This window comes from Falco punctatus, assembly GCF_963210335.1.
Source record: "Falco punctatus genome assembly, contig: scaffold_23, whole genome shotgun sequence".
NCBI lineage: Eukaryota > Metazoa > Chordata > Aves > Falconiformes > Falconidae > Falco > Falco punctatus.
In genome coordinates this window covers 1541741-1830098 of record NW_027660078.1, presented here as the reverse complement: position 1 = coordinate 1830098, position 288358 = coordinate 1541741, and the positions used below count along the sequence as shown (strand labels likewise).

At 45.6% G+C, this 288358-nt stretch overlaps 5 protein-coding genes, 1 long non-coding RNA gene and 1 pseudogene across 8 annotated transcripts; 6 read left to right on the top strand and 1 right to left on the bottom strand.

Annotated features, from left to right (window-relative positions):
• The first annotated feature begins 6193 nt into the window (after positions 1–6193).
• On the top strand, positions 6194–9456 carry LOC308058054 (vigilin-like). Its single transcript, XM_080412066.1, has 3 exons — positions 6194–6502; positions 7425–7579; positions 7916–9456. Exons 1-3 carry the CDS (start codon positions 6427–6429, stop codon positions 8243–8245), a joined length of 561 nt encoding a protein of 186 aa, XP_080268192.1. The 5' UTR covers positions 6194–6426; the 3' UTR covers positions 8246–9456.
• Positions 9457–9554: 98 nt separating this feature from the next.
• Positions 9555–12760, top strand: LOC308058053 (vigilin-like). Its single transcript, XM_080412065.1, has 4 exons — positions 9555–10682; positions 11528–11734; positions 11949–12056; positions 12618–12760. Exons 1-4 carry the CDS (start codon positions 10554–10556, stop codon positions 12738–12740), a joined length of 567 nt encoding a protein of 188 aa, XP_080268191.1. The 5' UTR covers positions 9555–10553; the 3' UTR covers positions 12741–12760.
• Positions 12761–54485: 41725 nt separating this feature from the next.
• Positions 54486–58551, top strand: LOC308058102. 2 transcript variants are annotated; one of them, XR_013925649.1, is made up of 4 exons: positions 54486–55120; positions 56229–56331; positions 57958–57986; positions 58099–58551. It is a non-coding gene; the product is annotated as an uncharacterized lncRNA (long non-coding RNA). The 2 variants fall into 2 exon arrangements; XR_013925650.1 differs by having other exon boundaries at positions 54486–56331.
• A 3491-nt stretch (positions 58552–62042) lies between these two features.
• LOC308058069 (uncharacterized protein) lies at positions 62043–65404 on the top strand (the record flags this gene model as incomplete). The annotated part of the gene is given in 7 exon segments (XM_080412078.1): positions 62043–62060; positions 62414–62503; positions 62506–62544; positions 62547–62850; positions 62853–62887; positions 62891–64415; positions 65255–65404. Coding segments are annotated over 6 exon segments (708 nt in total). The 3' UTR covers positions 63113–64415; positions 65255–65404.
• Positions 63235–82171, top strand: LOC308058068 (ankyrin repeat domain-containing protein 26-like; annotated as a pseudogene). Its single transcript, XR_013931982.1, has 11 exons — positions 63235–63294; positions 66652–66790; positions 68716–68929; positions 71051–71234; positions 71690–71835; positions 73029–73982; positions 74669–74781; positions 75198–75339; positions 77214–77495; positions 78194–78432; positions 79192–82171. The product of XR_013931982.1 is annotated as an ankyrin repeat domain-containing protein 26-like (transcript).
• A 28380-nt stretch (positions 82172–110551) lies between these two features.
• LOC308058039 (uncharacterized protein) lies at positions 110552–225658 on the top strand. The gene is made up of 2 exons (XM_080412051.1): positions 110552–113150; positions 225290–225658. Exon 1 carries the CDS (start codon positions 111080–111082, stop codon positions 112208–112210), a length of 1131 nt encoding a protein of 376 aa, XP_080268177.1. The 5' UTR covers positions 110552–111079; the 3' UTR covers positions 112211–113150; positions 225290–225658.
• Positions 225659–238546: 12888 nt separating this feature from the next.
• Positions 238547–278460, bottom strand: LOC308058067 (uncharacterized protein). Its single transcript, XM_080412077.1, is given in 31 exon segments — positions 238547–241580; positions 242285–242520; positions 243221–243502; positions 245186–245489; positions 245906–246018; positions 246705–247658; positions 248901–249047; positions 249506–249686; positions 251849–252062; positions 254001–254139; positions 254371–254404; positions 255387–255536; positions 256375–256607; positions 257405–257727; positions 257811–257898; positions 257902–257936; positions 257939–258242; positions 258245–258283; positions 258286–258375; positions 260003–260088; positions 260783–260885; positions 263737–263933; positions 264540–264600; positions 265849–265918; positions 265998–266031; positions 271825–272057; positions 272740–272877; positions 273400–273506; positions 273619–273792; positions 274027–274141; positions 278168–278460. Coding segments are annotated over 31 exon segments (5769 nt in total). The 5' UTR covers positions 278374–278460; the 3' UTR covers positions 238547–241201.
• Between the last annotated feature and the right edge of the window lie 9898 nt (positions 278461–288358).

The window sequence follows — 288358 nt, the reverse complement described above, 5'->3', positions numbered from 1 at the left end:
ATTGCAATGGCTGCATTTCCTAGGAGAGCAAATTCCCATCTGTGGGAGCCCTAAATCAGTGAGGCCTGGTCCCTGGGCTCGCAGGGGGTCTGTGAGGCTGAGGAAAGTGTCGGCACTCCTTACCTGGGACGGCGTTGAGCAGTAGCACCTAACAGCTGCAGGCAGTGTACCTGCTGTGATATTCACTGCAGTTTCTTCCCCTCCAGCTCTTGTAGGACAGCAACCTCCTTCAGCCTGCTTTTGCAGTAGTGCGCAGGGCAGGGTGCTTTGCTGGCCCCGAACGTTGAGGCCATCCGGCTGTAGGATGCTGAATTGCCTCGCGCTGTCCCGGCTTCCAGGACAACGAGGTATCCCTGCCCCTTCTCCGGGGCTGGGGAGAGTTTGGAGGTGGAGGGTTCTGCGGGGAAGTCAGGGACAGGACTTGGAAGTTCCTTTGGGCGTCAGCACCTGTGTCTTCGTGGTGCTGAGAGGTGGGGCAGGCTCTCCAAAGGGTGTCTCTGAAGCTTTGAAATTCCGTTTGGGGCAGCAAGGAAACGCTTCTGGCCCAGGGGGAGGCACTGGAAACGACACTTCAAAGCTGGGGTGATTTAGGGAGTCCTTGTGTGACTTTTCAGAGTTGGACGGCTGTAGGTGTATAGGAGTTAGTCTGAACCCAGAGCTGATCAGGAAACTGCCTTCAACTGGAGCACTTTTTAAGGGCTTCTGAGCAAATAAAGTTCAATGTAATTAGGTCAGAAATGCCTTGAAGGCCAAACCTAGTTTCCCACTGTTCTCTGTTTTTAATTGCACAGTGCATGACTTCTCTGCAAGATCAGTGTGTTAATAGAAAAAGTCTGTAGTTACAGAGAAAGTTTGTAGTCCCTGCATGCACAGGCTATCTGCCCTGGCTGAAACCTGACAGGATAACAAACGGTGATTGCTTCAGGCAGCTTCCCTATGCAGATGTCCCCGGAACCCCTTTGGAAGAGTAACCCGGAGAGGGTGCTTCAGGGAAACCGCAGGCACTTCCAAAGCGTGGAACTAATGAGCAGGACATGCACGGGAGAGTCTGTGTTTAGTAGCCACCTTATAGCTTGAAGTGAGCGATTCTTATTTGCTTTCCAAATCCATTTTCCTCCTGCCTAACCCAACTGGAAGAGTGAGTTCCACCGCATTTTTTTGTGATGTACTGAATGTATTCTTTTTTAAAAGCAGGTGCCACCTTCTTGGCTTTGCTTCACGCTTTGTGCTGTCCCCTTTTTCTACGTACAAGAAACCCCACTGAAGACAGAGCGTTGATGGTTCTATTCAGCTGCAGGGGAACTGCCATGGCGGCTGTAAGAGAGGGGCAGGGCCGGGCGCAGGCTGGGGGGTTTATCCGTTCTGAGCCCCTCGACCCCTGCTGTGCATATCTGACAGCCCTGCCTCGCTCACAGCCGCTGTCCCAGAGGGAACAAAGCCCAGGAGAGAAAGTTCTCTGTCGGCTCAGGGGAAGCACCATGCAGGGGTGCAGCACCCTCGTGTTGCAGCCAAAGTGATAAACGGGCCTTGCTTAGCGCAGCTCTCCGTGCAAAAACCTCCGTGGCTGCAAGGATCTCAAGCCTCGACTCTGAGCGCTCGATGGAGCTCCCTCCCAGCCAGCCGAGATTCCCGACCGTCCTGACGTGGCGCTTTCCCTCCCAGCAGCGCCCATGCCCATTGAGTGCCTTTCGCTTGCAGCCGGCTGTAATGTCGGCATCAACCCTGCACTCCAGTTTTTGGCCTCTCTGAGTGTTGCTCACTAGGATAGCCCCGAGAGTGACACCCCCTCACCCCCACCCCCCCACCCCCAACCCCCCTGCCGGCTGCCCCCATTGTGTCCATAGGGATAGCGGTTTGCCTGCGGGCATGGTGGGATGGTGTTTCTTCCAGGAACCACATGGATGGCAGGGTGAGCCCTGGGGGCGCTTGCGCCGCCCGGGCTCACAGCTGGGGAGGCGGATTCCCCGCTCGCAGGGGCTGGGGGCCAGAGGGGAAGTGTTTTAGGGTCGGACTGTGGGGGCCGGAGGGAGGGGTTTGAGGGACGGATGCCGAGGAAGGCCTCCTGCCTGCAGCGATGGCTCAGGCCCAGGGCAGGGCTCTTCTCTGGATGCCACGGGGTCGATTGCAGAGGAGCAGGCTGCCCCATGCAGGGAGCAGGTGCGTGCCGGGGCTGCCAGGGGCCCTGCCTGCCTGTTCCCAGCCCAGCCCCAGCTGGGGCCAGCCCTGCGCTGCAGCCCTGGGGCCGAGGCGCACGGAGCCGGGCATTGCTGAGGGTGCTGCACCCTGACGGGCCCCGCCGCCAGCTGCCGGCTGCCCTGGGCTGCCCCTCGCTCTCCCCAGCTCTGCCTGCTGCCAGTGCTGGGGGCACCGCCACGGGGCTTGCCCCCTGCCCACAGCTGCCCTGACCCACATCTGCAGCTGTACGTGGTGCCCACATCGCACAGCTGGGGCGGGGGTGGCAGGTCTCTCTGCTGGCAGCCTGGGACTGGGGGCAAAGCCAAGCCCATCCCTCGCTTGTGATCTTTGTCCCCAGGGAGAGCCAGTGCAGACGTGTGCTGCGCTGGAGAGTGTCCCGCGGGGAGGTGACGGCCGACTGCAGAGCAGCACTGAGACCCGCGCGACAGCAACGGCAGCCGGTGGCCACAGAGCAGCCCAGGGGAGCTGGTTCCCTCGACGGGCCCCAAAGCAGCCTTCCTCAGCCCCTGCTTTTGGTGACGTGTGGAGCAGCGCAGGGATGTCTCTCAGGCTTCCAGGCCTGAGGAGGCTTTCCTCCCCAGGGGCACTGTTAGAAATCCTGCTCCCAGGATTAAAGCACCCCTCCCCACCATGGATCCGAGGCTGTGTATCCAGCCCCCTGGAGCTGAGTACAGGTTCCCTGAGTGGTCTCTCAGGGAGGATGGGGCCACCTGCCTGGTGGCTCTGACACAGAAATGATGAGCTGAAGCCCTGTGATGGTGGCTGGCCGGCTCAAAGCCTCCGAGTGCCTCAGCCTCTGTCCCCAGGAGCGTTTATCCCAGGCACTGTTTCAGGGTGTGAAGATGGGTGCCGGTGATGTCCTGGTGCCTCCGTCTGGCTCCCACTTCAAGGTTGTGATGCCTGAGGTCAGGGACCACCTGAAGGCCTTGGCAGAGATCTCAAGGGACTTTGTGTTCCATCTAGTGTTGCCTTAGGGCTACAATGTGCTGTGGTTTGGGGGCAACAAGGTTATGGTATGCCAGAGGTCAGGCCAGTTCGTGTCAAAGTGTGTTATTGTTATGGACAGAATCTGGGTTTGTTGGCCCTGCGTTCCTGGGGTTATGGCATTTTTATCTTATCTTGTGAACTGTGTGGTGGGTTTCTTTGTGGAGAGTGCCTTTTTTCACCTCTGTTGCCTTTGTGGGGTTTGGATGGGTGCCTTTGGTTTGTGTACAGAGTTTCTTCTGGTTGTTTTTCTGCTGTACTGTTGGATGGTGGTTTTTTTTCTGTCTTGAAACCATCGTTACTGGTCTAATATATCTCCTGCAGGTCAGGCAGTGTCACTTCTGGTGTGGTCTGACTCATTTCTGGTGAGTTGGTAGGTAGGTATGGAGGACTTGTGGTCCCTCCATGGAGAATGACTGCTAGAGGACTAAGAGGCAGATCTGTGGAGGGGTGAGAGGACTGCTGGCCCATAAGTAGTGACTGTCAGAGGACTAAGTGTACTTGAATTTACGTGGGCTTCCAAATTCATGGTTGTTTCTCCTGCCTTGCGGAAGAGCCATGGGAAGTCACCAGCCACACGGAAGGACAAGGGGTTTCCCAAGGCTACGTGGCTTTTTGGGGTTTGCTTTTGAGTAAGAAAGTCTTGTCTCTACATGAGCGCAACTGTGAACGGTCAATTTTGCTGACTTTAGAGAGCAGGGAGCTGCACTTTTCTGATGTGCCTCACATGGCTGTAAGGACAGAGTGAGAACCAGCAAGAGGATTCCTTCCTGTCACCTTCTCCAGGGGAACAGTGCTGCACTTTCACAAGGTGAGCTCTGGTTCTGCATGAGTGCACAAGTTTTTGGTCAATTTTCTCACCACAGGAAGCAGGGAGCAGAACTTTTGCTCTGTGCCTCATCACATGGCTTCCAGGTCAGGGTGAGAAACAGCCAGAGAATTCCTCCCTGTCACCTTCTCCAGGGGAGCACTGCTGCACTTTGTCAAGGTGAGTTTTTTTGGGCTGTACATGATTGCCAATGAAAAGAGGTCAATTTTCTCACCACACAAAGCAGGGAGCAGAACTTTTGTTCTGTGCCTGACAGGGCTACCAGGGCAGGGTGAAAAGCAGCAAGAGAATTCATTCCTGGAACCTTCTCCAGGGGAGCAGTGCTGCACGTTCCCAAGGTGGCTTCTTTTGGAATGTGAATGATTCCATGTATGAGTGGTCAATTTTCTTTTTCTCAGAGCAGAAAGCAGGGAGCAGAACTTTTGTGCTGTTCCTTACATGGCTGCAAGGGGAGGGTGAGAAACAGCAAGAGAACTCCTTCCTTGCACCTTCTCCAGAGGAGCAGTGTTGCATTTTTACTTTCCAAGGTGACTTCTTGGGTCTGTGTATTATTGCAAACGTGCCGTGTAAATTTTTCTCACCCCAGAGAGCAGGGAGCAGAATGTTTGTGCTGTGCCTCACACGTCTGCCAGGGCAGGGTGAGAAGCAGCAAGAGAATTCCTTCCTGGCACCTTCTCCAGGGGAGCCATGCTGCGCTTTCCCAAAATGTGTTTTTTTGGCTCTGCATGAGTGCAAAAGCTTTTGGTCAATTTTTCACCACAGAAAGCAGGGAGCAGAACTTTTATGATGTGCGTCATATGTCTGCCAGGGCAGGTTGAGAAGCAGCAAGAGGATTCCTTTCTGGCACCTTCTCCAGGGGAATTTCCCAGTTCCCGAGAGACTGCTGGTGCCGGCTGCAAGGGCGCTCCCAGACAAAGGGTGGTCCTGTGTGATGCTGGGGTTGGAATTGGTGATGTCTCCTTTCCTTAGTCTCGTTAAGGCTTTGCAGTGACAATTTGGTGCTTCGCTCCTATTGCTCTTTTATCATATCGCTCACAGTAACTGCCACTGGTTCCTTTTATCATATTGCATGCTATTTTCTTTTATTGCAATATAAGAAACTGCATTTGATATATTCCGTTATTTGATATACTTGATAGATTTGATTATATTTGATCTGGAGTTCAGCTTTGCTGTGTATCCAGTCAGCCAGCAAAACAACATTCGGCATAGTCGGCAGCGTACGAAGTAAAAATCTCTCTATTTAGGAAAAAAAAAATGTTCCTCGACTTGCTATTGTCAGGTGGGAACCATTGCCTTATGGTGTTTGGGCCAGAGTGGTCTGGTGGTGCTGGGCAGTTGGGCCATGCCAGGGACAGAGGGACGGGGGCAGGGGAGGGGGCGGGGGGAAGGGGTTTAGGGATGGACGGGTGGGAATTGATGAAGGATTTTAGGGATGGACCAGGGTGTGGGGGTGTTTGTGGGTATGGGGGGGGTGGTGGGGGTGTGTGTGTGCCCCACCCCGCAGCTCCCCTCGACTGCTTCCTCCTCACCAGCACCTGCTCAGCACCCCAGAGGGGCTTCCCGGAGAGTTCCCGGAGAGCAGGGGAAGGGGCTGTCCTGCACCGCCCCTCCAGACGGGTGCTGCGCAGGCAGACCCCCGAGCCCCGCCAAGGGAGGGCAGCGCCGCTGGCCGCCCCCCTCCTGCCGCGTCTCCTCACCTGCGCCCCGCGCCTCGCACAGCCAGCGACCCCGACCGCCGCTGCCACGCGCGCACAGCTGGCGGGAAGAGGGGCCCCTCGGCCTCGTGCCCAGCACAGGCTTCGCTGCAGGCCTACGAGAGGTAAAGCCGGTCCCGGGGCACCATCCTGGTGAAGAAGAGAGAAGTGCGTGACCTGCCAACACAGGGGTGGCCCCGCCCCCATGCGCCCTTTGGTCGGTTGCTATGGGAACGAGTCGGGCTGTTCCCCTGGCAACCGGCTGACAAAGGGCACACAGGGGAGGGACCACCCGTATGTTGGGAGGTCACACACATCTCTTCTTGACCACGATGGCGGCAGGCCCCTCGGCCTCGTGCCCAGCACAGGCTTAGCTGCGGGCCTACTAGAGGTAAAGCCAGCTTGGGGTGTCCCCCTTTCCAAGAGGCTTCTTAGGTTGCACATCCTCTGCCTTCCTAACGAGGAGCTCTGGTTTTGATGCCCACTGTGCTGTCAGGAAAAATCCCCCCTGAGTTTCTGTGTGGTTCAGCAAGAGAACAGGGCAGCAGACTGGCCCTGTAGGCGCTTCTCAAGAGGCCGGCTGGAAAAGTGCTCAGGAAACACGTCATTTGCCTTCCTGGAGTGACTTGTGTGCATCTTGAGTGGTGCTGGTAACAGTGTTGCCTCCTCTGTCTCTTCCAGTGGCATACCCGGATTGTGTGTGTGCGTGGGAAGTCGACGATGAGCTCGGTGGCAGTTTTGAGCCAGGAGAGCTTTGCCAAACACCGCAGTGGCTTGACGCAGCAGCAGGTGAAAGGTGAGAAGACACAGCTGAGTTCCTGTGATGTGCCTCTAAGTAGAGACTGCGCAGGCAAGGTTCCTTGCTCTTAGCCAAGCTCGCTCCATGCCTCCGGCTCCCCCTAATTAGGTGTCCAGGCACGGCGTTCGCCATTCCTAGGCTGGCGGCCTGCCAGACTCTGGCTTTCCACCAACAGGAGCACATCGGTGGTGCTGCACAGTGCAGGGCCAGGCGGAGGCAAGCCTCAGATCTTCACAGAGCTCTGGCTAGCAACGCTGTCAGCCGTGGGGCAGGGCATGTGCAAGCAGGGGTCATTGGGCTGCAAGAGAGCCTCGTGGGATCAGTGTGCTGGATTGTCACTTCCTCCTTTGCTCAGCCAGGTGCTGGGGAAAGTCGGTATAACCGTATTGGCTGACTCACTGATGGGTCTCGGCACCCATTCTCCAGCTGCGAGCTGGCCCGCTTGGCACAGCCCAGTGCCCAGCTGAGTCGAACATAAGCTACAGGCTTTCCCTGGACTCTGCCCCAACTAGAGTGCTTCTGCTTCTCTCTGCCTTCTTCCTGGGCATGTGTCTGTCCTGTCCCCTTCTGACCCACAGCCTTGCTGTGTCCCTTTGATTTCTTTCTCCTTGGCCTGTTGTCCCCTGATGAAGCTCCTCTCAACAAAGCTGGCGATAATGTGCTGTGTTTGCTGCCACCATTCACTTGCACGGTTGCTTCCTGCATCCATAGCAGCACCTACTGCAGTCTGTGCTGTGCTGAGCTCAGCTGTGCTCCAGACTCGGCTGCTCTCCACAAGCATAACTGTAGCAGGGTGAATAGTAGTGCACAAGTCCTTTGTTGTCCCTCTTTGATGATGCCTCAATAGAGTTGCACTGCCTATGAATGGGGACGTTTCTGTGGGGAGAGCATCTCATTGGCCTTGTTTGCTTCACCCCAGTAACAGCTTTAAACTCGGAAGAAGAGAAGGATCCTCCCACCTACGAGGAAGCCTTCCCTGCGCTCCCTGAGAAAGCACCATCCTTGGAAGCTGCCCGGGAACCTGCTGGGCCCTGGAGCAAAATCCGGCCAATACAGGCTTCTGTCATCACTCAGGTTGGTGGGAGTGGGTGTCTTATCTCCCTCCTTTTCATCCCTCCAAAAAGTAGGTGAAGCGAAGCTTTCCCTGGAGTATGAAATCCCTTAGTGTGCCGGAGTAACTGCCTCTTTGCTGTCCTTTGCCCTGGGGCACAAGGAAGACTGCGGCTGAATGCTAGGACGGCTCTGGAGGGGGAGGGATGTGTTGAAAACTGCCCAGACAAAGCTCTGCATCCCTGTTGCACAGTCAGCTGGAACAGGCCTGAAGGGAGGATTGCAGAGGGAGGCACTGACAATCAAAAGCACACTGACACCTTGCTGTGCCCTGCTTGTGTCTGTCCCGTGGCTGAGCAGGTGTTCCATGTGCCACTGGAGGAGAGGAAATACAAGGACATGGATCAGTTGGGAGAAAGCAAGCAGGCCAAGATCTGCCTTGACATCATGCAGAAGACGGGAGCTCACCTGGAGCTGTCTCTCGCAAAGGACCAGGGCCTTTCGATCGTGGTCTCTGGCAAGCCGGAAGCAGTCACAAAGGCTCGGAAGCAGATTGTCGCTCGACTGCAGACTCAGGTGAGGGCATCTAACTGTTTCTGCCTTCATCTTTGCTCTTCCCCAAGACTCGCAAATGCTTTGAGACCCTTGGGCCCGTGTGCTTGTAAGCCAAAGAGGTGTGTTGTTACATGACTAATTCAGCTTTGCCATACGTTTTCAAAGCACCCAATTGGCAATTTGGAATGGGAATGAGGCTTAAAATAGGGTTCCAAGGTAATTACAGGCCGTGGTGTTGCATGAAGCGTGGAGTCTGCGATCTCTGGAACATTTGAGTTGCAACCAGTGACTTTGTGCTGAGGTGCTGGTGCTGGAGGGGGTGCAGGAGCCTCACACACAAAGCTAGTAGTGTGTGAGAACGGGACTGTGCTTTTCCTGAAGCCCTTCAGAGAAGAACGTGGAAGGCTGGGAGAAAGAAAAGTAGAGAAAAGGAAGTCCTGCCAAAAGCCAAAAGCTTCGGGTCAGGGTTCTGCCTTGTGTAGCTCAAGGCACACTGGTAAGGAGCCACAACCCTGTTGTTTCGGTTGCTTCAGTCCTCTAGGTTTTGATCTCTTACCTTAAGGTTCTTGAGCTCATAGTCAAGGTGGTAGCTCTTGTTAGGATGTATCGCAGCCAGGTGTTGCAGTGTGTTTTAAAGTATAATGCCAAAGGTAGGTAATGCGATGTTAATACCATGTCTGCTTAGTGCTGTTCAGCCCCTGTGTCATACCCTGCCAGAGGAAAGAGAAAGGAACAAAACCCTACATCCACAATGTGCATCTGAAAAATCAGTTCAGGTCGTGCCGCCACAGATCCGTGAGCCACTGTTCTCAAATATACCTCCTACTGCCCTGGCCCCAGGTTGGGAAGGTGTGTCTGTATTCCAGCTTCTCTTAGGCTTGGCTGGCTTCAGGACAGGAACACAGAGCTGAAAAGTCACACCGAGTGATCTTTTCTTCATCTTTCATTTTTCCATTATAGCTTGAATGTTCATTGTCTGATTGCTGTTAGTGGTTACCTAATCACAGGGACCAGGAGCACGATAGCAGTCATCAGCTACCAGACCTGTACAAACTCAGTGAGAAGGGAAGAAGTCAGGAAGCCCTCGTATAGACCAGCCCTTTAATGGTAGATTGAGAAGGACCCCTTTTGCATGTGGGGCCTTCTAGAAGCAGTCCCAGGAGCAGCACGTGCTACACTTGAAGACACCTTAGCACTTAAGTAGCGGTGAGCATCTGCTAGCGGCCTGCCTCCTGCAGTAGGTTTCTGGTGTTGAATTTCTCTTTCCTAGGAGTCATACTGTATGTCTTGTTCTCTGTAGCCTTGGCAGCAGGTGTCAGAGTTCAGATAAACTCCAGCTGTGCGCTGTCATCACAGTTGTTGTCTGGTGTCTTACACTGGAGGAGAGGCACCTCCTCGTCTGTGTCGGAAGGCCTTTGCTAATTCAGGGTACCGCTCCTGTGCAAACAGAAGGGTTTTGAGGGAAAGGTGGGGTCTATACTCCTGGCACGGAGGCGCTGTAGATCAACTGGTACAGTGTCAGCCCTCAGACAGAGTGTGCTGGGAAGGCGTTGTGTTTGCTCTGAGGAGCAGTACCACTGAGCAGCGTCTACCTTGCTTTCCCTGGCTCTGTTCCTGTGGATCTGCCAGTGCAGGCAAGGCTTTTCACAGATGCTTGGTTCTTCTGCTGCAGGCTTCGGCAACAGTTGCCATCCCCAAGGAGCACCACCGTTTTGTCATTGGAAAGAAGGGTGCGAAGCTGCAGGACCTGAAGCTCAAAACTGCAACCAAAATGCAGGTCCCCCGCCCAGATGACCCCAGCAACCAGATCAAGATCAGCGGCACTAAAGAAGGGATTGAGAAGGCCCGGCACGAGATCCTGCTTATCTCCGCTGAGCAGGTACCTCAGTACTGTGATCTCTCTCATGGCATTGGCTGCTCAGCCATTTTGCTTCCCCGTGGTGTAGTCGGAGTTTGCAGCCACCGTGGCTACAGTCAGTGGCTAACGTTAGCCTGAACGGAGACGTATGCTGTGCCACTCGCTGGCTGTGTGAGCACCGCTGCCAGGTCCTGAAACTTCTTGTGCTGCGTTTTGTCCATCTCTGAAGCCAAAACAAGCATTTGATAGTTGAAGCGACGCGTCTTAGGTGCCAGCTGAGATAAGGCAGGAGATCACAGGGGTGAATATCGTAAACAAGGAGCAGCAGCAGCAACCGTATTTGTAGATTGAAAGAGGTGGAGATCTACAAGCCCGCCAACTGAGAAGGTTGCTTGGGCCAGAGTGTCAGGCAGGACACCCCTGGGAACTTAGCTGTGCCTGGCAGAGACTGTAATATAGAGGGCAGTTCCCACCAAGGTCTGTTGTGGGCTCTTCCAGGGTAAGCGTGCCGTGGAGCGGCTGGACGTGGAGAAAGTGTACCACCCTTTCATTGCTGGCCCTTACAACAAGCTGGTGAGGGAGCTCATGCAGGACACAGGGACGCGCATCAACATTCCTCCACCCAGTGTCAACAAGACCGAGATAGTCTTCACCGGAGAAAAGGAGCGACTAGCCCAGGCTGTGGCTCGAGTTAAGAAGATCTATGAGGAGAAGGTACGCATGGTCCATAAAGCTTCCCACCTTCCCCTGGCACCTGCTCCTAGGCACTCTTCCCTTCTTGTTCTACTTTTGTGCATCCCTCCGTTGCATCTGGCTCAGCAGCCCTTGCAGTACATGACCCCGAATCCTACCGTTTCCTCACTCGGCAGAGTGGGAGCCGGGCTGATACTATCCGGGAGGTGACAGATTTCTCGCTTTTCTGTACCGTGGGAATTAGCAGGCCACCAAGAGCTCCCCTGGCTCTTGTTCACACCGGGGCTACTAAGGAAGGAAAGAAGTGTGAAGTCTGCAGTGGTGGCCAGCTGACAGTATCAAAGTTGCTACCTAAGTAGAAGTTGCTGAAGAGCGAATGTCACTCCAGTTTATTTCCCACAGCCAACGCTGCTGTGAATATCCTTGTTGTGGGTTGCTGGGCTGTTTTTCCTCGTGGTTAGGTCTGTATTTGTACCGGTCTGGATTTCAACAATCGGCTTATAGCCTGCACAGTGTTGCATCACAGCACTGCCTGGGAGACGGCTGGGAGTTGAACCCTGTTGTCCAACGGGGGGACGGGGACGACGACAACGACATGCCTGTGTGTGTGTGTGGTCTCTTCCATGCCGTGTCCCAGGGAGCTTGACACAGCATGCTAGTTTTGTACTTCCCCTGTGAATTTTTGAGCACAAGGCTTTCTGTAGGCAGGGGCCCAAGGGGTGCTAGGGTACTGCCGAGCCACTGTGCTCAGCTTGGCTTTGCTCTTTGCTGGGTGCAGAGTCTGACTGCATCTTGTGCCTCTTCCTGTCGCTCTTGTCCTTCCCCGCCCCCTTGTGATTGACGCCTCAGTGTCTCTGCCCCTACAGAAAAAGAAGACTACTACTATTGCAGTGGAGGTGAAGAAGTCCCAGCACAAGTATGTCATCGGCCCCAAGGGGAATTCCCTGCAGGAGATCTTGGAGAAGACTGGAGTCTCTGTCGAGATCCCACCCATTGACAGTAGCTCGGAGACGCTGATACTGCGAGGCGAGCCTGAAAAACTGGGGCAAGCATTGACTGAAGTCTTTGCAAAGGTACTGACAAGATGGGCTAGGCCTCCTTTGAAGGTCCCATGAAGATACATTTGTGAGCACTGACGGCTGTAGCGGGGGTGCTCTCTCTTGGGCCATTAGAGGTGCAGCTTAGAAGTCAATACCGGAGGTGCAGCATGGGAATTGGAACTGAATTGTTGGGAAGGCCTCTTCCAGTTTGTCCATCAAACAGCTTCTCTGTTTTTCTGTCTCTCAGGCCAACAGTTTTACCGTCTCCTCGGTCTCTGCCCCCTCTTGGCTTCATCGTTTCATTATTGGAAAGAAAGGACAGAACCTGGCCAAAATAACTCAGCAGATGCCAAAGGTATGGATGAGCTGGTTAGCTTAGCACCCCCGGCGTAGAAAAAGGTTTAGTCCAGATCACTGGTCACGGGAGAGAGAGGTGTATTCTAGCGTGGGTAAACCCAGGGGGAAATGACACAGATCTTTGCTGTTCAAGGGAACCCTCTCTTTTACTGCTGCAAACACTGCTCATCCTATGTTATTGTCATGGGTTGAGCCCTTCCAAGGAAGCTTTATGTGGTGCTGTTTTGAGAACTGATGTAGCAGGATACCTGGAAATGCTGAGTGCGGCAAGGCTTCTCCCTGGTGAGTTAGACGGTATCTAGATAAAGGCTAGATGAGTAAACTTCTCCAAAGCCCTTGCAGAAACCGGGACAGCACCAGAGCCTTGGGCTCTAGGCACTGCCATATGGCTGACATCGTTAAGTTACTGACTTGGGAAATTGTGGGGATTTTGTTTGGGCTTTTTGGGAAGAGGCGCATCTCTTAGTGGCAGGGATCGATGGTGTAGGCCTGACCAAGAGCATTGGCCTGGCTTGGATCTTGGCAAATTCTTAAGAGATTCATTGTCTTTCACCTCAAGGTTCGCATCAAATTCACTGGAGGAGAGGATAACATCACTTTGGAAGGGCCTACAGAAGATGTGCATGTGGCTCAGGAACAGATTGAAGCCATGGTCAAGGAACTGATGAGCTGGAGTTACTAGTTCCAGTAAGAAACTGGGGGAAGAAGGCGCAACAGAGCAGAGGGGCCCCTGCTTAGGGCCCTGCTTAGGGCCAGAAAAAATTAGAACTTGGTTTTTGGCAATTGTTCATTGAAACACGTACTTTGTGTGCTAACGCAAACTGTCAACATTCCTAGAGTTGTATGTAACATGCTGCCTGTGTGGCTGAGGGCTGCCCGGCAAGTGTGATGTGTGTGAGAGACACAGTTTAACTGTGAAGTGAGTGGGGGGTCCCGATCTGCGTTTCCGTGTTCCCCGCGAGGGGGCCGGCCAGAGACGGACGAAGCGATTGAAAAGTCGACGTATGAAGTGGTGGAATGCACTATTAGATATTAGAACGGGGAACTGTGGACCAAACACTAGAACGAATATCATTTGGGAAAAGCACGAACGCGGGGCCCCAGGTCAGTAAAGGGGAGTCAGAGGCCTTGGGAATACAGCCTATTAAACCCTGTTCCACAGGCAGTAACGTAACATTTGAGAACCGAACGGCAAGTCAGGAAGATCCTTTCTTGCTGTGGCAGGCTGCTTGTGTAAGGCTTTTATTGTCTGCTCAGGATGCTGGAGTAAATGAAGAGAACCAGTGCTTTGGGCGGGAGTGCTGAGGCAAGGCACTTTGTAAAGCGTTCCCCAAAGCAAGGGCAACCAAGTCACGCCTCGTCCTGGCTTTGTGGCTTTAGCAGTGCTTCCTGGCTCTTATTGTTGCAGGTGCTGTTTTCCTGCCTGAAGCCCTGGGGCTCCTGGGTAGCCGCCACCCCCCCAGCCCGCAGCTGCTGTCCTCAATAAAATGATCTTTCCTCTCTTCTGACTACGTCTGCCATGTGATAATTGGGGACTGGGCAGATATTGTTTGGTGGTGCGTCCTAGGGGAGGACTTTGGGATCATCCCTTGGCCCAGACTCCTTGCCAGTGGGCATCACGGCTGAGCTTTATGACTCACAGCACAGTCACACAGGGAGGTGGGGGCCGGATGGCACCTCTGGAGGTGTCACTGTCCCCTCAGCTCCTGCTCGGATTCTGGCTAAGACACAGCCTGTGCTCAGGCTCGATGGATGCTCCACTGGGGAGCAGCGCCATTAGCTCAGAGCCGGGACAACACGCAGGCAGACACGGTGCCGCCGCTGACCATCACCTGCAGCTCGCTGTCCCCTGCGGCCGTCATCCCTGCACACTGACTGATGGGCAGTTTCTCCAGATGCCCACGCTCAGGGCAACGGTATAAAGCAAACTGCCACGCTGGCCACTACAAATACGTCGGCTCGCCCAAAAAGCTTTTCCAGCAGCTCCAACAGCAGCCGGACTGCTGAGGCTTTTGTGCGTCCCAGTGTGATACGGGAGACGCCCGCACCCTGATGGAGGACGAAGGATGAGCACTCTCACCATCAACCAGCTAACTGTTGCTCATAGGCTGCTGTGGTTCAAGCGTGGCCGCCAGCTGTGCAACACACAGCTGCTCGCTCCCTCCCCTCCCTCCCCAGGGGGATGGCAGGGAGAACTGGGAGGCTCAAAAGGGAGAAAACTCGTAGGCTGAGGCCAAGGCTTTGATGTGTGCAGGGGAACGTGCTGGTGCAGTTTGTGATTGAAAACTGCGGGGACATCTTTGGGGAGGAGGTGGCCGGCCCCTCCCCTCCATCAGCCGAGGAGGTGCCAGCACCTGTGGACAGGTGCACAGGTATGAGGAGGGGCTGAGGGTTTTCAAAATCTGGGGCTTCTGGTCCAATTCCTTATTGTGCTGCTGGTGGATTTTGGTTTAGGTGTTGTCCACTTCCACGAGGTCACTTTGCTGCACGTGCTTTTGTGTTCCATGGGTGCGTTTGGAAGATCAAAGGAGCCGTGCAGGTGAAGCAAACGCAGAGCCCCAGGCAAAAGACTTCTTGCACACAGCACCCTCTCTGTTCATCCTCTACAAAGAAGCAGGGGCAGCTATGGTGGTGAAATCAGAAATAGTAGAGGGATGTCAGGCCAAGAAACACTGACACGTTTCTCATGTATGACAGTAGTTTCTGATAGGGCCAAGCAGCTGCTGTGCCTCCTCCTGCCATTAGATCTCTTGTCTGTTTGACTTTTCCCACCCTCTAATGATAGAGAAGAAAAACCAGAAAGGTTGTTTCTCAGATGCATTGGGAATGTGCTTAATCAATCTAAATACCTACAAGAAGTCAAATACAAAATCGCAGATTTAAAAATAAAAGGCTCACGCCCCAGAATGGGATAATGCTGCCCAAGGGATAACGGCAGAACCGTGTCCCAGGAAGGCAGAAGAAAGCCCAGCAGAACGAAGCTGGCAAGGGTCTGTCCTACCCTCCAAGGCCCCTCCAGTTTGTGGTGCCCCAGCCCGCAAGAAGGGGCAGCCCATCATCCCAATTCATCAGAGCTCCTGAAGCCTATCTTGCGACCGTGCAAAATATGGATAATGCAAAGCAACCAAAGGGATCTTATTTGAGGAGCTAAGGTAGCAATTTGGAAAACGGTAGCTTACTACTCCAGGTGTCTTGCCACCTTTCAACTTCAACCTTTCCGGTTCAGGCACTTGTACCTTTGCCTCCAACCACCCCCGAGAGCACAGCAGACTCCTCGGTAGACCCGGAACAGCTGATGAGCCTTTCAGAGGAAAGAAGGTAAAATGAGCTCCCTTTGTTTAAAATGAGAACTGATTCCAGTTGATCGTGGTTTTACCTCTCTAATAAACACTGTGGAATGTCAAGGTTTGCAGGGTCTTTCGTTTCAGGAAAATGAAAAGCAAAGAAACAGAAAGGGAAAACAGGTCTCTGGAGAAGAGGCTGAAAGCACACCAGAAGAGAAAAGGAGAGAAGAAAAGCTTTTCGAGATCAACCCCTGAAAAAATTCAGGAAGGTCAAGAAGCCCAGGTGTATCCAGACACTGCTGTCCATCTCTCAAAACTCTGAACACTGCACTAAGTGCATGAACTATTTTTAGCGTGCACAAAGATGGCCCCGGATAGGAAGCAGACACCTGCCTTTTGGAAAAAAATGCGTGTCAGCAGGAAACTGCCGTTCCCAATGTTGCAGGTTTGGTTTTGCACTTACTGAAGTACTGTTTGCTCAAGGGTAAGCAGACACCTTGCCACAAGAGCCTCGACCCTTAGCTATTTACCTAGCTACCGAAATAAAGAGGCAAAGTAAGTCCCGCTGTTCTGTCCATGTTAGCAATCCTCACGCTGCCCTGCATCATCTGGATCCCAAATATGCAGCAACGTTGTTCCAGGTCACTACATACGCTTTAGATGCTGGCCCTTTTTCAAAAGGCCGCGGTTCACCTGAGGTAATTTGGGGGCGGGTGGTGGTGTTTGTGGTGGTGGTGTGTGTATTGGGATGGACACTTTTTAGTTTCTTACTTCTTCTTCCCTTACCAGTAAACAGAGGTCTATTTCTCAAGATCTTGAGAAATGTCCTCAAAATAAGTTTTCATGACTTTTTTGTATATAGATGAATACTCTTTTAATGTACACTATTTCACTGTTGCTAGAAGTACTATATTCCACTTCACATGGCTTGCTTCAGTGACAGCCTTGTACCGTAAATTCATATCGTGTACCCCCTTTTTCTTGGGGTCCACAAGTTGCGATGCCTGCAGTTTGTAGTCCCTGCATGCACAGGCTATCTGCCCTGGCTGAAACCTGACAGGATAACAAACGGTGATTGCTTCAGGCAGCTTCCCTATGCAGATGTCCCCGGAACCCCTTTGGAAGAGTAACCTGGAGAGGGTGCTTCAGGGAAACCACAGGCACTTCCAAAGCACGGAACTAATGAGCAGGACATGCACGGGAGAGTCTGTGTTTAGTAGCCACCTTATAGCTTGAAGTGAGCGATTCTTATTTGCTTTCCAAATCCATTTTCCTCCTGCCTAACCCAACTGGAAGAGTGAGTTCCACCGCATTTTGTTGTGATGTACTGAATGTATTCTTTTTTAAAAGCAGGTGCCACCTTCTTGGCTTTGCTTCACGCTTTGTGCTGTCCCCTTTTTCTACGTACAAGAAACCCCGCTGAAGACAGAGCGTTGATGGTTCTATTCAGCTGCAGGGGAACTGCCATGGCGGCTGTAAGAGAGGGGCAGGGCCGGGCGCAGGCCGGGGGGTTTATCCGTTCTGAGCCCCTCGACCCCTGCTGTGCATATCTGACAGCCCTGCCTCGCTCACAGCCGCTGTCCCAGAGGGAACAAAGCCCAGGAGAGAAGGTTCTCTGTCGGCTCAGGGGAAGCACCATGCAGGGGTGCAGCACCCTCATGTTGCAGCCAAAGTGATAAACGGGCCTTGCTTAGCGCAGCTCTCCGTGCAAAAACCTCCGTGGCTGCAAGGATCTCAAGCCTCGACTCTGAGCGCTCGATGGAGCTCCCTCCCAGCCAGCCGAGATTCCCGACCGTCCTGACGTGGCGCTTTCCCTCCCAGCAGCGCCCATGCCCATTGAGTGCCTTTCGCTTGCAGCCGGCTCTAATGCCGGCATCAACCCTGCACTCCAGTTTTTGGCCTCTCTGAGTGTTGCTCACTAGGATAGCCCCGAGAGTGACACCCCCTCACCCCCACCCCCCCACCCCCAACCCCCCTGCCGGCTGCCCCCATTGTGTCCATAGGGATAGCGGTTTGCCTGCGGGCATGGTGGGATGGTGTTTCTTCCAGGAACCACATCTGGGGGGGCTTGCGCCGCCCGGGCTCACAGCTGGGGAGGCGGATTCCCCGCTCGCAGGGGCTGGGGGCGAGGGGAAGTGTTTTAGGGTCGGACTGTGGGGGCCGGAGGGAGGGGTTTGAGGGACGGACGCCGAGGAAGGCCTCCTGCCTGCAGCGATGGCTCAGGCCCAGGGCAGGGCTCTTCTCTGGATGCCACGGGGTCGATTGCAAAGGAGCAGGCTGCCCCATGCAGGGAGCAGGTGCGTGCCGGGGCTGCCAGGGGCCCTGCCTGCCTGTTCCCAGCCCAGCCCCAGCTGGGGCCAGCCCTGCGCTGCAGCCCTGGGGCCGAGGCGCACGGAGCCGGGCATTGCTGAGGGTGCTGCACCCTGACGGGCCCCGCCGCCAGCTGCCGGCTGCCCTGGGCTGCCCCTCGCTCTCCCCAGCTCTGCCTGCTGCCAGTGCCGGGGGCATCGCCACGGGGCTTGCCCCCTGCCCACAGCTGCCCTGACCCACATCTGCAGCTGTACGTGGTGCCCGCATCGCACAGCTGGGGCGGGGGTGGCAGGTCTCTCTGCTGGCAGCCTGGGACTGGGGGCAAAGCCAAGCCCATCCCTCGCTTGTGATCTTTGTCCCCAGGGAGAGCCAGTGCAGACGTGTGCTGCGCTGGAGAGTGTCCCGCGGGGAGGTGACGGCCGACTGCAGAGCAGCACTGAGACCCGCGCGACAGCAACGGCAGCCGGTGGCCGCAGAGCAGCCCAGGGGAGCTGGTTCCCTCGACGGGCCCCAAAGCAGCCTTCCTCAGCCCCTGCTTTTGGTGACATGTGGAGCAGCGCAGGGACGTCTCTCAGGCTTCCAGGCCTGAGGAGGCTTTCCTCCCCAGGGGCACTGTTAGAAATCCTGCTCCCAGGATTAAAGCACCCCTCCCCACCATGGATCCGAGGCTGTGTATCCAGCCCCCTGGAGCTGAGTACAGGTGCCCTGAGCGGTCTCTCAGGGAGGATGGGGCCACCTGCCTGGTGGCTCTGACACAGAAATGATGAGCTGAAGCCCTGTGATGGTGGCTGGCCGGCTCAAAGCCTCCGAGTGCCTCAGCCTCTGTCCCCAGGAGCGTTTATCCCAGGCACTGTTTCAGGGTGCGAAGATGGGTGCCGGTGATGTTCTGGTGCCTCCATCTGGCTCCCACTTCAAGGTTGTGATGCCTGAGGTCAGGGTCCACCTGAAGGCCCTGACAGAGATCTCCAGGGACTTTGTGTTCCATCTTGTGTTGCCTCAGGGCTACAACGTGCTGTGGTTTGGGGGCAACAAGGTTATGGTATGCCAGAGGTTAAGCGAGTAAAGCGTTAAAGCATGTTATTGTTATGGACAGAATCTGGGTTTGTTGGCTCTGAGTTCCTGGGGTTATGGTAGTGTGATCTGATTACGTGTTCTGTGTGTGGTTTTGGTTTGGGTTTTTTTGTTGTTTTTTTTTTTTTTTTTTCGTGTAGTGTGCCTTTTTTCATCTTTTTGGCCTTTGCAGGGTTTGGATGGGTGCCTTTGGTTTTAGGATTTTGGGGTTTTAGTGTTTTTAGGGTTTAGGATTTTTAGGGTTTAGGGTATTTAGGCTTAAGGATGTTTAGGGTTTTTAGGGTTTAGGTTATTTAGGAGTTAGGGTTTTTAGTTTTAAGTGTGATAAGGGGTTAGGATTTAGGTTGTTTAGGGTTTAGGGGGTTTAGGTTTAAGGGTGTTATGTGTTTTTAGGGTTTAGGCTGTTTAGAGTTTTTAAGGGGTTTAGGGTGTTAAGTCTTTTTAGCATTTATGTTGTTTAGGAGTTTTATGGTTTAGGGTTTTGGGGCTTAAGGGTGCTTAGGGGTTTTAGGGTTTACGGTTTTTAGGGGTTTTAGGCTTAAAAAGGTTTAGGCATTTTAGGGTTTAAGTTGTTTAGGTTTTAGGGTTTTTAAGTTTAACTGTGTTTAGGGTTTTTAAGGTTAAGGGTCTCTAAAATTTAGGGGGTTTATGGCTATAGGGTTTTTTTGGGGGGTTTAGGGTTTTAGGGATGTTTAGGGGTTTTAGGTTTACAGATGTTTAGCGTTTTAGGATTTAGGTTTTTTTAGGGGTTTTAGGTTTAAGGGTGTTTAGTGGTTTTGGGGTTTAGGGTTTTAGGTTATTTAGGGTTTTTAGGTTTAAGTGGGTTTACGGTTGTTAGGTTTAAGGGGGTGTTCAGGGTTAAGGGGTTTTAGGTTTAAGGGTGTTTAATGTCTAAAGGTTTCGTTTTTTTAGGGTTTAGTTTGTTTAAGTTTTAGATTTCTTAGGTTTAAGGGTTTTAAGGGTTTTTAGAGTTTAGCTTGTTTAGGGCTTTAGGATGTTAAGTGTTTTCAGAGTTTAGGTTGTTTAGGGTTTTGATTTAGGGGGTTTAGGGTTTTGGCGTTTTAGGGATTGTAGTGTTTACTTTGTTTAGGTTTTAGGGTTTTTAGGCTTAAGGGTGTTTAGGGTTTAGGTGTTTTAGGGTTTACGTTGTTTAAGATTTTGGGGTTTTAGGTTTAACGATGTTAAGGTTTTTTAGGGTTTAGGTTGTTTAGGGGTTTTAAGGTTTAAGTTGTTTAGGATTTAGAGTTTAGGTTTAAGGGTGTTAAGGGTATTTAGGGTTTAGGTTTTGGGATTTTTTTAGGGTTAAAGGAGGTTTAGGGGTATTAGGGTTTAAGTTGTTTAGGGTTTTAGTGTTTAGGTTGTTTATTGTTTAGTGTTTTTAGGGTTTCGGTTGTTCGATGTTTTTAGTGTTTAGGTTGTTTAGATTTCAGGATTTTTAGGTTTAAGGATGTTTAGGGGTTTTAGGGTTGAGGGGTTTTATGCTTTTTAGGGTTTAGGTTTTTTAGAGTTTCTAGTTTTAAGGGTCTTAAAAATTTAGGGGGTTTAGGGTTTGTGTTTTTTAGGGGGTTTAGGGTTTTTAGGGGTAAGGTTTTTTAGGGTTAAGGGTGTATCGGGTGGTTAGGGGTTTTAGGCTTAAGGAATTTAGGGTTTAGGGGGGGTTAGGTTTAAAGCTGTTCTGTTTTTTTTAGGGTTTATGTTGTTTAGGGCTTTGGGGTTTAGATTGTTTCAGATTTGGGGGTTTTAGGTTTAAGGGTGTTAAGGGTTTTAAAATTGTTTAGGGTTTAGTGGGTTTAGGTCTAAGGGGTTTTAGGGTTTAGGGCTTTTAGGGTTTAGGTTGTTTAGCTTTTAGGGGTTTTAGGTTCAGCGGTGTTAAGGGTTATTGGGATTTAGATAGTTTAAGGCTTTTATGTTTTAGGTTTTTTAGGGGTTTGGAGTTTTAGGGTTTAGTTTATTGGATTTTTAGGCTTAAGGGTGTTTATGGTTTAGGCCTTTATGGTTTTTAGGATTTAGGTTGTATTGGATTTAAGGATTTTAGTTTTAAGAGTGTTAAGAATTTTTATAATTTAGGTTTAAGGGTGTTTAGGTTTTAAGGGTTTTTAGGGTTTAGGTTGTTGAGGGTTAGCGCCAAGCGACTGTCGTTACAGAAGACAAAGGGAGAAGGAGAAAGAAGTGTCTGAACTGTCACATTCTTTGGACACCGCCAAGAGCGAGAGTCCCAGTCTCCCTGTAGAGGATGAGGCTGGGTTAATTAGCATTGATAACATACAGCTGTGGGCTGGCTGGGGGGTGGGTGGGTTGTCTGTTGTAGACAAGGTGCAGGTGTGGCTGGTTCTGTTAAGAGGTTGGGCAGCCAATGAAGAGAGAGGAGGAAGAAGCAGAGAGAAGAGAGTGAGCGAGTGAGCCCTGGGTGAGGAGAGACCAGGAGGAGGTAGCAGAGGGACTGGCATGAAGCGTATGTTGGTATGTGGTGGTAAAAGACCTTGTTGTAGCTTCTAGTTTGGAAAGTGCTGTGACATCTTCTCTCTTGTGCGTCCCAGGCTCTACCTGCCCCTCCTCTGGCCCCGTCTCTTACCTGTACTGCTGTGACTGTTTGGTGTTGCGGGAGCCAGACCAAAACTGCTCTTATGTCTCCCCTTCCTCTGCCAGACAGGGGAGAGAAAATACAATGAAAAGTTGGCGAGTCATAGTTGAGGATGGGGAGATCGCTCGGCACTTCTCGTCACGGGTGAAACAGACTGAACTTGGGGAAATGGGTTCAGTCCATTAGCAGGCAAATCAGAGCAGGAGAATGAGAAGTAAAACCAAATCTTCAAAACACCTTTACCCTCAGCTTTCACTTCCATCAGGCTTCGCTTTACTCCCAATTTCCTTGTCTCCCCTCCCCGCTGGGGAATGGCAGTTACAGTCAGTTGATGGATGTCCCATTGATTCTTCTTCTTCCCCTTCCTCGGGGGGGAGGTCTTCTCATGCTCTTTCCTGGTTCCAGTGTGGGTCTTTCCCTGGGATGCAGTCCTTTAGGAACAGAGTGCTCTGGCGTGGGACCCCTGCGGGTCCCTGACTGGGATGAAAAACACTTTCATTATGGATACTTCCTCCCTCAGAAAGACAACCATGTGAGCAGAATGTACTACCTGGGACAAATGTCCTTTCCTGAACAGTGGCATGAAGTGGACAGACTGTATTTTTAACTGTCTGCAGGGTGCTGAAGAATGGCCTCATGAGGAAGGCAATCTGAGTCCATGGGCTTCAGTGGGCATGGGCTCACACACTGAGAGACATAACCTTGTGCCATGTATTCCTTTGACCAGGTAAAATCCATGGACCATTCCTGAACCGATCCCTTTCTTAATAAACCTCAAACTTGTAAAATAATGACAGTTTTAATAGGCCCCAGGACAAAAGTCAAAGCCATGGTCTTAATTGGTCACTTCACTGAAGAGAGAGACTGTGTTTGTAAGCTCAGTCTGCTTATAGTCACCGGATTTCTCTTCTGCTTTCTTCTCTGAGGCTGGGGTTCTGCTAGAGCTATTTTAGACCAGGTCCATGTGATGCAATGCAGACTCTGATCAAGACCATTCCATGCTCCATGTCTAGAGGTGGTAGCTCCCTTCTTCCCTCCAAACAGTGAGTTTGAAACTTCCTATTGTATCACATAAAGGTATTTTTGTTGACAGCCCAAAATATTATTGGTTTATGATCTTCTCCAAATAGAAGAATCCATTACATGTGCCATTTCACCTGTAGCTGTGACTACTTTCATTGCCCTCTCAGTCTTCTGTGCGAGTACAAGCAGGTGGCCATCCAGTGGGTTAGCACATGGGCGGACGAGAGAGGCTGAAATCTTTGAAGTGGCTTGTTAGAAGCAGGCAAGGCAAGCAAAAGAATTTACAAGTGCTCATGGTGCTGCAGCCAAAGATATATGTCAAAAAATGTCTGGAGACAGGCTGCAGGGCAAGCATGGGACTGCCTTTTCCCATCATACCCAGAGAAGTTACCATAATTTGGCGTTCTGCTCTTCTGGGCTGGTGGGATGAAGGTTGGGTATAACCTTGAGAGCTTCCGTGCTAAGGAACTCAGAGGAAGAGTCAGGCACAGAATCTAAAAGAAGTGCAGTCACGGGCATGTCCTTTATGGAAGTGCTCTGAAGACGTTCTCAGACTACAGCACACACAACAATTTGGGAAGCATATGGGAGATGACTCAGAAGGATGCAAATAATAATGTCATTTACCATAAGGAAAGGTGCAATTTCCACATTTCTTTCTCTTCTTTGTTCATTATAGCATTGTACACTATTGCCCGCAGCCTGGGACAAAGGGACCTCTGCATGAACCACGACCTCTCTACCATGCCGGGGTCCCACAGGAAATCAGAATCAAGACGCAGCTGTGGACAAGTGGAACCCAGAAACACACATGCTATCTGTATTCTGTCTTCACCCCACACAGTCAAGAAGAAGGTGCCCACAGTGGGGACTGCTCGTGGTCGGCCACCTCACAAAGGGATCGGTGACACGGTTGCCCAGCCCCAGGCATAAAAAGGGCTCTGCTGGCTCAGACTGCCAGACAAGGCAGGTGAGCGACAGCTGCGAGGAGCAGGCACCGAGGGGAGGGCAAGGGGGCTGGGGCTGCCCACAGGAATGGAGTATGACTTCTCTTTTGTTGTTTCTCCTGGGAATTACAGCCAGACTCTTGGAAAAGGACGCAACAAGAGCACGGCTCCTGTCCTTTCTCAGCTCATCACTTGGCGTGAGAGTTCTCAGCATTCTACAGGACACATAAGATGGTCCTGGCTTCTACCCCATCCTGGTTTTTCTGGGAGCCTCCCAACACCATAGGCAAAGGTAGCTTCACAACCCTCTCCCCTGGGTAGCCCAGGGCTGGCCACCAGCCCCGGGGATGTCCCGTCCCGTCCATGCCACAGCAGGCAGAACAGCAGCAGTGGTCCGTGTCATGGTGGCTAAGGGACAGCCTTGGTCCAGGGCAGGTGTTGCCTGGCTGTCTGGGATTCATATGATAGACAGCCTTGGCACAAGGCTGGCCCTGTTCCAGGCAGGGAAGCTGGGGCTGCTCATGGTGATAGAGAGTGGCTGCTGAGGTCCTTGCTTCTCCTGTCCTTGACAGCCACACCTTGGATGAGAGCACTACCACACAATGGCACATTCCTGTGGTCTCCCACCACAGGGAGAGAGCTCTCAACACTGCAAAGGACAGATAAGACAGCCCTGCCCCTCTACGCCATCCCGGACTTGCAGGGAGCCCCCCCAAAACATGGGCAAAGGGGGCTCCACAAAATTCTCCCCTAGGAAGCTGAGGGCTGGGACACAAACAAGGCCCTGGCCCAGCACTGGTCATGTCAGGGCGATGTCACAGGGGGCCAACTGCTTATGCTGGTCAACCTTGCAAAGGGGATGGTGATACGGTTGGCCCCAGATGGCTATAAACAGGGCCGCACAAGACCAGAAATGGCAGAGGAGCAGATGGGCAAGAAAACGCTGAGAGGCTCCGCAACACCAACCGTATCAATAGCCAGTCGTGACCACAGAGACAGCCACAAGATGCCCACAGAGGTGGGCATTGTAACTGTTGTGCCACCCCCCTTATCTCTACTCCATCCAGGTACCATAGGAAGATCAAAGGTGCCCACAGCCATGGATAACGGGAGCATCAGAAGACCCACCTTACCTGCACCCCGTCATCATCCAGCAGGCAACAAGAAGGTGCCCACAGCCATGGGCAAAAGGAGGGATACAGCACCCACCCTGCCCTTATGCCACCCAGCTCCCACAGGCAGCTCAAAGGTGCCCGCAGCCAGGGACAACAGGAGAACCACAAAACCTGCTGTATCTGTACCGCGTCATCCTACAGACAGCAAGAAGGTGCCCGCGGCCATGGGCAAAGGCAGAGCCGCACCACCTGCACGATCCACAACCCACCCTGCTCCCACGGGCAGCTCAAAGGTGCCCGCAGCCAGGGACAAAGGGACCTCTGCAGCAACCGCCACCTCTCTACCATGCCGGGGTCCCACAGGAAATCATAAGCAACACGCAGCCGTGGACAAGTGGATCCCTGCAACACGCACGCTATCTCTATTCTGTCTTCATCCCACTGTCAACAAGAAGGTGCCCACAGCCATGGGCAAAAGGAGGGCTACAGCACCCACCCTGCCCGTAAGGCATCCAGCTCCCACGGGCAGCTCAAAGGTGCCCGCAGCCAGGGACAAAGGGACGTCTGCAGCAACGACCACCTCTCTACCATGCCGGGGTCCCACAGGAAATCATAAGCAACACGCAGCCGTGGACAAGGCGACCTCGACAACACGCACTGTACCTGTTCCCTGTCTTCAACCCACAGTCAACAAGAAGGTGCCCACAGCCATGGGCAAAAGGAGGGCTACAGCACCCACCCTGCCTTATGCCACCCAGCTCCCACGGGCAGCTCAAAGGTGCCCACACACACGGACAACGGGAGCACCACAAAGCCTGCTGTATCTGTACCCCGTCATCCTACAGACAGCAAGAAGGTGCCCGCGGCCATGGGCAAAGGCAGAGCTCCAGCACCCACTCTATCCTCACCACGTACAGCTCCCACAGGCAGCTCAAAGGTGCCCGCAGCCGTGGACAGAGGGAGAGCTGCAAACCCCAGTGTTCCTCTACTCCATCCAGCTCCCACAGGCAGCTCGAATGTGACTGCAGACACAGACAATGGGACCACCAAAACACACATGGTATTTGTACCCCGTTGTCATCCAACAGCCAACAGGAAGGTGGCCACAGCCGTGGGCAAAGAGGGCGCCGCACCACCTACCCGATCTACACCCCACCCAGTTCCCACAGGCAGCTCAAAGGTGCCTGCAGGATTGGGCAAGGGAGCTTTGCAGCAACCACCACCTCTCTACCATGCCGTGGTCCCACAAGCAGCTGGAAGGAACACAATACCACGGACAAGGGGACCTCTGCAACAGCCACTGTAGCTGTACCCTGTCATCATCCAACAGACAGCAAGAAGTACACACAAGAGCATCTGGAGTTCTAGATGAAATTAAATCATTCTTCTCTTATTCCTTCCAAGTATTTTCGGATCCTTGGATGACAGCGCTACCACACAGTGGCACATTCCTGTGGTCTCCCACCACAGGGAGAGAGCTCTCAACACTGCAAAGGACAGATAAGACAGCCCTGCCCCTCTACGCCATCCCAGACTTGCAGGGAGCCCCCCCAAAACATGGGCAAAGGGGGCTCCACAAAATTCTCCCCTTCTCTTATTCCTTCCAAGTACTTTCAGATCCTTCTCTTTACACTGAACAGAGGCATTCGTTCTCAGTGCTCAGCAGTACCTCATGCACAAGCTGGCCTTATTCCAACTTTGATACTTTCTTAAGATAATTGGACAGTAAAGTACAAAGTTTTGCTCCTTAGAGGCAGGTGCCAAGAAACACCATTATCTTCATGGAATCCTGACAGAATTCTGTTACAGATACCGCTTAAATATTTTTCCTGAAAACCAAGGGTGCCTGAGAAGACAGTCCAGGCTGTGGGACCTATGGCAGTTTGGAAGGACAGCAACACAGAGAGAATTATTTGTCCATTTCTGTACCTCACAAGCACTAGGAACTAATGAATTCCCTATTTAGGGAATTAAGTTGTAAATGAAGGATTAGACTGAAATAATTCAGGACATTTCCTTCAAAGACCAAAGTATTCCTTTAATAAATCGCTACTGGTTTAGATTACCCAACACAAATACATCTGGAGCTAGGTTCATTTTCCTCCAGTCCTGTCACAGGCACATGTCGTTTGTCCTAAGAGAGGTCTCAGGACTAGTTTTTGAAAGGGAATCAGACAGCTGAGGTTATCTTTGTCCCAAAGAGTCACTCCCTAAGGGAACACACTGGAGAGACACCACAGTGGAACGACCTACTGCTGGCATCCCTGTCTGGCTTCCCCCCCCAGAGGGTTTTGGAGCTTTTTGCCACCGGGCACACCACCATCTTCTTCCTCTTCTTGGGTGGCATGCTGCCCCGTGGGGACGTCTCTGGCATCCTGAGGGTGTCAGCCAATGTGGGGCACTTGGCCTGTTTGCCAGCAGCCTTGCCTGATCTGGGCACCACCCGGCAGGAGGAGATGCCCGGTGGTGGTGGCAAGAGGGTCAAAATGACCCAGGGCTGCCTCCGCAGCACCTCCTCCACCAGTTGGGCCATGCAGGGTGGATGATGCTGGGGTGCAGTCGGGGGCTGGCCAGGGGACTCTTCAGCAGGATCTGCTGAGGACTCTCTGGGAGACCCTGGTGGGGACCCTCTGAGCATCCCTTCAAGGGGCTCTCCTCTGAAGTGTCCATAGGACCCTCCTGAGAGGGCTCCATGGGACTCTCTGGCAGCCGGGTGGGGAAGACCGCTGCCAGCCCACCCTGCTTGCCTTTGGCGTCCAGCAAGGGGGATGTTGCCACCCTCTGCCAGGAGGGGTTGGTGTCCTCCTGCATTGCAGCCACCACTTGGTCCTTGGGACAGTCGCCCTCCATCATGCACTCCAAGAGGTCAGGGATCCTGTTGAGGGTGGTGGTCAAGACAGGGACATCAGGGACACCACAGTCAGTGTTCTTGCTGTCCCCCAGCCCTGCCACCAGTGATTGCTCCTTGGAGCAGCCACCCTTTGCCACGTACTCTGAGAGCTCCGGGAGCTTGTTGAGGAGGGTGGTCAAGCAGGAGCCGCTGAAAACTTCAAGGAGCTCCAGGATGCTGTCGAGCCAGGTGAGCAGGTCACTGCTGTCCATGGTGGCCGAATGCTCATCCTGAAACTGCAGTTTGTCCTCTGCCAGCTCAGGAGAGGCCTCGTTGAAGGCATCTGGCCCCAGCTTGGGCAGGTCCAGGAGATTCTCTGGGCTTGGCGGGGTGGTCACCACTTCTGAAAAAGCAAATGAAGCCAAGCCACCCCCAGGGTGATGCAAGCCTTCCTTGGTGCAGGTCACCCCCTATGGGCTCTGCCACGCTGCAGACCTCACCTTGGTGCTTGGTCCTGCTTCTGCCAGAGAGCATATCCAGGGTGGGCTCGCAGGGGGTGGCAGCAGGGATGCCATCCTCATTGGCCACCACGTCGTTGTTAAAGGCCTCCAACAGCTTCTGGGCGCTGCCAGGATGGGTGCAGAGCACAGGGGGGACCTGCACGCAGTGCTGAGCCGCAGGGTGTTGGGGTGGCAGGGGCCCAGCATGGGCAGGGACGTTCAGCACAGTGCAGCCCGTAGGGTAGAGGGGCTGCCCCTGGCCCACGTCCCATGGGCCCAGTCCCACTGGCTGGTGGGGCACAAGTGTCCCATCACCACTTGCTGTCCCTGGCCATAGGCAGAGGGACAAGGAGCAGGCAGAGGGGGCAGCCGCACAGCGCTGGGGAGCTGCAGCACGTGTGGCAGCTGCACAACCTGCCCCGAGTCCCCCAGGGGCCCCTGCACCCCCTGCCAGGTTGCCTGGGTGGGCTGGTGGGTGATGGTGTGGAGCTGGGAAGGCCAAACGGTGATCAGCAGCCCTGGGACAGAGGGCAGCACACCAGCAGTGACCGATGGCGGCATGGTCAGAGTGGTGAAGCTTGTGTCGGGCACCTCTGATGCCGTCGGCAGCTGGAGGAGGAACCTCTCTGTTGGCAGAAGCGAAGGGGGGTGATGGGGTGAGATGCTGGCCGGCACAGCTGGTTGGGGGTTACCCGGAGGGCAGGAGCACCACGAGGAGCGTGCTGCTCTATGCCGTGGCAGTTGGCCAGCGTGGCGTTTGTTGGGGCAAACAGTGTTCTGGGGTTCCGTCTCCATGGCGATCATTCCGCCAGCACCTGGGTCAGCCAGCGTTGTGACAGTTTGACTTTTAATGACAGAACGACTTCCCATCTCAATGGTTTCCCATCCTGCTGATGCTTTCCTGCCCTCAGCGCTGATTTCCCACCCCCACCATAGTTTCCCATCACAACTGTTTTTTGGTTTGGGAGTTGAGTTTCATGTGAAAGGGGAGTTTTCACCTAAATTTCTGTTGATGTCAGTGGATCCCAAGACCTGGTCAGCTTGTATTCTCTTGCAGCCAGAACTTCCCTCATCTGAAGGCTTCCTTCTGCCTTCTTTCAGCCAGGGCAGGGCTGGGAGGGAGTTTGAGAGAGCCACTCCTCCACTGCCTTGCTTAGGGACCCTGTGGGGAAATTGCTTTGGGGTGGGGGCAATTTGAGAAAACTGGGACCTCAGAGAAGCATAGTATTACAGGAAGCTTTTTAGGGTAAGAGACAGCTGTCGCTTTCAGGATGGCCGGCATTCACCATCCTAAATGTGTGTTGCCACGGCTCCCTAAGCAGCGCAGCCTGCAACCTCAGCACGTGCTGACAGGAGTAACGGGGGCTGGAGCGGAGTGGAGACCCCGCGGCCAGGCTCTGTTATGCTCCTGCAGGAAGGGGAACTTGACGGTACCACAGAGCTGATGAGATGTCCACTGCCATGATTTTCCCTTTTATAACAAATTCTACCAGGGACGAGCAATGACAGAAAAGGCAGGAATATGGTTACACCAGTACTTCACAGTCCCTTGAACTTGTTGTAGTTCCAGCGTACTGGATGGATTGTGCCCAGATTCTTTCTTTTCCAGTGAGTCTGGTGGAAGAGAGGCAGCTCCTGCAACCCACCAGACTCCTTGGAATTTAACTTCTCGTGCTGGCCCTTGGCACTTTGACTCTGGGACTTCCAGTCCCAACTTGATTAGTGTTGCCCAAATGTTTTTCATTGCATCTGTAACGCTTTCTGGCCCTTCTGCCCTGCTGAGGATGCCATCAATGTATCGATACACTGCGGGGCCAGGTGGAATGGTGATCTGTGCTAGGACTGTGGCCGGAGCATTGTGAGCGATAGTGGGGCAGTGTTTGTATCCTTGCAGAAAACTGTTTGAAAACATACTGAGTCCCGCTCCAGGCAAAGGCAAACTGGGCTTTTTCTTGTGCGTGGAGCAGAATCACGAGGAATGCATCCCTAACATGTAAAGCATCTAAAGCTAACCTAACATCTATGTTAACCCTAACGTCCCCCCAAAATCACTGGGTAGCTAGGTTACTGACAACGAAAGGAGAGGAAACAGCACTGTGAGAATGAAAATACCCCACTAAATCTTTTTGTCTTTTTGTCCCACAAATTTTTTTGTCTACCTATAAAACAGAAGTGTTCTTTCGTGTTAGTCAGAGTATGTTCTGATTTGCACTGCCCCACTAAATGGTTTTATGCTGTAAAGGTTTACTAAGAAATAATTGTTAGTGTTCTTCTTGGTTATGCACCCACATCTTATAATGAAAAAATTAGATGATAACGTCTTTGCTGTGCTACACTGGTCTATAACTGAGAGTTAGGTTGTGTTTTCATTTTAAGCATTCTCAAAAAAGTACGGATAATTACAGCTTTTACTAACAGCACTGCGGCAAATGTGAATTCACTGGTGGGCTTTTAAGCCTCACCTCGGCATGTTTGATGTAGGAACAAACATTACAAGTACTCTAGTATTTTTGCCAATGCTTTCCTGCACAAATTGTATTAAAAGCATAGATTCTTCCGGTCTTCCATGCAGAAAGTATGGTGAGAATAAATCTGATATTAAAATGACTTCTTCAGATGTCAGAGGTTTATTTAGAAATGTCCACTACCTGTATTTTTTCTTATTTACTTGCAGTGGGTCATAACAACCTGCAGAGAAGATATGCAAAGTATGTCATCCCTATTATTTCCATTCCTGGGTTATGATAGCATTTGGCACAGAATTTTAAATCAGTTGCAAAAAGTAATGCTGGGCCACACATATACAGATTGATCCATGATCCCAGGTAGCTGTATGGGATTTGGTAATTTTCTTTAACAAGTAAAGGAAAACTGCATGTATTATGGAAATGAGAATTTAGTGAGACAAAGGGCAGGTCCAGTTCCTTTTTCACTAATACACAGAGATGTTCTAACATATCAAACGAAAAGAATTTCTAAAGAAGTAGACCTTTCTGAGCTGGAGAAGAGGTAGATGAAATAGAAAAGATAGATCTAAAATCTGCAGCAATATATTGCCTCTAAAGGAAGATGTGTTGGGGTTTTTTTCTTTCATGGAAACAAATGAACAATTACTGTGCGATTCTCCAAACTGGAAATTTGCAAAAAGCTGTGTAGCGTGGTTTTCAGTAGTATAAAAAGCAAAAGCTCTTTAGGGTTTCAAGTACCTCTTTGCAACAGCTGTTAAAAATATGCAAACATGCAGATTGTTCCATTGTATGAAAACACCTTCATTTACTACTTATTTGTTATACAGGGAGTAAACTAGCAGTGACAACCATTGGAAAGTTTTAGATGAATAAAAAAATCCTCCAAACCAGGAAAAATACTGTGCTATCAGGTAGCTGCAGCTTTGCTGTGTGAGCTTATTATTCACGTAGAGACTTTTTCTAAATGTGTCACTTAAGGCAGGGATGGCTTCTAATTCTAAAAAGCCATTTGCCTAGAGCAGTCGCTCATGTGCCACATACAGGATTTTTATGCTAACACTATTAAAAAATTTCCCTAGAAAATTATCCACCTCCTTCAAGTAAATACAACCGATGTCCCTAACTGTCTCAGTTTCCTATTCCACCATAGGTTGCTGTATTTCAAAGACAAAGTTAACCAACGGCTGGTTACTAACCGAGGGCTCAAACCAATTTTTGCAGCAGTCAGGTAGAGAGTGGCCATTTAGTCTGGACCCACTGAAGTGCCAATGTAAATATAAACAAAATAAGGTATATCAAACTTTAGGTTCTCTAGCAAAACAACGGAAAGGATATGAAGAGCTACGTCTTGTCTACTGTCTGTTCCCCATTTGTGTGGTGATCGGCTCCCTGGAAAACAAGAGTCTGGGCTGGTCCTGGCTGTGCCCATGAATATGCCAGCTGAGTGCTGGGTGGTAGCAAGGAGAGCACTAGAGAAAAGCACAGACACATTGACCCAGCACCGCTGTTCTCATGTTCTTCATGCCTTTGAGGCCTGTTACCCTAAGGCTTAACCCTTAGACTTAATCCTATCTTAAGACTTAACCTTAAGACCCCTGAGACTTAAACTTAAGAAGTAAAGCTGAAACTTAAAGTTTTTAACACTAAGAATTGACCCTAGGTCTTAAATTTAAGACTTAACATTAAGACGTAACCCTAAGACTTAACCTTAAAACTTAACCCTGAGACCTAACCCTAAGACTTAACATTAAGACTTAACCTTAAAACTTAACCCTAAGACTGAACCATAAGACTTAACCTTAAGACATAACCCTGAGACTTAACCCTAAGACTTAACCCTAAGACTTCACCTTAAGACTTAACTGTAAGTTTTAACCTTAAAAATCAACCCTAAGACTCAACATTAAGACTTAACCCTAAGACTTAACCCTAGGACTTAACACTAAGACTTAACCCTGAGACTTAGCCTTAAGAAGTAACCCTGAAACTTAACCTTAAAACTTTAACACTAAAACTTAAATTTAAGACTTAACCCTGAGATTTAACCTTATAAGACTTATCCCTAAGACTTTAACCCTAGGACTTAAATTTAAGACTTCACCCTAAGACTTAATCCTAAAAGTTAACCTTAAGACTTAACCTAAAGACATAACCCTGATACTTAACGTTTAGACTTCACCTTAAAACTTAACCCTAAGACTTAACCCTGAGACTTAATCTTAAAGATTTTAACCCTAAGAATTAACCCTAGGTCTTAAATTTAAGACTTAACCCTAAGACTTAAACTTAAAACTTAACCCTATGATTTAACCATAAGACTTAACCCTAAGACTTAAACATAAGACTTAACCCTAAGACATAACCCTGAGACTTAACCCTAAGACTGAACCCTAAGACTAAACCCTAAGACTTAACCTTAAGACTTAACCCTGAGATTAACCTTGAGACTTAACCCTAAGACTTATCCCCAAGACTTAAAATTAAGACTTAAACTTATTACTTAACCATAAGACTTAACCCTGAGATTAAATCTTAAGACTTTAACCCTAAGACTTAATATTAATACTTAACCTTAAGACAACACCCTAAGACTTAACCCTAAGACATAAACCTAAGATGTAACCTTAAAGACTTAACTATAAGTCTTATCCTTAAGACTTAACCCTAAGACATAACTCCAAGACTTAATCTTAAGTCTTAACCGTAAGACTTAACCCTAAGACTCATCCTTAAGACTTAACCCTAAGACTTAAACTTAAGACTTAACCCTAAGAATTAACCCTAAGACTTAAACCTTAAGATTTAACCTTAAGTCTTAACCCTAAGACATATGCCCTATAGAATAGGTTTTGTATTTGATGTTTTTTATATAAGTATTGCACCAATGACATGAATGAGAGTGGTATAAAAGCAGGAACCGTCCAATACACGAGGGCTGAGAAATGAAGATGCAGACAAGTGAAGTGGTTGGGGTTGGATTTATATGAAGCTTCTACAGAGGGGAAAAAATAGTTTCTTGTTGGAAGAAGGGTTCGCTGGGGTCAAGAAGACGCTCAATATGAGTTACGCATCTTGCTCAACTTTATTAGTTTCTAACACTACTTATATAGAACTGATACACATGCATATTCGTAAAGCAGAAATAGAATTGGTTAGTAGTCTCTAAACGCGCGCGGTTCTCACACCCCTAATTATCATGACTAAAATAAGCATTCTATCCATGTAGCTAATTGTGTTGCTGTGCTTCAGCCTTGTCGTTTGTTACTCCCTATTTTCCCATACCGCTCCCTCTCTTTCTTGGCCCTGCACCTGCTTTCCCAGCAGCTGTAGCTTGTTACAGCCACGGCCTGTTGGCACAACATAATTACTTGGTCTCAGGATTCAAGAATAGCTCAAGGCTACCTTTCTTGTTAACTTCAGCACAGCAACTTCAGCACAATTCTGATTACAGGCCTATTCTAATACCAGGCCTGGATTGTGCAGATCTTCAGAGATTCTAAGGCCACGCTTCTGCAGCCATTCTTCTACAGTTTCTCTTTTAGTTGCTATCTAGATTGAAGAGTATTAGTAATGTCCAGCTGTTGATTTCTGTCTGTGTTTTGAGGATTCTGAGGGGCCTGCCTGTTCCTCAAAGTTCATGTCAGACGGTGACCTTAAGCTTTCCCTTCTCTTTTATGATATGTAGCCACACTCCAGCAGTACTGTCAATCATTTTAATCTGTGACTTGCTTTGTATTCTTACTACCAAAATAACAGGCTCCTTTTGAAGACTGTGTGTGTATATATATATATATATGAGCTATCCAGAATTTTGTAAACCTAATCTATCAGTATAAAGGCAGTTGTTATTCTAAAACGAGCTCAGTAAGAAGACTACAAGAGGATGTAATTCAACATACTCTTAAAGTGTATCTCAAAAGAGCTTTCAGATATTTGTATTCGTTTAATTGTACTTGTATAGTGAAGAAACAGAAGAAAGAACAATCTAACACAAAGTCCTGCCTTCAGTCACCAGAGTAATATTTGCAGTCAAACTATGGCTCTTAGATCACAACAGATTCCTTTGGGTTTTGTTAGAAAAAAATACCCGATTGCAGTGTGTGCTTGTGTATTGTTCAAGGAAGAACAATACCTGAGCCTTTTTTATGTGTTAGGAAACAGAAATCCTCATGAACAGCTGCTGATAGTCGAAGGTGCTCAGCTGAGAAAGATGATGAGAGGTTCATCATCTGCGCAGATGCCTGCTGGTGGCAGGCAAAATTTCATACCTTTGGGTTCAATCTTAAGACAGGTCTAATTGTATAATAAAATAAGTTAAAGGTGTATTTCATGTTCTTAGAAATTTCTTCATGCTCATTTAACTGTTTTGTTAGGGCATGGTTGGACAACTGCAGCAGGAGCTTGCTGATGCACTTAAAAAGCAATCTATGCCAGAAGCTTCACTTGAAGTTACTACACACTACCACAGTGACCTGGAGAGAGACAAGCTGCACTTGCAAAAGGAGTTGGAAAGAAAGTTGAAAACTAATGTCCTTAATGTCTGTAACTATATGAAGAAATCTGACTGTAGCTGTTGAAAGTAGGAGCGAATGTTGTACTTTTGCACCACGTTTTGCAGTGTTCTTATGAAAACTGAAGTATAGAGGGAACCAGAGGAGCTTTGCAGGAAAGCTGTAGGGTGATTTTGTGTGTGCGTGGACACGTCATCTTGTTCCCCAAAGTTGCAACCTCATCCTGTCACTTCTAGAGTATTCCTTCTTCCCATCAGCTCCAGCTTCTGTTCTTGGTTATGGTTCCTAAGGTGTGTTTTACGCTCCACATCAACCTTGGCCATAGGTCTTGGATGGGTGGAGGAGAGCTTAGGCCTGTTTCTGTGTGAGTTACTGCATTCTCCTGCGCTCTTGTCTTTTCCGGCCACCTTACTTTTTCTTCTGCCACTGTTGCTTTCACAGATGCAGAAGCAGAACATGCTGGCTCTGACATCCAAGGACTTGCACAGCACGTGGGAGGAGCACTTGAAGTCACGATCCCACCTTGGAAGAGCGCGTTGCTCATCTTGACGAGGAAAAGGCTGAACTGTTGGAACAGGTGAGCCCAGAAAATTCTCCGGGCACCGAGGCAATACCCAGGAGAACCACATGCACCTTCTGGTCAGGTTCTTACATATCATTGCTTTCTGTTATCCCTGCCATTCAGGCTGCGAGTACCTTATCGTCTGGGGGTCACGGAGGAAGCAAATAAAAGCTAGATGGGTATCTTTGTGTAAGTTCTGGAGTGGCTCTGTTGGGAAGAGTTCCCAGTTACTCCCTCTCGGAAGAGAGGGGAGTAACGCCACCGTCACTCGGAACAACTCTGTGCAGTTGGCCTTGCCCAAGGTCACCCCCTGAAGCCTGTCTCGGGCACGAGTTGAGCAGGAGGCAGGTGGGGGTTTGCTTTTCAGAATGGTGTCTTTGCTTCCCAGGGCACAATGCAGTGTGAGGTGATGCAGAAAAAATGAATGCAGTAACTTATTGCTTACTAGTAGCTGACTCAGTCCGTCTTTCCCTTGTCATGGAGACCCAGAAGCAGAGTTCCCAGAAGTGCTGTTGAGGTTGCTCTGGGTGATAGATTCTAGTTTTTAGTTTTGCATCCTTTCTGGCTAATAATAAACAAATAGTGGCCGTTGTGCCCATAACACTATATCCACAGGACCCATCAGCACCCTCTTACCTTCAAAGCCTGAAACTGAATTTCAGCCCAGCCAGCTACCAAGTCCCTGCCAACTAAAACTGGGTAATCACGGGGGGGTTTAATACCATTCTGAAACATTTAATATTGCACAGGAACTGTAGAGTCTCCTGGTCTTGGCTGGGGAGTGACCTGAAAAAAACCCAAGTTTTTGTGGCTGAGCATGCGTGCACTTGAAAAAACACTGGAGAGGAAATACTTCCTCCTGGAAAGAGCAGAGATTGATTGTGTTTACTGTGTATTGCCATCTTGTAAATAAAATCCTGCCTTTCTTCTAATGTCTGGAAAAAAACAAATACACTCAATTAAAAAATGCATTTTGCTCTCCATTCCCCCATTAAATGGTCCGACTGATTACAGAGGTACTCTTGAAATGGCTGCTGCTCATAGCCATTTCCCAAAACTCATAGAATTCGGGTTTTGCAACCTGAATGTACTTGGCTGTGTTTTCAGCAAAAGTCTTTTTTCTGTCTTTTTAAAATTATTATTATTATTATTATAGCTCTTCCTTCTAGAGATCATGTCTGCAATAACGGAATGCTGCTAATACACTGAGGATCAGCTAAGGAAAGTGACTGTACATCAGCCACTTTGGTCGGCGAGAACACTGCCAGAGCGAAGAGGCTTGATAAAGCTGTGAAGGCTCATTCCAGAAAGGAAAAGGAAGGTTCTAGGAGCTGTACCATTATTAGCGATGAAGAAAAAGAAGGTATTTCAAAGGGCTGAATCTCCTTCCTAAAAAGTGGTACCAGATTCCTGTCCTGTTGTAATCAGTATTTTCAGCGCTAATCACAGTGAAGTGTGTCCCTCTCTCTGATGGAGGTTTTCTTTGCCATCTCTCCCATGTTTCACAAATTCATTGGCAAGAGACAGTTTCTAATAGGAAGTAGTGTGCTGGCAAGGTGTTCCATGAGTCAAACCATCTAGGGTATACTGGACTGTGACATCACCCCACAACCATATGGTACTTATAGTAAGGTTTCACCACGCTGAACTACTTAGTGCCATCACCGCAGCAGTAGAATAGGAGGATGGTTCCCAACTTATCTATACCAAAGGCATGACCTGTCTTTAGATTTCTGGACGTTTCCATACCCTCAGTGCGCGTTTGTGTTCTTTTGTGGCAGTGCCAGCTCGGCCACGTTTACTGGAAAGTAACTTTCTGACCCTGTCCTGGCAAGGCAGGTAACTAGATGATGCCTACAGCCCCCCCCCAGCCCCCCTCCCGCTATATTAACCCTTGCTGTTCGTTCCTTTGGCATCCATTTGCCCAGGGCTAACGATGGCACACAAGCAGGACTGCTCAACAAACTAGGAGGCGAATTGCTCGCAGAGCTGTTTTGGCCATAACTCCCTGACGAGATGCCCTTGCCCTGAACGACAAGCGCTTTCCCAGTTTGAGCCATTTTCTTTTAAAACCAACTCGCCCGAGCCGCCCCGCGAGCTCGCAGCGCGGGCCCCGCCGGGGCCAGCGGGGAGCTGCTGCTGCCCGGTACGCCGGCACCCCCCGGGCTTCCCGACAGCGGCCCGAGTGCTCTGCGGGGGGCGCAGCGCCGCCGCCACCCGCCGGGCCTCTCGCTGCCCCCGGCCCCGCTCGGCAGCGCCGCGGCCGGGCACCGCGCGGGAGCCGCCGGGCACCGCGGGGCAGGAAGTGACGTCACTCGCGCTGGACACGCGCCGGAGCAGACCCCGCCCCCGCCAGCAGAGCCCGCCGGCCGTTTAACCGCCGCGCTCGCCGCTGAGGGAGGCGCTGTCCGCCGCTGCCGCGCTGAGGAGCAGCCTGTGCGCTCGGCTTCCCGCCCTCTGGTGGTTCGCTCTGTAGACAGCCGTACCGGGCCGCTGCCCGGGGCCCCCCGATCCCCCGATCCCCCTGCCCGGGGGCCCCCCGATCCCCCGATCCCCCTGCCCGGGGGCCCCCCGATCCCCCGATCCCCCTGCCCCGGGGGCCCCCCGATCCCATTGCCCCGGGGGCTCCCCGATCCCCCGATCCCCCTGCCCCGGGGGGACCCCCGATCCCCCGGCCCTGCCCGGGGCCTGCCGCAGCCCGCCGCGTGCCTCCCGCCGTCTCTTCCCTGAGGCGGGACCGTGCCGCGGGATGAAGAGGTTTTTCGGGTTCGGGAGGAAGAAGAAGGGGCGGCCGGCAGCGGCCGGCAGCTCCGCCAAGCCCTTCCCCACCGGTGCCTACGAGCTCCGGCTGAAGGACCTGGGCAAGCTGCACCGTGCGGCCGCCCGTGGCGACCTGGGTCAGGTGCGGCAGAGACTGAAGAAATGCGGCATCGACGAGCGGGACGCGGCGGAGCGGTAAGCGGCGGGGGGCAGCAGCGCCGGGCGGTGCTGGGGCGGGGTGTGGGGGGGTTGCGGGCAGCGCCGGCACCCGCAGGTGCAGCTGCAGCCACCGGCAGCTCAAGGGCGCTGGGAGCGAACGGCAGCATCGCTGCGGGGAGCCTCAGCCTGGGCGGGGAGCCAGGGCTGTGCTGCCAGGAGCCCTTGGAGTCGGCCGAGCATCCCCCGTCTTGTCCTGGTCTTGCCCCGGCCCCCTCCGTGCCCTCGTTCCCGGGGGTGTTGCCTTGCCTGGGGGCGCAGGAGCGGCAGGGGGCCGGCAGCAGCCTGGCCAGGGCGGGTTGCAGAAGGAGCCTCAGGGCCATTCTCCAGGCAGGCTTGGAAGGCAGAGTGCATGCACCTCGGAGGCCTCAGCGTGCGGGGTTAGTAGTTGAGCTGAGCAAGCTGCACTGCCTCAGCTGGGAGTAAAAGAGGGGTAAGCACTGCGTTTAGGAAAGGGTGAATGTGCTGTGTATTGGTGCTGTGTGGACGGTTGCCTGATGTGCCTTTTGTGACTGTGATGTTGCAGCCAAAGCAACATCAGTCTGATTTTAGGTGGCAGTTACTTTGCTGTTTGCTCTGTGGCCTTGGTACAGCTAATTAGTGCCTTGGTTTGGAAGATCTGGGCAGTGCCATGCAGAGGAAGCTGCTGCTTCTGGCAGGTGTTAGGATGTGTGCTTTTGAGTCGAGCACAGCAAGTACTTGGCAGTTATATCTTAGGGAGAAGCCCTGGGCTGCAGCATAGCTCCTCATGATCCACCGTAAGCCTAAGGGAATCAGCTGAAGGTTTTGGGTCTTGGATGTGTCGAGCTGTTAATGCCTTTTCTGAAAAGACTGAGTCAAAACATCCATGACATTCAGAGGAGATGCTGGTTTAATCAGAGTACTTCAGCATCCTGGGCTGTCTTTTCTGAAGACTGGACTTTTGCCAGCCAGCTAGCTTATTGCCCTGAAAACACCTGAAACTGTCTAGATTTGTAGGAAGGCAATGAAGAGTGCAGTCAGTCAGCACGTGGGCTGTGTGCCTGAGTGTTGCCAGCCAGTACTTGTTTATGCAGCTGGAGGTGGGGGATGCCATTTAAGGTGGCTTGAGTGCACTTTTGTGCATAATTCAGCTGCCAGAGTCAAGGTGCACGATGGCATTTATGGAAATAGTTCGGAACGTTTCTCTCTTTTTCTTCTTACTGCTTACTGATTCAGTCATCAGTGAGTCACCAGCTCTTAGCAGACCCTGGTATGAAATTTCACTAGTTTTTGCGTTTCAAGTTCATCTTGTCTAGAAAGCTTTTTTTCCTCTGAAGGGTTTCCTTCTGTGTGCCAGGCAATTAGCAGTGTTACAACAGGACAAATACAGTCACAAACTGTAAAAAACAAGCCGGGGGCGGGGGGGCAGACGGAGGGAAGAAAGAAAAGGCAGCATACTATGATGAGCACTGTGGTGGTTTTGCCATGATAATGCCCAGTGCTGAACAGCGAGGCTGAGAGCAATTCGGTGGACAGAGCCTGCCTACTTGCTGCAGCCACTGCCCTCTGTACCAGCCATGGGGGTTGCAAGGCCACCTGTGCCCTCTTAGTGCTTGTGGGTGTGATGTGTTGTGAGTGACCACCAGATGCAGTTGTGTTTCAGGGCTTCGTGTTGGAAGATTTGGTATCATTGGAAACAGAGGTGAAGAATAGGAAATAATGCAAAGTAACGGCAAAAATGTGTGCATTGGTTGTATGAATATCTCAGTTTTGCTGCTCAGGATTTCCAAAAGCAAAATCCTGCACCAGGAACATGGCAAGGATCACACAAACAGGTTCCTTCCATAAAGTGGGTCCTGTAGCCCATACGACCTCCCGAAAGTGTGCTTGATACAGCATCAGTTAGGAGCAGGCAGCTTTCAGAGGTGGTCTAGCAAAACCTTCAGCCTCACTGACAGAGACGGGCAAAAGTCAGCACAGAGCTGGAAGCACTGTAGGCACAATGCCAGCTAGTCATGGATCCTGGGTCAGAGCTCATCGCTAAGGGAGATTTACCCTGTCAGCTGCCTGTCAGACTGAACTCCAGCGCTTTCATTGCTTGGCTTGTAGCTGCTGGGTTGTCGGCTCAAGGGCCATTCAAAGTGCGTACTGCCAACCTGCTGTTTCCCAGTGGGGTTGTTTCGTGGCTGCTCAGCATCAGCAGTTCTCCTCTACTCTATAGGTGATCAGCGTAGCAGCAACAGGAGCAGGAACAGAATCTGGGCAGTGTCCCCAGGGCTGGGTGGCAGAAGAACTTCGGTGTTACTGGAGGCCTCTTGCAGGGACAGGCAACCCTGAACACTGATGGTCTCTGCCAGCCTGTTCCCTGAAGTGGATCTTCTGTGGAGCACAGCAGGCCTTGCTCCAAGCAGAGCCGTCTCCTGTTGACAGACTGAGAGGCTTGGTTGAGGAGGACAGCAACAAGTCCACAAGTTTTCTGAAGGCTTTTCTGTTTGCAGAGCTGATAGTGACTACTTCACGTCTGTCATGCTTCCTAGTGGTTGGTAGTAGCAGCTTTCAGAGGACTGTGGACTCCTTCATAACCAGTCCTGGTTAGCTTTCAGATAATCTCAGCCAGTCATTTCTTCAGAGATGAAGAATCCTGCATGTTTCCATGGAAATTTCTCAAAAAGTGGTGGTAGTTGCTCTTGAGCTACTCCTCTGTCAGTGCTCCAGTCTGTTCCCTGTCTGTAGCAAGACATTACAAATTCTTTGAAGTTTTCTGTATTTCTCTCATCCTCATCTTTGTTGCAGTGGAGGAGGATGTCAGCTGCCCTGTAACAAGTATCTGCATTACAGATTACTGTGTTTCTGCATCACCTGCCACTGCATTTGTGTACCTCTCCCTTTCCATTCCCACTTAGCCAGGGAGCTGTTGTGCTCCGGTCTCAGCAAGGTACCAAAACAATTGCAAGGCTAGTTGAGCTTTCCTAAATACAGAGAAGGACCTACCTGCAGCGATGTGGTTCAGAGCCAGTGCTGGTGTTCCCCTCAGTTCTTGAGGAACTGTGGGATTGTTACTGCATCACCTTCAAGGGAGGAAGGTCCCAGCTGTTTTCTAGCTTGTCTTCTGCTCTGTTGGGACAGGTGTCCTGCAGAGCAGCAGGTGCTTTGCCTTTGCACAGCGTGAAGCTTGTGCTGATTTGTGCCTCTGATTTAGGGGGAAACACATGCAAGGACTTTCTGGGCAATTTCTTTCAATATAAGTAGGCTGGTTAATTGACATCAGACCTAAGATGTTCTGTGGTTTGAAGGAGGGTTTTTTTTGGCGTGTTTTTTTGTGGGTTTTTTTTTTTCCTCTGGCAAGGCTTTAACTTGAAGAAAAGAGTTTCATTTTCTTATGCTGGTCATGTATTATGGAAACACAGTATTCCCTCCCTGGAGAGGACTTCCTCTGTAGTAGGCTTATTATGACTATTGTAGTTATACATATCTGAAGGATCAGGTATTACTTCCCTGTACTCAGGATTACAGTGTTCTGCTGTCTGGTTTGCTGCATGTGATGGGGGGCACTTTGGTGCAAGTGAGTACTTGGTTTTGTTGCAGTAGTAAGCAACCTAGAGAAAAAGCAGAAATCCTCAAAGTGCAGGGAAATGCTAATACTCTTTATATAAAGCCCATCTACATCTCTGATACTTCTGGCACATGAATAATTATAGAACTTAGAGGGTTGCTTGCCATGGTTCTCAGATTCCCAAGCTTTTTTGCTGTGCCACGGGTGTAGTCCTGCTGGAGGCAGTGACCAATGCTTGGGCACAGGAATCTGTGCAGATTAAGTTCTAGAGTGAAGGAAATGGCAGCTTACTAAGCAGATGCTGTGGAGGGGTTTTGCTGGCCAGTCTCGGGTGTTTGGTGCGCAACTGCTGTTACTGGTAACAGAATGAGAAATCATTTCTTAAGCTTGCTTTGTGCAAAGTGAAACTTGTGGTTGTATCAATTTATCAGAGCCTGAAATTATTTCTCTAGTTGTCTGTTTGTGCTAATTTAATATGTTTAATTTTTAGGACACCTCTGCATCTTGCTTCTGCGAATGGCCATGTGAACGTTGTTACATATCTCGTAGAAAACAAGTGTAAACTAAATCTTACTGACAGTGATAACAGATCGCCGCTGATGAAGGTATGTGGAATATGTTATGCTCTTTCAAGTGGGGCTTGTCAACTGTGCATTAAATGAGAGGTGGCTGGTAGGATTCTTTACACAGCTCTGTGTAGAAGCATGCATCTGGTAATCAGCGTGGAATAGGCATATGTTAGCTCAGCTTTGAAGGTGCTCTTATTTTCCAGCATTGGGAAGCTGCGGCAATTGTAACAGAGCGCTGGAAGTTCTTCCTTTTTTGCGTGTTGTTCCCAGGCAGTACAGTGCCAGCAAGAAGAATGTGTAGCTATTCTGCTAGAGCACGGTGCCAACCCACATCTGGCAGATGCTGACGGCAACACTGCCCTTCACCTTGCTGTCCGATCTCCTAATACAACTGTAGTGGGGCTGTTACTTGAGCATAATGCCAATATTGATGCTCGGAATAAGGTAAATTTTTGTATTTGTTGAAGAAGTTCTTTCAAAAAGTTGTATTAGTATTTCTCTGGTAGGGTGGTGTTTTTTTTTTTACTTTTATTTTTAAATTTATCTGCCCTTTCAGGAGGGAAACACTCCGCTTATTCTTGCTATCTCTGAACATCATGAAGATATAGCAGAGTTTCTTCTGCAGAAAGGAGCTGATGTGCATGCTCGAGATCACTGTGAAAGGTGAGTGGTTTGTCAAAACTCTGCATGGGTCTCTTTAGTATTCTTTAGGCTGGATTAATCAGAGGCATGAGAGTGAGCTCTGAAAAAAAAACCCCGGGGAGCCACATAGCAGCTATTTCTGTGTGACTTGTGAAAGCACATCTGCGCTTGGCTGTTGTCATACCTCGGTGGGTGCTTTCCTCATTGAGGATTACAAGAAGGCGTTGTCTGTGGTGTCCCTTCTGGCAGGAAACATGCTGTTAGCTCAGCAGCACTACCTCAGTTTGTGAAAAACATCTCCTGCATAGTGGCATAGTTTGTATGTGAGTGTTGTCTATGTGGAAGCTTTGTCTGAAGATTAAAGGTTTGGTTGTTTTGACTCCTTCTTGCATTTTATGGTTGCTCTTAATATTTAATGAAAACTGCGTTTTCTTTTGCTCATTCAGTAATGAGGAAAGTAGTTTTTGAGAGCAAATAGGAATAAAAATAATTACAGTGTCTGTGTCAAATGATCTACTTCATAACATATTTTTGGTGTTTCAGAACCCCACTTATGACTGCAGCATCTGGTGGACAGCTTAATTTAATAAAAGTTCTTTTTCGATATGGTGCTGATCTTTTCCATAAAGACACTAACGGATGGACAGCTGAGGATTATGCTGTTACTCATGGATATTCTAGGTAAATTTTTGACTTTATTGTTAGAATAGGTTGTCAGTTGTCAGTGTGGCTTTTGAATGTTTTTGGTAATAGCAGCAAGGTTTAATGGTGTGTTGAAAGCTGTCCTGAAGCTGTGCTCAGTGGCGTCTTCTGATACGTATCGTTCCCTGTGTCTAGTATTAATCTGTATGTTGAAGAAAATTTCCGCCCCGAATTGTCTGTAGATGTCAAGTTTTGACGCTAAGCTTGCACCTGCCCAATACAAACTCTAAAACATGTCTGTATCCTACAGTTACCCAGAGGTAGAACGTGGCAAACTGAAATGCATGTCAGTCCTCTCCTCAGACCAGCACCATTGTCCTTACTGACTTCCACTACAATCACCAGGAACTACCAGTCTTTTGTTTCAGAGATCTAACAAATCCCTTTTGTTAAAGTCTTAAGCAGTTTCACCCCTCTTACGGATAGCTTTGTACCTGTGCGTATCCCTTCTCTGAGGTGGTTATGTGTGCTTAACAGCTAGGCTGAAAATACTGTGCCGAGCTGGAGCTAATAGCTTCGTAGGTGTGGATATGCACCTCTAGAGTGAACATGACTGTAGTGAACATTGAAGTAGGTAGTAGTTGTGCAGTAAGTTCTGTCTGTATTACTCTCAGTGAATGCATACAAGTATACGAATTCATACGGCTATGAATACATGTAGGGTGGTTAAGTGGCTGTTAACTGTTCTATTAAACTGTATAAGCAAGTATGTGGTTGTTTTTACCAAATATGTTTCTTCTCTTTCCCTATATAGTCTTTGTAAACAACTGGTGGAATACGCATTCCGGGGAGACAGAGACGAAGGTGGTGCACAAGGCGACACAGTACCTGGCATTCCTCACCGGGCCAGAGCTGCTGGCTTGACGTTGGGTGCACCTGCTGTGGACAGAGGAGGTAGGATCTTTAATCACGCAGGAGCTCACGAGGAAAATCACTGTGGCCTTTTCTTTAGGGGGTTTGTGTTGTCAGCGCTCACTGTGTTCGCCGTTGACTTTAGTGGAGGCATCAGGTGGGGTAGCGCAAGCAGCTTTGTGAATATGCTGATTTGTTGCTGGTTGGAGGTGCTTCTTGTCAGGGGTGAAGGCAGCTGCGGTTTGTGTGCTACGGGCCCACTTACCGGGCTGTTGCGTTCTGCCTGCCAGATTGCCCATCTGTATAGGTTTTCATACAGAGAGAGAAGGGGGACAGGGAAGGAACTAGGTGAGAGTGGTTTTGGTTTTGGGGTGTGTACTTGTACCTGTAGATGGCCATTCAGATTGTGAAAATGAATTGCAAAAGCAGTAGGTTCGTCCTGAGTAGTTGTTCATCTTCCTGTAGCTGGGAAGCAACAGATGAGTTAGCAGGGCCGTACATGTCTTGTTGATTTCCACTGAGTTTGTGCGGTAGTGTTTTAATATTAATGGTTTCACCTGCACTAAGCTGCCTTTAGTGAGTTGTCTTATTTCTCAGCATCAGTTACGATTGTTTCTGTGTAGGTGCTGTAGAGACATACTTAGGAAAAATCGTCTTGGAAAAGTCACTTTGTTAGAAACAATAATGCAACTTCTGTGTGTACTGTATCTTCATGGACATAGTTTGATTCCAGTAAAAATAAAAACCACTTCTACTTCCAGTAATTTTATGAAATAAACATTAAAAAGTCCATATTAACTTGTGATCCAGAAAAACAATTGAATTGCCTTGTTATCAAAAAATTAGCTCCTTCAGTGAGTTCATTTTAAATTAAAAAAACCCAAAACAAACAACTCCTTAATTTTTAAGATCCAGTCTATGCTTATGAGCTCATATAGCTCTAGAGGAATCTTAGAAAACTAATCTTTTAATATAGATCGAACTTCTTGTACTTTACATCTCAGGCCCTACAGTGGGAAGTTCTATCCTTTCTGGTTTTTTTAAGGGTGTTACATCAGAACTTTGTGGCAAATGGACAGCAGACAGTGTTCAAACACAGTTTATTACTCCTTTTTTAAATACGTCGTGAAATATGAGCAAAACATGGGATATTTTTCCGAGTTCACTTTTCCCAGATAGGGGAATTTAATTTAGAGCCAAACTTTGTTCCTTTGACTTAGGAATAGTTATTTTGATCTAGTCAGCGATGTGTAAAGTTTCTTGATAGACTGAAGGAAGATGCAGAGGTTTTTATATTTTATTTTATTTTTGGAAAGGGCTTGGTACAGGTAGTTTAATCAACAAAATGTTGCTGTTACCCAAACAGCACTCTGTGGCTGCCTCCTGTGCACGTAGATAATTGCTGTGGTACCACATTGTGATGACTGACAGGCCTGGGTTATTTTAAAATATGTGGCTTGAAGAATAATACTGTTGTGTGATTCCAAAATTAATATGCCCTCAGGGAAACATGGGTTCTTGAACCAAGTAATTTGCGCAGTTCCTTGAAGACAGTAATACTACTAGCATAAGTCCACAATGTTATGGGAAATCCTCACTTGAAGAGGCCTAGTAAGTGTGAAGAGCATATTTATGTGGGTTAAGGACTTGGGAGGAGAAAGAGTGCGCTGTGGTCTCAAACTGTTTATAGTAGGGCTTGTTTTCCTTGAGTAGTACGAATCTTTTTCTCCTTGTGCTCAGTCTCCTGGAAAATGACCCCGGCCTGTTGAGTGAGAGGGATTAGTAGCATGCAGGGAGCACTTGGTGGCATTGATTCTGCAGTCTCTTGCTTGCACACACAAAGGGCAGGTCCTGCATCCTGAGTCCCTTTGACAGGCTGCAGTAAAAGCTTTGAAGCCCCTGTTAGAGGAGAAGCTCAACTGATCGTGAGACAAAGGAGGAATACCCACTTTGAATTCTTTGTTTTAATCTTGCTCTTCATTCCTGTTTTTCTGGGATTTTCAATGTAGTCCTTCCTCCTTTTGCTGCTACTTTTGCACTTGTTGAACATTGTTCAAAATATTCGCCTCTAGTGAGCAAGTTGGTATATTTAAGAAGTTGGCTCATGCTTATTTGAGTGTTTACTTTTTGTCAGAACATGAACCTTTTTGTTGATTACAGACAGACTTGCAAAAACCTCCAAATGAATGGCTTCCACCTCTAGCATATCGAATGACAGACTTTTCAGATTTGAAGTTGGAATTTCTTTGGCAAAAAGTAATTATGTATTTTTTCTAAAAGCGAGGGTTCAGATTTCTAGTATGTCTTCAGTGGCAGCTTTTTTTAGCTGCTGCACTGCATATTGGTGTACTGTTCCTACAGAAACCATTGGTTTTTCATCATAGAGCTCTTGGAAAAGAAACGAGTGCTTCAGTGTGCTTTATATCTGCTGTATCGCCTTTTAAGAAAACAGAAATGGAGAAGGAATGAGAAACAATCTTGAGGTCCTTTTTTTAACTCTTACATGTGTATTTTTGATAGGAGTCCTCTTGCCACATCCATTCCATGTATTTGTGGTAACATCAATATAAGCAGGACTCCCTGTTGCTCTGAGGCAAATGTTATGGCCTTGTCACACAGACGTTTGGTGTTGGGTAGCTGCAATAACAGAACCACACCATTCATTGATATAAAAAATAAAATTTTACTAAGTAGGATGAGTAGAGCAGGCGGATGGTGATTTATATTCTAAAGCTTCTGTTCCACAACACATAGACACGCGTACACACACAAGCACACACGCATGACACTCACACCAGCCAGTGCACCCGTTCTGGTCCAGTTGTGGCCTGCCCTATAGCCCTGGGGGAACAGGGTATTCACTCTGACTGCTTGTCATGCCTGCGTTCTGGCTGGTGGCGTAGCTTCTCTATGTGAACAGTTCAGCATGGTCAAATCAATATATGCAGGGCTTTTACCTTCAGACTGAGGTAGGAGGGGGCTGTGTTTGCATCCGACACCATCTGACACAACTGGCTAGTGTATCTCCAAAGTTTGTTGGCACCTACAGATTTTTGGGATGCTTAAACGGAGGGATTTTAAGTGTGCCGTATGTATAAAACACTCTACAAATATGAAGGAATTGCATTGGCAGTCAGTGCTGGGCAAGGACTAGTCAAGCTGAGAGAAATTCAAAGTTGGCAGTACAGTAAACTGCCAAGAATCTGTTTCAGTGTTTCAAAATATTGGAATATAGGTATTTTACAATGGAGCAAGTAAATTAAGTTACACTGTTTGACACTGTCCCTTAAGAGTAGAGTTCTGTAGGTTGTGATAGGTTTGGCTTCTACTTCTTGTAACTGTAGAGTAGGCTGATGGTCACAGTACAGTCTCCCATTGCTACAGCTTTGTTAATGTACTGGTTAGGTTTTCCAAATTTCTGGGAATTCACATTTACTCTGGTGTCCTTGTTTGGTCTGTCCTTGACATGCCTTTCCCTAAATGGATATAGGAATGCCACAATCTCCTAGCCAGACATCAAGAACAGGAAAACCAAAGAAAGGTATTCTATACAGTAGCATTTCAACTGTGAAACATGTTGTGTGATGTACAAATACTAACACACCTGTGATGTTTATTATCTTGGAGGTCTCTATTCTGATGGTTTTGGTTTTATAAATCAGGTTTGAGAGCAGGCTTTGGGCGCTTTTTGTTTGCGTGTTTTGCACGGGTCCTTTATTACTGGATTGAGTGATTGCTTTGTGTCATTAGTGATAGTAAATAATATTAAAAAAAAAATATGCTCTTCTGTTACTCCACAATGAAAATGGACTTCAATTAAAGTAGAAACAAGTGATCCCTAGATACTACTTTTCTAGATCCCATTTCTACAGTAGGGCATCAAGATCTGTCTGAAAACTATCTCATAAACTTTCTCTCTTGCTTTTTAAAGGAGAATGGGAACTGGTTTTGATCATTGCTTAAAGTTACTATCCATGGAAAGCAAAAGTTCAGATAACTTACTCAACACAATATGCCCTTTGTTTTCTTTTCCTTTTAATGATTTTGTCTAAGACCTCGGTTTGGCTGTCATCATACAACTTTATGGAAGGCCACCAATCTCCTATTTATAAGCAAGTTCATTTTGTGATGATAGTTAACGAGAACTAATTATCGAGGACTTGAGGAATGCTGAAATAGATACGATGTGGAGGCTCTATTTGTTTTTTTCCTTTCTGTCCTGGGAATTGAAGAGGCCTTTTATTTCCTCTTAGTTGTTGGTAATTGAGAGGTTTTCGCACTCTTCAGGCTGGATTCCTAGAGTTCAGATTTCTTTAGTACATCAGTGGTGTGCTAGAGTGCGCTGTCGTTGAGTTTGCAACATGTGCATCTGGGCCACGCTGCCATTCGGAGGGATCTTGACAAGCTGGGTAAATGGACTGTCAGGCCTGTCTTAACAGAATTCAACAAGGGCAGATGCCAAGTCCTGCGCATGGAAAGGAACAACCGTTTGCTACAGCACGTGCTGGAGCTGCCTGGCTGGAGAGCTGCTTTGCTGGGAATAGCCAGAGGGTCTTGGCAGAAAGTGAGCTGAGAATGAGCCAGCAGGGTGCCCTGCCGGCTGAGAAGGTTAACGGTGTCCTGGGCTGTATGAAGAGCAGCATAGCCAGGGGACTGAGGAAGGGGATTGTACGCTGCTACCTGGCAGTCCCTGGGTTGTGTCCAGCTCCCTGGGTATAATTTTGAGCCCCCAGTGCAAGAGAGAGTGGTCTTTCATCCGTGAGCGAGTTCAGTGGAGGGCCATCAAACTTTGCCAGGAGCAGGGCTACTTGCCTTTTGGGGAGAGACTGGGGGAACTGGGCTTGTTCAGTGTAGAGAAGAGATGACTTTGAAGGGGACCCAGCAGCAGCAGCTTCCAGTACGTGTAAGGAGAAGACAGAGACAGGTGCCTCCCAGTGGTGCGTCACATGAAGCAAAGGTACAAGAGGCATAAATGGAAACAAGAGAATTTCTAATGGAATGTGGGCAGCTTCACCATGGTGAGAACAGTAAAACAGAGAGGTTGTGCAGTCTCCCTCCTTGAATGGTTCAAGATCAGAGTGGAAAAAGCCCTGTGCAGCCTCATCTGACCTCAGAGCTGAGTCTGCTTTGAGGAGGCGGTTGGCTGAGAGACTTGCCGAGGTCCCTTGTGACCTGATTTATCCTGTGATCCTGTGTGCAAGTTGCTGTCTTAACATGGATGAAAGCTTGGAGCGTAGTATAGAATGCCCTGGTTACGCCTGTCTTGCCTCTTGAATACCCTTTTTGGTGCAGCGTAGAGAACTGCTGGGGATTTTTCTGCCTGAGGATAGGCATTAGATCTTGGTTATGCTTTTTGACGGTTTTTACCTTTTCAGGATAACCTGTAAGTGGGTAGAGCACCAGCTAGTATAGTATATAAACCAGTAATATCTCTGTCAACAGTGTGTGCTTGTGTGTGCAGTATGAATACTTCAGAAGTTCATTTATTTACTGTCTTGCTAAAGCACCAGTATTTTGTTAACTGTTTATTAACGTAGCATATTCATGCTATGCTGGGTTTTTTTAGTTTAGAGGTAGTTCTTAAACTTTTAGGTATAAAAGTTCAAAGGAGATAAAACTCTAGTCTTTTTTGTTTTGTCAATTCAGTGTGACTTGAGAAAGCAGTTGTTTGGAAATGCATGCATTCATTCATGCTGTCTTACATAAAGTTGACTCCCCAAAGTTTCATTCTGTTATGACATGTAGAGTTGTCCAGGTTAAATGTTTGTATGTGCTGGTTGATTTTTGGCATGCCAAATCTAATTTCAACATGTCAATTAATGTTTGAAGAGCAATAGACGACTTGTCGCAAGGAGACTCAATCAGGTAAGACTTTAAACATACCCAGCACATACCTGAGGAATGATTGGAGAGACACAGTACTCATTTTGCTTTACTTTTTAAGAAGCTTGGAGAAAGAGGGGAGCGATGTCAGTTGGCATACTTCTGAGGAAGAACTCGATTTTTCTCCCAAGGTATGGTGTATTTACAGTAAATGTCCTGTAAAAATAAGTGATCTGAAGGCAAGTTTTCTGGGGGATTGAAAGAAACTACAGTGCTAGCCAATATTGTTTTCTCCTTAGAAGCAGTCTCTGACCTGCCAGCCTTTCTTTTGCTGTGAGTTTTTCCTAAAAGACCTGTAGCTGTGGCAGAGCACGCAGTAGATTTGTGGTTTGAGGCAAAAGAGCCATAGGCGACGAGATAAACCACCACAGTTTTGTTTGTTCTTGGTCATTTGAGTCAGATTTTCAGTTTATAAGTTACTAATATAACCTGTTCTGTTCTTCCCCAAACACTGTTAATGTTTCCTGTAGATTTCGTGATAGAATCCTAACTGATAAAGGGCACTTTTTAATGAAGAGGTACTGAAATCCTTCATCACCTAGTTCTCCTTTCCTCCTCATCAGGTTACTCAAGAGTGCTCAGCAGATGAGTTACTCAAATGGGTCATCTTTTTTTCTTCTATTGAGATGGCATTCTGTGCTTGCACGTAATCTCACATTGCATGTTTTCCCTCCTTTTTTTGAATGCTTAGGCAGTATTCTTTTTGTCAGCTACAAGCTCTCAGGCCTGCTTTTTTTGCTAGTGTTCTGAAGAATTATTAACTTCTGCAGGGATGTCTGGAGCATCTGTTCTGTTGCTCTGGGATTCTGCAGCGATGAGGAACCGGTGTTCTAGTTCAACCTACTCTGTAATACTGGAGGTGCAAGCATGTTTAGTTTTAACATGATTTCATTTTCTTGCACTGATTTAAATATAAATTATGCATTTTTTGGGCATGTTTTTGAAATGTAAGGATATTCTGGTAAGTGTACTTGCAGGGACTAATCAATGCATTAAACCTAGGGTTCTTAACAGTTACTTCCCTTGTGCACACTTGCAAGTAAGCATCCAGAAGCTGCGATCTTAAATATAACTGAATTTTACTGAAGTACTACAAATATTAAACCCAGATTTTTAAAACTGCTATGCATGTAACCATAGTTGTGGAAACAATTTTCAGAAGGGTGCCTGCATGGTATTTTGGGGGTGAAATACTCACTGAATTGCGTATGTGAGGAGTGTTTTTGTAGATAGTGGTCAGGTGTTGGCTCCATCCTATACTTCTATCAAAAGGACAGCCTGATTACATTTAGTGTTCAAGGTTTGATGTGACCAAAGGATTTGTTGTTGTCGTTAGTGTTCTAAAAGAAAATAATCATTTATTTACAGAAGCTGCAGAAGCCAAATTTGACATTGTTAATGAATGTTTCCCAGCAGTTCAGGAAAAACAGTAAGCTATTTGGAACAGATTGCATAGTATACTAATGTTTAAAAAACTACTTAGCCAATCTACTTTTATATAATTCTTTTCCTATAGTAAATGAGAAAAGTAGCATTTTGAAAACACAGCACTTGGTCACTTCAGAAAACATAAGTCATGTTGTTAAAATGAAGGTATTATCCCCTCCTAAGCCTTTGTCCCTGGCCAAGTCCTTTCTCCATCCTGCCCATCCTTGACTTGGTTCCTTTTCCAGACGTTCCCAGATTACTCCATTAATCTGGTAACATGCCTGTTGCCATTTCCATAACTCCTTTTGTTGTTTTGACATAACTGCCATGTCTCCAAAGACGGTGAATAATGAAGTATCTTGCAAGTCAGTACCAAAGCAAACTGTCTTTCAAAATCTAAATAATTTGCAAGATAAACAAGAAAGTTGGAACAAGAAAAGCATGATTGGGGTGAAGTTTCGCAGAAATGATGACTCCCTTTTTGCAGAATCTAAGATGACAGACTGGAAAAAAGAGACACCTCAGCTTCTCTCAGATAGTTGTGGTCTTAAGGAGAAAAAGTCAAGCTTCAGTAATGGCTTCGAAAATGATAATAGTTCTTTGTCAGCAGGAAAAAACCCAAGGCTTGAAAGTCAAAGACCAAACTCTGTCTTTCTTGAACATGTGGATGATGAAGATACAGAAGAAGAGCAATGTGAAGTAGATAACAAAGACTGTGAAGCACTGAAACAAGAAAGTGAACACTTGTGCTTGAATAGGCATGAAGAAAATGCAAGAGCAGCATTTCACTCAGGCACCAAAGTAAGTTATATAAGGATGATTCAATCACAAAGGTATTTTCTAAGGGTGATAAAGGTAAGAACCAAAAGGTAAACTGGATTTCTGTTAATATTTCATGTATATCCATCTTTTGATCATCCTTTTTTTATATTAGAAAATGCCTTTACTCCTAACCAAAGCAGTTTCTTAGGTATAAGAATAGTGTTGGGCAGTATTTTCAATATTTTTTTATTGGTTGCAGTGGTTTTGCAGGAAAACAAATAGGCAGTATAATTTTTCTGAAATAAATTCATTTTTTCTCAGTTGTATGTACAGTTTTTATCTGTCAAGATTTATTGCCATTTAGTAAAATACCTGGTGTGATGGCTGAAATAGAGGAAGCAAAAAGTTTGAATAAGATTGAGAGCAGGAAGTTAGTGATTTTCCTGGAGCAAAGTAGAGGAAAAGGAGCGTGTTCCAAAACAATGTAACTGAAATGAAAGCTAGAGTTAGGCTGACATGAAGAATTGCTTCTCCGGAGCTTTGCAGAGCCAGGGCTAATGACTTAGGGCTAATGTCATTGCTGTCTCCTCATAGAGTCCCATGGAAAAACTGAAGGCCTTGTAAAACAAAGCTCAACAAAGTTTCCCTGTTGTCTTACACAGGAAAAGCATTTTTAAAGTTGTCGATGGGTGGCTAAGAAGGTGCTTGCTTCTGCTATTTCCAGCTGTTTGGTCAATCTCTTTTAGGAAAAATCACCTGAACAGGAAGAAGAGGAGAAGGAGCAGGAAAAGGAAGACACAGGTGAAGAGCTACAAACTGCAGTTGTTGAAGGTGTGAAAAACTCTATTTGTAATGATAGCCATCAAGTCCACAGTGCTTCCAAAGACAACACTGGTGAGAGAAGTGAGTTAGTGAATACTGATCCCAGTTCTTCCTCTATAAATATTAATGCACAGTAAATGAACTGAAATGGTGATTGACTTCTGAAACAGTAAGGTTTTCCCTTGCCTGTGAACCCTAGTGGGCATTGGCAAGGAGGAAAGTAGCTTTTGTTCCTTTTCATTCATTCCTGAAGAACAAATTGTGGCCTTGGATTCCAAACGATGCTACATGGAGCAGGTGTCATTCTTTGTTTTTGTTGCTGTGTTCTCCCTGAAGCGATCAGAACAAAACGCACAGTTGAAAAAGAGGAGGATTAGAGAGTCTTGGTGTGACAGTAGTATTCCCCTTTCTGGCCCGTACTGTCAGACTGAAAAGTTGTGGTTGCTCTTGGCTGAAGCTTGGGAAAGATTTGAGTCGATCTGAGAGAAAGCTGTTCTGTTCCAGTGCCTCACCTTGTCCAGTTTTAAAACGTAGAAAGTCTCTCCAGTGCCACGCTTGAGTGTGCTCGAAAGCATTGCCCCGTCAGTCAGGGCTGAGCACTCTGGTACTCACCTCAGGTCTTGGAGCAGGAGGAGAAGGCACACTTTCCACTGTGTGTCTCCAGAGAGTAGAGTGGTGTGGTAGATGTTACCAGAGCGTGTGTAGCTGCTGATCAAATGCTACAGAGCGGGCCTGGCAGAACCTGCTGTATTCCAGGTGTTGTGCCTATACATGCTCTTCTGTCTGTGCATTTTACCATAAGCCTGCATTTGGCACAGTGTGAGTAGTCCTAGCTGAGGCTGGAACCAGCAGTTCCCCTCTGCTAGGACGGGTGCCCTCACTGGTCTCTAGCTCCTTTCCCGTTTTTTGTGTGCATGTCTCCACAAGAGCGAATCCTGAATCAGTTTTACCTAACGGACTAGCTTAAAACAGAGAAATGAAGATAGTTTAATCTGGCCAGGAACCTACTGAGACTGAGCCTTGCGTGTGTCTGGTAGAGAAGAGATTCAGATGTTAGCCCCCTGAGATAGAGACAAGTTGTGTGTTTGGGGTGAGATTTTGGGCGGTGAGCCTCTCCTCTTTTTCAATGGCAATGCTTAGGTGTCTACCTTCTGGGAAGGTGCAGGGTAAAAACTGCTAGTCAAGGAAGGTCTTTTCTGGTAGTGCTACAAAAGGAGCATTGTTTCTTGGTGATTTTAGCGTGAAGATGTGTCGGGTGGTGTTTCTATGGTACTTCTTGTACAGTGGATAGTGGTAGTCAGTGGCAATTTCTGGAGCTGTGGACTGGAGAGCAGGTGACCTAAACTCTGTATGCCACAGGGCTGCAGCGTGCTGGAGCCTTTTCCTGAGTGTGACCCAAACACGTCTTCAGTGCTGCTTGTAGCTGTGTCAGCTGTTGTGCATAGCCATCTTCTGCTGGAGAGGTGGCGATCCAAAGGAAGTACCATGATGTTGTGTGCTGGGTGTGAAGAAACCCTTGAATTCAACACTCACTGCTTAGTTTGTCCTCAGCAACAGAACTGCTGTGCATCTTTTGGGCGCAGGGGTGATGGGGAAAAGCAGAGTGAAATAGAAGGGCTCAGTGTCTCACCTCTTACTGCCTTTGTAGGTGCCCTGACTGCGGTGGGAGCAGAGGAAGAGGAAGATGCTGAATCTCCCTGGGATTCTGAGGTATTTCCCGTGAAGGACACCGGGGTTCCCAGTGGGGCGGGGGTGGGGAGCGAGATCCAGAAGCACTCGGAGCTTGGGCCCTGCCGCGGCTGAGGCTTATTTCCCCTTCTCCTGGTTCTGCTGTATGTTTGTAACTGGGGGCCCTTGAAATACTTGTGCTGTGTGCTAGCTGTTCAGCGAGGCTTGGGATGAAGGTAGGTCGAGCTAATGCTTTGGGTCTCATGGCAGCTGGCCCTTGGAGTTGGGTTTCTGGTACAGTATTGCGGCAGTGAAGTTTCTTGCTGCTTAAAATAGTCTGAGCTCCTCACGGGGGCTGGCGGGATTGTTGCTTTTTCACCACACAACTCTATTCCGCTGACGTGTTCAGTGGTTGCCCTTAGGGTCTGCAGCCTAGATGATGAGCTGCTTTGGGAAAGAGCCTTTCTACCGTTTTGGCCCTTTTTGAGAGTAGCGTTCAACAGAAATACCACACGTGCTGGCTGTGTTTGCCCTTTTAGTTCTTCCTGTCTGTGGGAATGGGTTAGAAGAAAACGAGCAGAGTCTGTAGCTTACGCCCTCTGACTTTTCTTGTGAGGAAGAAGGAACTCTTCCCCATCTCCTTCTTACAAATACAAGGCTAAAATATTATTGGGGGGGTTTAGGTAGCTTTGGTTTCTGTAAGCTTTGTCTTGCTCGTCTTTGTTCAACCCTTGCAACTGGGAGTAGCAATGTGTTCGCTCCCCACTGCAGGACGTGTGCCTGGGGAACGTCAGCACAAATTTGAGTATCGGGTACCAGTTCAGTCCGAAAGTTGGGTCCCCCCCAGACCTGCAGTTACGGGTTGGCAACCCACAGCTCGAGTTACCGTGTTAATTCTCCCTTGCGGCTGTGCAGTTTGCCAGCGTGACAGACTAGTTTAGATGAGTTGTGAGGTTTTTGCCTAAGATCTGAAAACACACAAGTCTGCTGTGATTTTCCCATATACTGTGTCTTGACGTGCCCTTTCCAAGGGGCTGATCAAAGGCTTTTGTGATTCCATGCTGTGCAAGTTGGCTTAGCAGGAACATTTTGCGTAGAAATGAGTTGAGAATTTGTACCGATGCTCACGCCCATGTTTTATGCTCTACAGACGGATTCTGAAAGTCCGGAAGAAGGATCACCTGGTGTGTTGCTTCCAGCTGCAGACAGACACGGAGCACGCTCACGGATAGTTTCAGGGGAGCGCCACACCGGTAACTTCGTGGTGGACTAAATGTTTGTCTGTAAACACGTATAGGCTGAAGTGAGCTTTTATCGATGTCTGCCTTAGGAATGCACTTACGGTGTGGGTGCGCGCTATAGCAATGAAGGGCTTAGTATTTGTTAATTAACACCAGCTGTCACGGCGCTTGCTGGCAAGTTGTAAAGGAAGTTACCTTGTTTGCGTTACGTGTGCCCTTTGGATGTGTTTGTATCTCTTTGGGTTCGAGTTCTTGTGGCAGAGTGCTGAAAGTGTATGTGGTTTAGGGCTGACCTGTCTGAACACCTGGACATTCTTGGACGATAACGTAGCAGAAGAAAGCTATGATCTGGCCAAGCACTTTTCCCCCCCGTCTTAATTTTTGATACCTTACTGTTACGCTTTGCCTAGGAGCTAAAACGTGACTGAAAGTTCAGGGTTTGTTGTGAAGGGCTTCTGCCTGGAGTTTGTGACGCTGTCTCTTGAGCATCTGGAGTGTAGAATGGCACGGAAGTTTTGCTGTTGGGGTAGAGCTCTCATCTGAAGGATTTCTTTTTTACCAAATGGTCAGTCCTGCTTGTAGTGTAAGTACAATAGAATAGCTGAAGAAGCGAATCCAGTAAGCTGGAAGCAAAACTTTAAAAGCTCCTGGGAGTTTGTAAATCTACTTGTCGAGTAGTTGTCATGAAGGTCTGCTTTGTATGAATCTACTAAGATGAGTTTAAAATGAGTGTAAAAAGGGGATAAAAGGTGATTATGATAATCTTGCTAAGGTATTTCCATACTGCTAGACCACCAAGTTTCCTGAAATCAAATGCTGTTTGTTTTTTAATTATTTTTTTAAAGACAAAAGTTTTGCTATGGAGCCATTCTTAATAACATTCCATACACTTCTTTCATGAGAGGACTCAAACTGTAAGGTGACTAAAGCAGAGGACTTGAGAAATATAGGTGGGCCAGTAGATTGTGTGGGTTTGTAAGTGATTTAATGTTGGAAAAAAATCTTAAAAAAAATGAAACTGTTTGGAACTGTGCTATAAATGCAGACTACAACCAATTGTAATTTGGGTTTTTTCTTTTCTTGCAAGCTGAACCAGAACAACCTGATAAGAACTAGTTTGATTCTTCCTCATTGAATGATGTGTATGCGATTTCTATGTCTGCACCCATGTTTTCTCTGTCCTGTTGATGGAAAGGAAAATATCCCTCAACATCACGGTCACAGAGCTGTTATTTTAGATAATTCGTAGTGTTATTTTATGATAATTCATTACAGCAGACCAGCTTTGGCTTTTGAAATAATCTTTGTAGAAAGCAGGATTCAGCTCCTCAAAATAAGTATTTTGATCTTGTTTTGTTAACAAGCAAATCCTTATTGCTTCCTATGGATTGTCCTAGTTCTGTATTATTTCTTAAATCCAAGGTGCACGATGGGAAGCGTGCATTGTCCATTTCTTGTATACTGATACAAATGCTGGATGATGAGGTAAATTGAATGTTAAGTATCGCAGTCTCGATGAAATAATGCTTGCAACTGATACTTAGTTGTAGAAACTACTGATGTTGAATGGAGTAAAAATTTTATAAATTAAATAAATTTGAATAAAATAACACTTTCTGAAACATTTTTCACTTCCAGGCTTTTTGGAGAAACCCAACAATTCCCAGGTAAGTATTTGTTCATGTCAGACTGACTACTTGTTCTGCTCATTAAATATTACAGAGTTACTTTAAGTGTGTTTTTGTTTTTTTTTTTTTGTCATTGGATTGTCTTTCATAGCTGAAGGCCCCTGAATCTGTTTTGGAAAGGAGTGAAACCTCTCCTAACAAAAAGCAACAGAAATCAGGTAACGTTCACTTCATGTGGTTCTGGGTTTAGCTTCATAATCTTTCTAGATAGGAGTATTTATTAAAGCATCTGATTTGTTTTGCAGATCTTTTGGAGGAACTCGGCTTAGGAGATGCAGAAGATGTTGAAGGTATTCATAACAATCTCTTTGTAGTGTTCTTTTATGGACAGACACTTTGTACTTGCAATTTTCTTTCTAATATTAAATTAATGGCTCTAGCAAGGCATCCCGGGAGCAGAAGGTGTGCTGAAATATACCTCGGCGTATGTGTTTGCTCCCTCCTCTAGTCTGCTGTTCAGCACTGTCCATACCCTTCCATGATGTACACTTCCTACACCGTACTTGCTGTCATCTCCCCTTTTCAGGCAGTCCTGAAGTCTGCTTTTCTTTCCGTGGCTCAACACCCCCCCCCCCTTCCTGATTGTCTTGGTCCTTTGAGCATGTGCTGTGGCTGATTCCAGGCTAGGGATCTGTAGGCTAGGCTGTCCAGGAGCTGCCCGTGAGCCACAAAGGGTAATTCTTGGGCTCGTGCCGTAGCTGTAGTTTTCAGGAATTATTACTTGCCTGGCTTTATCTCTACCTGCCTGGCAGTTGTTTTGAAACATGTACAAACACGTTCCTCTGAGGCTTCCCTCTCTTGTATCATGGAAAATGACCAGCAGGCTCAGAGGCAGGGGAGGGAGGTGAGGAAGAGAGACAAGATGGGAGGAAATTAGTGTCAGCGTGTTTCAGGAATTCTCTTTTCTTCGGAAACAAGGCTAAAGTTGAGGTGGCTAGCTGGTCGGCTATGTATTTGGGAGAGGATATGTAACCTTAATGGGTTTTTAATGTCTTTGTTCTAATGTTTTTTAATTTGCATATTTGATAATTTGTGTTGTATTTTGTATTAATCACACTTGTTAATGATGAGAAACAATTTGCCACTCAGGTTTTAGAGTTTCTACAATCGGCTATTGACAATATAAACCAGAGAGAGGTGAACAGATATGTAGACAAGTAAGTGGACTTGTAACTTCTAAGTATAGAATACAAATAGTTCCAAGTTCTTTGGCATCTTCGCTTTAGGGGAAGAAAAAAAAAAAGTATTGTTGTTCTTTGGACAATAATAGAGATGTAACTTCTCTCTAGAAGTATCTCCCTCCTTCTCTCGCTCTTCTCCCTTTCATGTGTTTGCAATGGGTAAGCAACAGGTCCCCTTTTGCTCTTTATTTTGCACAGTGTTCTGGTAAGACACACAGGTATTTGTTAGAGGTTATTCAGTTAAAACGTGAGTTTTCGTTATGTCTGTATTCCACAGTAATGTGGAGTGTAGCCCCATAATGGACCAGTACGTTACAATTTTACAAACACAGAAAGGAAAGGTTGCCTTTTCATGGCTTGTTTCATGTCAGCTGTTTTTCCTCTGTGGCTTTATTCATTTGCGTCATGCTGGTTTTTACCCATATGTTATCTTGAAGGTCAGGTGCTAAGAAGTAGATGCAAAAATTTCTTTCTTTCAAACAGTTTATGTTTGGATTTGGGTTTAAGGAATTTAGGTTGCTTCAGCAAAGCATCATGATTCCTGCAGCACAAATATTTCTGACTCTAAAAGGGTTGAAATGCCATTTTTGACAACTTGATTTCATAAATCTGGAGAACGGGTACAGTATCTTTCACAATTAAATGTTCAGTGAGAGCTGGAATTTCCCATTCTATTTACTTTGTTACTGACTCATAGTAATACATTCTTAAAATTATTTTTGAGTCAAAATAAAATAGCGGTGTTCTCATGTTTTCTGTATAGCAAAGTAGCTGCTGTCCACTGTAATCTGCAAAAAGTCGTTATGTACATTATGTACAATTTATGAAGAGGGAAGTCTCAGAATAGAGTGGAGAGGTAAAGACTAAGTGGAAAGAACTACGATGACGAGAAGTCATCTTTCAATGCTAGCTAGAGAGCAGACAGAGTAAAAGGTGGGGGAATGACAGGCAAAAATACTGGAATCTGGTTTACCCTGTGAATTTTTTATATACTTTTTTTTGAATGACTGGCTCTTCAGAAGCCTTGGAGTAGGGTTCTGCCAGTGTTTTAACTAAGAATTTCTCCCTGTGCTAAAAGTGAAGAACTCTTGACAATGAGGAGTCATCCTCTTTCGCAGTGTTGACAGAAGCCAGTAACACAGAAAATAGACTCATGAATTACTGCTCCAAGAAAAGAAGAAATTTTACTTGCAACAGCTAATGGGAGAAGTCCTTAGCTTTTTAGTTGATGTTTTTTGAGTTATTTTTCCAGTGGTTGGAAAAATAATTACTGACTAGAGTTACTGACAGGATGAGAACTGGAATTTTGAAGGTAGAAGAACACTGTAGCCTTTCACCTTTCCTGCTTCTTCCTTGTTCTGTACCCATCATACAGAAATGTCAAGACTGATTAAACCCTATGGGAAAGGATTCTTAGGGGCTCCAATGTTGTTAAAATCTTACCTAAAAAGGGAGACATCAGACTCAAATAGCTGCTGCTGAAATCTTTCCTGTTGACCATGACGGGCAAGGCTGAAGAGGAGTTAAGGGTTGCTTTTCATTCTAGCAGCATGGCGCCTAATTTTAAAGTGACTGCACTCTGAAACAGAATCCAAAAGACGAAGACACCTACGTACTCTGAACAGAGAATGTGACTTGCATCCTTAGAAGGGCAGTACAAAACCCTGGGTGCTCGCAGGTCTGCTTTTATCCCGCTTTCAGGCAGATACAGTTGAGCAGAAAAGCTTATTCAGTCTGTGTTGTGCAGACAGGAGAGGTGTCACAGCTCTCCTGCATCCACAAAATATTGAAGTCTATCTTCTAAGCAAAATTGTGGTGCCCATGTTACATGATGGGGGTGATGACGCATATCAAATTGTATGGTAGGAAGCTGCATGTGGGGGTTTTTTTGCCTGTGCGAAATGCACGTTCAAGTGAAGAGGGAGATTTGTCTATAATATGCTGATCTGTTTGATGAAACACGCCGGTCTTCCTCTTTGTAAGACAAAGGTCAAAGAGAACACCTTGAAATATCGCGACCTTTCTGAGGCTTCCCCAGCCTCTGCAAAATACGCTCTTGTTTGGCCACGTGAAGTGTTTGAAAAGGGTTTTCTCGGAGGGTATCCTAGAGGGGAATAAGGCAGGCGTCCTGCTTGTGGCGGGCGTGCGGGGCAGGGCTGCACAGCGGGGTCTGGCGTCCTCTGGAACACCCGAAGGGACAGCGTAGCAAATGATTTCCACCCCACAGCCGGGCGTCACGAGAGAGGGACGTGCCTAATTCTAGCAGGCAAAGCGCAGGACTTAAGCCTGTTGCAAGGTGGTAGTAGTTGGCCAGTGAGCTTGGGAAGGGGGAGGGTGAGACAGGTGGTGTCTGGCTGAGGTGCTCCTTCCCTCTTGTGAGCGGAGGGGTCTTTGCCGCGGGAGAACAGGGCCTGGCTGACGAGAGGAGCGCGAGGAGCGTGACGGTCTCAGCCCGCTGGGACACCAAGGCTGCAGGCCCTCTTCAGGAGGCACCACGAGGGGAAGGGGCGTGTGGGCAGGACTGTGACACGGGGCAGAAGCAGTGGGAGCTGTTGAGAAACAGAGCGTGGGGACAGGGACTTGAGGGGGCTGGGTAGGGTTAAGGCATGGTGCGGTTTTCCTGCGAGCTTGGGTTCCTGATTCCTGGGATGAGGGCAGGAGCAGGCAGGTTCCCCTAATAAATCCTTTCCTTTGCACCTTGGAGTGGAATTTATTATTTCTGAAGCTTGGGTGAAGAAATAATCCTCCCTTAGCCAGTTCTCTGTGTGGTGAACGGTAAGAAGCTTGTCATGTTCATTCCCGTTGGGTTAGCTTAGGTGGCCGGGGACTGTACAATGCCAGACGGTAGAGCGCGATGGAGGGAGGAGGGTGGGTGAGAAAAATGTTGGCAGTTTTAATGAAAAACGGTATTAAAGCAATAAAACATGAAAAATAAACATGCTCTGTGACAAATGCCGGCAGTTACAGCAAGCAAGCAGGCGAAAAGGTAAAAGCAACCCTAATGCCTAGGCAAACCTAACCCAAGAAACCGCTGTCTCTGAGTCCTTCTCTTGTTAAGAAGATGGTGTGCAGTGAACCTTTCATTTAGTGTCCCTTGATTTTTGTAGTGAAAATGGCTTTCAAAATGCCTTATTTCTATTATAGGATGAGTTTGCAACAGAAATTGCATAGATTAACTGTAGTATTTTTCTTGATAATCTTTCTGTCTGTACCTGTTTACTTAAGGATAAATATACTTTAGAAACTATCAATTTGATAGAAAAAACAGCACATGAAAATCACACTGATAAGGCAGAAATTTTCACATCAGAAATTTCACAGCAGAAAATGAGGAATTGCACGGTGCTGACAAGCAGTTCTAAGTCCAAAACCTTGGAAAGAAAGAGATGCAAGAATGTGGGTTGAAAATGAGAAGAGGGAATTGAAAACAAGTTTTAAAAACGTTACAGCAGAACTAAAGCAGCTGCTTGGTGAAATTAATGAAAGTGGGAAAACTCCTTCCCTTGTGGAAGAAATGTCAGAAGATGGCTTCAGTGCTGAGCTGAAGAGTTCTCATGCTGTTTCATCTCATGCAACAGAATCGAGTAACAGCTTAGAAAGTAAAGGTGAATTTGGAGACATTAAACTTACGCTAGGTGGAAAAGTACCCAAAATGGAAACTGTAATCCGAGTCTTGGTGTCCTTCCTGATCAAGATAACTGAAATGCAAACATGGAAGATACCTGGAGTACAGATGAAGAAGATTGCACAAATAATATGGATGATACAAAGGTGCCTCTAGCAAATGGAAGTAGTAGAAACGTAGTGGGAGGTCCTGAATACTCCCCGAGATACAGCTTAAAACCCAGTCTTTTGGATGACATTTCTGATATTATTCCTACAATAAGACAGTTTCTCCACGTGGTGAAAATGCACTTTTTGTAACAGAGAGGGAACTTGGAAAAGACTCTGGATTTAGTGATGACTTTCCCAGGGACTGCTTTATCGACAAAATAGGAGAAGCAGAAATGGAAAGTCTTTTTGCAAATGCTCAGCAATCATACGTCATGCTGAAAAGGAATCTTGATGAAGAACTAAACCAAGATACGGGAAGATTTAAGGGTAAGGTAGGAATGCTGCAAATAGTATTCCTGGCTTTGGAGAAAGAGAAGGTACAGCTGCCAGAAGAGGTAGTTCACCTGCTACTCTTTATTCTTTAATCTCGCTCTGGATCAACGGTCCTGTTCACTTTAGCTGTTCATCATTAAAGGAGGATGCTTCCTACAAATTGGGGTTTGTTCTAATGGAAATGTTACTTGTGAACAAAGAGAGCAGTGGAGAGTTGTCTTTTTCCTCATTTTTGGAAAACGGAATGCATTATTGCTCCAGTTTAACAGCAGGTGGCACTGGGTTCCAGTGCAAGTAGTTATCACTACATTGCCTTAAGAAGAAATCCATAGAACTCCATCGGTTCTGATTCTGAATCAAAGAATGAAAATAGCTTCTGAACAGGGTCTTGACTAATAATTCATGTGCTGTGATATCTGCGTGGTGTGTCTTCATTGCCTTTCACTAAAATTCCTCTTTCCTGTGAAACCATTTGTGTTTGTGGGTTTGGGATCTTTTTTTTTTTCTTTTCTCCCCTTGTTCAGGGAGCAGGAGCCCAGCGCAGTTCCACTTGATATTCTTTTCTGGTGGTGTTACAACTGACATTGTGCAGTCCTCCTAACTCGTTGTCCATCAGTAATGCTTTCACTTCATTGTTGTTCTCATGTTTTAAGAGACACTATTGTTTTCTTTCTAAGGGCTGTCTTCTTGTTATCTTTAATCATGAGTGAATTCAAAGCACTTTCAATGACATGATACGCTTTGTAGTGTAATTTTGTGAAAAGGCTTCTCTAATGTTATATTATTTCAGGGGTAAACCCTGAATTAATCAATCTTGGATGTGGTGTTTCTGTCTTTTAGAACTACTAAGAAATACATGAAGCTTAACTTTCTTTTTATAGGTTGAGAAGGAAAAAAGCAAACGAAGAATTTCAAAAGTGCAGGCGGTGGCGAAACAGGAATGTCTTGGTAAATTAAATATACCATCAGACAACATCACTAATCGGCAAATGAAACAAAAGATTACTGTAAGGAAGAATGACTGTTTGAAAATGGAGAATGAAAACACTATAGAAGAAAAAGACAAAAAGAATTTTTCATCTGGGGAGAGCTCAAAATTGATTGAAATGCCAATGAAATGGTAAGCTAAGGAAATGATCTCTAGTTCTTATTTGTAGTACTATGTAAGTGTCTTAGGTTTTCTAATACTGTGGTAGGTGAAGTAGTTTCCTCAGTGGTGAAAGCCATAGTGAGTAGTCCACTGCTTCTCCAAAAGTGAAGAAAATGTCTTTTTAGAAAACACAACGCTCACGATATTCAAATCTATTGCCTGCTCTAAAAAAAGAAAAGGAAATAAAAAATAAACCCCCCACCCAAATTCCTGTGATTTCCTTGTCAATACTGAGGCAAAATGCATCTTCAAAACCAGAACTGAAGACTGGAAAAAGCAGTTATTTTTGTAGGAAATGGCCACCTAGAAAAGAAAAGTAGGAACCTGGGGTTTGCTACTACTCCCTTTTCTAGGTGATTTTAGTGATCTCCGTGCAGTTGGTGTTTTCCTTTTCATTAAGTTAATATGCCCTTTGTCGGGAGAGGGGAAAAGATGACATTACCAAACGAATCTCAAAAGTCTAAAGAAGGCACACGTATTTTTATGTAAACCTAAAGCAGGAGTTTTTTCCTGTCTGTCCTTCAAAGGAATCTCTGCTCTAGATGCTTTCTGTAACATGGATATTATAGGTATTCCAGCTTAACCTGGCTCTAGCTCAGATTCCACGTGTCCCCCTCACTCCTAGGGGCAGGTTTTTTAAGTACTTGGGTATCTTCCACGATCTTTGCAGTCAAGTCTGTGTTTTTATAGTAGATATTTTTTGTCTCAGTCGTTTCTGGACATCATCTTATGTCTGTTTCACAGAAATATTTTTTGTAAGCCTACTCACTTGGTGATTTACTTTTTTTTCCCCTTTCTGTTTAATGCAGTAAAATTGCCCTGAATGCCAAAGTTGCAAAGAAAAGTAGAAGGCAGCCTTCAAAGCAGAAGGCTCATCAGCAGATGAGCTCTTCCAGTGGCAATCATGGTCAAGTACGGGATGATAGCACTTCCAGTGAAACATCTGAGGATGAAGGAAGGTATGCATAAAAGGAACGTTGAAAACAAAACTTACTTAATGATGTAAATTGGCCTAAGAGCTAGAGGCAAGTTTGGGGTTTTGTTGTGTGTTGAGGCTTTTTGTAAACCTGATGCATATGAAGATTTTTGTTCTTTCTTGTGACCACACTACCTGGTGCACTTCGTGTTGACAAACACTTTGCTGTTGTTTAGAGTGCTTTGAGCATGCTGGCCAAGTTAATGATAAGGTCACTGTGCACAAATTCTGATTAATTACATGAGTGTGTGCACAGGCCTAGAAGTATTTTATGTGTTTAAAAAGGGCGAGGAGAGACTTACAGAAAAGCAACATCACTCTTTCACTGCAGGTATCTCAGGATTTTTTGCCCTGCTCCCCGCTCCACCTTTTCTCTTGCAGCTGTGTACCCTCCTGACTTCTTGCCCACCCTGAACTTACTTGTGCGGGTTGTGGCAAAGTGAGAAAGAGAAGTTGTTGACACTGTTCAGCCCTAGCTAAAAATCTGGTGTGTTATCAACACTGTTTTGGTCAGAAATCTAACACACAGCCCTGTGTGGGCTGCTGTGAAGAAAATAAACTGCATCCCAGCCAGACCCAGGACACCAGAGAATCCAAAATTACAGTTCTTTGACCTGTAGGAGAAGGATTCTCGGTACTGAAGGGAGCTAAACCCCTGGTATTAAACAGGGAATGCACGTAAGCGTATAGCTACATGTCTGTAGCTGTAAGATTTCTGTCACTTTGCGTGAAGTTTAGGGAACAGTTATTTCAACTATTTGCTTAATATTTTGCGGAAAAATTAGCCTTTCGGTAGACATTAATAGCACACAATAATTGTTTCAGTCTTGAACTATATCTAGCGAAGTTACTATACCAGATTTTAGTTTAATTCACTTCTGAAATGAGGTTTTCAAACGAACTTCAGGTATTATTCATACTGCAATGTAAGCATTCCAGTACTGAAATATATTTCTGTTTTCTAGACCTGCAGCAACAACTGGGAGTGAAAAGAACAAGGTACTGTAAAACGAAGTTCTTGATAAACAGTTTCTATCAACTTTTAATCACTTAGATGGGAGCACTGTTTATGTAGTGATCAACCAGATGTACAAATTGCTGCTGGTATGCAGCTTTATTGTATTTGAGACAAATCTGTGGGCTGTGAAGGAGAGAATGAATCATTCCTGCATTTGGAATGGTCTGTAATACTAGACAGTGGAATTACAGAAAGTACTGTATTTTTTGTAGGTCAGCATCCCAGTGGAAGTAACTGATGACCCTGGTTTAACTCGCTCATCTGACCCAACTTCAGAGGATGTGGAATTACGAACTTCAACCTACAAGGAGGCTATGCTGCTGTTAGAACAGCTTCGTGTGGATCATACCGGTATGTTTTCAAGTCACCGTCTTCAGCTGTTACAAGTTCCCCTTAAAACATGGTTTCTTTGTATGCACTCCTAAGTATTGTTTTTTTGATATAGTATCTCTTTATGATTAGAGATCCCCCTCAAAAGCTGTGAAACTGTCACCTGACCTGAGATGTTGCCTGTATTATCAGCCAAGTGCCTTACGTTATCATTGGTTCTCTGTCTAGTCAGAGCTGGAGAAGCAGTTTCTTGCAAAGTACAGTTCAGCTCCTTCTAATGCGGTCATCAAAAGTCAGCAAGAGCTTTTTCTTCTTTATATCCCCTTGATGTGGTTTAAGCCCAGCCACACCTAAACACCTAAGCACCACACAGCCACTCACTTGTTCCACCCCAGTGGGGTGGGGGAGAGCATCGGAAAGGGAAAAGTGAGAAAACTCATGGGTCGGCATGAAAACAGTTCAATAGCAAAAGCCACGCACGCAAGCAAAGCAAAGCAAGGAATTCATCCAGCACGTCCCATGGGCAGGCGGGTGTTCAGCCACCTCCAGGACAGCAGGGCTCCATCACGCATAACAAATACTTGGGAAGACAAAGTGCCATCACTCTGGATGTCCCTCCCTTCCTTCGTCCTCCCCCAGCTTTATATGCTGAGCATGATGCCGCGTGGCATGGCACATCCCTTGGGTCAGCTGGGGTCAGCTGTCCCAGCTGTGTCCCGGCCCGGCTCCTTGCGTCCCCCCAGCCTGCTGGCTGGTGGGGTGGGGTGAGGAGCAGAAAAGGCCTTGGCTCTGTGTGAGCGCTGCTGGGCCATAAGGAACACATCCCCGTGCTACCAACCCTGTTTGCGGCACAGCTGTAAAACTTGGCCCCGTACCAGCGACTGTGAAGAAAATTAACACTATCCCAGCCACAACCAGCACACCCCTCAACAGCTAATGACAAAGCAAAATAATGGCTTTGCTTAAAAATAATAAAAAAATAAATGTATAACAGAAATCAAGATGCTTGCATATATGCACAAGGCATTATATAAACATAAGCATCACTTACTAGGGCTCTTAAACTATGCTAAAATTTCATTAGGCAAGTGTTAACCTTGGCCGAAGGCCAAACTCCCCGCCCAGTGCTGCCACTGCCCCTCCTTGACAAAACGGGGTGAAAAAGCTTGTGGGTCAGTGTGAAGGCAGGGCTGTCACTTCCCAGTGACTGTCACTGGCCAAACAGACTCCACCGATTAAAATACATTTGGATAGTGAGAAACAAAGACCCAAAACCTGAGAAGGACACGTCGGCACCCCCCCTGCTCAAGCTCTGCTGCGCTCCTTCCCGGCCACCTCCCCAGGCAGCACGGGGAGGCTGCGGTCTGCAGTCGGGACGTAGCAGTTTCTCTCTGCTGCTCCTTCCTCGTCCCTTTTCCCTGCTCCAGTGTGAGTCCTCCCCCAGGCTGCAGTCCTTTGGGGAAAATCTCCTCCAGCCTGGGCCCTCCATGGGTCGCAGGTCCTTCGGGAAGGATCCGCCTGCTCTGGCACGGGGTCCTGCGCAGCACTGCGCTGTGGGTATCTGCTCCAGCATGGTTCTCTCAGGGGCTGCAGGGGAATCTCTGCTCTGGCACCTGGAGCAGCACCTCTCCCTCCTCCTTCGCTGACCTGGGTGTTCGTTTGCGGGGCTGGTTTTCACATGCTTTTCCCCTTCTCTGCCCGTGTGGTGGTTTCGCCCTTTCCTACGTTTGTTTTTCCTGAGGAGCTGCCAGCACGGCTGAGAGGCTCAGCTGTGCCCTGCGGTGGGTCCATCGAAACCGTCCATGTCCAGCACGGGACGACCCCTGGCTCCTTCTCACAGGGACCTTCCCGCTACCGAGACCTGCCACCTGCACCTAATGCAGCAAAGCATTGAACAGCATTGGGCAGTATTTGTGCAGCTTTGTGTCTTTTCTGTCTCAAAACAGGTTCTGCTACTTTGTTGAAAATGCAAAACATGCTTCTTGAATATGAACAGAGAATAGAACGTCAGAAAAATCAGTATAAAGCGCTCTCAAGAGAAGTAAGGAAATTGGGAGATGAAAGGGAGGAGTCACAGTTCAGAGCGGAGAAGACTCAAGATTTGAAATCTGTATTGGCTCACCAAGAAGCAGAATGGAAAAGGGATATCCAAAGCCTTAAGTATGTAAATTGTGGTCTGATAATGTATTATCTTGTCAGTGGTTTTGTTCCGAAAGACACTGATGGTGCAGGCAACAGGATGAGAAGTTTCCAGTCTTTTGGGTTTGGGTTTTTTGAATCCCGTGGGCCAGTTATGCTATGAAGGAGAGGGGAAAAACGTCCGGATACCAGCTCCATGTACAGTCTTCTGGATGTTGTTCTAACTTTGTTTTCTAGCAAGAAAAGAGCAAGAGAGTGTGTATGGGGAAATCAGATTTATAAGAGAGATTTGAGAGATGGTTGGGTGGTGGTTTTTTTTTTTCATTTTGTCCTTGCAGCTTCAGTGGGCCTATAATACTAGGATTTCTGGTAACTCCACCCAGTGCAAGTCAAACCAGAGCTTAGAGCATTTGTTTGCTTACCTGTTTGTTTGTTGGAAAGGTCAAGTTTGGGATTGCCCCTTTCCCCACACTCCTGAGCTAGACCCGGAGGCGTGAGGTTTCTCATCGCTGTTGACATCACGTCAGACAGGGGTGGCCAGCAGGCACCGTAGGCAGTTCAGCAAGGACAACTGCAGAGCCCTGGCCTGGGAGGGGAGATCTCCTTGTGGTGATCCCCGGTGGGACGGCGTGGCTGGGGAGCGGCCCAGGCAGAGAGCGAGCTCAGCAGGAGCCACCGTGAGCTGGCAGCTGGGGCGGCCCGCAGCGGCCTGGGCTGTATGGAGGGCAGCAGTGCCAGGGCACTGGGGGCAGTGAGTGCCCACCCCTCCGCAGGGCTTGCTGAGCTGTGTCTCGAGCCCGGGGCCCGGTGTTTGGCCGCCCAGCCCAGGAGATCTTGCCCAGTCCGTGTGAGGTCGGCAGGGAGATGCCGGGCTGGCCCGGGGGCAGGAGCACCAGCCCTGTGAGGGGAGGCTGCGGGAGCTGGGCCTGGGGGAGTTGGGCCTCCCAGCGCGGGGGAGGGGGGTACGAGGAAGACGAGGCCGGTCCCAGCTTGGCCTGGGTTTGACTTCAGCAGGTGTTCAAAATCCTCAAACATCTGTCAAGTATAAAGAAGTAGTATTTTCATTCTAAGTGAATTCTCCAAGCAGCGTTAAATTTATACTTTCAAAAGTTACACTTTTTGCGAAATTACACTAGAAACTACATGTAAAGCTTTCTCCTTGCAATATACGCCATTCAAATGCAAATGTTTCTGTCAGTCTTTCAAGTAATTTTAGTGGTGGTTGATTCTTGTCTTGCAGAATTTCTAAAGCAGGCTTTCAATTGGCAGTTCTTCCCTTACGTTGACACTTGATTTTTTTTTTTCTTGTTCACTGTTGTGAATATATGGGAAAAAATAGTCAAAATAATGATCAAACACAAAGCAGCTTTCTTGTTTGGGTACCATGGGCACACCATGGACCGTTTTTTACCATGTCAGTGCTCATTGCTGATTGTTTCAGTTGGTAAAGAAGCTGACCTTCCATAAGGCTTTCCTTGTAAGTCAGCTTCAAAATGAAATTGCTGTAGTTTCTCCCAGAGGTAGATCCACTGAGGTTTTAAACCTGGTTTTAATCATATTCAGCTTAAACCCCATGCATTTCTGAATCTGGTTTTGAACACTGACATCCTTCTCGAGTAAACAGAAACTGCTTGTTCTGTCTGTGGGCAGCCTTACAGAAGGCTTGCTGAAAAATTGTTGCCATAGGTAAGTGGCGTGCTGATTCACCAGTATTACTTCTAGTCACTGAATCCCTAATATGTAGGCTCAGTATACTAAGAAAATGTATATTAACCATAGTAAAAGTTTATGATGCTTTGATCCGATGAGACTACAAACTCCTTTTTCAACATAATGGCTTTAATATGAAGAGGATTTATTTTTTTATGACAGAAGTGTACACACTAGTGTGCATTTCCCTGTGTAACCTTACAAAAAACTGGTAAATCAATCAATGGTTTATTTCCGTATTTTGTACAACTGATACCGTGGACAATGGAATGAAGTTAGAATTCTTTAAAAAGTTGAAAAGTACAGTAAAAATATGGAATCTGGAAACGTTTAAGTTTTTTTATGGTTTGAGTTGTCTCTGCAAGTTCATCATGTGGAACATCTACTTTTGTATCAGTGCTTTTGTTTCTCAAATACTCTGTTACATCCCAGGTGTTCTTTGAAACAAGAAGAAGCAAAGAGACTCAGAGTAGAAGTGCTCTGTGAGAAAATGAGAGAAAAACTGCAAAGGAAAGAAGATCAATGTTGTAAAGAAAGGGAGGAGAAACAGAAACTTGAGTTACACTCAAGGAATTTAGAAATGGAGATAAGAACACTGAGAAAGCTCTTGAAACAGGTATATTAAATAATGAATTAAACACTTTCTTTTCTGCTTCTTTTCACTTGTATTCCAGTATGCCTAGAGAAGGAGGTGCTTTGTTCATGGAAGAGGCATTGGATAACTATTGCCAAATTTTGAGGGCAGTAGAGAACAGTTGGTTCACAATTGGTCTGTTGTTGTTTTGTTTTGTTGGGTTTTTTTGGCTTTGCAGTTTATTAATCCTTTTTTTCTTTTTCAGAATTTAGGTTTCATTTGTATTTCAGGCAAAGCCTGACTTTTTTCGAAATTACTACAAAACATCCTGTATTTCTTCTTCTTAAATTTTCAGAAGAAAATTAAAATTTATTCTTTATAGGTGGGTTATCATAGCTGTGGGGAATCAAAAATCTTTTCAGGTATTCTGGGGAGAGTGGGAAGATGTATTGCTAGCTCTGATTTTTCTCGAGATGCAAGCAGTTGTATTACTGTAGGTTGAAGAGGAACGTGATGAAACACAGACACAGCGCTCTCAGGAAAAGAGGGCCAGAGCCCTTCAAGAAGGAATTTTGAACAACCACCTTGGGAGACAAATGGAACTAAAGAAGAGACAAGAAGATCTATAGGAAAAAATTCAGAGGTAAGCAGATATCTTTTTTCGAATAAGTCAGATTTCACCATATTTGTTTTAAAGTCATAATAAATCTTATATAACTTCCCGTGTTTCTTGATGGTTTATTTACTGTTTACCGGTGTAACTTAACTGTGTAAATACCTTTCCTGTTTTCTCTTACGTCTTTAAAAGTTCTGGAAAGCAGCATCACTCCTGTATGTACCTGAATTACTTGTGCAAGTTGGAAACTAATAGAACACACTATTTACCCCGTTTCTTAACCTATCTGTTATTTGTCATTTCACAGGCATTTTATTATCACTTTTTAGGGTTTCTAGCAATGAGACAGCTAGCTACCTATATCAAGGTTGACCAGGAAGAAAGTTGTTTGACAGTGTTTGTGTTTCCATTGCTTTTTTTTTTTTTTTTTTTTTTTTTAGTTATTCCCTTATTGAACTTACTTACTTCAAGTATGCCTTTCTTTTCCACCTCCACATACTGAAATTTTATGATCGAATATCAACAATGAATTCAACTCTCTGTAGGAGTTAGAGTAACTGGAGGAGAAAAAGCAACCATAAACACTGTATTCAAAGAGATCTTGAAAAGAGTTTACTGAATTTCCTAAGAATGTGCAGTGCTTGGAAGCCTTGTTTGTTCTTGGCTGTGCTGCCCAATAAATGTAGGATGAATGTGTTTAAGTCGAAAAAAGTTAAACATATAATAAAGAGGGAATATACAGGACTATTGCATTCCGGGGGTGATTGAGTTTCATAGCTAACTTCCAGTAACACAAAAGGATAAGTGTTCAGAAGACATTTGAGAAGGAAAATACCCTTTCTAGCCTTGTTTTTACCAGATCTGTAGCACAACTAATTCAACCTTAAAGGCAATATTATAAAGGCATGCACATACAAGAAAGCACTGTCATTTTAAAAGCTTTACACTTGAGATGTTTTAAATAATTTTATTATTTGGTTGTAGGTTTAAGGGGGTATTGTGTATTTGGGATGTTCATTTAGGTTTTAAGGATATGTTGCACTTCCGTTGTGTACGTACATTGTACATGTGCGTGGGTTCACAGAGTAGCTTATTGCCTGAAACTTCATCCTTGAAGTCATGCTTCAGTATTAGAAATGTTAAAATGCAGTTTATTGCTGAAGTTTTTTTTGTAGATTCATTTCCCAATTGGCTCTTTATTCATGTTCCCTGTCATTCAGGAATCCAACACTGAGAGAGAAAAGGATCTGTTGTACAAGAATCAGTTACTACAAGATGAGATTGCTGTGCTAAGGCTAGAAATCAATCAAGTAAGACTTAGGCACCAGGAGGAAGAAGGAAAATCTTTAGAGGAAAATAAGACCTTGAAAGAAAAAAATGAAGCTCTCAAAAAGGAACTTAAACTGAACAAGGAAGCATTAACACAAACGGTTCTTCAGTACAATGCACAGCTGGACTTACTAAAGACAGAATCTGCAGTGCTGACTTCCAAACTTGAGCAGACAAACGAAAGTAAAGACAGACTAGAGACAGAAATCAAATCATTTCATTCCCGCCTGAATGCTGCTGTTCAAGAACTTGAACGTCATCGGTCATCAGAAAAGGATGCTGAACAAAGATTTCACAGAGAACGTGATGAATGGCATCGCTTGCAAGACAAGCTCCATCATGACCTCTCCGACACACAAGAAGCCAACAAGAGCTTGTCTCAGCAGCTGTGTAAAGCTGAAAGCAAAGCTAATAGGCTAGAAAATGAGCTTCACCAGTTGGAGCAAACCCTCAGAGAAAAAACTTTGCTTGTAGAAATGGCACAAAAAGAATTAAGTCAAGCCCAGCGTCAGGCAAAGGAATGTGATCGTGCTCAACAACTTGAGAAAGATCCAGTAAGCGAACTTGTAATAAAACAGGAGTCCTTGCAGGAGCGATTGGCCCAGCTCCAGAGTGAAAACCCTTTACTGCGTCAGCAGCTGGAAGATACACAGAGCAAGAGGATCATGAAAGAAGAAGTAGTGAATGATGTGCAGGACCGGTTTAATGATACTCTGAACAAACTCAGAGCTGATAGGGAAAAGCAAATTTATCTCATAGAAGAGCAAAACAAGGATTTAAATGCCAAGTGTACTGATTTAAGGGAACAAGTCTTCGAATACGAGACTGACAAAGTAGAAAGAGAGGTAAAGGATATGCTTAGAAAGAACAATTTAAAGTTTGTCCATTCTTGAAATTATTTTGTTTCTACAGTGTACCTGGTATGTTATGTGCATGGGACCAAAGAATACTGATTTGTTCTGGTTTGTTATGTTTCTCTCGGAATTGCGGAAGGTTTTGGCAAACGGGATGTTAGTCCTCAGATCTAAGCAGAGAGCAGAAAAAAGGTATCCAAGTCTAAGCTTTGATCAAGAAAGGTGATTCTTCTTACTTAGTTCATAAAATGTTGAAGAACTCCAAAAGATCAGATTCCTCCACAAGCCCCTGCCTGCTGGTTGGTGGAAGATCCCATGAAAGCTTTAGATGGGTCAGTGTTGTCCCATGAAGTGCATACCTACGTAATCCCTACTGTGAGCAGAGGCACTGCCAAAAGTGTTCTCCAGCATCTTTTCCACCTTTTTGTCTAGAAGAGGATGGCCTTTGCTTCAGCGAGGGCATCTGTTTCTGTAGTTACGTATTGTTCTGTTTGATGTGAAACCTGAAGGGATGGGATATCCTCAGGAATTCTGTCCCGTGGCATTCTGTGGAACGTGGCTAACGGATAGAGACGTCCGGCAGCTTCTCTGTGGAGAGCGCCAGATGCACAGACGGTACGTAGGTATTTTTCCTGTGCTCTGTGTGTGTGATACATCTTTCTTTTCTCTTTTGAAAGTGCGAGAGTGAAAGAAAGGAGGTGAAGAAGCTGGTAGAGTTGAAACACGCAGTTGAACTATGTCTGGACCAAGAAATGAAAAGAAACCTCGATCTGCAGAAAGACTGTAAGAGGTACGGCTTTTTAGCGTGGTGAAGAGGTATCCCTGCGTAGAAGTCATGTTTTATTGAACTGTAATGTAAAAAATAGGTGTACCTAACTGTGAGCAGATGCCAGCCTCGTGTTAGTTCTTGCAAGGTACTTCTGTACACCAGCCCCTAGTTTTCAATAGCTGCCAAAACAACTGCAGATGCAGGTTGCCCTGCAGTTCTCCTGGGAAAAAGGGAGTCTTTCATTCCTCTTTTCAGGTGAAATCTGGACTCTCCAAGCGTATGTGGCACAGGAATACTGGTTTTTCCTGGTAATTCCTGGTGTGTCAAGCATGTTAAAGATGAAGCAAGCCGTGTCTGTGCTGTTTACATGAGAGTATGTGAAAAAGTCCAGTTTTGTTTCTTTGCTTCATTGTTTTTGTGACTAATTTGCTGTGCAGGTTGAAGAGGCTGCTGAGCAGAGCTACGAAGAAACTAAGGGTGTATGAGGCGAGAGGGGGACTGTCCCAGCTGAATTTGCAGGGAGAAGTGAAGAACGGGTATTCTGAAATGGTCAATGAAGCTGACAGATTAAGAGCAAAGGTGAGCTTTGCTTTGTTTGGGTTATTTTGGTGGTGGTGGTTTTTCTTTTGGAACCTCTGTTCTTTCTTCGTACTTCTTTTCATGTTGTTGACTTTGACTTTTGTTTTCTTGGCTGTATTTCTGAAATTATTTGGCTGGTTTTTGATGTTCCTTCTATGGTCACAGTAGTAGGCGACTGTAATACTGATGTAGCTCTTAGGGGTAAAGATGGAAGTGTTACGTACACAGCAGTATCTGCGAGGGCGCATCAGGGGTAGGCTGTCCTGCAGAGGAAGGGCAAAGCAAGAGCCACAGCAAGGCTGGCAGGGTCTGTGACCACACAGGCCAGGGATCAGCCCCACAGGCCCTCACCAAGAAGAGCAGAAGAGTTCTGGGGACAGTTCTGGGGACAGTAAGCAGAGTCCTCCAAGAGTGCAGATCACCAGGCCGGTCCATAGGGATGGGCAGGTCTGCAGTCCTACTGGGACGTCACGTCCATGGGTGAGGGCCAGGGCTGAGAGCAGTGAAGGCCCAGCACAGGCCTGGCTGCAGCTTGAGGCCGTGGCAGCATCGTCGGGCTCCGACGGATGCATTCCCTCTCGGAAGAGAGGGGAGTAACGCCACCGTCACTCGGAACAACTCTGTGCAGTTGGCCTTGCCCAAGGTCACCCCCTGAAGCCTGTCTCAGGCACGAGTTGAGCAGGAGGCAGGTGGGGGTTTGCTTTTCGGAATGGTGTCTTTGCTTCCCAGGGCACAATGCAGTGTGAGGTGATGCAGAAAAAATGAATGCAGTAACTTATTGCTTACTAGTAGCTGACTCAGTCCGTCTTTCCTGGTCTTGGAGACCCAGAAACGCTTTTGAGGTTGCTCTGGCTGTTTGGTAGCATGGAACCTTTTATCTGCTTCTCCGCTCATTTGTTGCTAAAGTAGCTGTGTTTCAAAGTTATGCTCCTTTTTAGAAGATACTATTGTAGAATGAGTCAACTGCCTTGAGAGTGGCTCATTTTTAGTTCACAGGTTAGCAGCATATTTGTGTTCCTGTTGGAAGAGCTATTTTGAATGACAGGGAATGGAATTACGTTTCGGCAATTTTAAATAAGTGTAAAGTTTTTTACGTATTTTAGAGACTCTTTCAAGTGTTGACTCTGCTGGTTTCCCCCACTTTTTTAAAAACAAAAGATGATGGGATATCATGTTTTATGGTTAATAGGTATAGACGATGGATGTTTCTGGAGGGGGAAAGAAGGGGATAGAAGCTGTAGTTGACCATTGGGACCTATGGGAAGTCTGATATTTCCTGGAAATCTTTTGAAAACAAACCGTAGCTTTGACCTAAAGAGACTGTCTTCTGCCACCAGTGCTGCAAAAGCGGTGTTCTGAACCACTATTTCCAGATCTATTAGCGTAATGGAAGGAAAGGGTATCCGTTTCTTGTCTTGTCAGTTCTGTGACGAAGCTTTGACCGTGTGACAGCATGTGACAGTTCCTCTGAAGCATGATACATGGGGTTTTTTTTCTGATGAAACCAGAATGTGGCTGTGATGTAACTGGGTATGGGTGTGTTTGATTTCCTATGATCGTATGAACATCTCGCAGAAGAATAGCCCTAGTGCTTTTCAGCCTAGCCCTGCGGGTGTAATGCCGCTGGTTTGGTACCTCTTGGTCTGTGACCCACTGCAGAACTGAGGAAGGATGGGAACCTGAGGAATGCTGTCAGAAATGATGTGAAAGCTGTTCTTGTTTTAAAAGAAGAGCCTGGTTTCGCTTTTGTTTTAACACTGAATCAGCAGATGTTAAATACAGTGTTGATGGCCAACTCCTTTACCAATTTTCACAGATTTGACTAATTTTAGATCCCTCTGAGTTCCCTGTTTTTTCCCCTTTCCTGTCTACAGGTTGATGAACTTTCCCAGCAGCTGGAGATAGAGTCTAAAAAAGGCATGCAGCTAGAAGCAGAAAATCATGATTTGCGAGAGGAGTTGTCCACCATGCGTGGGAGCCATGAAAAACTGGAAAAGAGCAAAAGCCAGCTGAAAGAAGAGGTGGCTAATCTCAAACACCATATGGAGACTAACATGGTGGATCGCAGCCAAATAGAACAATACAAAAGAGAGGTGGAAGAACGAGCTGCACAAGAAATAAGGCAAAAACTGCAAGAAGTCAATCTGTTTTTGCAGGTAAGTTAATTTCTTATGTGTGTCTGTTATAGACTTCTGTTTTGGTTGTCATTTTTAGGGGGGGGTGGTGCCTGATTCCATGTGTTACGCTGTACTTCTGTTTTTCCTGAAGGGCAGTGGGAGAAGGGAATATGGTTGGGCAAGATGCTTTCATGTGCGTGCAGTGTGCCTGCAGGCCCTGAATCAAAAACTTGCCCAAGGTAGGTTTTCATTTTGCAGTTCTTGGAGGGGTATCACTGCCCACTGGTCTTGTTCTCATTGTTTAGGTCTTGTTGTCATTGTTTATCCTTGAATGGGTATTGCATCTTAAGAGTTGTCACAGCCAGCCATACACATCTTCCTTAGTCATTGCACAAGGGGCAACACTCAGAAAAGAAGTCACCAAAGCTGCAGGGTGGGGGCTGGGGGTGCAGCATCTCCATGATTTCTTTGAGGAACGCTATGCCCTGTCCTACAGAGATAGCGTTCTTCCATCAGTAGCTTTGATGAGTAATAGTGCTAAGATGGGGGTTCTTTCTGAATGAAAAGAATCATTTGGTGTGGTAGTTCCAGGGTTGTGCCCTGGTCGCTGATGGCAGTGAGGAGGCACAGTTGCCTCGCTGAATAGAGCTGGGCCCTTGAAACTGGGTACACGCAATTGACTGGCGAGGAGAGTTCTCTTTTTCTTTGCGGTGGTTGAAAGTGTGTATCTACTTCAGATGCAGGCAGCCTCCCAGGACAGATTAGAACAAATCAGAGCCAGTCGTCATGCTTTGCTGACAAACCAGCTAGAACACAGAATTGGAGACCTCGAACGTGAATTGGACAGGATAAAAAATACCCAACGAGACAGTATTTTTCAAAAAGAATCCGCACAGGCAGAAGCGGAAAAGTACAAAGACCTGTACCTGGAGGAAGTTAAAAATGGAAGATGCCTAGCAAAAAAAAACCTGGAAAGGTAAGTCCCTGCTCTTTTGGGGTGATAATAAGATACTACTTTTTCCTCAAGCAGTTTTCTTCATTAAATACCTTTTCTACATCTGGTCAGCATTATGCATAAGATAGCATATTTGTGATGAAAGTACCTTAAGGCTCTCCCCTGTTCATTGGAACTATCTTCATTTCTCTTCAGTGTTCCAGCAGTAACACCACCGATCATGGGCATTAATAGGATATTTTTGAAGTTGAGTCTGTTTTAACAGGCAGCCTTTTTGCCAGTCTCTAATCTCCTCTTCTTATTCTAAGTATGGCAGAAAAGATAATGTCATGTCCTTTACTGCTTGAATAAGGATAGGCCCTTCAGAGAACGGCATTTGATGCTATGAAGAAGAACAACAAAAATCTTTTGGCTTCCATTTTAGCCGCATGTCATAGGTTTCAGCTTTCTTTGGGAAAGGAAGGGTAGCCCAGAGTTCTTATGCAGGTGATGTACCTTTCAGGAAGAGCTATGTAAAGAACACGGTGTGCACAGACTGCTTTGAGGCCTTAATGCTGAGAAGTCCAAAGTATTGGTTAACTCTTGCTGCTTCATGCAGGTAGAGCGACTACTTAGAAATAGGCTCTCCAAAAAAAACCCAGATCCAGTTATGGAGATTTTTTTGGACTCTTAATCCCTTCCACTTCCAGAAGTCAGATAATAATCAAAGACCTGGAGGGTAACTTTGCGGAAGTCTTATTACCAAAGATAATTCTTTGTATGCTTCTGAATGTTTCAGAGCTAATGAGAGACTAGCAGAAGCCAACAATAAGCTCCTTCAGGAGTGCCATAGAAGCAAACCTTTAACTGCAAGCAGCGCTGTCAGTGGTCCAGTTCTGTATTCAACTGAACTGGGACATATTAGCAACAATCCGGCACTGAATAGAAGTCTAAATCTAGCAGGAAGCTTCCTAACCCCGACCGTGAATACGTTACCATCAAGAAACAGAGTTGAAGCCTATGTGGCTAAGGTAAGCGTTTTTAAATACTGTTCTCAACTAGTGTTGAAGAGTATCTGTAAGCAAGGTTGTGCTTTTCAGTCTAAAGTTAGAATCCATTTCTAGTTCCAAACCATATGCTCTGATATGCTAAACCAAATTGCTCATCAAAACAGTACACAACTAGGTGGTAGAAACGAAGACTTTTGGTCATCAGGGTTATACAAATTTCCAGAAGTGCTCAAAGACCAAAAAATACTGAGATCTAAATGATGGACTGCGTAACAACATTCTTTTGCAAGAGAAACTGTGATGAAGAATACTGTGGCATAGGAAGCTGCCAAAGAAGCTCTTCAGTAAAATTTAGTGCTGATGCCCCATCCCTGGCAGTGCTCAAGGCCAGGCTGGGTGGCGCTTGGAGCAACCCGGTCTAGTGGAAGGTGTCCCTGCCCATGGGAGGGGGGTTGGAACTGGATGATCTTTAAGGTCCCTTCCAACCCAAGCCATTCTGTGGATGACCTTTTTTAAAACAGCTAACTTTATGATGAGTGCAAAATCCCATCAGACATCTTTCTTTGAGACACCTTTTCCTGCTTCACTGATGTTCATGCTAGCAGTTTCTTCACCGGAACTTGTTTTAGTACAATACCAACAAAGGGATGCTTCAAAACTAGGATGGTATGAACAGGACACGTAACTTCTCACTTGAGTGTGGGACGTATGCTGTGCATAGGAGGCATTTGATTTTGTGGGTCCTGCTATGTGGTGTTATATGTAACTGCTCCTCAGGAAGTCTACAGAGCTTTCTGATTTTGTACAAAAGCTGCAGCCTCTGCGTACCTCTGGTCAAAGTGTGCCCTGTAATTAGCAGTCAGCATGATAGCACATCCCTCACAGAATGGTAAACGTGATATCATGAGAGTTGGAAACCAGATGTCAGTCGTTGTGATCCGTTTCCCACCTAGCATAGGACTGAGGCATGGGCAAGCTTGCCTGTTCAGTCAGTGTCTGTCCCTCGCCTATTCTGTTGTTGAATGGATGTGAGAAGCATTTGGTCACTTTTAAGCCTTACCCTGGTTCGGTGGTCCCACCTACACTGGAAAGAATCCATTTAAATAACGTGTCTGCATACTGTGCCTGGCTTAAGAAAAAGAAAAAAACAAACCAAACAACAAAACAAAAATGGACAAAGCGGTGTGTAGGTAGTGCGTAGCAGCGGCAGTTAAGAGATGAACTTTTCTGTATCGTTGCGAATGTGTTTTTTGTGTCAGAGGGGTGGACATAACGCTGCATAAAGAACATGGGAGGCAATTAGTACTGTACCACCTGCAGGGATTATTCTGCACGCAAGCAGCAGAAAGGAGGCGAAATTCAGGGATCCACTACAAAACTGAAGTAAGGAGAAAGCCAGGACAAGGGAACAAGAGGTACAGGGAGCAGGGAGCAAGTGAGGGCAGGGGAAAAAGAGAGAGAGATGGGAGCGAGATGTTACAAGAAGAAAAAGGCAAAGGAGGAAACCATCCCCCTTCTAGGAAAAAAGCTGTCCTAGTTTAAAAGAAAAGGGTTTAACAGTTGTGGTTTCTTTTTTTGAAGAAGAAACAGGAAAAAAAGAATAACCTCCCTGTTACTAAATCCAGCTGCACATCTCTTTATGATATTTCTTCCTGTAATCACCAGTTAGGGAACAACTGAGACTAATTGTAGTGGCACTGCCTGTAGCCTCAAGTCACCTGACGTTCAGTGTATTCAGGGAAGTCTTAAAACCTGGTCTTCTCTGGAGTCCTTCAGAAGAAAGGAACTGAGTTCTCAGAGGTGCAGTAGTTGCTAGAGGACTAGGTGAGTATTTCACTTAGAACTGCGGGCTTAATTGTTCTCAGTCGGGTGCAGTATGTCATGTGCATAACATGCATCTGAGAAAAGAGGATTGAATTGGAACGTAAGACTTTGAAGTCAGGAAGTAACAAAAGGGAAAAGCTGCATGTATCCCTCTGCATACAATAATGGGTGGCAAATCTCAATCAGTTTCCAAATGCAAAATCACCAGATGCACAGTCTGTGCTGTCATTTCCGCAGGAGTCCCGTGCCATTCAGGAGGCAAGTTGGAGCATGAGGGAAGAAATCAGAGATTATAGTTTTAGTCTGTTTTGAAATGCTTTGCTGGTTGTGCTGCCTGGTATTCTGTCTGTTCACCAGACTGTTTCAAAACAGAAGAATTTCTCTGACTCTAAGCCTTTTCTTCACTTCACTGTTTACTTCAGTTATGCCTCAGTTTTGTTTTCCCACTAACTTGGTTCCCTTCTACAGAATTTGCCTTGCCTTTAAATTCAGGATGCGCAGTGCTGCCTTGGCTGGAGATGACAAATGCTTCTGCCACTGAAGCTCTAAATGACAGGGAGTTAAGAAGCTGAAATTGCAGTGTGCCTCAGGCAGTCCTTTGAGGCTTCTTTTTTTAGTCAAAGCTCTCTGCAGATTTGGTGTTCCTTGTAGTAGCTTCCTCAAGGTGAGAAGGGCTATTGGAAGTAGGGAACATGCCAGCCATTCTGAAGAGGAAGATGTTTGTGTGAATTTCGTTTGTGCAGAAGCTTTGAAATAGCTTCAGGGGCAAAGAGGTGAAAATAGTTCACACTGCTATTATTCAAAATGATGGTATTCATTGGTCCTGCAGCTGTTGGAAAAAACCCTGGTAAATGATGCTGACAAGAGGAAGGAGTGCTTCACTAGCAAGTGGACACAGTTTCTCCTTTAGACTTAACTAAGGAATTTGGTGTTTAAAGGCTTGAAAGATTGCACTGTTTTCCTAAACATTAAGCATGACTATCAGTGATTACACATAGAGCCGTACATGTTGAAGATGGTCATATCACAAGTTCAGCAAAAAATGAGCGTGTTATTCTTAAAAAAGCATAAAGAAATGTGTTCCATTACAGTATAGCCCCTTCCCCTTTATCAAATATATACGCTACAGAAATGAATAACCTTGAAGTGCAAAAGGATCTTTAAAAATACAAAAAAAGTTCATATTGGCACAAGCTTATTAACCAGTAGAATCCCAATCACATGCAATGTCTTTGGGTTTTTTTGGTGGTTTTTATTTGTATTAGAGCTTCAGTAATGTGGAATAAATTACAAGTACTTGACAAATTCTGTGCATGTAATTAGACAGTGACCGTAGCAACTAGCAATTCAGTATTTCAGACCTGCTCCCTTAGTCCATAGACTAAGGCAAGGAATGTCTCCTGCAAGTGCTGCAAGGAGGTTTTGGGACTGGAGTCCTGTTGTTAGGTTTAACAAATGTCAAGCTTAAATCCTAACAGCTGTGCCAAAGGCTGGTGAAAATGAACATGGGTGTCTTGACAGACAAGAACAGTGAACTCTGCAACCAGGGTGAATCAGTGGATAAGTGAAACCAGTTTAATGTGGGAAGGGAAATGTCTGCTTCCTACTTCATCTTCCAATTTCTGTTCCATTTCTGATTTGGCTTTCTGCACTCTTGTAGCAGTCTTTGTTGTTAGCTTTTTTACTTGCTTCATTTACATGTAGGCCACGTTCTTGTTTCTCACTGAAGACCTGTGAACTTCAGGCTGTTTTTCTTTCTTCTTCAGCTCCTTCATCAAAAATCTGTCCGTCTCTCTTCTCTGCAGCCAGATACATGGCAAGGTTTGCAGGCAGCATTGTTTAATGTTGGGATGGTATTTTATACTGGAAATGTTGTCTGTTTATGCTGTTAGGTTTTGATTAAAACTTACTGATGTATTCACATTTTCCTAACACTGCGCATATTTTGAACTTTAGTTTGTCCAAGTGAAAGAATGACTGCTGCAGGGGACTTCTCTGCTTTATGTATTTGTAATGCAATGGCTTCTGTGGTAGTTAACCATCTGTGAGATGTAATGCAGTGGCTTCTGTGGTAGTTAACCATCTGTGAGATGATAGTCTATGGATTTAATCTGTTATGATGGAACTTTGAGCTCTAGGAGTAGGCTGGTTTACCCTCCTTGCCACTTCTGATATACAAAAAGTTCTTGGTGGTCGCAGCAGTTGTGTCTAGGAACTCAACTTCAGCACAGTACTGGTACTCCAGACTCGGAGCATCATTTTACGGAGTCTTACAGGATCCAGCTTACTCTGTGCTAAAGCAGCCTGTGTGGATAAGTAGTAAGTCAACACCACTTTCTGAAAAAGAACTGTTGAGAAGGTGCCTGCTGCAAATGAACACCTGGTGTGTTACCGCCTGAAGAGATGTGCAGTGAGGTGAGAAGTGCCTGCTCAGGAGGTTTGGGACACTCAGCTGTGATGCCTTTCCCAGGGGTTTGGGGGGAAGGAGAAAAGTGGAGGCAAGTTAAGGTCCTCGGAGGTGTATTTTGCCTGGCTCTTCATTCATTCCCTTTTCAGAAATCAGTGTGTTGGCTTTATTTCCACCTATTTCTCTTCCCTCAGACATGGATGAGAATCACAAAGACATCGATGGAATGAAGAAGAGGAAAACAAGACCTTTTTCTTCTCTTGATTGATTTGTACATGTTGCAGAGGGTCCTGTGGACCTTCTAGTCATTGTGAAGACTCAGGAAACCAGGGAAAGTGGTTTCTTCTAACACCACTAACTACTACGTCTTTGCTTGGGATTGGTCCTGGGTTTGGGCCGTATTTTGGTCTAGGCATTAGTTTTCCTGCTTTTTTCTGTTACCTGTGTCTCGTCTCAGGAGTTAGGGGGTCCTTTCTCCCCGGAATTTTGCTTCTGCTTGTACCTGCTTGAAAACAATTAGAGATTTGGGGGGTCCTTTTCCATTGTTCATGCAGCTCTGTTGGCACAGAGTATTTCAATGAAGTATCACAGAGTGGTGCTTCTCCTGCAGGATCTAGTGAATGTGGTCCCAGCTATCCCTGTGTTCCTGGAGAGAGAGCCCTTCCCTCCGCTTCGCTGGTTTACAGCCCCGCTCCTTTGACCCTTGCAGTTACTGCCTGTTACTGCTCCTCTTGTGAGGGTAAGCAGAGTGGTTTCCTTCCTGAGGCTCTTGCTCTCTCTGTCCTGTTGAGTACCCTGTGCAGTGTTTCCGTTCTTCTTGTTGTTGTTATGCTGCTAGGTGGGTCTGCTCATTTCATAAAATAAATGCTCCTTCCCCCAGGAATTCAGTACTAAAATCAAGAGAGTCGCAGAATGAGTGAGGGGAAGGGGCCTCTAGAGATGATCTAGTCCAACGTCACCCCTGCTCAAAGCAGGGTCAGCCACAGCAGGTTTCTCACTGTTCTGTCAGCCAAGTGTTATACATCTCCAAGGATGGACACTCCACAACCTTTTCTGGCAACCTGTTCCAGTGTCTGTCCATGCTTACAATTTTTTTAAAAATAATAATTGTAAAAATCCTTGTGTTAAAATTTCCTCTATCTGGATTTGTGCCTATTCCTCTTGTTCTTTTGCTTGGCACTGCTGAGAAGAGTCTGGCTCCATCTTCTGTACTCCCCCCACCAGGTATTTATACACATAGATAAGGTCCCGCTGAGCTTTCCTGTTCTCCAGTAAAGAAACAGTTGCAGCTCTCAGCCTCTCCATATATATAGCTCATGAGGTCCAAGCCCTGCAGCATCTTCATGGCCATCGTAGCCCTGGAAGCTGTATGATACGTGTTTTGAAATTCACTTCTGCGTGTCACAAATTTGATGGAAAAAATGTAGGAGTAGCAGGTATCATCAAATGTAAACAGCAGCATATAGCGCTTGCACTGTGACTCTTAAATTAAGAGATGTGATTCCTTCTTGTGAAGGCTTCTGAAGGCAGAATCATAAGTGAGAATAACTTAATTGGTAACAATACCCACTTTCTAGGGGAGAAGAGGCGTAAGTGCTTCTTTGTAGTGATCCAGGCTGATTCCAGCTACATAATAAACCCCACAGCACTCGCTGCGTAGAAGCTGTAGCTGTGGTTATCTTTTCTTAGTACACAGTTTGCAAGAAAAAATTGTGTGTGCTTTTATGTTTTTATAAATGCGTGTCGTGGTATTTGCAATAACAATAAAGAAGTTTTGGCATCATCTGTAGGAGCTCTTTCAATTTCCCATCTTAAGGTGGAGAAAAGAAGAATATTGGCACACGCTTTTTTCTATACAAATGGTGTATGTCAATCCTGCAGCAGCTGCTGGTGCAGCTCTTCTCTCTGTGAAGTTGCAGAAGCCAGCCTCAACTGGCTGATTTGTCCCTGTGGGTGGCATTTGTACCTATCTCGGCATGTAGCTGACATTCTGTTCGTGTGTTTGATGATAAACTTCAGCCATACCTTCTCTGCAATAACTGCGCTAGGCTTTCTTGCTTTCTTCCTGTGTATTTTGTTAAATGCCCAGTAATAATCCAGCTGGTGAGTTACAAATTGTTTTGTTAACGTTGCTGAGCAATGAGGCAGCTGCAGCCCGACTGACCAAAAGTTTCTCTTCAGTAGAAATCAAACCCCAAACCAAGATGTGTCTATTTGGAATGATGTTTTTAGGTTTTCTCTCATTATGTGTGGTTTTTAAGAATGGTTTAGAAGTTTAATATTAGAAAAACGTAACTGTTAAAATATTAACTGTATTTTCTGTATAATTCTAGGTATGGCAGGAACTAGATGAAAAAATCGCTAAAGAACTTAAACAAGGTAATGTGTCACTATGTTAGGGGCATTTTTAAGGAAAAAGAGGAGTGTTCCTGACTCTTGAACATAATGGCTTGAAAGCTGTGAAGTTCCTGTGCTAAGCAAAGGGAGGTTTTTCTGCTAGCTTTGCAGTTTAGACTTGAATGTGAAAACTTCCAGCTTACCAAAAGATTGTGTAGAATGTTATGCAGTTGCCTGAAAAAGACAAGTGCAGAGAAAACTAACCCACTTCCTCTACACGGGTGCACTTGGCGTAAGCTGAAGTCACGTTTTTCTAGAGTGAATCCTTAAGCACAAACGTCAAACGTAAAAGAAGCCCCGAGAGAAGACGTTTATAGACTTCAGCCACCACTGCTTCTTCCATGTGCATCAGTTGCATTCCGCACTAAATCATACCGTGCACTTCTCTGCTGTTGGACCTTGGTTTTTTGCCGTTTCTTATTCATTGCTTGTATTTGTAGCTTATATGTTGCAGTCTTTTTTGAATAAGCAAGAAAAATGTAATCAGTGATACGAAAGATACCCTTTCTTTGGGAAAAGATCATTTCGTAGCACTTGGGCAAACATAAGATGAGTTGAATGCTTTTAACACATAGCATGAAACATGCTCTATAATATGAGGCCAGGTGTCGAAAGAGGAATTCCACCTGTTTCAGGGTAGTCGTTCCTCCAGAGTCACTGCTTTGCTTTGCAGTGACTGGTGCTATTTCAAAGCAGGTGGCCCCTGCGAGAATTTCCTTCTGTTCCTGCATGCTTTTAGTAATACAGAGAGTGTTCAGCTGTAGCTTCACAGCTCGTTCCATGTGTCCGAATGGACACAAAGCCGTTGCATTTCATCCGTGTGCATTTTGAACCTGACTGTGCATCTGCTAGGTGTCATAGAGTGCGTTTGGTTTCAGGACCTTGTCTGAAAAACGTGGCTGGAGAAGAACAGGAAAGGTGGGCTTGCTGTCATTGAGTATGTGTTTTTGTGGAGGAAAGAGGGTTTTGCCAGGGTGAGTTACAAAGACGCCCCTCAAAGAAAGTGCCAGGCTAGGAGACTTGTCCTGGCCTGACTGCACTGCAAAGGTGTTTGCGTTTTCACCGGCGGATTCTTTTTAAGTTTGTCACAGAGAAGGCAGAAGCTGGTTTTTAGGAGTAGAGTTCCAATAAATCACTGCTTTGAACATTCAAGGAAAACAGATACTGGAGGTTTGAGAGATCTGCAGGGGGGCTCAGTTTAGCACTGGTGTAAGCAGGAGTCATTTGTGGATTCCCTGAAGACGTTCGCTGTGTAGCCTATAGAATTTCTTTCACTGGCTTTAGAAATACTGTTGACTGGTAAGCAAATGTGGAAAAAGATTGTTTCTTCCTTTGTGCGTAGCCCTTTGATTGTTACGATCCCTTGGAAGTTTTTAAATCTCTTTCTGGATTATAGTCTCTCCAGTTATCCATGATGTTTTCATAGTGACTGATTTGGCCCTGTCTAGTGTAAAAGCAACACCGGAATCTTGTTTCTCTTCTCCCTAGCCACTGCTGAACTTGAAGCTGGATCTGCTGGAGCTTCTCCCATGGTATTTTCCGATGGATCTTCAAAAAGTATCCACGTTGACCAGGATCCCCTTTGCAGGGCAGTACAGGAGTACCGCGATGTTTTAACCAAAAATTACCTGATTTGAACAAAATGCTGGGGAAAAAGCTCCGGAAAGGATTTTGTTTACATAGCGCGTCTATAGTTTCTCATCCCACAGTTCAGATGTGCAAATGTGTTTATTGCAGTCCGAATGTGAATTCTATTAAATGGATGTCAAGCACATTGCACTTGCCTGTTGGTTTATTGATGCATAGGTGTTTTATTTTGCACTCACCATAAGAAGCACACCTGTTTTTTTCTGACTAGCAGAATGACTCACCTTGATTCTTGAGCGTGACAGAATTGTCAGAATGTTTCTTATCAACGTAGAAGCTTTATTTTTTCTCCACTGATGTTCTGTGTTTTAACGAAAGCATTCCCTTTGTTCTGCTTAATCCTTTCACCCTATGTGTTTTTAATGTTTCCAGTGTTGCTTTAATGCTTAGGACATCGTTTGATGTGATTTGAGCCTGCTGCTTCAGTCCAGATGCCGTGACTGTTTCTGCCGATAAAGTGAAATCTTTACCAGTGGTCATGCTGGAGGACAGGGCACTTTACGTTGCTGTCACCTTATGCGCCTTAGGTTTAACATTACTGTGAGTGTGTAGCAGTGCCAAGAGAGTTATGTGGTGGGTTTGGTATGTTTGTTTTGGATCACAGAACCACAGAGCGGGTGAGGTTGGAAGGGACCTCTGGAGGTCATCCGTTCTAGCTCCCCTGCTCAGGGAAGACCACCCAGAGCTGGTTGCCCAGGACCATGCTAGCTTTTGAGTATCTCCCAGGATGGAGCCTCCATGGGCAGCCTGTGCCAGTGCCCAGTCACCCTGATCGGAAAGAAGCATTTCCTGATGTTCAGCCCCGACCCTCTGTGTTTCAGTTTGTGCCCATGGCCCCTCACGGTATTCATCTTGGGGTTTGTATTAAAGGTCGCTGCAGCTGTAGACATCCCCAGTTACTACATCAGCAGCTGTGCTGTACCTGAAACACTTCATGTGCGGGAAAAATGAATGTTAAAATATTAACTTCCAGTCTCCTCAGTACTTTCCAAACCTTGTATGATAGGACAGCCAATCTTTTTGTTGCTGCTAGCAGCTGATGATGTGGTGGCTGTAGCCCAGATGGTAGCCAGTGTTCTGGGACATTTGTGTCAATAAAAGAAGCAGGTTTACTTCTTTACTTCTTCCAGGCAATTCCTGCGCTCGAAAGTCCATCCCCAGTGTCACTGTGGGGACACTCCTGATGAAGCAGGAGAGGGCATGGCACTTGGGGGAGGCTCTGAGGCCTGGAAGACAGGGAATGTCTGTCCCATCTTCAAGAAGGGCAAGACCGAGGAGCTGGGAACTGCAGCCTCACTGTGCTCCCTGGGAAGGTGGCGGAGCACGTACTCTGGGAGCCGTTTCCAAAGATGCTGGGGACAAGAAGTTGGTAGGGAGGAGTCAGCATGGGTTTGCAAAGGGTGAAATCATGCCGCACTGACCTGGTACCTCTCTAGCGATGTGTGAGTAACTGAGTGGACAGAGGAAGAGCAGTGCATGTTGCTTACCTTGACTTTAGCAAGGCTTTCTCTGGCTTGTGCCCGAACAGTCAAGTTCAGGTTCAGGAACTTCCTGATCTCTTTCCAAAGAAGAAAGCAAGTGTGTTTCCTGATTTCTTTGCTCAGGTACATTAGAAACCCTTTGGGGTCAGTAGCTACAAGCAGGTTGCAGATCTTTGCAATCAGTTGTATGGAATAAACAACTCTGTTTCAGAAAATCTTATTCTGCCAGTTGCTTTTTCCTCATGAGCAAATGTGTCAGGAGTTTCCCAGGTTTTGCTGTCTTCAAAATACCATGTTGAATTGTTGCTACAAAACATTAGTTTTTCAGTTACTCATTGGCAGAGTAGTGGTTGAGTAGTCCTGCTGCAGCACTAGTATGTCTTCCCAGTGAGTCCTGACCTCTGAAACATCCAGGCTTTTGCTTATAATTCATTGCTGATCGCTGCCACTCCGCTCCACTGATGCTCTGCAGAGGGAACATAACTCTGGTACCCTGTAAGCATGCTGACCGCCTGTGTCCTGTTTTCATCCTGCCTTTACCTCAGAGGTACCCCTCGCCACACTTCCCTGGGTATAGAGATAAAGCACTTGTGACTAAAAACAAAGCAGCTGCACGTTCTGTGTGCCTAGAAAAGCCAGTGGTAAATGCTGCTTTACTGCTGGCTCCCAGCGAGAAGCGGAGGTTACTGGCTGCTGGGCAAACCAGCGTTAACATCGAGCACAGCAGCGAGGGAAAGCCCGGTCCAGTCATTCACTGCAGCGATGACGTGTCTGTTTTCTGGTTGCCAGTGAGAAACCTGCTCTCAAATGTGGGTGGCTGCTCCTTGCTGCTTGTTGGAAACAGCCCCCGCTACCCTGCAAGTGGTGCGGTGTCGTGGTTTAACCCCGGCTGGTAACCCAGTGCCACGCAGCCGCTCGCTCGCTCCCCCCTCAGCCAGAGGGATGGGGAGAGCTGGAAAGGAACGCAAAACTCAAAGGCTGAGGTAAGAACAATTTAATAATTGAAACAGAATAAAAATGGAAGAATAGCAACAACAGTGACAATAATAGTTATAATGAAAAGGGAGAGGGAAAGGAAGAAAGGAGCAGGTGGTGCACAACGCAGCTGCTGGCCGCCCACCGGCTGATGCCCAGCCAGTCCCCAGGCAACAAGCCCCCTGCCCAGCCAGCCCCCAGGTACACAGAGAGCAGGCGTGCCGTCCCATGGCATGGAACACCTCTGCGGTTGGTTCGGGTCAGCGGACCTGGCAGTCTCCCCTCCCCAGCCCTTGCGCCCCTCCAGCCCTTTTGCTAGCGAGGCCTGAGGAACTGCAGTGCCTCACACCAAAGCCAAAAGACAGCACTGCGCTAGCCCCTAAGAAGGTAATTAACGCCATCCCAGCTGAAACCAGGACGTGCTGCTAACACATCTGGCAATACCCGAGCTCACTATGCTGAAGCTGAGCTGTATCCTGTTCCATAAAACAGGGAACTGATCTTCTGTGCAGGTGTCTATCTTGCATAATTTCTGTCTAAGCGTCTGGACCAGTTACCTAGCGTCGTAGTACCTGACCACGCGCTATTCGCACACAGCGAGGGCATGCTGAGGGCTGGTTGTTTTGGGTTTTTTTCATTTTGTCTGTACAATGCAAACAGTGCAGGCAAATCGCATGTGACCAAGGGAATTTCAGCTTCTTCCTGCACCCCACTGCCAGTGTTCCTTGCACTCCAGAGCAAGGGGTTCAGACAAAGGATGCCTTTCTTAAGCAAGGCAGAAATGTATGAGACTTTGAACAACCAGCATGCCAAGAGATGTTTCCCACTACCAAACCACATCTCTTCAACTATGCCTATTAGTGGAGCTTTTTCTCTAACGTGAGCTTTGGTTTCTTTCCTATCCATCACACTGGTTACATATTGCCAGTAGCAGATGGTGTTGGCTCTTTGCACCTGCAAATGAAGTTGATTTTATAATTGTCTTTCTTGACACAGTCAACCTTGAATTTGCAAATTGCTTTTCATTGGTAGTACCGCCTCTCCCTAAGCATAAGCGCTACTTTAACTGAGGTTACTGTGATAGCTGATCATTGTACTACCTATTAACTATGATGAATTATTAATGATTAGTTATTGCTATTAATCACTGCTATAAGCACAACAAGGACAGTGACTGTTAGGAAGACAAGCAGCACAGTCCATGTTTTATTCAGGATAATCTGGACCACACACTAGTTGAGCCTTTTGAGCACAGCTGTGTATCACAAACAACAAGGACAATATTCACTTTTTATCTTCCTTGCAAATTCTGTTCTATTTGTAGAAACTGAGTACAAGTTCTGCTCCCACCTCACAGGCCCACCCCCAGATGTCTACAGCAATACCTTCATGTAGAATGGAGCTCCAGGCACCTTTACAAACAAACAAACAAGCAAGCTTCCTTCACATCTATAAACACGCGTGGCATCTACACGAATACTACTGCCAGTCACCTTCTTGCTGGTGAAGTGCCAATTGGCCATAGCCTTAGAGAAAGTTCCCTTTTAACCTCCGGCTGTATTATCAAAATCCTGTGCATAAAACTGCGTTCCCTGTTGCAGGAATGAATAGACAGTTATTACCCAGCTCAAATGCTCCTCTTTAATGGCTCTTCATGAAACAGCATCATGCTTACCTATTTCTGGAGCATCCAGGCAAAAATAACCCTGTACAAAGCTAACAGTCCTCTCACAGCAACTAGGTAGCCACAGTAGAAATTATTTACCAAGGAATCCTAAATCGCACAGGCCAATTCCAGCTCCCTTTTCCACATAATTCTTCAGAGCAATCTCATCAACAATGTGTCTTTGTATTTACTGTTCATAAACTCTGTTTTGTGCTGCCCTCTAATTTTCAGGAGTTGCAGGGCTACTTCCCAGAAATACATCAATATCTCAGAGAAGCTGGGATTTAAAACCTGGTTTGTTTCTTGGCATCCACAATGGCGCTGAGCTTTCTCCCATCAAGAAACGGACATACGTGGGGGATTTTTTGGCTCATCTATTTGGGGGCAAGGAAAAAATTGCTTTGAACATGGGCTGAATTTAATCTTCGCCTTATAAATGACTGGCTGTTTTACATTCCAGCTTCATCCCTGCAACAAAATCCTGCACCTGTATTTTGCCATCTGTCCTATGAGGGGCCCGAGCCACTGTGAGAAAGACCAGCTTTCATTTTGGACATGGAAGACAAGATGTGTCGATGTTACGGGCATACAGACAGGAGCAAACAGGAGAAAAGTATGTACCAGAAGTGCAGGGGGAAAACGATGGATCACTGGCCTTTGCAATTTACCTAAACGTCCTTATGTCTAGATTATCTTCACTGATTAAGCCTTTCTTGGTGCTGTAGTAGAACCTTTGTCATTCTAGAAGTTTTTCACTTTAATAAGTTACTATGGCTCAGATGGTACATGGAAGAGTGCAGGGAAACTTCAGTGCTTTCATAAATAACGCTCAGCTGCTCTAAAGGCCCAGGGTGATGAAGGGCATTGCCCTGGGTACATCTGTGTGTTGAAGCATGGCATTAGCAGTAGGGTAGCCTGGCAATTCCCTTTCAGCTATGAGCAATTCTTCTGGCACGTGCACTTTGCAGAAAAGCAAAACTGCTGACATACACAATGTGATTGTAGAGCATCATACACATCTTACAAAAAAAAAAAAAAAAAAAAAAAAAAAGTAAGGGCTCCCAGGTTGAAGTTTGTCTTTCTTACTGCTTTCTACACTGACCAGACTTCTAAAAAATGGTGGAATCAGAAGTTAGATAACACTCAAAATTACTGAATGGATACTACAAACTACGCCAGATGTTAACCTCTAGATAAAAAGGAAGCTGTCCCCTTCACCCATATAACAATCATCACTTACATTATAACAATAGCTAACTCTACCAAATATTTGAATTCTGTTCCATTTCTCATCAGAGACACTTTCCACTCAGATCCTGGCAATTTTAATTGAATGCGAGCTGATGACTTTTCGGGGAAGCGACCTTGAAAATCAGAAGCACAATTCTTCACAATGCTTCCCCAGTATAGTTACACAGAAGAATCTTAAGCCTTTTCAAAGGCCTCTTTGCACTTGTTAGACGTAAGCTGCCCTTATGCCTGACTCTTGTATCCAGGTTGAATTAGAACAAGCAGGAGAAGAAACATGGCAAAAAGCAAGGCCGTTTCCGCTCAGCGTTGATGAGCACGCACTTCCATGCATTTTGCACTTGCAGTTTAATCATGGAAATCATTCTGCACACTCCTACTGCTAATGACCTGATTGTTAGGAGAAAGGTGGGCCCCGGTCCTATTGACTGTTTACATCTTAATGTGCCCTGGTTTTGAAATCTATGTCCAGACTAGCTGAGGTTCTAGGGTGTTACATTTCCTCTGCAGCATCACACACTTTCAATCAGCATCGGCTCTTTAGCCATAATCGCTTCCTGCCCTGGCTTCTGCTCGGCACTGCAACTTGCTGCAGAACAGAACCCCCCCAAACCTGGTCTGTGTGCATGAAATGGTATAGATGAAGTGGTATTTAAGTGGCACTTGGCAAGAACCGGTTATATTCATTGGAAATGCTGTGAATGGGTTTGAAATGGTTGTAAACAGGTTTTCACTGTTGCATGTTTTTTACTGGTCTTCTGCATGCACGTTGTTTTAAATGCAATTTTGACAATCTGTCCCCTGTATCTGAGGGCACTACGTCACCTGCATGTTCCATCAGTGCAAATACTGCAGATTCTTGCCATATGCCACCTGCAACTCTGGCCGCTTCACAGAAACGTCACAGCATTCATCTGCACACAGGTAGGTTTCTGTCGCGACGGAGGGAAGACACAGTCACTCAATATGAGTGATCAGCAGACTTCGTTTATTGTCCCTTACAGTCACCTTTTATGCCTTCCTATAATTAGCTCATACATATTACAAAAGTTAAGCTCATTATTGGTTAGTTGCCTAAATACCAAGTCCGCCCCTAGTTTCTCTTCTGTAGTTATCTGTTCCCACCTGCAACATTCTTTTCCCACCGCGATCTTCCTGATATTGTGTAACAAGAACAGCCAAGGATAGTATATTTTTGCTTTACTTCAGAGAAGCTGAGAGCGATGTGCATTTTTGTCCAGCCAGCTGGACTATGTCTATGTGACCCTTTTCAGCTAGCCAGTTATCCACAGGTTTCCATCTGCATCATAAGCAGAGCTGAAGTCTGAAATTATACAAGTGAGAGTTCTGAAAGACTTAAGCGCAAAAATCCAAAGCAAGAACCAACATTTTAAAATAACATTTTATGATAGAAAGCTTCCATATGAAATTCTAGTGCCCTAAAATATTTCTTGGTAGGGAATGTTTTCTCACAATTACTCAGTATTTCTTGTAATATGAATGACATGCACAATAATTGTATCTGTGTTAGAGAAAACTTCCCTATAATGGGCACTGCTCTAAAACCTGACTTTGTCCACATTCAACAGGTTTGTGTTCTGCTTTTTGTGGATTTCACTACTTCAAATCCAGCTTCTTTCATTTCTCCGCCTGTATAATCTCCGCTTGTTTCTATGCAGAGCACTGTAATCACTGCTGAGAAAATTGGCACTAAAGATAAAACTCAAGTACAAAACAAAAAGATGATGGTGGGACAACCAGTAAAGCTGTTTTGGTGGACAAAACCAGCGTATGCACATGCCCTTGTGCTCCCTTGAGTAATGAACACCTTTTATCAAAAAGTGCAAGTAGCAGACAAGGAGTTCAGCACTGAGTGAAATTTCTTGGCGTTCAGCAGCACCGTGCCTGATGTAAAGCTGAACGGCAGCAGCACGTTGTTCCGCTCAAGTTCCAGAGTTTCTGGAACGTTCTGCAAGGCTCCAGGAAGGAAGGTATTACCGCCTGGGTGAGGTCAGGCCCTTAGTGCTAGCAAGTAATTCTTGGCAAAAGTCTGAATGCTATTGTGTTTTCAGCTTTGATTTCCACCTTTGTCAGTGAAGCTTTTATTTTCTTCAGGGACAACATTGCTACCGGAAGAAATGTCAGCATTTCTGCCATAACTAAACACTACTATAAAAAAAAAGGCCCCAGAAAAGGTCCCCAAGACAGAATATAGCACACTGGAAGAGGCTGTCAGAACAGGACTTCCAGGACAAATGCCCGGCTCTTTGCTCTCTTCTGTCATATGTTTTTAACCTAAGCCTGCTACAAGTTTTCCCTCCCTCCCTCAAGGCTTGGCCCACACAGATAGCACCTTCTGGCACATCTAGGTTTTGCGGTTTGTCTGTGCACACCCGATATATGAAGTATGTCTTATTATTTAAGCAACAGGGAAGCTAAGACTGATTTACGTGACACAGCTTTACTGGATCTTTACCGTGACTGAAGAACTCTCTTCCACTTAAAATAAGAACAATCCACAATTTACTTTTGCGATTCTAATCAAGGAACTGCCGTTTCCCCAGAAAGCAGAAATAAGGACACAATTAGTAAAAATTAGTGGAGTTGCATGCACAGGTGCCAAAATGCACCTCAGACCAAATATAACTGGCAAGCACAAACCGTCCTGACATTTCACTGGCGCGACTCACATTCGTAGTTTCCAAGTCTCTTCAATCAAGGCTTCTACCTTCTTCAGAAGTGCCTTCATCGTTGTTGTCATTTAATTCCTAAAGGAACAACAGCTCATGGCTTGGTATTTGTCATATTAACTGTGGAATTAATTAAATTCTTTCTTAACAATGCACAGAGAACTCAACCCTGGCATTTAGGATCATTTCTGTGTGAATCTGCAGAATAAAATTCTTAGCAGAGCGCAGATTCCTGCAGGAGAGACTCAGAGGTGGAATTATGTTACCACATTTGCTATGAAAGTAGTACAGCAGTGGCCATGAGAAATCATACGAACCACCTGTACTGTACCTTCAGCTCTAGCACAGTGTGTTTAATGTGTCTCTCAGCTGCTTTACTTATAAAACGGATTGAAGAATAAATGCTCCAGGAACTAAGGATGACAGGCTATAGTTGATAGCAAAGGCTGAGTCATACAGAAATTCTCCACTGTTGGAGTAAGTCCTCAGAACAGAATCTATGTTCTTTCCATCCAATAGGCCATGCAGTATTTGAAGAACTTTGGTTGCAAATACGTGGACATGGAGGCACTTCACATGGACTGCAACTAGGGACGTTGCCCTTGGACCACAGAAGGTGGCTCCTGCATTGCTTCATGCACAACAAATGAATGTAACTCATCTTTTTATAAGACAAGTCAGTCATTTCGCTGGAGGCATCCTTTTCCAGTACTCTTCAAGACTTGTCCTTTCACTCCATGATCTCTATTAAACAAACAAAAGGAGGAAGTGACCAGCCTAGGGCAATGCAGGAAACTTAATGGAATATGACAATTACCTCCAATTCAGCATTACCTCTTCTTGTCCTTAGCATCACCTTTCTCTGCCCTACTCATTTTGGGAAAATTGGTTTATTACTCTGCAAGGACTCACTGGATTTTAGGGAACATGGCCTGTTATTTATTGAATCTTTAATCTAGGCTTTTTGCAGGAAAAGACAGTTTCCAAGAGCACTATGGACTATGATGACCCTTTTCCTATCTCAGCAGGGCTCTTCACGTGCCGCAAGGAACCAGCTCAGCCATCCAGCCACAGTGGGCAGAACCACTGTAAATGCCTTCAAGTCTGAAAAGGGAGTTATTTTTTTTTTTGTTGAGGGTACTTTTCCATCAGAAAGAGTAAAGCACAGGCTTTTTGTAGACAATACTACTCCTCATCTCCCAGGAGACATTTGCTTTGCTACATCTCTACAACCAGTGGGAATCGGCAGAGATCCTTTGCCCCAGCCAGCTGACACCCACTGACTGGCATTCCCCCACTCCGCACACAACGGTAATCTGTGGTGCTCTTTTTCCATTCCAGTCCTCTTTCGTACCTCCTCAGCATCAGAAATAACTTCTCCTCCCCAAAATTCAGCTCTACTTCATTTCCTCTCTGTTTTACCTTTTCACCACTTTCAACACTTTTGCTACGCTGGCTGCAGTGTGGGTTCACCTGGAGTCAAGATACATCCGCAGCCTTCACACCTGCTGAGCTTCCACCCTAGGCTCTTCCTCCTCCAGGGACTGACATCCTCTAGCTTTCTGTTTTAGTATCACTAATACAAGGCCATCACTCTATGTCCACATTCTGGTTTCAATCTCATTTATTTTTCCTGCTTTATTGAAATGAATCAAAGTAAATTAATGACATAAAAAATATTAACTTTCAGGGATGACCTATTTTTTAGCTGGACTGCACTACAGGTTTGATTCAATGAAAATAGTTTCAGGGTGGTTATAATTCAATAATGCATCAAACACTTTTCCTGAGTGCTTTCTTTCCACCACATACATACAGGGATCTAGCTATCCACTATGGATTAAAAGTTACTGTAAATTCACAAGACTATAATTTAATGTCATAATTTTAAAAAAGCATATTGGGCCCTAGATTAAATTTCAAGATACCCCTTCTGACTGGGTGTAAGAGACTGTGCTGCTGAGACCCACCATCGCCACAGCAGATGTGTTGTCTCAGCATTGCTGTGGCAGGAAACCCATGCCATCCCCACGGGGAACGATCTGTACATTGTTAAGGCAGGAAGATAACACCACCGGCACAGAAGGGATTTAAGGCAGGAGGGTAACACCGCTGCCACCGCAGAGATCGGTCTATACATTGTTAAAGGAGGAAACCGACGGACGCCATGGAGCAACGGGGGAGGCTGATCCTGCACAACCCAACCAAACCCCTGTGCACGTGCCCAGACGTGGGGTCAGGGGGTCAGGGTGCCCAGAGGCCCCTGAGGAGTGTTGGGCACGTACACCATTGCTGGGTGGAAGGTGTGGTGTAGCAGAACAGCTTGTAGCAACTCCATAAAAAATGGAACCAACTAACATGGGACAGAACGTTCCCCCACCGGACTGGGGAACGAATCAGACCGTTGGGACGCTGCAGCTCCGGGGTGGTGGCTATTGCCTTGAACTCTTTCTTTTTCTTCCCTTATTTCTTTCCTTCCTTTCTCTCACTTTAGCTCTCGCGCTCTCTCCCTTTGCATTTGCAGATCTATTGTTAGGCAAATAAAGTTCCTTGGCTCTTGACTCTGTGTCTGTCTGTGTGTGTGTGTGTGTGTGTCTGCGTCTCTGTGTGTCTGTGTGTGTGTCTGTGTATCTCTGTGTGTGTCTGTGTGTGTGTGTGTGCGTGCGCACACGTGTGTGTGTCTGTGTCTCTGTGTGTCTGTGTGTATCTGTGTGTGTGTGTCTGTGTGTGTGTATCTCTGTGTGTGTCTGTGTGTTTGTGTGCCTGTGTGTGTGTGTGTGCCTGTGTATCTGTGTGTGTCTGTGTCTGTGTATCTCTGTGTGTGTCTGTGTCTGTGTATCTCTGTGTGTGTCTGTGTGTGTGTGGGCGTGCGCACGCGTGTGTGTGTCTGTGTGTCTGTGTGTGTCTGTGTGTATCTGTGTGTGTGTGTGTCTGTGTGTGTCTGTGTCTGTGTATCTCTGTGTGTGTCTTGTGTGTGTGTGCGCCTGAGACGTGCCTTGGTGCGAAGTGAGTGCGGAGTCTGGATCCGCGGTTCTGTTTGCCCGTGAGGAAAACAGCCGAAGGACAAAGCGATCGAATTGAACAAGAGATGAGTCTCTACAGAAGTTTACAAGTGTGACCTCCTGAGAGTGAAGGGCGGCGGCAGGGGTGGGAAGTGGTAAGAGAATTTACAGTGAGGCCCTCTCAGGATGAAATAACCCCTCTTTGGTGAAGCGTGTGCCCACACTTCTACAGATGTTCATGATGTTTCCCCCACTGAAGTATGGGGCGAAGATTTCTATAAACTGGATGACTTTTGGGCACCTATCATGCTCGCCCAGCTGCATGAGGGCGAGAATGGGCAAAAAATCAGTGGTTCCAACCGCAGAGTATAGTGGATAGGATCACGATATTGCAGAAGGAAGCTAAAGTTAGGCCTGGCAAGGGAAAAATCCATAATTTGTGCAGTTTTAGGGGCAAGTTTGCAGCAGCCATAGAAGATAGGAGCCAAAGATTGTGTCAAGATGGTGCCGCGGTAGATTCCTTGAAAATGGCAGTTAAAACACTGCCAGAGCAGTTAGAAAAGTCCAAACAGCTATTAGAGCAGGAAAGAAACCAGAATGCTTTGTTAAAAGACACATTAAGAGAAGAATTGTGGAAACAAAGTGACTCGTTTGGGGAGGTGGAGTTGAAGTTAACAGAGAAAGGGATTAGACAAATACACGCCCAGGGGGAAAAAGAGGCAGCAGAAAACCCTCCTCACATGTATCCCCTGGTTAAGACTGAGTGTTTGTATGAGACAGACAACGACACTTGTGCCCAAATTGTGCCCAAATGGTTATTAAAGAGGCTCCGTTTACAGCAACTGAGTCAGTAAAATTAAGGAAGGATTTTGCAAAGACTCCAAAAGAATCTGAAACAGAATATGTTTGGAAAGTGTCCTTGTCAGGAGGGGATGGGATTTTGTTGTCAGAGAAGGAAGCAGAAGGATACTGGGGCCCAGGTGTGTTTTGAACTGCTGGCAACCATCAGGCCCCATGGTCATTAACGCAGAGGGCAGCGTATTGGGCCGGGGGAGTGAACCCTCTGGAAGGGGAGACCCCCTAGCCGTAACAGGTGCGGTGGATCAGCTGGTAGGAAGTGTACAAAAGGCAGCTTGTCTGCAGATGATGTATGACAGGAGGCTTGAATCTCGCCAGGGCTCCCCCATGATGGTGCCTGTGGACCCAGAAGGGATGACTCCTCTAATTCCAGGACTTCCTGATTCTTTAAAACCCATTGGGATCCAGCTACAGGGGAAAATACAAAATACCCCCATATCAGGCAGAGTTATGTGAGGGGAAATTGCTCAACAGCTAATTAACTCTGGGACAAAATACGGTCCCGTTGGTAGGTCCTGGCAAAGACCTGAAACGAGAGCCGCAGAACTGCGGGAAAAGCTGAGGGACGCTTAGCACAGGCTCAGGGAAGTCAGAATTCTAAATCGGTCCGATGTACTGGTCCTGGGGGAGGGAGACCCCTAAGCCGGCAGGACTGGTGGCAGCTGGGGCTCCAGAGAGGTATTCACTGGGATCTAATGGATGGGCTCCCGACCCAGAGACTGGAGAAATCTGTACAGACATGGTCAGGGCACAAAGTTAGTTTCAAGCCACCCCCTAGTGCCCCACCATCAATAGGCATCGGGGAAAAAGCTGATGAAGTAAAGAAACTATCCTCCATCCCCCGAAGGTGGGGGGGGAAGGGAGGGTGAATGTTTATTAGGCAACTCACCTTAAATTTGAGAGGAGATTTAATGATTACAGTGGCCGTTGGAACACAGAAAAACCCAGTACTGACACAGGAGCACAAATCACTGCACTGACGCAGAGTGAGGCAGAGCAATGTGGAATTCTGACTTTGCCTAAAACCCCAATTGTCCTAAATGCTTTAGGGAAAACTCAGTCGGTCCCTGTGGCCTTGGTAACATTATGGATGCCTGGGGAGGCAGACCCAGGTAACACCCAGGCTGCAAAAGGCCCTTTCCCAACAAATCTTTTGGGCATAGATGTGCTGAAGGGCAGGCAGTGGTATGATACCCAGGGGAATTCATGGTCCTTTGGCACTCCTCAGATCAGAGAATTAGCTGAAACGTCCTGGGCAGAAGTGCGCCTGTTGCAAGCAGCACCTACGCTCCCCCCTTCCAGGATGACTAATGTGACAGCCTGTCCCTTGCCATTAGGGGCCCGGAGGGGATAGCTCCTGTGACTGAGGATCTTAAACACCAGGGCATTTTAACATTCACCCACTCCCCATACAATTCCCCAGTGTGGCCAGTTGGTAAATCAAATGGGAGGTGGAGACTGGCTGTAGATGATCGTCGACTTAATGCAGACACTGGTCCCTTGGCAGCAGCGGTGCCTAACGGAGCTGAGCGCATCTCACTCGTTCAGGAGCAGGCTCATGCGGTGATGGCCACAGCTGATGCGAAAGAGATGTTTGTCATGGGTCCCCAGCAAGAGGAGGACCGTGATCGTTTTGCTTTCACATGGGAGGGACAGCAGTACAGCTTCACTCGCCTCCCTCAGGGATATAAACATTCTCCCACCTTAGCACGTCATGCTTCGGCACAAGGATGAGCCCAAATTCTCCCAGAACAGGGAGTTAGAGTTTATCAATACATCGATGATGTTTTGGTAGGAGGGGATGAAATTATTCCAGTACAGGTGACACAAGGAAAGATTATACAGCACTTAGAGTCTCTGGGACTCCAGGTACCAGAGGGAAAGATACAAACTGCTGCAAATGAAGTGAATTTTTGAGGGATATGGTGGAGAGGAGGTTCAGCCTGTATTCCTCAGGACACCCTCTCAACACTAGAGCAGGTAAAAATTCCAGAAAATAAAAAGGAGCTGCAGCACGCCTCATGCTTATTGTTCTTTTGGAGAAGACACATCCCAGACTTTGCAATAATTGCACGACTCTTATATGACCTGCTGCGGAAAGGAGCAGCTTGGGAATGGGCTCCAGCCCACGATGAAGCGTTACAGCTTTTGGTGTCTGAAGCAAACACCCACCGGGCTTTGGGTCCTGTTCACCCCACTGACCTGTCCAGATTGAGTGGGGGGGTTGCACACTCAGGATTGTCCGTTCATCTTTGGCAAAAAGGACCAGAAGGTCCTGCCCGCCCGATCAGAATTTACTCCAGGAGCTTTAGGGATGCTGAGGAACGGTACTCTAATTGGGAAAAAGGATTGTTTGTAGTGAGTGTTGCTCTCAGAGAAGCGGAGCGAACCATACGCCAGCAGCCTCTAATTTTAAGGGGACCTTTTAAGGTAATTAAACCTGTGTTAGCAGGAACTGCACCCTGCACCCCCCACCCCCTCCACCCGGGGTTAGGGTTAGGTTTTTGATTCAGACTATTAAGTACAAGACCAGGTGTTGTCCATGATCAAGTAGTCTAAAAATAGTAAAGCAGTAGCACTGGAGTCTACCCCAAAACAAACCCACTTGTTTAAAAAAGGTTTGATGAAGGAGTATGGCATTATACAGGAAGATGTAGCATTTCAAAGACAGTAATAATATCGGTGAGTTATGGATTTACGCTGATGTATTTATTCAAACAGTATAGTACAAAGTACAAGTAATTAAGCTAATGTTCCAGGAGGTGACACTGCTCTGGTCATTTTCAGCTGTTCACATTATAGAATTCTGATCCTTATAATCAGTGATTATTTCTTTTACTTGAATGCCTTTTGTATTGTTGACTTCCATTTATTATGAATTTTCTAGTCTACCAGTGACTGAAAAAGTGTTAATTAGATTATGCTTTCTTTCAAGGAAAAATGAATTATTTGAGAAGAGGCCGATGCTTGTTCATAGTTTTAGCATTTTTGATTTTATTTAAGACTTTATAACAAATTACTAGATATGGCTGACTATATTCGGGTTGTGATTTGATACACATGAGCAGAATATACTTTCATTTTATATTATGTATTATATATTAGACTTCTCTTTTCCTGGGATGGTAGATTGAAATTGTCATGGATAGAGATGAAGAAGAACTTGAGGAATTGCAATCCAAGTGGTGGTGTCAGCTTTTTGTAAATGCTAAGGTTTTTTCAGACTAAGCAAAGGTATTTGGGAGGTTATATATCTATTTTCAGCATCCAGTGCTTAAAGGGAGTGGGGGACATAACCTTAAATTTAAACCTCCTCTTGCCAGTTCAATAGAATTGCAGGTGAAATGGTTCTAATTTCACCTTTTTATACTACCCAATTTAATGAATACCAAGGTGGGAGAAGTATATCAAATTATTTCAGGTGAAAAGTGATACATGCACTTACTCATTTGGTTCTCTCCAGATCTGGAATTAAAAACTTTACCACTTATTACATGATTCATAAATCTTTGTTGAAGGGAAATGCAACTGTTTCATACTCTTACGATTCTGATGCTTTTGATAATTTGAAAATGACTATTATAGAAATATTTAAAACTCTGTTTCCAAATCTGGCTAGTTTCTGTTACCATCGACTTGTTCCTCTGTTATGTAATTAGTTCTGTGACTAAAAAAATAGCCTGAAATTTACTGTCCAGTGAAACGGGTAAGTTCTGGATACCTATTAATCGCAGAACTTGAAGGGTAGTTATTTAGTTATTGGACTTGCCAGCGCTGGCGAGAAGAGCCGGCCACGCAGCCTCTTGCTGCTCAGCTGCTCAGTACGAACCGCATCTGACCGTGCAGTTTGTCTAACCCAGTCAAAAGGTCAATTGTCCCAAACAGACCCTACTCAGCTGTGCAGCACTTGGAGTACACCAGGGTGCTCAGTGGCTCCAGGGACTCTGCCAGCGATGAAACCTGCTACTGCTGAGGCGGGGGAGCCCCCAGGCTTGGTGGAGGAGCGAGGAAGAATGGCACTGAGAAAAGAAAGGACAGGCAGCTGGGAATTCTTGCTTCTTCCTTCTGCTCCCCCGGTTGCTCTCAGCCTAAGGGTGGCCGCTTCAGATGCGTCCCCTGAAGGCCATCTTCTTCAGTCCTGTTGGCCATCAGTGTTTCTGGAGCTGTCGAGCAAGAGTGTTAGACTCTCTAGACACAGAATTCTAGAAAGCTCTCAAGAAACAAGCTCTGTTGTGCTTCCAAAATAAGATGCACAACATTTTGTGGAATTCTGATACTGGTTTTTGTTTAAATTAGCATGTTATCAGTTTCCTTCCCCCCCGCCCCCCCCCCCCCCCCCCGTGATAACTGGAACCCATATTCTTTCCTGAAAGGTGGAATTTTAAGAGGTATCTTTTTAAGGTAATATGGATGATGTTGAAGTATTGTATTAGTCACTGTTTGTCCACCAGGAAAAATGCTATCAGAAGAAATTATTCTTATTTAAATGAAGTTTTTTTTCGTGCTGTCACAGCTCTATTTTCTGTATCAGCTGCCTTCATGTATAATAGTAAAAATAATACAGGCTTATAAGTGATGATACTGTTAAAGCAGAATACCAGATTTTGATATACACTGTACATACCCAGCAACACTTCTGCAGGGTTGTACTGTGTAATATTAATAAGACTCATATGCTTATTTTTAATCAGTTTGCATGGAATAGGAAGCTAGTGTAGGGAGCTTTGGTGAAAATGGCATAAATGCTGGAAGAGTTTAATGGGAATTTTTAAATAATCCTAGGTCCAAAGCCTAGTCTTTTTTTTTTTTTTTTTTTTTTTTTCAGTCTTGGGGTTGATGGAGATTGGATTATAGAAATACAGAATTTTTTTAGAATAGGATTTTTTTAATACCAGCCTGTTTTATTTTCTGTTGTGCATTTTTTTAAAACAATTTTGCAGTATAGAGAAATACTAAAGTAATCATGACAACGAAAGTACCGTATTTCTTTAAAGGACTTTTTTAATAGTCAGTGTTTCTCAGGGTAGGAATTGTGCATGTCTACATTGCTGAATAGCATGTAGCATGGTAAGGCCTTAACTGGGGTCTGTGGTTACTCTTGCAGTCTAAATAAAAACTGTGTAAAAAGCTCCAATGTAAAAACGGTTATACTGATGGGTTGGTTAGAAGGCATTCCAAAAGGGAGGTTTATTAGTATTACTCAACTAACAGGCACTTGGCTTTGTTTATTTACATTGCATGGCTTCTTTATTCAAGCAAGATTTATTCCTTAACGTTGGATTAAATCTACACTTAGGCTCATTTTTATATTTAAAGAATTATTGGCCTTATCATCAAGCGTTAGGAGAAGGCAAATCATACGGGTTTTCTGAGCTTGTTTATGGCGCCGCTTGTTACTTGTCTTTCTACTCCACACCAATGCTCACATTATAGGTAGATTTTTTTTACCTCTTAATTTTATACCCTAATACAGACATTTCCAACAAAACCTGTAGCTGTACAGTAGTTCTAATTGTCTGTTATTCATCTTTTCCTTCTTGTGAAGGAGTTGATACTGACTATTATCAGTAACACGCTCCAGGAGTAAGTGGATAGCAGTTTTACAACAGCGTATCTGTTTCTCTGACTAGTCACCTAAAGTTCTGTCCCTTTCTGTGCCATTCTTAGCCTGCCCTTCCCTGCCTCAGGAACGCTGCAGGTTCAGTGTTCTAGTATGAGAGTTACCTGATCTGGTTTTAGAAGTTAAAATTAAACGCATGTGCTGCTATGTTGTATCTAGAAATTAACAGCAAGATTTAGGTTTTAAAGCAGAGAAATACTGTGCTTGGTTCTCAGAAATATCGACAAACTTGCTTCTGTATTTTTCATTAAGTATATTCAAACGTGATATGAAGTGATCTGTCTTTTTATGGCCCGCCCCAAAATTGTTTGAGGATCTTCAAAAGCTATTTAAAGTAGAAGAGGGGTGGTAGAAAGTGCTTTTAAAGTATAAAGCTCCTGAAGTATTGTGGGTAGGAAGGTTAAAGTAAGTTAGGTACAGAACAAATGTATCTTTGTGGTTCTTCCTGAATAATGGTTTTCCATGACAATTTGCAAGTGGCACATTCGCTGAAAAGCACCTTGAACATGTGCCACTCATAATAAAGGGGCAACATTAATGTCCAAGGTGTAAAGTATGAGAGTGTTCCTGTTTACTCCTGTCTCTGCTTAGAACAGTTTTGTACTTAGTCTTCCTTTGTATTTTAAGTTTCTTTCTATCCAATGTCTTCAGAATGCTTCTAGCATTTAAACACATTTAAAATGTAAATACATTTAAGTTCCTTGTTACACTTCACAGGATTGTCTTGTGTTTGCTGCTAATAAAAAAGTGTTAAAACAAAAGAAACAAAAGAAAAAACCTTCTGAGGAAATTTTTTCGTGGATTAAGGTTTTGTATAATGACTTTACATGTAGAACTAAATCATTTAAGCATGAATGTGATGTCTGCTTTTTTGTTGTTTTTATGTAACCTGAAGATGTGTTGCAGTATGCTGAACAAGTGTTGCAATTCAAACTCGGATATAAAATTTGCAAGTGAAATTTTTCTACAGTAAAGAAAGAAAAATTGTACTGCAGTGACTCAGATTTTTACAGGGTACTAACCTTTTTCAAGATTGCAAGTAATATATTTGAATTAAACTTTTGTTCCTCCTTCAGATTGCTTTGTGGAGGTGAAGAGGGATATTTTAAACGCATGCTGTGTGGAACTGCTGATTTATATGTGTACGTACAATTGTGTTTTGGAATGTCTTCAGTAAAGCAATTTTTACAAATGGAAGTAAGTCAGTTTTACTGGAACAATTCTATATTAAAATTTTTAAAACAGCACTCATGGATTCGATGTTATCTTTAGGAAATACACAGGCATAAAGTCATCAAACAATATGTTCTTGTGTCCTGATCTTTTTCCATATGATAATACTGAAACATGTCAGCTTCATTTGTTGCAGGAAACAGAGGGCTTGAAGGAACAGAGCACCAAAAGCCAAATCCCATCCCATAACTCTTCAAACTTACTTTTCCCTCTCTCATCCCCACCCCGCAATCATATTTCCTGGAGTTCCCATCCATATTTGCATTCTTCTGGTCTCTCTGTTCTTTTTTTCTGAATCATACTTCTGGTTTTTTTTGTAGAGGAAAAGAACTGCTGAGAGAATGCCAAATAAGCACAACTACTGTTTGTTGCCCTTGCAGTTCCTTCAACAGCCTTCAAAGTACTGAAGATTTCTTGGTTAAGAAGTGTTACACTACAAGGTTTATCAGCTGTGCAGTGTTCCCTGGCCAAGCTGGGAAAGGGTTTGTCAGAGGACTACATACTCTGCCTTATTTTATCTTAAAAGAAAAGTAGCTCTTCCTTGGTACCGTATTCAAACTGCCCAAACTGGTTTGGGAATGGTAGACTAGTGTGATGCTTAACTCTCCTCAAATGCTGCACAGCCTGGCTTCTGTTCCCATTTGATGTCTGCAGCTGGATGCTGAGTGTAGTCTTTCAGCTTCCAATGCTACTCATTTCCTTACTCCTTCCATATGTAAATAGCAGTTGTATGGGTTCTATTCTCTTGCTTTCCCTTTTCAGTTTGATGATTGTAGAACCCTTTTAAGGGGCTGTTGAAGGAAAAGAGTCTCTTATGGAGCCATCCAGCAACATGACTTGGTTATTTGGTACCATCAGAGACAACTGAAATATGACTGAAACACATTTTGCAAGTAAAAAGTGACGCTGTGGTCAATGGAGGAATTTTGAAGAACAGTGTCCTAAATTAGTCTCCTCTGGAGGTTACAAGTCCACAACTCGTTACTTACACTATGAACAAAACATATTCTTGGATTAATTTATCTGATCTAGTGACATATGTAAAATCATATCTAGTTGACTGGGGAGAGTTGTGTTAGGTCATAGCGATCCTCTCATTCCTACTTCATCGCTTCTCAGCTTAACTGTGGCAGTTCAGTGTACGTGGCATGAAGTTACCAGCATTAAAGAAACGTCGGTTCTGTCGTAGGTGTCCTGCTGTAGCACACTGGGTATCTATACAGAAATGATGATTTATCTCCATCTATGTGGAGTCTAGAGAACATCTCTTCCAGAAACCACTTGAGAATTCTTCAGCGCCTGGTCCAACACTCCCGATCTGTTGACCTTTATTTCTTAAAGAGATAAACATACAGCAGAGTGTATGCGTGAGATTATACACATGTGTAAACACACATTAGGTTATTTTTTTTAAAGAAAGGAAACCTGGTGGTGTGTGATCAATGTACTTGGATGCATATGCTTCTTTTGAGGGTGAAAGGTATTAGGTGTGCTTTTTAATGATGATTAGTTCAAGAGCTTGCATTAACTAGAATTCCTGGAACTCTTCAGCCATTATACAGAGACTGGCATGTACTCAGTCTCTGTCAGGTGTAAATTCAGCATATGCAAGTGATGCAGCTGTTATCGATTTGTTAATAAGTCAAGATTGATTGACTTTATTTGATTGATTAATTGATTTATAAAATCATTTTATAAAATTGAAAAATAGTAGGATAAGAAATATTTTTAATGAAACTTATCGTTGCACAGTAAAAGCTGCTATGAGATCTTCTGTACGTCCTGTACCAAGGCTAGAAGAAGGGGTGGAACCATTGTTAAAACATAGGTAATAACTTTAGGGTTGAAAGGTTCCTTTGTATTTGACCAGTCTTCTGTATGCAGAGGTGTATTGAAATGTCAGAATATGAGATGAATGGGAACTGGGGAGAGTCAACTGGAACAGCTTGTAGGTGCCTGCCAAGAAACCGTGAACTTTAGTAAAAGGTAATTCCGGCAGGGGGAGATCGCAACCACTGACTCATATACCACCTACCCAAATCGTACCCCAGACCCATTTCTAGACCTTTCTAAGCTCTACTGCGCAGAATCGGATATAGGAGGAGAGTATGTAAATTATTTACGGGAAATGTTATGATTATGCATGAATATTTAATGAATATGTATGAATAAGTTCTATATATGGAATCTGATTTTGGGACCTGGTGTGCGTTGATCGTGAGAGGACTCGCTCACGCACCCGGCCGTCAATAAAGAAGTGTCTGCTTATCTACATCACATTGGTGTCGATAAGTTCTTCATTCCGAGATTTCGGTAACAGTTTTGGCGATCCAGATGGGACCTCGCTGAAGGAGACCGGAGGAGTCGGGGACCTGATCGGTTCCAGCCGGCACCGAGGATTTCTCGGGGACACCCATCGATCCCCGATCCATAAGGCTCTTCGCAACGTTCCCTGGATTTTTGGGGGGTAAGACACTTCTTTTTTTTAATTGTAGTAAGTAAGTGCACTAGAGGAAGTGGGCAGGAGTCCCACTATAATAAGTGTATGGGAAAGAGTGGGATGGAGTCCCACCAGTGGGTTGGAGTCCCACTGAGTAAGTCTGCCTGTCAGACGTGGTGAAAGAGCTGTGCAGGGCAGGACTAGGAGTCTGCCCGTAAGACATAAGCGAAAGCTATTGCAGGGTTGGACAAAAGTGGAAACAAGAGAAACTATATGCTATAGTGTTCTCTAAGGCTGTGCCTCTAACAAGAAGTTAGAAGTTTTTGGTGTTCTTTGTTGTTCTGTGAGTTTGTGTATTAAGAAGAAAATTAAGAGGTATAATATTGTGTTATATGTTTGTCTTTTTGTTGTTTTGTGAGTTTGTGTATTAAGAAGAAAATTAAGAGGTATGATATTGTGTTATATGTTTGTTTAAAGTAACTGTGGGAAAGTGTGAGTGTGGCTGTAAGGGTGAGACGTATAATTGAGAACGAAAGCGAGTGTGGAGTGTGGATCTGCGGATCGGAGTGACAGAGTTGAATAATTGTGTATTGTACTGTGAGTAATTACACCATGGCAACTAAGTTAACTCGGTTGTTTAAAAGTAAAGGCATGGGTAATCTTGCCGTAAGTGACAAAATCCTGAAAAATTCTTTGTTGGGATGTTTATTGGCACATTGGGGAAATTAACAGGATGATCTGCAAAAGAGCCAGATGATTGAGTATTGTAATAATTTGAGTATCGTAATAATTGGTGGCCACTATATATACTAGAAGATCAGGAAAAGTGGCCCATGAACGGGACACTGAATTATAACACTATTTTGCTTTTAATGTTGTATTGTAAAAGAGAAGGGAAATGGAATAAAATGCCAGATGTGGATTTGTTTTTTTTTACTTAAGACAAAGAAAGGATTGGCAGGATGAATGTAAGCTAACTATTAGAGATAATTTGGTATTGGCTATAACTTCTGATAATAAGAAAGTGGGAAAAAATGTTGTTTAAATTGTGAGGCTGGGAGTGGATACAGGAGCGACATTTTTTTATTAAATACCTGTAAAGGAAAAACTGGAACAAAAACAGGCCATTCCTGCAACCCCTGGATTTGAAATTTGGAAATAAGATAATTACACATGAATTTTTGTATGTACCAGAATGTCCAATACCCTTCTTAGGAAGAGATTTGTTATCCAAATTAAATGCACAGATTGTTTTTGACGAAGGAGAACTTTTCTTGAAAATACCTGAGTCAAAAAAGGGAGAAATCCTGATGATACAAGAAAAGATAAAGGAACAAGAAATTCCACCGGAGGTGGATTAGGCAGTGATCCCTACTGTATGGGAAACAAATATTACTGGTAAATCGAAACTAGCAGAGCCTGTTAAAATAGATTTGAAGGAAGGTGCAGGAACAGTGAGAATTAAACAATATCTAATCAAATCAGAAGTGAGACAGGAATTGAAGAAATTGATTGATAAATTTTTGGAGTATAAAATTTTGGAAGAATGTGAATCTGAGTATAATACTCCTATTTTACCAGTCAGAAAACCTTCGGGTGAATATAGACTGGACCAAGACTTGAGAGCAGCAAATCAAATAATTAAGGATATTTATCCTGTAGTAGCAAACCCTTATACACTATTAACAGCATTGAGGGAGAATTATCAGTGGTTTACAGTGCTTGATTTAAAAGATGCTTTCTTTTGTATACCTTTGGAAAAGGAAACCAGAAAACTGTTTGCTTTTGAATGGGAAAATCCTCAAACCGGGCAAAAGATGCAGCTGACATGGACTAGATTACCCCAAGGATTTAAAAACAGTCCAACTATTTTTAGAAATCATTGAGCAAAGGAATTTGAAATCTGGAAACAGGACAAACCAAGACCTGGACATTTATTTTTACAATATGTGGATGATATATTGATTGCTACAGAAGAAAGATTTATTTGTATACAGGTGACTATTGACCTTTTGAACTTCCTGGGACTAAATGGGTATAAGGTATCCAGGAAGAAAGCCCAAATAGCCTGCCAGACTGTGATATATCTGGGCTTTGAGATTTCAAAAGGACAACGACAATTAGGAAAAAAGAAGCTATTTGTAGTATACCTGAGCTGAGAAATATTCATGAACTCAGAGCATTTTTGGGAATGACTGGGTGTTGTCGCCTTTGGATCATGAACTATGGGCTAATAGCTAAACCGCTGTACGAGGCCCAAAAGAACTCTCCCTTTGTGTGGGGCCCACAACAACAAAAGGCTTTTGTAGAGTTGAAACGTGCCTTAATGTCTGCACCTGCCTTGGGACTGCCGGATCTAACCAAAGATTTCCAGCTGTTTGTACACGAAAGACAACACCTTGCACTGGGCGTGTTAACCCAGAGGATAGGAAGCTGGAAACGACCAGTCAGATATTTCTCTAAACAACTGGACACAGTGAGTAAAGGGTGGCCAAACTGCCTTCGAGCAGTGGCTGCAACAGTGATGCTCATACAAGAAGCTCGGAAATTGACTTTGGGAAGAACAATAACAGTCTATGTTCCACACATGGTGATAGCTGTCCTAGAACAGAAGGGGGGACATTGGCTGTCCCCCAGCCGAATGATGAAATACCAGGTGGTATTGACTGAACAAGATGATGTGATTCTAAAGACAACTAACCTGGTAAATCCTGCAGTGTTTTTAAGTTCCATACAGGAAGAAGGACGACTGGAACATGATTGCTTGGCTACCATCAAGTATGTTTATTCTAGTCGTGAAGATCTGAAGGATGTGCCATTGGAGCGACCAGACTGGGAACTGTATACTGATGGAAGCAGCTTTATGGAACAAGGAGTCCGATACGCCGGATATGCGGTAACAACAGAGACTACAGTTATAGAAGCAGGAGCATTGGCGAGTACCACATCAGCCCAAAAGGCAGAACTCATCACTTTAATTCGAGCCTTAGAGATAAGCAAAGACAAGAGAGTAAATATCTGGACTGATTCAAAATATGCCTTTGGGGTAGTGCATGTCCATGGAGCTTTGTGGAAAGAGAGGGGGTTATTGTCCTCTCAAGGATCAAACATTAAGCATCAAACAGAAATTTTACAATTATTGCAAGCAGTTCAAAAGCCAGATCAAGTAGCAATCATGCACTGTAAGACACATCAGATTGGGAATACAAAAATAATAGCTGGGAATAATTTAGCTGATAGAACAGAAAAAAAAAAAAAAAAAAGAAAAAAGAAAAAAGGTAGCAAAGAAACAAGCATTGCAAATGGCAATAATTCCTTCTAAAACAGTAACCCTTCCTAGGGAAAAACCGAGATATTCAGAGGAAGATGACAAATTGGGTCGGTTATTAAATGCTAAGAAAAACATAGCTGGATGGTAGATAACTCCTAATGGACAGGTAGTAATTCCACCTCTTGGGATGAGAGAGATAATTCAAACGAGACATCAAGAACGTCACTGGGGAACAGAAGCCTTAGTAACATCTTTACAAAAGCAAGGAATATCAGTAAAGATGTTGGGAATAGCTAAAATGATAACTGCAAAGTGTGAGGTATGTTTGAAAAATAATCCAGTGATTAAGAAAAAGGTTCAAATGGGTAGACTGAAATCTGGTACAGAACCTGGAGATTATTGGCAAGTAGATTTTCCAGAGTTACCTAGACAAAATGGGTACCGGTACATCCTGGTAAGGGTTGATACTTGTACAGGATGGCCAGAAGCCCTTCCCTGTCGCACCACACAAGCAAAAGAGGTTGTAAAGTGGTTATTACAAGAAATAATTCTGAGATTTGGAGTTCCTATTGGAATTTCCTCTGACAGAGGTCCACACTTTGTTGCTGAAGCAGTCCAAAGTGTTAGCAAAGTGTTGGGTATTAATTGGGATTTGCATGCGTCTTGGAGACCACAATTTAGTGGAAAAGTGGAAAGGATGAATCAAACTTTGAAATGACAAATAAGTAAAATTTGTCAAGAAACCAGTCTAAAGTGGCCTCAGGCACTTCCATTGGCATTGTTATGAATCAGGGTACAGCCAAAGAGTGGAACCTCAGTCAGTCCTTATGAATTATTATATGGAAAACCATATGAGTCTCTAGAACCAAATCTAAACATACATGTAAAAGGAAAACAAGATGTGTATAACTATTTGCTTTTTCTAAGGAAAACTTTGGCTGTGATTTGGAGTGTAGTAATTTGGAATAGACCTTTACCCGTGGGAAATTCAGTGCATGATTTCCAACCACGAGACTATGTCTATGTGAAGACTTGGACCTCCGAACCTTTGCAGGAGCACTGGAGAGGACCTTTCCAGATACTGCTAACCACTTTTACAGCTATCAAAATTGCAGAATCGGATGCTTGGATACATTATACTCGAGTGAAGAAAGCAGCATGAAGAAAGCATCTACTCCGTGGAAGATTGCTAATCGTGACCCAGAGACTTAAAAATTGACTTTGAAACATGCCTAATTTTTTATATCAGGTTATGATTGGGTTTTGGATTTTCTTTTGGTTGGTAATGTTGTGGGATCATGGGCTGGCTTGGTGGACAGGAACAAAAGACAAGTAGAAACAGAACAAGTGATTGAAATTCCCAAACAAATGGCTGAGGAAAATTTGTTGGTAGGATTGACTAAAGAATTTGCCAGTTTACAAAATGTCACGGAGATCACTGCTTGTTTGCCAATACCGAGGACAGTAGGTGAATCTATTCCATGCGGAATTTTAACTATGAATCTGACTAACCTGGACCATAAAAATGAAACCACCTATTGTGAACAGAGGCCAGTAACTCAATGGTATGAACAAGTAAAGGTTACTAGAAAACAGTGGAAAACTCCAGGTAGTCTGGCAGATTGTGAAAAATTGTTAAATCATGTTTTTACCAAAATAGGGAGATTTAAGACTGTGGGATGGTGTTCTTATGATGAACAATTTAAAACCAATGTGAGCAAAAGTGTCATGGAATGGAAGTGTAACAAAACTGGCCAAAGCACCCAATTATTAGACCAGTGGGACTCTATATGGTCTATGTCCATATTTTCCCATTTTCAGTATATAGCAAGAACTCCTTGGTGTTTTACCTGGGATGGAAAGGTTTTTTCAGTATTACCCTGGGTAGATGATAGGTCAACTACATCGGGAGAGAAGGAAAATAAAATAGTGCCATGGTGGAAATGTGAAAAAGTGTATGATTGTAGTAATGCAGATTTAGTAATCCAAAGAATTCCTCCGTTGGCTGCTGCTTTGAAATATGGTTGTTTTTGTCGAGGTCTTAAGAATACTCTAAATTTAACCAGCGCTTTTAACAGTCAGAAGAGGAACTTTGTTTAGTTGTAGAAAATCTACTATTTGAAGTCCAGGACATTTAGTTTGGGCATTAAGTGATGGAACCTGGACAACACACCTACCATTAGATGGTAAGGTGAAACAAATCACGTTAGGCATGCCAACATTGTGTCCAATCTGGAAGAAATCACCATTTAAAGGATCTCTAGAGAATTTAGAATTGAAACGAATAAAGAGATCTGGGATAAATGATGATGTTTGGAATGAACCATCTACAGGAGTGAAAATTGGCTGGGCACTTGAATCACTTTTAAATCCTATAGCTTCATATAGAAACAGAGCATGGCTCTATCATTTACCTGGTCAAGTGGAAAAATTGGCAAACGTTACCAAGAAGGGGTTTAAGGAATTGAATATACAACTACAGGCAACTTCCAGAATGACTTTACAAAATAGAATGGCACTAGATATGGTCCTGCTTAAAGAACATGGAGTGTGTGGGTATCTCAAGGATAAATTGGACCACTGTTGTATCCACATTCCAAATGTCACTCAGGATGTGGAACATGATCTAGACCTATTGGGAAAAATTGAAGAAGAAACTGAAACAATTCAAAAGGATATGTCAGAAGATTGGCTTGGGAAAATTTTTAACAAACTGGGATGGAATTTGAGCTCTTGGATACAATCTATAATTAAAACTTTGTTTCTGTTACTAGTTGTCTTTTTGATGAGCATGCTAGTATATGCATGTTTGAAGAAACAGTTTACCAATAGAATTGCAGTGAATCGTATGATTATGAGAGAAGTACCAACTATTTTATCAAGACATGATCCATCACCAAAATATGTTGAAACAAAAGATATATGAATAATGTGAAAGTATTGAAATAATGATTTTCAACACTTTCAAAGGGGGGAAATGTTATCGATTTGTTAATAAGTTAAGATTGATTGACTTTATTTGATTGATTAATTGATTTATAAAATCATTTTATAAAATTGAAAAATAGAAGGATAAGAAATATTTTTAATGAAACTTATAGTTGCACAGTAAAAGCTGCTATGAGATCTTCTGTACGTTCTGTACCAAGGCTAGAAGAAGGGGCTGGAACCATAGTTAAAACTTAGGTAATAACTTTAGGGTTGAAAGGTTTCCTTGTATTTGACCAGTCTTCTGTATGCAGAGGTGTATTGAAACGTCAGAATATGAGATGAATGGGAACTGGGGAGAGTCAACTGGAACAGCTTGTAGGTGCCTGCCAAGAAACCGTGAACTTTAGTAAAAGGTAATTCCGGCAGGGGGAGATCGCGACCACCGACTCATATACCACCTACCCAAATCGTACCCTAGACCCATTCTAGACATTTCTAAGCTTTACTGTGCAGAATCGGATATAGGAGGAGAGTATGTAAATGATTTACGGGAAATGTTATGATTATGCATGAATATTTAATGAATATATATTAATAAGTTCTATATATGGAATCTGATTTTGGGACCTGGTGTGCGTTGATCGTGAGAGGACTCGCTCACGCACCCGGCCGTCAATAAAGAAGTGTCTGCTTATCTACATCACATTGGTGTCGATAAGTTCTTCATTCCGAGATTTCGGTAACACGACTACCCTGAGGTATCGTACAAGGTGGAAATGGAGTCTGTGCCATGATTTTGATTTCGTCCACACTGTCAGGGTCAATAACACCCGGTAAAACAAAGAGACCAGACAATGTTGTGGAAGATCTACCAATTAACAGAGCTTGTGTATCGGGGGGTAATGGTCCTTTGACATTTGTTGATAATAAATGAACCGAGGAATTGAGCAGTGTTACTGTGTGTGAGGTTGCCAGGTCCAATCCGGCGCTGCCTGAGGTTGCTGGACAGAGACTTGAGGTGTCGGTGCTTCTCTCCGAGCTTGTTGAAATGTCAGCTGTGGCACTTGTGTCTGTGCGCGTCGCTGTCCCGCGCTCCGTGGTCGGTTTCCCTGTATCGGTTGTCCCTGGAAGTCATACTTAGGTCAACATCGATTAGCATAATCACGCCCTTTCTGACATTTCGGACAAAATCCAGGACCAGGAGGTTGTTGTTTATTCCCCGCAGCCCAAGCAAGACAATTTCTCTTTAGATGACCAGGCTTACCACAACCATAGCAATTCCCCACACCACGCATCGCTGCAAAAGCAGCAGCCATAGCTTCAAACTTGTGGTCAACCGTACCGATTCGGTTACATGCTTCCACCATTTCCACCAGAGTGGGGTTTGGGTTGGGAAGAGACTTCAGTAGCCTTTTACAATCAACATTAGCATTTTCAACAGCTAGTTTTGTTAACAATATATCCCGAGCTTCCGCATTATCTACTTGACGTTCCAAAGCCTGTTTTAGTCTATCAATAAACTGCAAATAAGGTTCTCGAGACTCCTGAGTGATGTTAGTAAAGGCTTTTTGTGGCTTTTGTACGTCAGGGACCTGGAAAAAAGCCTTTTTCGCCTCTTCTCTAATTGCCTCGAGAGCCGCACGGGGGCAGTGTTGAGCCGGCGCTACCGGATCAGCATGTGCACCGGTGCCCGTAAGATGCTCTATTGCCAGTGCAGCTGATGCACAATCATTATGGTTAACGTACGTGAGCAGGAGTGCTTGCAGTCCCCCTCTCCAGTGCGACTCCCATAACGTGTACTGAGTCGGGGTTAGCAGCAATCGTGCTAAAGATTTCAAATCATGAGGAGTCATGACATAAGCATCAAACACAGAAGATAACAGACTTATAAAACAGGGAGAAGAAATACCACGTTCCGTAACCGTGCGGCGCAGTTCTTTAACAACCGAAAAAGAAAGAGCCTCCCATCGTGCTCCCCCTGCCCGACCCTGAGAATACAAGACCGGAGCAACTATAGTAATAGCCATTTCTAGATCCCCCTCCTTTAAGGCTTGTTTCTTTATTTTTGCCCACACATCACGTAGATGAGGAGGGTATAAATCAGGTTCTTGTTCAGGCTCTACCGGTCCCGGGTCAAAGGGGTCTTCTTCTGGCGGATACCCCACTGCATTGACACCCAGGGGTTTAGAGCACTGTGATTTAGAGGCTGATAAGGACAGGGCTATAGGAGCTTGCGACTCCTCCTCCTCTCCTTCCTCTGCCTTTTCTTTTTGTGCTTTCAGAGTCTCAAAAATAACTCTCCATGAAGAGAGCAGACGGTGGGACTCAGTATTGCCTTTTGTCGCAGAATCCCACAATTTCACCCCTGTATCGTCCCAAAGATCCCGCGTGAGAATTGTAGTTGCGGTCACTGCAGGCATATTTACTTGCACCTACTTAAGCATTGCTTTAAGGTCATGCCCAGAAATACTTTTCTCATGTTTGTTAGGGAGACTTTTCATAAGCTCATATACGTCTCTTTCTGGGGACGAAGCCTGATTCCCCATTACGGATTTCCCACAACTCACCTCTCAACTCCGGAGGGTGTTCTGGCCGGCTCCCGCTTCCTTTCAGCGGATCATTCAAAGTTCTGTGGGATCCATTGCATGTCACTCAGATAGGCGATTCCAGAGTCCGTCCACATCAGATCCTTCACCGGATCATGTCGGGGTCACCAATTTGCGGCGAATGAAGAGACGGGATGCAGCTTGATGCAAGCAAGTTGTTGGTTTATTAGTGATTTTCTTACAATTATACGTTTCTACCTTCTACATATTACACACTGATTGGTTAAATCTTAAGCGTAAAAAACAGGGATTGGTTGATATTTAAGGCACACCGTTAAAACAATAGGAACTTATTAGTTTACCTTGACATAGCAACAATTTCTATTCCCAAATTAGGAGGTTTCTTTCTAGGCGGCTTTCTTGATTAACAAAGTTACATATCGGCGCCATCCGTTCCCTTATCTGGCTACTTGTTTCTCTGTCCGCCTGGCTGCCTCCTCAGCTGTAACGGCTCGGGGGTCTGCGGTTAGCTTGTTCCTTGGTTCCCAGGGCTTGTGCCCTGCAAGTTCTAACAAGTCTCTATTCATCAGGCTATCAGTACTTGGACTCCTGTCCTTGAGGCCTTGTCCTACAGGGGAACACAGACAGACAGGCTGATTCTTTGCACCAGCACTCTGCTGCCTCTTGGCAGGGTTCTTTGTGCAAATTTGTGGGTGATGCAAGGTGAGGGGGTCGCTCTGAGCCAGCTGGCGTTTCCGCACCAGGCCAGAGGCGCAGGATTCCTTTGGGCACAGCTGTTCTCTCATCTTGCGTTCGCTGCTTAGATTTAGTTTAATGCCCTGTCCTATCCTCAAACAGCGTGGCTGTAGCAAACTAAAGAGGAAATGCCCTGCGGTCCCTGGCTCCCTGAGCTTGTGAAATGATCTGTTGCTTTGGGGAGGGACTGAGAAATGGTTTTACGTCATTCGTATGGAAGGTAAAAATGATGTCGGCCTAGGGCAGTTCTCCATACTGCCCAAGTGACATAAGAGCTTAATCTCACCGAGGTAGGCTTTGCAGAGGGCACTGCTTCCTTTAAAACGTGATTTATCAGTATGAATTAGCATTCATTTTGGGTGTGGAAGTAAATTGGTTCCCATGAAGGGCAAATTGCTGCTCTTCAACTAGAGAGAAGCAGCAGAGCAACAGATGAACATCACCCCAAATAGAAGTAGGGTGAGATAACTCCCAGGAGCACTCATGTCCAGTACTTTGTCCCTTGTCTTGCCCTTGAACTGGTGAGTGTGTGGCATTAGGGAGCTGTGCCAGCAAGGTCCTCTGCACAGCTGGCGGTTTCTGCCGAACTGGGTTTTGCGCTCCTTGCAGGGCATTGGGGGAGGGATGTGGGCCGCTTGGTGAGGAGCACATGGGGATTATACAGCAGAACCAGAATGTTGTACAAATCAGACTTTTTGTCTCATACTTGATGGAGTGTGAGTCAGCAAAGTCCCGCAGTGCTGTCGCTCAGCTAGAAATGCATCAGTAGCATGGTCAGGATGTGCAGAGCACCTTGCAAAGCCCTTGGCCAAGAGGCAGGCTTTGGGAAATGGTTCTGTAAAGCCACCTGCGCTGGGCTTGCAGTTGCTTGCCTGCAGAGTATCTGTGTGTTAGTTGTGGAAGGCTCAGGAGTGCTGCCTTTGAACAACCTCTACATCCCTGATGCTGCACGATCCACAGGGACTGTGGGTAACCCAGTGAACTGGGATGCGGGTCTTCCTGATGGGGAGTTGGTTTGTATAATTCTCTTGCTTTGAATCTGTTCTTCCCTGGGGTAAGTCTGACTTCAGTGAAGTCACTCCTGATTGAAAGGAGTAAAATTGTGGCTAAGCCCTAATTAATCGGGCCATGTGAGTTGTTAGTGGCTGAAATGCCACGTAGCCCTTTCTTGGAAAATGAGCAGTTTCCTACTGTCTCACAGTCATTTGGGAACATGCCACGTGCTCAGACTGTCAGAAAAGAAATAGCCGGTGTGCCTCTTGGTTTATTGGCACTTGTGTTATAAATGAACTGCTAATTTTTCTGCTGGGCAACATTTCCAGTTTGTTACTCTTGCTGCTTCTGATTTGCACGTTTCTGTTTTATGGCTCCAGTTGTACAGCGTGGGTGTTCTCGTGCCAGCCCACGTTCCCGTGTGTTCTTGCATTATGGTCTGACGGCCTCTGCTGAATTGGAAACCATTGTGGCACTGACCGGCAGATAAACAACAGACAGAAATACTTCCATTTGTGCGTCCTGCAGGCTTATTAATAGTTTATTGTAAAGGAAGAAGGAAGTAAGAAGCACATAAAAACATAGCACAGCTTATTCTGTGTTGTCCTCTTGCTCTTTCCACTGTAGCAGTGCACTGTTTTCAGGCAATGCAAGTTCAGTCTGTGAGGTTTGTGAAATTCATTGCTGATGCTCCGTGGAGACTGAATTAATGCTCATTGATGACTATGGAATACGACAGGACAGCGAGTTATTGCATTACTGAAATGAAGTCCTTTAAAAGTCAGCCCAGCCCTGTTAGATGTTTTGTTGTGCACAGAAGCTATTCCACAAATACTTTTAAGATGACTCTTGTGAGGAGGAAAGGGGCAGAAGACCAAGGCAAATGGCCCGGCGCCACAGGAACCTGAAGCCAAGTGACTCATTTCAAAGACTCCTGCGAACCGGCAGGTGAGGGGGGCAGGCGCAGGGGCACCCCCTCTGCTGCAAACAGATCTTCATCCTCCGGTCTCTCCTGTCTTGTGATGGCCCTTATTTTCCAGCCTTTCTGATATCAGGGTTTCAGCGGGAGCTTTCCCTGCTTGGCTTGCCGTGTTACCTCATGCTACAAGGATCTTTTCTGTGCAGGTTGGCTGCTGCAAGGAGTTCAGTGAAGCATTTGGGATAGGTTATGCAGGGAAACTGACATCTGAGTTTGGGGTTCTGGGCAGTTAGGGTTGATATTGCTGTGACAGTAATTGCTGTTAGCCTGAGTTTACAAAGAGCCTGAAACAGCACCAAAGACGAGCAGCTGCTTCAGTCTGAGTGGGTGCCAGTTCAGATGCCAGTGGTGATACCTGGAAGGCCAGAGCTTGTAATTTACTGCTTGTCACAGGGGAGCACGAGAAGGGGAACCATCGTACGACTGTCTGTATCTTCCTTGAAATTGAGAAGGGAGTTGTATGCAGGATGAAGTCGTATTTGCATGAAAACCTATAGCCTGAAGCTGTGTCTAAACACAACAAACTTTAAAGCATAGATGGGATGCAACCCCTCTGTCATCCAGGCACGTTTATTTAGAAACCTGGTCTTAAACAGTCTGCTAAGGGTTTGCAGTTGCAAAGCAGAACAACATTTTGCACTGGTCTCAACTGTGCCCCTAGGCTACAAGCGAGTGTGTAGCAGAGTTAGCGCCCTGGTAACACGAGGCAGTGCTGCAGTAGAGACTTTGCAACCTCTTACCCCCAAGGGAGGGCAATTCAGCTTTCAAAAGCTTAAGGGACCATGGGTTCACAGCGACACAAGCAGCCAGCTTCTGCCTAGCACCCCTCTGCCTTGGCTTTCCCCCTGTTTGAGCTGACGCTGCATTCAGCCTGGTGCAAGGTCCCACTTTGGTGGGGTGGTAGAGCGTGGCTGAAGGGTCAGCCCGCTCTGAAGGGCTGAGTCAAGCCTTGCACGGGATGCCATGTCCCACGGTGTCCCTGGAGAGGGGGCTTGGAGCATAATGTGCATCTGCAGGAATGGCGAGAGGCATCTCTCTCTCAAGGTCGTGGTTGTCTCTGTGAAACCAAACCCTTGCTGCTTTAGCCTTGCCCTCAGGTCCATGGAGAAAGAATTCCCTTTCCTTGTGCGTTGCTGTGCAGGTGGTCCCAGTGCCCCTCACCAGCAAGGGAGCTGGGAAGGCTGCCTGTGCTTGCTTTTGGGGGGGATTTATTTCTTGGGCTCTTAATTGCATTGCTGTTGATCCATTTGCTCCTTAGCAATGACAACGACTTGACAATTACTTCCTTTTACTTCCTTCAAGTAGCTCCAGTTGTTGAAGTTCCTTTTTTCTTTATCCTCCTGCTGATCTGAACTTGCATCCTCCCCTGCCTACCTGGCACCTGAAAGAGGGAGCTAAGTAAATATGGCATGCCAAGACTTAATAAGGCAGGTAGCTTTCAATTGGCTTTGCAATGCCTTTGTTACAGTAGTGTGGCCAAAAGAACAACAACAACAAAAGCAAATAACATTCTTCATTTGCTAATGAGTTTCTGAGGATCGAAACAGTGCAGGACGTGAAGTACCCAGATAACAGGTGCTTTAAATTCATATGGGCTGCCCATAGCTTTTACTTTAGAGGGCTTAGCTGCAAGATTGAGTACAAAATTGCCAATTCAGAATGACTTGCTGAAGGTGAAACGCTTTCCTGAAATGCGGTATTAAATCATGCAGGTTGCTTGCTGCAGTTCCCTTCCTAGTATTTTACCTTCCAAATAGGAAAAGCAAAAGCCCTTGTGCAGTTTCTAGGGTGAATATTTGACATGTCTAGAAAAAGAGATTATTCTTTTTGTCTTGGATGGGGCAGCATCTGTGTTGACAACCTTAAACCCCAGCTGAGCAGGTGGTAGGCGAGGTGCTGGGTGGCGGGTGAGGCGCTGGCTGTCAGCGCCTGTGTTAGAGCAATAGGTATGTGTCTGTGCCTGGGCTGGCTGCCTTAGGGCCCTTCCAGGAGGGGATGGGGATGGGAGCAGAAATCCCAGCCGTGGAGGAGTCTGGATCAGTTCTGCTGAAGGGAGTTTGCTGCTGTATGCAATTCCTAAATCAAAGTGCTTGCTGCTTCAACAATGATAAAAATATCAAATTAATTAAAAGCACTGAGGAAAACATCAGGGCAGCCAGTGAGTGATGAGAAGCAGAGCTTTTATCAGCTCATCAACAAGAGTGCTGCTGGGGGTAATGGCTCCTGGCCCTATGGCAGCAGTTTGACCACTGATTTCAGTGGGGGCAAGGTGATAGTTCCAGCGCAGCGATGCCACGCCATACATCTGGAGACTGCTCTGCTCATCTCTACAGTAACATGATTTTGGTAATTTGATTTGCCTTCCTGCTGCTAAACACCAGACAGCCGGGATGGGGGGGATTGCCTGGCCCTGTTCTGCAGAAGGCAGTGGCTGGCAATGCACAGCCGGCTTTGCTCTGGTGGGGTGTCTGAGTGTCCCCCGTGTGCAGCTCCCGATGCCGCCTGCCTGGGGTGGGTGTGCTAACCAGGCACGCCGTCACTTACTCCTCTAGAACAGACCTTACAGAGGGGTGTGATTAAGGCATCAGCCAGAGCTGTCTCTTGTCCCCTGGGGCTGGGGTGAGATGTAAAGGGAAACGGAGTTCAGACACAGGAAGAACTAACACCCTTTAACTCTAGCGCAGAGCTGGCGTAGGCTGCTGAGGGCAGGGGTGGAACTGTTAGTGCTTTTAAGTACTTGTGAAACCTCTTGCAAAAACAGTTTGGGTCTGGAGCTGAGCCAGCTCTGGTGTGGGGAGATGGACCAGGTGGCTTTTGAAGGGTGCGTGTCCCCAGCCTTGGCCCTATAACGCTGTGAGAAGGGGCAGGAAATACACCCGTACCCTACGCTGCCCTGACGCTGCCGCAATTGTCTAATTCCGTACGTCACCAGCTTGTGAAGTATTTCCCCAGCGACTGGCCGTTGATCACGTATGTGGTGAAGTCCTTTTGAAAGTGTACCTGAGCATCCCCTGCCAAACTTCAACGAGGTCGCCGCGTTGCTGGCATTGGAGTTAGTGCTGTGGCACAGCTGGGTTCTCAGTGGTGCTTCCAATAGTCTGCGGTGGCGATTGAAGCAGGTTCCATTAGTGCTGTGATCCCTTGCACGAAGAGACTGTTCTGGTGTCTCAGAATCAAAGCATCAGATAATTGTGGTGCTGCCAGCTTGCTGCGAAAGCAGGTGAATCAGTGGGCTTGTTTCTTCTTTGCAAGTTAACGACCCTGTGCAAGTCATGCTACTGGAATGAAAGCTCATGAAGGTAAAAGGTACTATTGCGTTACTGAATGATACTGCTACAGTCCTAGAAAACAGCAGTTTTCCTTCTGCCGTGGGAATGGTGCTAAAAGCATTGTGCTGAGATTGTTTCTTTCCCTGCAGGATTATTTCCACGAGCTCATCTGCATCACAGAAAGGGAGAAGTTTGTTGTGCCTATCCGAGCTATAGGTGCCCGAGCTATCCTGGACTTCCCTGACCAGGTGAACTTCTCAGCCTGTCCCGTCAAGTACAGCACCCAGAAAACGCTGCTGGTTCGCAACGTTGGTAACCGGGTGGCCCGCTACTGCATCAGCACGCAGAGGTAGGGAGCTCATCTCTTTTTGTGCAAAACACTGTTCTGTGATAATATAGTTGGGAAACTGCGACAAAAAGGAACCAGAGCATGTGAGCTGCCGTGCTGCTGCCGTGGCTGGAGATGGGCAGGGCACGTGGGTTTTGCTGTTGATTATAGTGTTTGAAGCATTGTGCAACCTCTGCTTAAACTCTGCAAGCTGCAGAGTGGAGTTTTATAGTGCAACGGTGTCTTCAGTGCACAGCCGTGCAAGGCTGATTCTGTTAGACTGAAAGAGCAATTGTAAGAAGGCAGCTGGACTGCCCTTGGGCTGTGGAAGATCCTGCGGGGCAGACGACAGCTCTAGGAGCTCAGTTCCTGCAGACCAAGGGCAGTGCTAAGAAATGGGCAAGCTCTGAGCTGGTGGAAGAGACATTTAAGAATTTATCAGCAGCTTTATCAGCAGTTTGTCTAGAGTAGCAAGTGCAATCAGAGATGATAGATCAAAGCAATTGGTATTGAGACCCTGACAAAAACCCTGTGGGGTCCAGAACCTGGTTTTCCAGTAGGTTTGATCTGGTCCCTGGGATCCAATATTCTTCATTAGAATGAGCTCTTAAGTGGAGATGAGCTGGCAGCAGCTTCAAAACTGCACTTTAGCCCCAAAGCAGAATGCCAATGGGCGCACAGGCAAAAGGTGCAGCAAATACCTGGTATGTGGAGTGGGAGCCTCTTGTAGAGCTTTGTCTCTCTCAGATCTCCTGGAAAGTGCTCTAGCACTTTGTAGTAGCTACCGGCAACCTCCTTGATCTTCAGTACCTTCTGAAATGGGTATGTGGCCCTGTTGGCCAAATATACGCGTTCCTTGGGAGGCCACAAGCACGTGGTATTTCGGCAGACTCCTGGTCAAGCGCCCGATGTGTGCTGTGTCGTGGACAGCCTGTACTGTTCCTGTTGGTCTCAGAAGACAGTCACTGTTTTTCCAGTTTGCTGAACTGGAGAAGGTAATGCATTTTGGACACTGCACCTGCAAGGAAACCAGTTCAGCTGGCTGGTAGTTAGCTCCGAGTTGCTTGGTCCCAGAGGTCTTGGTGCAGGAGCTGAGGTCCAGAACGCAGCAAAGACGTGCCGTCTGCCTTAGTGCACCTGAGTTGCTTCAGTTTCTTCCCCAGGAAAACAGGGGTCAAGAGAAGGCTCTTTGCTCTTGCTCCTGGGAAGCGTGAAGGTCCAAGAGGCTCCTACCAAAGCCTGGCAAGGCTATGGAAGCAGGCTTCCAGGATGCTATTCAAGCAGGCTGCTGCTTGTCACTGTGGAAATACGTAGGCAGGACCTTGTAAATCCCTGTACAGCTTCCCTCTGGGATTTCCAGATCTAGTCGTCACCACCAAAACAAGTACCCAGTCGTGTCTGGCATCTCTTGGCAACGTCCTTGCCAACTCTTCTATTGAGTGATCCAGCGTATGTTGAATCCTGCTTGATACGATTTTTATGCTGAAGTTCAGCAATTGAATGTTTCAGTCCTGATTTGCAGCAAAGGGATGGGAAGCGTTATGAAAGCTTTATTTCAAACTACACAAGAAAGTACAATTCTGAATAACTGGATTGCATGTGCGCAGAGATCAAAGCTGGTAAGATTTCCCATGTCAGCCAAAGGCATCAGTCATCTCTTCCATTTTGTTATGAACTTTTGAAAGCCAGTTTGAAATTTCAAACTGATGATCTTTGAATATAAGCAGCGTTTTACTTTTTTATTCTAATTAGGTCACCCCCACTTTCCTTCAGATTTCTTTTTAAATACTCTGAGGTTCCTGTCTTTTTGCTCGGGTTTTTTTTGGTTTGGGTTTTTTGTTTGGTTTTTTTTTTTTTGGCTTTAAGTGTTCAGCAAAATGTCATAATGAATTCCTCATTGGGAACTTTCTTAAAGGTTGAGTTCCTCTAATGCCTGTCTGTCTACCATCTGCCTATATATATGCACAGGTGTATAGGAAATATTGGAAATTTGGGGAACATGTGAAATGGAATTGGGCTGCTGGAGAAGATAAAATCATAGAATAACTTTGGAAGAGACCTCTGGAGATCATCTGAGCAAACACAGTGCTCAAAGCAAGTGTCAAAGTTTGACCAGGTGTGCACACAACACGAAAAGTAAGACCAAGTGATACCAACCTTCGTCTTTCCTTCTCAAGGCTGCGCAAAGCCATTTATCCCAGCATCTCCCTGTACGTCCTGTGCCGCAGCCCCTAAGCTCCCTTTCCGTAGAAAGGTTTTCGTGCCCACCAGCCTGTACTGCCAGGGATTCTTCCATCCCAAATACAGGTGTTTGCATTTCCCATCCCTCGGCTGCATGCAGTTCTGCTGTGTCCCCTGAATAGCAGCCCAGCAGTCCGGTATCTCGACTGTACTCCCCCAAGCTTGCCTGGAAGCAGATCTCAGTGCAGCACTGCCTTTTCCTGATGTTACATTGTGCTGTGCTGTGCTACGGCGTTAGAGAGGATCTGTCTGAGAAGGTCCATTTAGGAATGTCCCATCAAGCTCTGGAAGCTCAGGAAAGGATCCTACATGGCACAGTGCTAGGAGCCGCCTTGCATCCCTCCCTGCAGTACCCATTATACTACATGGAGGCGTGGGATTGGAGAGTTACCATGGGATGTACAGGGATGTGACAACAGAGCCTATGTGCAGGGAAAGAGGGAAAGAGAGAGCTTGTCAGATGCTGGCTCTGTGCAGGATTTTTTCAGTATGGAGATGGAGTCTTGGATGCTTTGACCTAACAGACTGTGTTTACTGGAATGGTTACAGTGCAGGAGCGGGCTGGAAACTAGGACCATGCGTGGCAATCAGTTAGCTGAGGGGAATGTGCTCGAGCTTGTCTAGACAACAATTAACATGATGAGGCATGTTTGCAGAGCACAGGGGGGTGGGAGACGGATGGCGCCAAGGAAAGGTAACACCTTGCTGTTAATTGATGGCAGTTAACCACCAATCAGGGATTGCCTCTAGTATGCAAGGCTTAGCTTCAAGAACCAATCTGTTTAAAACGCGCAGCTTCTGAAAGTCTAGAAAACCTCGTGCTTCTGTACAATAAATTGACATCTGCTTGCATCAAGCTGCGTCCCGTCTCTTCATTCGCCGCATTACAGTGCTCAACTTTGGCTTTTATACCATTACCAAAAAATTCTGTATGCCAAGATTAAATGATCTTTGGGTTTTTTTCCTGCAATAGGTCTTAGTTGACAGATGAGGCAATTCAAACCTGTAATTTTACTGTCGGTCTTGGGGTGGGAGGCAGCTTTTAATGAAATCAATTCTCACAAACTCAGATGATTTTATAATGCAAATTAAGGCATCAGTGGAGTAAAGGGGTTGTGGTTGTAGAAGAGAAACATACCATGGGACGAAGTATGTTGCAGCCTCCTTGCACACTGCACTGACTAAACGTATGGTTGCAGGAGAAAAGGCAGCGCGGTAGTCGGGAAATCCTGAGCCACAGAATTGTCAGCGTTGTTCACTTGTCAGTTGTGTTTCTGACTTGTCAGGAGTATTTTTCCCGTGGTATCCTCATGGGATTTAACTTTTGCCCAGCTTTGTCAAGATGGGGAGCTGATGCCTGGTGAAAGCAAGCAAGATGTAAACACCAAGACAGATCACAATGAAATTGCTTACTAGTCTGGAGTTGTTCCCTTTCTGAAGGGCTATTACGGGCAAGATCTCAGCAGGTTGTGCTGGGAAGGTCTCCCTCAGATTGGTGCCGCTAGATGAGTTTATACAAGCCAGGGATTGCAAGGTACCACTGGGAGATCTGGACCTGTGACAGTTTAGATGTTGTACAACAAAGCAAACGTACAAATGGGCATAGTTAAAAAGGATGTCAGAAGAAGAGCTATTAATAAGCCTCCAAACCTTATCTTTCCTGTCTTTTCAGGAGCAGTAGTTATTCATTACAAGGGTAGATCTAACAGGACAAGAATTATCCTAAAGAACAGCTCACAATTAATGGCTAAAAGGCCAGAGTTTAGCCTGCCAGCTTCATCTCTTGGCAGTGGCTTTCATGTGGCTATTAGTGTGTCAGGGACGTTTCCTTAGCATCTCTTATCTGTAGGCTGCAGGGAACAGCTTAGTGACGTGCACTGAAGTTCAGAGTTCAGTTTAAGCATGGACCTTGCATCCCTCTGCGTCTTGGAGAACCAGGTCTACGTGAGGGATAACAAGCTCCTGCTACAGCAGGAACCAAGTTGTCCTGTGGGTACAGCGTGGGGTGGGAGGCAGGAGGTGCAGCGTCTGACTTGCGCTCTGTTTCTCAGTCCTGAGAATGAGTCCTGACCTCGGTGGGATCCTCTTCTCTGGTAATTTGAAGATGTGAAGGTATCTACTTTCTCGGGCATCCCCTGAAGTCATCCTCGGGAGTGTCATTCCCATCCCAGCTATCTGAGGGCAGGGGTATGCAGACAAGGGGATGGAGTAGGAAGGGGATGGGGTGGGAGGTAGTGCTGAAGTGTGGCCCTTAACCAGCAACTTTTCTGTTCCGGCAATGTTTCTGGTAAAAACAACAAAATAAAAGAGGTGGGGGGGAATTTTTCTGTGCCTTTCCCCCAGCAGGCAGTGATGCCAGCCGAGCACCAGCAGAGCCCTTCCCAGTATAACCAGGCACAACCCCCAGTGCAGGTGCAGGGCCATGGAGAGCAGTCCGGTTCTGAGGCTGGCGGCACCTTGGCTTTCCTCCTCCCTCTCAAAAGTCTCAGGTCCAGCACGTGAACATTGCAGGCCCAGTGCTTCCCCATTAGTCACTGGTGGTGTTCTTGCTAGTTGTAATGGGAGCAGGTCAGGCCCCTAATTGCAGCAATATCTCCTTAATGAGCAGGAACTCCAGCAATTTCATCAGCTGTCACTGCTTACATGAACGAAGCTCAGCGTGCACATGGCTCCAGTTTTTCACATTATTTTTGTGGGCTGCATTCCCCAATCACTGGGAAACTCTGCAGAACATATTTTTAAGGTTAATTGACCACCGGCAAAGCGCTAAACCAAATAACTTTTGCTTTCTAAGTGAGGCTGTACAAGAGCCACAAAGCCCAGCTGCTGTTGTGCAGAAACATGTTGCATCTGACTTTTCCCTGAGTATTAAAGGACTGAATTATGTGTCTGTCAGCTGAGAGCTGTTTACCTGGCCACAAATCATAACTGCTCTTGTTAAATCCAAAGTACACCAAAACCTTTTCATAATTATTTCCAACACATTGCACAGAATTTCTCTAGTACGCCAAGCAAACAGTTACCAAGCCTGGATCACAACCCAGAGCCCCAGACTGCATTGCTTGTGAATACACCGAAAACCTCCTGTTAAAGGTGCCTTGAAATGCTCCTGGTAATGGTGCTTCATTTAGCTAGAGATTTAATTGTTCAGGCTGTAAATGGGTACTCCTTTTGTGTCTTGTTTTCTTGTTTCTGTATCACTCTAATGTGCCTTTGCACTCCTACAGATTTTTCTTGGCTTAGAGCAGCTTTCATTGAAATGCTGATAAAATGTGCCCTTTCTTAGGCAAAACCAGGATGCTTTCAAGGTAAAAAAAAAAAAAAAAAAAAAAAAAAAATTAATTCTGCCAATTGGAGTTTAATTATTTTCTGTTCTTCAAGAATAAACTTCTGTTCTCCCTGTCTGATTTCCAGGCTGTAATCTCACTGGGACGGGTATCACCTTGACATTTGTATCTCTTGAGGTGTATAGGTGGCAGGAAAAGACGGATTCCTGAGGAACTCAGTGTCAAGTTGTGCATGCAAATAACTCTTGCCATCTCTGTGCCCTTCAAAAACCCTCCTCCGATCGTACCGCTAGCAGTCAGACTCTTGAGCCTTGCTGCAGAGAACTGGGTGCAGGGTATGGGGGAGATGAGGTCATTTTATAGCTTAGAATCTTTATAGCTTAGGCTGGAGCTCTTCAGGAGTTGGGTCGGTGGCTCAGTTCCTGGCCCTGTATGTTCTCTTTTTCTGCTGCTGACTGTGGTTTCTTGGCCCCTTGCTAATAGAGGTGAGCTGGAGTGAGCTAGACGGCAGAAGGAGCGTAGTCCCCACATGTCCCACAGTAATCCTGATGTGCCTCTCTGTGTTGCAGCCCTTTCTCTGTTGATCGCTCTGCTGGGACTCTTGGGATTGGCGATGCCGTGCAAGTAACAGTGGACTTCCACCCACAGAAGACTGGTGATTATTCCGGGTCCCTGACAGTACACTACGACACAGGTAAGGTCTGGGCACTGCATGGTGCCCAGTCTCTGCGTCCTTCAAAACAGAGTCCTTTCAAAGCAGAAAAATGTGAAGCTTGCTTTGAAGACTACTTCTAAAACCTTGTATTTCAGAACCTCAGTATGTTTTGGTGCTTCAAGTGAGCAGGTAAGGGACAAAGGCTGAGTGTGCCCTTGTTCTGTGTGGCTGTGTGCCGGCCTCTCCCTGGGGGATGCTGGTGTCGTCTGGGTGCTCTCCACCCAGCCCCCCCATGACTGTCATCTACCATCATTCCCTGTTGTCCTGGTCACCTTAACTCCCTCTCCAGGTGTATCTCCCCTGTCCCGGCTTTGCCTCAAAGAAAAGGGACAAATAGTTGGTGTTTAGGGGGGCTTTTAAAGTGCATCCCCTCAAGCAGGAATGAGGTTTTTTGGAATCCAGTTTTGCTGGGAGTTGCTGAGTCGGAGGCGGGAGGAACCTTGATTCTCCGTTACGGTGTGCATATGCACGTGTGAAGCTTCATTCCTTGGCGGTGCTATGTTTGAAGCGCGACGTGGGAATGCGTGCCTCTGTCAGACTCGCTGCAATGCCACTGTCTCTTACACATCTGTCCCCTGCACTGCTTCTACGTTGTTTTGCCGCAGACCCTTGTTCTTTCTTTTTGCCCTCTACCTGTGGATGACTGGGTAGCTGAAAAAGGTCTCATAGACATAGTCCAGCTGGCTGGACAAAAATGCACATCGCTCTCAGCTTCTCTGAAGTAAAGAAAAATACACTGTCTTTGGCTGTCCTTGTTACACAATAACAGGAAGATTTTGGTGGGAAAAGAATGTTGCAGGTGGGAACAGATAACTACAGAAGAGAAACTAGGGGCAGGCTTGGTATTTAGGCAACTAACTAATAATGAGCTTAACTTTTGTAATATGTATGAGCTAATTATAAGAAGGCATAAAAGGTGACTGTAAGGGACAATAAACGAAGTCTGCTGATCACTCATATCGAGTGACTGTGTCTTCCCTCTGTCGCGACATCTACCCACCTGCATCCCACAGCTCACGACATCAGGACTAATGCCGCCAGGACTTGAGGGCTCTTGGGATTTGGGAGGAAGAGCTCGCTGCCTCCTGAGATAGGTGTAAAATTTATATTAGGCTAGCAGAAGCCAAGATCAGGCCACAGAAACACCATCAGCTTTAAGCTTCACTCAAGAGTAAGTGGGGAATATCTTTAGGAAAAGGCGTCATGTTAAAATGCTTCTGTCGGCCTTGGCTCAGCAGGGGTACGTTGTGGTGCCGAACGAGACGCTTCCTCAGTTGCATGAAGGCACTTGGCGTGTGTTTCCTCTCGCCTGAGAGGGAGGTTTGGTTTGTCCCTCTTCCTCAGCGTTGGTCCTTGGAAGCGTGGTGTCCTAACCGAGGTGATACTGTGTGCTGCTTTAGCCCGGCAAAGAGCATTTTAGTTGTCTTGGGTTTGTGGAAGTTACAAATGCTCCTGTATCTTCCAAACGCTTATGTAGCCTTACGACTTATTTCAGCTTTGTCTAATGTTTTCCAGTTATTGACATATTCACGGAGAATGGTTTATGCTCACTCAGAGGAGCTTATTGTTTTGGGTAACAGTTTCTAGGAAGAATAAATGAAATATCAGCTAGGGAAGCACAAAAAAGTGCCTTATTTGTATGCCTATACAGAATCTATAGGATGAAATTGAGAGGGCTAGAATTTCTCTGGGGCAGATGAGCAGTGACAGTGGAGATTAGGGCCGTAGGGTTTATACTTTGTGACGGAACAGAGTGAGTAAATAATTAGGGCCAGGATCTTTGTGGCTTGCTTTGAAAAACCTGAGAGTCTTGTTCTTACTGAAACAGCTGGTTCCTCCATAGTCAATCTTTGCAAAAGTGATTTGTGTGGGTAGGCCACGGAGATAAACTCTCTGCTGGCTCTGAGATGGGTGATTTCCCAGGAACATGGGCAGCTCCCTGGGATTTCATTCCTGCCTGCCAGTACAATGTGACAGTTATTTTGAAATAAACTACGAATTGCGAAGGAGAGCAAGGGGATAATGAAGGGATTATCTCTCTAGCTTTGAAGCACACAGGTAAGTGAAAGGCTGCTGAGATTAATTGCTAAAGTGAAGCAGAAACGTGTAATCAATCAGTCTTTCGAGGTGTGGTGCAGAGCTTATTGCAGGAGTAGTGCAGAGCACCAGACAGCGTTCCCTGACCTCGCGCGGCGAGCCCTGGCTAATGTGTCCGGCACCATGGCAGGCTCCCTGCGATGTGCGTACAGAAAGCAGCTGGGTTGCTCTTTCAGAGCCACCAACAGAGTGTTTATTAAGAAACAGAAGTGCTAAGAGCAAACCAGCAGTTTAAGGTGTTGGGAGGCGTTTCCCTCGCTTTGCTGTGTATCGGTACTGACTTGCTCGCAGGCAGCAGTAGTTCTCAATGGATCACACCCTTCTTAGGGTGACTTACACAGAATCAGGTGAACATTGCTTAAATTTCTGCTGAAGCTGGGTCAGATCTGTCCCTAGCATTGCTTAAGCAAGCATGGAGCTCTTCCATGTGAACAAGTCACAATTTTTCCCTTAGCGTATGATTTGGTTGCTTTAAATTGTGTGTCCCTTGGGCTGCTTAGGAGCACAGGTACTGTCCCCTGGATAGACTGTGTGTGTGGTGGCGGTTCTGTTGCTACAAATTTATGGATGAGTGTGGAGAAAATGTTTGCTGCTACGAGCGTAATGATTTACAATGAAAACTTGTCCTTCAGTGCTTTACATGCCTAAACTCCTCCTTTTCACCTGTGTACATGTGTCTGGGTGTGAAAAATCCCAGCTCGTACTGAAATGAGGGTGACTTGGGATGTTCTGGGCTCCAGCATATCCCTGCCCAGCACCTTAACATCAGATTATGGTACTTGAAAGGGTTTCTGAAACCTGCGTGCGAAGCACTCGTACAGGTTTGGAAAAGGTTTCAATACCACTGAAAGTCCTGTCGGTCGCTTGGCCTTTCCCAGATGACGTTCAGCCCACCCTGTGTGGACCGTGTGGATGTGGGAAAATAAGTTTATGGAGGTAAGTCCTAGTCTCAACCAAGTCAGTATTCATAAAGTTTCGATATTCTTTCAGCTGTCAAGTCCTGCTCAAGTGAGATGATGCCCAAGCTGCTTGCCCTGAGTGCTGCTGATTGTACACCAAACCCAGTTTGCTGCAGTAACAACATTTATTGCAACCTGGCAGCGTAGCACCAGCTTGGTGTGGGAAGGTGAGCTTTGCTCAGGGACACGTGGCTGAGGAGATGCATGACGGGTTCCCAGAGGTGTGCCAGAGGTGCAAAGCAAATCCACCAGTCCAATGCCATCCAGAAACAATAACGTCTACGGCAGGTGCTCCATGCAGGTGAAGAAGGCTGCCAGAGACAGGAGGTGCCGGAGAGATGCTTGGAGTTGTGAAAGGAGAATTGCTTCTCTACTCAGAGCTCCGTAAATGCTGACTCACATTAGACTCCTGTCTCCAAAGAGTACCTAGTATAGTATGATGGGTGGTCTTCAAGGTGTAGGACCAGATCCTGTGCCTGTATGTGGGTGCCTGCAGTGCCCACTGGCCCTTGTGGCAAGGTGCTACAACACGCTTCTAGCCCAGGGGATCTGTGGTGCGGTATTGAAATTCCTCTGTGCAGTTTTTCCCCATCGGTTGCTGCATCCCTTGGCATCTCTTTGTCAGCACAGAAAACTTCAGTAATTAGCAAAGCACCACTGAGCTTGTGCATGGCTGACAGGCGCTATATATTGAGATGCTTTTATTGCTGTCAGTAATAAAAGTAATGATGCAGATGGCTCTCTTTCAGTAGCTCTGTGAGTCTAATGCAGAAGCAAAAGCCTGGGGGCAGGATCTCACCCTCTTTGAGGGGGGAGATCAGAACCCATACCCATAGGAGTATTTTAGAAGACAGCATACCCAAGAGGAGGCAGCCCTCAAGCAGGACTGTCTATTCCATTATTCTTCTGTCTCCCCTTGGTTCAGAGCCCCAAAAAGCGGTTTCCCCAGAAGAGAGGTAACATGTGTGGCTCAGGAGTAGTTCTCAGTGGTTTTAGTCCTGCTGGAAGCCTCCAGCCTTGTGCTAAAAGCCTGCTGAGGAACCATCTAGGTGTTTGGCAGATGAATGCCCTGTTTTCCCTCAACTTCCCACACAACTTGCAGGAGGGCTGACAGCTGCTGAGCAGGAGCTGTGCTAAAGCAAATCTTGGCTTGTTTGCTGTGGATGGCAGACCCAGGCTCAGAGCATCCTTTGTGGTTCTGCACGCCCAGGGCACAGTTGGGGGAGTTCAGCCTTGGCCCCTCAATTACTTGCTTCAAGGGCAGGTAGAAAGTGCGAGCAGGGTCTGATTCTGGCTCCGTGGTTGTTAATCAGAGTGAGTTTTCCTGCGCTGGCTCAGTTCCTGTCCCCATAGGAAGTGGGTGAAGTCATGTCTCCCCTCCTGAGCCCTGGGCAGCAAAACTTGCTCTGTGCCAGATTCAGGTTATTCCTGTATGGCAGGAGAGAGCAGCTAAATAGGCTTCTTCAGTGCAGCACGCTGGGAGCTGGAGATGATGTGGAGCAGAGCTTGCCTTGCCCTGGGTCAGGGAGGGCTCTGGCTGCCTTGTTCCCCTGCCCCTGAGCTTTGCTGCCTGGCCCTGACAGCAGGGGGTCCCCAGCACCGTTTCTTCCCCATTGCTGCTTGCTAGGCGTGGGGCAAATGCCGTCAGCCTCGTAGAATCATAGAATGATTGAGGCTGGAAAAGACCTTGAAGATGACCAAGTCCAACTTAACCCGGATTGCCAAGCCCACCGCTCAACCGTGTCCCGAAGCACCACATCTGTGTGTTTGTCGAACACGTCAGGGGTGGTGATTCCAGCCTGCAGTGTGGAGAAGCAAGCCCTGCCGGAGCCGTCTCCTCCCTGGCAGGGTCCCGCCAGCCCCCCAGTCCCGAAGGCTGGCCGGCAGCTGCTGCTTAGGCTGCCCGCACGCGGGGGGCTGCTGCAGGGGGGTTGGTACTGAGCACTGGAGAGCTACTGGGATGTGTGGTTTGGGTTGGTCAGTAAGCATGACGAGCTGGCCTCAGATCTTCCCCTTCCTCTAAGCCAGCACCAACACTTGCACGATAGACAAGATCTCCTTAGGGCAACGTAAGCATAAAAAATAATAACAGAAGAATTTCTTGGGTTGATTGTAGAAGAATGGCTGCAGAAGCGTGGCCATAGAATCCCTAAAGATCTGCACAATCCAGGCCTGGAATTAGAATTGTGCTGAAGTTGTTGTGCTGAAGTTAACAAGAAAGTGGCCTTGATCTACTCCTGAATCCTGAGACCAAGTAACTTTGTTGTACTAACAGGCCGTGGCTGTAACAAGCTGCAGCTGTCAGGGAAGACAGCTGCAGGGCCAAGGGAGATAGGGAGCGGGATGGGAATAAAGGGAGTAGCAAACCGCAAGGCTAAAACATGGCTAACGCAAGTAGCTGCATGGATAGAATGCTTGTTCTAATCATGATAATTAGTGGTGTGAGAGCAGCGCGTGCTTAGGGGCTAATAACCAATTCTATGTTTGCTTTGGGAACATGCTTGTGTATTGAGGCTGTATAAGAAGTATTAGAAGCCAATAAAGATGAGCAAGATGCATAACTCGTATTGAGTAATTTCTTGACTCCGGCAGACCCCTCTCCCAACAGTAGATCTGGAAGAACTGGCTGGGGATCACTGTATTTAGTGTGGCAGCAGTGCTCAGGGTGGCAGGGGATGTCAGAAGAGGATCTGGGTCTTCTGCCCTACACAGGACGGCCTGAGCCACTGCCCTGAGGTGCCTCAGCCCTTCTCGGTCCAACCACAGGCAGCTTTGCTGTGCTGCGGCAGCCTCTGGAGCTGTGAGTGATAACCGCCAGCTTGAGAAAACACCGAGGTTTCATCACAAATGGGGGGAAATGAGGCATGAGATCACAGGAAAAATCAAGGCATATGAAACACGATTAATTAGGGAGCTGATGTGGAGCTCTTCAGTCACCTGTGGCATGACAGAGAGTTTGATGTGGTGTGTTAGAGCCATTTGGGTTTGGTGAAGATGACGGTAACTACAGAACCAGGCGTGCTCAGCTGGCAGCAGGGCAAGCACAGCCTCTGCATCTCGGCCACGGTGGGAAACTGCAGTGGGGGCTGCATCGCGTTGCAAATGGGCCGAGGGGAATTGTCAGGGGCGTTACCGACTGCTCAGCTCCTGCACAGATCAGCATTGGGGTTCCCAGCCGGAAATGTCGATGTGTTGGGGTGCTGAATCCCTTTCTTCAGCTGAAATTGATGCTGGACTTAGCTGAATCAGCTTACTTTGGTAAATGAGGCCACCTCCGCAAGGGCTTGGCGGTGTGTTAGTGGCCACTGTACACATGCAGGAAGCTCATTAAATCCCAGCCCTACGTGTTTATTGATGTTTGAGGCTGAACAAGTAACGGCAGCACGGATGTGCCATCACCTCTGGGCATCTCAGCTACTCACAAGAGTAAAACATTACCTTGCTGTGATATTAGTCTGTGGTTTTGTGCAGACTTTGGAGAAGACAACCACCTCTGCATGCCTCTCTTCTCTTTCCTTTAAGAACCCCCTTTCTACCGAAGGTCCTGTCATCTTGCCAGGCTGGCACTGCCATCAGTAGCTTCCAGGAACTTGTTTGAAAACAAAATGAAAATCCTCTTGACTTAGCCTCTAGATCAAGCCTTTTTCTTTGTCTTTTTTCTCTGCAAACCCACTGATGGATGTGGATAGGGAGCAGGGTTTAGCTGAGGTTCAGCCCTTGCTGTGTTGCGTTTCACATTCCTGAGATCACTCAGGTTGCTGAGCCCTCGCGGTTTGTACCGACTCCAGCCGGAGTGGAGGAGGCTCAGGACTTGCCTGAGCAAACCCTCTGCCTCGCTGCATATTGACCTGAGCTGTGCCTGTGTTGTGCAGGATACCAGGGTGGGAATGCCAAAACCATTTCTGGTTTTAACCTTGGTCTGGTGTGAGCGTTCACAGGGGCTCTGATGTCGCACTGTGTTCGGTTGCTATCGAGCTATATTCACGGCAACAGCCCCATAGCTTCTGGTGGCCACCGCTGTGTGCCACTGCTGGTCAGGTCTGTAGCTCTTCATCGCCGCACAATTCTCCGATCCTTCAACACCAGGCAGGCTTGTAGTGGCTTCTTACCAGTGCTGAGAGATGAGGAAACCTTCTGCTTCCCTAAGCAGCAGCCTCTCTTGGCTCTAAAGCTTCACTGTAGTGCATGAACTGATGTTATTATTTCCATTTGTGTTTAGTGCTAGCAGACGCAGACAAACTTGTTTTGTTTGGTGAGTTTTTAAAGATCTTGTTTCCTGTGTTATCCAAAGGTGTAAGCCAGGCTCTGACACCGTGGTTATTACAAGAGGCTGCTCTAGCTTTCCCTTGGACTGCCAGGCATTTAAGAACTTTGCAAAGGGATTTTCCTTTCTGCTTGTCTCGGGTCGTGAGTGCATGTTGTGCTTTTCTTCCTTCACTTGTGAGGATTCCCAGCAGGACTGGCTAGTTTCTGTTGGACTTTTATGTTCTTGTATGTCTGCTTTAAGCAAGTGCAGGGTGGCATATACTGTAGGCAAAAAAAGGTGTAAATAGGAGTTTGTGCAATTATATGTTGACTTTGCATCTTAATCACAGCAGCACTGCAATGGACTGAGGATTGGTAACTAATACTTTATACAAATAATTGGTTATATAGGCTTTTAGAGTTCAAATCAATTGGATTGATGGGCGAGTATAATTGGTCTCCAAAGTGTTCCTTTATGTCAGATCAGCTAACAGTTAACAACAGTTTCCTGTCTTTGTTCCCCTTTTCCACAACTGCTTGTAACAATGATTTTTCTTTATATATACTGTTTTAGATAAGGTTGTTACATTTCTTGCAAACAGAGTATGGCCTTCGCCCCTCTCTAGGGCCTTGTGTTTCAAAGCCGATGGTCTGTCGCTTTGAGGGTAGAAGAAGAGAAATTAGGTTTGTGCTTCATTTGCTTGATCTTTTTTTTTTTTTTCCCATGGCTATATATCTCCAAAACTACGTAACACCCCTTCTGACAAAAATGCTGCTAAAGCAACCTGTGGAGTTGACTGCAGGAGTATGGCTGGGGGGTGGGTGCTAAGAGGGCTATTTGGAGGTTAAAAGTCCCCTTTTGGCTGTTTTGTTCATCCCCAGAAGCAGACTTCCATGTGATGCCGCCTATCCCGTCCTTAGCCTGTGAAGGATTTCTGGAAGAATGTAGTTCTCATCTCTTTGCAGGGCATCCTGGACTGCAGCTTGTCTCTTCTATCATCAATGGAAATCACTAGTACGTACTTAGGTGCCATGAACCCTGGATGCATTTCGGGGCAGAACTGACCATTCATTAGTCTCCTTTCCTCGTGGATCAATCAGCATTTGCTGAGAAGCAGAGGAGTAGCTTGAAGGGTGATTGATTTATGAAGTGTCGTATTAAGCATGCCTTTGCCAGGCAATCAGAATGAAGATTCCTGCTCTGTTTTTCCCCGTGGGCCAAAAGCAATGTTTCAGTTGATCAGGGACCCCAGCGTACCATGGCTGTAGTACCAATAATGATTAAAAATAGCCCACGGCATCCTGGATATGCGGCAGCGCTGTCTTGCGTTATCCAACAGTTTCATTGTCCTTTCAATCCATTCTGCAAGTCTCCTTCACGCTGGGCAGCACAAAGCCTCTGTGCTGGCTCCCAGATATTCCTGCGCTGGAGTATTTAATCCTGTAACAAAGCCAACAGCCCTTCCTAAGCACGGTGCGGAGGAGGTAATGGGTAATACTTTGGGTGATCCATTACAGGAGGATGCACAGCAAGGAGCCTGGTGGAAAGCAAAGTGACTCCTAAGTGCAGGAGAGCTGTCTGAAGAGCCTGCGACCTGTCCCGTAGACGCTGTGGCTGGTCATTGCTCTCCATCTCCCTTTTCCTCCCCATCTGTTGTCTCACAGTGGCTTGCAATGCCCTGGGGTAGCAGATCCTTTCCTTGCAATGGGCTGCATGGGCTCAGAGGGGGCTTTGCTGGGGACTTTAGCTGTTGACAGCATCAGCTGTGGCAGCAGTGATGATTAGGGTGCCCTGAGCTTTGTTGTAGCCTGGGCAATGGTCCTGCAGAAACCCCTGTGTTGGCAGCAGTTATTTAACGGTGAGGTTTATAAACAAGCTGCTCTTAGGGCTGGAGTAACCAGCGCGATGGTTTTAATGATGTCTGAAGGTAGCTCATGAGCACTGCCTCAGAGAAACACTTAAAAATGACTGTCAGTGCCCTGTGTTTTGCTCTAGTGCTGGAAATACGAACGTGGGGACTGACAGGTGGCCTTTGTCAGAGATCCAGCACACTTTGAAGGTGATGCCATTAGCTTCCTGACAGCAAAACAGCTCAGAGCAGCGCTCCTGACTCTGATCGAGGTAGCTCTATGGGAGGTGCAGCAAAAAGCATATGGTAGGGAGGGCTGGATCCAGCCGCAGGGGACTCCTCTCGCTTTCCAGAGATCGTTAGCCTGGTGAAATGACTCCCGTCTCCGGTGGTGAAGTGGTACCAGTAGACCTTTGCATGCTGTTTGAAAAACCAGAATATGCTGGCGGTGGTGAGGCAGTTGGGTATCGTGATAGTAGCAGGAGCAAAAGAGCTGCTCAGAGGGTCGATGTGGAGGTACAATGACACTCTTCTGAGTGAAGAGCTTGGCTTTCGTTGCTTGCTTGTATTTTCAGTGAAAAAGCAGCAGGACCTGCCTCTTTTAGAAGAGGTGAGAGCCAGGCATAGTTTTCTGACAAACTGGGCAAATTAACTTAAACTTGCTTTCCCTGTTACCCAAATATTCTGAACCTGATTGTCATGCACTCCTAAAAAGGTTTAAAATCCAAATTCAGCAAGGAGAGAGTTACAGGGATAGAAGAAGAATATTATGGTGAGGATGAAAGGCAGCAGAGTGCTGTTTTGTTTCTCTTCAGCCGTATCCATCTGGCTACCAGCTTCCTAATATTTAGAGCAGTAATCGATGGAGGAAGGTACTGGCTGTTGAATGCTAGGAACACATTCTTCATAAAACCTGAAATTTGTTTTGAAATCGTGTTCAAGGGTTTGCTTTGATCAAGGGAAAGATATTTTAGCTCTTCTGTAAATTCCCTCTCCTCCTGCACAACAGGCCCCACAGAGGATGGCCCAGTGCTGGATTTCTTACTTTCAGATAGTTAAAAGTTACCATGATGTGCTAAGATACCGGTGTCCATAGCCATGCAGATGGATGCTGGAATAAAACACGGTGGTGTTCCTGCTGTCTCAAAAAGCATCGCTCAGGAGTGCACAGCCAAAAGCATCTGCTCTACTGCTGTATAAGAAGCCTCTCTTTTAATTTCAAGTTCAGGTGTCGCTTTGTTCAGGTTGCAGAGTGAGCTGTGTCCTGCTCATGTAAGAATGCAAGAATGAGAGAATTGACAGCCTGTAATAAGATCGTGTTGTGTAAGTAACGATAGGGCAGGTACGTCTGGCTTCAGTAAACGTGCTTTCATGGCAGCAAAGCACCCCAAACCACAGACCCATGGACATCACCCCATCAAGTGAAATACCTAGGGCTACATTGCTGTTACAGTACAAAGATTGTTTTGTTGTGGTTTGGTTTTTTTTTTTTCCTCCAGACTTATATATTAAACAACCAAGAGTCTTAAATAAATGTCACATCTCATTTGGCACCCAGGACATGAAGCCTGCAGCTGCCCTGGGCCAACCCTGACAGCTCTGCTCTGTGTCAGTTTATCTGCCTGGCAGAAAGACCTGCTGCGCCCTCCTGACTCGCTGGCATCTGCACGCTCTCGTCTGTACCGGGAGGTTTGTGGGTTTACACAGTCAGCACAATGCCAGATCCTTCTCTCTGAGGTAGAAGGCGCTCCGGCAAAGCCCTCCAGCCTTCAGAAGCGTCCTCGGTGCCTGCAGCCGGGAGTGTAAGTGCTCTCCAGGAGAGCAGCAGTAGGGGATGCTCAGCAAAGCGTGTAGAAGCAGGCAGTGCATGTGCTTTCTCCTTCGTGGGCCTTGGACGTAGCATTTTTCTGTGCTGGAGGCTTTATTCACGTCTTTGTTTAATCACTTCTGATGGTTTTACCTTCCAAGCCTTTGTCCAGTTGCTTTGTGGATTTATAGCGGTGAGCGTCTGTAGGCAGCTATGGCAGCATGTTCCAAAGGAAGGAATATTCCTTGGAAAAGTACTAGTACTACTTTTCTCTAATTTTGACTAATACTATTTCAGGCCCTCGGGTTCCTGTTTTATGACAAATGCTGACAATTTTTTCCTTGTTCACTTTCTCCCAGGCCATTCATACTTTTACAAACCTACCTATCCCCTATATCATTTCTAGGTTGAGGAATCCCCTGTTCAGTCTTTGTATAGAAGCTGCTCTGTACTTCGTAGAAGGGCAGAAAGAATGATTACATTTCAAAGGCTTCAGCTTGGTTTTTAAAATCAGAACTATACCCATTGTTTCAAGACCCACCTGTCCATGGGCCTAGACAGGGAGATCATGATAGTTTTCGTGGAGTTTATTTTGCAGTAGTTAGTTGTCTCGTAGAGCATTTTTCATGTCATGTTTCCATGAACCTGAGTTGTACATGCTCAAAGCACTGTGCATGTCTCCCATTTCTTGGGTCCTGCTTCCTCTGCTTGCCAACGTATGCTGAGGATTCAGCGGAGGGGGAAGGCAAGGCTTATAAAGCACGCCTGCCTCTGTAACGCTTCTGAACCTCGGTTATTTTTGTACGCTGAGTTGTCTGTTATAGAAAGCAGGCTGTCCAGTCATTGGAGACGTTGCTGTTTCTCGCAACATAACTCATGTCTGGCCACGAATCCCTCCCACTCCTCCTGGGCTCCCTTAAGAGCAGAGAAGTTGAGGTTATACAGGCACGAAGGCTGAACTCTCCATGTGTGGAGGTGAAGGAATGGCTGCAGAGATCTGTTTGAAGGGTGATTCATTCCCCAACCTCCCTCCAAGAGAGGGGCTCTCTTTCTTCTGGCACGACTGTGATTCGCCGCATTGTGTCTGGCTTAGGGTTTAAGGAGTCCACCCAGTAGGCAGCCAGCTCTCCCCCGTGCTGTTGCGTGGCAGCCTTGGAAAGGCAGGTCCATCCCCTGGCTGCCTTGCTGTAACCCGTGCAGCGAGGAGAAGGCTCTGCCTCGGCAGGGGGATGCTCTCCAGGGCTGGCCGGGTCGCTGCCCTTCTCAGCTGGGGCTGGCTCTGAGGCTTTAAACACGCTCCACAGAAGTGCCATTTCGACGGAGAATGTCTCGTGTTTGGGGTTTGCTTCTCACCTGGGAGACCCTCACCTGCAACAGGCAGAGTAGGCTCGGTGCTCAAGTTTGAGCTTAGTTGACTCCCGGGAGTTGCTTGGTTGGGAAGAATGAAGGTTTGGAAGCTCTGGCAGTGAGGGACGCTTTGGTGGGGGTCTCTTCTGGAGGGTGAAGGGCTGGCAGGTGCTCCAGCAAGACTCCAGGCGTTAATCGGCTGCTGTGCACAGCCAGGGGCTCTCTCCTCTTCGGTCTGAGGCGGAAAGCAAAGGTGTGCTCGCTCGGGTTGTGGGACAGCTTGGGAACACTCGGTGTAGACTTGCACGCTCGGGCACAGGCACCGACAGGCTCCAGGCAGAAGAAATGGACTTGCAGGGCTGTGATGGACAGGTGGGTGTGGGCCGTGCCCCACCGGTCTCGTTCCGACCTATCTTCACAGACCCACAGCAAGTGAGGGCACTGCTGCTCCAACACGGTGAAGTTCTCATCTGCGTCCCATCCTGCTGTGGACTGTCACTTTGCCTGTTTCTTTTTATCTCCCTCTTCTGCCTACATGCCCCAGGCATCTTGTCATGTTGGCAACAAGGGATCAGGAGAGACACAACCCTGGTGGCGTGCTTGCAGGAGACTCTGGGCGAGCCGTGACCGAGGTGGGGCCTCCTCAGAGTCACCTGAACGACTCAAATGCAGAATTCCCTGTGACCCGCGTGGGATGGCAACCCAAAGGCCACCTGGGCACACTGAAAACGTCTCCCTGTAGATAGTGTCGCCTTGGGGATAAATCTTTACAAGCCCACCCAGAAATAAGGTGCTTAAGGTGGTGTCCAGGACATCCTCGTGCTGTACACGTGCAGCTATCAGGATGTGATAAATGTATTGATCTGTGGAACTGCTAATATAGCTAAAGGCTGTGACACTTCTGTTCCTTGTGGCTTCCTCTGTTCCTTGTACTCCCATCAGCAAGGGTGATGAGCAAAGTCTCCCTTTTGCTTTATTCCAGGTGAAGATATTCATGCAAGCCTTCATGGAGCAGCTGAAGATGTCAACATCAGGCTAGACAGGAACTCTGTGACAGTTGGGAAGACCTACATCACACTGTCAAACCACAAATCCATCGTCATCCACAATCAGAGTAAAGTCATAGCCCACTCCAGTGGAAGGCTTTTGTTAGTCAAGAAGAGGAGGATCAGGAGAAGCTGAGGTTCGCTGGGAAGATTCCTTTCAGTATCACACACTGCCCAAGGGTAAAACTAATGTACAGCCTCAGAGGGAAGTTGGTGCTTTTTTGAATGGCATAGGACAAGTAAACCATCCACGACATCAGGGTGTCCCCCCTGGGCTTCAGGGTAATGGAGCTCGGTGCTTCCCATTCTGGTTCCATCCATGTTCCAGCTGATGTTTTGGGGAGGAAAGGTTGATTGCAATGGCTGCATTTCCTCGGAGAGCAAATTCCCATCTGTGGGAGCCCTAAATCAGTGAGGCCTGGTCCCTGGGCTCGCAGGGGGTCTGTGAGGCTGAGGAAAGTGTCGGCACTCCTTACCTGGGACGGCGTTGAGCAGTAGCACCTAACAGCTGCAGGCAGTGTACCTGCTGTGATATTCACTGCAGTTTCTTCCCCTCCAGCTCTTGTAGGACAGCAACCTCCTTCAGCCTGCTTTTGCAGTAGTGCACAGGGCAGGGTGCTTTGCTGGCCCCGAACGTTGAGGCCATCCGGCTGTAGGATGCTGAATTGCCTCGCGCTGTCCCGGCTTCCAGCACAACGAGGTATCCCTGCCCCTTCTCCGGGGCTGGGGAGAGTTTGGAGGTAGAGGGTTCTGCGGGGAAGTCAGGGACAGGACTTGGAAGTGCCTTTGGGCGTCAGAACCTGTGTCTTCACGGTGCTGAGAGGTGGGGCAGGCTCTCCAAAGGGTGTCTCTGAAGCTTTGAAATTCTGTTTGGGGCAGCAAGGAAACGCTTCTGGCCCAGGGGGAGGCACTGGAAACGACACTTTAAAGCTGGGGTGATTTAGGGAGTCCTTGTGTGACTTTTCAGAGTTGGACGGCTGTAGGTGTATAGGAGTTAGTCTGAACCCAGAGCTGATCAGGAAACTGCCTTCAACTGGAGCACTTTTTAAGGGCTTCTGAGCAAATAAAGTTCAATGTAATTAGGTCAGAAATGCCTTGAAGGCCAAAACTAGTTTCCCACTGCTCTCTGTTTTTAATTGCACATTGCATGACTTCTCTGCAAGATCAGTATGTTAACAGCAAAAGTCTGTAGTTACAGAGAAAGTTTGTAGTCCCTGCATGCACAGGCTATCTGCCCTGGCTGAAACCTGACAGGATAACAAACGGTGATTGCTTCAGGCAGCTTCCCTATGCAGATGTCCCCGGAACCCCTTTGGAAGAGTAACCCGGAGAGGGTGCTTCAGGGAAACCGCAGGCACTTCCAAAGCGTGGAACTAATGAGCAGGACATGCACGGGAGAGTCTGTGTTTAGTAGCCACCTTATAGCTTGAAGTGAGCGATTCTTATTTGCTTTCCAAATCCATTTTCCTCCTGCCTAACCCAACTGGAAGAGTGAGTTCCACCGCATTTTGTTGTGATGTACTGAATGTATTCTTTTTTAAAAGCAGGTGCCACCTTCTTGGCTTTGCTTCACGCTTTGTGCTGTCCCCTTTTTCTATGTACAAGAAACCCCACTGAAGACAGAGCGTTGATGGTTCTATTCAGCTGCAGGGGAACTGCCATGGCGGCTGTAAGAGAGGGGCAGGGCCGGGTGCAGGCCGGGGGGTTTATCCGTTCTGAGCCCCTCGACCCCTGCTGTGCATATCTGACAGCCCTGCCTCGCTCACAGCCGCTGTCCCAGAGGGAGCAAAGCCCAGGAGAGAAAGTTCTCTGTCGGCTCAGGGGAAGCACCATGCAGGGGTGCAGCACCCTCGTGTTGCAGCCAAAGTGATAAACGGGCCTTGCTTAGCGCAGCTCTCCGTGCAAAAACCTCCGTGGCTGCAAGGATCTCAAGCCTCGACTCTGAGCGCTCGATGGAGCTCCCTCCCAGCCAGCCGAGATTCCCGACCGTCCTGACGTGGCGCTTTCCCTCCCAGCAGCGCCCATGCCCATTGAGTGCCTTTCGCTTGCAGACGGCTCTAATGCCGGCATCAACCCTGCACTCCAGTTTTTGGCCTCTCTGAGTGTTGCTCACTAGGATAGCCCCGAGAGTGACACCCCCCCACCCCCACCCCCACCCCCCCACCCCCAACCCCCGTGCCGGCTGCCCCCATTGTGTCCATAGGGATAGCGGTTTGCCTGCGGGCATGGTGAGATGGTGTTTCTTCCAGGAACCACATCTGGGGGGGCTTGCGCCGCCCGGGCTCACAGCTGGGGAGGCGGATTCCCCGCTCGCAGGGACTGGGGGCGAGGGGAAGTGTTTTAGGGTCGGACTGTGGGGGCCGGAGGGAGGGGTTTGAGGGACGGACGCCGAGGAAGGCCTCCTGCCTGCAGCGATGGCTCAGGCCCAGGGCAGGGCTCTTCTCTGGATGCCACGGGGTCGGTTGCAAAGGAGCAGGCTGCCCCATGCAGGGAGCAGGTGCGTGCCGGGGCTGCCAGGGGCCCTGCCTGCCTGTTCCCAGCCCAGCCCCAGCTGGGGCCAGCCCTGCGCTGCAGCCCTGGGGCCGAGGCGCACGGAGCCGGGCATTGCTGAGGGTGCTGCACCCTGACGGGCCCCGCCGCCAGCTGCCGGCTGCCCTGGGCTGCCCCTCGCTCTCCCCAGCTCTGCCTGCTGCCAGTGCCGGGGGCACCGCCACGGGGCTTGCCCCCTGCCCACAGCTGCCCTGACCCACATCTGCAGCTGTACGTGGTGCCCACATCGCACAGCTGGGGCGGGGGTGGCAGGTCTCTCTGCTGGCAGCCTGGGACTGGGGGCAAAGCCAAGCCCATCCCTCGCTTGTGATCTTTGTCCCCAGGGAGAGCCAGTGCAGACGTGTGCTGCGCTGGAGAGTGTCCCGCGGGGAGGTGACGGCCGACTGCAGAGCAGCACTGAGACCCGCGCGACAGCAACGGCAGCCGGTGGCCACAGAGCAGCCCAGGGGAGCTGGTTCCCTCGACGGGCCCCAAAGCAGCCTTCCTCAGCCCCAGCTTTTGGTGACGTGTGGAGCAGCGCAGGGATGTCTCTCAGGCTTCCAGGCCTGAGGAGGCTTTCCTCCCCAGGGGCACTGTTAGAAATCCTGCTCCCAGGATTAAAGCACCCCTCCCCCCATGGATCCGAGGCTGTGTATCCAGCCCCCTGGAGCTGAGTACAGGTTCCCTGAGTGGTCTCTCAGGGAGGATGGGGCCACCTGCCTGGTGGCTCTGACACAGAAATGATGAGCTGAAGCCCTGTGATGGTGGCTGGCTGGCTCAAAGCCTCTGAGTGCCTCAGCTGCGACGAGCGAGGGGAAGCAAGCAGCCGACTCAATGTGAGTGATAAAGCAAGCTTCGATTTATTACGGCACGATTATGTCTTATATACAGTTCCAGTTAATTATGCCTACAAGTCATCTGCTAATTGGCTAAGCTCTAAAGGCTTACATTTTCATACGTCCTCCTACTTGCGGTTTCTGCGGATAGCTAGCTACATATATTTTTTTCTCTCTTGTCTACGCGGATTCCTCAAAGTTATTTACAACATTAGGCACAAGGTCAGTGTTTTTCTCAGCTTCCTTATCAGCATGCCTCAGCACAGCTGCAAGGCCTGCTTCAGCTAACTTACGCTAACTTTGTTTCACAAAGATCTTTAAGGGAGTCATGGCCGTGATCACACAGCCATTCTGCAACACTCAGCCTCTGTCTCCAGGAGCGTTTATCCCAGGCACTGTTTCAGGGTGTGAAGATGGGTGCCAGTAATGTTCTGGTGCCTCCATCTGGCTTCCACTTCGAGGTTGTGATGGCTGAGGTCAGGGACCACCTGAAAACCCTGGCGGAGATCTTCAGGGACTTTGCGTTCCATCTAGTGTTGCCTTAGGGCTACAATGTGCTGTGGTTTGGGGGCAACAAGGTTATGGTATGCCAGAGGTCAGGCGAGTTAGTGTCAAAGTGTGTTACTGTTATGGACAGAACCTGTGTTTGTTGTCCCTGTGTTCCTGGGGTTATGGCATTTTTATCATGTGTTCTGTGTGGTTGTTTTTTTTTTTGTGGAGAGTGCCTTTTTTCAGCTTTTTGGCTTTTGCAGGGTTTGGATGGGGGCCTTTGGTTTGTGTACAAAGTTTCTTCTGGTTGTTTTTCTGCTGTACTGTTGGATGGTGGTGTTTTTTTCTGTCTTGAAACCATCGTTACAGGCCTAATATATCTCCTGCAGGTCAGGCAGTGTCACTTCTGGTGTGGTCTGACTCATTTCTGGTGAGTTGGTAGGTAGGTATGGAGGACTTGTGGTCCCTCCATGGAGGATGACTGCTAGAGGACTAAGAGGCAGATCTGTGGAGGGGTGAGAGGACTGCTGGCCCATAAGTAGTGACTGTCAGAGGACTAAGTGTACTTGAATTTACGTGGGCTTCCAAATTCATGGTTGTTTCTCCTGCCTTGTGGAAGAGCCATGGGAAGTCACCAGCCACACAGAAGGAAAAAGTGTTTCCCACGGCTATGTGGCTTTTTGGGTTTTGCTTTTGAATAAGAAAGTCCTGTCTCTACATGAGTAGAACTATAAACGGTCAATTTTGCCAACTTTAGAAAGCAGGGAGCAGCACTTTTGTGCTGTGCCTCACATGGCGGCCAGGGCACGGTGAGAAACAGCATGTGAGTTTCTTCCTGGCACCTTCTCCAGGGGAGCAGTGCTGCAGTTACCCACAGTGAGGGTTTTTTTGGCTCTATACGATTGCAAATGTGACGGGTTAATTTGCAGAACACAGATACTAGGGAGCAGAACATTTGTGCTGTGCCTCACATGGCTGCCCGGGCAGGGTGAGAAGCAGCAAGAGAATTCCTTCCTGGCACCTTCTCCAGGGGAGCAGTGCTGCACTTTCACAAGGTGACTTTTTTTGGTTCTGTACCATTTCAAATGTGATGGTTCTGTTTTCTGACCACAGAAAGCAGGGAGCAGAAATTTTCTTTTGTTCCTCACATGGCTGCCAGGGCAGGGTGAGAAGCAGCAAGAGAATTCCTGCCTGGCATCTTCTCCAGGGAGCACTGCTGCACTTTGTCAAGGTGAGTAATTTGGGCTGTGCATTATTGCCACTGAAAAGAGGTCAGTTTTCTCACCACACAAAGCAGGGAGAAGAACTTTTGCTCAGTGCCTGACAGGGCTACCAGGGCAGGGTGAGAAGCAGCAAGAGAATTCCTTCCTGGAACCTTCTCCAGGGGAGCCGTGCTGCCCTTTCCCAAAATGTATTTTTTTGGCTCTGCATGAGTGCAAAAGCTTTTGGTCAATTTTTCACCACAGAAAGCAGGGAGCAGAACTTTTATGATGTGCGTCATATGTCTGCCAGGGCAGGTTGAGAAGCAGCAAGAGGATTCCTTTCTGGCACCTTCTCCAGGGGAATTTCCCGGTTCCCGAGAGACTGCTGGTGCCGGCTGCAAGGGCGCTCCCAGACAAAGGGTGGGCCTGGGTGATGCTGGGGTTGGAATTGGTGATGTCTCCTTTCCTTAGTCTCGTTAAGGCTTTGCAGTGACAATTTGGTGCTTCGCTCCTATTGCTCTTTTATCATATCGCTCACAGTAACTGCTACTGGTTCCTTTTATCATATTGCATGCTATTTTCTTCTATTGCAATATAAGAAACTGCATTTGATATATTCCGTTATTTGATATACTTGATAGATTTGATTATATTTGATGTGGAGTTCAGCTTTGCTGTGTATCCAGTCAGCCAGCAAAACAACATTCGGCATAGTCGGCAGCGTACGAAGTAAAACTCTCTCTATTTAGGAAAAAAAAAAAAAAAAGTTCCTCGACTTGCTATTGTCAGGTGGGAACCATGGCCTTATGGTGTTTGGGCCAGAGTGGTCTGGTGGTGCTGGGCAGTTGGGCCATGCCAGGGACAGAGGGACGGGGGCAGGGGAGGGGGCGAGGGGAAGGGGTTTAGGGAGGGACGGGTGGGAATCGATGAAGGTGTTTAGGAATGGAGCGGGGTGTGTGGGGATGGGGCAAGGATGTGTGTTTGTGGGAGTGGGTGTGTAGGGGTGGGGGGTGGGGGGAGGTGGGTGTGTGTGTATTGGTAAACTGGGGGGGGGGCGGGTGGGGGGGGTGGAAGGTGTGTGTGTTATTTAGAGAACAGAGTGGGGAGCCTGGGGGAAGGGTTTTAGGGACGGACGGGGGGTTAATGGAGGCCTTTAGGGAAGGACCGGGGGATTGGGGGAAGGATTTTAGGGACGGACCGAGGGTGGGGAAGGGCTGCACCAGGGTCTGGGGGAACAGGTTTTAGGGCCAGGGTGGGGAGGTGGAGGTGGGGGATGATTTCAGGAACAGCCTGGGGTGGAGGAGGGTGTCAAGGGAAGTCTTTCAGGGTTGTTTGGGGGGAAGGATTTTAGGGACGGATGTGGTGTCTGGCGGGACGTTTGATGCCACTGTATAGATTCCACTGTATATACATTTATGTCCAGGGATTCTGCTAAGGGGAAGCTGCTGGCTCGGCAAAGGGACAAGATGTCTGAGCTCCCCAGTTGCCACGCTCTGATTTGGTGTGTAGCTCTACGTTAAACACACCTGCGCACAAAGGTTAGGCCAAGCTGACTCTCTAAAGCTGTTAGAAGTGACGAATTAAGGGACCTCTCATCCAGGGAGTCAGCCTTGGGAAGGATGGGGAACAAAGAATGGATGGGGAAAAGATCTGCGTTCTCTTCAGTGATGCAGAATGAGCCTCTGGGTGAGGACGTTGTGGTTGCAGGAGGAGACAAGCCGATAGCGTGCTGGGATCTGCAGAATGTTGGTTGGAATTCGGACAAAGGTAATTGTTGTGGGGGGAGATCGTGACCTCTGACTCAGATAGCCCCCCGAGAGAGGGCAAGGCCCCGCTTGGGGAGCACGGGGAGCTAGTAAAAAACCTCAGCAGTGCTGTCTGAGGGTGTGTGCTCGTTTGCATTAAAGCAAGCAACTTGTAACCCATCCTGTGCCTGACTGAAAATGCATGTGTAATGCGCTATGAGTGTGCAAGTGCTCTGCTGTCCATAGTGCGTACCCTCGAGGAACTGGGTGAGCACGCTCAGAGGAAACATTCCCCCGTGCTCCCAGCACTGCCATAAAGAATGCCGGCCTTCTGAAACTTGCAAGCAAGTCTTAGAGGGTTTTTCTCCCTGACCGACTTTATGGTATCATTCCCACCATATTGGAGAGAGCAAATCTTTTTCTGTTTGGTGGTGAAAGCAGCTTGGGGAGCGTCACTGAAGTGCAGCACTTTTTTAACCTAAGGTCTAAAGTGCCACCGGTCCTACCGTGGAATACATCCTTCCTCAGGCTTTCAGCAAACGGAAAGGATGCAACAAACCCACCCCACTAAGACGTCCTGCGCTTTTTTTATCTTCCCTGGAAGGTGGGGACAGGACCCTGCTGGGCCATCAGTGCCACCTGCCTGGGAGCCAAGATGGTGCCTTTACATTCCAGGCTAAGGACTTACCTTCTTTTTTTTCCTTTTCAGCGACTTTAGAGCCATCCTTAGGGAGGCTGGTTAAGCTGGTTTACTGCACAGCTGGTCGCCAGTGGAGGGAAACGGTAAGCTCCACTATTGCCTTTGGTGTTTACTTGTTACCTTGTCGCTCGTTTGAGTGATCTTACCGTGCCCCGGCAAGCAGAAGCTATCACGGCACTTTAGGCCTTGGTCTAATAGTCATGCAAAGCAATATTGAAAGTCATTCTGAGATCTGGAACAGGCCCCAATGTGCATTTTATAAAAGTGCATCTTGGCTGCTCTTTATCTTTGTATGGGTGTTTTTCCCGTTTCTTCAGACTGTTGAAGCTCTGAAAGGTGCCGATGAGCTGCTCTCCCTCAGTTTGCTCCTTTGCCTTTGGGAGTGCGGTTCATGTTTTCTTCATGGCTTTGCAGAGGAGAAAATCCATGAATACACCACCTTGCTTTTTTCACCTAAGCTAATTTCAGAAACTGCCTCCTTTAACTTAGACATGAAACTCTTCTTAAGCTCTTTGTGCACTTGTAGAAAAGCGGGGTGGGGTGGGGGGTGGGGGATGGGGGTGTCTTCCGGAAGTGCCCGCAAAAGAGCCTTTAGGAGACCCTGTCCCTTGACTCACATGTGGGGTAGTGAAGAGTCTGAGAAAGTCACGGGTGTTTTGGTGTTCACCAAAGCAGGTTTTCATTTAGTTTTTTTTTTTGTTTTTCCTTATTTTCTTTTTTATCTTATGTAGCTTATGTCACCAGGTAGTGACAGCCCGGGGGTGACAGGAGGGGACAGCAGGCAATGGCAGCCTGGGGGTGACAGGACCTCAGGCGCCAGATCATGGGCTGCGAGAGGCTGAAGGCAACTCACTGCGACCTGCAGGTCACCAGCGCCCAGACCATGGAAGGTGCGTGGGGGCGGCGGGCGTGGGATGCGGGGACCAGCCGGCTGGCAGTGGCGCAGGTGGCCAGTGAGGCGGTTGGGCCGCGGCCGGCAGCGGTGACTTGTGCTGGGGCCTCAGAGCTGCTCTTCCGTGGTTGTGCGCTGGCAGCTGGCGTCAGGGCTGTGTGCGCAGCCAGGCACAGCAGCGTACGGGGTCAATGTGCGACACCGCGCGTGGAAGAGGTTTGGTTTCTGGGACCCTTCTAGGTAAAACGATAAGGAAATGTGGGACAATGCCTTGTAATCACAATCCTGCCAGATTTCTTTGAAAGCCGGCAGAGAAGGCTGAACGTGATAGAAAAGGAGTGGATGGCTAATTTGAAGGGGAAAAGAAGTGGGTTTGGTGACTGAAATTTGTCTTCAGCTACTTTTACTCCACCGCATTGGAAAAGTGGTGCTTGGCTGCTGCAGAAACTGCTCAGTAGCAACGTTTGGGATCAAGAGTGTATCTGTGAGTGACAATCTATGCAGATCCTGGAAAGCCATCTTGCAGACGAGTGTTCTGTCTAAAGTATACTTGGCATTACTTGCTAATACAGCTTCTTTGCTACACCAAAGACATTTTCATTCAGACGCTATTGGGCATCATTTCTTCTTTTCTTTCAAAGGGTGCATTTTTGTCCTGGTACTGCGTGTTAAACGGTGTCAGTGCAATACTGAAGTTTTATGGCAGATCACTTATGGTGAATATACCTAAAAATGTTCTTCGAGAAGCCCTAAGTTCTTTTGAATCTCAGAAATGGTGCTTGATTCTCAGAGATGGTAATGGTTTCGTATTACTCAGTGTGCTGTTTCAGTTTGGTAATCTACCGTCCGGCAAAGCTTGCATGTGATTAAAGACTTTGGGATATGACAGAAATAAAAGACTTGGAAACCGTTTCCATTCCTTAAACATTCAAATTTTATCGGGTGTTTTGTTTTGTTTTTTCTTTTTTTCCTGTGGTTCTGTGACATTCCCACAACAGTCTTTTCTTTACAATGTGTACTGATAGGTTTTTTCCCTCTTCCTGTTTGATGTATTAAAACTTAAACAGAATGACATGTCTGCTGCGGTAACTGTAACTTTGGCCCTAGCCTTTCAAGTGGTTGGACCTAAACACGCTGTTTACCTGCAGATAGGTAAAGTATGTTCAGGAGAGTATCTGTGAGGAGACTTAACAGCACGGTGTTAGGGGTCTTGGGGGTGTTACGGGGTCGCGTGTCATACGGCGGTAGAGATAGACATGCAGGTAGAGGCAGACGTACAGGTTGTGACACAGATACTTACTGGAACTTCTGTAAGGGTGTCTTCCCTGTGGAAATGCAAAAATCCCCCAGTGGTTGTCAGAGCAAAGCTAAGGAATACATTTCAGTGTCATACACGTGTATGCCAGATTTTGGGGTTTTATACATAACCGTGAATTTCCGTTTTTATTGAACAGCATCTACGTGCTTAGTCACCTTCAGAGACGAAGGAAAGAACTCGGCCAGGATGTTCTGCCTAAAGGGGGTTCTTGGAGATCTTCCCTGTGGAGATACGGTCGTGGGTTTTATAACTTGGTGCAGGAGTCCTGACTAAATGGTGACGAGATCTTGGAAAGACCTTTCAGTGAACCTTGAGTGAAGATGGCCAATTGTTCAGATTTTTCCGGGCCGCGTGATCACGGAAATCTCGTAATAGAAGCAATGCTAATAGAAGCTAAAAGTAAACAGGATTTTACACATCACTGGGGGAAAAAAAAAAAAGAGATGGTGGACTCTTTTTGAAGATGGTGGGAAGGCAAAATGGATGGTTGGGATGTGTTTGAAAAGGTGGGAGGTGGGGTGGGGATGTCCTCTGCCGTGCTCGCTATTATAGAGACATGTTCTAGGGTTTTGTAAGCTAACAGGAGCAAAAGCAATGTAAGTTAGATCAGGAAAGAACCTCATGTTTTAGCAGACTCTGCTTTAGTGACTTTAGAGACCTTTTTGCTGTTGGCATTAAAACGATTCCAAAAAAATGGAAAAGATTTTGCTGCTTGTGTTTGACTATCAGACCTGAAGATTTCTGGAAAGGTACCGTGAGATGATGAAAGCATGACGCTGTGTGTAAAATGTTGCTTTTCTATCTGTAAAGGGATTCCCTGAAGTGCTACGTCACGACATGTTAATATCACTCTTACGAACTGACTGATGCTTTCTCTGTATTGATGTTGTTTCCAGAATACGCCGATGATAATGCCCTGATTCCGGGGAACTCATCGGTAACTGTTAGGGGAGTCCCTGTTAGAGGAGTTAAAGCTACCGGCAAAACAGACCTTGGGTAAGTAGCCATAACGCGTTGTGTTCTTTGGGAGGGGTTTCAGTGTGTTCACCTTCTTTGAGGCTGTTGGTTTACGGAGGCATTCAGGTTGTATCTTTCTTGTTAAAGCTGCTGTTAAATTTTGTTGTGACAGGGCAGATTTGAATGTATCTGTCCCAAAGCAGACTTAGATTTTTCAGCCCGCTGGGACGTGGCATTCAAGCTCCAACAGTGGTAACTGTTCAGATGTTTGAATTGGGTTTGTTCTTGGGCTTGGTTTTTCTGAGAGTCAAGTTCTCCATCCTGTTTCCTCTATGCAGAGAGATCCCTTATTGTATGCTTTTGCTTGTATTGCTTTTAGAGTAAACGGAGAGACACATTGCAGTGTGAACTGGTGATTTGTTCCCATCTGCCAGCAGTCCGAGTCTCCGTGTTTGACTGCTTCCTTTGTTTGGGGGAGGGGGGCAGGGTATTCTTACACCCCAAAGGGGTGTGTGTGTGTGTGTGGGCTGCATGCTGTCTCCAGAGGAAAGACTGAGAGTGGCCAGCTGGCAAACCGTGCAAACAAGAAGTTTCATTCTTAAGTGCTTCCTATTAGATTCCTAAAGACAATGTCTATGTCGGGCAAGAGAAAAAGAACAACATCCTAAAGCGTATTGCCTTTTGTGCCAGGACGGTGAAGGAACAGTTGATCTTTTCCAAACCTGAAGCTCAGAAAGCAGTTGAGCACTTTCCCAAATGTTAGTAGTTACCTTTCTAAGTTTGATTTCACCCTAAGCTGCTCTCTGTGCTCCAGGTATTACTGCTGTATTCCTCAGATTTATGGAGGACAGAGAATCTGATTACAATTGCAGATACTCAAATGTAAGCCTGACTACAGCATTATCGCTGTCATCGATGTATTCGTACAGTCCAGTTCTGTATCAGCTACATCATGGTTTGAATGGTCATGTTTTCAAGGCTTCTTCAAGACAGACCTCTCCTCCACCATTAGTAGATATTACTGACTTGTGGTTTTGCCGTGTCTTTCTAATGTTAGTTCTCAATAAATAGAGTGTACTGGCGAGTTACAGCGTGTCTCAAACAAACAGTACAGCAGCATCCTAGTACCCATGAAGCATCTGCAAGCAAAACCCCCTGAATTTATGTGGCTCTCCTGTAAGCCTTGGGCATATTACTGCAGTAGGTGTTGCAGTGCTTTCAGGCGCTACCAAGACTTTCTGGATGCCACAGCACTGTGCTTCTAAACATGGCCTGGTTTGGGGGGTTAATTTAGGTGGGGATGCTTAGTGCTGTCTTGTCAGTATAGCCTCCATTTCTGGTTGGATGGCACCCTCTCCTGGTGTTGGCATGCTGCCCTAAAATGAGAGGCTAGGCGCCACTAGCATCAAAGATCCAAGAAATACCTGCACGTGGGGGTAAGGGATGAATGCCGCTGCTCTCCTGAAGTTGCAAATGGATCGGGCAGGTTAGCTTTCTATTCCTTCAGCTGGAAACATTGTGGAAACAACTGGTAGAGTCGTTAGTGTTTGGGAATGATGAACACATGGTGTCATGGTGGAGAGGCCTTCAGAAATGCGTTAGTCACCTTGTAGTATCTTCCTCAAGGCAAGTGGATGGAGAAACCATGGTGCGGTAATCTAAAGCGTTTCCTCGCACTTCCTCATGTTCAGGAGGTACGTGGCTGTACTTGCGAGCCTGGTGGTGGTGTAGCAGTGGCAGGAAGTATGAGCCTTTCTATTTGTGCAGGACTTGCGCAGCAGCCTTTGGGTTGCCCCTGCTCGTGGGACGCTTTGGATGAGGTATGAATTGTTTGTTAACTGATGGACGGTTGCATGTTTGATTCATGAGTAGCATGCAGGTACAGACCAATGAGTATGTGGAATCTCGGCAAGGGCTTGTGTGTTATAAGTGTTTCCTAAAATATTGTAGCATGTTCAAGATGATCTTAAAGCAAATTCAGGTAATCCAGGCTTTTTTTCTTATTTTTTTAACACAGGCCTCCTCGACCACAGAAAATCCTTGGAACTGCTTTCAGGTGATGTTTCTACTGCTATTTGTAGTCGCTTTAGGCTAAGTATGGTAGGTACCTGAACACAGTGCTTGGGCTTCCACAAAGAAACAGTTTTCTACAGACAGCTGTTCTTGTTTTGTCAGGGGAGTGTAGAAACCAAAGTGCTCTATCTGGTACCTGTTTGTGATAGTGGGGCTATACAGATTGCCTGAAGGTGCCTTCATATTTGGATGGCTGACTATTCAAGAACAGAAAACTGTAGCACAGTCTTCATAGTTTTGAGACTTAGAGAACAGAATGAAAATATCTGAGGACTTCTTCTTGCACTGCTGTATTCTGTATCTTAGAGTAATTGGGGACAAAGAAGGAATGAGATTTGGGGTTTTATTTCAGTTGCACTGAATGTACCAGGAGAGCACACTTTAAGTATAGAAATAAATTTTCATATTCATAAGACTACCGGAACACAGTGTTTTGGTGTTCAGGTTTTATAAACTGTTTTCACAGCTTTATGTAGGTTACGAGTGCTTTATTTTAAGTTCTGATCATCTTTTTTTCTTCTTCTAGAACTCAAACTGAGCCAGCGAGTAGAACATCAAAAGAGGTATGTAAAGACACAAGCTGAAACTTTTTTCTACATGCTGCACCTAAGTCTTAAGAAATGTAGCCTTGTACTAATTCTTTTATATATATAAAATATAAATGTTTTATATATAATATTTGTAATATATATAGAAACATATTTTCCAGTGTATGCTGTAAATCCAATGTATTTGATTCAGCATAGTGAAAACTGAGCAATGCCAACTTTTGCGCGGTTCTAATGTCAATAATGGTATTTGTGCCTAGTAACGCATTGCATTTCGTACTGACTAGGCTAGAATATTTCTTGTATGACTGTGTGTTGTACAGATAATGTAGGCTCGTTTTTAGAGCTTGCAGGTTCAAGGTTTGCACCACTGAACTTGGTGCCACTCTTCAGTACACCACCACTTTGAATTTACATTTGGAAAAGGGGCAGCATTTTTCTTCAGCTCAGAAAACACTGTCGTTCTGCCGCTAAGACATGAATAAGTAACTCGAGGAGATACTTGACTGGTAATGGCCTAGATCTCCATTTGGCCCTTGGGTGGAATGCTACGTGCAACAATGCATTTCAAAATAGCCCTCATAGTACAAACATTACTTTGTGGTGTTTTTTTGGTTTCCATCTGTAAGTATAACTGCTTTTTCTTCACTGGAATGGTGTGAGGCATTACACGACCTCTAGGTCACGGGATCTGATCACTTTGTAAGCTCTTAGGATAACTTAACCTAGAAATTCATGAACTTGGGGTCTAATGAAAGTAAATGAAAGACAGCGCAAAAACCATACTGCGTTCATGAACTATACCTGTGTGCATTTAATAAATGCTGAGCTATTAACTGATTAATTTATAAACTACACTGACAATGTTTCCTGTAGTGACACTTCCTTCTCAAATAAACGGAAATATTTTTTTTTAGATTCTTTTGAGCTGAAAATGGACAGCTTCCTTAACCCTCCGTCTTTTAAGCAGTTGTGAGCATTTGACAAGGGTCCCCCTCTGAGGTATCCTGAGCGATAGACTGATCTCAAGAGGGGTTGGTTGCTTTAGTTTCTTCCCATTAACAACGTAGGCACACTTCAGCTGTTTAAGGTTTGGACTTTGTTTTGAACAAATACAAATTCCACTGGCTTGGAGGTGGCTCTTTCAGTGACGCTCAGAGGATATAGCGCAGGCTTTCATACAGCAGTAGGGGTGAACTCTTGCTATGTTCTGATTGTATGTAGAACTTGAATATGTGTTTAATTTTTCTGAATAGACTGGCGACACTTCCGCACCTCTTTCTCCGGCCCAGCTTATTAAAGTATGCTTAGATGTATTTTCTTGTGAAATAGTGTTTTTAAACCTTACGCTTGTGCTCTCTAGCTGGATAACTGCTGTAATATGAGCAAAACGTTAGTTGTTAATAACTCAGAGTGTTTCTCCTAACTTTAAAATGTGCATATACTTTGATACTATCCTGTACAGAGTAGTTTCCAGCTTGGGAAGATGGAAGGGGAGCACCTTATTGGCCTCAGTGTAATGCTGCAGGATTACTCATCCGCAAGACACAAAGAAGCAGCACTTCAGAAGCTGTTTACCATTTTTCATACGACCCGTAAATTCTTCATTGGAAACTAACACAATTTTTACAGAAAAATTTAATTGGCTGTAAGTTATGGACATTGCTGGGGCCTTTGCAACAGCCAGAACAGACGTGTTTCTGGAACATGTACAATTGCATGGCGGTTATTGCATTTCTAGTCATTACCTAACCCTACGTTAGGTATGACCTAACCCTAAGTCTGAATGTTAACACATAACCGTAAGTCTTCACGCTACGACTTAACCCTATGACTTAACCCTAAAACCTAACACTAAGACTTAACCTTAAGACTTAACCCTAAGACTCAACATTAAAACATAACCATAAGACTTAACCTTAAGGCTCATCCTTGAGATTTATCCCTGAGAGTTAACCCTAATATTAACCCTAAGACTTAACCTTAAGATTTAAGCTTGGGACTTAACGTTAAGACTTAACCTTAAGACTAAAATTTAAAAGTTAATGTTAAGACTTAAACCCTAAGACTTAACATTAAGACTTAAGTTTAACACTTAAACTTAAGACATAATTTTAAGACTTAACCCTAAGACTTAACTATGAGACTTAACCCTGAGATTTAGCCATAGGACTTAATCTTAAGTCTCAACCCTAAGGCTTAAGGTTAAGTTTTAACCTTAAGCCTTAACCTTAAAACTCAACCCTGAGAATTAACCGTGAAACTTATCCATAAGACTTATCCCTAAAACTTAAAACTGAGACTTAAACCTAAGATTTAACCTTAAGACTTAGCCCTAAAACGTAGCCCTGAGACATATCCTTGAGCTTTAACCTTGATACTTAATCCTGAGACTTAGCCCTAAGACTTATCCCCAAGACATAACTCTAAGGCTTAACCCTAAGACTTAACCTTAAGGCTCAACCTTAAGACTTAACATTAAGACTTAACCCTGAGACTTAACCATAAGACTTATCCTCAAGATTGTACTCTAAGACTTAACCCTAAGACTTAAAATGAAGACTTAACCCTAAGACTCAATCGATGAGATGTAAACTTAAGGCTTAACCTTTAGGAATTAACCCTGACACTTAACCTTAAGGCTTAACCCTAAGACTTAAGCTTAAGACTTCAATTTAAGACTTCACATTAAGACTTAACCCTAAGACATAATCCTGAGACTTAAACCTGAGACTTAACCCTAAGACTTAACCTAAAGTTTAACGTCAAAACTTAACCCTAAGACTGAATCCTAAGACACAACCTTACCACGTAACCCTGAGACTTAACCTTGAGACTTTACCTTGAAATTTAACCCTGGGATTTAACCCTAAGTCTTAATGCTAAGACTTAACTTGAAGATGTACCATTAAGACTTAACCTTAAGACTTAACCTTAAGATTGACACTCAAAACTAAACCCTAAGACTTAACCCTATGACTTAAACTTAAGGTTAAACCTTAAGACAAAACTTGAAGACTTAATTCAAAGACTTATCCCTAAGACTCAACACTGAGACTTAAACCTAAGATTTAAGACTTAACCCTAAGACTTAGCCCCGAGACTTAAGTCTAAGACTTCGACTTATGAATGAAACTTTAGACTTAACCCTAAGACTCAATCCATAAGACTTCACCTTAAGACTTAACCCTAAGACTTAACCTTAAAATTTAACCCTAAGACTGAACCCTAAAATATAACTTTGAAGACTTAACAATAAGACTGAACATTAAGACACAACCTTACGACTTATACCCTGAGACCTAACCTTGAGACTTAACACTGAGATTTAACCCTAAGACTTAACTTTAAGATGTAACATTCGGACTTAACCTTGAAACTTAACCCTAAGTCTCAACCTTAAGAAGTAACTTTAAGACTTAACCCTGAGAATTAACTCTAAGACTTAAACTTAATAATTAACGCTCAGATATAACCCTCAGACTTAAACTTAAGAAATAACCCTAAGACTTAACCTTAATATTTAACTTTAAGAAGTAACCTTAAGACTTAACCCTAAACTTAACCCTAAGAGTTAACCTTAAGTGTTGACCTTACAGATTTAACCCTAAGAGTTAACCTTAGGACTTAAATTTTAAGACTTCACCCTAAGACTTAACCCCGAGACTTAACTCTAAAGAGTTAACCCTAATACTTCAACTTGTGATTTAAACTTGGGACTTAAGCCTAAGACTTAAAGCTACGATTTAACATTACAATTTAACCCTAAGCCGTAACCCTAAGGCTTAAGGTTAAGTTTTAACCTTAAGACTCAACCCTGAGAATTAGTCGTGAAATTTATCCATAAGACTTATCCCTAAAACTTAAAACTGAGACTTAAACCTAAGATTTAACCTTAAGACTTAGCCCTAAAACGTAGCCCTGAGACATATCCTTGAGCTTTAACCTTGATACTTAATCCTGAGACTTAGCCCTAAGACTTATCCCCAAGACATAACTCTAAGGCTTAACCCTAAGACTTAACCTTAAGGCTCAACCTTAAGACTTAACATTAAGACTTAACCCTGAGACTTAACCATAAGACTTATCCTCAAGATTGTACTCTAAGACTTAACCCTAAGACTTAAAATGAAGACTTAACCCTAAGACTCAATCGATGAGATGTAAACTTAAGGCTTAACCTTTAGGAATTAACCCTGACACTTAACCTTAAGGCTTAACCCTAAGACTTAAGCTTAAGACTTCAATTTAAGACTTCACATTAAGACTTAAACCTAAGACATAATCCTGAGACTTAAACCTGAGACTTAACCCTAAGACTTAACCTAAAGTTTAACGTCAAAACTTAACCCTAAGACTGAATCCAAAGACACAACCTTACCACGTAACCCTGAGACTTAACCTTGAGACTTTACCTTGAAATTTAACCCTGGGATTTAACCCTAAGTCTTAATGCTAAGACTTAACTTGAAGATGTACCATTAAGACTTAACCTTAAGACTTAACCTTAAGATTGACACTCAAAACTAAACCCTAAGACTTAACCATATGACTTAAACTTAAGGTTAAACCTTAAGACAAAACTTGAAGACTTAATTCAAAGACTTATCCCTAAGACTCAACACTGAGACTTAAACCTAAGATTTAAGACTTAACCCTAAGACTTAGCCCCGAGACTTAAGTCTAAGACTTCGACTTATGAATGAAACTTTAGACTTAACCCTAAGACTCAATCCATAAGACTTCACCTTAAGACTTAACCCTAAGACTTAACCTTAAAATTTAACCCTAAGACTGAACCCTAAAATATAACTTTGAAGACTTAACAATAAGACTGAACATTAAGACACAACCTTACGACTTATACCCTGAGACCTAACCTTGAGACTTAACACTGAGATTTAACCCTAAGACTTAACTTTAAGATGTAACATTCGGACTTAACCTTGAAACTTAACCCTAAGTCTCAACCTTAAGAAGTAACTTTAAGACTTAACCCTGAGAATTAACTCTAAGACTTAAACTTAATAATTAACGCTCAGATATAACCCTCAGACTTAAACTTAAGAAATAACCCTAAGACTTAACCTTAATATTTAACTTTAAGAAGTAACCTTAAGACTTAACCCTAAACTTAACCCTAAGAGTTAACCTTAAGTGTTGACCTTACAGATTTAACCCTAAGAGTTAACCTTAGGACTTAAATTTTAAGACTTCACCCTAAGACTTAACCCCGAGACTTAACTCTAAAGAGTTAACCCTAATACTTCAACTTGTGATTTAAACTTTGGACTTAAGCCTAAGACTTAAAGCTACGATTTAACATTACAATTTAACCCTAAGCCGTAACCCTAAGGCTTAAGGTTAAGTTTTAACCTTAAGACTCAACCCTGAGAATTAGTCGTGAAATTTATCCATAAGACTTATCCCTAAAACTTAAAACTGAGACTTAAACCTAAGATTTAACCTTAAGACTTAGCCCTAAAACGTAGCCCTGAGACATATCCTTGAGCTTTAACCTTGATACTTAATCCTGAGACTTAGCCCTAAGACTTATCCCCAAGACATAACTCTAAGGCTTAACCCTAAGACTTAACCTTAAGGCTCAACCTTAAGACTTAACATTAAGACTTAACCCTGAGACTTAACCATAAGACTTATCCTCAAGATTGTACTCTAAGACTTAACCCTAAGACTTAAAATGAAGACTTAACCCTAAGACTCAATCGATGAGATGTAAACTTAAGACTTAACCTTTAGGAATTAACCCCGACACTTAACCTTAAGGCTTAACCCTAAGACTTAAGCTTAAGACTTCAATTTAAGACTTCACATTAAGACTTAACCCTAAGACATAATCCTGAGACTTAAACCTGAGACTTAACCCTAAGACTTAACCTAAAGTTTAACATCAAAACTTAACCCTAAGACTGAATCCAAAGACACAACCTTACCACGTAACCCTGAGACTTAACCTTGAGACTTTACCTTGAAATTTAACCCTGGGATTTAACCCTAAGTCTTAATGCTAAGACTTAACTTGAAGATGTACCATTAAGACTTAACCTTAAGACTTAACCTTAAGATTGACACTCAAAACTAAACCCTAAGACTTAACCCTATGACTTAAACTTAAGGTTAAACCTTAAGACAAAACTTGAAGACTTAATTCAAAGACTTATCCCTAAGACTCAACACTGAGACTTAAACCTAAGATTTAAGACTTAACCCTAAGACTTAGCCCCAAGACTTAAGTCTAAGACTTCGACTTATGAATGAAACTTTAGACTTAACCCTAAGACTCAATCCATAAGACTTCACCTTAAGACTTAACCCTAAGACTTAACCTTAAAATTTAACCCTAAGACTGAACCCTAAAATATAACTTTGAAGACTTAACAATAAGACTGAACATTAAGACACAACCTTACGACTTATACCCTGAGACCTAACCTTGAGACTTAACACTGAGATTTAACCCTAAGACTTAACTTTAAGATGTAACATTCGGACTTAACCTTGAAACTTAACCCTAAGTCTCAACCTTAAGAAGTAACTTTAAGACTTAACCCTGAGAATTAACTCTAAGACTTCAACTTAATAATTCACGCTCAGATATAACCCTCAGACTTAAACTTAAGAAATAACCCGAAGACTTAACCTTAATGTTTAACTTTAAGACGTAACCTTAAGACTTAACCCTAAACTTAACCCTAAGAGTTAACCTTAAGTGTTGACCTTACAGATTTAACCCTAAAAGTTAACCTTAGGACTTAAATTTTAAGACTTAACCCTAAGACTTAACCCCAAGACTTAACTCTAAAGAGTTAACCCTAAGACTTCAACTTGTGATTTAAACTTTGGACTTAACCCTAAGACTTAAAGCTACGATTTAACATTACAATTTAACCCTAAGCCGTAACCCTAAGGCTTAAGGTTAAGTTTTAACCTTAAGACTCAACCCTGAGAATTAGTCGTGAAATTTATCCATAAGACTTATCCTTAAAACTTAAAACTGAGACTTAAACCTAAGATTTAACCTTAAGACTTAGCCCTAAAACGTAGCCCTGAGACATATCCTTGAGCTTTAACCTTGATACTTAATGCTGAGACTTAGCCCTAAGACTTATCCCCAAGACATAACTCTAAGGCTTAACCCTAAGACTTAACCTTAAGGCTCAACCTTAAGACTTAACATTAAGACTTAACCCTGAGACTTAACCATAAGACTTATCCTCAAGATTGTACTCTAAGACTTAACCCTAAGACTTAAAATGAAGACTTAACCCTAAGACTCAATCGATGAGATGTAAACTTAAGACTTAACCTTTAGGAATTAACCCCGACACTTAACCTTAAGGCTTAACCCTAAGACTTAAGCTTAAGACTTCACATTAAGACTTAACCCTAAGACATAATCCTGAGACTTAAACCTGAGACTTAACCCTAAGACTTAACCTAAAGTTTAACGTCAAAACTTAACCCTAAGACTGAATCCTAAGACACAACCTTACCATGTAACCCTGAGACTTAACCTTGAGACTTTACCTTGAAATTTAACCCTGGGATTTAACCCTAAGTCTTAATGCTAAGACTTAACTTGAAGATGTACCATTAAGACTTAACCGTAAGACTCAAGTTTGAATCTCAACCCTGAGACTTAACCTTAAGACTTAATCCTAAAACTTAACCCTAAGACTTAACCTTAAAACTTAATCATAAAGCTTAAAACTAAGACTTAACCTTAAGAGTTATATTTTAAGTCTTAACCCAAAGACTTATCCCTAAGACTTAACACTGACACTTATCCCTAAGAGTTAACATTAAGACTTAATTGTAAGACTTAACCCTGAGACTTAACCCTAAGAATTAACCCTAAGAGTTAACCTTAAGACTTAACCTTAAGAAGTAACCATCACACTTAACCCTAAGACTTAACCCTAACATTTAACTCTATGAATTATATCTAAGACTTAAGACTGAGACTTAACTCTAAGACTTAACCCTAAGTCTTAACCTTAAGATTTAACCTCTAAGATTTAACCTTACATCTTAAACGTAATACTTAAATTTAAGACTTAACCTTGAGAACTAAACCTAAGACTTAACACTGAGAATTTACCCTGATACTTAAACCTAAGATTTATCTTAACACCTCAGCCTAAGATTTAACCCTAAGACTTATATTAAAGACTTCACACTGAGACTTAAACCTAAGACTTAACCTTTACAGACTTAACGCTATGACTTGAGCCTAAGACATATCCCTGAGACTTATCCTTGAGACTTAACCTTAAGACGTAACCCTATGACTTAACCGTAAAACTTAACCCCAAGATTTTACCTTAAGATTTAACCTTAAGATTAACCCTAAGACTGAACCCCAAGACTTAATCCTAAGATTTAACCTTCAGAATTATTCTTAATACTTAACCATAAGACTTAACCTTAAGATTCAAACTTAAGACTTAGCCCTAAGACTTAACCATAAGGCTCAACCTTAAGACTTAACGTAAAGACTGAACCATAAGAGTTAACCTTAAGATTTAACGCTAGAACTTAACCTTAAGATTGAACCTTAAGACTTAACCGTAAGACTCAATCCATAAGAAGTCAACTTAAGACTTAACCTCAATACTTAAACCTAAGACTTAACCCTACGACATAATCTTGAGACTTACCCCTGAGACTTAACCCTGAGATTTAACCTTAAGACTTAACCTTTAGACTAAACCCTAAGACTTAATATTGGGCATTAAATTTAAGACTTAACCTTTGAGACTTAACCCTAAGGCTTAATGCTGAGACTTAAGATTAAGATTTAACCTTAAGACTTAACCGTGAAAGTTGTCTCCAGGACTTAACCATCTCCCTGACTTGTGCAGCGATGAGCAACCAGGCACAGGTGTGGCCTGAAACCATGGCAAGGCAGCTCCTTTGGGAGAAGCTGCAGGGGTATTAGATGGGCACATGGGGCTCGGTCCTTCTTTTCATATTCCCCTTGCTGAAGGGGAAGGACTGTAGCACAAGTTTTGGTATCGCAAGATGGCACTTACAGTGAAAGTGGAAAAAAAAATTCCCCAATTGTTTTAATGCATCAGCATGCCAAGTGCAGTTCTGGTCACGTGTCCACATGCTTATGGGAAAGTGCTCCCGTGATAATAAATTATCTCAGTGGGAGAGAAGTGAATGTGTGAATGTGAGATAGATACACATCAATGCTGTGTGCAGGTTTAGACAGACGGTGGCTTTTTAAGAAACCCCTCTGTTTCTGGGGGGGGGCTGGAAGTGCACACCCCAATTCTGCATAGGAAGGAGGATTTAGTACTGGCCTGATTTTAAAGCTTTTGTTATTTCTCTTTTGAGCAGGTCTAATGATTCAAGATTTGGCACTTTCTTTTGCTGAACCCGATGTCACGTCGTAGTGCCAGGAGAAACTGTAGGCTGTAGGAAGTGCTATCTTCCGGCAGAGATAACAGACCTGTCATCTTCCTCTTCATCAATGAAGAGTCCAGTGGTATTTTTCGTGAGAAAGTAAACCCCTGTTTATAGTATCCTGACCAAGACTGTGTGTGGAAGTCGTGTGTGTGTGTGTGTGTGTGTGTGTGTGTGTGTGAGAAACCATCTCAGTTTCCAAACTGCAGTGGAATCTCTCCTCATTTCAGACACATCCTGCTTTGTGCACATACATTGATTTGTTAGTGTATCTGAGGAGCTAGTTCTCTTGCTCACTAGGACAAGATGTGTTTATTCTTTTTGTTATAATTCTTACAGCCTTTTTTTCCCTCTCTTTGAAGTGCTGAGGTGCAGTCACTCTTATTGGCTGTTTGTGGACAGCGCTGTGGTTTGGTTTGTGCATTTTGCTCCAGATGAGGTCAATTTCCTTTTGGGGAAAAATATTACTAGGAGGAAGCTTCTTGTGACACTTTATGGATGCTGTGGACCTCAACTGTTGGGATGTAATGATGTTAAATAATAACAGCAGCCATTATTCTTCCTCTGCTGATCATTTTTGGAGCAGTGCTCTGCTCTTGTGCTTCTCCAGCTGTCCCTCCTCCTCTCCCGTTCCCCTCTGCCCATCCCTTGGCTTGCACCTGTACGTCCCACTTGCCCACTGTCCAGGTACCTTTGGGGAAGCACAATATGTCTATAGTCCAAAATCCTACTGTGACTTGTTGAAAGTGTTCCAGCAGTGGTAAAAATGCTACATTTCATAGCCAACTCAACAAAAAAGAAAGGGCTTTGCATGGATGACTCAGTTAATTTCCCTTTGCCTACCGCAGAAGCAGCTGAAGGATTTCCAGTTGGTTGCCCCATTAGCCAGGGTGTCTCACTGCGGGTCTTTTGAAATTGCCATGGCTGTTGCACCGGTGAGCTAAAGAGGGCACTTGAGGCTTTCGAGCAGCAAAGACAGAGTCCTGAGAATAACATATGGAAACCATGCAAACCATCCCTGGCCTGCTGGTCTTAAGTCTTAAGGTTAAGTCTTAGGGTTCAGTCTTAAGGTTAATTCTTAAGGTTGAGTCTTAGGGTTAAGTCTTCAGGTTAATTCTTAAGGTTAACTCTTAAGGATGAGTCTTAGAGTTAAGTCTCAAAGTTGAGTCTTAGGGTTAAGTCTTAGGGTTAAGACTTAGGGTTAAGTCTTAGGGTAAAGTCCTAGGGTTAAGTCTTACAGTTGATTCTTAGGGTTAAGTCTTAGGGTTAGGTTGTTTAGTTAAGACTTAGGGTTAAGTCTCAAGATTAAGATTTAGGGTTAAGTCTTAAAGTTAAATCCTTAGTTATGTCTCAAGGTTAGGTCTTAAAGCTGAGTCTTAGGGTTAAGGCTTATGGTTAAGTCTAAAGGTTGAGTCTTAGGTTTAAGTTTTAGTGTTAAGTTTTAGGGATAAGACTTTAGATTAAGTTTTAGAGTTGTCTTAAGTTTAAGTCTTAAGGTTGAGTCTTAGAGTTACGTCTTAGGCTTAAGTCTTAGAGTTAAGACTTAAGATTAAGGCTTAAGGTAGAGTCTTAGGGTTAAGTCTCAGAGTTAGGTCGTTAGGTTAAGACAGGGTTAAGTATCAATGATAAGTCTTAGGGTTAAGTCTTAAAGTTAAGTCTTAGGGTTAAGTTTTACGGTTAAGCCTTTACCTAAAGTCTTAATGTTGAGTCTTGAGTTAAGTCATATGGTTAAGTCTTAGAGTTACGTCTCAGGGTTAAATCTTATGGATGAATCTTAGGGTTAAGTCTTAGGGTTAAACCCTATGGGTTATTCTTAAGGTTGAGTCTTAGGGTTAAGTCTTAGAGGTTGAGTCTTAGGGTTAAGTCTTAAAGTTAAGTCTTAAAGTTAAGTCTTAAGGTTAAGGCTTAAGGTAAGGTCTTAGTGTTAAGTCTCAGGGTTAGGTCTTTAGGTTAATACAGGGTTATGTGTCAATGATAACTCTTAGTGTTAAGTCTTAGGGTTAAGTTTTATGCTTAAGCCTTTAGGTTAAGTCTTAATGTTGAGTCTTTGAGTTAAGTCTTAGTGTTAAATCTTAAGGTTAATTCTTATGGTTAAGACTCAGGGTTAAGACTCAGGGTTCAGTCTCAGGGTTCGGTCTCAGGGCTTGGTCTCGGGGTTCAGTCTCAGGGTTATTTCTTAGCCTTAGGTCTTAGGGTTAATATTAAGGTTAAGTCTTAGGGTTAAGTCTCAGGGTTATATCTGAAGGTTAAGTCTTAAGTTTAAAGTCTTACAGATGGAGTTTTGGGGTTATATCTAAGGGTTAAGTCTTAAGTTTAAGTCTTAGGGTTAGGTATTAGGATTAAGTCTTAGGGTTTAGTCTGAGCTTAAGTCTTAAGTTTATGTCTTAAGTTTAAGCTTCATCAGGGGACAACAGGCCAAGGAGAAAGAAATCAAAGGGACACAGCAAGGCTGTAGGTCAGAAGGGGACAGGACGAACACATGCCCAGGAAGAAGGCAGAGAGAAGCAGAAGCACTCTAGTTGGGGCAGAGTCCAGGGAAAGCCTGTAGCTTATGTTCAACTCAGCTGGGCACTGGGCTGTGCCAAGCGGGCCAGCTCGCAGCTGGAGAATGGGTGCCGAGACCCATCAGTGAGTCAGCCAATACGGTTATACCGACTTTCCCCAGCACCTGGCTGAGCAGAGGAGGAAGTGACAATCCAGCACACTGATCCCACGAGGCTCTCTTGCAGCCCAATGACCCCTGCTTGCACATGCCCTGCCCCACGGCTGACAGCGTTGCTAGCCAGAGCTCTGTGAAGATCTGAGGCTTGCCTCCGCCTGGCCCTGCACTGTGCAGCACCACCGATGTGCTCCTGTTGGTGGAAAGCCAGAGTCTGGCAGGCCGCCAGCCTAGGAATGGCGAACGCCGTGCCTGGACACTTAGGGGGAGCCGGAGGCATGGAGCGAGCTTGGCTAACAGCAAGGAACCTTGCCTGCGCAGTCTCTATTTAGAGGCACATCACAGGAACTCAGCTGTGTCTTCTCACCTTTCACCTGCTGCTGCGTCAAGCCACTGCGGTGTTTGGCAAAGCTCTCCTGGCTCAAAACTGCCACCGAGCTCATCGTCGACTTCCCACGCACACACACAATCCAGGTATGCCACTGGAAGAGACAGAGGAGGCAACACTGTTACCAGCACCACTCAAGATGCACACAAGTCACTCCAGGAAGGCAAATGACGTGTTTCCTGAGCACTTTTCCAGCCGGCCTCTTGAGAAGCGCCTACAGGGCCAGTCTGCTGCCCTGTTCTCTTGCTGAACCACACAGAAACTCAGGGGGGATTTTTCCTGATAGCACAGTGGGCATCAAAACCAGAGCTCCTCGTTAGGAAGGCAGAGGATGTGCAACCTAAGAAGCCTCTTGGAAAGGGGGACACCCCAAGCTGGCTTTACCTCTAGTAGGCCCGCAGCTAAGCCTGTGCTGGGCACGAGGCCGAGGGGCCTGCCGCCATCGTGGTCAAGAAGAGATGTGTGTGACCTCCCAACATACGGGTGGTCCCTCCCCTGTGTGCCCTTTGTCAGCCGGTTGCCAGGGGAACAGCCTGACTCGTTCCCATAGCAACCGACCAAAGGGCGCATGGGGGCGGGGCCACCCCTGTGTTGGCAGGTCACGCACTTCTCTCTTCTTCACCAGGATGGTGCCCCGGGACCGGCTTTACCTCTCGTAGGCCTGCAGCGAAGCCTGTGCTGGGCACGAGGCCGAGGGGCCCCTCTTCCCGCCAGCTGTGCGCGCGTGGCAGCGGCGGTCGGGGTCGCTGGCTGCGCGAGGCGCGGGGCGCAGGTGAGGAGACGCGGCGGGAGGGGGGCGGCCAGCGGCGCTGCCCTCCCTTGGCGGGGCTCGGGGGTCTGCCTGCGCGGCGCCCGTCTGGAGGGGCGGTGCAGGACAGCCCCTTCCCCGGCTCTCCGGGAACTCTCCGGGAAGCCCCTCTGGGGTGCTGAGCAGGTGCTGGTGAGGAGGAAGCAGTCGAGGGGAGCTGCGGGGTGGGGCACACACACACCCCCACCACCCCCCCCATACCCACAAACACCCCCACACCCCGGTCCATCCCTAAAATCCTTCATCAATTCCCACCCGTCCGTCCCTAAACCCCTTCCCCCGCCCCCTCCCCTGCCCCCGTCCCTCTGTCCCTGGCATGGCCCAACTGCCCAGCACCACCAGACCACTCTGGCCCAAACACCATAAGGCAATGGTTCCCACCTGACAATAGCAAGTTGAGGAACATTTTTTTTTTTCCTAAATAAAGACACTTTTGCTTCATATGCTGCCCACTACACCAAATTATGTCTTGCTGACTGACTGGATACCCAGCAAAGATGAACTCCACATCAAATCGATCAAATACATCAATCATTGAAACATATCCAAGGTAGTTTCTTGTATTATAATAAAGGACAATAGCATGCAATATGATGAAAGGAAACAGCAGTAGCTATTGTGAGCGATATGATAAAGGAGCAATAGGAGCGAAGCACCAAATTGTCACTGCAAAGCCTTAACGAGACTAAGGAAAGGAGACATCACCAATTCCAACCCCAGCATCACACAGGACCACCCTTTGTCTGGGAGCGCCCTTGCAGCCGGCACCAGCAGTCTCTCGGGAACTGGGAAATTCCCCTGGAGAAGGTGCCAGAAAGGAATCCTCTTGCTGCTTCTCAACCTGCCCTGGCAGACATATGACGCACATCATAAAAGTTCTGCTCCCTGCTTTCTGTGGTGAAAAATTGACCAAAACCTTTTGCACTCATGCAGAGCCAAAAAAATACATTTTGGGAAAGGGCAGCACGGCTCCCCTGGAGAAGGTTCCAGGAAGGAATTCTCTTGCTGCTTCTCACCCTGCCCTGGTAGCCCTGTCAGGCACTGAGCAAAAGTTCTTCTCCCTGCTTTGTGTGGTGAGAAAATTGACCTCTTTTCATTGGCAATCATGTACAGCCCAAAAAAACTCACCTTGACAAAGTGCAGCAGTGCTCCCCTGGAGAAGGTGACAGGGAGGAATTCTCTGGCTGTTTCTCACCCTGACCTGGAAGCCATGTGATGAGGCACAGAGCAAAAGTTCTGCTCCCTGCTTCCTGTGGTGAGAAAATTGACCAAAAACTTGTGCACTCATGCAGAACCAGAGCTCACCTTGTGAAAGTGCAGCACTGTTCCCCTGGAGAAGGTGACAGGAAGGAATCCTCTTGCTGGTTCTCACTCTGTCCTTACAGCCATGTGAGGCACATCAGAAAAGTGCAGCTCCCTGCTCTCTAAAGTCAGCAAAATTGACCGTTCACAGTTGCGCTCATGTAGAGACAAGACTTTCTTACTCAAAAGAAAACCCCAAAAAGCCACGTAGCCTTGGGAAACCCCTTGTCCTTCCGTGTGGCTGGTGACTTCCCGTGGCTCTTCCGCAAGGCAGGAGAAACAACCATGAATTTGGAAGCCCACGTAAATTCAAGTACACTTAGTCCTCTGACAGTCACTACTTATGGGCCAGCAGTCCTCTCACCCCTCCACAGATCTGCCTCTTAGTCCTCTAGCAGTCATTCTCCATGGAGGGACCACAAGTCCTCCATACCTACCTACCAACTCACCAGAAATGAGTCAGACCACACCAGAAGTGACACTGCCTGACCTGCAGGAGATATATTAGACCAGTAACGATGGTTTCAAGACAGAAAAAACACCACCATCCAACAGTACAGCAGAAAAACAACCAGAAGAAACTCTGTACACAAACCAAAGGCACCCATCCAAACCCCACAAAGGCAACAGAGGTGAAAAAAGGCACTCTCCACAAAGAAACCCACCACACAGTTCACAAGATAAGATAAAAATGCCATAACCCCAGGAACGCAGGGCCAACAAACCCAGATTCTGTCCATAACAATAACACACTTTGACACGAACTGGCCTGACCTCTGGCATACCATAACCTTGTTGCCCCCAAACCACAGCACATTGTAGCCCTAAGGCAACACTAGATGGAACACAAAGTCCCTTGAGATCTCTGCCAAGGCCTTCAGGTGGTCCCTGACCTCAGGCATCACAACCTTGAAGTGGGAGCCAGACGGAGGCACCAGGACATCACCGGCACCCATCTTCACACCCTGAAACAGTGCCTGGGATAAACGCTCCTGGGGACAGAGGCTGAGGCACTCGGAGGCTTTGAGCCGGCCAGCCACCATCACAGGGCTTCAGCTCATCATTTCTGTGTCAGAGCCACCAGGCAGGTGGCCCCATCCTCCCTGAGAGACCACTCAGGGCACCTGTACCCAGCTCCAGGGGGCTGGATACACAGCCTCGGATCCATGGGGGGAGGGGTGCTTTAACCCTGGGAGCAGGATTTCTAACAGTGCCCCTGGGGAGGAAAGCCTCCTCAGGCCTGGAAGCCTGAGAGACATCCCTGCGCTGCTCCACACGTCACCAAAAGCTGGGGCTGAGGAAGGCTGCTTTGGGGCCCGTCGAGGGAACCAGCTCCCCTGGGCTGCTCTGCGGCCACCGGCTGCCGTTGCTGTCGCGCGGGTCTCAGTGCTGCTCTGCAGTCGGCCGTCACCTCCCCGTAGGACACTCCCCAGCGCAGCACACGTCCGCACTGGCTCTCCCTGGGGACAAAGATCACAAGCGAGGGATGGGCTTGGCTTTGCCCCCAGTCCCAGGCTGCCACCAGAGAGACCTGCCACCCCCGCCCCAGCTGTGCGATGTGGGCACCACGTACAGCTGCAGATGTGGGTCAGGGCAGCTGTGGGCAGGGGGCAAGCCCCGTGGCGGTGCCCCCGGCACTGGCAGCAGGCAGAGCTGGGGAGAGCGAGGGGCAGCCCAGGGCAGCCGGCAGCTGGCGGCGGGGCCCGTCAGGGTGCAGCACCCTCAGCAATGCCCGGCTCCTTGCGCCTCGGCCCCAGGGCTGCAGCGCAGGGCTGGCCCCAGCTGGGGCTGGGCTGGGAACAGGCAGGCAGGGCCCCTGGCAGCCCCGGCACGCACCTGCTCCCTGCATGGGGCAGCCTGCTCCTTTGCAACCGACCCCGTGGCATCCAGAGAAGAGCCCTGCCCTGGGCCTGAGCCATCTCTGCAGGCAGGAGGCCTTCCTCGGCGTCCGTCCCTCAAACCCCTCCCTCCGGCCCCCACGGTCCGTCCCTAAAACACTTCCCCTCGCCCCCAGACCCTGCGAGCGGGGAATCCGCCTCCCCAGCTGTGAGCCCGGGCGGCGCAAGCCCCCCCAGGGCTCACCCTGCCATCCATGTGGTTCCTGGAAGAAACACCATCCCACCATGCCCGCAGGCAAACCGCTATCCCTATGGACACAATGGGGGCAGCCGGCAGGGGGGTTGGGGGTGGGGGGGTGGGGGTGAGGGGGTGTCACTCTCGGGGCTATCCTAGTGAGCAACACTCAGAGAGGCAAAAAACTGGAGTGCAGGGTTGATGCCGGCATTAGAGCCGGCTGCAAGCGAAAGGCACTCAATGGGCATGGGCGCTGCTGGGAGGGAAAGCGCCACGTCAGGACGGTCGGGAATCTCGGCTGGCTGGGAGGGAGCTCCATTGAGCGCTCAGAGTCGAGGCTTGAGATCCTTGCAGCCACGGAGGTTTTTGCACGGAGAGCTGCGCTAAGCAAGGCCCGTTTATCACTTTGGCTGCAACACGAGGGTGCTGCACCCCTGCATGGTGCTTCCCCTGAGCCGACAGAGAACTTTCTCTCCTGGGCTTTGTTCCCTCTGGGACAGCGGCTGTGAGCGAGGCAGGGCTGTCAGATATGCACAGCAGGGGTCGAGGGGCTCAGAACGGATAAACCCCCCGGCCTGCGCCCGGCCCTGCCCCTCTCTTACAGCCGCCATGGCAGTTCCCCTGCAGCTGAATAGAACCATCAACGCTCTGTCTTCAGCGGGGTTTCTTGTACATAGAAAAAGGGGACAGCACAAAGCGTGACGCAAAGCCAAGAAGGTGGCACCTGCTTTTAAAAAAGAATACATTCAGTACATCACAAAAAAATGCGGTGGAACTCACTCTTCCAGTTGGGTTAGGCAGGAGGAAAATGGATTTGGAAAGCAAATAAGAATCGCTCACTTCAAGCTATAAGGTGGCTACTAAACACAGACTCTCCCGTGCATGTCCTGCTCATTAGTTCCGTGCTTTGGAAGTGCCTGTGGTGTCCCTGAAGCACCCTCTCCGGGTTACTCTTCCAAAGGGGTTCCGGGGACATCTGCATAGGGAAGCTGCCTGAAGCAATCACCGTTTGTTATCCTGTCAGGTTTCAGCCAGGGCAGATAGCCTGTGCATGCAGGGACTACAAACTTTCTCTGTAACTACAGACTTTTTCTATTAACACACTGATCTTGCAGAGGAGTCATGCACTGTGCAATTAAAAACAGAGAACAGTGGGAAAATAGGTTTGGCCTTCAAGGCATTTCTGACCTAATTACATTGAACTTTATTTGCTCAGAAGTCCTTAAAAAGTGCTCCAGTTGAAGGCAGTTTCCTGATCAGCTCTGGGTTCAGACTAACTCCTATACACCTACAGCCGTCCAACTCTGAAAAGTCACACAAGGACTCCCTAAATCACCCCAGCTTTAAAGTGTCGTTTCCAGTGCCTCCCCCTGGGCCAGAAGCGTTTCCTTGCTGCCCCAAACGGAATTTCAAAGCTTCAGAGACACCCTTTGGAGAGCCTGCCCCACCTCTCAGCACCGTGAAGACACAGGTGCTGACGCCCAAAGGCACTTCCAAGTCCTGTCCCTGACCTCCAAACTCTCCCCAGCCCCGGAGAAGGGGCAGGGATACCTCGTTGTGCTGGAAGCCGGGACAGCGCGAGGCAATTCAGCATCCTACAGCCGGATGGCCTCAATGTTCGGGGCCAGCAAAGCACCCTGCCCTGCGCATTACTGCAAAAGCAGGCTGAAGGAGGTTGCTGTCCTACAAGAGCTGGAGGGGAAGAAACTGCAGTGAATATCACAGCAGGTACGCTGCCTGCAGCTGTTAGGTGCTACTGCTCAACGCCGTCCCGGGTAAGGAGTGCCGACACTTTCCTCAGCCTCACAGACCCCCTGCCAGCCCAGGGACCAGGCCTCACTGATTTAGGGCTCCCACAGATGGGAATTTGCTCTCCGAGGAAATGCAGTCATTGCAATCAACCTTTCCTCCCCAAAACATCAGCTGGAACATGGATGGAACCAGAATGGGAAGCACCAAGCTCCATTACCCTGAAGCCCAGGGGGGACACCCTGATGTCGTGGATGGTTTACTTGTCCTATGCCATTCAAAAAAGCACCAACATCCCTCTGAAGCTGTACATTAGTTTTACCCCTGGGCAGTGTGTGTTACTGAAAGGAATCTTCCCAGCGAACCTCAGCTTCTCCTGATCCTCCTCTTCTTGACTAACAAAAGCCTTCCACTGGAGTGGGCTATGACTTTACTCCGATTGTGGATGACGATGGATTTGTGGTTTGACAGCGTGATGTAGGTCTTCCCAGCTGTCAAAGAGTTCCTGTCTAGCCTGATGTTGACATCTTCAGCTGCTCCATGAAGGCTTGCATGAATATCTTCACCTGGAATAAAGCAAAAGGGAGACTTTGCTCATCACCCTTGCTGATGGGAGTACAAGGAACAGAGGAAGCCACAAGGAACAGCAGTGTCACAGCCTTTAGCTATATTAGCAGTTCCACAGATCAATACATTTATCACATCCTGATAGCTGCACGTGTACAGCATAAGGATGTCCTGGACACCACCTTAAGCACCTTATTTCTGGGTGGGCTTGTAAAGATTTATCCCCAAGGTGACACTATCTACAGGGAGACGTTTTCAGTGTGCCCAGGTGGCCTTTGGGTCGCCATCCCACGCGGGTCACGGGGAATTCTGCATCTGAGTTGTTCAGGTGACTCTGAGGAGGCCCCACCTCGGTCACGGCTCGCCCAGAGTCTCCTGCAAGCACGCCACCAGGGTTGTGTCTCTCCTGATCCCTTGTTGCCAACAAGAGAAGGTGCCTGGGGCATGTAGGCAGAAGAGGGAGGTAAAGAGAAACAGGCAAAGTGACAGCCCACAGCAGGATGGGACGCAGATGAGAACTTCACTGTGTTGGAGCAGCAGTGCCCTCACTTGCTGTGGGTCTGTGAAGATAGGTCGGAACGAGACCGGTGGGGCACGGCCCACACCAACCTGTCCATCACAGCCCTGCAAGTCCATTTCTTCTGCCTGCAGCCTGTCGGTGCCTATGCCCGAGCGTGCAAGTCTACACCGAGTATTCCCAAGCTGTCCCACAACCCGAGCGAGCACACCTTTGCTTTCCGCCTCAGACTGAAGAGGAGAGAGCCCCTGGCTGTGCACAGCAGCCGATTAACGCCTGGAGTCTTGCTGGAGCACCTGCCAGCCCTTCACCCTCCAGAAGAGACCCTCACCAAAGCGCCCTCGCTGCCAGAGCTTCCAAACCTTCATTCTTCCCAACCAAGCAACTCCCGGGAGTCAACTAAGCTCAAACTTGAGCACCGAGCCTACTCTGCCTGTTGCAGGTGAGGGTCTCCCAGGTGAGAAGCAAACCCCAAACACGAGACATTCTCCATCGAAATGGCACTTCTGTGGAGCGTGTTTAAAGCCTCAGAGCCAGCCCCAGCTGAGAAGGGCAGCGACCCGGCCATCCCTGGAGAGCATCCCCCTGCCGAGGCAGAGCCTTCTCCCCGCTGCACGGGTTACAGCAAGGCAGCCAGGGGATGGACCTGCCTTTCCAAGGCTGCCACGCAACAGCACGGGGGAGAGCTGGCTGCCTACTGGGTGGACTCCTTAAACCCTAAGCCAGACACAATGCGGCGAATCACAGTCGTGCCAGAAGAAAGAGAGCCCCCTCTCTTGGAGGGAGGTTGGGGAATGAATCACCCTTCAAACAGATCTCTGCAGCCATTCCTTCACCTCCACACATGGAGAGTTCAGCCTTCGTGCCTGTATAACCTCAACTTCTCTGCTCTTAAGGGAGCCCAGGAGGAGTGGGAGGGATTCGTGGCCAGACATGAGTTATGTTGCGAGAAACAGCAACGTCTCCAATGACTGGACAGCCTGCTTTCTATAACAGACAACTCAGCGTACAAAAATAACCGAGGTTCAGAAGCGTTACAGAGGCAGGCGTGCTTTATAAGCCTTGCCTTCCCCCTCCGCTGAATCCTCAGCATACGTTGGCAAGCAGAGGAAGCAGGACCCAAGAAATGGGAGACATGCACAGTGCTTTGAGCATGTACAACTCAGGTTCATGGAAACATGACATGAAAAATGCTCTACGAGACAACTAACTACTGCAAAATAAACTCCACGAAAACTATCATGATCTCCCTGTCTAGGCCCATGGACAGGTGGGTCTTGAAACAATGGGTATAGTTCTGATCTTAAAAACCAAGCTGAAGCCTTTGAAATGTAATCATTCTTTCTGCCCTTCTACGAAGTACAGAGCAGCTTCTATACAAAGACTGAACAGGGGATTCCTCAACCTAGAAATGATATAGGGGATAGGTAGGTTTGTAAAAGTATGAATGGCCTGGGAGAAAGTGAACAAGGAAAAAATTGTCAGCATTTGTCATAAAACAGGAACCCGAGGGCCTGAAATAGTATTAGTCAAAATTAGAGAAAAGTAGTACTAGTACTTTTCCAAGGAATATTCCTTCCTTTGGAACATGCTGCCATAGCTGCCTACAGACGCTCACCGCTATAAATCCACAAAGCAACTGGACAAAGGCTTGGAAGGTAAAACCATCAGAAGTGATTAAACAAAGACGTGAATAAAGCCTCCAGCACAGAAAAATGCTACGTCCAAGGCCCACGAAGGAGAAAGCACATGCACTGCCTGCTTCTACACGCTTTGCTGAGCATCCCCTACTGCTGCTCTCCTGGAGAGCACTTACACTCCCGGCTGCAGGCACCGAGGACGCTTCTGAAGGCTGGAGGGCTTTGCCGGAGCACCTTCTACCACAGAGAGAAGGATCTGGCATCGTGCTGACTGTGTAAACCCACAAACCTCCCGGTACAGACGAGAGCGTGCAGATGCCAGCAAGTCAGGAGGGAGCAGCAGGTCTTTCTGCCAGGCAGATAAACTGACACAGAGCAGAGCTGTCAAGGTTGGCCCAGGGCAGCTGCAGGCTTCATGTCCTGGGTGCCAAATGAGATGTGACATTTATTTAAGACTCTTGGTTGTTTAATATGTAAGTCTGGAGGAAAAAAAAAAAAAAAAACCAAACCACAACAAAACAATCTCTGTACTGTAACAGCAATGTAGCCCTAGGTATTTCACTTGATGGGACAATGTCCATGGGTCTGTGGTTTGGGATGCTTTGCTGCCATGAAAGCACGTTTACTGAAGCCAGACGTACCTGCCCTATCGTTACTTACACAACACGATCTTATTACAGGCTGTCAGTTCTCTCATTCTTGCATTCTTACATGAGCAGGACACAGCTCACTCTGCAACCTGAACAAAGCGACACCTGAACTTGAAATTAAAAGAGAGGCTTCTTATACAGCAGTAGAGCAGATGCTTTTGGCTGTGCACTCCTGAACAATGCTTTTTGAGACAGCAGGAACACCACCGTGTTTTATTCCAGCATCCATCTGCATGGCTATGGACACCGGTATCTTAGCACATCATGGTAACTTTTAACTATCTGAAAGTAAGAAATCCAGCACTGGGCCATCCTCTGTGGGGCCTGTTGTGCAGGAGGAGAGGGAATTTACAGAAGAGCTAAAATATCTTTCCCTTGATCAAAGCAAACCCTTGAACACGATTTCAAAACAAATTTCAGGTTTTATGAAGAATGTGTTCCTAGCATTCAACAGCCAGTACCTTCCTCCATCGATTACTGCTCTAAATATTAGGAAGCTGGTAGCCAGATGGATACGGCTGAAGAGAAACAAAACAGCACTCTGCTGCCTTTCATCCTCACCATAATATTCTTCTTCTATCCCTGTAACTCTCTCCTTGCTGAATTTGGATTTTAAACCTTTTTAGGAGTGCATGACAATCAGGTTCAGAATATTTGGGTAACAGGGAAAGCAAGTTTAAGTTAATTTGCCCAGTTTGTCAGAAAACTATGCCTGGCTCTCACCTCTTCTAAAAGAGGCAGGTCCTGCTGCTTTTTCACTGAAAATACAAGCAAGCAACGAAAGCCAAGCTCTTCACTCAGAAGAGTGTCATTGTACCTCCACATCGACCCTCTGAGCAGCTCTTTTGCTCCTGCTACTATCACGATACCCAACTGCCTCACCACCGCCAGCATATTCTGGTTTTTCAAACAGCATGCAAAGGTCTACTGGTACCACTTCACCGCCAGAGACGGGAGTCATTTCACCAGGCTAACGATCTCTGGAAAGCGAGAGGAGTCCCCTGCGGCTGGATCCAGCCCTCCCCACCATATGCTTTTTGCTGCACCTCCCATAGAGCTACCTCGATCAGAGTCAGGAGCGCTGCTCTGAGCTGTTTTGCTGTCAGGAAGCTAATGGCATCACCTTCAAAGTGTGCTGGATCTCTGACAAAGGCCACCTGTCAGTCCCCACGTTCGTATTTCCAGCACTAGAGCAAAACACAGGGCACTGACAGTCATTTTTAAGTGTTTCTCTGAGGCAGTGCTCATGAGCTACCTTCAGACATCATTAAAACCATCGCGCTGGTTACTCCAGCCCTAGGAGCAGCTTGTTTATAAACCAGTTAAATAACTGCTGCCAACACAGGGGTTTCTGCAGGACCATTGCCCAGGCTACAACAAAGCTCAGGGCACCCTAATCATCACTGCTGCCACAGCTGATGCTGTCAACAGCTAAAGTCCCCAGCAAAGCCCCCTCTGAGCCCATGCAGCCCATCGCAAGGAAAGTATCTGCTACCCCAGGGCATTGCAAGCCACCGTGAGACAACAGATGGGGAGGAAAAGGGAGATGGAGAGCAATGACCAGCCACAGCGTCTACGGGACAGGTCGCAGGCTCTTCAGACAGCTCTCCTGCACTTAGGAGTCACTTTGCTTTCCACCAGGCTCCTTGTTGTGCATCCTCCTGTAATGGATCACCCAAAGTATTACCCATTACCTCCTCCGCACCGTGCTTAGGAAGGGCTGTTGGCTTTGTTACAGGATGAAATACTCCAGCGCAGGAATATCTGGGAGCCAGCACAGAGGCTTTGTGCTGCCCAGCGTGAAGGAGACTCGCAGAATGGATTGAAAGGACAATGAAACTGTTGGATAACGCAAGACAGCGCTGCCGCATATCCAGGATGCCGTGGGCTATTTTTAATCATTATTGGTACTACAGCCATGGTACGCTGGGGTCTCTGATCAGCTGAAACATTGCTTTTGGCCCACGGGGAAAAACAGAGCAGGAATCTTCATTCTGATTGCCTGGCAAAGGCATGCTTAATACGCCACTTCATAAATCAATCACCCTTCAAGCTACTCCTCTGCTTCTCAGCAAACGCTGATTGATCCATGAGGAAAGGAGACTAATGAATGGTCAGTTCTGCCCCGAAATGCATCCAGGGTTCATGGCACCTAAGAACGTACTAGTGATTTCCATTGATGATAGAAGAGACAAGCTGCAGTCCAGGATGCCCTGCAAAGAGATGAGAACTACATTCTTCCAGAAATCCTTCACAGGCTAAGAACGGGATAGGCAGCGTCACATGGAAGTCTGCTTCTGGGGATGAACAAAACAGCCAAAAGGGGACTTTTAACCTCCAAATAGCCCTCTTAGCACCCACCCCCCAGCCGTGCTCCTGCAGTCAACTCCACAGGTTGCTTTAGCAGCATTTTTGTCAGAAGGGGTGTTACGTAGTTTTGGAGATATATAGCCATGGGAAAAAAAAAAAAAAGATCAAGCAAATGAAGCACAAACCTAATTTCTCTTCTTCTACCCTCAAAGCGACAGACCATCGGCTTTGAAACACAAGGCCCTAGAGAGGGGCGAAGGCCATACTCTGTTTGCAAGAAATGTAACAACCTTATCTAAAACAGTATATATAAAGAAAAATCATTGTTACAAGCAGTTGTGGAAAAGGGGAACAAAGACAGGAAACTGTTGTTAACTGTTAGCTGATCTGACATAAAGGAACACTTTGGAGACCAATTATACTCGCCCATCAATCTAATTGATTTGAACTCTAAAAGCCTATATAACCAATTATTTGTATAAAGTATTAGTTACCAATCCTCAGTCCATTGCAGTGCTGCTGTGATTAAGATGCAAAGTCAACATATAATTGCACAAACTCCTATTTACACCTTTTTTTGCCTACAGTATATGCCACCCTGCACTTGCTTTGAAGCAGACATACAAGAACATAAAAGTCCGACAGAAACTAGCCAATCCTGCTGGGAATTCTCACAAGTGAAGGAAGAAAAGCACAACATGCACTCACGACCCGAGACAAGCAGAAAGGAAAATCCCTTTGCAAAGTTCTTAAATGCCTGGCAGTCCAAGGGAAAGCTAGAGCAGCCTCTTGTAATAACCACGGTGTCAGAGCCTGGCTTACACCTTTGGATAACACAGGAAACAAGATCTTTAAAAACTCACCAAACAAAACAAGTTTGTCTGCGTCTGCTAGCACTAAACACAAATGGAAATAATAACATCAGTTCATGCACTACAGTGAAACTTTAGAGCCAAGAGAGGCTGCTGCTTAGGGAAGCAGAAGGTTTCCTCATCTCTCAGCACTGGTAAGAAGCCACTACAAGCCTGCCTGGTGTTGAAGGATCGGAGAATTGTGTGGCGATGAAGAGCTACAGACCTGACCAGCAGTGGCACACAGCGGTGGCCACCAGAAGCTATGGGGCTGTTGCCGTGAATATAGCTCGATAGCAACCGAACACACTGCGACATCAGAGCCCCTGTGAACGCTCACACCAGACCAAGGTTAAAACCAGAAATGGTTTTGGCATTCCCACCCTGGTATCCTGCACAACACAGGCACAGCTCAGGTCAATATGCAGCGAGGCAGAGGGTTTGCTCAGGCAAGTCCTGAGCCTCCTCCACTCCGGCTGGAGTCGGTACAAACCGCGAGGGCTCAGCAACCTGAGTGATCTCAGGAACGTGAAACACAACACAGCAAGGGCTGAACCTCAGCTAAACCCTGCTGCCTATCCACATCCATCAGTGGGTTTGCAGAGAAAAAAGACAAAGAAAAAGGCTTGATCTAGAGGCTAAGTCAAGAGGATTTTCATTTTGTTTTCAAACAAGTTCCTGGAAGCTACTGATGGCAGTGCCAGCCTGGCAAGATGACAGGACCTTCGGTAGAAAGGGGGTTCTTAAAGGAAAGAGAAGAGAGGCATGCAGAGGTGGTTGTCTTCTCCAAAGTCTGCACAAAACCACAGACTAATATCACAGCGAGGTAATGTTTTACTCTTGTGCGTAGCTGAGATGCCCAGAGGTGATGGCACATCCGTGCTGCCGTTACTTGTGAGTAGCTGAGATGCCCAGAGGTGATGGCACATCCGTGCTGCCGTTACTTGTTCAGCCTCAAACATCAATAAACACGTAGGGCTGGGATTTAATGAGCTTTCTGCGTGTGTACAGTGGCCACTAACACACCGCCAAGCCCTTGCAGAGGTGGCCTCATTTACCAAAGTAAGCTGATTCAGCTAAGTCCAGCATCAATTTCAGCTGAAGAAAGGGATTCAGCATCCCAACACACCAACATTCCCGGCTGGGAACCCCATGCTGATCTGTGCAGGAGCTGAGCAGTCAGTAACGCCCCTGACAATTCCCCTCGGCCCATTTGCAATGCGATGCAGCCCCTACTGCAGTTTCCCACCGTGGCCGAGATGCAGAGGCTGTGCTTGCCCTGCTGCCAGCTGAGCACGCCTGGTTCTGTAGTTACCGTCATCTTCACCAAACCCAAATGGCTCTAACACACCACATCAAACTCTCTGTCGTGCCACAGGTGACTGAAGAGCTCCACATCAGCTCCCTAATTAATCGTGTTTCATATGCCTTGATTTTTCCTGTGATCTCATGCCTCATTTCCCCCCATTTGTGAAGAAACCTCGGTGATTTCTCAAGCTGGTGGTTATCACTCACAGCTCCAGAGGCTGCTGCAGCACAGCAAAGCTGCCTGTGGTTGGACCGAGAAGGGCAGAGGCACCTCAGGGCAGTGGCTCAGGCTGTCCTGTGTAGGGCAGAAGACCCAGATCCTCTTCTGACATCCCCTGCCACCCTGAGCACTGCTGCCACACTAAATACAGTGATCCCCAGCCAGTTCTTCCAGATCTACTGTTGGGAGAGGGGTCTGCCGGAGTCAAGAAATTACTCAATACGAGTTATGCATCTTGCTCATCTTTATTGGCTTCTAATACTTCTTATACAGCCTCAATACACAAGCATGTTCCCAAAGCAAACATAGAATTGGTTATTAGCCCCTAAGCACGCGCTGCTCTCACACCACTAATTATCATGATTAGAACAAGCATTCTATCCATGCAGATACTTGCGTTAGCTATGTTTTAGCCTTGCGGTTTGCTACTCCCTTTATTCCCATCCCGCTCCCTATCTCCCTTGGCCCTGCAGCTGTCTTCCCTGACAGCTGCAGCTTGTTACAGCCACGGCCTGTTAGTACAACAAAGTTACTTGGTCTCAGGATTCAGGAGTAGATCAAGGCCACTTTCTTGTTAACTTCAGCACAACAACTTCAGCACAATTCTAATTCCAGGCCTGGATTGTGCAGATCTTTAGGGATTCTATGGCCACGCTTCTGCAGCCATTCTTCTACAATCAACCCAAGAAATTCTTCTGTTATTATTTTTTATGCTTACGTTGCCCTAAGGAGATCTTGTCTATCGTGCAAGTGTTGGTGCTGGCTTAGAGGAAGGGGAAGATCTGAGGCCAGCTCGTCACGCTTACTGACCAACCCAAACCACACATCCCAGTAGCTCTCCAGTGCTCAGTACCAACCCCCCCTGCAGCAGCCCCCCGCGTGCGGGCAGCCTAAGCAGCAGCTGCCGGAAAGCCTTCGGGACTGGGGGGCTGGCGGGACCCTGCCAGGGAGGAGACGGCTCCGGCAGGGCTTGCTTCTCCACGCTGCAGGCTGGAATCACCACCCCTGACGTGTTCGACAAACACACAGATGTGGTGCTTCGGGACACGGTTGAGCGGTGGGCTTGGCAATCCGGGTTAAGTTGGACTTGGTCATCTTCAAGGTCTTTTCCAGCCTCAATCATTCTATGATTCTACGAGGCTGACGGCATTTGCCCCACGCCTAGCAAGCAGCAATGGGGAAGAAACGGTGCTGGGGACCCCCTGCTGTCAGGGCCAGGCAGCAAAGCTCAGGGGCAGGGGAACAAGGCAGCCAGAGCCCTCCCTGACCCAGGGCAAGGCAAGCTCTGCTCCACATCATCTCCAGCTCCCAGCGTGCTGCACTGAAGAAGCCTATTTAGCTGCTCTCTCCTGCCATACAGGAATAACCTGAATCTGGCACAGAGCAAGTTTTGCTGCCCAGGGCTCAGGAGGGGAGACATGACTTCACCCACTTCCTATGGGGACAGGAACTGAGCCAGCGCAGGAAAACTCACTCTGATTAACAACCACGGAGCCAGAATCAGACCCTGCTCGCACTTTCTACCTGCCCTTGAAGCAAGTAATTGAGGGGCCAAGGCTGAACTCCCCCAACTGTGCCCTGGGCGTGCAGAACCACAAAGGATGCTCTGAGCCTGGGTCTGCCATCCACAGCAAACAAGCCAAGATTTGCTTTAGCACAGCTCCTGCTCAGCAGCTGTCAGCCCTCCTGCAAGTTGTGTGGGAAGTTGAGGGAAAACAGGGCATTCATCTGCCAAACACCTAGATGGTTCCTCAGCAGGCTTTTAGCACAAGGCTGGAGGCTTCCAGCAGGACTAAAACCACCGAGAACTACTCCTGAGCCACACACGTTACCTCTCTTCTGGGGAAACCGCTTTTTGGGGCTCTGAACCAAGGGGAGACAGAAGAGTAATGGAATAGACAGTCCTGCTTGAGGGCTGCCTCCTCTTGGGTATGCTGTCTTCTAAAATACTCCTATGGGTATGGGTTCTGATCTCCCCCCTCAAAGAGGGTGAGATCCTGCCCCCAGGCTTTTGCTTCTGCATTAGACTCACGGAGCTACTGAAAGAGAGCCATCTGCATCATTACTTTTATTACTGACAGCAATAAAAGCATCTCAATATATAGCGCCTGTCAGCCATGCACAAGCTCAGTGGTGCTTTGCTAATTACTGAAGTTTTCTGTGCTGACAAAGAGATGCCAAGGAATGCAGCAACCGATGGGGAAAAACTGCACAGAGGAATTTCAGTGCCGCACCACAGATCCCCTGGGCTAGAAGCGTGTTGTAGCACCTTGCCACAAGGGCCAGTGGGCACTGCAGGCACCCACATACAGGCACAGGATCTGGTCCTACACCTTGAAGACCACCCATCATACTATACTAGGTACTCTTTGGAGACAGGAGTCTAATGTGAGTCAGCATTTACGGAGCTCTGAGTAGAGAAGCAATTCTCCTTTCACAACTCCAAGCATCTCTCCGGCACCTCCTGTCTCTGGCAGCCTTCTTCACCTGCATGGAGCACCTGCCGTAGACGTTATTGTTTCTGGATGGCATTGGACTGGTGGATTTGCTTTGCACCTCTGGCACACCTCTGGGAACCCGTCATGCATCTCCTCAGCCACGTGTCCCTGAGCAAAGCTCACCTTCCCACACCAAGCTGGTGCTACGCTGCCAGGTTGCAATAAATGTTGTTACTGCAGCAAACTGGGTTTGGTGTACAATCAGCAGCACTCAGGGCAAGCAGCTTGGGCATCATCTCACTTGAGCAGGACTTGACAGCTGAAAGAATATCGAAACTTTATGAATACTGACTTGGTTGAGACTAGGACTTATCTCCATAAACTTATTTTCCCACATCCACACGGTCCACACAGGGTGGGCTGAACGTCATCTGGGAAAGGCCAAGTGACCGACAGGACTTTCAGTGGAATTGAAACCTTTTCCAAACCTGTACGAGTGCTTCGCACGCAGGTTTCAGAAACCCTTTCAAGTACCATAATCTGATGTTAAGGTGCTGGGCAGGGATATGCTGGAGCCCAGAACATCCCAAGTCACCCTCATTTCAGTACGAGCTGGGATTTTTCACACCCAGACACATGTACACAGGTGAAAAGGAGGAGTTTAGGCATGTAAAGCACTGAAGGACAAGTTTTCATTGTAAATCATTACGCTCGTAGCAGCAAACATTTTCTCCACACTCATCCATAAATTTGTAGCAACAGAACCGCCACCACACACACAGTCTATCCAGGGGACAGTACCTGTGCTCCTAAGCAGCCCAAGGGACACACAATTTAAAGCAACCAAATCATACGCTAAGGGAAAAATTGTGACTTGTTCACATGGAAGAGCTCCATGCTTGCTTAAGCAATGCTAGGGACAGATCTGACCCAGCTTCAGCAGAAATTTAAGCAATGTTCACCTGATTCTGCGTAAGTCACCCTAAGAAGGGTGTGATCCATTGAGAACTACTGCTGCCTGCGAGCAAGTCAGTACCGATACACAGCAAAGCGAAGGAAACGCCTCCCAACACCTTAAACTGCTGGTTTGCTCTTAGCACTTCTGTTTCTTAATAAACACTCTGTTGGTGGCTCCGAAAGAGCAACCCGGCTGCTTTCTGTACGCGCGTCACAGGGAGCCTGCCGTGGTGCCGGACACATTAGCCAGGGCTCGCCACGCGAGGTCAGGGAACGCTGTCTGGTGCTCTGCACTACTCCTGCAATAAGCTCTGCACCACACCTCGAAAGACTGATTGATTACACGTTTCTGCTTCACTTTAGCAATTAATCTCAGCAGCCTTTCACTTACCTGTGTGCTTCAAAGCTAGAGAGATAATCCCTTCATTATCCCCTTGCTCTCCTTCGCAATTCGTAGTTTATTTCAAAATAACTGCCACATTGTACTGGCAGGCAGGAATGAAATCCTGGGTTCTTCTCCCAGGGAGCTGCCCATGTTCCTGGGAAATCACCCATCTCAGAGCCAGCAGAGAGTTTATCTCCGTGGCCTACCCACACAAATCACTTTTGCAAAGATTGACTATGGAGGAACCAGCTGTTTCAGTAAGAACAAGACTCTCAGGTTTTTCAAAGCAAGCCACAAAGATCCTGGCCCTAATTATTTACTCACTCTGTTCCGTCACAAAGTATAAACCCCACGGCCCTAGTCTCCACTGTTACTGCTCATCTGCCCCAGAGAAACTCTAGCCCTCTCAATTTCATCCTATAGATTCTGTATAGGCATACAAATAAGGCACTTTTTTGTGCTTCCCTAGCTGATACTTCATTTATTCTTCCTAGAAACTGTTACCCAAAACAATAAGCTCCTCTGAGTGAGCATAAACCATTCTCCGTGAATATGTCAATAACTGGAAAACATTAGACAAAGCTGAAATAAGTCATAAGGCTACATAAGCGTTTGGAAGATACAGGAGCATTTGTAACTTCCACAAACCCAAGACAACTAAAATGCTCTTTGCCGGGCTAAAGCAGCACACAGTATCACCTCGGTTAGGACACCACACTTCCAAGGACCAAAGCTGAGGAACAGGGACAAAACAAACCTCCCTCTCAGGTGAGAGGAAACACACGCCAAGTGCCTTCATGCAACTGAGGAAGCGTCTCGTTCGGCACCACAACGTACCCCTGCTGAGCCAAGGCCGACAGAAGCATTTTAACATGACGCCTTTTCCTAAAGATATTCCCCGCTTACTCTTGAGTGAAGCTTAAAGCTGATGGTGTTTCTGTGGCCTGATCTTGGCTTCTGCTAGCCTAATATAAATTTTACACCTATCTCAGGAGGCAGCGAGCTCTTCCTCCCAAATCCCAAGAGCCCTCAAGTCCTGGCGGCATTAGTCCTGATGTCGTGAGCTGTGGGATGCAGGTGGGTAGAGGGCAAAAAGAAAGAACAAGGGTCTGCGGCAAAACAATGTAGAAGCAGTGCAGGGGACAGATGTGTAAGAGACAGTGGCGTTGCAGCAAGTCTGACAGAGGCACGCATTCCCACGTCGCGCTTCAAACATAGCACCGCCAAGGAATGAAGCTTCACACGTGCATATGCACACCGTAACGGAGAATCAAGGTTCCTCCCGCCTCCGACTCAGCAACTCCCAGCAAAACCGGATTCCAAAAAACCTCATTCCTGCTTGAGGGGATGCACTTTAAAAGCCCCCCTAAACACCAACTATTTGTCCCTTTTCTTTGAGGCAAAGCCGGGACAGGGGAGATACACCTGGAGAGGGAGTTAAGGTGACCAGGACAACAGGGAATGATGGTAGATGACAGTCATGGGGGGGCTGGGTGGAGAGCACCCAGCCGACACCAGCATCCCCCAGGGAGAGGCCGGCACACAGCCACACAGAACAAGGGCACACTCAGCCTTTGTCCCTTACCTGCTCACTTGAAGCACCAAAACATACTGAGGTTCTGAAATACAAGGTTTTAGAAGTAGTCTTCAAAGCAAGCTTCACATTTTTCTGCTTTGAAAGGACTCTGTTTTGAAGGACGCAGAGACTGGGCACCATGCAGTGCCCAGACCTTACCTGTGTCGTAGTGTACTGTCAGGGACCCGGAATAATCACCAGTCTTCTGTGGGTGGAAGTCCACTGTTACTTGCACGGCATCGCCAATCCCAAGAGTCCCAGCAGAGCGATCAACAGAGAAAGGGCTGCAACACAGAGAGGCACATCAGGATTACTGTGGGACATGTGGGGACTACGCTCCTTCTGCCGTCTAGCTCACTCCAGCTCACCTCTATTAGCAAGGGGCCAAGAAACCACAGTCAGCAGCAGAAAAAGAGAACATACAGGGCCAGGAACTGAGCCACCGACCCAACTCCTGAAGAGCTCCAGCCTAAGCTATAAAGATTCTAAGCTATAAAATGACCTCATCTCCCCCATACCCTGCACCCAGTTCTCTGCAGCAAGGCTCAAGAGTCTGACTGCTAGCGGTACGATCGGAGGAGGGTTTTTGAAGGGCACAGAGATGGCAAGAGTTATTTGCATGCACAACTTGACACTGAGTTCCTCAGGAATCCGTCTTTTCCTGCCACCTATACACCTCAAGAGATACAAATGTCAAGGTGATACCTGTCCCAGTGAGATTACAGCCTGGAAATCAGACAGGGAGAACAGAAGTTTATTCTTGAAGAACAGAAAATAATTAAACTCCAATTGGCAGAATTAATCTTTTTTTTTTTTTTTTTTTTTTTTTTTTTTTACCTTGAAAGCATCCTGGTTTTGCCTAAGAAAGGGCACATTTTATCAGCATTTCAATGAAAGCTGCTCTAAGCCAAGAAAAATCTGTAGGAGTGCAAAGGCACATTAGAGTGATACAGAAACAAGAAAACAAGACACAAAAGGAGTACCCATTTACAGCCTGAACAATTAAATCTCTAGCTAAATGAAGCACCATTACCAGGAGCATTTCAAGGCACCTTTAACAGGAGGTTTTCGGTGTATTCACAAGCAATGCAGTCTGGGGCTCTGGGTTGTGATCCAGGCTTGGTAACTGTTTGCTTGGCCTACTAGAGAAATTCTGTGCAATGCGTTGGAAATAATGATGAAAAGGTGTTGGTGTACTTTGGATTTAACAAGAGCAGTTATGATTTGTGGCCAGGTAAACAGCTCTCAGCTGACAGACACATAATTCAGTCCTTTAATGCTCAGGGGAAAGTCAGATGCAACATGTTTCTGCACAACAGCAGCTGGGCTTTGTGGCTCTTGTACAGCCTCACTTAGAAAGCAAAAGTTATTTGGTTTAGCGCTTTGCCGGTGGTCAATTAACCTTAAAAATATGTTCTGCAGAGTTTCCCAGTGATTGGGGAATGCAGCCCACAAAAATAATGTGAAAAACTGGAGCCATGTGCACGCTGAGCTTCGTTCATGTAAGCAGTGACAGCTGATGAAATTGCTGGAGTTCCTGCTCATTAAGGAGATATTGCTGCAATTAGGGGCCTGACCTGCTCCCATTACAACTAGCAAGAACACCACCAGTGACTAATGGGGAAGCACTGGGCCTGCAATGTTCACGTGCTGGACCTGAGACTTTTGAGAGGGAGGAGGAAAGCCAAGGTGCCGCCAGCCTCAGAACCGGACTGCTCTCCATGGCCCTGCACCTGCACTGGGGGTTGTGCCTGGTTATACTGGGAAGGGCTCTGCTGGTGCTCGGCTGGCATCACTGCCTGCTGGGGGAAAGGCACAGAAAAATTCCCCCCCACCTCTTTTATTTTGTTGTTTTTACCAGAAACATTGCCGGAACAGAAAAGTTGCTGGTTAAGGGCCACACTTCAGCACTACCTCCCACCCCATCCCCTTCCTACTCCATCCCCTTGTCTGCATACCCCTGCCCTCAGATAGCTGGGATGGGAATGACACTCCCGAGGATGACTTCAGGGGATGCCCGAGAAAGTAGATACCTTCACATCTTCAAATTACCAGAGAAGAGGATCCCACCGAGGTCAGGACTCATTCTCAGGACTGAGAAACAGAGCGCAAGTCAGACGCTACACCTCCTGCCTCCCACCCCACGCTGTACCCACAGGACAACTTGGTTCCTGCTGTAGCAGGAGCTTGTTATCCCTCATGTAGACCTGGTTCTCCAAGACCCAGAGGGATGTAAGCTCCATGCTTAACCTGAACTCTGAACTTCAGTGCACGTCACTAAGCTGTTCCCTGCAGCCTACAGATAAGAGATGCTAAGGAAACGTCCCTGACACACTAATAGCCACATGAAAGCCACTGCCAAGAGATGAAGCTGGCAGGCTAAACTGTGGCCTTTTAGCCATTAATTGTGAGCTGCTCTTTAGGATAATTCTTGTCCTGTTAGATCTACCCTTGTAATGAATAACTACTGCTCCTGAAAAGACAGGAAAGATAAGGTTTGGAGGTTTTTTAACAGCTTCTCTTCTGACATCCTTTTTAACTATGCCCATTTGTACGTTTGCTTTGTTGTACAACATCTAAACTGTCACAGGTCCAGATCTCCCAGCGGTGCCTTGCAATCCCCAGCTTGTATAAACTCATCTAGCTGCACCAATCTGAGGGAGACCTTCCCGCCAGAACCTGCTGAGATCATGCCCGTAATTGCCCTTCAGAAAGGGAACACCACCAGATTAGTAAGCAATTTCGTTGTGATCTGTCTTGGTGTTTACATCTTGCTTGCTTTCACCAGGCATCAGCTCCCCATCTTGACAAAGCTGGGCAAAAGTTAAATCCCATGAGGATACCACGGGAAAAATACTCCTGACAAGTCAGAAACACAACTGACAAGTGAACAACGCTGACAATTCTGTGGCTCAGGATTTCCCGACTACCGTGCTGCCTTTTCTCCTGCAACCATACGTTTAGTCAGTGCAGTGTGCAAGGAGGCTGCAACATACTTCGTCCCATGGTATGGTTCTCTTCTACAGCCACAACCCCTTTAGTCCACTGGTGCCTTAATTTGCATTATAAAATCATCTGAGTTTGTGAGAATTGATTTCATTAAAAGCTGCCTCCCACCCCAAGACCGACAGTAAAATTACTGGTTTGAATTGCCTCATCTGTCAACTAAGACCTATTGCAGGAAAAAAACCCAAAGATCATTTAATCTTGGCAAACAGAATTTTTTGGTAATGGTATAAAAGCCAAAGTCGAGCACTGTAATGCGGCGAATGAAGAGACGGGACGCAGCTTGATGCAAGCAGATGTCAATTTATTGTACAGAAGCACGAGGTTTTCTAGACTTTCAGAAGCTGCGTGTTTTAAACAGATTGGTTCTTGAAGCTAAGCCTTGCATACTAGAGGCAATCCCTGATTGGTGGTTAACTGCCATCAATTAACAGCAAGGTGTTACCTTTCCTTGGCGCCATCCGTCTCCCACCCCCCTGTGCTCTGCAAACATGCCTCATCATGTTAATTGTTGTCTAGACAAGCTCGAGCACATTCCCCTCAGCTAACTGATTGCCACGCATGGTCCTAGTTTCCAGCCCGCTCCTGCACTGTAACCATTCCAGTAAACACAGTCTGTTAGGTCAAAGCATCCAAGACTCCATCTCCATACTGAAAAAATCCTGCACAGAGCCAGCATCTGACAAGCTCTCTCTTTCCCTCTTTCCCTGCACATAGGCTCTGTTGTCACATCCCTGTACATCCCATGGTAACTCTCCAATCCCACACCTCCATGTAGTATAATGGGTACTGCAGGGAGGGATGCAAGGCGGCTCCTAGCACTGTGCCATGTAGGATCATTTCCTGAGCTTCCAGAGCTTGATGGGACATTCCTAAATGGACCTTCTCAGACAGATCCTCTCTAACCCCGTAGCACAGCACAGCACAATGTAACATCAGGAAAAGGCAGTGCTGCACTGAGATCTGCTTCCAGGCAAGCTTGGGGGAGTACAGTCGAGATACCGGACTGCTGGGCTGCTATTCAGGGGACACAGCAGAACTGCATGCAGCCGAGGGATGGGAAATGCAAACACCTGTATTTGGGATGGAAGAATCCCTGGCAGTACAGGCTGGTGGGCACGAAAACCTTTCTACGGAAAGGGAGCTTAGGGGCTGCAGCACAGGACGTACAGGGAGATGCTGGGATAAATGGCTTTGCACAGCCTTGAGAAGGAAAGACGAAGGTTGGTATCACTTGGTCTTACTTTTCGTGTTGTGTGCACACCTGGTCAAACTTTGACACTTGCTTTGAGCACTGTGTTTGCTCAGATGATCTCCAGAGGTCTCTTCCAAAGTTATTCTATGATTTTATCTTCTCCAGCAGCCCAATTCCATTTCACATGTTCCCCAAATTTCCAATATTTCCTATACACCTGTGCATATATATAGGCAGATGGTAGACAGACAGGCATTAGAGGAACTCAACCTTTAAGAAAGTTCCCAATGAGGAATTCATTATGACATTTTGCTGAACACTTAAAGCCAAAAAAAAAAAACAAAAACCCAAACCAAAAAAAACCCGAGCAAAAAGACAGGAACCTCAGAGTATTTAAAAAGAAATCTGAATGAAAGTGGGGGTGACCTAATTAGAATAAAAAAGTAAAACGCTGCTTATATTCAAAGATCATCAGTTTGAAATTTCAAACTGGCTTTCAGAAGTTCATAACGAAATGGAAGAGATGACTGATGCCTTTGGCTGACATGGGAAATCTTACCAGCTTTGATCTCTGCGCACATGCAATCCAGTTATTCAGAATTGTACTTTCTTGTGTAGTTTGAAATAAAGCTTTCATAACGCTTCCCATCCCTTTGTTGCAAATCAGGACTGAAACATTCAATTGCTGAAGTTCAGCATAAAAATCGTATCAAGCAGGATTCAACATACGCTGGATCACTCAATAGAAGAGTTGGCAAGGACATTGCCAAGAGATGCTACACACGACTGGGTACTTGTTTTGGTGGTGACGACTAGATCTGGAAATCCCAGAGGGAAGCTGTACAGGGATTTACAAGGTCCTGCCTACGTATTTCCACAGTGACAAGCAGCAGCCTGCTTGAATAGCATCCTGGAAGCCTGCTTCCATAGCCTTGCCAGGCTTTGGTAGGAGCCTCTTGGACCTTCACGCTTCCCAGGAGCAAGAGCAAAGAGCCTTCTCTTGACCCCTGTTTTCCTGGGGAAGAAACTGAAGCAACTCAGGTGCACTAAGGCAGATGGCACGTCTTTGCTGCGTTCTGGACCTCAGCTCCTGCACCAAGACCTCTGGGACCAAGCAACTCGGAGCTAACTACCAGCCAGCTGAACTGGTTTCCTTGCAGGTGCAGTGTCCAAAATGCATTACCTTCTCCAGTTCAGCAAACTGGAAAAACAGTGACTGTCTTCTGAGACCAACAGGAACAGTACAGGCTGTCCACGACACAGCACACATCGGGCGCTTGACCAGGAGACTGCCGAAATACCACGTGCTTGTGGCCTCCCAAGGAACGCGTATATTTGGCCAACAGGGCCACATACCCATTTCAGAAGGTACTGAAGATCAAGGAGGTTGCCGGTAGCTACTACAAAGTGCTAGAGCACTTTCCAGGAGATCTGAGAGAGACAAAGCTCTACAAGAGGCTCCCACTCCACATACCAGGTATTTGCTGCACCTTTTGCCTGTGCGCCCATTGGCATTCTGCTTTGGGGCTAAAGTGCAGTTTTGAAGCTGCTGCCAGCTCATCTCCACTTAAGAGCTCATTCTAATGAAGAGTATTGGATCCCAGGGACCAGATCAAACCTACTGGAAAACCAGGTTCTGGACCCCACAGGGTTTTTGTCAGGGTCTCAATACCAATTGCTTTGATCTATCATCTCTGATTGCACTTGCTACTCTAGACAAACTGCTGATAAAGCTGCTGATAAATGTCTCTTCCACCAGCTCAGAGCTTGCCCATTTCTTAGCACTGCCCTTGGTCTGCAGGAACTGAGCTCCTAGAGCTGTCGTCTGCCCCGCAGGATCTTCCACAGCCCAAGGGCAGTCCAGCTGCCTTCTTACAATTGCTCTTTCAGTCTAACAGAATCAGCCTTGCACGACTGTGCTCTGAAGACACCGTTGCACTATAAAACTCCACTCTGCAGCTTGCAGAGTTTAAGCAGAGGTTGCGCCATGCTTCAAACACTATAATCAACAGCAAAACCCACGTGCCCTGCCCATCTCCAGCCACGGCAGCAGCACGGCAGCTCACATGCTCTGGTTCCTTTTTGTCGCAGTTTCCCAACTATATTATCACAGAACAGTGTTTTGCACAAAAAGAGATGAGCTCCCTACCTCTGCGTGCTGATGCAGTAGCGGGCCACCCGGTTACCAACGTTGCGAACCAGCAGCGTTTTCTGGGTGCTGTACTTGACAGGACAGGCTGAGAAGTTCACCTGGTCAGGGAAGTCCAGGATAGCTCGGGCACCTATAGCTCGGATAGGCACAACAAACTTCTCCCTTTCTGTGATGCAGATGAGCTCGTGGAAATAAACCTGCAGGGAAAGAAACAATCTCAGCACAATGCTTTTAGCACCATTCCCACGGCAGAAGGAAAACTGCTGTTTTCTAGGACTGTAGCAGTATCATTCAGTAACGCAATAGTACCTTTTACCTTCATGAGCTTTCATTCCAGTAGCATGACTTGCACAGGGTCGTTAACTTGCAAAGAAGAAACAAGCCCACTGATTCACCTGCTTTCGCAGCAAGCTGGCAGCACCACAATTATCTGATGCTTTGATTCTGAGACACCAGAACAGTCTCTTCGTGCAAGGGATCACAGCACTAATGGAACCTGCTTCAATCGCCACCGCAGACTATTGGAAGCACCACTGAGAACCCAGCTGTGCCACAGCACTAACTCCAATGCCAGCAACGCGGCGACCTTGTTGAAGTTTGGCAGGGGATGCTCAGGTACGTTTTCAAAAGGACTTCACCACATACGTGAGCAACGGTCAGTCGCTGGGGAAATACTTCACAAGCTGGTGACGTACGGAATTAGACAATTGCGGCAGCGTCAGGGCAGTGTAGGGTACGGGTGTATTTCCTGCCCCTTCTCACAGCGTTATAGGGCCAAGGCTGGGGACACGCACCCTTCAAAAGCCACCTGGTCCATCTCCCCACACCAGAGCTGGCTCAGCTCCAGACCCAAACTGTTTTTGCAAGAGGTTTCACAAGTACTTAAAAGCACTACTAGTTCCACCCCTGCCCTCAGCAGCCTACGCCAGCTCTGCGCTAGAGTTAAAGGGTGTTAGTTCTTCCTGTGTCTGAACTCCGTTTCCCTTTACATCTCACCCAGCCTCAGGGGACACAGGAGACAGCTCTGGCTGATGCCTTAATCACACCCCTCTGTAAGGTCTGTTCTAGAGGAGTAAGTGACGGCGTGCCTGGTTAGCACACCCACCCCAGGCAGGCGGCATCGGGAGCTGCACACGGGGGACACTCAGACACCCCACCAGAGCAAAGCCGGCTGTGCATTGCCAGCCACTGCCTTCTGCAGAACAGAGCCAGGCAATCCCCCCCGCGCCCCGGCTGTCTGGTGTTTAGCAGCAGGAAGGCAAATCAAATTACCAAAATCATGTTACTGTAGAGATGAGCAGAGCAGTCTCCAGATGTATGGCGTGGTGTCGCTGCGCTGGAACTATCACCTTGCCCCCACTGAAATCAGTGGTCAAACTGCTGCCATAGGGCCAGGAGCCATTACCCCCAGCAGCGCTCTTGTTGATGAGCTGATAAAAGCTCTGCTTCTCATCACTCACCGGCTGCCCTGATGTTTTCCTCAGTGCTTTTAATTAATTTGATATTTTTGTCATTGTTGAAGCAGCAAGCACTTTGATTTAGGAATTGCATACAGCAGCAAACTCCCTTCAGCAGAACTGATCCAGACTCCTCCACGGCTGGGATTTCTGCTCCCATCCCCATCCCCTCCTGGAAGGGCCCTAAGGCAGCCAGCCCAGGCACAGACACATACCTATTGCTCTAACACAGGCGCTGACAGCCAGCGCCTCACCCGCCACCCAGCACCTCGCCTACCACCTGCTCAGCTGGGGTTTAAGGTTGTCAACACAGATGCTGCCCCATCCAAGACAAAAAGAATAATCTCTTTTTCTAGACATGTCAAATATTCACCCTAGAAACTGCACAAGGGCTTTTGCTTTTCCTATTTGGAAGGTAAAATACTAGGAAGGGAACTGCAGCAAGCAACCTGCATGATTTAATACCGCATTTCAGGAAAGCGTTTCACCTTCAGCAAGTCATTCTGAATTGGCAATTTTGTACTCAATCTTGCAGCTAAGCCCTCTAAAGTAAAAGCTATGGGCAGCCCATATGAATTTAAAGCACCTGTTATCTGGGTACTTCACGTCCTGCACTGTTTCGATCCTCAGAAACTCATTAGCAAATGAAGAATGTTATTTGCTTTTGTTGTTGTTGTTGTTCTTTTGGCCACACTACTGTAACAAAGGCATTGCAAAGCCAATTGAAAGCTACCTGCCTTATTAAGTCTTGGCATGCAATATTTACTTAGCTCCCTCTTTCAGGTGCCAGGTAGGCAGGGGAGGATGCAAGTTCAGATCAGCAGGAGGATAAAGAAAAAAGGAACTTCAACAACTGGAGCTACTTGAAGGAAGTAAAAGGAAGTAACTGTCAAGTCGTTGTCATTGCTAAGGAGCAAATGGATCAACAGCAATGCAATTAAGAGCCCAAGAAATAAACCCCCCCCAAAAGCAAGCACAGGCAGCCTTCCCAGCTCCCTTGCTGGTGAGGGGCACTGGGACCACCTGCACAGCAACGCACAAGGAAAGGGAATTCTTTCTCCATGGACCTGAGGGCAAGGCTAAAGCAGCAAGGATTTGGTTTCACAGAGACAACCACAACCTTGAGAGAGAGATGCCTCTCGCCATTCCTGCAGATGCACATTATGCTCCAAGCCCCCTCTCCAGGGACACCGTGGGACATGGCATCCCGTGCAAGGCTTGACTCAGCCCTTCAGAGCGGGCTGACCCTTCAGCCACGCTCTACCACCCCACCAAAGTGGGACCTTGCACCAGGCTGAATGCAGCGTCAGCTCAAACAGGGGGAAAGCCAAGGCAGAGGGGTGCTAGGCAGAAGCTGGCTGCTTGTGTCGCTGTGGTCCCTTAAGCTTTTGAAAGCTGAATTGCCCTCCCTTGGGGGTAAGAGGTTGCAAAGTCTCTACTGCAGCACTGCCTCGTGTTACCAGGGCGCTAACTCTGCTACACACTTGCTTGCAGCCTAGGGGCACAGTTGAGACCAGTGCAAAATGTTGTTCTGCTTTGCAACTGCAAACCCTTAGCAGACTGTTTAAGACCAGGTTTCTAAATAAACGTGCCTGGATGACAGAGGGGTTGCATCCCATCTATGCTTTAAAGTTTGTTGTGTTTAGACACAGCTTCAGGCTATAGGTTTTCATGCAAATACGACTTCATCCTGCATACAACTCCCCTCTCAATTTCAAGGAAGATCCAGACAGTTGTACGATGGTTCCCCTTCTCGTGCTCCCCTGTGACAAGCAGTATATTACAAGCTCTGGCCTTCCAGGTATCACCACTGGCATCTGAACTGGCACCCACTGAGACTGAAGCGGCTGCTCGTCTTTGGTGCTGTTTCAGGCTCTTTGTAAACTCAGGCTAACAGTAATTACTGTCACAGCAATATCAACCCTAACTGCCCAGAACCCCAAACTCAGATGTCAGTTTCCCTGCATAACCTATCCCAAATGCTTCACTGAACTCCTTGCAGCAGCCAACCTGCACAGAAAAGATCCTTGTAGCATGAGGTAACACGGCAAGCCAAGCAGGGAAAGCTCCCGCTGAAACCCTGATATCAGAAAGGCTGGAAAATAAGGGCCATCACAAGACAGGAGAGACCGGAGGATGAAGATCTGTTTGCAGCAGAGGGGGTGCCCCTGCGCCTGCCCCCCTCACCTGCCGGTTCGCAGGAGTCTTTGAAATGAGTCACTTGGCTTCACGTTCATGTGGCGCCGGGCCATTTGCCTTGGTTTTCTGCCCCTTTCCTCCTCACAAGAGTCATCTTAAAAGTATTCGTGGAATAGCTTCTGTGCACAACAAAACATCTAACAGGGCTGGGCTGACTTTTAAAGGATTTATTTTCAGTAATGCAATAACTCGCTGTCCTGTCGTATTTCAGAGTAATCAATGAGCATTAATTCAGTCTCCACCGAGCATCAGTAATGAATTTCACAAACCTCACAGACTGAACTTCCATTGCCTGAAAACAGTGTACTGCTACAGTGGAAAGAGCAAGAGGACAACACAGAATAAGCTGTGCTATGTTTTTATGTGCTTCTTACTTCCTTCTTCCTTTACAATAAACTATTAATAAGCCTGCAGGACGCACAAATGGAAGTATTTCTGTCTGTTGTTTATCTGCCGGTCAGTGCCACAATGGTTTCCAATTCAGCAGAGGCCGTCAGACCATAATGCAAGAACACACGGGAACGTGGGCTGGCACGAGAACACCCACGCTGTACAACTGGAGCCATAAAACAGAAACGTGCAAATCAGAAGCAGCAAGAGTAACAAACTGGAAATGTTGCCCAGCAGAAAAATTAGCAGTTCATTTATAACACAAGTGCCAATAAACCAAGAGGCACACCGGCTATTTCTTTTCTGACAGTCTGAGCACGTGGCATGTTCCCAAATGACTGTGAGACAGTAGGAAACTGCTCATTTTCCAAGAAAGGGCTACGTGGCATTTCAGCCACTAACAACTCACATGGCCCGATTAATTAGGGCTTAGCCACAATTTTACTCCTTTCAATCAGGAGTGACTTCACTGAAGTCAGACTTACCCCAGGGAAGAACAGATTCAAAGCAAGAGAATTATACAAACCAACTCCCCATCAGGAAGACCCGCATCCCAGTTCACTGGGTTACCCACAGTCCCTGTGGATCGTGCAGCATCAGGGATGTAGAGGTTGTTCAAAGGCAGCACTCCTGAGCCTTCCACAACTAACACACAGATACTCTGCAGGCAAGCAACTGCAAGCCCAGCGCAGGTGGCTTTACAGAACCATTTCCCAAAGCCTGCCTCTTGGCCAAGGGCTTTGCAAGGTGCTCTGCACATCCTGACCATGCTACTGATGCATTTCTAGCTGAGCGACAGCACTGCGGGACTTTGCTGACTCACACTCCATCAAGTATGAGACAAAAAGTCTGATTTGTACAACATTCTGGTTCTGCTGTATAATCCCCATGTGCTCCTCACCAAGCGGCCCACATCCCTCCCCCAATGCCCTGCAAGGAGCGCAAAACCCAGTTCGGCAGAAACCGCCAGCTGTGCAGAGGACCTTGCTGGCACAGCTCCCTAATGCCACACACTCACCAGTTCAAGGGCAAGACAAGGGACAAAGTACTGGACATGAGTGCTCCTGGGAGTTATCTCACCCTACTTCTATTTGGGGTGATGTTCATCTGTTGCTCTGCTGCTTCTCTCTAGTTGAAGAGCAGCAATTTGCCCTTCATGGGAACCAATTTACTTCCACACCCAAAATGAATGCTAATTCATACTGATAAATCACGTTTTAAAGGAAGCAGTGCCCTCTGCAAAGCCTACCTCGGTGAGATTAAGCTCTTATGTCACTTGGGCAGTATGGAGAACTGCCCTAGGCCGACATCATTTTTACCTTCCATACGAATGACGTAAAACCATTTCTCAGTCCCTCCCCAAAGCAACAGATCATTTCACAAGCTCAGGGAGCCAGGGACCGCAGGGCATTTCCTCTTTAGTTTGCTACAGCCACGCTGTTTGAGGATAGGACAGGGCATTAAACTAAATCTAAGCAGCGAACGCAAGATGAGAGAACAGCTGTGCCCAAAGGAATCCTGCGCCTCTGGCCTGGTGCGGAAACGCCAGCTGGCTCAGAGCGACCCCCTCACCTTGCATCACCCACAAATTTGCACAAAGAACCCTGCCAAGAGGCAGCAGAGTGCTGGTGCAAAGAATCAGCCTGTCTGTCTGTGTTCCCCTGTAGGACAAGGCCTCAAGGACAGGAGTCCAAGTACTGATAGCCTGATGAATAGAGACTTGTTAGAACTTGCAGGGCACAAGCCCTGGGAACCAAGGAACAAGCTAACCGCAGACCCCCGAGCCGTTACAGCTGAGGAGGCAGCCAGGCGGACAGAGAAACAAGTAGCCAGATAAGGGAACGGATGGCGCCGATATGTAACTTTGTTAATCAAGAAAGCCGCCTAGAAAGAAACCTCCTAATTTGGGAATAGAAATTGTTGCTATGTCAAGGTAAACTAATAAGTTCCTATTGTTTTAACGGTGTGCCTTAAATATCAACCAATCCCTGTTTTTTACGCTTAAGATTTAACCAATCAGTGTGTAATATGTAGAAGGTAGAAACGTATAATTGTAAGAAAATCACTAATAAACCAACAACTTGCTTGCATCAAGCTGCATCCCGTCTCTTCATTCGCCGCAAATTGGTGACCCCGACATGATCCGGTGAAGGATCTGATGTGGACGGACTCTGGAATCGCCTATCTGAGTGACATGCAATGGATCCCACAGAACTTTGAATGATCCGCTGAAAGGAAGCGGGAGCTGGCCTGTAATCCCTCCGGAGTTGAGAGGTGAGCTGTGGGAAATCCGTAATGGGGAATCAGGCTTCGTCCCCGGAAAGAGACGTATATGAGCTTATGAAAGGTCTCCCTAACAAACATGAGAAAAGTATTTCTGGGCATGACCTTAAAGCAATGCTTAAGTAGGTGCAAGTAAATATGCCTGCAGTGACCACAACTACAATTTTCACGCGGGAACTTTGGGACGACACAGGGGTGAAATTGTGGGATTCTGCGACAAAAGGCAATACTGAGTCCCACCGTCTGCTCTCTTCATGGAGAGTTATTTTTGAGACTCTGAAAGCACAAAAAGAAAAGGCAGAGGAAGGAGAGGAGGAGGAGTCGCAAGCTCCTATAGCCCTGTCCTTATCAGCCTCTAAATCACAGTGCTCTAAACCCCTGGGTGTCAATGCAGTGGGGTATCCGCCAGAAGAAGACCCCTTTGACCCGGGACCGGTAGAGCCTGAACAAGAACCTGATTTATACCCTCCTCATCTACGTGATGTGTGGGCAAAAATAAAGAAACAAGCCTTAAAGGAGGGGGATCTAGAAATGGCTATTACTATAGTTGCTCCGGTCTTGTATTCTCAGGGTCGGGCAGGGGGAGCACGATGGGAGGCTCTTTCTTTTTCGGTTGTTAAAGAACTGCGCCGCACGGTTACGGAACGTGGTATTTCTTCTCCCTGTTTTATAAGTCTGTTATCTTCTGTGTTTGATGCTTATGTCATGACTCCTCATGATTTGAAATCTTTAGCACGATTGCTGCTAACCCCGACTCAGTACACGTTATGGGAGTCGCACTGGAGAGGGGGACTGCAAGCACTCCTGCTCACGTACGTTAACCATAATGATTGTGCATCAGCTGCACTGGCAATAGAGCATCTTACGGGCACTGGTGCACGTGCTGATCCGGTAGCGCCGGCTCAACACTGCCCCCGTGCGGCTCTCGAGGCAATTAGAGAAGAGGCGAAAAAGGCTTTTTTCCAGGTCCCTGACGTACAAAAGCCACAAAAAGCCTTTACTAACATCACTCAGGAGTCTCGAGAACCTTATTTGCAGTTTATTGATAGACTAAAACAGGCTTTGGAACGTCAAGTAGATAATGCGGAAGCTCGGGATATATTGTTAACAAAACTAGCTGTTGAAAATGCTAATGTTGATTGTAAAAGGCTACTGAAGTCTCTTCCCAACCCAAACCCCACTCTGGTGGAAATGGTGGAAGCATGTAACCGAATCGGTACGGTTGACCACAAGTTTGAAGCTATGGCTGCTGCTTTTGCAGCGATGCGTGGTGTGGGGAATTGCTATGGTTGTGGTAAGCCTGGTCATCTAAAGAGAAATTGTCTTGCTTGGGCTGCGGGGAATAAACAACAACCTCCTGGTCCTGGATTTTGTCCGAAATGTCAGAAAGGGCGTGATTATGCTAATCGATGTTGACCTAAGTATGACTTCCAGGGACAACCGATACAGGGAAACCGACCACGGAGCGCGGGACAGCGACGCGCACAGACACAAGTGCCACAGCTGACATTTCAACAAGCTCGGAGAGAAGCACCGACACCTCAAGTCTCTGTCCAGCAACCTCAGGCAGCGCCGGATTGGACCTGGCAACCTCACACACAGTAACACTGCTCAATTCCTCGGTTCATTTATTATCAACAAATGTCAAAGGACCATTACCCCCCGATACACAAGCTCTGTTAATTGGTAGATCTTCCACAACATTGTCTGGTCTCTTTGTTTTACCGGGTGTTATTGACCCTGACAGTGTGGACGAAATCAAAATCATGGCACAGACTCCATTTCCACCTTGTACGATACCTCAGGGTAGTCGTGTTACCGAAATCTCGGAATGAAGAACTTATCGACACCAATGTGATGTAGATAAGCAGACACTTCTTTATTGACGGCCGGGTGCGTGAGCGAGTCCTCTCACGATCAACGCACACCAGGTCCCAAAATCAGATTCCATATATAGAACTTATTAATATATATTCATTAAATATTCATGCATAATCATAACATTTCCCGTAAATCATTTACATACTCTCCTCCTATATCCGATTCTGCACAGTAAAGCTTAGAAATGTCTAGAATGGGTCTAGGGTACGATTTGGGTAGGTGGTATATGAGTCGGTGGTCGCGATCTCCCCCTGCCGGAATTACCTTTTACTAAAGTTCACGGTTTCTTGGCAGGCACCTACAAGCTGTTCCAGTTGACTCTCCCCAGTTCCCATTCATCTCATATTCTGACGTTTCAATACACCTCTGCATACAGAAGACTGGTCAAATACAAGGAAACCTTTCAACCCTAAAGTTATTACCTAAGTTTTAACTATGGTTCCAGCCCCTTCTTCTAGCCTTGGTACAGAACGTACAGAAGATCTCATAGCAGCTTTTACTGTGCAACTATAAGTTTCATTAAAAATATTTCTTATCCTTCTATTTTTCAATTTTATAAAATGATTTTATAAATCAATTAATCAATCAAATAAAGTCAATCAATCTTAACTTATTAACAAATCGATAACATTTCCCCCCTTTGAAAGTGTTGAAAATCATTATTTCAATACTTTCACATTATTCATATATCTTTTGTTTCAACATATTTTGGTGATGGATCATGTCTTGATAAAATAGTTGGTACTTCTCTCATAATCATACGATTCACTGCAATTCTATTGGTAAACTGTTTCTTCAAACATGCATATACTAGCATGCTCATCAAAAAGACAACTAGTAACAGAAACAAAGTTTTAATTATAGATTGTATCCAAGAGCTCAAATTCCATCCCAGTTTGTTAAAAATTTTCCCAAGCCAATCTTCTGACATATCCTTTTGAATTGTTTCAGTTTCTTCTTCAATTTTTCCCAATAGGTCTAGATCATGTTCCACATCCTGAGTGACATTTGGAATGTGGATACAACAGTGGTCCAATTTATCCTTGAGATACCCACACACTCCATGTTCTTTAAGCAGGACCATATCTAGTGCCATTCTATTTTGTAAAGTCATTCTGGAAGTTGCCTGTAGTTGTATATTCAATTCCTTAAACCCCTTCTTGGTAACGTTTGCCAATTTTTCCACTTGACCAGGTAAATGATAGAGCCATGCTCTGTTTCTATATGAAGCTATAGGATTTAAAAGTGATTCAAGTGCCCAGCCAATTTTCACTCCTGTAGATGGTTCATTCCAAACATCATCATTTATCCCAGATCTCTTTATTCGTTTCAATTCTAAATTCTCTAGAGATCCTTTAAATGGTGATTTCTTCCAGATTGGACACAATGTTGGCATGCCTAACGTGATTTGTTTCACCTTACCATCTAATGGTAGGTGTGTTGTCCAGGTTCCATCACTTAATGCCCAAACTAAATGTCCTGGACTTCAAATAGTAGATTTTCTACAACTAAACAAAGTTCCTCTTCTGACTGTTAAAAGCGCTGGTTAAATTTAGAGTATTCTTAAGACCTCGACAAAAACAACCATATTTCAAAGCAGCAGCCAACGGAGGAATTCTTTGGATTACTAAATCTGCATTACTACAATCATACACTTTTTCACATTTCCACCATGGCACTATTTTATTTTCCTTCTCTCCCGATGTAGTTGACCTATCATCTACCCAGGGTAATACTGAAAAAACCTTTCCATCCCAGGTAAAACACCAAGGAGTTCTTGCTATATACTGAAAATGGGAAAATATGGACATAGACCATATAGAGTCCCACTGGTCTAATAATTGGGTGCTTTGGCCAGTTTTGTTACACTTCCATTCCATGACACTTTTGCTCACATTGGTTTTAAATTGTTCATCATAAGAACACCATCCCACAGTCTTAAATCTCCCTATTTTGGTAAAAACATGATTTAACAATTTTTCACAATCTGCCAGACTACCTGGAGTTTTCCACTGTTTTCTAGTAACCTTTACTTGTTCATACCATTGAGTTACTGGCCTCTGTTCACAATAGGTGGTTTCATTTTTATGGTCCAGGTTAGTCAGATTCATAGTTAAAATTCCGCATGGAATAGATTCACCTACTGTCCTCGGTATTGGCAAACAAGCAGTGATCTCCGTGACATTTTGTAAACTGGCAAATTCTTTAGTCAATCCTACCAACAAATTTTCCTCAGCCATTTGTTTGGGAATTTCAATCACTTGTTCTGTTTCTACTTGTCTTTTGTTCCTGTCCACCAAGCCAGCCCATGATCCCACAACATTACCAACCAAAAGAAAATCCAAAACCCAATCATAACCTGATATAAAAAATTAGGCATGTTTCAAAGTCAATTTTTAAGTCTCTGGGTCACGATTAGCAATCTTCCACGGAGTAGATGCTTTCTTCATGCTGCTTTCTTCACTCGAGTATAATGTATCCAAGCATCCGATTCTGCAATTTTGATAGCTGTAAAAGTGGTTAGCAGTATCTGGAAAGGTCCTCTCCAGTGCTCCTGCAAAGGTTCGGAGGTCCAAGTCTTCACATAGACATAGTCTCGTGGTTGGAAATCATGCACTGAATTTCCCACGGGTAAAGGTCTATTCCAAATTACTACACTCCAAATCACAGCCAAAGTTTTCCTTAGAAAAAGCAAATAGTTATACACATCTTGTTTTCCTTTTACATGTATGTTTAGATTTGGTTCTAGAGACTCATATGGTTTTCCATATAATAATTCATAAGGACTGACTGAGGTTCCACTCTTTGGCTGTACCCTGATTCATAACAATGCCAATGGAAGTGCCTGAGGCCACTTTAGACTGGTTTCTTGACAAATTTTACTTATTTGTCATTTCAAAGTTTGATTCATCCTTTCCACTTTTCCACTAAATTGTGGTCTCCAAGACGCATGCAAATCCCAATTAATACCCAACACTTTGCTAACACTTTGGACTGCTTCAGCAACAAAGTGTGGACCTCTGTCAGAGGAAATTCCAATAGGAACTCCAAATCTCAGAATTATTTCTTGTAATAACCACTTTACAACCTCTTTTGCTTGTGTGGTGCGACAGGGAAGGGCTTCTGGCCATCCTGTACAAGTATCAACCCTTACCAGGATGTACCGGTACCCATTTTGTCTAGGTAACTCTGGAAAATCTACTTGCCAATAATCTCCAGGTTCTGTACCAGATTTCAGTCTACCCATTTGAACCTTTTTCTTAATCACTGGATTATTTTTCAAACATACCTCACACTTTGCAGTTATCATTTTAGCTATTCCCAACATCTTTACTGATATTCCTTGCTTTTGTAAAGATGTTACTAAGGCTTCTGTTCCCCAGTGACGTTCTTGATGTCTCGTTTGAATTATCTCTCTCATCCCAAGAGGTGGAATTACTACCTGTCCATTAGGAGTTATCTACCATCCAGCTATGTTTTTCTTAGCATTTAATAACCGACCCAATTTGTCATCTTCCTCTGAATATCTCGGTTTTTCCCTAGGAAGGGTTACTGTTTTAGAAGGAATTATTGCCATTTGCAATGCTTGTTTCTTTGCTACCTTTTTTCTTTTTTCTTTTTTTTTTTTTTTTCTGTTCTATCAGCTAAATTATTCCCAGCTATTATTTTTGTATTCCCAATCTGATGTGTCTTACAGTGCATGATTGCTACTTGATCTGGCTTTTGAACTGCTTGCAATAATTGTAAAATTTCTGTTTGATGCTTAATGTTTGATCCTTGAGAGGACAATAACCCCCTCTCTTTCCACAAAGCTCCATGGACATGCACTACCCCAAAGGCATATTTTGAATCAGTCCAGATATTTACTCTCTTGTCTTTGCTTATCTCTAAGGCTCGAATTAAAGTGATGAGTTCTGCCTTTTGGGCTGATGTGGTACTCGCCAATGCTCCTGCTTCTATAACTGTAGTCTCTGTTGTTACCGCATATCCGGCGTATCGGACTCCTTGTTCCATAAAGCTGCTTCCATCAGTATACAGTTCCCAGTCTGGTCGCTCCAATGGCACATCCTTCAGATCTTCACGACTAGAATAAACATACTTGATGGTAGCCAAGCAATCATGTTCCAGTCGTCCTTCTTCCTGTATGGAACTTAAAAACACTGCAGGATTTACCAGGTTAGTTGTCTTTAGAATCACATTATCTTGTTCAGTCAATACCACCTGGTATTTCATCATTCGGCTGGGGGACAGCCAATGTCCCCCCTTCTGTTCTAGGACAGCTATCACCATGTGTGGAACATAGACTGTTATTGTTCTTCCCAAAGTCAATTTCCGAGCTTCTTGTATGAGCATCACTGTTGCGGCCACTGCTCGAAGGCAGTTTGGCCACCCTTTACTCACTGTGTCCAGTTGTTTAGAGAAATATCTGACTGGTCGTTTCCAGCTTCCTATCCTCTGGGTTAACACGCCCAGTGCAAGGTGTTGTCTTTCGTGTACAAACAGCTGGAAATCTTTGGTTAGATCCGGCAGTCCCAAGGCAGGTGCAGACATTAAGGCACGTTTCAACTCTACAAAAGCCTTTTGTTGTTGTGGGCCCCACACAAAGGGAGAGTTCTTTTGGGCCTCGTACAGCGGTTTAGCTATTAGCCCATAGTTCATGATCCAAAGGCGACACCACCCAGTCATTCCCCAAAATGCTCTGAGTTCATGAATATTTCTCGGCTCAGGTATACCACAAATAGCTTCTGTGCGATTTTTTCCTAATTGTCGTTGTCCTTTTGAAATCTCAAAGCCCAGATATATCACAGTCTGGCAGGCTATTTGGGCTTTCTTCCTGGATACCTTATACCCATTTAGTCCCAGGAAATTCAAGAGGTCAATAGTCACCTGTATACAAGTAAATCTTTCTTCTGTAGCAATCAATATGTCATCCACATACTATAAAAGTAAATGCCCAGGTCTTGGTTTGTCCTGTTTCCAGATTTCAAATTCCTTTGCTAAATGATTTCCAAAAATAGTTGGACTGTTTTTAAATCCTTGGGGTAATCTAGTCCATGTCAGCTGCATCTTTTGCCCGGTTTGAGGATTTTCCCATTCAAAAGCAAACAGTTTTCTGGTTTCCTTTTCCAAAGGTATACAAAAGAAAGCATCTTTTAAATCAAGCACTGTAAACCACTGATAATTCTCCCTCAATGCTGTTAACAGTGTATAAGGGTTTGCTACTACAGGATAAATATCCTTAATTATTTGATTTGCTGCTCTCAAGTCTTGGTCCAGTCTATATTCACCCGAAGGTTTTCTGACTGGTAAAATAGGAGTATTATACTCAGATTCACATTCTTCCAAAATTTTATACTCCAAAAATTTATCAATCAATTTCTTCAATTCCTGTCTCACTTCTGATTTGATTAGATATTGTTTAATTCTCACTGTTCCTGCACCTTCCTTCAAATCTATTTTAACAGGTTCTGCTAGTTTCGATTTACCAGTAATATTTGTTTCCCATACAGTAGGGATCACTGCCAAATCCACCTCCGGTGGAATTTCTTGTTCCTTTATCTTTTCTTGTATCATCAGGATTTCTCCCTTTTTTGACTCAGGTATTTTCAAGAAAAGTTCTCCTTCGTCAAAAACAATCTGTGCATTTAATTTGGATAACAAATCTCTTCCTAAGAAGGGTATTGGACATTCTGGTACATACAAAAATTCATGTGTAATTATCTTATTTCCAAATTTCAAATCCAGGGGTTGCAGGAATGGCCTGTTTTTGTTCCAGTTTTTCCTTTACAGGTATTTAATAAAAAAAATGTCGCTCCTGTATCCACTCCCAGCCTCACAATTTAAACAACATTTTTTCCCACTTTCTTATTATCAGAAGTTATAGCCAATACCAAATTATCTCTAATAGTTAGCTTACATTCATCCTGCCAATCCTTTCTTTGTCTTAAGTAAAAAAAACCAAATCCACATCTGGCATTTTATTCCATTTCCCTTCTCTTTTACAATACAACATTAAATGCAAAATAGTGTTATAATTCAGTGTCCCGTTCATGGGCCACTTTTCCTGATCTTCTAGTATATATAGTGGCCACCAATTATTACGATACTCAAATTATTACAATACTCAATCATCTGGCTCTTTTGCAGATCATCCTGTTAATTTCCCCAATGTGCCAATAAACATCCCAACAAAGAATTTTCCGGGATTTTGTCACTTACGGCAAGATTACCCATGCCTTTACTTTTAAACAACCGAGTTAACTTAGTTGCCATGGTGTAATTACTCACAGTACAATACACAATTATTCAACTCTGTCACTCCGATCCGCAGATCCACACTCCACACTCGCTTTCGTTCTCAATTATACGTCTCACCCTTACAGCCACACTCACACTTTCCCACAGTTACTTTAAACAAACATATAACACAATATCATACCTCTTAATTTTCTTCTTAATACACAAACTCACAAAACAACAAAAAGACAAACATATAACACAATATTATACCTCTTAATTTTCTTCTTAATACACAAACTCACAGAACAACAAAGAACACCAAAAACTTCTAACTTCTTGTTAGAGGCACAGCCTTAGAGAACACTATAGCATATAGTTTCTCTTGTTTCCACTTTTGTCCAACCCTGCAATAGCTTTCGCTTATGTCTTACGGGCAGACTCCTAGTCCTACCCTGCGCAGCTCTTTCACCACGTCTGACAGGCAGACTTACTCAGTGGGACTCCAACCCACTGGTGGGACTCCATCCCACTCTTTCCCATACACTTATTATAGTGGGACTCCTGCCCACTTCCTCTAGTGCACTTACTTACTACAATTAAAAAAAAGAAGTGTCTTACCCCCAAAAAATCCAGGGAACGTTGCGAAGAGCCTTATGGATCGGGGATCGATGGGTGTCCCTGAGAAATCCTCGGTGCCGGCTGGAACCGATCAGGTCCCCGACTCCTCCGGTCTCCTTCAGCGAGGTCCCATCTGGATCGCCAAAACTGTTACCGAAATCTCGGAATGAAGAACTTATCGACACCAATGTGATGTAGATAAGCAGACACTTCTTTATTGACGGCCGGGTGCGTGAGCGAGTCCTCTCACGATCAACGCACACCAGGTCCCAAAATCAGATTCCATATATAGACCTTATTCATACATATTCATTAATTATTCATGCATAATCATAACATTTCCCGTAAATCATTTACATACTCTCCTCCTATATCCGATTCTGCGCAGTAGAGCTTAGAAAGGTCTAGAAATGGGTCTGGGGTACGATTTGGGTAGGTGGTATATGAGTCAGTGGTTGCGATCTCCCCCTGCCGGAATTACCTTTTACTAAAGTTCACGGTTTCTTGGCAGGCACCTACAAGCTGTTCCAGTCGACTCTCCCCAGTTCCCATTCATCTCATATTCTGACATTTCAATACACCTCTGCATACAGAAGACTGGTCAAATACAAAGGAACCTTTCAACCCTAGAGTTATTACCTATGTTTTAACAATGGTTCCACCCCTTCTTCTAGCCTTGGTACAGGACGTACAGAAGATCTCATAGCAGCTTTTACTGTGCAACGATAAGTTTCATTAAAAATATTTCTTATCCTACTATTTTTCAATTTTATAAAATGATTTTATAAATCAATTAATCAATCAAATAAAGTCAATCAATCTTGACTTATTAACAAATCGATAACAGCTGCATCACTTGCATATGCTGAATTTACACCTGACAGAGACTGAGTACATGCCAGTCTCTGTATAATGGCTGAAGAGTTCCAGGAATTCTAGTTAATGCAAGCTCTTGAACTAATCATCATTAAAAAGCACACCTAATACCTTTCACCCTCAAAAGAAGCATATGCATCCAAGTACATTGATCACACACCACCAGGTTTCCTTTCTTTAAAAAAAATAACCTAATGTGTGTTTACACATGTGTATAATCTCACGCATACACTCTGCTGTATGTTTATCTCTTTAAGAAATAAAGGTCAACAGATCGGGAGTGTTGGACCAGGCGCTGAAGAATTCTCAAGTGGTTTCTGGAAGAGATGTTCTCTAGACTCCACATAGATGGAGATAAATCATCATTTCTGTATAGATACCCAGTGTGCTACAGCAGGACACCTACGACAGAACTGACGTTTCTTTAATGCTGGTAACTTCATGCCACATACACTGAACTGCCACAGTTAAGCTGAGAAGCGATGAAGTAGGAATGAGAGGATCGCTATGACCTAACACAACTCTCCCCAGTCAACTAGATATGATCTTACATATGTCACTATATCAGATAAATTAATCCAAGAATATGTTTTGTTCATAGTGTAAGTAACGAGTTGTGGACTTGTAACCTCCAGAGGAGACTAATTTAGGACACTGTTCTTCAAAATTCCTCCATTGACCACAGCGTCACTTTTTACTTGCAAAATGTGTTTCAGTCATATTTCAGTTGTCTCTGATGGTACCAAATAACCAAGTCATGTTGCTGGATGGCTCCATAAGAGACTCTTTTCCTTCAACAGCCCCTTAAAAGGGTTCTACAATCATCAAACTGAAAAGGGAAAGCAAGAGAATAGAACCCATACAACTGCTATTTACATATGGAAGGAGTAAGGAAATGAGTAGCATTGGAAGCTGAAAGACTACACTCAGCATCCAGCTGCAAACATCAAATGGGAACAGAAGCCAGGCTGTGCAGCATTTGAGGAGAGTTAAGCATCACACTAGTCTACCATTCCCAAACCAGTTTGGGCAGTTTGAATACGGTACCAAGGAAGAGCTACTTTTCTTTTAAGATAAAATAAGGCAGAGTATGTAGTCCTCTGACAAACCCTTTCCCAGCTTGGCCAGGGAACACTGCACAGCTGATAAACCTTGTAGTGTAACACTTCTTAACCAAGAAATCTTCAGTACTTTGAAGGCTGTTGAAGGAACTGCAAGGGCAACAAACAGTAGTTGTGCTTATTTGGCATTCTCTCAGCAGTTCTTTTCCTCTACAAAAAAAAAAAACAGAAGTATGATTCAGAAAAAAAGAACAGAGACCAGAAGAATGCAAATATGGATGGGAACTCCAGGAAATATGATTGTGGGGTGGGGATGAGAGAGGGAAAAGTAAGTTTGAAGAGTTATGGGATGGGATTTGGCTTTTGGTGCTCTGTTCCTTCAAGCCCTCTGTTTCCTGCAACAAATGAAGCTGACATGTTTCAGTATTGTCATATGGAAAAAGATCAGGACACAAGAACATATTGTTTGATGACTTTATGCCTGTGTATTTCCTAAAGATAACATCGAATCCATGAGTGCTGTTTTAAAAATTTTAATATAGAATTGTTCCAGATAAAACTGACTTACTTCCATTTGTAAAAATTGCTTTACTGAAGACATTCCAAAACACAATTGTACGTACACATATAAATCAGCAGCTCCACACAGCATGCGTTTAAAATATCCCTCTTCACCTCCACAAAGCAATCTGAAGGAGGAACAAAAGTTTAATTCAAATATATTACTTGCAATCTTGAAAAAGGTTAGTACCCTGTAAAAATCTGAGTCACTGCAGTACATTTTTTCTTTCTTTACTGTAGAAAAATTTCACTTGCAAATTTTATATCCGAGTTTGAATTGCAACACTTGTTCAGCATACTGCAACACATCTTCAGGTTACATAAAAACAACAAAAAAGCAGACATCACATTCATGCCTAAATGATTTAGTTCTACATGTAAAGTCATTATACAAAACCTTAATCCACGAAAAAATTTCCTCAGAAGGTTTTTTCTTTTGTTTCTTTTGTTTTAACACTTTTTTATTAGCAGCAAACACAAGACAATCCTGTGAAGTGTAACAAGGAACTTAAATGTATTTACATTTTAAATGTGTTTAAATGCTAGAAGCATTCTGAAGACATTGGATAGAAAGAAACTTAAAATACAAAGGAAGACTAAGTACAAAACTGTTCTAAGCAGAGACAGGAGTAAACAGGAACACTCTCATACTTTACACCTTGGACATTAATGTTGCCCCTTTATTATGAGTGGCACATGTTCAAGGTGCTTTTCAGCGAATGTGCCACTTGCAAATTGTCATGGAAAACCATTATTCAGGAAGAACCACAAAGATACATTTGTTCTGTACCTAACTTACTTTAACCTTCCTACCCACAATACTTCAGGAGCTCTATACTTTAAAAGCACTTTCTACCACCCCTCTTCTACTTTAAATAGCTTTTGAAGATCCTCAAACAATTTTGGGGCGGGCCATAAAAAGACAGATCACTTCATATCACGTTTGAATATACTTAATGAAAAATACAGAAGCAAGTTTGTCGATATTTCTGAGAACCAAGCACAGTATTTCTCTGCTTTAAAACCTAAATCTTGCTGTTAATTTCTAGATACAACATAGCAGCACATGCGTTTAATTTTAACTTCTAAAACCAGATCAGGTAACTCTCATACTAGAACATTGAACCTGCAGCGTTCCTGAGGCAGGGAAGGGCAGGCTAAGAATGGCACAGAAAGGGACAGAACTTTAGGTGACTAGTCAGAGAAACAGATACGCTGTTGTAAAACTGCTATCCACTTACTCCTGGAGCGTGTTACTGATAATAGTCAGTATCAACTCCCTCACAAGAAGGAAAAGATGAATAACAGACAATTAGAACTACTGTACAGCTACAGGTTTTGTTGGAAATGTCTGTATTAGGGTATAAAATTAAGAGATAAAAAAAATCTACCTATAATGTCAGCATTGGTGTGGAGTAGAAAGACAAGTAACAAGCGGCGCCATAAACAAGCTCAGAAAACCCGTATGATTTGCCTTCTCCTAACGCTTGATGATAAGGCCAATAATTCTTTAAATATAAAAATGAGCCTAAGTGTAGATTTAATCCAACATTAAGGAATAAATCTTGCTTGAATAAAGAAGCCATGCAATGTAAATAAACAAAGCCAAGTGCCTGTTAGTTGAGTAATACTAATAAACCTCCCTTTTGGAATGCCTTCTAACCAACCCATCAGTATAACCGTTTTTACATTGGAGCTTTTTACACAGTTTTTATTTAGACTGCAAGAGTAACCACAGACCCCAGTTAAGGCCTTACCATGCTAGATGCTATTCAGCAATGCAGACATGCACAATTCCTACCCTGAGAAGCACTGACTATTAAAAAAAAGTCCTTTAAAGAAATACGGTACTTTCGTTGTCATGATTACTTTAGTATTTCTCTATACTGCAAAATTGTTTTAAAAAAATGCACAACAGAAAATAAAAAAGGCTGGTATTAAAAAAATCCTATTCTAAAAAAATTCTGTATTTCTATAATCCAATCTCCATCAACCCCAAGACTGAAAAAAAAAAAAAAAAAAAAAAAAAAGACTAGGCTTTGGACCTAGGATTATTTAAAAATTCCCATTAAACTCTTCCAGCATTTATGCCATTTTCACCAAAGCTCCCTACACTAGCTTCCTATTCCATGCAAACTGATTAAAAATAAGCATATGAGTCTTATTAATATTACACAGTACAACCCTGCAGAAGTGTTGCTGGGTATGTACAGTGTATATCAAAATCTGGTATTCTGCTTTAACAGTATCATCACTTATAAGCCTGTATTATTTTTACTATTATACATGAAGGCAGCTGATACAGAAAATAGAGCTGTGACAGCATGAAAAAAAACTTCATTTAAATAAGAATAATTTCTTCTGATAGCATTTTTCCTGGTGGACAAACAGTGACTAATACAATACTTCAACATCATCCATATTACCTTAAAAAGATACCTCTTAAAATTCCACCTTTCAGGAAAGAATATGGGTTCCAGTTATCACGGGGGGGGGGGGGGGGGGGGGGGGGGAAGGAAACTGATAACATGCTAATTTAAACAAAAACCAGTATCAGAATTCCACAAAATGTTGTGCATCTTATTTTGGAAGCACAACAGAGCTTGTTTCTTGAGAGCTTTCTAGAATTCTGTGTCTAGAGAGTCTAACACTCTTGCTCGACAGCTCCAGAAACACTGATGGCCAACAGGACTGAAGAAGATGGCCTTCAGGGGACGCATCTGAAGCGGCCACCCTTAGGCTGAGAGCAACCGGGGGAGCAGAAGGAAGAAGCAAGAATTCCCAGCTGCCTGTCCTTTCTTTTCTCAGTGCCATTCTTCCTCGCTCCTCCACCAAGCCTGGGGGCTCCCCCGCCTCAGCAGTAGCAGGTTTCATCGCTGGCAGAGTCCCTGGAGCCACTGAGCACCCTGGTGTACTCCAAGTGCTGCACAGCTGAGTAGGGTCTGTTTGGGACAATTGACCTTTTGACTGGGTTAGACAAACTGCACGGTCAGATGCGGTTCGTACTGAGCAGCTGAGCAGCAAGAGGCTGCGTGGCCGGCTCTTCTCGCCAGCGCTGGCAAGTCCAATAACTAAATAACTACCCTTCAAGTTCTGCGATTAATAGGTATCCAGAACTTACCCGTTTCACTGGACAGTAAATTTCAGGCTATTTTTTTAGTCACAGAACTAATTACATAACAGAGGAACAAGTCGATGGTAACAGAAACTAGCCAGATTTGGAAACGGAGTTTTAAATATTTCTATAATAGTCATTTTCAAATTATCAAAAGCATCAGAATCATAGGAGTATGAAACAGTTGCATTTCCATTCAACAAAGATTTATGAATCATGTAATAAGTGGTAAAGTTTTTGATTCCAAATCTGGAGAGAACCAAATGAGTAAGTGCATGTATCACTTTTCACCTGAAATAATTTGATATACTTCTCCCACCTTGGTATTCATTAAATTGGGTAGTATAAAAAGGTGAAATTAGAACCATTTCACCTGTAATTCTATTGAACTGGCAAGAGGAGGTTTAAATTTAAGGTTATGTCCCCCACTCCCTTTAAGCACTGGATGCTGAAAATAGATATATAACCTCCCAAATACCTTTGCTTAGTCTGAAAAAACCTAAGCGTTTACAAAAAGCTGACACCACCACTTGGATTGCAATTCCTCAAGTTCTTCTTCATCTCTATCCATGACAATTTCAATCTACCATCCCAGGAAAAGAGAAGTCTAATATATAATACATAATATAAAATGAAAGTATATTCTGCTCATGTGTATCAAATCACAACCCGAATATAGTCAGCCATATCTAGTAATTTGTTATAAAGTCTTAAATAAAATCAAAAATGCTAAAACTATGAACAAGCATCGGCCTCTTCTCAAATAATTCATTTTTCCTTGAAAGAAAGCATAATCTAATTAACACTTTTTCAGTCACTGGTAGACTAGAAAATTCATAATAAATGGAAGTCAACAATACAAAAGGCATTCAAGTAAAAGAAATAATCACTGATTATAATGATCAGAATTCTATAATGTGAACAGCTGAAAATGACCAGAGCAGTGTCACCTCCTGGAACATTAGCTTAATTACTTGTACTTTGTACTATACTGTTTGAATAAATACATTAGCGTAAATCCATAACTCACCGATATTATTACTGTCTTTGAAATGCTACATCTTCCTGTATAATGCCATACTCCTCCACCAAACCTTTTTTAAACAAGTGGGTTTGTTTTGGGGTAGACTCCAGTGCTACTGCTTTACTATTTTTAGACTACTTGATCATGGACAACACCTGGTCTTGTACTTAATAGTCTGAATCAAAAACCTAACCCTAACCCCGGGTGGAGGGGGTGGGGGGTGCAGGGTGCAGTTCCTGCTAACACAGGTTTAATTACCTTAAAAGGTCCCCTTAAAATTAGAGGCTGCTGGCGTATGGTTCGCTCCGCTTCTCTGAGAGCAACACTCACTACAAACAACCCTTTTTCCCAATTAGAGTACCGTTTCTCAGCATCCCTAAAGCTCCTGGAGTAAAATCTGATCGGGCGGGCAGGACCTTCTGGTCCTTTTTGCCAAAGATGAACGGACAATCCTGAGTGTGCAAACCCCCACTCAATCTGGACAGGTCAGTGGGGTGAACAGGACCCAAAGCCCGGTGGGTGTTTGCTTCAGACACCAAAAGCTGTAACGCTTCATCGTGGGCTGGAGCCCATTCCCAAGCTGCTCCTTTTCGCAGCAGGTCATATAAGAGTCGTGCAATTATTGCAAAGTCTGGGATGTGTCTTCTCCAAAAGAACAATAAGCATGAGGCGTGCTGCAGCTCCTTTTTATTTTCTGGAATTTTTACCTGCTCTAGTGTTGAGAGGGTGTCCTGAGGAATACAGGCTGAACCTCCTCTCCACCATATCCCTCAAAATTTCACTTCATTTGCAGCAGTTTGTATCTTTCCCTCTGGTACCTGGAGTCCCAGAGACTCTAAGTGCTGTATAATCTTTCCTTGTGTCACCTGTACTGGAATAATTTCATCCCCTCCTACCAAAACATCATTGATGTATTGATAAACTCTAACTCCCTGTTCTGGGAGAATTTGGGCTCATCCTTGTGCCGAAGCATGACGTGCTAAGGTGGGAGAATGTTTATATCCCTGAGGGAGGCGAGTGAAGCTGTACTGCTGTCCCTCCCATGTGAAAGCAAAACGATCACGGTCCTCCTCTTGCTGGGGACCCATGACAAACATCTCTTTCGCATCAGCTGTGGCCATCACCGCATGAGCCTGCTCCTGAACGAGTGAGATGCGCTCAGCTCCGTTAGGCACCGCTGCTGCCAAGGGACCAGTGTCTGCATTAAGTCGACGATCATCTACAGTCAGTCTCCACTTCCCATTTGATTTACCAACTGGCCACACTGGGGAATTGTATGGGGAGCGGGTGAATGTTAAAATGCCCTGGTGTTTAAGATCCTCAGTCACCGGAGCTATCCCCTCCGGGCCCCTAACGGCAAGGGACAGGCTGTCACATTAGTCATCCTGGAAGGGGGGAGCGTAGGTGCTGCTTGCAACAGGCGCACTTCTGCCCAGGACGTTTCAGCTAATTCTCTGATCTGAGGAGTGCCAAAGGACCATGAAATCCCCTGGGTATCATACCACTGCCTGCCCTTCAGCACATCTGTGCCCAAAAGATTTGTCGGGAAAGGGCCTTTTGCAGCCTGGGTGTTACCTGGGTCTGCCTCCCCAGGCATCCATAATGTTACCAAGGCCACAGGTACCGACTGAGTTTTCCCTAAAGCATTTAGGACAATTGGGGTTTTAGGCAAAGTCAGAATTCCACATTGCTCTGCCTCACTCTGCGTCAGTGCAGTGATTTGTGCTCCTGTGTCAGTACTGGGTTTTTCTGTGTTCCAACGGCCCCTGTAATCATTAAATCTCCTCTCAAATTTAAGGTGAGTTGCCTAATAAACATTCACCCTCCCTTCCCCCCCCACCTTCGAGGGATGGAGGATAGTTTCTTTACTTCATCAGCTTTTTCACCGATGCCTATTGATGGTGGGGCACTAGGGGGTGGCTTGAAACTAACTTTGTGCCCTGACCATGTCTGTACAGATTTCTCCAGTCTCTGGGTCGGGAGCCCATCCATTAGATCCCAGTGAATACCTCTCTGGAGCCCCAGCTGCCACCAGTCCTGCCGGCTTAGGGGTCTCCCTCCCCCAGGATCAGTACATCGGACCGATTTAGAATTCTGACTTCCCTGAGCCTGTGCTAAGCGTCCCTCAGCTTTTCCCGCAGTTCTGCGGCTCTCGTTTCAGGTCTTTGCCAGGACCTACCAACGGGACCGTATTTTGTCCCAGAGTTAATTAGCTGTTGAGCAATTTCCCCTCACATAACTCTGCCTGATATGGGGGTATTTTGTATTTTCCCCTGTAGCTGGATCCCAATGGGTTTTAAAGAATCAGGAAGTCCTGGAATTAGAGGAGTCATCCCTTCTGGGTCCACAGGCACCATCATGGGGGAGCCCTGGCGAGATTCAAGCCTCCTGTCATACATCATCTGCAGACAAGCTGCCTTTTGTACACTTCCTACCAGCTGATCCACCGCACCTGTTACGGCTAGGGGGTCTCCCCTTCCAGAGGGTTCACTGCCCCGGCCCAATACGCTGCCCTCTGCGTTAATGACCATGGGGCCTGATGGTTGCCAGCAGTTCAAAACACACCTGGGCCCCAGTATCCTTCTGCTTCCTTCTCTGACAACAAAATCCCATCCCCTCCTGACAAGGACACTTCCCAAACATATTCTGTTTCAGATTCTTTTGGAGTCTTTGCAAAATCCTGCCTTAATTTTACTAACTCAGTTGCTGTAAACGGAGCCTCTTTAATAACCATTTGGGCACAATTTGGGCACAAGTGTCGTTGTCTGTCTCATACAAACACTCAGTCTTAACCAGGGGATACATGTGAGGAGGGTTTTCTGCTGCCTCTTTTTCCCCCTGGGCGTGTATTTGTCTAATCCCTTTCTCTGTTAACTTCAACTCCACCTCCCCAAACGAGTCACTTTGTTTCCACAATTCTTCTCTTAATGTGTCTTTTAACAAAGCATTCTGGTTTCTCTCCTGCTCTAATAGCTGTTTGGACTTTTCTAACTGCTCTGGCAGTGTTTTAACTGCCATTTTCAAGGAATCTACCGCGGCACCATCTTGACACAATCTTTGGCTCCTATCTTCTATGGCTGCTGCAAACTTGCCCCTAAAACTGCACAAATTATGGATTTTTCCCTTGCCAGGCCTAACTTTAGCTTCCTTCTGCAATATCGTGATCCTATCCACTATACTCTGCGGTTGGAACCACTGATTTTTTGCCCATTCTCGCCCTCATGCAGCTGGGCGAGCATGATAGGTGCCCAAAAGTCATCCAGTTTATAGAAATCTTCGCCCCATACTTCAGTGGGGGAAACATCATGAACATCTGTAGAAGTGTGGGCACACGCTTCACCAAAGAGGGGTTATTTCATCCTGAGAGGGCCTCACTGTAAATTCTCTTACCACTTCCCACCCCTGCCGCCGCCCTTCACTCTCAGGAGGTCACACTTGTAAACTTCTGTAGAGACTCATCTCTTGTTCAATTCGATCGCTTTGTCCTTCGGCTGTTTTCCTCACGGGCAAACAGAACCGCGGATCCAGACTCCGCACTCACTTCGCACCAAGCCACGTCTCAGGCGCACACACACACAAGACACACACAGAGATACACAGACACAGACACACACAGACACACACACACACAGATACACACAGACACACACAGACACACAGACACACACACGCGTGCGCACGCCCACACACACACAAGACACACACAGAGATACACAGACACAGACACACACAGAGATACACAGACACAGACACACACAGAGATACACAGACACAGACACACACAGACACACACACACACAGATACACACAGACACACACAGACACACAGACACACACACGCGTGCGCACGCCCACACACACACAAGACACACACAGAGATACACAGACACAGACACACACAGAGATACACAGACACAGACACACACAGATACACAGGCACACACACACACACAGGCACACAGACACACAGACACACACAGACACACAGAGACACAGACACACACACGCGTGCGCACACACACACACACACAGACACACACAGAGATACACACACACAGATACACACAGACACACAGAGACACAGACACACACACGCGTGCGCACGCACACACACACACAGACACACACAGAGATACACAGACACAGACACACACAGAGATACACAGACACAGACACACACAGACACACACACACAGATACACACAGACACACAGAGACAGACACACACGCGCGTGCGCACGCACACACACACACAGACACACACAGAGATACACAGACACACACACAGACACACACAGACACACAGAGACACAGACACACACACGCGTGCGCACGCACACACACACACAGACACACACAGAGATACACAGACACAGACACACACAGAGATACACAGACACAGACACACACAGACACACACACACAGATACACACAGACACACAGAGACAGACACACACACGCGTGCGCACGCACACACACACACAGACACACACAGAGATACACAGACACACACACAGACACACACACAGACACACACAGACACACAGAGACACAGAAACACACACGCGTGCGCACGCGCACACACACAGACAGACACAGAGTCAAGAGCCAAGGAACTTTATTTGCCTAACAATAAATCTGCAAATGCAAAGGGAGAGAGCGCGAGAGCTAAAGTGAGAGAAAGGAAGGAAAGAAATAAGGGAAGAAAAAGAAAGAGTTCAAGGCAATAGCCACCACCCCGGAGCTGCAGCGTCCCAACGGTCTGATTCGTTCCCCAGTCCGGTGGGGGAACGTTCTGTCCCATGTTAGTTGGTTCCATTTTTTATGGAGTTGCTACAAGCTGTTCTGCTACACCACACCTTCCACCCAGCAATGGTGTACGTGCCCAACACTCCTCAGGGGCCTCTGGGCACCCTGACCCCCTGACCCCACGTCTGGGCACGTGCACAGGGGTTTGGTTGGGTTGTGCAGGATCAGCCTCCCCCGTTGCTCCATGGCGTCCGTCGGTTTCCTCCTTTAACAATGTATAGACCGATCCCTGCGGTGGCAGCGGTGTTACCCTCCTGCCTTAAATCCCTTCTGTGCCGGTGGTGTTATCTTCCTGCCTTAACAATGTACAGATCGTTCCCCGTGGGGATGGCATGAGTTTCCTGCCACAGCAATGCTGAGACAACACATCTGCTGTGGCGATGGTGGGTCTCAGCAGCACAGTCTCTTACACCCAGTCAGAAGGGGTATCTTGAAATTTAATCTAGGGCCCAATATGCTTTTTTAAAATTATGACATTAAATTATAGTCTTGTGAATTTACAGTAACTTTTAATCCATAGTGGATAGCTAGATCCCTGTATGTATGTGGTGGAAAGAAAGCACTCAGGAAAAGTGTTTGATGCATTATTGAATTATAACCACCCTGAAACTATTTTCATTGAATCAAACCTGTAGTGCAGTCCAGCTAAAAAATAGGCCATCCCTGAAAGTTAATATTTTTATGTCATTAATTTACTTTGATTCATTTCAATAAAGCAGGAAAAATAAATGGGATTGAAACCAGAATGTGGACATAGAGTGATGGCCTTGTATTAGTGATACTAAAACAGAAAGCTAGAGGATGTCAGTCCCTGGAGGAGGAAGAGCCTAGGGTGGAAGCTCAGCAGGTGTGAAGGTTGCGGATGTATCTTGACTCCAGGTGAACCCACACTGCAGCCAGCGTAGCAAAAGTGTTGAAAGTGGTGAAAAGGTAAAACAGAGAGGAAATGAAGTAGAGCTGAATTTTGGGGAGGAGAAGTTATTTCTGATGCTGAGGAGGTACGAAAGAGGACTGGAATGGAAAAAGAGCACCACAGATTACCGTTGTGTGCGGAGTGGGGGAATGCCAGTCAGTGGGTGTCAGCTGGCTGGGGCAAAGGATCTCTGCCGATTCCCACTGGTTGTAGAGACGTAGCAAAGCAAATGTCTCCTGGGAGATGAGGAGTAGTATTGTCTACAAAAAGCCTGTGCTTTACTCTTTCTGATGGAAAAGTACCCTCAACAAAAAAAAAAAGTAACTCCCTTTTCAGACTTGAAGGCATTTACAGTGGTTCTGCCCACTGTGGCTGGATGGCTGAGCTGGTTCCTTGCGGCACGTGAAGAGCCCTGCTGAGATAGGAAAAGGGTCATCATAGTCCATAGTGCTCTTGGAAACTGTCTTTTCCTGCAAAAAGCCTAGATTAAAGATTCAATAAATAACAGGCGATGTTCCCTACAATCCAATGAGTCCTTGCAGAGTAATAAACCAATTTTCCCAAAATGAGTAGGGCAGAGAAAGGTGATGCTAAGGACAAGAAGAGGTAATGCTGAATTGGAGGTAATTGTCATATTCCATTAAGTTTCCTGCATTGCCCTAGGCTGGTCACTTCCTCCTTTTGTTTGTTTAATAGAGATCATGGAGTGAAAGGACAAGTCTTGATGAGTACTGGAAAAGGATGCCTCCAGCGAAATGACTGACTTGTCTTATAAAAAGATGAGTTACATTCATTTGTTGTGCATGAAGCAATGCAGGAGCCATCTCCTGTGGTCCAAGGGCAACGTCCCTAGTTGCAGTCCATGTGAAGTGCCTCCATGTCCACGTATTTGCAACCAAAGTTCTTCAAATACTGCATGGCCTATTGGATTGAAAGAACATGGATTCTGTTCTGAGGACTTACTCCAACAGTGGAGAATTTCTGTATGACTCAGCCTTTGCTATCAACTATAGCCTGTCATCCTTAGTTCCTGGAGCATTTATTCTTCAATCCGTTTTATAAGTAAAGCAGCTGAGAGACACATTAAACACACTGTGCTAGAGCTGAAGGTACAGTACAGGTGGTTCGTATGATTTCTCATGGCCACTGCTGTACTACTTTCATAGCAAATGTGGTAACATAATTCCACCTCTGAGTCTCTCCTGCAGGAATCTGCGCTCTGCTAAGAATTTTATTCTGCAGATTCACACAGAAATGATCCTAAATGCCAGGGTTGAGTTCTCTGTGCATTGTTAAGAAAGAATTTAATTAATTCCACAGTTAATATGACAAATACCAAGCCATGAGCTGTTGTTCCTTTAGGAATTAAATGACAACAACGATGAAGGCACTTCTGAAGAAGGTAGAAGCCTTGATTGAAGAGACTTGGAAACTACGAATGTGAGTCGCGCCAGTGAAACGTCAGGACGGTTTGTGCTTGCCAGTTATATTTGGTCTGAGGTGCATTTTGGCACCTGTGCATGCAACTCCACTAATTTTTACTAATTGTGTCCTTATTTCTGCTTTCTGGGGAAACGGCAGTTCCTTGATTAGAATCACAAAATTAAATCTGTGGATTGTTCTTATTTTAAGTGGAAGAGAGTTCTTCAGTCACGGTAAAGATCCAGTAAAGCTGTGTCACGTAAATCAGTCTTTGCTTCCCTGTTGCTTAAATAATAAGACATACTTCATATATCGGGTGTGCACAGACAAACCGCAAAACCTAGATGTGCCAGAAGGTGCTATCTGTGTGGGCCAAGCCTTGAGGGAGGGAGGGAAAACTTGTAGCAGGCTTAGGTTAAAAACATATGACAGAAGAGAGCAAAGAGCCGGGCATTTGTCCTGGAAGTCCTGTTCTGACAGCCTCTTCCAGTGTGCTATATTCTGTCTTGGGGACCTTTTCTGGGGCCTTTTTTTTTATAGTAGTGTTTAGTTATGGCAGAAATGCTGACATTTCTTCCGGTAGCAATGTTGTCCCTGAAGAAAATAAAAGCTTCACTGACAAAGGTGGAAATCAAAGCTGAAAACACAATAGCATTCAGACTTTTGCCAAGAATTACTTGCTAGCACTAAGGGCCTGACCTCACCCAGGCGGTAATACCTCCCTTCCTGGAGCCTTGCAGAACGTTCCAGAAACTCTGGAACTTGAGTGGAACAACGTGCTGCTGCTGTTCAGCTTTACATCAGGCACGGTGCTGCTGAACGCCGATAAATTTCACTCAGTGCTGAACTCCTTGTCTGCTACTTGCACTTTTTGATAAAAGGTGTTCATTACTCAAGGGAGCACAAGGGCATGTGCATACGCTGGTTTTGTCCACCAAAACAGCTTTACTGGTTGTCCCACCATCATCTTTTTGTTTTGTACTTGAGTTTTATCTTTAGTGCCAATTTTCTCAGCAGTGATTACAGTGCTCTGCATAGAAACAAGCGGAGATTATACAGGCGGAGAAATGAAAGAAGCTGGATTTGAAGTAGTGAAATCCACAAAAAGCAGAACACAAACCTGTTGAATGTGGACAAAGTCAGGTTTTAGAGCAGTGCCCATTATAGGGAAGTTTTCTCTAACACAGATACAATTATTGTGCATGTCATTCATATTACAAGAAATACTGAGTAATTGTGAGAAAACATTCCCTACCAAGAAATATTTTAGGGCACTAGAATTTCATATGGAAGCTTTCTATCATAAAATGTTATTTTAAAATGTTGGTTCTTGCTTTGGATTTTTGCGCTTAAGTCTTTCAGAACTCTCACTTGTATAATTTCAGACTTCAGCTCTGCTTATGATGCAGATGGAAACCTGTGGATAACTGGCTAGCTGAAAAGGGTCACATAGACATAGTCCAGCTGGCTGGACAAAAATGCACATCGCTCTCAGCTTATCTGAAGTAAAGCAAAAATATACTATCCTTGGCTGTTCTTGTTACACAATATCAGGAAGATCGCGGTGGGAAAAGAATGTTGCAGGTGGGAACAGATAACTACAGAAGAGAAACTAGGGGCGGACTTGGTATTTAGGCAACTAACCAATAATGAGCTTAACTTTTGTAATATGTGTGAGCTAATTATAGGAAGGCATAAAAGGTGACTGTAAGGGACAATAAACGAAGTCTGCTGATCACTCATATTGAGTGACTGTGTCTTCCCTCCGTCGCGACAGAAACCTACCTGTGTGCAGATGAATGCTGTGACGTTTCTGTGAAGCGGCCAGAGTTGCAGGTGGCATATGGCAAGAACCTGCAGTATTTGCACTGATGGAACATGCAGGTGACGTAGTGCCCTCAGATACAGGGGACAGATTGTCAAAATTGCATTTAAAACAACATGCATGCAGAAGACCAGTAAAAAACATGCAACAGTGAAAACCTATTTACAACCATTTCAAACCCATTCACAGCATTTCCAATGAATATAACCGGTTCTCGCCAAGTGCCACTTAAATACCACTTCATCTATACCATTTCATGCACACAGACCAGGTTTGGGGGGGTTCTGTTCTGCAGCAAGTTGCAGTGCCGAGCAGAAGCCAGGGCAGGAAGCGATTATGGCTAAAGAGACGATGCTGATTGAAAGTGTGTGATGCTGCAGAGGAAATGTAACACCCTAGAACCTCAGCTAGTCTGGACATAGATTTCAAAACCAGGGCACATTAAGATGTAAACAGTCAATAGGACCGGGGCCCACCTTTCTCCTAACAATCAGGTCATTAGCAGTAGGAGTGTGCAGAATGATTTCCATGATTAAACTGCAAGTGCAAAATGCATGGAAGTGCGTGCTCATCAACGCTGAGCGGAAACGGCCTTGCTTTTTGCCATGTTTCTTCTCCTGCTTGTTCTAATTCAACCTGGATACAAGAGTCAGGCATAAGGGCAGCTTACGTCTAACAAGTGCAAAGAGGCCTTTGAAAAGGCTTAAGATTCTTCTGTGTAACTATACTGGGGAAGCATTGTGAAGAATTGTGCTTCTGATTTTCAAGGTCGCTTCCCCGAAAAGTCATCAGCTCGCATTCAATTAAAATTGCCAGGATCTGAGTGGAAAGTGTCTCTGATGAGAAATGGAACAGAATTCAAATATTTGGTAGAGTTAGCTATTGTTATAATGTAAGTGATGGTTGTTATATGGGTGAAGGGGACAGCTTCCTTTTTATCTAGAGGTTAACATCTGGCGTAGTTTGTAGTATCCATTCAGTAATTTTGAGTGTTATCTAACTTCTGATTCCACCATTTTTTAGAAGTCTGGTCAGTGTAGAAAGCAGTAAGAAAGACAAACTTCAACCTGGGAGCCCTTACTTTTTTTTTTTTTTTTTTTTTTTTTTTGTAAGATGTGTATGATGCTCTACAATCACATTGTGTATGTCAGCAGTTTTGCTTTTCTGCAAAGTGCACGTGCCAGCAGAATTGCTCATAGCTGAAAGGGAATTGCCAGGCTACCCTACTGCTAATGCCATGCTTCAACACACAGATGTACCCAGGGCAATGCCCTTCATCACCCTGGGCCTTTAAGCAGCTGAGCGTTATTTATGAAAGCACTGAAGTTTCCCTGCACTCTTCCATGTACCATCTGAGCCATAGTAACTTATTAAAGTGAAAAACTTCTAGAATGACAAAGGTTCTACTACAGCACCAAGAAAGGCTTAATCAGTGAAGATAATCTAGACATAAGGACGTTTAGGTAAATTGCAAAGGCCAGTGATCCATCGTTTTCCCCCTGCACTTCTGGTACATACTTTTCTCCTGTTTGCTCCTGTCTGTATGCCCGTAACATCGACACATCTTGTCTTCCATGTCCAAAATGAAAGCTGGTCTTTCTCACAGTGGCTCGGGCCCCTCATAGGACAGATGGCAAAATACAGGTGCAGGATTTTGTTGCAGGGATGAAGCTGGAATGTAAAACAGCCAGTCATTTATAAGGCGAAGATTAAATTCAGCCCATGTTCAAAGCAATTTTTTCCTTGCCCCCAAATAGATGAGCCAAAAAATCCCCCACGTATGTCCTTTTCTTGATGGGACAAAGCTCAGCGCCATTGTGGATGCCAAGAAACAAACCAGGTTTTAAATCCCAGCTTCTCTGAGATATTGATGTATTTCTGGGAAGTAGCCCTGCAACTCCTGAAAATTAGAGGGCAGCACAAAACAGAGTTTATGAACAGTAAATACAAAGACACATTGTTGATGAGATTGCTCTGAAGAATTATGTGGAAAAGGGAGCTGGAATGGGCCTGTGTGATTTAGGATACCTTGGTAAATAATTTCTACTGTGGCTACCTGGTTGCTGTGAGAGGACTGTTAGCTTTGTACAGGGTTATTTTTGCCTGGATGCTCCAGAAATAGGTAAGCATGATGCTGTTTCATGAAGAGCCATTAAAGAGGAGCATTTGAGCTGGGTAAGAACTGTCTATTCATTCCTGCAACAGGGAACGCAGTTTTATGCACAGGATTTTGATAATACAGCCGGAGGTTAAAAGGGAACTTTCTCTAAGGCTATGGCCAATTGGCACTTCACCAGCAAGAAGGTGACTGGCAGTAGTATTCGTGTAGATGCCACGCGTGTTTATAGATGTGAAGGAAGCTTGCTTGTTTGTTTGTTTGTAAAGGTGCCTGGAGCTCCATTCTACATGAAGGTATTGCTGTAGACATCTGGGGGTGGGCCTGTGAGGTGGGAGCAGAACTTGTACTCAGTTTCTACAAATAGAACAGAATTTGCAAGGAAGATAAAAAGTGAATATTGTCCTTGTTGTTTGTGATACACAGCTGTGCTCAAAAGGCCCAACTAGTGTGTGGTCCAGATTATCCTGAATAAAACATGGACTGTGCTGCTTGTCTTCCTAACAGTCACTGTCCTTGTTGTGCTTATAGCAGTGATTAATAGTAATAACTAATCATTAATAATTCATCATAGTTAATAGGTAGCACAATGATCAGCTATCACAGTAACCTCAGTTAAAGTAGCGCTTATGCTTAGGGAGAGGCGGTACTACCAATGAAAAGCAATTTGCAAATTCAAGGTTGACTGTGTCAAGAAAGACAATTATAAAATCAACTTCATTTGCAGGTGCAAAGAGCCAACACCATCTGCTACTGGCAATATGTAACCAGTGTGATGGATAGGAAAGAAACCAAAGCTCACGTTAGAGAAAAAGCTCCACTAATAGGCATAGTTGAAGAGATGTGGTTTGGTAGTGGGAAACATCTCTTGGCATGCTGGTTGTTCAAAGTCTCATACATTTCTGCCTTGCTTAAGAAAGGCATCCTTTGTCTGAACTCCTTGCTCTGGAGTGCAAGGAACACTGGCAGTGGGGTGCAGGGAGAAGCTGAAATTCCCTTGGTCACATGCGATTTGCCTGCACTGTTTGCATTGTACAGACAAAATGAAAAAAACCCAAAACAACCAGCCCTCAGCATGCCCTCGCTGTGTGCGAATAGCGCGTGGTCAGGTACTACGACGCTAGGTAACTGGTCCAGACGCTTAGACAGAAATTATGCAAGATAGACACCTGCACAGAAGATCAGTTCCCTGTTTTATGGAACACGATACAGCTCAGCTTCAGCATAGTGAGCTCGGGTATTGCCAGATGTGTTAGCAGCACGTCCTGGTTTCAGCTGGGATGGCGTTAATTACCTTCTTAGGGGCTAGCGCAGTGCTGTCTTTTGGCTTTGGTGTGAGGCACTGCAGTTCCTCAGGCCTCGCTAGCAAAAGGGCTGGAGGGGCGCAAGGGCTGGGGAGGGGAGACTGCCAGGTCTGCTGACCCGAACCAACCGCAGAGGTGTTCCATGCCATGGGACGGCACGCCTGCTCTCTGTGTACCTGGGGGCTGGCTGGGCAGGGGGCTTGTTGCCTGGGGACTGGCTGGGCATCAGCCGGTGGGCGGCCAGCAGCTGCGTTGTGCACCACCTGCTCCTTTCTTCCTTTCCCTCTCCCTTTTCATTATAACTATTATTGTCACTGTTGTTGCTATTCTTCCATTTTTATTCTGTTTCAATTATTAAATTGTTCTTACCTCAGCCTTTGAGTTTTGCGTTCCTTTCCAGCTCTCCCCATCCCTCTGGCTGAGGGGGGAGCGAGCGAGCGGCTGCGTGGCACTGGGTTACCAGCCGGGGTTAAACCACGACACTGCACCACTTGCAGGGTAGCGGGGGCTGTTTCCAACAAGCAGCAAGGAGCAGCCACCCACATTTGAGAGCAGGTTTCTCACTGGCAACCAGAAAACAGACACGTCATCGCTGCAGTGAATGACTGGACTGGGCTTTCCCTCGCTGCTGTGCTCGATGTTAACGCTGGTTTGCCCAGCAGCCAGTAACCTCCGCTTCTCGCTGGGAGCCAGCAGTAAAGCAGCATTTACCACTGGCTTTTCTAGGCACACAGAACGTGCAGCTGCTTTGTTTTTAGTCACAAGTGCTTTATCTCTATACCCAGGGAAGTGTGGCGAGGGGTACCTCTGAGGTAAAGGCAGGATGAAAACAGGACACAGGCGGTCAGCATGCTTACAGGGTACCAGAGTTATGTTCCCTCTGCAGAGCATCAGTGGAGCGGAGTGGCAGCGATCAGCAATGAATTATAAGCAAAAGCCTGGATGTTTCAGAGGTCAGGACTCACTGGGAAGACATACTAGTGCTGCAGCAGGACTACTCAACCACTACTCTGCCAATGAGTAACTGAAAAACTAATGTTTTGTAGCAACAATTCAACATGGTATTTTGAAGACAGCAAAACCTGGGAAACTCCTGACACATTTGCTCATGAGGAAAAAGCAACTGGCAGAATAAGATTTTCTGAAACAGAGTTGTTTATTCCATACAACTGATTGCAAAGATCTGCAACCTGCTTGTAGCTACTGACCCCAAAGGGTTTCTAAGGTACCTGAGCAAAGAAATCAAGAAACACGCTTGCTTTCTTCTTTGGAAAGAGATCAGGAAGTTCCTGAACCTGAACTTGACTGTTCGGGCACAAGCCAGAGAAAGCCTTGCTAAAGTCAAGGTAAGCAACACGCACTGCTCTTCCTCTGTCCACTCAGTTACTCACACATCACTAGAGAGGTACCAGGTCAGTGCGGCATGATTTCACCCTTTGCAAACCCATGCTGACTCCTCCCTACCAACTTATTGTCCCCAGCATCTTTGGAAACAGCTCCCAGAGTACGTGCTCCGCCACCTTCCCAGGCAGCACGGTGAGGCTGCAGTTCCCAGCTCCTCGGTCTTGCCCTTCTTGAAGATGGGACAGACATTCCCTGTCTTCCAGGCCTCAGAGCCTCCCCCAAGTGCCATGCCCTCTCCTGCTTCATCAGGAGTGTCCCCACAGTGACACTGGGGATGGACTTTCGAGTGCAGGAATTGCCTGGACTTCTCTGTACCCCCTCACGCCTCATCATAACTGCTATCAATGCCGGTTATGGCAGATGCCAACACCGAATTTCTGTTCTGCTGCTCCACCAGCCAAGAGCTCTCCCCTCTCACTAAGAGCTGGCAGCAGAGAGCGGTGAGGAAACTTGAGCACAGGTCACGTCTGAGTTTATCACAGTGACTGACAACACAACGTCAAGATGTTCTGTCCCTGCTTCCTCTGTGGAGAGACACTAGAAAGTAGCAAAAGCTGAACTTCTCTTTGACCACTCCGGTGCAGGCTGGAGAAATTTCGTTACACCTTTTTCCTCTGCAGGGGATCAAAACCTGTGGGATTTCCCAGCGTTTCACGGCCACCAGAAGCTCACCTGCTACCTTCTGCCCAAACCACAAGGAGGATTGCTCTAAAATACAGGGAAAGTCTGGGAACTGATCTTAACACAATTGTGGAGAAGGACATACACACATGCTGGCCTTTTGCCTGGCCTCCAGGACAGGCTGAAGGCGCAGCGGTGAACAGAGCTGAAAGGAGCAGAGCGCTCTGGAGAGCTGTACGGTTAGGGAAAGGGGTAGAAAGCGATGTCAAGAAGGGAAACGATAAAACAAAGACATATATTAGATGACAAGGTTTATTAAATTTCAAACAGAGTATCTGGAATTAAATACAGTATATTAACTTCACAAATATGTATTCATACAAAAAGGAACAGCGTCACAGCAACATTCATTGCTTTCCTCACTGCCTGTTAACTCAAGTCCTTGAATTAGTGGGTAAAACCCCCAAATTTTTCCAGTCTTAATTGATCTTGGAACAACCATTCTTCCTTTCCCAGAACTGGGACTTTGTTCTATCATCTTCTGATCACTACTGACTTCTGTGGACAGGAAATGACAATGTAGATCTTCAGTAACAGGTAACTCCCTGAAAGAAGTAAACCTGCTTCTTTTATTGACACAAATGTCCCAGAACACTGGCTACCATCTGGGCTACAGCCACCACATCATCAGCTGCTAGCAGCAACAAAAAGATTGGCTGTCCTATCATACAAGGTTTGGAAAGTACTGAGGAGACTGGAAGTTAATATTTTAACATTCATTTTTCCCGCACATGAAGTGTTTCAGGTACAGCACAGCTGCTGATGTAGTAACTGGGGATGTCTACAGCTGCAGCGACCTTTAATACAAACCCCAAGATGAATACCGTGAGGGGCCATGGGCACAAACTGAAACACAGAGGGTCGGGGCTGAACATCAGGAAATGCTTCTTTCCGATCAGGGTGACTGGGCACTGGCACAGGCTGCCCATGGAGGCTCCATCCTGGGAGATACTCAAAAGCTAGCATGGTCCTGGGCAACCAGCTCTGGGTGGTCTTCCCTGAGCAGGGGAGCTAGAACGGATGACCTCCAGAGGTCCCTTCCAACCTCACCCGCTCTGTGGTTCTGTGATCCAAAACAAACATACCAAACCCACCACATAACTCTCTTGGCACTGCTACACACTCACAGTAATGTTAAACCTAAGGCGCATAAGGTGACAGCAACGTAAAGTGCCCTGTCCTCCAGCATGACCACTGGTAAAGATTTCACTTTATCGGCAGAAACAGTCACGGCATCTGGACTGAAGCAGCAGGCTCAAATCACATCAAACGATGTCCTAAGCATTAAAGCAACACTGGAAACATTAAAAACACATAGGGTGAAAGGATTAAGCAGAACAAAGGGAATGCTTTCGTTAAAACACAGAACATCAGTGGAGAAAAAATAAAGCTTCTACGTTGATAAGAAACATTCTGACAATTCTGTCACGCTCAAGAATCAAGGTGAGTCATTCTGCTAGTCAGAAAAAAACAGGTGTGCTTCTTATGGTGAGTGCAAAATAAAACACCTATGCATCAATAAACCAACAGGCAAGTGCAATGTGCTTGACATCCATTTAATAGAATTCACATTCGGACTGCAATAAACACATTTGCACATCTGAACTGTGGGATGAGAAACTATAGACGCGCTATGTAAACAAAATCCTTTCCGGAGCTTTTTCCCCAGCATTTTGTTCAAATCAGGTAATTTTTGGTTAAAACATCGCGGTACTCCTGTACTGCCCTGCAAAGGGGATCCTGGTCAACGTGGATACTTTTTGAAGATCCATCGGAAAATACCATGGGAGAAGCTCCAGCAGATCCAGCTTCAAGTTCAGCAGTGGCTAGGGAGAAGAGAAACAAGATTCCGGTGTTGCTTTTACACTAGACAGGGCCAAATCAGTCACTATGAAAACATCATGGATAACTGGAGAGACTATAATCCAGAAAGAGATTTAAAAACTTCCAAGGGATCGTAACAATCAAAGGGCTACGCACAAAGGAAGAAACAATCTTTTTCCACATTTGCTTACCAGTCAACAGTATTTCTAAAGCCAGTGAAAGAAATTCTATAGGCTACACAGCGAACGTCTTCAGGGAATCCACAAATGACTCCTGCTTACACCAGTGCTAAACTGAGCCCCCCTGCAGATCTCTCAAACCTCCAGTATCTGTTTTCCTTGAATGTTCAAAGCAGTGATTTATTGGAACTCTACTCCTAAAAACCAGCTTCTGCCTTCTCTGTGACAAACTTAAAAAGAATCCGCCGGTGAAAACGCAAACACCTTTGCAGTGCAGTCAGGCCAGGACAAGTCTCCTAGCCTGGCACTTTCTTTGAGGGGCGTCTTTGTAACTCACCCTGGCAAAACCCTCTTTCCTCCACAAAAACACATACTCAATGACAGCAAGCCCACCTTTCCTGTTCTTCTCCAGCCACGTTTTTCAGACAAGGTCCTGAAACCAAACGCACTCTATGACACCTAGCAGATGCACAGTCAGGTTCAAAATGCACACGGATGAAATGCAACGGCTTTGTGTCCATTCGGACACATGGAACGAGCTGTGAAGCTACAGCTGAACACTCTCTGTATTACTAAAAGCATGCAGGAACAGAAGGAAATTCTCGCAGGGGCCACCTGCTTTGAAATAGCACCAGTCACTGCAAAGCAAAGCAGTGACTCTGGAGGAACGACTACCCTGAAACAGGTGGAATTCCTCTTTCGACACCTGGCCTCATATTATAGAGCATGTTTCATGCTATGTGTTAAAAGCATTCAACTCATCTTATGTTTGCCCAAGTGCTACGAAATGATCTTTTCCCAAAGAAAGGGTATCTTTCGTATCACTGATTACATTTTTCTTGCTTATTCAAAAAAGACTGCAACATATAAGCTACAAATACAAGCAATGAATAAGAAACGGCAAAAAACCAAGGTCCAACAGCAGAGAAGTGCACGGTATGATTTAGTGCGGAATGCAACTGATGCACATGGAAGAAGCAGTGATGGCTGAAGTCTATAAACGTCTTCTCTCGGGGCTTCTTTTACGTTTGACGTTTGTGCTCAAGGATTCACTCTAGAAAAACGTGACTTCAGCTTACGCCAAGTGCACCCGTGTAGAGGAAGTGGGTTAGTTTTCTCTGCACTTGTCTTTTTCAGGCAACTGCATAACATTCTACACAATCTTTTGGTAAGCTGGAAGTTTTCACATTCAAGTCTAAACTGCAAAGCTAGCAGAAAAACCTCCCTTTGCTTAGCACAGGAACTTCACAGCTTTCAAGCCATTATGTTCAAGAGTCAGGAACACTCCTCTTTTTCCTTAAAAATGCCCCTAACATAGTGACACATTACCTTGTTTAAGTTCTTTAGCGATTTTTTCATCTAGTTCCTGCCATACCTAGAATTATACAGAAAATACAGTTAATATTTTAACAGTTACGTTTTTCTAATATTAAACTTCTAAACCATTCTTAAAAACCACACATAATGAGAGAAAACCTAAAAACATCATTCCAAATAGACACATCTTGGTTTGGGGTTTGATTTCTACTGAAGAGAAACTTTTGGTCAGTCGGGCTGCAGCTGCCTCATTGCTCAGCAACGTTAACAAAACAATTTGTAACTCACCAGCTGGATTATTACTGGGCATTTAACAAAATACACAGGAAGAAAGCAAGAAAGCCTAGCGCAGTTATTGCAGTGAAGGTATGGCTGAAGTTTATCATCAAACACACGAACAGAATGTCAGCTACATGCCGAGATAGGTACAAATGCCACCCACAGGGACAAATCAGCCAGTTGAGGCTGGCTTCTGCAACTTCACAGAGAGAAGAGCTGCACCAGCAGCTGCTGCAGGATTGACATACACCATTTGTATAGAAAAAAGCGTGTGCCAATATTCTTCTTTTCTCCACCTTAAGATGGGAAATTGAAAGAGCTCCTACAGATGATGCCAAAACTTCTTTATTGTTATTGCAAATACCACGACACGCATTTATAAAAACATAAAAGCACACACAATTTTTTCTTGCAAACTGTGTACTAAGAAAAGATAACCACAGCTACAGCTTCTACGCAGCGAGTGCTGTGGGGTTTATTATGTAGCTGGAATCAGCCTGGATCACTACAAAGAAGCACTTACGCCTCTTCTCCCCTAGAAAGTGGGTATTGTTACCAATTAAGTTATTCTCACTTATGATTCTGCCTTCAGAAGCCTTCACAAGAAGGAATCACATCTCTTAATTTAAGAGTCACAGTGCAAGCGCTATATGCTGCTGTTTACATTTGATGATACCTGCTACTCCTACATTTTTTCCATCAAATTTGTGACACGCAGAAGTGAATTTCAAAACACGTATCATACAGCTTCCAGGGCTACGATGGCCATGAAGATGCTGCAGGGCTTGGACCTCATGAGCTATATATATGGAGAGGCTGAGAGCTGCAACTGTTTCTTTACTGGAGAACAGGAAAGCTCAGCGGGACCTTATCTATGTGTATAAATACCTGGTGGGGGGAGTACAGAAGATGGAGCCAGACTCTTCTCAGCAGTGCCAAGCAAAAGAACAAGAGGAATAGGCACAAATCCAGATAGAGGAAATTTTAACACAAGGATTTTTACAATTATTATTTTTAAAAAAATTGTAAGCATGGACAGACACTGGAACAGGTTGCCAGAAAAGGTTGTGGAGTGTCCATCCTTGGAGATGTATAACACTTGGCTGACAGAACAGTGAGAAACCTGCTGTGGCTGACCCTGCTTTGAGCAGGGGTGACGTTGGACTAGATCATCTCTAGAGGCCCCTTCCCCTCACTCATTCTGCGACTCTCTTGATTTTAGTACTGAATTCCTGGGGGAAGGAGCATTTATTTTATGAAATGAGCAGACCCACCTAGCAGCATAACAACAACAAGAAGAACGGAAACACTGCACAGGGTACTCAACAGGACAGAGAGAGCAAGAGCCTCAGGAAGGAAACCACTCTGCTTACCCTCACAAGAGGAGCAGTAACAGGCAGTAACTGCAAGGGTCAAAGGAGCGGGGCTGTAAACCAGCGAAGCGGAGGGAAGGGCTCTCTCTCCAGGAACACAGGGATAGCTGGGACCACATTCACTAGATCCTGCAGGAGAAGCACCACTCTGTGATACTTCATTGAAATACTCTGTGCCAACAGAGCTGCATGAACAATGGAAAAGGACCCCCCAAATCTCTAATTGTTTTCAAGCAGGTACAAGCAGAAGCAAAATTCCGGGGAGAAAGGACCCCCTAACTCCTGAGACGAGACACAGGTAACAGAAAAAAGCAGGAAAACTAATGCCTAGACCAAAATACGGCCCAAACCCAGGACCAATCCCAAGCAAAGACGTAGTAGTTAGTGGTGTTAGAAGAAACCACTTTCCCTGGTTTCCTGAGTCTTCACAATGACTAGAAGGTCCACAGGACCCTCTGCAACATGTACAAATCAATCAAGAGAAGAAAAAGGTCTTGTTTTCCTCTTCTTCATTCCATCGATGTCTTTGTGATTCTCATCCATGTCTGAGGGAAGAGAAATAGGTGGAAATAAAGCCAACACACTGATTTCTGAAAAGGGAATGAATGAAGAGCCAGGCAAAATACACCTCCGAGGACCTTAACTTGCCTCCACTTTTCTCCTTCCCCCCAAACCCCTGGGAAAGGCATCACAGCTGAGTGTCCCAAACCTCCTGAGCAGGCACTTCTCACCTCACTGCACATCTCTTCAGGCGGTAACACACCAGGTGTTCATTTGCAGCAGGCACCTTCTCAACAGTTCTTTTTCAGAAAGTGGTGTTGACTTACTACTTATCCACACAGGCTGCTTTAGCACAGAGTAAGCTGGATCCTGTAAGACTCCGTAAAATGATGCTCCGAGTCTGGAGTACCAGTACTGTGCTGAAGTTGAGTTCCTAGACACAACTGCTGCGACCACCAAGAACTTTTTGTATATCAGAAGTGGCAAGGAGGGTAAACCAGCCTACTCCTAGAGCTCAAAGTTCCATCATAACAGATTAAATCCATAGACTATCATCTCACAGATGGTTAACTACCACAGAAGCCACTGCATTACATCTCACAGATGGTTAACTACCACAGAAGCCACTGCATTACATCTCACAGATGGTTAACTACCACAGAAGCCACTGCATTACATCTCACAGATGGTTAACTACCACAGAAGCCACTGCATTACATCTCACAGATGGTTAACTACCACAGAAGCCACTGCATTACATCTCACAGATGGTTAACTACCACAGAAGCCACTGCATTACAAATACATAAAGCAGAGAAGTTCCCTGCAGCAGTCATTCTTTCACTTGGACAAACTAAAGTTCAAAATATGCGCAGTGTTAGGAAAATGTGAATACATCAGTAAGTTTTAATCAAAACCTAACAGCATAAACAGACAACATTTCCAGTATAAAATACCATCCCAACATTAAACAATGCTGCCTGCAAACCTTGCCATGTATCTGGCTGCAGAGAAGAGAGACGGACAGATTTTTGATGAAGGAGCTGAAGAAGAAAGAAAAACAGCCTGAAGTTCACAGGTCTTCAGTGAGAAACAAGAACGTGGCCTACATGTAAATGAAGCAAGTAAAAAAGCTAACAACAAAGACTGCTACAAGAGTGCAGAAAGCCAAATCAGAAATGGAACAGAAATTGGAAGATGAAGTAGGAAGCAGACATTTCCCTACCCACATTAAACTGGTTTCACTTATCCACTGATTCACCCTGGTTGCAGAGTTCACTGTTCTTGTCTGTCAAGACACCCATGTTCATTTTCACCAGCCTTTGGCACAGCTGTTAGGATTTAAGCTTGACATTTGTTAAACCTAACAACAGGACTCCAGTCCCAAAACCTCCTTGCAGCACTTGCAGGAGACATTCCTTGCCTTAGTCTATGGACTAAGGGAGCAGGTCTGAAATACTGAATTGCTAGTTGCTACGGTCACTGTCTAATTACATGCACAGAATTTGTCAAGTACTTGTAATTTATTCCACATTACTGAAGCTCTAATACAAATAAAAACCACCAAAAAAACCCAAAGACATTGCATGTGATCGGGATTCTACTGGTTAATAAGCTTGTGCCAATATGAACTTTTTTTGTATTTTTAAAGATCCTTTTGCACTTCAAGGTTATTCATTTCTGTAGCGTATATATTTGATAAAGGGGAAGGGGCTATACTGTAATGGAACACATTTCTTTATGCTTTTTTAAGAATAACACGCTCATTTTTTGCTGAACTTGTGATATGACCATCTTCAACATGTACGGCTCTATGTGTAATCACTGATAGTCATGCTTAATGTTTAGGAAAACAGTGCAATCTTTCAAGCCTTTAAACACCAAATTCCTTAGTTAAGTCTAAAGGAGAAACTGTGTCCACTTGCTAGTGAAGCACTCCTTCCTCTTGTCAGCATCATTTACCAGGGTTTTTTCCAACAGCTGCAGGACCAATGAATACCATCATTTTGAATAATAGCAGTGTGAACTATTTTCACCTCTTTGCCCCTGAAGCTATTTCAAAGCTTCTGCACAAACGAAATTCACACAAACATCTTCCTCTTCAGAATGGCTGGCATGTTCCCTACTTCCAATAGCCCTTCTCACCTTGAGGAAGCTACTACAAGGAACACCAAACCTGCAGAGAGCTTTGACTAAAAAAAGAAGCCTCAAAGGACTGCCTGAGGCACACTGCAATTTCAGCTTCTTAACTCCCTGTCATTTAGAGCTTCAGTGGCAGAAACATGTGTCATCTCCAGCCAAGGCAGCACTGCGCATCCTGAATTTAAAGGCAAGGCAAATTCTGTAGAAAGGAACCAGGTTAGTGGGAAAACAAAACTGAGGCATAACTGAAGTAAACAGTGAAGTGAAGAAAAGGCTTAGAGTCAGAGAAATTCTTCTGTTTTGAAACAGTCTGGTGAACAGACAGAATACCAGGCAGCACAACCAGCAAAGCATTTCAAAACAGACTAAAACTATAATCTCTGATTTCTTCCCTCATGCTCCAACTTGCCTCCTGAATGGCATGGGACTCCTGCGGAAATGACAGCACAGACTGTGCATCTGGTGATTTTGCATTTGGAAACTGATTGAGATTTGCCACCCGTTATTGTATGCAGAGGGATACATGCAGTTTTTCCCTTTTGTTACTTCCTGACTTCAAAGTCTTACGTTCCAATTCAATCCTCTTTTCTCAGATGCATGTTATGCACATGACATACTGCACCCGACTGAGAACAATTAAGCCCGCAGTTCTAAGTGAAATACTCACCTAGTCCTCCAGCAACTACTGCACCTCTGAGAACTCAGTTCCTTTCTTCTGAAGGACTCCAGAGAAGACCAGGTTTTAAGACTTCCCTGAATACACTGAACGTCAGGTGACTTGAGGCTACAAGCAGTGCCACTACAATTAGTCTCAGTTGTTCCCTAACTGGTGATTACAGGAAGAAACATCATAAAGAGATGTGCAGCTGGATTTAGTAACAGGGAGGTTATTCTTTTTCTCCTGTTTCTTCTTCAAAAAAAGAAACCACAACTGTTAAACCCTTTTCTTTTAAACTAGGACAGCTTTTTTCCTAGAAGTGGGATGGTTTCCTCCTTTGCCTTTTTCTTCTTGTAACATCTCGCTCCCATCTCTCTCTCTTTTTCCCCTGCCCTCACGTGCTCCCTGCTCCCTGTCCCTCTTGTTCCCTTGTCCTGGCTTTCTCCTTACTTCAGTTTTGTAGTGGATCCCTGAATTTCGCCTCCTTTCTGCTGCTTGCGTGCAGAATATTCCCTGCAGGTGGTACAGTACTAATTGCCTCCCATGTTCTTTATGCAGCGTTATGTCCACCCCTCTGACACAAAAAACACATTCGCAACGATACAGAAAAGTTCATCTCTTAACTGCCGCTGCTACGCACTACCTACACACCACTTTGTCCATTTTTGTTTTGTTGTTTGGTTTGGTTTTTTCTTTTTCTTAAGCCAGGCACAGTATGCAGACATGTTATTTAAATGGATTCTTTCCAGTGTAGGTGGGACCACCGAACCGAGATAGACTTAAAAGTGAGTGAATGCTTCTCACATCCATTCAACAACAGAATACGCGAGGGACAGACACTGACTGAACAGGCAAGCTTGCCCATGCCTCAGTCCTATGCTAGGTGGGAAACGGATTACAACGACTGACATCTGGTTTCCAACTCTCATGATATCACGTTTACCATTCTGTGAGGGATGTGCTATCATGCTGACTGCTAATTACAGGGCACACTTTGACCAGAGGTACGCAGAGGCTGCAGCTTTTGTACAAAATCAGAAAGCTCTGTAGACTTCCTGAGGAGCAGTTACATATAACACCACATAGCAGGACCCACAAAATCAAATGCCTCCTATGCACAGCATACGTCCCGCACTCAAGTGAGAAGTTACGTGTCCTGTTCATACCATCCTAGTTTTGAAGCATCCCTTTGTTGGTATTGTACTAAAACAAGTTCCGGTGAAGAAACTGCTAGCATGAACATCAGTGAAGCAGGAAAAGGTGTCTCAAAGAAAGATGTCTGATGGGATTTTGCACTCATCATAAAGTTCGCTGTTTTAAAAAAGGTCATCCACAGAATGGCTTGGGTTGGAAGGGACCTTAAAGATCATCCAGTTCCAACCCCCCTCCCATGGGCAGGGACACCTTCCACTAGACCGGGTTGCTCCAAGCCCCACCCAGCCTGGCCTTGAGCACTGCCAGGGATGGGGCATCAGCACTAAATTTTACTGAAGAGCTTCTCTGGCAGCTTCCTATGCCACAGTATTCTTCATCACAGTTTCTCTTGCAAAAGAATGTTGTTACGCAGTCCGTCATTTAGATCTCAGTATTTTTTGGTCTTTGAGCACTTCTGGAAATTTGTATAACCCTGATGACCAAAAGTCTTCGTTTCTACCGCGTAGTTGTGTACTGTTTTGATGAGTAATTTGGTTTAGCATATTAGAGCATATGGTTTGGAACTAGAAATGGATTCTAACTTTAGACTGAAAAGCACAACCTTGCTTACAGATACTCTTCAACACTAGTTGAGAACAGTATTTAAAAACGCTTACCTTAGCCACATAGGCTTCAACTCTGTTTCTTGATGGTAACGTATTCACGGTCGGGGTTAGGAAGCTTCCTGCTAGATTTAGACTTCTATTCAGTGCCGGACTGTTGCTAATATGTCCCAGTTCAGTTGAATACAGAACTGGACCACTGACAGTGCTGCTTGCAATTAAAGGTTTGCTTCTATGGCACTCCTGAAGGAGCTTAGCGTTGGCTTCTGCTAGTCTCTCATTAGCTCTGAAACATTCAGAAGCATACAAAGAATTATCTTTGGTAATAACACTTCCGCAAAGTTACCCTCCAGGTCTTTGATTATTATCTGACTTCTGAAAGTGGAAGGGATCAAGAGAGTCCAAAAAAATCTCCATAACTGGATCTGGGGTTTTTTTGGAGAGCCTATTTCTAAGTAGTCACTCTACCTGCAAGAAGCAGCAACAGTTAACCAATACTTTGGGCTTCTCAGCATTAAGGCCTCAAAGCAGTCTGTGCACACCGTGTGTTTACATAGCTCTTCCTGAAAGGTACATCACCTGCATAAGAACTCTGGGCTACCCTTCCTTTCCCAAAGAAAGCTGAAACCTATAACATGCGGCTAAAATGGAAGCCAAAAGATTTTTGTTGTTCTTCTTCATAGCATCAAATGCCGTTCTCTGAAGGGCCTATCCTTATTCAAGCAGTAAAGGACATGACATTATCTTTTCTGCCATACTTAGAGTAAGAAGAGGAGATTAGAGACTGGAAAAAAGGCTGCCTGGTAAAACAAACTCAACTTCAAAAATATCCTATTAACGCCCATGATCGGTGCTGTTACTGCTGGAACACTGAAGAGAAATGAAGATAGTTCCAAAGAACAGGGGGGAACCTTAAGGTACTTTCATCACAAATATGCTATCTTATGCATAATGCTGACCAGATGTAGAAAAGGTATTTAATGAAGAAAACTGCTTGAGGAAAAAGTAGTATCTTATTATCACCCCAAAAGAGCAGGGACTTACCTTTCCAGGTTTTTTGCTAGGCATCTTCCATTTTTAACTTCCTCCAGGTACAGGTCTTTGTACTTTTCCGCTTCTGCCTGTGCGGATTCTTTTTGAAAAATACTGTCTCGTTGGGTATTTTTTATCCTGTCCAATTCACGTTCGAGGTCTCCAATTCTGTGTTCTAGCTGGTTTGTCAGCAAAGCATGACGACTGGCTCTGATTTGTTCTAATCTGTCCTGGGAGGCTGCCTGCATCTGAAGTAGATACACACTTTCAACCACCGCAAAGAAAAAGAGAACTCTCCTCGCCAGTCAATTGCGTGTGCCCAGTTTCAAGGGCCCAGCTCTATTCAGCGAGGCAACTGTGCCTCCTCACTGCCATCAGCGACCAGGGCAGAACCCTGGAACTACCACACCAAATGATTCTTTTCATTCAGAAAGAACCCCCATCTTAGCACTATTACTCATCAAAGCTACTGATGGAAGAACACTATCTCTGTAGGACAGGGCATAGCATTCCTCAAAGAAATCATGGAGATGCCGCACCCCCAGCCCCCACCCTGCAGCTTTGGTGACTTCTTTTCTGAGCGTTGCCCCTTGTGCAATGACTAAGGAAGATGTGTATGGCTGGCTGTGACAACTCTTAAGTTGCAATACCCATTCAAGGATAAACAATGACAACAAGACCTAAACAATGAGAACAAGACCAGTGGGCAGTGATACCCCTCCAAGAACTGCAAAATGAAAACCTACCTTGGGCAAGTATTTGATTCAGGGCCTGCAGGCACACTGCACGCACATGAAAGCATCTTGCCCAACCATATTCCCTTCTCCCACTGCCCTTCAGGAAAAACAGAAGTACAGCGTAACACATGGAATCAGGCACCACCACCCCCCCTAAAAATGACAACCAAAACAGAAGTCTATAACAGACACACATAAGAAATTAACTTACCTGCAAAAACAGATTGACTTCTTGCAGGTTTTGCCTTATTTCTTGTGCAGCTCGTTCTTCCACCTCTCTTTTGTATTGTTCTATTTGGCTGCGATCCACCATGTTAGTCTCCATATAGTGTTTGAGATTAGCCACCTCTTCTTTCAGCTGGCTTTTGCTCTTTTCCAGTTTTTCATGGCTCCCACGCATGGTGGGCAACTCCTCTCGCAAATCATGATTTTCTGCTTCTAGCTGCATGCCTTTTTTAGACTCTATCTCCAGCTGCTGGGAAAGTTCGTCAACCTGTAGACAGGAAAGGGGAAAAAACAGGGAACTCAGAGGGATCTAAAATTAGTCAAATCTGTGAAAATTGGTAAAGGAGCTGGCCATCAACACTGTATTTACCATCTGCTGATTCAGTGTTAAAACAAAAGCGAAACCAGGCTCTTCTTTTAAAACAAGAACAGCTTTCACATAATTTCTGACAGCATTCCTCAGGTTCCCATCCTTCCTCAGTTCTGCAGTGGGTCACAGACCAAGAGGTACCAAACCAGCGGCATTACACCCGCAGGGCTAGGCTGAAAAGCACTAGGGCTATTCTTCTGCGAGATGTTCATACGATCATAGGAAATCAAACACACCCATACCCAGTTACATCACAGCCACATTCTGGTTTCATCAGAAAAAAGCCCCATGTATCATGCTTCAGAGGAACTGTCACATGCTGTCACACGGTCAAAGCTTCGTCACAGAACAGACAAGACAAGAAACGGATACCCTTTCCTTCCATTACACTAATAGATCTGGAAATAGTGGTTCAGAACACCGCTTTTGCAGCACTGGTGGCAGAAGACAGTCTCTTTAGGTCAAAGCTACGGTTTGTTTTCAAAAGATTTCCAGGAAATATCAGACTTCCCAATGGTCATTCTTTCCCCCTCCAGAAACATCCATCGTCTATACCTATTAACCATAAAACATGATATCCCATCATCTTTTGTTTTTAAAAAAGTGGGGGAAACCAGCAGAGTCAACACTTGAAAGAGTCTCTAAAATACGTAGAAACTTTACACTTATTTAAAATTGCCGAAACGTAATTCCATTCCCTGTCATTCAAAATAGCTCTTCCAACAGGAACACAAATATGCTGCTAACCTGTGAACTAAAAATGAGCCACTCTCAAGGCAGTTGACTCATTCTACAATAGTATCTTCTAAAAAGGAGCATAACTTTGAAACACAGCTACTTTAGCGACAAATGAGCGGAGAAGCAGCTAAAAGGTTCCATGCTACCAAACAGCCAGAGCAACCTCAAAAGCATTTCTGGGTCTCCAAGACCAGGAAAGACGGACTGAGTCAGCTACTAGTAAGCAATAAGTTACTGCATTCATTTTTTCCGCATCACCTCACACTGCATCGTGCCCTGGGAAGCAAAGACACCATTCCGAAAAGCAAACCCCCACCTGCCTCCTGCTCAACTCGTGCCTGAGACAGGCTTCAGGGGGTGACCTTGGGCAAGGCCAACTGCACAGAGTTGTTCCGAGTGACGGTGGCGTTACTCCCCTCTCTTCCGAGAGGGAATGCATCTGTTGGAGCCCGACGATGCTGCCACGGCCTCAAGCTGCAGCCAGGCCTGTGCTGGGCCTTCACTGCTCTCAGCCCTGGCCCTCACCCATGGACGTGACGTCCCAGTAGGACTGCAGACCTGCCCATCCCTATGGACCGGCCTGGTGATCTGCACTCTTGGAGGACTCTGCTTACTGTCCCCAGAACTGTCCCCAGAACTCTTCTGCTCTTCTTGGTGAGGGCCTGTGGGGCTGATCCCTGGCCTGTGTGGTCACAGACCCTGCCAGCCTTGCTGTGGCTCTTGCTTTGCCCTTCCTCTGCAGGACAGCCTACCCCTGATGCGCCCTCGCAGATACTGCTGTGTACATAACACTTCCATCTTTACCCCTAAGAGCTACATCAGTATTACAGTCGCCTACTACTGTGACCATAGAAGGAACATCAAAAACCAGCCAAATAATTTCAGAAATACAGCCAAGAAAACAAAAGTCAAAGTCAACAACATGAAAAGAAGTACGAAGAAAGAACAGAGGTTCCAAAAGAAAAACCACCACCACCAAAATAACCCAAACAAAGCAAAGCTCACCTTTGCTCTTAATCTGTCAGCTTCATTGACCATTTCAGAATACCCGTTCTTCATTTCTCCCTGCAAATTCAGCTGGGACAGTCCCCCTCTCGCCTCATACACCCTTAGTTTCTTCGTAGCTCTGCTCAGCAGCCTCTTCAACCTGCACAGCAAATTAGTCACAAAAACAATGAAGCAAAGAAACAAAACTGGACTTTTTCACATACTCTCATGTAAACAGCACAGACACGGCTTGCTTCATCTTTAACATGCTTGACACACCAGGAATTACCAGGAAAAACCAGTATTCCTGTGCCACATACGCTTGGAGAGTCCAGATTTCACCTGAAAAGAGGAATGAAAGACTCCCTTTTTGCCCGGAGAACTGCAGGGCAACCTGCATCTGCAGTTGTTTTGGCAGCTATTGAAAACTAGGGGCTGGTGTACAGAAGTACCTTGCAAGAACTAACACGAGGCTGGCATCTGCTCACAGTTAGGTACACCTATTTTTTACATTACAGTTCAATAAAACATGACTTCTACGCAGGGATACCTCTTCACCACGCTAAAAAGCCGTACCTCTTACAGTCTTTCTGCAGATCGAGGTTTCTTTTCATTTCTTGGTCCAGACGTAGTTCAACTGCGTGTTTCAACTCTACCAGCTTCTTCACTTCCTTTCTTTCACTCTCGCACTTTCAAAAGAGAAAAGAAAGATGTATCACACACACAGAGCACAGGAAAAATACCTACGTACAGTCTGTGCATCTGGCGCTCTCCACAGAGAAGCTGCCGGACGTCTCTATCCGGTAGCCACGTTCCACAGAATGCCACGGGACAGAATTCCTGAGGATATCCCATCCCTTCAGGTTTCACATCAAACAGAACAATACGTAACTACAGAAACAGATGCCCTCGCTGAAGCAAAGGCCATCCTCTTCTAGACAAAAAGGTGGAAAAGATGCTGGAGAACACTTTTGGCAGTGCCTCTGCTCACAGTAGGGATTACGTAGGTATGCACTTCATGGGACAACACTGACCCATCTAAAGCTTTCATGGGATCTTCCACCAACCAGCAGGCAGGGGCTTGTGGAGGAATCTGATCTTTTGGAGTTCTTCAACATTTTATGAACTAAGTAAGAAGAATCACCTTTCTTGATCAAAGCTTAGACTTGGATACCTTTTTTCTGCTCTCTGCTTAGATCTGAGGACTAACATCCCGTTTGCCAAAACCTTCCGCAATTCCGAGAGAAACATAACAAACCAGAACAAATCAGTATTCTTCGGTCCCATGCACATAACATACCAGGTACACTGTAGAAACAAAATAATTTCAAGAATGGACAAACTTTAAGTTGTTCTTTCTAAGCATATCCTTTACCTCTCTTTCTACTTTGTCAGTCTCGTATTCGAAGACTTGTTCCCTTAAATCAGTACACTTGGCATTTAAATCCTTGTTTTGCTCTTCTATGAGATAAATTTGCTTTTCCCTATCAGCTCTGAGTTTGTTCAGAGTATCATTAAACCGGTCCTGCACATCATTCACTACTTCTTCTTTCATGATCCTCTTGCTCTGTGTATCTTCCAGCTGCTGACGCAGTAAAGGGTTTTCACTCTGGAGCTGGGCCAATCGCTCCTGCAAGGACTCCTGTTTTATTACAAGTTCGCTTACTGGATCTTTCTCAAGTTGTTGAGCACGATCACATTCCTTTGCCTGACGCTGGGCTTGACTTAATTCTTTTTGTGCCATTTCTACAAGCAAAGTTTTTTCTCTGAGGGTTTGCTCCAACTGGTGAAGCTCATTTTCTAGCCTATTAGCTTTGCTTTCAGCTTTACACAGCTGCTGAGACAAGCTCTTGTTGGCTTCTTGTGTGTCGGAGAGGTCATGATGGAGCTTGTCTTGCAAGCGATGCCATTCATCACGTTCTCTGTGAAATCTTTGTTCAGCATCCTTTTCTGATGACCGATGACGTTCAAGTTCTTGAACAGCAGCATTCAGGCGGGAATGAAATGATTTGATTTCTGTCTCTAGTCTGTCTTTGCTTTCGTTTGTCTGCTCAAGTCTGGAAGTCAGCACTGCAGATTCTGTCTTTAGTAAGTCCAGCTGTGCATTGTACTGAAGAACCGTTTGTGTTAATGCTTCCTTGTTCAGTTTAAGTTCCTTTTTGAGAGCTTCATTTTTTTCTTTCAAGGTCTTATTTTCCTCTAAAGATTTTCCTTCTTCCTCCTGGTGCCTAAGTCTTACTTGATTGATTTCTAGCCTTAGCACAGCAATCTCATCTTGTAGTAACTGATTCTTGTACAACAGATCCTTTTCTCTCTCAGTGTTGGATTCCTGAATGACAGGGAACATGAATAAAGAGCCAATTGGGAAATGAATCTACAAAAAAAACTTCAGCAATAAACTGCATTTTAACATTTCTAATACTGAAGCATGACTTCAAGGATGAAGTTTCAGGCAATAAGCTACTCTGTGAACCCACGCACATGTACAATGTACGTACACAACGGAAGTGCAACATATCCTTAAAACCTAAATGAACATCCCAAATACACAATACCCCCTTAAACCTACAACCAAATAATAAAATTATTTAAAACATCTCAAGTGTAAAGCTTTTAAAATGACAGTGCTTTCTTGTATGTGCATGCCTTTATAATATTGCCTTTAAGGTTGAATTAGTTGTGCTACAGATCTGGTAAAAACAAGGCTAGAAAGGGTATTTTCCTTCTCAAATGTCTTCTGAACACTTATCCTTTTGTGTTACTGGAAGTTAGCTATGAAACTCAATCACCCCCGGAATGCAATAGTCCTGTATATTCCCTCTTTATTATATGTTTAACTTTTTTCGACTTAAACACACTCATCCTACATTTATTGGGCAGCACAGCCAAGAACAAACAAGGCTTCCAAGCACTGCACATTCTCAGGAAATTCAGTAAACTCTTTTCAAGATCTTCCAGGCACTGCACATTCTTTAGGAAATTCTGTAAACTCTTTTCAAGATCTTTTTTAATACAGTGCTTATGATTGCTTTTTCTCCTCCAGTTACTCTAACTCATACAGAGAGTTGAATTCATTGCTGATATTCGATCATAAAATTTTAGTTATGTGGAGGTGGAAAAGAAAGGCATACTTGAAGTAAGTTCAATAAGGGAATAACTAATTTAAAAAAAAAAACAAAAAAAAAACAATGGAAACACAAACACTGTCAAACAACTTTCTTCCTGGTCAACCTTGCCATAGGTAGCTAGGTGTTTCACTGCTAGAAAGCCTAAAAAGTGATGACAAAATGTCTATGAAATGGAAAATAACAGATAGGTTAAGAAACGGTGTAAACAGTGTCTTCTATTAGTTTCCTACTTGCACAAGTAATTCAGGTACATACAGGAGTGATGCTGCTTTCCAGAACTTTTAGACATAAGAGAAAACAAGAAAGGTATTTACCCAGATAAGTTACACTGGTAAACAGTAAATAAACCATCAAGAAACAGAAAAAGTTATGTAAGATTTATTATGACTTTAAAACAAACATGGTGAAATTTAATTTATTATTAGAAAAAAAAATCTGCTTACCTCTGATTTTTTTCCTATAGATCTTCTTGTCCCTTCTTCTAGTTCCATTTGTCTCCCAAGGTGGTTGTTCAAAATTCCTTCTTGAAGGGCTCTGGCCCTCTTTTCCTGAGAGAGCTGTCTCTGTGTTTCATCACGTTCCTCTTCAACCTACAGTAATACAATAAAACTGCTTGCATCTGAAGAAAAAACAGAGCTAGCAATACATCTTCCCATTCTCCCTTGCATACTTGAAAACATTTTTGATTCCCCACCGTTATGATAATCCACCTATAAATAAATAAATTTAAATTTTCTTATGAAAATTTAAGAAGGCGAAATACAGGATGTTTTGTAGTAATTCAAAAAAACGTAAGGCTTTGCCTGAAATACAAATGAAACCTCAATTTTGAAAAAGGAAAAAAGGAATAATAAACTGCAAAGCAAAAAAAAAAAAAAAAAAAAACAGCCCAATTGTGAACCAACTGTACCCTACTGTTCTCAAAACCTGACAATTGTTATCCAATGCCTCTTCCGTGAACAAAGCGCCTCCTTCTCTAGGCATACTGGAATACAATTGAAAAGAAGCAGAAAATAAGACAAAGAGTTTAATTCATTATTTAATATACCTGTTTCAAGAGCTTTCTCAGTGTTCTTAACTCCATTTCTAAATTCCTAGAGTGTAACTCAAGTTTCTGTTTCTCCTCCATCTCTTTACAATATTGATCTTTCCTTCGGAGGTCTTCTCTCATTTTCTCACACAGCACTTCTACTCTGAGCCTCTTTTCTTCTTGTTGTTTCAAAGAACATCTGGGATTTAACGGAGGATTTGAGAAACAAAAGCACTGATATAAAAGTAGATATTCCAACATGATGAACTTGCAGAGACAACTCAAACCATAAAAAATGTTAAATGTTTTCAGAGTTCATATTTTTACTGTACTTTTCAACTTTTTAAAGAATTCTAACTTCATTCCGTTGTGCATGGTATCAGTTGTACAAGATAGAGAAAAAAAACTTTGAGTGATTTATCCGTTATTTGTAAGTTTGTATAGGGAAACACACACCGGTGTGCACACTAGAAAAATAAAATTAAAAAAACCCATCTTCATATTACAGCCATTTTGTTGAAAAAGGAGTTTGTTGTCTCATCAGATCAAAGCATCGTAAACTTACTATGGTTAGTATACATTTTCTTAGTATACTGAGCATTGCCTACATATTACGGATTCAGTGACCAGAAGTAATACTGGTGAATCAGCACGCCACTTACCTATGGCAGACCCGACAATTTTTCAGCAGCCTTCTGTAAGTCTAAAACAACTGCTGACCACAGGCAGAACAAGCAGCTTCTGTTTACTCAAGAAGGATGTCAGTGTTCAAAACCAGATTCAGAAATGCATGGGGTTTAAGCTGAATACGATTAAAAACAGTTTTAAACCTCAGTTGGATCTACCTCTGGGAGAAACTACAGCAATTTCATTTTGAAGCTGACTTACAAGGAAAGCCTTATGGAAGGTCAGCTTCTTTACCAACTGAAACAATCAGCAATGAGCACTGACATGGTAAAAAACGGTCCATGGTGTGCCCACGGTACCCAAACGAGAAAGCAGCTTTGTGTTTGATCATTATTTTGACTATTTTTTCCCATATACTCACAATAGTGGACAAAAAAAAAAAATTAAAAAAAATCAAGTGTCAACCTAAGGGAAGAACTGCCAATTGAAAGCCTGCTTTAGAAATTCCGCAAAACAAGAATCAACCACCACTAAAATCACTTGAAAGACTGACAGAAACATTTGTATTTGAATGGCGTATATTGCAAGGAGAAAGCTTTACATGTAGTTTCTAGTGTAATTTTGCAAAAAGTGTAACTTTTGAAAGTATAAATTTAACGCTGCTTGGAGAATTCACTTAGAATGAAAATACTACTTCTTTATACTTGACAGATGTTTGAGGATTTTGAACACCTGCTGAAGTCAAACCCAGGCCAAGCTGGGACCGGCCTCTCTTCCTCGTACCCCCCTCCCCCGCGCTGGGAGGCCCAACTCCCCCAGGCCCAGCTCCCGCAGCCTCCCCTCACAGGGCTGGTGCTCCTGCCCCCGGGCCAGCCCGGCATCTCCCTGCCGACCTCACACGGACTGGGCAAGATCTCCTGGGCTGGGCGGCCAAACACCGGGCCCCGGGCTCGAGACACAGCTCAGCAAGCCCTGCGGAGGGGTGGGCACTCACTGCCCCCAGTGCCCTGGCACTGCTGCCCTCCATACAGCCCAGGCCGCTGCGGGCCGCCCCAGCTGCCAGCTCACGGTGGCTCCTGCTGAGCTCGCTCTCTGCCTGGGCCGCTCCCCAGCCACGCCGTCCCACCGGGGATCACCACAAGGAGATCTCCCCTCCCAGGCCAGGGCTCTGCAGTTGTCCTTGCTGAACTGCCTACGGTGCCTGCTGGCCACCCCTGTCTGACGTGATGTCAACAGCGATGAGAAACCTCACGCCTCCGGGTCTAGCTCAGGAGTGTGGGGAAAGGGGCAATCCCAAACTTGACCTTTCCAACAAACAAACAGGTAAGCAAACAAATGCTCTAAGCTCTGGTTTGACTTGCACTGGGTGGAGTTACCAGAAATCCTAGTATTATAGGCCCACTGAAGCTGCAAGGACAAAATGAAAAAAAAAAACCACCACCCAACCATCTCTCAAATCTCTCTTATAAATCTGATTTCCCCATACACACTCTCTTGCTCTTTTCTTGCTAGAAAACAAAGTTAGAACAACATCCAGAAGACTGTACATGGAGCTGGTATCCGGACGTTTTTCCCCTCTCCCATTATCTGCTTCATAGCATAACTGGCCCACGGGATTCAAAAAACCCAAACCCAAAAGACTGGAAACTTCTCATCCTGTTGCCTGCACCATCAGTGTCTTTCGGAACAAAACCACTGACAAGATAATACATTATCAGACCACAATTTACATACTTAAGGCTTTGGATATCCCTTTTCCATTCTGCTTCTTGGTGAGCCAATACAGATTTCAAATCTTGAGTCTTCTCCGCTCTGAACTGTGACTCCTCCCTTTCATCTTCCAATTTCCTTACTTCTCTTGAGAGCGCTTTATACTGATTTTTCTGACGTTCTATTCTCTGTTCATATTCAAGAAGCATGTTTTGCATTTTCAACAAAGTAGCAGAACCTGTTTTGAGACAGAAAAGACACAAAGCTGCACAAATACTGCCCAATGTATAAGCTGTTCAATGCTTTGCTGCATTAGGTGCAGGTGGCAGGTCTCGGTAGTGGGAAGGTCCCTGTGAGAAGGAGCCAGGGGTCGTCCCGTGCTGGACATGGATGGTTTCGATGGACCCACCGCAGGGCACAGCTGAGCCTCTCAGCCGTGCTGGCAGCTCCTCAGGAAAAACAAACGTAGGAAAGGGCGAAACCACCACACGGGCAGAGAAGGGGAAAAGCATGTGAAAACCAGCCCCGCAAACGAACACCCAGGTCAGCGAAGGAGGAGGGAGAGGTGCTGCTCCAGGTGCCAGAGCAGAGATTCCCCTGCAGCCCCTGAGAGAACCATGCTGGAGCAGATACCCACAGCGCAGTGCTGCGCAGGACCCCGTGCCAGAGCAGGCGGATCCTTCCCGAAGGACCTGCGACCCATGGAGGGCCCAGGCTGGAGGAGATTTTCCCCAAAGGACTGCAGCCTGGGGGAGGACTCACACTGGAGCAGGGAAAAGGGACGAGGAAGGAGCAGCAGAGAGAAACTGCTACGTCCCGACTGCAGACCGCAGCCTCCCCGTGCTGCCTGGGGAGGTGGCGGGGAAGGAGCGCAGCAGAGCTTGAGCAGGGGGGGTGCCGACGTGTCCTTCTCAGGTTTTGGATCTTTGTTTCTCACTATCCAAATGTATTTTAATCGGTGGAGTCTGTTTGGCCAGTGACAGTCACTGGGAAGTGACAGCCCTGCCTTCACACTGACCCACAAGCTTTTTCACCCCGTTTTGTCAAGGAGGGGCAGTGGCAGCACTGGGCGGGGAGTTTGGCCTTCGGCCAAGGTTAACACTTGCCTAATGAAATTTTAGCATAGTTTAAGAGCCCTAGTAAGTGATGCTTATGTTTATATAATGCCTTGTGCATATATGCAAGCATCTTGATTTCTGTTATACATTTATTTATTTATTATTTTTAAGCAAAGCCATTATTTTGCTGTACTCTTTGTCATTAGCTGTTGAGGGGTGTGCTGGCTGTGGCTGGGATAGTGTTAATTTTCTTCACAGTCGCTGGTACGGGGCCAAGTTTTACAGCTGTGCCGCAAACAGGGTTGGTAGCACGGGGATGTGTTCCTCATGGCCCAGCAGCGCTCACACAGAGCCAAGGCCTTTTCTGCTCCTCACCCCACCCCACCAGCCAGCAGGCTGGGGGGACGCAAGGAGCCGGGCCGGGACACAGCTGGGACAGCTGACCCCAGCTGACCCAAGGGATGTGCCATGCCACGCGGCATCATGCTCAGCATATAAAGCTGGGGGAGGACGAAGGAAGGGAGGGACATCCAGAGTGATGGCACTTTGTCTTCCCAAGTATTTGTTATGCGTGACAGAGCCCTGCTGTCCTGGAGATGGCTGAACACCCGCCTGCCCATGGGACGTGCTGGATGAATTCCTTGCTTTGCTTTGCTTGCGTGCGTGGCTTTTGCTATTAAACTGTTCTCATGCCGACCCATGAGTTTTCTCACTTTTCCCTTTCCGATGCTCTCCCCCACCCCACTGGGGTGGAACAAGTGAGTGGCTGTGTGGTGCTTAGGTGTTTAGGTGTGGCTGGGCTTAAACCACATCAGGGGGATATAAAGAAGAAAAAGCTCTTGCTGACTTTTGATGACCGCATTAGAAGGAGCTGAACTGTACTTTGCAAGAAACTGCTTCTCCAGCTCTGACTAGACAGAGAACCAATGATAACGTAAGGCACTTGGCTGATAATACAGGCAACATCTCAGGTCAGGTGACAGTTTCACAGCTTTTGAGGGGGATCTCTAATCATAAAGAGATACTATATCAAAAAAACAATACTTAGGAGTGCATACAAAGAAACCATGTTTTAAGGGGAACTTGTAACAGCTGAAGACGGTGACTTGAAAACATACCGGTATGATCCACACGAAGCTGTTCTAACAGCAGCATAGCCTCCTTGTAGGTTGAAGTTCGTAATTCCACATCCTCTGAAGTTGGGTCAGATGAGTGAGTTAAACCAGGGTCATCAGTTACTTCCACTGGGATGCTGACCTACAAAAAATACAGTACTTTCTGTAATTCCACTGTCTAGTATTACAGACCATTCCAAATGCAGGAATGATTCATTCTCTCCTTCACAGCCCACAGATTTGTCTCAAATACAATAAAGCTGCATACCAGCAGCAATTTGTACATCTGGTTGATCACTACATAAACACTGCTCCCATCTAAGTGATTAAAAGTTGATAGAAACTGTTTATCAAGAACTTCGTTTTACAGTACCTTGTTCTTTTCACTCCCAGTTGTTGCTGCAGGTCTAGAAAACAGAAATATATTTCAGTACTGGAATGCTTACATTGCAGTATGAATAATACCTGAAGTTCGTTTGAAAACTTCATTTCAGAAGTGAATTAAACTAAAATCTGGTATAGTAACTTCGCTAGATATAGTTCAAGACTGAAACAATTATTGTGTGCTATTAATGTCTACTGGAAGGCTAATTTTTCCGCAAGATATTAAGCAAATAGTTGAAATAACTGTTCCCTAAACTTCACGCAAAGTGACAGAAATCTTACAGCTACAGACATGTAGCTATACGCTTACGTGCATTCCCTGTTTAATACCAGGGGTTTAGCTCCCTTCAGTACCGAGAATCCTTCTCCTACAGGTCAAAGAACTGTAATTTTGGATTCTCTGGTGTCCTGGGTCTGGCTGGGATGCAGTTTATTTTCTTCACAGCAGCCCACACAGGGCTGTGTGTTAGATTTCTGACCAAAACAGTGTTGATAACACACCAGATTTTTAGCTAGGGCTGAACAGTGTCAACAACTTCTCTTTCTCACTTTGCCACAACCCGCACAAGTAAGTTCAGGGTGGGCAAGAAGTCAGGAGGGTACACAGCTGCAAGAGAAAAGGTGGAGCGGGGAGCAGGGCAAAAAATCCTGAGAAACCTGCAGTGAAAGAGTGATGTTGCTTTTCTGTAAGTCTCTCTTCGCCCTTTTTAAACACATAAAATACTTCTAGGCCTGTGCACACACTCATGTAATTAATCAGAATTTGTGCACAGTGACCTTATCATTAACTTGGCCAGCATGCTCAAAGCACTCTAAACAAAAGCAAAGTGTTTGTCAACAGGAAGAGCACCAGGTAGTGTGGTCACAAGAAAGAACAAGAATCTTCATATGCATCAGGTTTACAAAAAGCCTCAACACACAACAAAACCCCAAACTTGCCTCTAGCTCTTAGGCCAATTTACATCATTAAGTAAGATTTGTTTTCAGCATTCCTTTTATGCATACCTTCCTTCATCCTCAGATGTTTCACTGGAAGTGCTATCATCCCGTACTTGACCATGATTGCCACTGGAAGAGCTCATCTGCTGATGAGCCTTCTGCTTTGAAGGCTGCCTTCTACTTTTCTTTGCAACTTTGGCATTCAGGGCAATTTTACTGCATTAAACAGGAAGGGGAAAAAAAATAAATCACCAAGTGAGTAGGCTTACAAAAAATATTTCTGTGAAACAGACATAAGATGATGTCCAGAAACGACTGAGACAAAAAATATCTACTATAAAAACACAGACTTGACTGCAAAGATCGTGGAAGATACCCAAGTACTTAAAAAACCTGCCCCTAGGAGTGAGGGGGACACGTGGAATCTGAGCTAGAGCCAGGTTAAGCTGGAATACCTATAATATCCATGTTACAGAAAGCATCTAGAGCAGAGATTCCTTTGAAGGACAGACAGGAAAAAACTCCTGCTTTAGGTTTACATAAAAATACGTGTGCCTTCTTTAGACTTTTGAGATTCGTTTGGTAATGTCATCTTTTCCCCTCTCCCGACAAAGGGCATATTAACTTAATGAAAAGGAAAACACCAACTGCACGGAGATCACTAAAATCACCTAGAAAAGGGAGTAGTAGCAAACCCCAAGTTCCTACTTTTCTTTTCTAGGTGGCCATTTCCTACAAAAATAACTGCTTTTTCCAGTCTTCAGTTCTGGTTTTGAAGATGCATTTTGCCTCAGTATTGACAAGGAAATCACAGGAATTTGGGTGGGGGGTTTATTTTTTATTTCCTTTTCTTTTTTTAGAGCAGGCAATAGATTTGAATATCGTGAGCGTTGTGTTTTCTAAAAAGACATTTTCTTCACTTTTGGAGAAGCAGTGGACTACTCACTATGGCTTTCACCACTGAGGAAACTACTTCACCTACCACAGTATCAGAAAACCTAAGACACTTACATAGTACTACAAATAAGAATTAGAGATCATTTCCTTAGCTTACCATTTCATTGGCATTTCAATCAATTTTGAGCTCTCCGCAGATGAAAAATTCTTTTTGTCTTTTTCTTCTATAGTGTTTTCATTCTCCATTTTCAAACAGTCATTCTTCCTTACAGTAATCTTTTGTTTCATTTGCCGATTAGTGATGTTGTCTGATGGTGTATTTAATTTACCAAGACATTCCTGTTTTGCCACTGCCTGCACTTTTGAAATTCTTCGTTTGCTTTTTTCCTTCTCAACCTATAAAAAGAAAGTTAAGCTTCATGTATTTCTTAGTAGTTCTAAAAGACAGAAACACCACATCCAAGATTGATTAATTCAGGGTTTACCCCTGAAATAATATAACATTAGAGAAGCCTTTTCACAAAATTACACTACAAAGCGTATCACGTCATTGAAAGTGCTTTGAATTCACTCATGATTAAAGATAACAAGAAGACAGCCCTTAGAAAGAAAACAATAGTGTCTCTTAAAACATGAGAACAACAATGAAGTGAAAGCATTACTGATGGACAACGAGTTAGGAGGACTGCACAATGTCAGTTGTAACACCGCCAGAAAAGAATATCAAGTGGAACTGCGCTGGGCTCCTGCTCCCTGAACAAGGGGAGAAAAGAAAAAAAAAAGATCCCAAACCCACAAACACAAATGGTTTCACAGGAAAGAGGAATTTTAGTGAAAGGCAATGAAGACACACCATGCAGATATCACAGCACATGAATTATTAGTCAAGACCCTGTTCAGAAGCTATTTTCATTCTTTGATTCAGAATCAGAACCGATAGAGTTCTATGGATTTCTTCTTAAGGCAATGTAGTGATAACTACTTGCACTGGAACCCAGTGCCACCTGCTGTTAAACTGGAGCAATAATGCATTCCGTTTTCCAAAAATGGGGAAAAAGACAACTCTCCACTGCTCTCTTTGTTCACAAGTAACATTTCCATTAGAACAAACCCCAATTTGTAGGAAGCATCCTCCTTTAATGATGAACAGCTAAAGTGAACAGGACCGTTGATCCAGAGCGAGATTAAAGAATAAAGAGTAGCAGGTGAACTACCTCTTCTGGCAGCTGTACCTTCTCTTTCTCCAAAGCCAGGAATACTATTTGCAGCATTCCTACCTTACCCTTAAATCTTCCCGTATCTTGGTTTAGTTCTTCATCAAGATTCCTTTTCAGCATGACGTATGATTGCTGAGCATTTGCAAAAAGACTTTCCATTTCTGCTTCTCCTATTTTGTCGATAAAGCAGTCCCTGGGAAAGTCATCACTAAATCCAGAGTCTTTTCCAAGTTCCCTCTCTGTTACAAAAAGTGCATTTTCACCACGTGGAGAAACTGTCTTATTGTAGGAATAATATCAGAAATGTCATCCAAAAGACTGGGTTTTAAGCTGTATCTCGGGGAGTATTCAGGACCTCCCACTACGTTTCTACTACTTCCATTTGCTAGAGGCACCTTTGTATCATCCATATTATTTGTGCAATCTTCTTCATCTGTACTCCAGGTATCTTCCATGTTTGCATTTCAGTTATCTTGATCAGGAAGGACACCAAGACTCGGATTACAGTTTCCATTTTGGGTACTTTTCCACCTAGCGTAAGTTTAATGTCTCCAAATTCACCTTTACTTTCTAAGCTGTTACTTGATTCTGTTGCATGAGATGAAACAGCATGAGAACTCTTCAGCTCAGCACTGAAGCCATCTTCTGACATTTCTTCCACAAGGGAAGGAGTTTTCCCACTTTCATTAATTTCACCAAGCAGCTGCTTTAGTTCTGCTGTAACGTTTTTAAAACTTGTTTTCAATTCCCTCTTCTCATTTTCAACCCACATTCTTGCATCTCTTTCTTTCCAAGGTTTTGGACTTAGAACTGCTTGTCAGCACCGTGCAATTCCTCATTTTCTGCTGTGAAATTTCTGATGTGAAAATTTCTGCCTTATCAGTGTGATTTTCATGTGCTGTTTTTTCTATCAAATTGATAGTTTCTAAAGTATATTTATCCTTAAGTAAACAGGTACAGACAGAAAGATTATCAAGAAAAATTACTACAGTTAATCTATGCAATTTCTGTTGCAAACTCATCCTATAATAGAAATAAGGCATTTTGAAAGCCATTTTCACTACAAAAATCAAGGGACACTAAATGAAAGGTTCACTGCACACCATCTTCTTAACAAGAGAAGGACTCAGAGACAGCAGTTTCTTGGGTTAGGTTTGCCTAGGCATTAGGGTTGCTTTTACCTTTTCGCCTGCTTGCTTGCTGTAACTGCCAGCATTTGTCACAGAGCATGTTTATTTTTCATGTTTTATTGCTTTAATACCGTTTTTCATTAAAACTGCCAACATTTTTCTCACCCACCCTCCTCCCTCCATCGCGCTCTACCGTCTGGCATTGTACAGTCCCCGGCCACCTAAGCTAACCCAACGGGAATGAACATGACAAGCTTCTTACCGTTCACCACACAGAGAACTGGCTAAGGGAGGATTATTTCTTCACCCAAGCTTCAGAAATAATAAATTCCACTCCAAGGTGCAAAGGAAAGGATTTATTAGGGAAACCTGCCTGCTCCTGCCCTCATCCCAGGAATCAGGAACCCAAGCTCGCAGGAAAACCGCACCATGCCTTAACCCTACCCAGCCCCCTCAAGTCCCTGTCCCCACGCTCTGTTTCTCAACAGCTCCCACTGCTTCTGCCCCGTGTCACAGTCCTGCCCACACGCCCCTTCCCCTCGTGGTGCCTCCTGAAGAGGGCCTGCAGCCTTGGTGTCCCAGCGGGCTGAGACCGTCACGCTCCTCGCGCTCCTCTCGTCAGCCAGGCCCTGTTCTCCCACGGCAAAGACCCCTCCGCTCACAAGAGGGAAGGAGCACCTCAGCCAGACACCACCTGTCTCACCCTCCCCCTTCCCAAGCTCACTGGCCAACTACTACCACCTTGCAACAGGCTTAAGTCCTGCGCTTTGCCTGCTAGAATTAGGCACGTCCCTCTCTCGTGACGCCCGGCTGTGGGGTGGAAATCATTTGCTACGCTGTCCCTTCGGGTGTTCCAGAGGACGCCAGACCCCGCTGTGCAGCCCTGCCCCGCACGCCCGCCACAAGCAGGACGCCTGCCTTATTCCCCTCTAGGATACCCTCCGAGAAAACCCTTTTCAAACACTTCACGTGGCCAAACAAGAGCGTATTTTGCAGAGGCTGGGGAAGCCTCAGAAAGGTCGCGATATTTCAAGGTGTTCTCTTTGACCTTTGTCTTACAAAGAGGAATACCGGCGTGTTTCATCAAACAGATCAGCATATTATAGACAAATCTCCCTCTTCACTTGAACGTGCATTTTGCACAGGCAAAAAAACCCCGCACTGTTTCTTAGCAGTGCACAAGAGGAAAAACACCCCTCAAAATGTAAACAAACCAACTGAAAACAAATCAGTGTAACAGCAAGCATCCGACATAGTGACAAGGATTTTACCCCACCATAAGACGACTGTATCCAACTTTACTTCAGACTGTAACGCAGCCTTCACCTACAGGACTCTCCCTTCAGCATTATTCACAGACTGGTAAGTTTTCTTTACCTTAGTGTATAGTACAACTTACTGAATCAGACTGTAATCCAAAATATTTGGGTTCACATACCCGCACCCCATAATATTCAATGGCATCCTTCACGTCGTCTTTTTCAGCTGATGATGACATATGAAAGGTAGATCCCGAGTTCTCACCTGCAGTGAAAAACCACACATTTTTATAACCATCAAGACTTCATATTACTTATTTACACCTAGAGTGCATCTTGAATCACCCTACTTGTGACAAAAATCTTAACATAAAATAAAAAAAATACTACATGCAGGACTGGCCATTTAGTAAAGGAGAAATCCTTCAGATGAGAGTTCTACGTCAACAGCAAAAACTTCCCTGCCATTCTACACTCCAGATGCTCAAGAGACAGCGTCACAAACTACAGGCAGAAGCCCTTCACAACAAACCCTGAACTTTCAGTCACATTTTAGCTCCTAGGCAAAGCGTAACGGTAAGGTATCAAAAATTAAGACGGGGGGGGGAAAAGTGCTTGGCCAGATCATAGCTTTCTTCTGCTACGTTATCATCCAAGAATGTCCAGGTGTTCAGACAGGTCAGCCCTAAACCACATACACTTTCAGCACTCTGCCACAAGAACTCGAACCCAAAGAGATACAAACACATCCAAAGGGCACACGTAACGCAAACAAGGTAACTTCCTTTACAACTTGCCAGCAAGCGCCGTGACAGCTGGTGTTAATTAACAAATACTAAGCCCTTCATTGCTATAGCGCGCACCCACACCGTAAGTGCATTCCTAAGGCAGACATCGATAAAAGCTCACTTCAGCCTATACGTGTTTACAGACAAACATTTAGTCCACCACGAAGTTACCGGTGTGGCGCTCCCCTGAAACAATCCGTGAGCGTGCTCCGTGTCTGTCTGCAGCTGGAAGCAACACACCAGGTGATCCTTCTTCCGGACTTTCAGAATCCGTCTGTAGAGCATAAAACATGGGCGTGAGCATCGGTACAAATTCTCAACTCATTTCTACGCAAAATGTTCCTGCTAAGCCAACTTGCACAGCATGGAATCACAAAAGCCTTTGATCAGCCCCTTGGAAAGGGCACGTCAAGACACAGTATATGGGAAAATCACAGCAGACTTGTGTGTTTTCAGATCTTAGGCAAAAACCTCACAACTCATCTAAACTAGTCTGTCACGCTGGCAAACTGCACAGCCGCAAGGGAGAATTAACACGGTAACTCGAGCTGTGGGTTGCCAACCCGTAACTGCAGGTCTGGGGGGGACCCAACTTTCAGACTGAACTGGTACCCGATACTCAAATTTGTGCTGATGTTCCCCAGGCACACGTCCTGCAGTGGGGAGCGAACACATTGCTACTCCCAGTTGCAAGGGTTGAACAAAGACAAGCAAGACAAAGCTTACAGAAACCAAGGCTACAAAAAAACCCAAAAACAACACAGCAGCATTTTAGCCTTGTATTTTTAAGAAGCGGGTGGGGAAAGAGTTCTTCTTCCTCACAAGAAAAGTCAGAGGGCGTAAGCTACAGACTCTGCTCATTTTCTTCTAACCCATTACCACAGACAGGAAGAACTAAAAGGGCAAACACAGCCAGCACGTGTGGTATCTCTGTTGAACATTACTTTCAAAAAGGGCCAAAACGGTAGAAAGGCTCTTTTCCGAAGCAGCTCATCATCTAGGCTGCAGACCCTAAGGGCAACCACTGAACACGTCAGCGGAATAGAGTTGTGTGGTGAAAAAGCAACAATCCCGCCAGCCCCCGTGAGGAGCTCAGACTATTTTAAGCAGCAAGAAACTTCACTGCCGCAATACTGTACCAGAAACCCAACTCCAAGGGCCAGCTGCCATGAGACCCAGATCATTAGCTCGACCTACCTTCATCCCAAGCCTCGCTGAACAGCTAGCACACAGCACAAGTATTTCAAGGGCCCCCAGTTACAAACATACAGCAGAACCAGGAGAAGGGGAAATAAGCCTCAGCCGCGGCAGGGCCCAAGCTCCGAGTGCTTCTGGATCTCGCTCCCCACCCCCGCCCCACTGGGAACCCCGGTGTCCTTCACGGGAAATACCTCAGAATCCCAGGGAGATTCAGCACCTTCCTCTTCCTCTGCTCCCACCGCAGTCAGGGCACCTACAAAGGCAGTAAGAGGTGAGACACTGAGCCCTTCTATTTCACTCTGCTTTTCCCCATCACCCCTGCGCCCAAAAGATGCACAGCGGCTCTGTTGCTGAGGACAAACTAAGCAGTGAGTGTTGAATTCAAGGGTTTCTTCACACCCAGCACACAACATACCACGGTACTTCCTTTGGATCGCCACCTCTCCAGCAGAAGATGGCTATGCACAACAGCTGACACAGCTACAAGCAGCACTGAAGACGTGTTTGGGTCACACTCAGGAAAAGGCTCCAGCACGCTGCAGCCCTGTGGCATACAGAGTTTAGGTCACCTGCTCTCCAGTCCACAGCTCCAGAAATTGCCACTGACTACCACCATCCACTGTACAAGAAGTACCATAGAAACACCACCCGACACATCTTCACGCTAAAATCACCAAGAAACAATGCTCCTTTTGTAGCACTACCAGAAAAGACCTTCCTTGACTAGCAGTTTTTACCCTGCACCTTCCCAGAAGGTAGACACCTAAGCATTGCCATTTAAAAAGAGGAGAGGCTTTGTTCTGATCGCTTCAGGGAGAACACAGCAACAAAACCAAGAATGACACGTGCTCCATGTAGCATCGTTTGGAATCCAAGGCCACAATTTGTTCTTCAGGAATGAATGAAAAGGAACAAAAGCTACTTTCCTCCTTGCTAATGCCCGCTAGGGTTCACAGGCAAGGGAAAAACTTACTGTTTCAGAAGTCAATCACCATTTCAGTTCATTTTCTGTGCATTAATATTTATACAGGAAGAACTGGGATCAGTATTCACTAACTCACTTCTCTCACCAGTGTTGTCTTTGGAAGCACTGTGGACTTGATGGCTATCATTGCAAATAGAGTTTTTCACACCCTCAACAACTGCAGTTTGTAGCTCTTCACCTGTGTCTTCCTTTTCCTGCTCCTTCTCCTCTTCTTCCTGTTCAGGTGATTTTTCCTAAAAGAGATTGACCAAACAGCTGGAAATAGCAGAAGCAAGCACCTTCTTAGCCACCCATCGACAACTTTAAAAATGCTTTTCCTGTGTAAGACAACAGGGAAACTTTGTTGAGCTTTGTTTTACAAGGCCTTCAGTTTTTCCATGGGACTCTATGAGGAGACAGCAATGACATTAGCCCTAAGTCATTAGCCCTTGCTCTGCAAAGCTCCGGAGAAGCAATTCTTCATGTCAGCCTAACTCTAGCTTTCATTTCAGTTACATTGTTTTGGAACACGCTCCTTTTCCTCTACTTTGCTCCAGGAAAATCACTAACTTCCTGCTCTCAATCTTATTCAAACTTTTTGCTTCCTCTATTTCAGCCATCACACCAGGTATTTTACTAAATGGCAATAAATCTTGACAGATAAAAACTGTACATACAACGGAGAAAAAATTAATTTATTTCAGAAAAATTATACTGCCTATTTGTTTTCCTGCAAAACCACTGCAACCAATAAAAAAATATTGAAAATACTGCCCAATATTATTCTTATACCTAAGAAACTGTTTTGGTTAGGAGTAAAGGCATTTTCTAATATAAAAAAAGGATGATCAAAAGATGGATATACATGAAATATTAACAGAAATCCAGTTTACCTTTTGGTTCTTACCTTTATCACCCTTAGAAAATACCTTTGTGATTGAATCATCCTTATATAACTTACTTTGGTGCCTGAGTGAAATGCTGCTCTTGCATTTTCTTCATGCCTATTCAAGCACAATTGTTCACTTTCTTGTTTCAGTGCTTCACAGACTTTATTATTATCTACTTCACATTGCTCTTCTTCTGTATCTTCATCATCCACATGTTCAAGAAAGACAGAGTTTGGTCTTTGACTTTCAAGCCTTGGGTTTTTTCCTGCTGACAAAGAACTATTATCGCTTTCAAAGCCATTACTGAAGCTTGACTTTTCCTCCTTAAGACCACAACTATCTGAGAGAAGCTGAGGTGTCTCTTTTTTCCAGTCTGTCATCTTAGATTCTGCAAAAAGGGAGTCATCATTTCTGCGAAACTTCACCCCAATCATGCTTTTCTTGTTCCAACTTTCTTGTTTATCTTGCAAATTATTTAGATTTTGAAAGACAGTTTGCTTTGGTACTGACTTGCAAGATACTTCATTATTCACCGTCTTTGGAGACATGGCAGTTATGTCAAAACAACAAAAGGAGTTATGGAAACGGCAACAGGCATGTTACCAGATTAATGGAGTAATCTGGGAACGTCTGGAAAAGGAACCAAGTCAAGGATGGGCAGGATGGAGAAAGGACTTGGCCAGGGACAAAGGCTTAGGAGGGGATAATACCTTCATTTTAACAACATGACTTATGTTTTCTGAAGTGACCAAGTGCTGTGTTTTCAAAATGCTACTTTTCTCATTTACTATAGGAAAAGAATTATATAAAAGTAGATTGGCTAAGTAGTTTTTTAAACATTAGTATACTATGCAATCTGTTCCAAATAGCTTACTGTTTTTCCTGAACTGCTGGGAAACATTCATTAACAATGTCAAATTTGGCTTCTGCAGCTTCTGTAAATAAATGATTATTTTCTTTTAGAACACTAACGACAACAACAAATCCTTTGGTCACATCAAACCTTGAACACTAAATGTAATCAGGCTGTCCTTTTGATAGAAGTATAGGATGGAGCCAACACCTGACCACTATCTACAAAAACACTCCTCACATACGCAATTCAGTGAGTATTTCACCCCCAAAATACCATGCAGGCACCCTTCTGAAAATTGTTTCCACAACTATGGTTACATGCATAGCAGTTTTAAAAATCTGGGTTTAATATTTGTAGTACTTCAGTAAAATTCAGTTATATTTAAGATCGCAGCTTCTGGATGCTTACTTGCAAGTGTGCACAAGGGAAGTAACTGTTAAGAACCCTAGGTTTAATGCATTGATTAGTCCCTGCAAGTACACTTACCAGAATATCCTTACATTTCAAAAACATGCCCAAAAAATGCATAATTTATATTTAAATCAGTGCAAGAAAATGAAATCATGTTAAAACTAAACATGCTTGCACCTCCAGTATTACAGAGTAGGTTGAACTAGAACACCGGTTCCTCATCGCTGCAGAATCCCAGAGCAACAGAACAGATGCTCCAGACATCCCTGCAGAAGTTAATAATTCTTCAGAACACTAGCAAAAAAAGCAGGCCTGAGAGCTTGTAGCTGACAAAAAGAATACTGCCTAAGCATTCAAAAAAAAAAAAAAAAAAGGAGGGAAAACATGCAGTGTGAGATTACGTGCAAGCACAGAATGCCATCTCAATAGAAGAAAAAAAGATGACCCATTTGAGTAACTCATCCGCTGAGCACTCTTGAGTAACCTGACGAGGAGGAAAGGAGAACTAGGTGATGAAGGATTTCAGTACCTCTTCATTAAAAAGTGCCCTTTATCAGTTAGGATTCTATCACGAACTTTACAGGAAACATTAACAGTGTTTGGGGAAGAACAGAACAGGTTATATTAGTAACTTATAAACTTAAAATCTGACTCAAATGACCGAGAACAAACAAAACTGTGGTGGTTTATCTCGTCACCTATGGCTCTTTTGCCTCAAACCACAAATCTACTGCGTGCTCTGCCACAGCTACAGGTCTTTTAGGAAAAACTCACAGCAAAAGAAAGGCTGGCAGGTCAGAGACTGCTTCTAAGGAGAAAACAATATTGGCTAGAACTGTAGTTTCTTTCAATCCCCCAGAAAACTTGCCTTCAGATCACTTATTTTTATAGGACATTTACTGTAAATACACCATACCTTGGGAGAAAAATCGAGTTCTTCCTCAGAAGTATGCCAACTGACATCGCTCCCCTCTTTCTCCAAGCTTCTTAAAAAGTAAAGCAAAATGAGTACTGTGTCTCTCCAATCATTCCTCAGGTATGTGCTGGGTATGTTTAAAGTCTTACCTGATTGAGTCTCCTTGCAACAAGTCGTCTGTTGCTGTTCAAACATTAATTGACATGTTGAAATTAGATTTGGCATGCCAAAAATCAACCAGCACATACAAACATTTAACCTGGACAACTCTACATGTCATAACAGAATAAAACTTTGGGGAGTCAATTTAATGTAAGACAGCATGAATGAATGCATGCATTTCCAAACAACTGCTTTTTCAAGTCACACTGAATTGACAAAACAAAAAAGACTAGAGTTTTATCTCCTTTGAACTTTTATACCTAAAAGTTTAAGAACTACCTCTAAACTAAAAAACCCAGCATAGCATGAATATGCTACGTTAATAAACAGTTAACAAAATACTGGTGCTTTAGCAAGACAGTAAATAAATGAACTGCTGAAGTACTCATACTGCACACACAAGCACACACTGTTGACAGAGATTTTACTGGTTTACATACTATACTAGCTGGTGCTCTACCCACTTACAGGTTATCCTGAAAAGGTAAAAACCATCAAAAAGCATAACCAAGATCTAAAGCTTATCCTCACATAGAAGAATCCCCAGCAGTTCTCTACGCTGCACCAAAAAGGGTATTCAAGAGGCAAGACAGGCGTAACCAGGGCATTCTATACTACGCTCCAAGCTTTCATCCATGTTAAGACAGCAACTTGCACACAGGATCACAGGATAAATCAGGTCACAAGGGACCTCGGCAAGTCTCTCAGCCAACCGCCTCCTCAAAGCAGACTCAGCTCTGAGGTCAGATGAGGCTGCACAGGGCTTTTTCCACTCTGATCTTGAACCATTCAAGGAGGGAGACTGCACAACCTCTCTGTTTTACTGTTCTCACCATGGTGAAGCTGCCCACATTCCATTAGAAATTCTCTTGTTTCCATTTATGCCTCTTGTACCTTTGCTTCATGTGACGCACCACTGGGAGGCACCTGTCTCTGTCTTCTCCTTACACGTACTGGAAGCTGCTACTGGGTCCCCTTCAAAGTCATCTCTTCTCTACACTGAACAAGCCCAGTTCTCCCAGTCTCTCCCCAAAAGGCAAGTAGTCCTGCTCCTGGCAAAGTTTGATGGCCCTCCACTGAACTCGCTCACGGATGAAAGACCACTCTCTCTTGCACTGGGGGCTCAAAATTATACCCAGGGAGCTGGACACAACCCAGGGACTGCCAGGTAGCAGCGTACAATCTTTTTCCTCAGTCCCCTGGCTATGCTGCTCTTCATACAGCCCAGGACACCGTTAACCTTCTCAGCCGGCAGGGCACCCTGCTGGCTCATTCTCAGCTCACTTTCTGCCAAGACCCTCTGGCTATTCCCAGCAAAGCAGCTCTCCAGCCAGGCAGCTCCAGCACGTGCTGTAGCAAACGGTTGTTCCTTTCCATGTGCAGGACTTGGCATCTGCCCTTGCTGAATTCTGTTAAGACAGGCCTGACAGTCCATTTACCCAGCTTGTCAAGATCCCTCCGAATGGCAGCGTGGCCCAGATGCACATGTTGCAAACTCAACGACAGCGCACTCTAGCACACCACTGATGTACTAAAGAAATCTGAACTCTAGGAATCCAGCCTGAAGAGTGCGAAAACCTCTCAATTACCAACAACTGAGATGAAATAAAAGGCCTCTTCAATTCCCAGGACAGAAAGGAAAAAAACAAATAGAGCCTCCACATCGTATCTATTTCAGCATTCCTCAAGTCCTCGATAATTAGTTCTCGTTAACTATCATCACAAAATGAACTTGCTTATAAATAGGAGATTGGTGGCCTTCCATAAAGTTGTATGATGACAGCCAAACCGAGGTCTTAGACAAAATCATTAAAAGGAAAAGAAAACAAAGGGCATATCGTGTTGAGTAAGTTATCTGAACTTTTGCTTTCCATGGATAGTAACTTTAAGCAATGATCAAAACCAGTTCCCATTCTCCTTTAAAAAGCAAGAGAGAAAGTTTATGAGATAGTTTTCAGACAGATCTTGATGCCCTACTGTAGAAATGGGATCTAGAAAAGTAGTATCTAGGGATCACTTGTTTCTACTTTAATTGAAGTCCATTTTCATTGTGGAGTAACAGAAGAGCATAATTTTTTTTTAAATATTATTTACTATCACTAATGACACAAAGCAATCACTCAATCCAGTAATAAAGGACCCGTGCAAAACACGCAAACAAAAAGCGCCCAAAGCCTGCTCTCAAACCTGATTTATAAAACCAAAACCATCAGAATAGAGACCTCCAAGATAATAAACATCACAGGTGTGTTAGTATTTGTACATCACACAACATGTTTCACAGTTGAAATGCTACTGTATAGAATACCTTTCTTTCGTTTTCCTGTTCTTGATGTCTGGCTAGGAGATTGTGGCATTCCTATATCCATTTAGGGAAAGGCATGTCAAGGACAGACCAAACAAGGACACCAGAGTAAATGCGAATTCCCAGAAATTTGGAAAACCTAACCAGTACATTAACAAAGCTGTAGCAATGGGAGACTGTACTGTGACCATCAGCCTACTCTACAGTTACAAGAAGTAGAAGCCAAACCTATCACAACCTACAGAACTCTACTCTTAAGGGACAGTGTCAAACAGTGTAACTTAATTTACTTGCTCCATTGTAAAATACCTATATTCCAATATTTTGAAACACTGAAACAGATTCTTGGCAGTTTACTGTACTGCCAACTTTGAATTTCTCTCAGCTTGACTAGTCCTTGCCCAGCACTGACTGCCAATGCAATTTCTTCATATTTGTAGAGTGTTTTATACATACGGCACACTTAAAATCCCTCCGTTTAAGCATCCCAAAAATCTGTAGGTGCCAACAAACTTTGGAGATACACTAGCCAGTTGTGTCAGATGGTGCCGGATGCAAACACAGCCCCCTCCTACCTCAGTCGGAAGGTAAAAGCCCTGCATATATTGATTTGACCATGCTGAACTGTTCACATAGAGAAGCTATGCCACCAGCCAGAATGCAGGCATGACAAGCAGTCAGAGTGAATACCCTGTTCCCCCAGGGCTATAGGGCAGGCCACAACTGGACCAGAACAGGTGCACTGGCTGGTGTGAGTGTCATGCATGTGTGCTTGTGTGTGTACGCGTGTCTATGTGTTGTGGAACAGAAGCTTTAGAATATAAATCACCATCCGCCTGCTCTACCCATCCTACTTAGTAAAATTTTATTTTTTATATCAATGAATGGTGTGGTTCTGTTATTGCAGCTACCCAACACCAAATGTCTGTGTGACAAGGCCATAACATTTGCCTCAGAGCAACAGGGAGTCCTGCTTATATTGATGTTACCACAAATACATGGAATGGATGTGGCAAGAGGACTCCTATCAAAAATACACATGTAAGAGTTAAAAAAAGGACCTCAAGATTGTTTCTCATTCCTTCTCCATTTCTCAGTTTTCTTAAAAGGCGATACAGCAGATATAAAGCACACTGAAGCACTCGTTTCTTTTCCAAGAGCTCTATGATGAAAAACCAATGGTTTCTGTAGGAACAGTACACCAATATGCAGTGCAGCAGCTAAAAAAAGCTGCCACTGAAGACATACTAGAAATCTGAACCCTCGCTTTTAGAAAAAATACATAATTACTTTTTGCCAAAGAAATTCCAACTTCAAATCTGAAAAGTCTGTCATTCGATATGCTAGAGGTGGAAGCCATTCATTTGGAGGTTTTTGCAAGTCTGTCTGTAATCAACAAAAAGGTTCATGTTCTGACAAAAAGTAAACACTCAAATAAGCATGAGCCAACTTCTTAAATATACCAACTTGCTCACTAGAGGCGAATATTTTGAACAATGTTCAACAAGTGCAAAAGTAGCAGCAAAAAGAAGGAAGGACTACATTGAAAATCCCAGAAAAACAGGAATGAAGAGCAAGATTAAAACAAAGAATTCAAAGTGGGTATTCCTCCGTTGTCTCACCATCAGTTGAGCTTCTCCTCTAACAGGGGCTTCAAAGCTTTTACTGCAGCCTGTCAAAGGGACTCAGGATGCAGGACCTGCCCTTTGTGTGTGCAAGCAAGAGACTGCAGAATCAATGCCACCAAGTGCTCCCTGCATGCTACTAATCCCTCTCACTCAACAGGCCGGGGTCATTTTCCAGGAGACTGAGCACAAGGAGAAAAAGATTCGTACTACTCAAGGAAAACAAGCCCTACTATAAACAGTTTGAGACCATAGCACACTCTTTCTCCTCCCAAGTCCTTAACCCACATAAATATGCTCTTCACACTTACTAGGCCTCTTCAAGTGAGGATTTCCCATAACATTGGGGACTTATGCTAGTAGTATTACTGTCTTCAAGGAACTGCGCAAATTACTTGGTTCAAGAACCCATGTTTCCCTGAGGGCATATTAATTTTGGAATCACACAACAGTATTATTCTTCAAGCCACATATTTTAAAATAACCCAGGCCTGTCAGTCATCACAATGTGGTACCACAGCAATTATCTACGTGCACAGGAGGCAGCCACAGAGTGCTGTTTGGGTAACAGCAACATTTTGTTGATTAAACTACCTGTACCAAGCCCTTTCCAAAAATAAAATAAAATATAAAAACCTCTGCATCTTCCTTCAGTCTATCAAGAAACTTTACACATCGCTGACTAGATCAAAATAACTATTCCTAAGTCAAAGGAACAAAGTTTGGCTCTAAATTAAATTCCCCTATCTGGGAAAAGTGAACTCAGAAAAATATCCCATGTTTTGCTCATATTTCACGACGTATTTAAAAAAGGAGTAATAAACTGTGTTTGAACACTGTCTGCTGCCCATTTGCCACAAAGTTCTGATGTAACACCCTTAAAAAAACCAGAAAGGATAGAACTTCCCACTGTAGGGCCTGAGATGTAAAGTACAAGAAGTTCCATCTATATTAAAAGATTAGTTTTCTAAGATTCCTCTAGGGCTATATGAGCTCATAAGCATAGACTGGATCTTAAAAATTAAGGAGTTGTTTGTTTTGGTTTTTTTTTTTAAATTTAAAATGAACTCACTGAAGGAGCTAATTTTTTGATAACAAGGCAATTCAATTGTTTTTCTGGATCACAAGTTAATATGGACTTTTTAATGTTTATTTCATAAAATTACTGGAAGTAGAAGTGTTTTTTATTTTTACTGGAATCAAACTATGTCCATGAAGATACAGTACACACAGAAGTTGCATTATTGTTTCTAACCAAATGACTTTTCCAAGACGATTTTTCCTAAGTATCTCTCTACAGCACCTACACAGAAACAATCGTAACTGATGCTGAGAAATAAGACAACTCACTAAAAGCAGCTTAGTGCAGGTGAAACCATTAATATTAAAACACCACCGCACAAACTCAGTGGAAATCAACAAGACATGTACGGCCCTGCTAACTCATCTGTTGCTTCCCAGCTACAGGAAGATGAACAACTACTCAGGACGAACCTACTGCTTTTGCAATTCATTTTCACAATCTGAATGGCCATCTACAGGTACAAGTACACACCCCAAAACCAAAACCACTCTCACCTAGTTCCTTCCCTGTCCCCCTTCTCTCTCGGTATGAAAACCTATACAGATGGGCAATCTGGCAGGCAGAACGCAACAGCCCGGTAAGTGGCCCCGTAGCACACAAACCGCAGCTGCCTTCACCCCTGACAAGAAGCACCTCCAACCAGCAACAAGTCAGCATATTCACAAAGCTGCTTGCGCTACCCCACCTGATGCCTCCACTAAAGTCAACGGCGAACACAGTGAGCGCTGACAACACAAACCCCCTAAAGAAAAGGCCACAGTGATTTTCCTCGTGAGCTCCTGCGTGATTAAAGATCCTACCTCCTCTGTCCACAGCAGGTGCACCCAACGTCAAGCCAGCAGCTCTGGCCCGGTGAGGAATGCCAGGTACTGTGTCGCCTTGTGCACCACCTTCGTCTCTGTCTCCCCGGAATGCGTATTCCACCAGTTGTTTACAAAGACTATATAGGGAAAGAGAAGAAACATATTTGGTAAAAACAACAACATACTTGCTTATACAGTTTAATAGAACAGTTAACAGCCACTTATCCACCCTACATGTATTCATAGCCGTATGAATTCATATACTTGTATGCATTCACTGAGAGTAATACAGACAGAACTTACTGCACGACTACTACCTACTTCAATGTTCACTACAGTCATGTTCACTCTAGAGGTGCATATCCACACCTACGAAGCTATTAGCTCCAGCTCGGCACAGTATTTTCAGCCGAGCTCTTAAGCACACATAACCACCTCAGAGAAGGGATACGCACAGGTACAAAGCTATCCATAAGAGGGGTGAAACTGCTTAAGACTTTAACAAAAGGGATTTGTTAGATCTCTGAAACAAAAGACTGGTAGTTCCTGGTGATTGTAGTGGAAGTCAGTAAGGACAATGGTGCTGGTCTGAGGAGAGGACTGACATGCGTTTCAGTTTGCCACGTTCTACCTCTGGGTAACTGTAGGATACAGACATGTTTTAGAGTTTGTATTGGGCAGGTGCAAGCTTAGCGTCAAAACTTGACATCTACAGACAATTCGGGGCGGAAATTTTCTTCAACATACAGATTAATACTAGACACAGGGAACGATACGTATCAGAAGACGTCACTGAGCACAGCTTCAGGACAGCTTTCAACACACCATTAAACCGTGCTGCTATTACCAAAAACATTCAAAAGCCACACTGACAACTGACAACCTATTCTAACAATAAAGTCAAAAATTTACCTAGAATATCCATGAGTAACAGCATAATCCTCAGCTGTCCATCCGTTAGTGTCTTTATGGAAAAGATCAGCACCATATCGAAAAAGAACTTTTATTAAATTAAGCTGTCCACCAGATGCTGCAGTCATAAGTGGGGTTCTGAAACACCAAAAATATGTTATGAAGTAGATCATTTGACACAGACACTGTAATTATTTTTATTCCTATTTGCTCTCAAAAACTACTTTCCTCATTACTGAATGAGCAAAAGAAAACGCAGTTTTCATTAAATATTAAGAGCAACCATAAAATGCAAGAAGGAGTCAAAACAACCAAACCTTTAATCTTCAGACAAAGCTTCCACATAGACAACACTCACATACAAACTATGCCACTATGCAGGAGATGTTTTTCACAAACTGAGGTAGTGCTGCTGAGCTAACAGCATGTTTCCTGCCAGAAGGGACACCACAGACAACGCCTTCTTGTAATCCTCAATGAGGAAAGCACCCACCGAGGTATGACAACAGCCAAGCGCAGATGTGCTTTCACAAGTCACACAGAAATAGCTGCTATGTGGCTCCCCGGGGTTTTTTTTTCAGAGCTCACTCTCATGCCTCTGATTAATCCAGCCTAAAGAATACTAAAGAGACCCATGCAGAGTTTTGACGAACCACTCACCTTTCACAGTGATCTCGAGCATGCACATCAGCTCCTTTCTGCAGAAGAAACTCTGCTATATCTTCATGATGTTCAGAGATAGCAAGAATAAGCGGAGTGTTTCCCTCCTGAAAGGGCAGATAAATTTAAAAATAAAAGTAAAAAAAAAAACACCACCCTACCAGAGAAATACTAATACAACTTTTTGAAAGAACTTCTTCAACAAATACAAAAATTTACCTTATTCCGAGCATCAATATTGGCATTATGCTCAAGTAACAGCCCCGCTACGGTTGTATTAGGAGATCGGACAGCAAGGTGAAGGGCAGTGTTGCCGTCAGCATCTGCCAGATGTGGGTTGGCACCGTGCTCTAGCAGAATAGCTACACATTCTTCTTGCTGGCACTGTACTGCCTGGGAACAACACGCAAAAAAGGAAGAACTTCCAGCGCTCTGTTACAATTGCCGCAGCTTCCCAATGCTGGAAAATAAGAGCACCTTCAAAGCTGAGCTAACATATGCCTATTCCACGCTGATTACCAGATGCATGCTTCTACACAGAGCTGTGTAAAGAATCCTACCAGCCACCTCTCATTTAATGCACAGTTGACAAGCCCCACTTGAAAGAGCATAACATATTCCACATACCTTCATCAGCGGCGATCTGTTATCACTGTCAGTAAGATTTAGTTTACACTTGTTTTCTACGAGATATGTAACAACGTTCACATGGCCATTCGCAGAAGCAAGATGCAGAGGTGTCCTAAAAATTAAACATATTAAATTAGCACAAACAGACAACCAGAGAAATAATTTCAGGCTCTGATAAATTGATACAACCACAAGTTTCACTTTGCACAAAGCAAGCTTAAGAAATGATTTCTCATTCTGTTACCAGTAACAGCAGTTGCGCACCAAACACCCGAGACTGGCCAGCAAAACCCCTCCACAGCATCTGCTTAGTAAGCTGCCATTTCCTTCACTCTAGAACTTAATCTGCACAGATTCCTGTGCCCAAGCATTGGTCACTGCCTCCAGCAGGACTACACCCGTGGCACAGCAAAAAAGCTTGGGAATCTGAGAACCATGGCAAGCAACCCTCTAAGTTCTATAATTATTCATGTGCCAGAAGTATCAGAGATGTAGATGGGCTTTATATAAAGAGTATTAGCATTTCCCTGCACTTTGAGGATTTCTGCTTTTTCTCTAGGTTGCTTACTACTGCAACAAAACCAAGTACTCACTTGCACCAAAGTGCCCCCCATCACATGCAGCAAACCAGACAGCAGAACACTGTAATCCTGAGTACAGGGAAGTAATACCTGATCCTTCAGATATGTATAACTACAATAGTCATAATAAGCCTACTACAGAGGAAGTCCTCTCCAGGGAGGGAATACTGTGTTTCCATAATACATGACCAGCATAAGAAAATGAAACTCTTTTCTTCAAGTTAAAGCCTTGCCAGAGGAAAAAAAAAAACCCACAAAAAAACACGCCAAAAAAAACCCTCCTTCAAACCACAGAACATCTTAGGTCTGATGTCAATTAACCAGCCTACTTATATTGAAAGAAATTGCCCAGAAAGTCCTTGCATGTGTTTCCCCCTAAATCAGAGGCACAAATCAGCACAAGCTTCACGCTGTGCAAAGGCAAAGCACCTGCTGCTCTGCAGGACACCTGTCCCAACAGAGCAGAAGACAAGCTAGAAAACAGCTGGGACCTTCCTCCCTTGAAGGTGATGCAGTAACAATCCCACAGTTCCTCAAGAACTGAGGGGAACACCAGCACTGGCTCTGAACCACATCGCTGCAGGTAGGTCCTTCTCTGTATTTAGGAAAGCTCAACTAGCCTTGCAATTGTTTTGGTACCTTGCTGAGACCGGAGCACAACAGCTCCCTGGCTAAGTGGGAATGGAAAGGGAGAGGTACACAAATGCAGTGGCAGGTGATGCAGAAACACAGTAATCTGTAATGCAGATACTTGTTACAGGGCAGCTGACATCCTCCTCCACTGCAACAAAGATGAGGATGAGAGAAATACAGAAAACTTCAAAGAATTTGTAATGTCTTGCTACAGACAGGGAACAGACTGGAGCACTGACAGAGGAGTAGCTCAAGAGCAACTACCACCACTTTTTGAGAAATTTCCATGGAAACATGCAGGATTCTTCATCTCTGAAGAAATGACTGGCTGAGATTATCTGAAAGCTAACCAGGACTGGTTATGAAGGAGTCCACAGTCCTCTGAAAGCTGCTACTACCAACCACTAGGAAGCATGACAGACGTGAAGTAGTCACTATCAGCTCTGCAAACAGAAAAGCCTTCAGAAAACTTGTGGACTTGTTGCTGTCCTCCTCAACCAAGCCTCTCAGTCTGTCAACAGGAGACGGCTCTGCTTGGAGCAAGGCCTGCTGTGCTCCACAGAAGATCCACTTCGGGGAACAGGCTGGCAGAGAACATCAGTGTTCAGGGTTGCCTGTCCCTGCAAGAGGCCTCCAGTAACACCGAAGTTCTTCTGCCACCCAGCCCTGGGGACACTGCCCAGATTCTGTTCCTGCTCCTGTTGCTGCTACGCTGATCACCTATAGAGTAGAGGAGAACTGCTGATGCTGAGCAGCCACGAAACAACCCCACTGGGAAACAGCAGGTTGGCAGTACGCACTTTGAATGGCCCTTGAGCCGACAACCCAGCAGCTACAAGCCAAGCAATGAAAGTGCTGGAGTTCAGTCTGACAGGCAGCTGACAGGGTAAATCTCCCTTAGCGATGAGCTCTGACCCAGGATGATGACTAGCTGGCATTGTGCCTACAGTGCTTCCAACTCTGTGCTGACTTTTGCCCATCTCTGTCAGTGAGGCTGAAGGTTTTGCTAGACCACCTCTGAAAGCTGCCTGCTCCTAACTGATGCTGTATCAAGCACACTTTCGGGAGGTCGTATGGGCTACAGGACCCACTTTATGGAAGGAACCTGTTGGTGTGATCCTTGCCATGTTCCTGGTGCAGGATTTTGCTTTTGGAAATCCTGAGCAGCAAAACTGAGATATTCATACAACCAATGCACACATTTTTGCCGTTACTTTGCATTATTTCCTATTCTTCACCTCTGTTTCCAATGATACCAAGTCTTCCAACACGAAGCCCTGAAACACAACTGCATCTGGTGGTCACTCACAACACACATCACCCCCACAAGCACTAAGAGGGCACAGGTGGCCTTGCAACCCCCATGGCTGGTACAGAGGGCAGTGGCTGCAGCAAGTAGGCAGGCTCTGTCCACCGAATTGCTCTCAGCCTCGCTGTTCAGCACTGGGCATTATCATGGCAAAACCACCACAGTGCTCATCATAGTATGCTGCCTTTTCTTTCTTCCCTCCGTCTCCCCCCCCACCCCCGGCTTGTTTTTTACAGTTTGTGACTGTATTTGTCCTGTTATAACACTGATAATTGCCTGGCACACAGAAGGAAACCCTTCAGAGGAAAAAAAGCTTTCTAGACAAGATGAACTTGAAACGCAAAAACTAGCGAAATTTCATACCAGGGTCTGCTAAGAGCTGGTGACTCACTGCTGACTGAATCAGTAAGCAGTAAGAAGAAAAAGAGAGAAACATTCCGAACTATTTCCATAAATGCCATCGGGCACCTTGACTCTGGCAGCTCAATTATGCACAAAAGTGCACTCAAGCCACCTTAAATGGCATCCCCCACCTCCAGCTGCATAAACAAGTACTGGCTGGCAACACTCAGGCACACAGCCCACGTGCTGACTGACTGCACTCTTCATTGCCTTCCTACAAATCTAGACAGTTTCAGGTGTTTTCAGGGCAATAAGCTAGCTGGCTGGCAAAAGTCCAGTCTTCAGAAAAGACAGCCCAGGATGCTGAAGTACTCTGATTAAACCAGCATCTCCTCTGAATGTCATGGATGTTTTGACTCAGTCTTTTCAGAAAAGGCATTAACAGCTCGACACATCCAAGACCCAAAACCTTCAGCTGATTCCCTTAGGCTTACGGTGGATCATGAGGAGCTATGCTGCAGCCCAGGGCTTCTCCCTAAGATATAACTGCCAAGTACTTGCTGTGCTCGACTCAAAAGCACACATCCTAACACCTGCCAGAAGCAGCAGCTTCCTCTGCATGGCACTGCCCAGATCTTCCAAACCAAGGCACTAATTAGCTGTACCAAGGCCACAGAGCAAACAGCAAAGTAACTGCCACCTAAAATCAGACTGATGTTGCTTTGGCTGCAACATCACAGTCACAAAAGGCACATCAGGCAACCGTCCACACAGCACCAATACACAGCACATTCACCCTTTCCTAAACGCAGTGCTTACCCCTCTTTTACTCCCAGCTGAGGCAGTGCAGCTTGCTCAGCTCAACTACTAACCCCGCACGCTGAGGCCTCCGAGGTGCATGCACTCTGCCTTCCAAGCCTGCCTGGAGAATGGCCCTGAGGCTCCTTCTGCAACCCGCCCTGGCCAGGCTGCTGCCGGCCCCCTGCCGCTCCTGCGCCCCCAGGCAAGGCAACACCCCCGGGAACGAGGGCACGGAGGGGGCCGGGGCAAGACCAGGACAAGACGGGGGATGCTCGGCCGACTCCAAGGGCTCCTGGCAGCACAGCCCTGGCTCCCCGCCCAGGCTGAGGCTCCCCGCAGCGATGCTGCCGTTCGCTCCCAGCGCCCTTGAGCTGCCGGTGGCTGCAGCTGCACCTGCGGGTGCCGGCGCTGCCCGCAACCCCCCCACACCCCGCCCCAGCACCGCCCGGCGCTGCTGCCCCCCGCCGCTTACCGCTCCGCCGCGTCCCGCTCGTCGATGCCGCATTTCTTCAGTCTCTGCCGCACCTGACCCAGGTCGCCACGGGCGGCCGCACGGTGCAGCTTGCCCAGGTCCTTCAGCCGGAGCTCGTAGGCACCGGTGGGGAAGGGCTTGGCGGAGCTGCCGGCCGCTGCCGGCCGCCCCTTCTTCTTCCTCCCGAACCCGAAAAACCTCTTCATCCCGCGGCACGGTCCCGCCTCAGGGAAGAGACGGCGGGAGGCACGCGGCGGGCTGCGGCAGGCCCCGGGCAGGGCCGGGGGATCGGGGGTCCCCCCGGGGCAGGGGGATCGGGGGATCGGGGAGCCCCCGGGGCAATGGGATCGGGGGGCCCCCGGGGCAGGGGGATCGGGGGATCGGGGGGCCCCCGGGCAGGGGGATCGGGGGATCGGGGGGCCCCGGGCAGCGGCCCGGTACGGCTGTCTACAGAGCGAACCACCAGAGGGCGGGAAGCCGAGCGCACAGGCTGCTCCTCAGCGCGGCAGCGGCGGACAGCGCCTCCCTCAGCGGCGAGCGCGGCGGTTAAACGGCCGGCGGGCTCTGCTGGCGGGGGCGGGGTCTGCTCCGGCGCGTGTCCAGCGCGAGTGACGTCACTTCCTGCCCCGCGGTGCCCGGCGGCTCCCGCGCGGTGCCCGGCCGCGGCGCTGCCGAGCGGGGCCGGGGGCAGCGAGAGGCCCGGCGGGTGGCGGCGGCGCTGCGCCCCCCGCAGAGCACTCGGGCCGCTGTCGGGAAGCCCGGGGGGTGCCGGCGTACCGGGCAGCAGCAGCTCCCCGCTGGCCCCGGCGGGGCCCGCGCTGCGAGCTCGCGGGGCGGCTCGGGCGAGTTGGTTTTAAAAGAAAATGGCTCAAACTGGGAAAGCGCTTGTCGTTCAGGGCAAGGGCATCTCGTCAGGGAGTTATGGCCAAAACAGCTCTGCGAGCAATTCGCCTCCTAGTTTGTTGAGCAGTCCTGCTTGTGTGCCATCGTTAGCCCTGGGCAAATGGATGCCAAAGGAACGAACAGCAAGGGTTAATATAGCGGGAGGGGGGCTGGGGGGGGGCTGTAGGCATCATCTAGTTACCTGCCTTGCCAGGACAGGGTCAGAAAGTTACTTTCCAGTAAACGTGGCCGAGCTGGCACTGCCACAAAAGAACACAAACGCGCACTGAGGGTATGGAAACGTGGTCCAGAAATCAAGACAGGTCATGCCTTTGGTATAGATAAGTTGGGAACCATCCTCCTATTCTACTGCTGCGGTGATGGCACTAAGTAGTTCAGCGTGGTGAAACCTTACTATAAGTACCATATGGTTGTGGGGTGATGTCACAGTCCAGTATACCCTAGATGGTTTGACTCATGGAACACCTTGCCAGCACACTACTTCCTATTAGAAACTGTCTCTTGCCAATGAATTTGTGAAACATGGGAGAGATGGCAAAGAAAACCTCCATCAGAGAGAGGGACACACTTCACTGTGATTAGCGCTGAAAATACTGATTACAACAGGACAGGAATCTGGTACCACTTTTTAGGAAGGAGATTCAGCCCTTTGAAATACCTTCTTTTTCTTCATCGCTAATAATGGTACAGCTCCTAGAACCTTCCTTTTCCTTTCTGGAATGAGCCTTCACAGCTTTATCAAGCCTCTTCGCTCTGGCAGTGTTCTCGCCGACCAAAGTGGCTGATGTACAGTCACTTTCCTTAGCTGATCCTCAGTGTATTAGCAGCATTCCGTTATTGCAGACATGATCTCTAGAAGGAAGAGCTATAATAATAATAATAATAATTTTAAAAAGACAGAAAAAAGACTTTTGCTGAAAACACAGCCAAGTACATTCAGGTTGCAAAACCCGAATTCTATGAGTTTTGGGAAATGGCTATGAGCAGCAGCCATTTCAAGAGTACCTCTGTAATCAGTCGGACCATTTAATGGGGGAATGGAGAGCAAAATGCATTTTTTAATTGAGTGTATTTGTTTTTTTCCAGACATTAGAAGAAAGGCAGGATTTTATTTACAAGATGGCAATACACAGTAAACACAATCAATCTCTGCTCTTTCCAGGAGGAAGTATTTCCTCTCCAGTGTTTTTTCAAGTGCACGCATGCTCAGCCACAAAAACTTGGGTTTTTTTCAGGTCACTCCCCAGCCAAGACCAGGAGACTCTACAGTTCCTGTGCAATATTAAATGTTTCAGAATGGTATTAAACCCCCCCGTGATTACCCAGTTTTAGTTGGCAGGGACTTGGTAGCTGGCTGGGCTGAAATTCAGTTTCAGGCTTTGAAGGTAAGAGGGTGCTGATGGGTCCTGTGGATATAGTGTTATGGGCACAACGGCCACTATTTGTTTATTATTAGCCAGAAAGGATGCAAAACTAAAAACTAGAATCTATCACCCAGAGCAACCTCAACAGCACTTCTGGGAACTCTGCTTCTGGGTCTCCATGACAAGGGAAAGACGGACTGAGTCAGCTACTAGTAAGCAATAAGTTACTGCATTCATTTTTTCTGCATCACCTCACACTGCATTGTGCCCTGGGAAGCAAAGACACCATTCTGAAAAGCAAACCCCCACCTGCCTCCTGCTCAACTCGTGCCCGAGACAGGCTTCAGGGGGTGACCTTGGGCAAGGCCAACTGCACAGAGTTGTTCCGAGTGACGGTGGCGTTACTCCCCTCTCTTCCGAGAGGGAGTAACTGGGAACTCTTCCCAACAGAGCCACTCCAGAACTTACACAAAGATACCCATCTAGCTTTTATTTGCTTCCTCCGTGACCCCCAGACGATAAGGTACTCGCAGCCTGAATGGCAGGGATAACAGAAAGCAATGATATGTAAGAACCTGACCAGAAGGTGCATGTGGTTCTCCTGGGTATTGCCTCGGTGCCCGGAGAATTTTCTGGGCTCACCTGTTCCAACAGTTCAGCCTTTTCCTCGTCAAGATGAGCAACGCGCTCTTCCAAGGTGGGATCGTGACTTCAAGTGCTCCTCCCACGTGCTGTGCAAGTCCTTGGATGTCAGAGCCAGCATGTTCTGCTTCTGCATCTGTGAAAGCAACAGTGGCAGAAGAAAAAGTAAGGTGGCCGGAAAAGACAAGAGCGCAGGAGAATGCAGTAACTCACACAGAAACAGGCCTAAGCTCTCCTCCACCCATCCAAGACCTATGGCCAAGGTTGATGTGGAGCGTAAAACACACCTTAGGAACCATAACCAAGAACAGAAGCTGGAGCTGATGGGAAGAAGGAATACTCTAGAAGTGACAGGATGAGGTTGCAACTTTGGGGAACAAGATGACGTGTCCACGCACACACAAAATCACCCTACAGCTTTCCTGCAAAGCTCCTCTGGTTCCCTCTATACTTCAGTTTTCATAAGAACACTGCAAAACGTGGTGCAAAAGTACAACATTCGCTCCTACTTTCAACAGCTACAGTCAGATTTCTTCATATAGTTACAGACATTAAGGACATTAGTTTTCAACTTTCTTTCCAACTCCTTTTGCAAGTGCAGCTTGTCTCTCTCCAGGTCACTGTGGTAGTGTGTAGTAACTTCAAGTGAAGCTTCTGGCATAGATTGCTTTTTAAGTGCATCAGCAAGCTCCTGCTGCAGTTGTCCAACCATGCCCTAACAAAACAGTTAAATGAGCATGAAGAAATTTCTAAGAACATGAAATACACCTTTAACTTATTTTATTATACAATTAGACCTGTCTTAAGATTGAACCCAAAGGTATGAAATTTTGCCTGCCACCAGCAGGCATCTGCGCAGATGATGAACCTCTCATCATCTTTCTCAGCTGAGCACCTTCGACTATCAGCAGCTGTTCATGAGGATTTCTGTTTCCTAACACATAAAAAAGGCTCAGGTATTGTTCTTCCTTGAACAATACACAAGCACACACTGCAATCGGGTATTTTTTTCTAACAAAACCCAAAGGAATCTGTTGTGATCTAAGAGCCATAGTTTGACTGCAAATATTACTCTGGTGACTGAAGGCAGGACTTTGTGTTAGATTGTTCTTTCTTCTGTTTCTTCACTATACAAGTACAATTAAACGAATACAAATATCTGAAAGCTCTTTTGAGATACACTTTAAGAGTATGTTGAATTACATCCTCTTGTAGTCTTCTTACTGAGCTCGTTTTAGAATAACAACTGCCTTTATACTGATAGATTAGGTTTACAAAATTCTGGATAGCTCATATATATATATATATACACACACAGTCTTCAAAAGGAGCCTGTTATTTTGGTAGTAAGAATACAAAGCAAGTCACAGATTAAAATGATTGACAGTACTGCTGGAGTGTGGCTACATATCATAAAAGAGAAGGGAAAGCTTAAGGTCACCGTCTGACATGAACTTTGAGGAACAGGCAGGCCCCTCAGAATCCTCAAAACACAGACAGAAATCAACAGCTGGACATTACTAATACTCTTCAATCTAGATAGCAACTAAAAGAGAAACTGTAGAAGAATGGCTGCAGAAGCGTGGCCTTAGAATCTCTGAAGATCTGCACAATCCAGGCCTGGTATTAGAATAGGCCTGTAATCAGAATTGTGCTGAAGTTGCTGTGCTGAAGTTAACAAGAAAGGTAGCCTTGAGCTATTCTTGAATCCTGAGACCAAGTAATTATGTTGTGCCAACAGGCCGTGGCTGTAACAAGCTACAGCTGCTGGGAAAGCAGGTGCAGGGCCAAGAAAGAGAGGGAGCGGTATGGGAAAATAGGGAGTAACAAACGACAAGGCTGAAGCACAGCAACACAATTAGCTACATGGATAGAATGCTTATTTTAGTCATGATAATTAGGGGTGTGAGAACCGCGCGCGTTTAGAGACTACTAACCAATTCTATTTCTGCTTTACGAATATGCATGTGTATCAGTTCTATATAAGTAGTGTTAGAAACTAATAAAGTTGAGCAAGATGCGTAACTCATATTGAGCGTCTTCTTGACCCCAGCGAACCCTTCTTCCAACAAGAAACTATTTTTTCCCCTCTGTAGAAGCTTCATATAAATCCAACCCCAACCACTTCACTTGTCTGCATCTTCATTTCTCAGCCCTCGTGTATTGGACGGTTCCTGCTTTTATACCACTCTCATTCATGTCATTGGTGCAATACTTATATAAAAAACATCAAATACAAAACCTATTCTATAGGGCATATGTCTTAGGGTTAAGACTTAAGGTTAAATCTTAAGGTTTAAGTCTTAGGGTTAATTCTTAGGGTTAAGTCTTAAGTTTAAGTCTTAGGGTTAAGTCTTAAGGATGAGTCTTAGGGTTAAGTCTTACGGTTAAGACTTAAGATTAAGTCTTGGAGTTATGTCTTAGGGTTAAGTCTTAAGGATAAGACTTATAGTTAAGTCTTTAAGGTTACATCTTAGGTTTATGTCTTAGGGTTAAGTCTTAGGGTGTTGTCTTAAGGTTAAGTATTAATATTAAGTCTTAGGGTTAAAGTCTTAAGATTTAATCTCAGGGTTAAGTCTTATGGTTAAGTAATAAGTTTAAGTCTTAATTTTAAGTCTTGGGGATAAGTCTTAGGGTTAAGTCTCAAGGTTAATCTCAGGGTTAAGTCTTAAGGTTAAGTCTTAGGGTTTAGTCTTAGGGTTCAGTCTTAGGGTTAAGTCTCAGGGTTATGTCTTAGGGTTAAGTCTTATGTTTAAGTCTTAGGGTTAAGTCTTATGGTTAAATCATAGGGTTAAGTTTTAAGTTTAAGTCTTAGGGTTAAGTCTTAAATTTAAGACCTAGGGTTAATTCTTAGGGTTAAAATCTTTAAGATTAAGTCTCAGGGTTAAGTCTTAGGGTTAAGTTTTAAGGTGAAGTCTAAACGTTAAGTATCAGGGTTATGTCTTTAGGTTAAGTCTTAAGGTTAACTTTTAGGATTAAGTCTTAGGGTGAAGTCTTAAATTTAAGTCCTAGGGTTAAAGTCTTAGGGATAAGTCTTATAAGGTTAAATCTCAGGGTTAAGTCTTAAATTTAAGTTTTAGTGTTAAAGTTTTAAGGTTAAGTTTCAGGGTTACTTCTTAAGGCTAAGTCTCAGGGTTAAGTCTTAGTGTTAAGTCCTAGGGTTAAGTCTTAGGGTTAAGTCTTAATGTTGAGTCTTAGGGTTGATTTTTAAGGTTAAAACTTACAGTTAAGTCTTAAGGTGAAGTCTTAGGGTTAAGTCTTAGGGTTAAGTCTCAGGGTTATGTCTTAAGGTTAAGTCTTATGGTTCAGTCTTAGGGTTAAGTTTTAAGGTTAAGTCTTAATGTTAAGTCTTAGGGTTAGGTCTCAGGGTTAAGTTTTAAGGTTAAGTCTTAGGGTTACGTCTTAATGTTAAGTCTTAAATTTAAGACCTAGGGTCAATTCTTAGTGTTAAAAACTTTAAGTTTCAGCTTTACTTCTTAAGTTTAAGTCTCAGGGGTCTTAAGGTTAAGTCTTAAGATAGGATTAAGTCTAAGGGTTAAGCCTTAGGGTAACAGGCCTCAAAGGCATGAAGAACATGAGAACAGCGGTGCTGGGTCAATGTGTCTGTGCTTTTCTCTAGTGCTCTCCTTGCTACCACCCAGCACTCAGCTGGCATATTCATGGGCACAGCCAGGACCAGCCCAGACTCTTGTTTTCCAGGGAGCCGATCACCACACAAATGGGGAACAGACAGTAGACAAGACGTAGCTCTTCATATCCTTTCCGTTGTTTTGCTAGAGAACCTAAAGTTTGATATACCTTATTTTGTTTATATTTACATTGGCACTTCAGTGGGTCCAGACTAAATGGCCACTCTCTACCTGACTGCTGCAAAAATTGGTTTGAGCCCTCGGTTAGTAACCAGCCGTTGGTTAACTTTGTCTTTGAAATACAGCAACCTATGGTGGAATAGGAAACTGAGACAGTTAGGGACATCGGTTGTATTTACTTGAAGGAGGTGGATAATTTTCTAGGGAAATTTTTTAATAGTGTTAGCATAAAAATCCTGTATGTGGCACATGAGCGACTGCTCTAGGCAAATGGCTTTTTAGAATTAGAAGCCATCCCTGCCTTAAGTGACACATTTAGAAAAAGTCTCTACGTGAATAATAAGCTCACACAGCAAAGCTGCAGCTACCTGATAGCACAGTATTTTTCCTGGTTTGGAGGATTTTTTTATTCATCTAAAACTTTCCAATGGTTGTCACTGCTAGTTTACTCCCTGTATAACAAATAAGTAGTAAATGAAGGTGTTTTCATACAATGGAACAATCTGCATGTTTGCATATTTTTAACAGCTGTTGCAAAGAGGTACTTGAAACCCTAAAGAGCTTTTGCTTTTTATACTACTGAAAACCACGCTACACAGCTTTTTGCAAATTTCCAGTTTGGAGAATCGCACAGTAATTGTTCATTTGTTTCCATGAAAGAAAAAAACCCCAACACATCTTCCTTTAGAGGCAATATATTGCTGCAGATTTTAGATCTATCTTTTCTATTTCATCTACCTCTTCTCCAGCTCAGAAAGGTCTACTTCTTTAGAAATTCTTTTCGTTTGATATGTTAGAACATCTCTGTGTATTAGTGAAAAAGGAACTGGACCTGCCCTTTGTCTCACTAAATTCTCATTTCCATAATACATGCAGTTTTCCTTTACTTGTTAAAGAAAATTACCAAATCCCATACAGCTACCTGGGATCATGGATCAATCTGTATATGTGTGGCCCAGCATTACTTTTTGCAACTGATTTAAAATTCTGTGCCAAATGCTATCATAACCCAGGAATGGAAATAATAGGGATGACATACTTTGCATATCTTCTCTGCAGGTTGTTATGACCCACTGCAAGTAAATAAGAAAAAATACAGGTAGTGGACATTTCTAAATAAACCTCTGACATCTGAAGAAGTCATTTTAATATCAGATTTATTCTCACCATACTTTCTGCATGGAAGACCGGAAGAATCTATGCTTTTAATACAATTTGTGCAGGAAAGCATTGGCAAAAATACTAGAGTACTTGTAATGTTTGTTCCTACATCAAACATGCCGAGGTGAGGCTTAAAAGCCCACCAGTGAATTCACATTTGCCGCAGTGCTGTTAGTAAAAGCTGTAATTATCCGTACTTTTTTGAGAATGCTTAAAATGAAAACACAACCTAACTCTCAGTTATAGACCAGTGTAGCACAGCAAAGACGTTATCATCTAATTTTTTCATTATAAGATGTGGGTGCATAACCAAGAAGAACACTAACAATTATTTCTTAGTAAACCTTTACAGCATAAAACCATTTAGTGGGGCAGTGCAAATCAGAACATACTCTGACTAACACGAAAGAACACTTCTGTTTTATAGGTAGACAAAAAAATTTGTGGGACAAAAAGACAAAAAGATTTAGTGGGGTATTTTCATTCTCACAGTGCTGTTTCCTCTCCTTTCGTTGTCAGTAACCTAGCTACCCAGTGATTTTGGGGGGACGTTAGGGTTAACATAGATGTTAGGTTAGCTTTAGATGCTTTACATGTTAGGGATGCATTCCTCGTGATTCTGCTCCACGCACAAGAAAAAGCCCAGTTTGCCTTTGCCTGGAGCGGGACTCAGTATGTTTTCAAACAGTTTTCTGCAAGGATACAAACACTGCCCCACTATCGCTCACAATGCTCCGGCCACAGTCCTAGCACAGATCACCATTCCACCTGGCCCCGCAGTGTATCGATACATTGATGGCATCCTCAGCAGGGCAGAAGGGCCAGAAAGCGTTACAGATGCAATGAAAAACATTTGGGCAACACTAATCAAGTTGGGACTGGAAGTCCCAGAGTCAAAGTGCCAAGGGCCAGCACGAGAAGTTAAATTCCAAGGAGTCTGGTGGGTTGCAGGAGCTGCCTCTCTTCCACCAGACTCACTGGAAAAGAAAGAATCTGGGCACAATCCATCCAGTACGCTGGAACTACAACAAGTTCAAGGGACTGTGAAGTACTGGTGTAACCATATTCCTGCCTTTTCTGTCATTGCTCGTCCCTGGTAGAATTTGTTATAAAAGGGAAAATCATGGCAGTGGACATCTCATCAGCTCTGTGGTACCGTCAAGTTCCCCTTCCTGCAGGAGCATAACAGAGCCTGGCCGCGGGGTCTCCACTCCGCTCCAGCCCCCGTTACTCCTGTCAGCACGTGCTGAGGTTGCAGGCTGCGCTGCTTAGGGAGCCGTGGCAACACACATTTAGGATGGTGAATGCCGGCCATCCTGAAAGCGACAGCTGTCTCTTACCCTAAAAAGCTTCCTGTAATACTATGCTTCTCTGAGGTCCCAGTTTTCTCAAATTGCCCCCACCCCAAAGCAATTTCCCCACAGGGTCCCTAAGCAAGGCAGTGGAGGAGTGGCTCTCTCAAACTCCCTCCCAGCCCTGCCCTGGCTGAAAGAAGGCAGAAGGAAGCCTTCAGATGAGGGAAGTTCTGGCTGCAAGAGAATACAAGCTGACCAGGTCTTGGGATCCACTGACATCAACAGAAATTTAGGTGAAAACTCCCCTTTCACATGAAACTCAACTCCCAAACCAAAAAACAGTTGTGATGGGAAACTATGGTGGGGGTGGGAAATCAGCGCTGAGGGCAGGAAAGCATCAGCAGGATGGGAAACCATTGAGATGGGAAGTCGTTCTGTCATTAAAAGTCAAACTGTCACAACGCTGGCTGACCCAGGTGCTGGCGGAATGATCGCCATGGAGACGGAACCCCAGAACACTGTTTGCCCCAACAAACGCCACGCTGGCCAACTGCCACGGCATAGAGCAGCACGCTCCTCGTGGTGCTCCTGCCCTCCGGGTAACCCCCAACCAGCTGTGCCGGCCAGCATCTCACCCCATCACCCCCCTTCGCTTCTGCCAACAGAGAGGTTCCTCCTCCAGCTGCCGACGGCATCAGAGGTGCCCGACACAAGCTTCACCACTCTGACCATGCCGCCATCGGTCACTGCTGGTGTGCTGCCCTCTGTCCCAGGGCTGCTGATCACCGTTTGGCCTTCCCAGCTCCACACCATCACCCACCAGCCCACCCAGGCAACCTGGCAGGGGGTGCAGGGGCCCCTGGGGGACTCGGGGCAGGTTGTGCAGCTGCCACACGTGCTGCAGCTCCCCAGCGCTGTGCGGCTGCCCCCTCTGCCTGCTCCTTGTCCCTCTGCCTATGGCCAGGGACAGCAAGTGGTGATGGGACACTTGTGCCCCACCAGCCAGTGGGACTGGGC

Coding starts and splice junctions, on each gene's coding strand:
- LOC308058039 (XM_080412051.1), top strand. CDS start 111,080: ATGACTGGGTGTTGTCGCCTTTGGATCATGAACTATGGGCTAATAGCT.
- LOC308058054 (XM_080412066.1), top strand. CDS start 6,427: ATGAGCTCGGTGGCAGTTTTGAGCCAGGAGAGCTTTGCCAAACACCGC. Junction 6,503..7,424: donor GACGCAGCAGCAGGTGAAAG/GTGAGAAGACAC, acceptor GCTTCACCCCAG/TAACAGCTTTAAACTCGGAA. Junction 7,580..7,915: donor AGGCTTCTGTCATCACTCAG/GTTGGTGGGAGT, acceptor GTGGCTGAGCAG/GTGTTCCATGTGCCACTGGA.
- LOC308058053 (XM_080412065.1), top strand. CDS start 10,554: ATGCAGGACACAGGGACGCGCATCAACATTCCTCCACCCAGTGTCAAC. Junction 10,683..11,527: donor AGAAGATCTATGAGGAGAAG/GTACGCATGGTC, acceptor CTGCCCCTACAG/AAAAAGAAGACTACTACTAT. Junction 12,057..12,617: donor TAACTCAGCAGATGCCAAAG/GTATGGATGAGC, acceptor TTTCACCTCAAG/GTTCGCATCAAATTCACTGG.